General features: G+C 43.6%; 2 protein-coding genes, 3 long non-coding RNA genes and 2 pseudogenes across 10 annotated transcripts; 4 read left to right on the top strand and 3 right to left on the bottom strand.

The window, feature by feature from the left end:
* Positions 1–449: 449 nt before the first annotated feature.
* On the top strand, positions 450–95324 carry MYO5C (myosin VC). Of its 2 annotated transcripts, XM_077881130.1 has the most exons (42): positions 450–576; positions 11440–11550; positions 16165–16330; positions 16907–17051; positions 19898–20054; positions 21837–21980; positions 22966–23047; positions 24631–24738; positions 31439–31545; positions 34749–35014; positions 38655–38736; positions 40111–40251; positions 41919–42044; positions 44279–44362; positions 46965–47099; positions 47527–47624; positions 48769–48855; positions 49333–49444; positions 50239–50450; positions 52612–52777; positions 53105–53251; positions 55114–55278; positions 56556–56649; positions 59003–59066; positions 61072–61252; positions 63343–63436; positions 63742–63805; positions 63892–63972; positions 64834–65014; positions 65769–65891; positions 66666–66759; positions 67409–67472; positions 68536–68704; positions 72324–72411; positions 75463–75561; positions 76820–76974; positions 78515–78604; positions 81214–81364; positions 82284–82566; positions 91700–91874; positions 92270–92350; positions 93890–95324. In XM_077881130.1, the coding sequence occupies exons 1-42, from the start codon at positions 550–552 to the stop codon at positions 94040–94042; spliced, it is 5352 nt and encodes a 1783-aa protein (XP_077737256.1). In that variant the 5' UTR covers positions 450–549; the 3' UTR covers positions 94043–95324. The 2 variants fall into 2 exon arrangements, with proteins under 2 accessions (XP_077737256.1, XP_077737257.1); XM_077881131.1 differs by lacking the exon at positions 65769–65891.
* A 213-nt stretch (positions 95325–95537) lies between these two features.
* On the bottom strand, positions 95538–104409 carry LOC144303232 (uncharacterized). Of its 2 annotated transcripts, none has more exons than XR_013370266.1 (3): positions 104302–104409; positions 103751–103900; positions 95538–95774 (listed from the first exon to the last, which is right to left on the bottom strand). It is a non-coding gene; the product is annotated as an uncharacterized LOC144303232 (long non-coding RNA). The 2 variants fall into 2 exon arrangements; XR_013370265.1 differs by lacking the exon at positions 104302–104409 and adding an exon at positions 104050–104214.
* A 2423-nt stretch (positions 104410–106832) lies between these two features.
* Positions 106833–148738, top strand: GNB5 (G protein subunit beta 5). 4 transcript variants are annotated; one of them, XM_077881125.1, is made up of 12 exons: positions 106833–106851; positions 107341–107452; positions 117396–117532; positions 120557–120598; positions 123062–123138; positions 127238–127370; positions 137567–137710; positions 139643–139734; positions 142076–142124; positions 143995–144091; positions 145043–145209; positions 146516–148738. In XM_077881125.1, exons 2-12 carry the CDS (start codon positions 107341–107343, stop codon positions 146525–146527), a joined length of 1062 nt encoding a protein of 353 aa, XP_077737251.1. In that variant the 5' UTR covers positions 106833–106851; the 3' UTR covers positions 146528–148738. The 4 variants fall into 4 exon arrangements, with proteins under 4 accessions (XP_077737251.1, XP_077737252.1, XP_077737250.1 ...); XM_077881126.1 differs by lacking the exon at positions 106833–106851 and adding an exon at positions 107074–107092; XM_077881127.1 differs by lacking the exon at positions 106833–106851 and adding an exon at positions 109298–109340 and having other exon boundaries at positions 107344–107452.
* Positions 148739–149287: 549 nt separating this feature from the next.
* LOC144303231 (uncharacterized) lies at positions 149288–207825 on the bottom strand. Its single transcript, XR_013370264.1, has 4 exons — positions 207443–207825; positions 206691–206832; positions 150974–151103; positions 149288–150608 (listed from the first exon to the last, which is right to left on the bottom strand). It is a non-coding gene; the product is annotated as an uncharacterized LOC144303231 (long non-coding RNA).
* Positions 167837–169813, top strand: LOC144302824 (T-complex protein 1 subunit delta-like; annotated as a pseudogene).
* A 5536-nt stretch (positions 207826–213361) lies between the features above and the next one.
* LOC144303229 (uncharacterized) lies at positions 213362–225803 on the bottom strand. The gene is made up of 3 exons (XR_013370263.1): positions 224857–225803; positions 215756–215910; positions 213362–213908 (listed from the first exon to the last, which is right to left on the bottom strand). It is a non-coding gene; the product is annotated as an uncharacterized LOC144303229 (long non-coding RNA).
* On the top strand, positions 215935–217906 carry LOC144303228 (methylsterol monooxygenase 1 pseudogene; annotated as a pseudogene).
* Positions 225804–241877: the final 16074 nt, after the last annotated feature.

Genomic DNA, 241877 nt, shown 5'->3' with positions numbered 1-241877 from the left:
CACTGTATGTTCGTTGATGTTGTAAATGTCTTATTTTCCATCTCTCGATCGCATTTTCTAAATGATTATTGCTCACATAAAGGGAAATCACTCGGCTTTGTGTTTGATTTTGGACACGGTCCCCTGGAAGTGCTCTCTTGCACGTTCCAGCAGTCTGTCGATTCTCGTGGACGTCTCTGCGGCAGTGGTCACAGCCTCGGCGCTCTCCAGGGAGCACGCGCGAACCAAGGAAGCTGCAACCGGGACGGGGGCGGCTCGCAACGCACCTGGGCCCCCCGCGCGGCTGAGCGCTCAGCAGCCCCGCCAGGTGGACCCACTGGGCCGCCCAGCCCCCGCCGCGGGGAGGCTCCCGCCCCAGCCAATCGCGGCGCGGACCCGCGGCCAGGCCGGGAGGGGCCAGTCCGCGACGTCCCTCCGCCGAGGCCGCTCGCCCGGGCGGGCGGGGAGTCCGCGGCTGGAGCGCTCCCGGCGGGATGGCCCGGCGCTGACCCCGCTGACCCCGGCCGCACGCCCCCCGCGGAGCCCCGAGCGGCCCGGCCTGCGCCGCCCATGGCGGGGGCCGCGCTGTACACGCAGGTACCTACGGGCGGGCGCGCGGCGGGGGGCGGGGGGCGGGGGGGGCGGTGCTGACCTACCTGGCGCCGGGCCGCGGGTGCACCTGGCGCGCTCGCCGCAGGAGGGGCCGCCGAGGGCCCGGGCGCCCCTCGGGATGGGAAGGCCCAGGGCGAGGGCCGCCGTCCCGGACCCGAGCTTCCCGGTGCCCAGGGATCGCGCGTCCGGCTCCCCAGCCAACAGGTGCAATCAGAGCTGCCCACGGAGACATAGAAATCTCAGATACCGGCCAGGTATAGCGCCCGTAATCTTCCTGAGCCTCCTCGGAGTCCCCTTGAACCAGCAGCTTAAGGATTCAAGATGCTTCCTAGAGTTCCTGGGTCTCCAGAACCGCCCGCAGGTGCACTGAAGTCCACCTGACACCCGAAGCTGCAGCTGCCTGGGCGTGTGAGGCCTGCTTCGCCCGTAGAAGTTAGGGCTTCTGTGAGTCCGGGGGTCACAGGCTCTTGACCGCACACTTAAGCGCCACTTTACAATTTATAAAGCACCTTTCACTTACATCCTGATTCGGGGAGTCACTCTAGAGCATTCCTTGGAAACCATCTCTTCCCCAGGCCCGAGGGCTCCACCCCTTGTACAGAAAGACAGCATTCTGGAGCCCAGGACCTTTAGAGATGAACTTGGCTAATTATTTGGATAAACAATAATTTGAAAGTGCTGGTCTGGCCCTTTTGGAAAAAAAAAATCCATTTGAATAGCCACAAAGTCGATAGATCCTCTCACACCTCAGTGGAGTAAAAATCTATGGTTGCTAATATTCAGATGGATGAGGCTAGAATCTATCCAATTTCTTCTGACACATGTCCTCACTTTATTTTATTTTTTTTCTTTATATTTAAAAGGACACTTTGCTATAAACGTCAGTATAAACGATAGTTGTAAATAAGCATTTCGGTGGTTTAAGCAAGATTTTTCCTTCTACTTTGCTATATTAGTAATACAAATACAAATCATCCAAACATTACTGTGCCCTCTAACACATCTCCATTAACTAGGCTTCTAAATGGGCACCGTTTGAACTAAACTATTCTAGAATAGTTTACCGATGAGAATGCAAGCCATCAGATATCCAGCAAGTCTTCTGAGGTCTTCAGCTTACTGGAGGTAAAAGAAAATTTTGACAGAAAGAAATTCTTGGAAGATACTTTGGGGAACAGAAATTTGTTTATGATTAACATATTTTTTAGGTAACATTTTTTTCCAGACGCAAAAATACACAGGTGTAAGCATCTATATATCAAGTGCCTTACACTACAGATATTTTTAAATATCAACTAGATAGCAGGCATAATGTAGGAAAACCAATATGGAGGAGTTTTCTAGAGAAGAGCTTGGATGGACAGAGAATCTGAGAATCCCAGAGCCAGAAGGAGTGTTGTTGTAGGCTCCCAGAGCCTACCCACTTTGTGTCCATGTAGGCCCCTTTGTCCCAAGGCTGCCTCTTCCCTTCCAGGTGGTCAGTCAGCCCCCACGTTGTCAGTTCCAGAGGGGGAAGCTCCCCAGTTTGTAAGAGCTGCCTATGTAAATTTTAGAGAGCTTGCCTTCTTACTGAAACCAAGTCTAAGCCCTCTCCCTTGCTTCCCTACCACTTCCCCCCAACACTCCCAAGTCCACAAATCTAGCCATCTGGCCTAGAATGCCAGCACATTGGATTGGCTTAACTCAAAGTTCATGTCTAGGGAAACTTGGCCACCTTTATGCCAAGAAAAGTGATACTTCTCTGCACAGTCTTAGCCAGACAACATTTCAAAACAGTCTGAGACCCATTTCTGCACCAACGGGCAAATAATGGCTCTGTAGCAGGGTGATGAGTGGGCTGGTCACGTGTGACAGCCATACCTACCCATGCTCTCCAGGCTCCCCCATTCACTCAATTTACACGGCTGTTCCCTGTCTGCCCCCTGTCTAATCATCCTTCCTGTGTATGCCTGGAAGACAGCTATATTATCTCCCATAAAACATTTATTTAGCACTTTCTGTATATAAAACGTTGTGCTTAGGGGAGGTTAGAAAGATTTTAAGTGATGGTCTTGCTTCTCGGGGAGTTTTCTGATTAGTGAGAAATGTCAAATAATTCAGTCTACGGAAGCCCTGAAGTGATGGAGGAGGCTGCTGGGTGATAGAGCTAAGAAGGGAGGGTCATGGCAGCTGAAGAGTCAGTTCAGGGCTTTATACCCTGGTGAAGATTTTGAATGTGGGGAGACAGGATCAGGGGCTGTGTCTTAGGAAGTTGAGTATGCCAGCTGTGCCCATGGGACTCAGGTGAATTCTCAGATCATCCTAAGTGTCTGAGAAAGTGTTAGGGCTGCAGTATTGGACAGGGTGAATGGAGGCCAAATCCAGAGAGGCTGTGGAGGTAGGTGACAGTAGGACTGGACTGGGAGGAGGGAGGAGCCAAGGATGTCATGGATTTCAGGGTCTGGATGATTGAGAGCAGGGGGTGCCGTTGACACACTTAGGCATACCAGAAGGAGATCTTGGGAAATCAGGAGGCAAAGTCTGTCCCTGTGGGGTTGAGGTGGTAAAGGGGTTTCCAGGAGCAGGTGCCCTGGGTGGTGAGAGAGTTTTTGCAGGGGTCGGGCCAGAGTCTTCTGCCCCAAGGGTTGAAGCCCAGGCAGTGAGAGCCTCCACAAAGGAGAGAAGAGAGCCAAGACAGTTCACTGGGGAATAAAACTCTTCAGAGGAGCCCCGAGATGGAGCTATCACAAGGAGGAGGTGGCGGGAGAGCTGCCATGGGAGCCACAGGAAGAGAGGTTCTGAGAAAGAGGAGACTCCTGGGAGGAAGTGTGGTGAGAGTAGCAGCTGCTACCTGAGGAAGTGTAAAATGACCCTTCTCTTTCACAAGCTATTTGGCAACATGCCTTAGAAATATCGAGAGCATTTGACCCAGCAGTTCAAACTCTTTGAAATCTCTTTGAGAGAAACCGGTTTGACCATTCACTTTTGGAACCTCTCTGGAAGCTCCTGTCACTCTTAGACTCAGTGACCAGCCAAGAGATCCCGCCTCTGCCTCTCGCCACTGCCTGCCCACTCCTGCCTCAGCTGGTGCTCTGCAAACTTCTGGCCAGCCCTTGGTGCATTCCTGCCGCTTCAACACTCTGTGTACCTCGGCTTGCAGGGCTCCCTCTGCTTGAAATAACTGCTTTGTTCAGCAGCAAATTCCCACCTTCCAAATTCAATTTGAGCAGTGCCTCTTCTTTTTTAGTTTCAGAGGTAAAATTTAGTGATTCTTCAGTTGCATATAACACCCAGTGCTCCTTGCATCACATGCTCTCCTTAATGCCCATCCCCCCACCCACCATACCCCTCCCCTCCAGCCACCCTCAGTTTGTTCCCTATAGTTAAGAGTCTCTTATGGTTTGCCTCCCTCCTTCTCTGATTTTTGTCTTCCCTCCCTTCCCCTATGATCCTCTGTCTTGATCCTTAACTTCCACATATGAGTGAATTCATATGACAATTGTCTGTCTGATTGACTTACTTTGCTTAGCATAATACCCTCTAGTTCCAACTATATTGTTGCAAATGGTAAGATTTCAAAAAGAAATCAAAGGCATCCAAATCAGCAACGAAGAAATCAAACCTCTCACTCTTCACAGATGACATGATACTCTATGTTAAAAATCCAAAAGACTCCACCCAAAAATTGCTAGAACTCACACAGCAGTTCAGCAAAGTGGCAAGATATAAAATCAATGCCCAGAAATCAGTCGCATTCCTACACACTAACAATGAGACTGAAGAAAGAGAAATTAAGGAATTGACCCTATTTATTATTGCACCAAAAAAACATAAGATACCTAGCAGGAGTGCCTCATCTGAGAAATCTTTACACCCAACTCCTCTTTCTGGGACCCTTTCACATAGACTTGTAAGCACTAGTTAACTCTGTCTCTCCCACTGACCAAGAGTTTCTAGAGAACAGGGAAAAGTAGGGGCTCAATAAACATTTGATGCATGCATGTGAATGTGTCTTTCTGCTTTCAGAAAGAGCTGTGGGCATGAAGAAGATGATGATGGTTACTTTTATCTTGCAGTCAGTGAGCACTTCTTACGGCTAGATGCCACCCTCAGGACTGTAGGTGCCTTCTATCATTTAATCTGAATTGACAAACGTTATGTGTAGATGATGTTATCCCAATTTTATGAATGGCCCAGATGGAATAAGTTGCCTAAGGTTAGGTAGAAGTGGAGGAGGAGGCAGGATTAAAAACCTATAGTGTTTCTTTTTTTAGATCTTATTTATTTATTTATTTATTTATTCATTCATTCATTCATTCACTCATTCATTCATGAGAGACACACACACAGAGAGGCAGGCTCCATGCAGGGAGCCCGACATGGGACTTGATCCCAGGACTCCAGGATCACGCCCTAAGCCAAAGGCAGACGCTCAACCACTGAGCCGCCCAGCTGCCCTAAAAACCTATCTTCTTAATACTGCCCCCTACCTCAACTGTGGTTCAGCTGCATTTACCATCTTCCTCCTCTTCTCCACATTCACACAGAGGACTCGTGGAAAGGCCATCCACTTCATAGCTGTCTATTTGGTGTGTGTGTGGGGGGGGGGGGGTTCATCTAAGAATTAGTGAAAGTGGTAAATGGGTGGTGAGGCAGAGAGCTCTGTGGCATGGCTCTAGAGATCTTTCTTAAATTGTTCAGGCTCATTTATCAGGACTCAGGTTATAACTGGTTTTAGCCACAGATTCACAGGTTATCTTTCAGTCACCTGTTTCTCTTGCTTGTGTATGAGAAACTCACAAGACCTCTTCAGGGAATTTGTGCCAAAACTCAGAGGTGCAAGGTCAGGAGAAGCAGTTCAAGGTCTCTGTATAAAATAAGGTCAGGGATCCCTGGGTGGCGCAGCGGTTTGGCGCCTGCCTTTGGCCCAGGGCGCGATCCTGGAGACCCGGGATCGAATCCCACGTCGGGCTCCCGGTGCATGGAGGAGCCTGCTTCTCCCTCTGCCTGTGTCTCTGCCTCTCTCTCTCTCTCTCTCTGACTATCATAAATAAATAAAAATTAAAAAAAAAAATAAGGTCAAAGTTAAGTTTAATGGCTTTCCATTAGGCTATTTGAAAGAGTTTTTTGACTTCTATATATCATTAACAACTCTGGAAAATTAGATTTATCCATTGTATTACATATGGGTACTTCAAAAGAGTAAAAAAAAAGATATAAAGACTAAAATACCAAGTTTAGTCTTTAACTGGTGCAACTAAACTACTGGGAATTTGAATTTTTGTTCAATAGATGTTTGTGGAGTGCTAGTTACGGGGAAGTCTGTGTCAGGTTCCAGGTTACAAAGGCAAGACTCTTGAAGTTCAAATGCCAGTGGGGGAGATGGGAAGGTACCCAGGAACCTGGGGAAGGGGCAGAGAAAGCTCTAAAGAGGAAGCATTCAATCCTATTTGGGGTGGAGGGTGACAGGGAAAGTGCCACCAAGGAGAGGAGTTAGTGAGCTAAGTCTTGACTGTTCAGAGTGGTTTACTCACTGGCAGCGACAGGAAGGATGGCATTGGGGGTAGAAGGAAGAGAGCCAGGGAAGAGTTTGGCATGTTCTAGAAACTGCTAGTAGATTGGGTGGCAGCTGGCAGAGGGTGGACTGAAGACGGAGGGGAGCCTGAGTAGAAAAGCTGGCTAGGACAGTGGCTCCCCAGGCCTGGCTGTTCACCAGAATCTATAAGGCCGGGGGGGGGGGGGGGGGGGCTCTTAAAGCTTTCATCTTGCCATGGAAATTTTGATTCAGGTGTAGGTGAGGGAATGTGTACATCCACAGAAACCCGGTGCTTTGCCTGGTTGAGGAAGCACTCAGCAGACCATGGTGCGGGCAAGGGTGGGGAGCTGACGGGTGGCCATGGCAGTGGATGGGGGGGGGGCATGGGGCAGACAGGTGAGACTTGTTTACGATGTAGGCTTCCCAGCACCTGCTGACCATTTGGTTGTTGGGGGCGGAGGGAGGGAAGGTTGCTCGGCACAGTCCTGAGTTTGCTTTTTTAGATTTAATTTATTGATTCATGAGAGACAGAGAGAGAAAGGGAAGGGGACAGAGGCAGGGAGTCCCTGAGGTGGGACTCAATCCCGGGACCCTGGGATCACTTCCTGAGCCAAAGGCAGCCGCTTAACCAACTGAGCCACCCAGGTGCCCCCAGTCCTGGGTTTCTGACTTGACCACCCCGAGAACCGAGGAGGAGGGGTGGGTGTGGGGAAGACATAATGGTCATCAGAGCTTGGAATTTGCGAGCGGCCGAGGGCATGTGGGGGCTGCGTCTGGGAGCCCCTTGGAAATAGGGCCTAGAGCTGCTGAGATCTGGGCCGGGAAGTCACTGACGCTGCGGGCAGGGGACACTCCCTGGAGAAAGCCCGTGGGGAGGGGAGGCTGGGGGGCCTGGGCAGGGCCTGGAGGGCTGAGGGGCGAGGGGGACAGGGAGCCTGGTCCGGCTGCCCTGGCCGGGCTGAGCCAGAGGTGGAGGCTCCCTTCGGCCGAGAGCCAGAGCCGCAAGGACGCAGGTGGGCACTTTGCTTCCTGGAGGGCCTGCGGGCCTGTGGCTGGGGCCGCGGGGAGGAGCCTGGGCGCGGGGGTCGGCATGTTCCCCAGGACATGTCGCTTCCTGAGGGCTCGCCTCACTGTCAAGCCTCCCTTGGCTTGGAAATTGGGGTCCGGCCGGCTCTCCCTGCACGGGACAGTATTGGCAGGCGAGGCCGGGCCGGGGCAGCAGCTGTGCTCCGCTGGCGGGCTCGGCGGGGGGGGGGGGGGGCGGGGGCTCTGCCGGGAGGCGCAGGCGCAGTCGCGGGGTGCCGGCCGCGGTCCCGCCGTCCGCGTGTCTGAGGCTGCCCGGAGCCCCCGCCCGCCCAGGCACTGCCCCGCGGGCCGGGATGCCCGGGATGCCCGGGAGGAGGGCGGGCCGCGCTGGGCGTAACTGCCATGCAACTGGGTAAACTTTGTCGTGTTTACTTACCAGGCTGGGTTCCAGTCACGGGGCCCTAAGTGCCGGCAGAGACACCAGGCCTGTAGGTGTGGGCGGCCTGGGGGGGGGGGGGGGGCACGAGGCCACTTGTGTTTCGCCCCGAGAAGCAGGCTTGGTCCGTATGTCCTGATACCGCCCTCCACTTACTACTGCTTTTGGCCGAAACGAGCCAGTGAGACAAATCAGCCTGGGTACACTCAAGGAGATGGTTGCGGTTGAGAGTTCAAGACTCCTTTCTTTCTTCTTCTTCTTCTTCTTTTTTTTTTTTTAAGATTTTATTGGAGAGAGTGTGAGCAAGGGGAGCAGCAGAGGGAGAGGGAGAAGCAGACTCCCCACTGAGCTCGAGGCCTGACCCGGGCCTCCATCCCAGGGCCCTTAGACCATGACCTGAACCAAAGGCAGACGCTTAACAGACTGAGCCACCCTGGCGCCCCGAGAGTTCCAGATTCTTTGCAAAGCCAGACTCCTTGAATTAACAAGTAGTCCGAAGTAGGAGTTGCAGGCCCTGGCTCCATGGAGTCCTGGCTTTTGCGACGTGGTATGGTGTTTGGTGAGTTACCGCTCTGGGCTTAGGTTTTGCGGTCAGTGAGGCAAAAGGCTTGGATTGGCTCAGGGACTTTGACATTACTTCGCAGAACTCCCTGCTTCCCTGGGAGGATCCCGGGAACCTCAGCTGTAGCTCCCAGCTCAGAGCCTCCTCGGAACACCTCCACTCGGGCAGCCCCGGTGGCACAGCGGTTTAGCGCCTCCTGTGGCCCAGGGTGTGATCCTGGAGACCCGGGATCGAGTCCCACGTCGAGCTCCCAGCATGGAGCCTGCTTCTTTCTCTCTGTCTCTGAATGAAAAAAAAAAAAAAAAAAAAAAAGGAACACCTCCACTCTTACCTGTTTTGTATGGTAGGCTGCCACCATTTCATTTGAAGTAAGCCTTCTGTGGCTTTAAGAACTTTGACGAACAACTTGGAGTAGACAATCTCCCAGGACCCCTTCAGTTCTAAAACTCTCTAGTGGCTGGGGCATCTGGGTGGCTCAGTCTGTTGAGTATCTGACTCTATCTCAGCTCAGGTCTTGATCTCAGGGTTGTGAGTTCGAGCCCCACACTGGACTTAGAGCCTACTTAAAAAAATAATAAAATAAAATTCTATAGTATCCAACTCTTGATACATTGGGATATTCCATAAATGATTTCAGCTTTATGAGGTTAGCAATATTTTTGATATTATACCTGAGGTAGAAAATGGTAGCCCACGGCAACAAGTATGTGTGGAGGGAGGGTGGGTGTGTCTGTGTGTTTATGAGGCTTCTGTTCACCTGTTTGCATGGACATGTGTACCTAAGTGCATATCGTTGCCCTCCAGGTCATTCTTCCATTTTCTCTGTCTGTTTGTCTGAAATCTTACCCATCCTATGACACATTTCAGCAAGCTCCCGCTCTCCCAGCTAGCTGGCCAGAATTAAAGCAACCCAAATAATTAGGAACTCATAATTGATACCCAGCCAATGATATATATATATATAGATAGATATAGATATAGATATAATCTATCTGTGTATCTCTCTCTCTCTCTCTCTCTCTATATATATATATATATATATATATATATATATATATATTAAAGATTTTATTTATTCATGAGATACACAGAGAGAGGGAGAGACAGGCAGAGACAGGCAGAGGGAGAAGCAGGCTCCATGCAGGGAGCCCAACATGGGACTCGATCCTGAGTCTCCAGGATCATGCCCTGGGCCAAAAGCAGGCACTAAACCACTGAGCCACCCAGGGATCCCCTGTCCCAGCACTTTAAAGGGATTCATACAGAACATGCTCATTTGTGTAATGCTTCTTTGGTTCAGCCTAATATTTTGGAAATTCATTTACATTCTTGTCAGTAGTTGATTCTTTTTTATTGGTAAGTAATATTCCATTGTATGAATATACTACAATTTTGCTTTTGGTTTTTTAAAAAAGATTGTATTTATTCATGAGAGATATATAGAGAGAGAGACACAAGCAGAGGGAGAAGCAGGCTCGATACAGAGAACCCAATTCAGGACTCGATCTTTGGACTCCAGGATCACGCCCTTAGCCGAACACAGATGCTCAACCACTGAGCTACTCAGGCATCCCTACCACAGTTTTGTCTTTTAATTCATTCTCATATTACTGGACATCTAGTCTGTTTCCAGTTTTGGGCCACTATGAATAAAGTAATATTAAGATTCATATACAAGTCTTTTTGTGGATGTGTATTTTGATATTTGCCTTTAAAGATTATTCTAATTATAAAAGAAATATATGTAAATTGTAGAAAATATATAGGACTAAGATGAGGGAAATTAAAATATCCTACTTTTATTGCTCAGAATATTTTTGTAACTGAAAACTGCTGAAGGTATAATCTTTCAACACAGGAATATTTCCTCAGGGTCAAGAGGTAGACCAGTAGCCCGATGAGCAGAGAGATGCAAATATGCACATCCGCACACTCAGCCACCAATTAGAGGTTGGCTGGATTAACAAGAGGACCATGATGACTGATCAAATGCCTTTCCTTCTTGGGAACCCAGCACAGACACATAATAGATCCTTAGCGAGTATGTCATTGAATGAACGAATACGTGAATGGATGAGCAAACAGATGAATAGCCCTGCAGGACAGTGGGAGGAGGAGCAAGAGTAGTCTGTGCACGCTGGAGACAGGAGGGAGAGGAATTATTCGAGAGCCCTGTGACAGCTGCAGAGTACAAACAGGGCAGCCACCTTGTCTCTATCTCAAGCAGTATTCAGCTGCCACTGGGGAGTTCTGGAGAGTGAGACCCCCCCTTCCCAGGTATGAGTGTGAATATTAGACACATGGGTCGGTCCACTAGGGCTGCCTTAACAGTAGACTACAGCCTGGGTGCTTAAGCAACAGATGCTTATGTTCTCACAGTTACGGAGGCTGAGAAGTCCAAGGGTGCAGACAGCTGCTTTCTCATTGTGAACTCACATGGTCTGTTTTGGTGCGAGCAGGTGGAAAGAGGGTGCACAGGAGCTCTCTAGTGTCTGTTCCTACAAGGACACTAATCCCATCAGATCAGGGCCTATGACCTCATTTAACCTTAATGACCTCTTAAAGACCCTATCTCCAAATTCAGTCACATTGGAGATTAAGGCTTCAACATATGAATTTGGGGCCAGGTGGAGGGGTGGGGGAGAGACACAATTCAGTACTTAGCAACGGGTTCTACCTGAAGACTTGTATACCAGCACTGAGCCACGTATTGCAATTGCCTGCTGGGAATTGAGCTCAGCAGCCGCATCTGGCCTTCCTGTTTCCCACAGCGAGGATCCTTGGCTCCTGACCAGTGCGGCAAGACTGAAATAACACTGCTGTGGCAATACTTCCATAGCATCTGGCAGAGCGCTTCCAACCACACATCCAATTTCACTTTCCAGCTGACCTGTGAAGTAGATATTGTACCCATTTTGTGGAGGAGAAAAGGCACGGGAAATTGTCTGGCCCAGAGCCCTAAAGCCCATCAGTGGGTGGTGAATCAAATCCCTCTGCTCCAATTCTCATAGACAGCATTCAGATCTCCCCATTGAAGGACTCATGATTTCCTTTCCATTCCCAGGCTTTCAGTTTTCAAGGTATACTTAAGAAGCTTTGGGAATTCCATTGCCTCTGAAATGAGGCAGCTAGGTCTGTGCATCACAGACACACTAAAGATTCCCTCACAAGCAAACATCAGGTCAAAGTATTCCTGATGAAGGAACTGACTGAGGAGACAGAAAGAAATCTCCCTGAGTCTAACTATCTAATGGTCTGTGTTTTTGTTTCAAAGTGCTGAAATTAAGGCTGTTTTTTTCTGTTGGTCAGTACAACAGGGTATGGATTCCGGATGCTGAAGAAGTTTGGAAGTCTGCCGAAATAGCAAAAGACTACAGAGTTGGTGACAAAGTCCTGCGACTCTTGCTGGAGGATGGAACGGTGAGGGTCCTTGCTGGCTGTGGCTGCCACAATATATAAAGGGGAAGCTGGGCTGTAAGTGGAGGGCAACATATGGTCCCATGGGAGTGACCAGCTGGTGCCGTGGACCCCCTCCTGTTTGTGCCACACCCCAGACACCGCCCTAATGAAAGCATCAAGTGCCCTGCATCCCTGGGCCTCTCTCTGGAATGAGACATAGGAAACAGGTCTGTGCCCTGTGCTCATCCCCAGGGTTCCAGCATGGCTGGGGGAATGCTGAAAAGTGATTCGCTATTTTGGTTTTGTGGGTCTCAGCATAGAGATTGGGTGAAGATGAGAAACGTGGAAGGAGACAGTTGGCACCCAACCTGGTAGAGAGAAACTTCAAGTTAGAAAGAGGAAGAGAGGTAGAAGAGGGAGATGGGAAATAGGAGGGTAGAGGAGAACAGAAGGAGGGACAATCCGTCCACAGGTGGATAGAAACAGGCAAGCACTGGGATCTTGAGGGGGGTGTGGCAGGATAATTAGGGAAGTGACAGGAGGTGGAACAGGAGGACGGGAACACCCACCTTTGTGTGACATCATGAGGAGCCTGTCAGTGCTGGTGTGGCTGGATCACGTCAGCGGTGCTTCCTGTGCTCCAGTGTGACTGTGAGCAGGGCCTCCCAAAGGCCAGATATGTCTTTTGGATTATCATCTCCAGAAGAATCTACCATGGCTTTAAGTATGAGTTGTCCTTTGCCCCCATAGCAATAATGACACCCCCCTGGATCCATAGCTAGGGTGACCTTACTTTTTAGAGTCAAGTCCCTGGATGCAGAAGTGGACCAAGGTTTCGTGTTCCATCTGGTTATTAAGAGTTGGTCCAGGGAATATCCTATGAATAGTAAAATGCTGGAACTTTCGAGTCATGCACATGGTCTCTGTAGAGACAGGACACAATATTTACAATCAACTGTCCTGGATTGGGGAGTCGTTTCCTGAGATCCTTGGAAGGGAGATGAGCATATGAGTGCAGCGATTAAGGGCACTTTCTCGAGAATCATACTATCTGGATTCAAAGCCGGCCTTGGCCCCTCACTAGCCTGTAACTGTGAGCCCCTGGGTTTCTTCACGGGCAAATTGGAGTTAATAACTGCAGGACGTGACAGGGATGCTGAAGACCCAATGAGATGATCTGTGCTTGCGTGTGTGCAGACTCCAGAGAGACCCGAAGGAGGATGCCCTGCTCGCATGCAGCATGTCCTTTCCCACCCGTGGTTGCTTACAGCCTTGTTGAGCACCTCCTGCTCACAGTCCAGGATCTCATTAGGAGTGGGTGGCTCCAGGGAGAAAAATCTCAGTACTGCATGTGGTGGCGGCTCAGTGGCGGCTCTCACTGCTTTAGTCATGTCAGCAGGGCTGCAGGTAGCGACATACCTGGCTCTGAACCCGAGCCCAGGGGAGGCAGGTAAGCAGGCAGGCAGCCAGATTGCTCCTCACCTTAGCCCTTCTCTTCCATGGAGGACAAAGCCTGTGTTGTGCCTCCAACAGTTAATCTAATGTTCTTTACATTTTCTCCCCTTCCCCCAAAGGCTCTCCTGTTATTTCTCTCTGTGTCTCTCATGCATAACACACACACACACACAGTGGCTCAACTGGAAAAGGAGGTTGTTGATTTAAAACAGATAACAGAAAAACTTGAGGAAAGAAAAATCCTATGTGAGTAGTACTTTTCTTGATTTTATTCTCAAAATAAAAATGTGTAGATTAACAATATTCTGTTTATCTTGGCCCAATCTGGTCACAAAAAATTAACTCAACATGAATTAAAGACTTCAACATAAGACCAGAAACCACAACACCCCTAGAAGAAAACATAGGAATGAAGCTCCTTGATGTGAGTCTTGGTGATCTTTTTGGATTTAACACCTAAAGCACACGCAACAAAATAAAAAATAAGCGGGTGTGACCACATCAAACCAAAAATCCTCTGTGCAGCAAAAGAAACTATCCACAAAGAGAAAAGGCAACCTACAGAAGGGGAAAAAGTATTTGCAAACCATATATTTGATAAGGCGGTATTATCCAAAATATACTCATCTGTGGAATTTAAGAAACAAAACAGATGAACATAGGGGAAGGGAAGGAAAATTAAATAAGATGAAAATTGAGAGGAAGGCAAACCATAACAGACACTGAACTCTAGGAAACAAACTGAGGGTTGCTAGAGAGGAGGTACGGGGCGGGGGAGGGGTTACTGGGTGATGGGTAGTAAGGAGGACACTTGATAAAATGAGCACTGAGTGTTATATGCAACTGATAAATCACTGAATTCTACCTCTGAAACTAACATAAAAAATGTTTAAAGTTTTAAAAAATAAAAACTGATGCTACTGGAAAAAAGAATTCTTAAAACTCAACACCAAAAAAACGAAACAAAGCAAACCTACAACAGTGAGAAAAATGGCCAAAGGACCTAAACAGACATTTTTCTGAAGAAGACCTACAGGTGGCCAACAGACACATGAAAAGGTGCTCAACATGACTAGTCATTGGGAAAATGCAAGTCAAAATCACCGTCTATATCACCTTGAGCCTCCTAGAATGGCCATCATCAAAAGGACCAAAAGTGACAAATGCTGGTGTGGATGTGGAGAAAAGGGAAGCCTGTGCCCTGTTGATGGGATTATAAATTGTACAGCCACTATCGATTATAAGTTGCACAGCTGCTACGGAAAACAGAATGGAGAACCCTCAAAAATTTTAAAATATAACTACCATATGATCCAACAGTTCCAGCTCTAGGGGATATACCCAAAAGAAACAAAAATACTAACTCAAAAAGGTTCCGCACCCTCATGTTTAGAGCAGCATTATTCACAATAATCAAGACATGGAAACCACCTAAGTGTCCATTGACAGATGAACGGATAAAGAAGTTGTCATGAATGTGTTTACATACAGTGGAATATTAGTCATCAAAAACAAACCCTAACATTTGTAACAACACATAATGGAACTTGAAGGTATTATTCTAGGTGAAATAAGCCAGAGAAAGACCGATACTGTATGATCTCACTTACATGTGGAATCTAACACACACACACACAACTCAGGAAAAAAAAGATCAGACTTCTGGTCACCAGTGGCCGGGGGTTGGGAGGGAGAATTGGAGGAAGGTGATCAAAAGATACAACTTCCAGTTATGAGTCCTAGGTGTGTCCTGCACAGTATGAGGGGTGTGGCCACACTGCTAGGAAGATTCAACCAAATCCTGAGAGTGCTCATCTCAAAGAGAAAAGTTTTTTTTTCTTTTTTTTCTTTCTCCCTTTTTTTTTTATTATAACACTATGAAATGATAGATGTTAGCTGAACCTTAATCATTTCATAGTATATGTAAATCAAATCATCATGTTGGATGCCTTAAAATTATACAATGCTATATATCAATTATTTCTCAAAACAGGGAAAAGTAATACTCTGGGGCACACCCACAAATATATTTACATTGAAAACAGAGCAGGCTGCTATGATCCAACCCCATTGGCCTGGATTACTCGGAGCTGATCTCCTTAGGCCACGCAGACCAACCAAGTAACCAACAAACAAAACGCTGTCAGTGTTGATAGGAGGCATCATGACACATGCTTCAGGCCAGATCTGCACTAAGTATGTGACCTTGGACAAGGAGCTTAACCTCTCGGAAGGTGTCTCCTTAGCTTTAGTTAGGGTAGTCATGCCCTCCTTGGAAGGCAGTTTGGGGGAGTGCTGAATACGTGGCAGAGGGCTTGCGCAGTGGGCAGCCAGGTCCCCTTGTGGGGCTCGTTCAGGATCAGGTATTAAAAGGAGGCAGCCTAGGAAAGTGGAGGGGAAACAAGCTCGCTGGGTGATCTTGCTCAAGTCACTTCCCTGAGCTGTGAAATGAAAGTGAAACAGAAGAGGTGGTCATAAGGTCCCTTGATATTCTGACATTTGGAGCCCAGGCATGTATGGTGCAGACACCGCAAAGCTTGTTAACCTCGCCTTCATTCTGCTCAGACAGCTACTTTCAGATGACTGGGCGAAATGCAGCCGAGGAGAGGCCGTCCGCAGCAAGTTACTCAGTCCAGGGTTGAGGGTGATAGGAACAGGCAGCCAGCCCTCAGCTACAGACAGGAGTCAGGAGGACCCAGGTCCTCTCAAAGAGAGACCATCATTCACATGGGCTCCTTTAGACACCTCTCACCACCCAGCAGAACCCTTTTGCAAACAAAACTTCTATGGCGCTCAGCATCTAAACTACATACAGGTGGAACCTGTGCAGTAGAATGGGGGATGGTAGGCCCAGGTCCCTGCCCATGTGGCTCCCTGTCACCTTTCACTGAGGCTCCAAGGAGATCCTGTAGCTCTGGGAACTCCTGGTCTGGTCCACCCAGTCTTTTCACAGATGAGAGAAGAAGGACCCAGAAAGGGTGAGTGACTTGCCTTAGGGCACACAGCCAATACCCTGGTCCCCTGGCTCCCATTTCCCAACAGTCCGATTTGGAGAATATTTTCTCTTTGCTATACCTGAGTTTGTTTTTCAGAGTGTCAAGGAGATAGGACAGAGGATGGGAGTTCAGAAAGACCAAGAATCGTTTACCTCCAGAACTTCAGTGTCATCTTTGTTCACAGGAGCTGGATTATTCCCTTGATCCAGAATCTCTGCCTCCGCTTCGGAACCCTGACATCCTCGTGGGTGAGAATGACCTCACGGCCCTCAGCTACCTCCACGAGCCCGCAGTGCTCCACAATCTCAGAATCCGCTTTGCAGAATCCAAACTCATTTACACCTACAGTGGTAAGGAGAGCAATTCTAAGAGCAGAACAACCTAAAAACACCATGTTTGCTGTCTAGAGTGTCCTGAGTACATTTTATATCATGTTGACATTAGAAATGTCGGCTTCTGCCAAAATGTATATTCAGACCCAGACATTAGCCCAGGTTTCTAACAAGCACAGACATTTGACCTTCAAGAGTCTGTTGTAAACAGAAGTGTCTAGAGGTGGGGAGAATCTTTCACAAGAGTTAAGATCAGACTCCCCACAATAATATATCTGGATAAAGCTTGTGTTTGAGCGTCTCGCTGGATTTGATACATTAGTTACTTATTTGGGGCAATAATGTTATCATTATATTTACATTGATTGGAAAACCTGTTCTGTTTGAGGGCATTTCCATCCGTCACCTCATCCAACCCTGATAGTAGCCCAGAAATGCGGGTGGCAGCCAGGGAGCTGAGATTCAGAGCATTCCGTGACCTACCCAGAGTCACACGGCAGGTCTAGCGACCGGCAGAGCTGGGCTTGCTCCAAAGCGCCTGGAGAAGCAGGTGACAGCAGGAACCCCAGCTCTGCATCGGACGTCTCTCCCCAGGAATCATTTTGGTGGCCATGAACCCTTACAAGCCATTGCCGATCTACGGAGATGCCATCATCCACGCCTACAGCGGGCAGAACATGGGCGATATGGACCCGCACATATTCGCCGTGGCCGAAGAGGCATACAAGCAGATGGCCAGGTAGCCTCCTGCTGCCCGGGGCTTCCTTTTTCTGACTTTGCTGGGCCCTCACAGTGGAGGGGAGACATCTGGCACGCTCTCCTCAAGGTGACCATGAGACCCGAGGGGGGCGCCTGGGAAAGCAGACCCCCCCATCCTGTAGTAGCAAAGGACCGTTTGTGTCACCTGTCTAGACCAGGTTTCCAGGTCTTTCTCCCTTCCAGGTCAAAAGTCAAACCCATCAATCTGGGAACAGCAGCCACTTCTTTTGTGGTGTGTTTAGTTGGAGGAATATGGATTTCTTCTCCACTGTGAGGTGTTCAAGCTCTTTCGCCCATCCAGATCAGCAAAATCTTAGGATGGATAAGCACAGGTTTCAGATGTAGGAGATTTGGAGTTTTATCCTAATTTTGGCCCCTGTTTTTTCTGTATGGCCTCGTGGAGTTCTCGTTTTGCTAGCAAACATTTATGATAAGCCTCCTGTGGACCAGGCACCATGCACACATTCTTGTACATCATCTTGGGTGCCCTCAGACTAGCCTGTGATGGAGATGCCTGGGTAGTAAGCTGAGACTTGGGAGTCACCCACCCAAGGCCACCCAGCAAGCAGAGCTGGGATGGGTGCTCAGGTTTTTTGAAAAGTATGAAGAATGAAAACACCATTTTATCTCTGTAGACCCATTATGGTTGGCAAAAGAACTTTCCAGGCAAGGGTCTCCTTTAAGTCTTGCAACACTCCTGTGAAGTCATTTGAGCCGCCATCATTGCCCTCATTTCATGAATGCAAACCCCAGACACAGGGCCTGGACCTGCTGTTTACCACATCCTGGGCACAGCATCTGCGTTTCTCTGCCTTAGGGTCTTCATGTATGAGCCAGATACTTGGAGAGCACTCATTCTAGGTAATAAGGAAGAAATAATGGTGGCGTAAACAAGGATAGAAGTATATGGCTCTCTCCTGCAAAAAAGGCTGATGGGCTAATGGGCAGACTGGGACTAGCATGGCACCTCTACCAGTCGTCAGGGACCCAATGCCTTCTACATCCTCTGTCCCTGGAGTGAGACCTTCATCCTGAGGGCAAGCTAATACTTAGCCATCCCCTCCGTATTCTAGGTTATAGAGTGTCAGGGAAGCATGTGCCCCTCTTGGTTAAGGAGACTTCTTGGAAACCCCACAAAACACCTCTGCTCCCAGCTCATTGGCCAGGACCTGCTCACACGGCCATGTCTAGTAGCAAGCAAAGCTAGAACGTGTAGCCTTTCATGTGGGCAGCAGTGTGCCCACTAAAAATTGGGACGTTGTGTTTAAGAAGGAGGAAAATGATGAATGTTGAGTAGAGATTTACCAATTAATAACCAGTTACTTTGGTCTTTGCCACAGCAAGTTTCCTTCCAACTATAAAATACCTATGGTTCTGGGATTTGCCCTGGCTTCCTGTAGGTCTCCTGGGCATCTCCGTGATTGAAGTCCACGGCTCACTGTCTGATGGGCCAAGGCTGCTCCTGGTGTCACAATATGATCTCACTGGAGCTAGAGGGCTGAGCTAAGTTCAAGCTTAAAGAGCCTGTTTTCTCTTGAGGTCTAACTGTAATAGCACTGAATATGATGTAGGCTTATGTTGGACTTGCTGATGCTAAACTGGAAGTCAGAAGAGCCCAGCTTTAACCCGTCCCACTCCCTGTTCTGTCTGGCCAAGGGATACTGGGGGTGTCTGTCCCTTACCACCTTAGAGGGTTAGTTTTTTGGACCAGGAGCTCTATCTCTGAGGTTCTCCCAATGTTCGCAGGGAGACTGCATGCCATGCATCCTAGGTCAAGTCACTTTACCTGTCTGTGTCACTATTGTACTCTTCTGTAAAATGGGTATATATGGCATAGGATTTTTTTTTCAAGGCCTAAAATAGAATGCTAAAAATTGTCACAGAATGGCTAGTATATAAGCAATGCTGGATACCTAGAACAGCATTATGATAAGATTCTATCATCATGTTATGAGATGAAAAGTTGAATACATTTTTTAAAGATCTGTAAATTATGTGGAACATGCTGGTTTACTGAACACATATGTTCCCAAGCATATTTTCAATAATCGCTCTCCAAATAATGCCTTTAAGATGTTTCGTGTTTATGTGGGGATACAGAGAGGAACTGGCCTCGGCCCGCGACACCTATCTTTAGAGACCTGCTTACAAGGATGGTGCAGGGCTAGCCTCTGGGAACTGGGGTTTTAGGAAGTTTCCTACCCTGCCTAGCTGGTGAGAGTGACTCACTGTACCTAAATTGTGTAAATGATGTAGTTCATGCTGAGCACCTGATTTCCTTCTGAGCATCGAGAATTTTGTTATGTGCTCAGCAGAGGATGCCTACACGACCTGGCCCCAGTGAAAACCTGGGCACCGAAACTCTGAAGAACTGCCCCCCACCCCCAGTAGACAGCACTTCCCGTATGTTGTCAGGAGATGCTGGAGGAATTAAGTGTTTATGCCCAGCTTCCTCTGGCTTTGCCCCACTCTGCCTTTCCCCTTGGCAAATTTACTCTGTATCTTTTGATATAATAAATCTTAGCCATGAGTGTGACTATGTGCTGAGTCCTGTGAGTCCTCCTACCTAGCAGATCACGGGCCTAGGAGAAGTCTTGGGGACCATTAACGTGGGGGACAGAGCAGGAAACGGAGTGGTGTGTTCAGCTTGATTACTTAGGAAAAAAGACTAGGAGGACATTCACTGGAATGTTAAAAAAGAGTTACCTTAGAGTAATGAAACAAAGTTTGTCTTCTTTCAGCTTGTCTGCATTTTTCTTCCTGAATACATATTGCCTTCTTGATAGGAAGAAACAAGCATTTTAAAAACTCTTTTATTTGCTTTAGAAACAATAAAAATCAGTCAATAATTGTAAGTGGGGAGTCAGGTGCTGGAAAGACAGTGTCCGCTCGCTACGCCATGAGGTACTTTGCCACCGTCAGCAAGTCCAGCAGTAACACTCATGTGGAGGACAAGGTTCTGGCGTCGAACCCCATAACTGAGGTATGTACCTGGCGGGGGTGGGGAGCAGGGTCACTGGCAACACTGTGTGATGATGGAGAGGTGGGTTGATTTGTGTATGTGTTATCTCCCCTAACTGGAGTCACTTCCCTTTAAAGATCATGGAAGTGAGGGCAGGAAAGAGCCAGAAAGCCTGTTCTCTGCTGGGATTTGAAGGAGCTTGGTGTAGAGACTGCTGCTGACAAGGCTCTCTCCTCAATCTGCTGGGCTAGACAGCAGACTTCAGGAGTCCCCTGTCTGTGTTTCTATCCCAAAGGAAATCTCTTCAACCACTGACAACTGGTTCACTGAGACCAGTGGCATTTTCCAGCCAAGTGCACCAACTTTCACGAGCCAATCGTTAAATATTCAGGAATTTTTTTGCAAGCTGACTGTTAAACCTTTGGTAGTTTGACATCAATCATGGAGGGAATGTTTACACCTTACAGATTGGTAAATGCCACATATCAAGGCTCTTCCCTCTCCACTCCCTGAGAGCTGATCCATTAGCACAACGTTCATGAGGTCAGCGGTGTGGGTGAGGCCAGCCATGATAGTACTCTGGAGTAGGAGATGAGTAGGAGACAGCCCTCAAGGAGGTAGGGGCATCTGAAGGGCTCAGGGGGTGCCCACAGGCCAACTCTGACTGCTTTGCAAAATGGGGAAAGGATTGACTTAGATTTCTTTGGAAGCCTAGCAAAAAATTAAGACCATTAGATTCCTAGACCTCCTCTCTCTGTTTTCTCAAATCAAAATCATCAATGAATATTTATCAGGCCATCTGTCTTGTTTAAGCTGCTGTGCCAGATAATACAGGAAGTGATGGAAAAGAATACGACCCAGTCTCCAAGTCTCAAGACTCCTCCAACATAAACATACTTTAAAGTTAATGGAAACAATAAATCACAATCTGAGATAGCAGTAGAAAAGTCTGGAGGCACTGCCCAGTGGATAAATTTATGTGGTTATTTGTTTAGGGTTGGTCTCACCCACTAGATTGTAAGCTCCATAAAGGCAGGACCATGTCCACTGGGTTCACCTTTGCCACCCAAGCACGTGGCTCATAGCAGGGACTCGGTACATATATGTTGTCAGAAAGCATGATGAGCTGGGAAGGAAGTGCAATTTGTGTGCATGAGAAGGGTGTTTCCAGATGGAAAGTGCTCAGGAGTGGGGAGGGGATGAGTAGAAGAGAGACAGAATTTAAGAGTAGAAGTAAAAAGCAAAAGTCATGCCCAGCATACGGAAATTATGGGAGAGGGCAGTTTTTTGGCTAAGCGGAAGGTCTGAGTACAGAAGTAGTAAGAGATAAGGATAGAAATGGAGCTTGGATGAAGGATGTGTTCTTTTAATTGAGCATCTATGATATTCAGGGCGTGGATGTGTTGAGGTACTTTATATTATCTTAGGTAATCCTCCCAACTCTGCAAGTTGCATATAATTCCCATATTACACATAAAGAAATTGAGGCTTAGAAAGATGAAATAGCTTTTCTAGCGTTATACAGGTAGCAGAAAAGGAACCTGAGGCCATGAAGCATCAGAACTGGTGCTTTTTCTAATCCTGCCCAGTGTCTCCCAGCAAGACAGAAGAGAACTTTGAATGGCAGGCTGAGGATGTGCCATGTCCCCTGCGAGTTTTGGACTCTGCCCTCCTCACCCCCCTAACCTCCCTCCGCCAGTCAGACCTTTCCCCAGCATACAGGACTGGATTTTATTGAAACTGCTCCAATAGTGTTGATGCAAAAATCTTCTTAAATGCTATCGAGAAGCCTGTGTTTTATAGGCTGTCGGAAATGCCAAGACGACCCGCAATGACAACAGTAGTCGGTTTGGGAAATACACAGAAATCAGTTTTGATGAGAGAAATCAAATTATAGGAGCCAACATGAGAACTTACCTGCTGGAGAAATCCAGAGTCGTCTTTCAAGTAAGGATAAAAAAAAATAATAGTTAAATTTCCTTTTCCCAACTTTTAAAGTACTGTTTACATTTACATAGTCATTAGACAACCTGTGTTGCTCTGTGACAAAGAATAGAGTTTCCTGTCTTTCATTTGCATTTTGGCTTATTTCTTTCTGTTTCTTAAAAACAAGAAATTGACAGATAGATGCAATATCAGTGGAGTGAGATGAATTATGACTTTTAATTTCAGACACTTAAAAGATACTTAAAGTTTTAACAATCAAGTCTGTCTTTTTTTTTTTTTTTTTTTTTAAGTCTGTCTTTCTAGAACACAAACACTCCTTGAAACAGACAAAGCTGTTAGACTGGCTTTCCTACCAGGAAGGGAATGGGCTTACAGCTAGTGGTGGGGAGTTAAAGAGAAGGGCTCTTCTGTCAGTAAAGTAGAGAAAATTCTCAAAGTTTTGGCCCAAGAGAGTAAGACTAAGCCTTGTACTGCAGGGAGTTTCTTAAAGTTTTCAACTAATACAAATTACATTATTCTCATTTCACAGAATGTTTTCTTTTTTTTTTTTTTAATTATTTTTTTTAATTTTTATTTATTTATGATAGTCACAGAGAGAGAGAGAGGCAGAGACATAGGCAGAGGGAGAAGCAGGCTCCATGCACCGGGAGCCTGACGTGGGATTCGATCCCGAGTCTCCAGGATCGCGCCCTGGGCCAAGGGCAGGCGCCAAACCGCTGCGCCACCCAGGGATCCCCTTCACAGAATGTTTTCATTTAATAACATTTTCTCTCGGGTCCTTATTTGGGAGGTGACCTTGAGCCAGCCTAGGGGGAACAGATTGGGTCACAGTGTTGTTGACCAGAGAAGAAACCCAGGTAAGTGTCAGTGTCTGTGGGAGTAGAATTGTCAGCCAGGTTAGCCACTTAAGACCCTTCCATTAAAAACCTCATATTTTTACTTATAAAGAGCTGGTGTAACTTCAAGACTTTTCTTTATTTTACAGTCGGAAAATGAACGAAATTACCACATTTTTTATCAACTTTGTGCATCTGCACAGCAGTCGGAATTTAAACATCTTAAATTGGGTATGTGGTGTGTAATATATGGAAATGTCTCTCTTCTATCTAGGGGCTTAAATGCTAGGTTGATTTCTTCTTCTTCTTTTTTTTTAATATTTTATTTATTTATTCATGAGAGACACAGACTGAGAGAGAGAGAGAGAGAGGCAGAGACACAGGCAGAGGGAGAAGCAGGCTCCATGCAGGGAGCCCGATATGGGACTCAATCCTGGGACTCCAGGATCTCCAGGATCACTCCCCTGGCCCTAAGGCAGGCGCTAAACCACGGAGCCATCCAGGGATCCCTGATTACTTCTTCTTTTTTTTTTTTTTTTTTTTTTTTTTTAGTAATTGATTTATCTTTTTTTTTTTTATATATATATATTATTTATTTATTTATTCATAGAGACAGAGAGAGAGAGAGAGGCAGAGACACAGGCAGAGGGAGAAGCAGGCTTCATACAGAGAGCCTGACGTGGGACTTGATCCAGGGTCTCCAGGATCACGCCCTGGGCTGCAGGCGGCGCTAAACCGCTGCGCCACCGGGGCTGCCCTCTTCTTATAGTAATATCACTTTAAAAATATTCTGTCCAAAGACAGATACTTGGGTTTTGGGGGTGGAATTGATGCACCTAACTAAGGAGATAGAATGAGGGGCAGAGTGATTCCAGGAGAGGAGACCCTTCAACTCTAGGATTTTTTTTTCAAAGCTCATGGATGATGGTGGTCATCTAGCTAGAACCACCTGAATAAGGCCTCCCGACCACTGGGATTCGGTGCTGTAAATCCTTAAACTTTTATCTGAACTTCCCTTGGATGTATGTTTTCTAATATGTATGACGTATTTCCCTGTCTTCTGAGACAGAGTACCTCTATCATAATTTGAGCTTCCTTGATGACTCAAGGTCATTATTATTTATAGTTCTAACTACTCCCCATACTATAGGGACAGAACTATTTGTCCTTTAGTGCAAACAGCTTGATTCCTGTGCTGTCACAGCTCTCCTCTCTTGATTGCTTGTGCTGTGTTGGTAGAATTATCCAGCGTGTTGGAGTTGAATGAATACACTCCAATCCTGGAGAAGTTGCTTGCACTTGTGAAGAGTCTAAATTTCTTCAGATTTCGTATAAAGATAACAACCATGCCTGTCTACCAACCAGAATGTGAATAGTGAATTTGGAAGGACTTTCTAACCTATTATTCAAATCTTAGGTGTGCATAATCGTTATTCTCTTGCTTGTGGTGATGATTTCATTAGGGCATACATTTATCAAAACTCACCAAATTATACATCTTAACTAGGTACAGTTTACTCTGTGGTCAGTAAACCTCAGCCAAGCTGTACAAAATAGATATGGGAACAAAACCTATGAGCTTTGCAGTCAGACAGGCCTGTGTTTAAATTCTTGCCCTACATCAGCCTTGAGCAAGACACTTCACAACTTTGGGCCTTGGCTTCTGTGTCTGTAACAGAATTCTAAGGAAGAAAGGGAATAATGTGTGTCAAGTGCTTACTGTGGTGTATTCCATGTGAGCTTCTTGTCTTGCTTCTGCTAAACATATATGTACAAATTTCTGTGTCACAGACATGACAATCTTTTGATTTCAGGGAGTGCAGAAGAATTTAATTACACAAGAATGGGAGGCAGTACTGTCATTGAGGGTGTGAATGACAGAGCAGGCATGGTAGAGACCCAGAAGACCTTCACGCTGCTGGGTAAGTAGAAATATCCTGTGCAAGGTGTGGCCATTTTCTCTTTAAAAAAGGGGGGGGGGCACCTGGGTGGCTCAGTCAGTTAAGCATCTGCCTTTGTCTCAGGTCATGATCCTGGGGTTTTGAGATCAAGTCCTGCATCGTTCATGTTCTCTATCTCACGTTTGCTCTCTCTCTCTCTCTCTCTCTGTCTCTCTCTTAAGTAAATAAATTAAATATTAAAAAAAAAAAGAGTGAAAGGCAGGGATGCCCAACATGTGTGTGTTATAAAGACTCCTAATAAACTCTAGTCTTAGGATGTGCCAATCAGAATATATTTGAGGCCAAGGGGTCAAGACTATGCTTTTTCCTTAAAAGATCTAGAAATTAACTCCTTTGCCTTCAGGCTCACTGGTTTGCGGTGACAAACATGGGCTGTCAGCCTTGTGGGTGCTTTCAAGCTCCTCTGGGCCGACTTTGGAGAAGACTGGTGAATCAGCCCAGGAGGGTCCTGTTGACCCTAGTTGGCCTGATAAAATAGCGGACACTTACATGGAACTTACCATGTACCAGGTACCATCCTAAGCACTTCACTACCTGTATTAGCTTGTTTAATTTACAAGCACTTTATGAGGTAGACACTGACATTTCCCCCTTTTTATAATAGGGAAATGGATGAGTTTCACTTTTTGTGTGTGGGAGGGGTGTGGGAAGATAGATAAAGAGAGAGAGATCGCAAGGGAGCATAAATGGTGGGGAGGAGCAGAGGGAGAAGGGGAGAATCCCAAGGAGATTGCCCACTGAGCACAGAGCCTGATATGGGACGACCCCATGGCCTGAGATCATGACCTGAGCCAAAATTAAGAGTCAGATGCTTAAACAACTGGGCACCCCTCTTACAACATTTTTATATAGAAAACAAAGTATTGGATTGCTTGGTTCTTTTCCACCTTGCTTTTCTCACATGGAGCTCACGTTTGGGAAGTGTCTACCAAATGGCATTGATAAAAATTATCATCCACTTTCCCATAGTGTATCAGTACAGACCTTAACTCATAACTGTTAGTCAAAGCTTCCAATCAGTGTGAGACCACAGATTATTTTTCCATCTTATAGAAAATACTTATTTTACCAAGTTGTTTTCATTGTTGTGGCTTGGGTGACTATATTTAAATTAAAAAGATGAAGAATTTGAAGTTAAATATATCAGAGTAATCGGCAAGATTACTCCTCTGGACAATTGAGGATGAAACATTTGGATAATTGAGAATGAAAGCCAGTTGGTTTCCTAAGCAGAATTACCATCTGATTCTGCCCCTTCCAAATCGCTCCTCCTCCTTCTCCTCTTCTTCTTCTTTTCTTCTCCTCCTCCTCCTCCTCTCTCCCCCTCCCCTCCCTCTCCTCCTCCTCCTCCTCCTCCTCCTCCTCCTCCTCCTCCTCCTCCTCCTCTTCCTCCTTCTTTTTCTCTTATTAGGCTCCACACCTAGTGGAAGTGTAAGGCCTGAACTCATGCCTCTGAGATCAAGATCTGAGCTGAGATCAAGAGTCAGATGCTTAACTGAGTGAGCCAACCAGGTGACCACCCCCTTCCAAACCACTTTAAAGAGAAGGATGATTTAAACAGTTTATAATAATAAGGTAAACACTTTTGGTACTGATTAACATTTTCCTAAAATAGTTAAAGTCATAATTTTATCTTTCTATAATGTGCTCTAATGAGAGGGATGTGTATGAGGTGGGATCAAGCAGCCTAGCTCTGAAAGGCCCCAGGGGAACCTTCATCCACATGCCCTGTCCTCCTGCCCATCCCTGCACTTCTGTCACTCTCTCCTGCCTCTATAGTGTTTCACCTCATGCCAAAATGATATAAGAGAAAGAGAGTAAGCTTTGGAAGTGATTCAAAACCTAATTGGCAGAACTCTACGGAGATTGCCCTTTCTGAGACTCAGTTTCCCAATCTATAGAATGGCCGTATTCCTTACCCACAAGGCTCTCATAATAACTGGTAAGGAAATGTGTGTGGAAAGCCCCTGGTACCAGGCTGAGCATGTAGCAGGAGCTTGCTAAGTATAACTGCCTGCCCTTGGTCTCTATTCCCTATTGTCCAAGCCCTAACCGTCCTTTGAGCAAAACCATCCCCTTCTCCATGAAGCCTTTCCTAATCTCTGGAAATCATCAGCACAATTTTTTGCACCGTCTTATACAAATTAGATCATTTGCACAAATGTCCACACCAGGTGGGCCAGGACGAGGATGAAGCAGGAGAGACAATCGGGATATGAACTTGAAGGAGGCATTCAGGTGCTCATCTCAGGGTCAGCCCCTGGCACCTAGCTCGCCTCACCTGGCCCAGCCTTGCACACCTGGCCTAGATGTTTTGACAAAGCCTTCCAAAGCCTTATGGGGAGGTAGAGTAAAACAATCTACTGCCTCTGTGGTAGGAGCCCCATTCTCTGTAGGCTTCTTTCTCACATAGGCTGATATGGTTAGATATCAGCCTATGTGAGAAATGGCTGGTTTCTCACATATGATATGTGATATGTGATATGGTTAGAAGTACTGGGGGCTGGGCGGGCATCTCTCTCCACACGGACTTCCTCGCAGAACACTGGTCTCAGTTGTGCCATGTTGTGGCTGGCTTCTCCTAGAGCCAGCTACAGTAGGTTCTGGAGGAATCTGTCAGACTTTTTATGAACCAGCCTCAGAAGTCAGGCAGCATCACTACTGCCATGTGCTAATGGTCAAAAGCTCAGACTCATACATAACTCACTGTGAGGGACTGCACAGAGCATGAGCCCTGGGAGGGTGGTATGCTGGGGGCCTCTTTGGACAGTAGCCCCCATGCCAAGCTATTAGGCATATGGTGAGGATTATGAGATAATGTCTACAGTGGTTAATGGGGCGCCTGGGTGGCTCAGTTGATTGGACAGTCGACTCTTGATTTCAGCTCAGGTCATGATCTCACGGTCCTGGGATTGAGCCAGGCATCAGGCTCCCTGCTCAGTGGAGAGTCTGCTTGAGGATTCTCCCTCCCTCTCCCTCGGCCCCCTCCCCATGCATGTATGCAAACGCTCTCTCCTCAAATAAATAAATTTAAAAAAATAATAAAGTGGTTTATGAGCTATGACATGCTGTATCAATATGAGAGATCAGTATATATTTAATGAAAACATGACTTCACTGCATGAATCACTAAAAATTGTCCTAGACCAGAGGTCAGCAGATTGCTGCCTGTTTTTGTAAATAAAGTTTTATTGGAACATAGACACTCATTTGTTTAAGTATGGTCTATGGCTGTTTTCATGCATTGGTGGTGGCAGGGCTGAGTAATTGTGATATAGACTATACAGCCTCCAAAGCCTGACAAGAAAACATTGACTGTCCTGTATCTTGATGATAGAGAGAGAGTAGTTGATGGATTCCTTAGAATTTTCTTACAATGTGTGAAGTTTCATGGATGGACTTCGTGAAGCCATCTTAGCTTCGCCCCTATGTGTCTCGACATGGAAGTCCCCCGGTGATGCATGCCAGACCAAGAAATTTGAGTAGACTGCAGAGGTCCATTTATTGTCGTGGAGAGGAACCAGGTGACCTCACTGTGACTTTGAGATTGCCATCACCCTGTGATCTCCACAGCCAATGACCTCATTCTGTGTGTGGTTTTCATGGTCTTTAAACCTGTGCCATACAACACAGCCACAAGCGAGTGCATTTCATTTTAATTAAAATGAAATAACCTTAAAAAATCAGTGCTCATAAGCACATAAGGCAAAATAGCCCCCATATTGGACAGCACAAATACAGAACATTGTCTTCACGTCAGAAAGTTCTAAACAATAGTGCTTCCCCTAACAATGTGAGAATGTGCTGTACTGCCTGCCCTGCTGGCCGTGTCCTCTCGTTTGTGTCTCAGTGTTCTCTTTCTTAGCTGGAGATCTCTAGGGGAGACTGCCTAACTTGAATTAGGTACACTTATAGCATATTCGGGCAGACCACCCTTTTTAAAAATCTAATTGCTAGATAAGTACTTGGTTGATCTGTCCATTGCTGTGGTTTGTTATGGAGCTAGGATAGAGAAATTAGTGGCAAGGTCATCTGGTTCAGTATGCAAACCCATTTCTCCACATACCCAGGAAATAGACCTCTGGAGTCTGCTCAGATTCCTTTGCTTGGCATGAGGTTGTCAGGGAGCCTCCATGTTATGCACAAGGGGGTGAAGGTAGGATGGCTTCATGAACCTCACAGGTCTTTTCACATATTGTGGTGGTGGCTGGCATTAAACTGTTTAGCTATGACATGCTCAGGGTGACCTAACCCTTCTATGCCTTAGTTTCCCCCTCCATAAAATGGGGACCATAATGAAGCTTGCTTCATATGGTTGTTGTAAGCATTAGATGAGATGATACATGGAGAGTACTGGAGTACAGGGTTCCATTTGCTTTCCCTTCCAGTTCTGCTCCTAAGACACCTTAGCTAGTCATGGAATTACCCCCTGAGGAAGCAGAAGGGGATAACTTTGACCAAAAGCTCCTTTCCTTTGTTCGCTGTCTCTCATTTAATTTGCCCTCTGATCCTTGCCTGGCCATTTAATCTCTGACAGAAAGAACACCCTAGAAGGAATCACACTTAGCCTGGAACTCAAGCTCAAGGTACTTGACCATTGTACTTCATATTGAAATCAAACTCAGGCCAGCAGTGCTTTTGCATGACCTTGTCTCACTAAAGAGAATTACTCCACTAAGATCTTTTTATTTTTATTTTGTAAGATTTTATTTATTTATTTGACAGAGAGAGAGAGAGAGAAAGAGCACAAGAAGGGGTAGAGGAAAGGGAAAGGGAAGGGGTAGAGGGAAAGGGGTAGAGGTAGAGGGAAAGCAGACTCCCCACTGAGCAGCCCTCCCCGCCCCAACACAGAGCTCAATCCCAGGACCCTGGGTTCATGACCTGAGCGGAAGGCAGACGCTTAACCCACTGAACCACCCAAGCACCCCTCCACCAAGATCTTAAATTCTCTCACATCATTGCTTTGGAGTTATTTCACTTTCGTGGGTTCTGGAAGGCATGGTATAGTTAAGTGATTTAATTATAGACCAATGACGTAGTGAGTAGGAATGCTGAACCAAAGATTCCCAAAGGGCATGTTTTTCATTGCTTTTCCTCCTCACTTACCTGCCAGTTATCATGCTGGTGGCCTATGGAGAGGGTGGGGGGTCGGGGTGTAGGTGGAGCTGGGGGCTGATTTCTGTTAGAGGCATCTGTCCTTGAAACAGAGGTGTTAGCTCCAAATGGGAAGACAGAAAATGCCTGGACTCAGCCTGAGCTGGAGTCTTCCATGTATTTTTGGTTTGATTTCATTTGATCTTTGAAGGAGATAAGACTCTCTAAGTTCTGAAATTATTTAAGAACCTGACCTAGCTACTACCAAAAGAATCCAGATATCCCCAAGTGAGAAGCAGAGGGTGGCTGTGGCAGCTCTTCCTCAGCATTTAGGGCCTGCTGCTTTTTGCTTGGGGGAAGGGGGAGGGCATCACAGGTGTCCATGACAGCTGCACTTCCCACGCAGACCAGGGAGCAGGGACATCTACATGAAGGAGCCTCCCCCACCCTCCGAGGATATCTCCACGCTCCACAAGGCTCTGCAGTGTCAGCACGAGTCGGTGCCTCGCCCCACCCACCACACTCCTGCTCTGCGGTCCTGATCTAGCAAAGCCCAGCTCACAACTGGCAGGTTCCCTATTGTGATTTATGGGTCTTAGACACAAAGTCCTTCCTAGTAGCTAGTGTGGTTTATTTTTGGCTCCAGGACATGTGCCCATGCCCCATGGTGACTGAATATGTTATATATTCATAATTTATATGCCACCTGCAACAGCCAGGGTCCCAATGGGAAATACAGGGCCATTTAAATTAGGATAGAAGGAGGAGGGTTTATCTATGAAAGGACCAACTACAAAGATGTGGGCAGGTCTAGGGGAGCTATAAGGGGCAGTAGGGAGCCAGGGTCAGCAGCAGAGCTGTTCGCTGCTTTTCACCATTTGGGCATGGAGGTATCGCTGGAGCCAGGAAGGAGGGTTGAGGAAAGTGAGCACCAGACCAGGAACAGTGACCTGTCAGTTGGCAACACTGACAACCTGAAGCAACTTTGCAGGGAGAGAAACCTCTCTAGTGCTTCTCTCCTCCCAATCCTGCTCTCCTGCAGGAGGTCCTCATGGGTCACACCCACCCAGAGGCCAGAGGATATGAGAGCCCATGGCCTTGATGCAGACAGTATAGCCCCCCTGGGGCAGAGAGCAGCATGCGGAGCTGCAGGGGCAAATGGAATCCATCTGGCACCCCACCACTAGAATTCAAGGAATTCAAGAAAAATAAAACAAAACAGAAAACCCAGAGTGAAAATAAAGGAAGCACATCACATAGAATAAACGAGACCTGACATGAGATGGTGATGTGGGTATGAATTCTTGTGTTGCACTTCTAGCAGCGATGGCAAAAGGGGAAACCTAGTGGGCTGTCGAATCCACATGTTGTGTCATCACAAGTCAAAGTGGCAAGGATGGTGAACCGGATTCTCTCCAGGGGCTGCTTCACGTTCCTGTCCCTGCTCTTGGCACAGACGGTTCTAGAGTGTCCTGAAAGAATTCAGATGCTATCTTACTAGTGATTAAGTAAGGAAAGACATGCAGTAATCCTAATCTGGAAATGTTTTTTTTTTTTTTTTTTTCAGGTTTCAAGGAGGATTTTCAGATGGATGTTTTTAAGATCCTGGCAGCCATCCTGCATCTGGGCAATGTGCAGGTCACAGCAGTGGGCAACGAGAGGTCCTCAGTTAGCGTAAGACGCTGGCTTGTTTTTACCTTCCTGCGTTCAGAGGGTCACCGTAGGGCATCTCATGGTTACCCTGCTTCTGCATTTTAGCACCAGGCCCACTGGGTCTTCTGGGGAGACCAGTTGTCAGGAGCAAAGAAGCAAAGAGTAAAGTGGCTGGCTTGTAAGAGTAAAAATTCTTCCCCTTGTAATAGTAGAGAAGGGGAAAATACATTCTCTGTGTTTTTCTTTCATTGAGTAAATTTTACTAACTACTTGCTTTGTGCCAAGCCCTGTTGCAAGCTCTGGAGAAACAGTAGTGAACAAAACCAGACAAGAAGTGCTTCATGGTGCTCATGATCTGGGAGTAGGAGGTGGAGAGGAGGAGACACGAGCACCACTTATGGGCTCTGGCCACTGGTGATGGCCATTAGAAAGGAAAATGAAGCGGAGTCGGGGGTACAGAGGGGCTGTGTCTTTTGTGTAGAGCATTCAGAGAAAGCCTTGCTGGTACAGTGGCGGTGGGCAGAGGCCTGACGATGAGAAGGTGAACTGTGCCTGTATTGGGGTGGGGAGAAAACATTCAAAGTAGAGGGAATAGCAAGTGCAGAGGCCCTCAAGCAGAAGGTGTTATTTAACAAATAGAAAAAATGTCAGGATAGCCAAAGAGGAGTGAGTGAAAGAAAGGGTGATAGATGAGGCCAGAAGATGTGTGGGGGTGAGGAGAGGGTGAGGTCATGTAGGGCCCTCAGGACACTGGATATTTTGAGCAGAAAGGACACCTCCCACCTCCTGACACTTGCCCACATCAGGCACCCATTGTGCTGACTCTGTCTCTCTGGAAATATATTCCCATGTAAATTTGTGACAGATTTTTTTTAATTTAATGAACACAGGTTAAGTTTATATGTGTGTATCTTTGACGGAATCATGGAAAAGTAATCCTCAGTAGGGGCATGTGTTTGGTTCTTCTCATAAATAGCCACGCAAAGAAGAAAATAACACATAGTAAAAAATGCTTCTAAGGAATACCAGATCACCTGACGTTTCAAGCTTTATGTATCTCTCTCTCTCTCTCTCTCTCTCTCTCTCTCTCTCTCTATATATATATATATATATATATATATATATATATCTGGTCAACTCCCCTGACCATAACAAAATACCAAAGGCTGGGTGGCTTCAACAACAGAACTTTATTTTCTCACAGTCCTGGAGGCTGGAAGTTCTAGATCAGGGGAACAGCATGGTTGAGCTCTTGGTGAGGTTTCTCTTCCTGGCTTGCAAACATCCCCCTGCTTGCTGGGTCCTTGCAATAGAGAGAGGGACAGAGAGAGCTCTGGTCTCTTCCTCTCCTTAGAAAGGCATTAATCCCATTGTGAGGGCCCTACCTCATGGCATCATCTAGACCTAAGCACCTCCCAAAGGCCCCACTCCAAACACCATCACGTTGGAGGTTAGGGCTTCAACATATAAATTTTGGGAGGAAGTGTTTAGTTCATAGTATAACGATACCCGTTTTCCTGTGCCCAAAGGAAATTCGGTGGGAATGGTAGATAATTTGGTACACTGGTCATTTTCCAGCTCTCTAGAACCTGCAGTTCAGGGAAGAGAAAGAACCAAACAGAGTGGATGGAGGATGTGGGCTTTGGCTCAGTGCTTCAGTCCTGTTGTCCCGTGACCAGGAAGTAATCCTCCTCCCTCTCCTCAAGCACTCACACTAAGCGCCCCCCACCACCACTACCCCCCCCCCCCAGCCCCGTGTCCATCCCTCACCCAGTTGGTCAGTTTGCATGGGACTGGGAGGTTCTGGGAGGGGGGGACAGTAGGCCTGGATAGGAGCCTGGTGTGCATGTGGTGGTGGTTCTCCCTCTGTGCCTTCTCGATTACCTCCAAGAAACGGGTTTCTACCTTTGTTCTTCTCAAACTCCATAGACTGAAGGTATGATTTCCACCCAACAAATGCCCTTGCACCGATCTCTGTCCCATGAAGTTTGTTATGAAGGTAGTATTTTGGAGGAGGAGTTAAAAATGATAGACTAAAAATCCTTTGTCTATCAATCTGAGGAGACAAAGTCTCTGAAAAAGATGTAGAATCTTGAGAGCAAATTACCAGTTCTGTAATGAGTGGTCCTATCTTTGCAACATACATACCATTGATTTGCATCGGAAACTTGAAATATCGAGCAAGCCCAATCCGGCTGAAGTCATTTTTTAAAGAATTGTTGCCCCTTACCCTTCCCCCTGCAGCTGCACTTGTACCTGAATGTTTTGGACTCAGATGGTTTAGTTCCTTCTTAGAAGGAAGAAAACCCATGGCTCTGCCTGTCTGTTCCCCAGTGAAGAGGTCAGGCATGTGAATACAAGCTTTGTGTTCTTGAGATGTTGGTCAGAAGGGGTGTAGGTGAGCAGCAAGGAGGCGGCAGGACTTTTTTAGATTGTTTGCTCTACTGTAATCTGATGCTTTTTAAATGCAACCTCATGGCTTTCCCATTGGCTGTGATGGTTTCTACAGATCAGCCTTCCCCGGGAACTTCCCTTGCCCAAGGGGAACGATTGTGCTCAGTCACAGGGGTCACATCTCCTTGCCATGTGACAAGGACTCCTTGCCCATGCGAGCTCAAGACAAAGAGGAACAGACCTCTCCTTGTCTCTGACCAGTGGGGCAGCTCTCATGCCCCAGCTGGGAGAGACGCAAGATTCACTTTGTGTGTCCAAAAAGTCTTCCACACATTCCTCCTCAGTTGAGAGGCCAGCTCTGTTAAAGGAGCCCCACTGTCAGGTTCTCTGACAATGACATCTATGTACCTCAGGGCTGGACCACCCACACAAACCCTGACCACACAGGTAGGGACAGGGTGAGTGACCATGCTGGCAGGTGGTCTGAGCATGTTACAAAGGGAAGAGCAGAGCCTTGAGGCTGTGTCCACATGCAGAGGAAGGGGAGGGTTGCATCTGTGGCCTTACTCACTGCTGATGTTCTTTGGCCAGAATGAAACCCCAGGTGGGATGCAGTCCAGAACTCCCTGGCATCATCATAGCCATGCCTTGATGCAGGCTCCATGCCGCTGCGGCCCTCCTGCTTTCCTCTGAGGCCTGGTCATTCTCAAGCCAGCTCATCCTTGTCTCTGGCACAGGCCTGGATGGATGTCCAGGGGCCCCTGCCGGGTGGGCTGCTGCTGGGTTAGAGGGCCAGACACCCCTGATGGGGCTTGTGCTTGTGTTTGAAGGAGGACGACAGGCACCTGGAGGTGTTCTGTGAGCTCCTGGGCCTGGAGAGGAGCAAAATTGCTCAGTGGCTGTGCAATCGCAAAATCATCACAACCTCCGAGACGGTGGTGAAGCCCATGACCAGGCCCCAGGCCATCAACGCCAGGGACGCACTGGCCAAAAAGATCTACGCTCACCTGTTCGACTTCATTGTGGAGAGAATTAACCAAGCGTTGCAGTTTTCAGGCAAGCAGCACACTTTTATTGGTGTTTTGGACATTTATGGGTAAGATTCTCTTCTGTGAGCCTGTCTTTCCTCATTGAAATGTCAAATGCCCATTATTTTTAGATCATTTTGTTCTGGTTTCTCATTTGTGTTTCACATGATCAGAAAGATGGTGGTGTCTGTGTTTGCACTTGTGGATGTTAAGTTCCGTCCCCTGGGCTACAGTGTGCTTATGTAGAGCAGGTTACATAGATGCTGAACTAACAGTGACCTGCACCAAGAGGCTTCTGTGCTGGGTGGTCCCCACGCACTTTCTGCCTCTCAAGCAGAGGCGAAACAACCAAGGCTTACATGCAGAAGTGTGTTGGCTGTTGCTCAGCTGGTGGTAGAGCCCATGTCTGGTTCTCTGCAGAGGCCTCATGAGGGGGTGGAGCCCTGACACAACTCTCCCATTTCAAAGGGGCCAAATGACAGCCCCAGACATCCTGTGCCCTGCCTGTGCTCACAGGGTCAGAGGTGGGCGCAAAGCCAGGGCTCTGACAGCCAGCTTCGCACACCAGAATCCTCTTCCATTCTCGGACCCCAGCCCTTCTCCAGCTGGCGTAATACCATTGAGGACAAAGTTCTCACCACACTGGAGTTGCTCTTCCTCCTCTTTGCCTGGTCCTCCTTTTTCTAAATCCAAGGCCACATGTGTGCCCAAGATGCTTATAGCATCCCCAGATGGCATGAGTGAGGGCAGGCCAGCGTGGAGGCAGGTTCTCAGGCTTCTTGGTGCTCAGGCTTTTGTTTGTCAACAGCTGCCTTCAGATGCTCAACGCTTCACCCCTCCCAGGACCAGTCCTGGTTTCTCAGGCAGATCATTCCATTCAAGGTGTCCCCCTCAGCCTGGAGTGTGTTCCCTCCCACCCAGTGAGCAGTAGGCCAACCCCTCCTCCCCATACAAAGGGGAGAGCCCCCACAGCAGATGGGCCGTGATGATGCTGTTGAACTTTTACCCAGGTGCAGAGAATCGGCTTTCCCATAGCTGTGTAATGTGAGACAGTGCCTCAAGGGAGGTACTTTGTTTAATTTAGATTCTGAGTTAATACATGTGACTCCCAATTAATAGCGTATGTCAACAGTTCTAAAATATTGATACGTTACTGGGATAGTCTAGTAAATGATTTACCTTGTCTTGTGCTACAAAGAGGATTTGAGGAGCCAGTGAGAATCTAAGTAGACTTTTAAAAAGAAATAGTCTTTTTAAACAATGGTCTCTATTATTGGTAGAGTTACGTGATTGCTATAGTATTCTGTTCTTTTCTGTGTTTTTAAATGTCTTAAAAATAAACAGTCCTCTAAGGATATATTATTCCATTCAGTCAACACCTATTTAAGTGCCAGACATGTGATGGGTGGGATTGATAAACAGAATAGGCATATGGCCCATGTCTTTTTGGGACTTAAATTTTAGTGGAGAAAGCCGGCAGGCAATTAGAGATTGGGATGGTTCTTGTGATGGGAATAAGTAGAGAGCAGATGGATGTGCCAGAGATAACAGGGGCCAGGGGAGAGAGGAGGCAGCTGAGTACACGAAGTGAGTGAGGAGTCAGGCAGGCAGGAGTCAGATCCATGAAGCCTGGAGGCCAATGGGATAAGGAATTCGAAGTTTTGGTTAAGTGAGCAAACCTGAGACAGTAACTAAATTTATAAGAACATGCTTAGAGTAGACCTTAAATTAAAATTTTAAAATTAAAATCCTCTTCAAAAACGCTAAAGGTTGAGTGCTTGCTGCCATGTCAGAACTAACAGGCCCCTCTAAAAGAATGAGGTCCTTTCTGAGTGCTGCTGCTGCTGCCTGGGGTGAACCCTTTCAGGCCTCTCCCCATCTGGCATGTTCCTGTGGATCAGCCCCGGCTCATGCACGCCAGGCAGCTTTTGAGAGAACTGGGCTCAGTTGGACCTGGAAATACAGCAGCCTCAAAGGAGAAGTTACGAGCACTGAAAGTGATGACAGGCAAAGCTGTGAGCCTTGAGGTTTCGGCTCAGAACAACATGAAACCTTGTGGTTCCCCAGCCAGTTGGCGTCTACGTGCCGTGCACCCAGAGTGAGCAAGGCCCAGGGCTGGGGGTCGCGACCCGGAGAGGGAGTGCTGTGGCACCACTGTGTGGCCCCAAGAAAGTCACAAGACCTCTCCAAACCTCGTTTCTGCCTCTGTAAGCTGGGGCCCCTCGCGCAGGGTTATGATGAACTTCAAATGGAAAAAATTGTGAAGGCATCTTAAGAACCATAAGCATCATTCACACGTGAAGTGTTGTAATAGCTAATGTGCTTCTGGCATTTTAGGTCCAAGATTTAGGTCCTTCCGTGGGTTTTGAATTTCAGATCTGAGGGCCCGTTTTTGGAAGAAGGAGTATGTAAGAGGACAGGAAAATAATTGATATTTGATATTCCACCCCTGCTCTAGAAAGCCTCCCCTTTGGCCCTGGCTGTGGGCCGTGGAGCACCACGAGGCCCTCTGGACTCACCCCCAGCCCGAGCTATGTGGGTTCTACTCCTGCTTTGAGTCACCCTGGAGCTGTCTAGAGCACCATCCAGGTCCTTAACCCACTCAGAAATTCCTACCTGAGCCAACCTGGGTTAGTCAAGTGGGATTCCCAGGGAACCGCGGTTGGAGCCAGCAGGAACCACTCACGATTAGAGCCATTAAGAACCAAGGCTTTGGAGACCCCAGAGCTGGGGTCAAAATGCTTGTCTGGTACCACTTGCTGCTGTTGGCCTCTGGCCGTCAGGTGTGACGAGGGGTCCTGCTGGTCCCGCGCCCTGCGCGTCAGGGTTAAGTGAGGTGGCGGAGCACCAAGCCCGATACCTGCAGCGCTCAGCTTCCTCCTGGCAGGAGCGTTCACCTGGCTGTAGAGTGAGAGAGTTCACGCGCCAGTTCACATTCCCAGCTTCCTTGGGGGTCGGGCGGTCTCACAGCCAGCCCAGTGCTAGTCCTGGTCGCGGCCAGGGGCTGAGCGACAGCTGCCCCGGGGGACAGCCCTGCTTGTGGCCCACGCACCGCTCACGGCAGCGCTGCCTCCACCTGCTTCCTGTTTCTCTCACCACCTGCCTCCTCCCAGGCCCTGGGTTTGCAACTCTAGAGACAAGTATTCAAAGTCTGAAAATAGACGCCTTGGCATCTGCTGTGCTGTAGGCTCTTTACTGACCTTGCCCTTGTCTTCCAAACCCTGAAGCCAGGCCGTGGGGAGGCAGAGCTGTGCCGCCCCTCACTCAGCAGAGTGGGGAGCAGCGGCCTTGTCCGCCCCCCCGCCCCAAGCACAGGTGCTGTGGGCAGGCAGGTTCTCCACTGAGTCCGACACTCCCTGCGTGACCTCAGGCATGCTTCGTGACCTCTCGCAGCTTTAGCTCCTCATCCACAAAGAGAGTAATTGTTTGTGGGCGCTGTTATGTGAAGCAAACAGCCCACTGTGACCAGCCTGTCATGAGGCCGCCTCAGGGTAGGCGTTTTGTACACACCAGATTCCTTCCAGAGGCCGCCTGGAAAAAGATGATTTATAAACTGCCAGGATATTAAAACCAGAAGCTATGAAGCGTAGTTAAAACTTGCAGAAAACAGCCAACTTTTAAACTATGAAGTTTGTCAAAAAATGCTTATCTGTAAACAAATGCATGTGCCCTGCACGGATGTTTTAACTTGTTCAAACCATATTTCAGTTTTGAAACCTTTGATGTGAACAGCTTTGAACAGTTTTGCATCAATTACGCTAATGAGAAGCTGCAGCAGCAGTTTAACCTGGTAGGTGACTCTTCCGCCTTCTTGAAACTTGGTTCTCAGCCCTGCGTGTGCACCACGGCCTCCCCTCAGAGGAGCCCCACGCTGGGTCACTGCACCACCTTGTGGCCCTGTCTTGAAATCACACCTTCCCAGCCTATTCCATCCTGTTCTAGCCGCCTGGCATGAGCTCAGCCGAGTCCATCACCTGCCTGCACCTGCTCACAGACCCTCTGAGCAGCAGGACCAAATGCTGGAGTTTCCTGAAGGCCCCAGGGCCTTGCAAGCCTCTTTATGTTTGTACCTGCTCCCCTCTGTGCCATAACCCACCGGCTCCTGTCCTTTCCCCATCCCTTCTTCTTGATCTGGCAAATTCCTGCTCATCTGTTGAAATTCAGCTTCTCTCAAACAATTCCTGAGGAAAAAATAGTATGACATCATGGAGAGCATGGACTTTTGCTCAAAGAGAACTGGCTTTGACTCTCTGCTCTCCCGCCTTCTTCTTCTGAGACCTCAGGCTCAGAACCTCAGTTTCTTCTTTTGGAAAAACAAGTCACTGGTATCCGCCTGCCTAATATTGTTATGAGGAGTAGACCTAACATTGAATCATAGTAAGTGTTTCTTTTCTTTCCTTTTCTGCACTTTAGAATTAATCCATGTATAACATTAAATTTCACCCCATTGCAAATTTATGTTTTGTTAGCATTCTCAAGGATTCCCTAGAAGTTTAGTATTTCATAACTACAAGTAAAGCTTATTCCAGGTAGATATGCTGCATGACTCACCTGAAGTCACCCCACCATCCTTTGCATTCCCCTCCGCCCCCATCACTACTCTGCTCTCTCTGGCTTGTGTAAGAGTCATGTTTCACAACCTCCGATTGGGCTTCTGTGGTGGCAGAGGGATCTTCTGTGGGAGGCTTTCTCCTTGCTACCCCTTCTCTCCCCACCACTTGCAGTTAGGATGAGCCCAAGCCAGATCTCTGGGGAGCCTCCCTGGCACCCTTATGGCCTGAACTAGTCATGAACAAAGTTGTCCACGTGTTGGCTTCTGACACTGTCCTCACAGCCAGCATTCTCAGGCAGGCTGGCTCCCACCCAGCCCTAGAGGCTGCATCTGTCTTGGAAAGCGGCAGTGCTGTGAGCAGGGAGGGGTTGCAGGACCACCCTGAGTGGGCTCCGTGTTGGAGGCAACAGGATGTGGGGTCCCACTCAGACCAGGTGGGAGGATCATGTCAGGAACTCTGCATCATCCATCATGGGTATCTGCACCTCAAAGTCTTCCCTAAACATTACAAAACAGTCAGGTATCTGTGTTTTCCAAATGCTCACGTCCTGGACTTTGGAAGCACACTTTAATGTTCTGTTTTATTTACTCTATTAATTTCTGGATTTCCAGCATGTCTTTAAACTTGAACAAGAAGAATACATGAAGGAAGATATCCCTTGGACGCTGATAGATTTTTATGACAATCAACCAGTTATTGACCTGATTGAAGCAAAAATGGGTATTTTGGAACTACTGGATGAAGAATGCTTGGTAACTTAAATTTTTTTGTTGTTGTTCAACTTCTGCATAGTAACAGATGAGAATATTACAAACTGGATGTGTGTGTGTGTGTGTGTGTGTGTGTGTGTGTGTGAATTCCTGACATGTTACCCAATTGATGATGTTAATGTTGGGATAGCAGTCCATAGTAGGAACCCCAGAGGGCCAGCTGAGCTTCCCACCCTCTTCATGTGTAGCCCACCTTTAGGTACTGTGCACAACATCTCAGGTCATGTCCAGCAAGGAGAAGCCCTTTGAGGCTGTCCAAGGCGTATGTAGAATGGAAGTGAAAATAGCAGGTAACCTCATACCACTTGTTAATGACTAACAAGAATTGAGTTTTATTTCCTCTTTCTTGTGAGTCATCCACTGGGAGGTGTAGCTGAAAAATCAGTATCATACAATTCAAGAGAAGAGGTCTCTAGTTCTCCTGTTATTATCTCCCTCTAGGAAGAGCCACCTTTACAGTGGGCCAGCCTAGCAGTGTCCCTCATGGGGTCACAGGGACAAATAATCCCCAGGAAAGTACTCGTTTTTTGGTTTGAAGATTGTATTTTGGGGTGTTATGTGTAAGTGATGACTCAGTGAATTGGTTTCTACTCTAGATACCAATATGGCACTGTATGTTCACTAAAATTTAAATTAAAAGAAATAAATTATCCCCAAACTTGGTGGTTTAACATAAAAATAAATAAATATTTTTAAAGATTATATTATGATGTTTAAACATAGGTTTAGTTTCCTTTTCCAGAGATTTATTTCTTTAAAAAAAAAAGTCATAATGTTGAAGACTAACTGGCCTTTCTCCCTGAAATTCTCAATTCTACACTTTTTCTCACAGATTATCCTTTCTGGTACTGCCCGTGTTTCAGCCCCTGGAGTGATACAAGATTAAAGGGCTGGCAGCAGGGCTAAGCATTCTGGAATGATCTAGTGAGGGCAGGGTGCACAGGCCAAGGCAGCCTCTAGGAAATATTTGTACCTCCTCTACACAGATGTTCGCTAGGTGATCACTATCACAGAGCAGCATGCAGGAGTCATTTGGACACAATGGGGTATTCACTGACCCGGGGCTGAATATCACTGATCGCTTCCATATCACCAGTATGAAGAACAAGTTTTGCAACTAGCTTTGTTTGAGGAAGTGGTTATTCAATAGCCTGTAAAATGGAAAAAAAAAAAAAAAAAAAAAGCTATTTTCCTGAGACGGAGGCGAGGTGGGGAGCACTACATTTAGGTTATTCGCCTTTCCCCATCCAACTGAGAACAGAACTCACATTCATGTAATGGAATCTATGCTATTTTTTCCCCTAAACCTTTTAGACTTCTTTGGGAAGAAATAATAGGAATACTGCCACTTTGCAAAAATAAATTTCTTCACTCTTGAGTCACTCTATGTCCATTTCCTTCTAGTTTATAACATTTTGTTCTTCTAAAAGGGCATCAATATGTCTGTTTAAATGACACTCTAAAGACTGTTGGGATCAAGGACAGACGTGTACCTTGAGCTGCTCTATAGAAAGGAGCCGCAGATGTAAGCAGCTCACTCTGAGGCATCAGTTCACCTTGGTTTGTCAGAATTAGAACTTTTCTGTGCCTCTATTAATCTCTCATCTCTACTTTTCTTCCCTACTATTTGGTTTGCTTTTCTCTTGCAGTTACCACAAGGAACTGATGAAAACTGGCTTCAAAAGCTATATAATAATTTTGTCAACAAGAACTCTTTGTTCGAAAAACCCAGAATGTCAAATACATCCTTTATCATCCAGCACTTTGCTGACAAGGTACAGTGAGGGTCTGGAGCAGTGCTGTCTTCCCTGGAGCTGGTGTGGTTTCCTAGGTGCAGCTAGAAGCCGGGGACTTCTCTGGCCAGATTCAAGCACACTTGGCACGTAGCTGTGATGAAGGATACGTGTGCATGTGTTTAACAGTTTTTAATTTGTTTTTATTACAAAATATGAATTTCAGCTGTACTGCTTTAAAGATAAGTCTGCTGCTAGTAGACCTCATTTCTGATTTTGGCTTTACCGTGAATTCATTAGTGTCTTATCAGTTTTTTTCCTCTATGAAATTGTCCTCAAAATAGCATAATTGTTTTCTATAATGAAAGCTATATCTTTTTTTTTTTTTTGAGGTTTTCTTTCTTTATTACATTGTGGTATATGTTTTACAGTGGTAACATAGGCTGGCCCAAGATGTTGCTTTTTCTAGGTGATCTTTATTTTCTTCTTTATAGATCTATTATTCTTTATTAAACATGTGACTTTAATAAAAAGAAGAAGTTATTTTAAAATTACATTACAGAAAGCTTAGGAAAGAGGGAAAAAAGAAAAATCACCATCACCACTTGCCATAAACATATGTTTCATTTTGTTTTCCTTCCCTAAGAAACTCCTGCCCTTAGCAGTTGGGTGTCACCCTAGGGGCCTGGTCAGTGCCTTGGGATCATGGGAACAGTGCTAGTGCTGGGAGTCAGAGTATTCATTGTGACTGAGATGGCAGGGGAGGGGACAACAAGCTAGAAATTCTGTGATGAACTTTGTGGACTAGAGGAGCACTGTAAAAACCTGGTAGCATTATTGATTCCTGCAAAGATGCATATGAAGTGAATGATAATATCTGAGGTTATATTTTCTAGTTGTTGTCTTTTGCAATTCCACAGCTGGGATCCCATGGGGGAAAGCAGGGGAAAAAAGGTATCAGACTTTCCCATACACATATGGGATTTACTTCAAGACCCTCTTCATGGTACTTGGTTTCTGCACATTTAATTCTCTCACCCCTGGCACTTCTAAGAAGAACCTCTTCAAAGCAGCATTTTGGGTGGACTGCAGGTTGGTAGGGAGAAACCACACGCACTGTAAGATTAACTTAGGTTCTCAATTTACTTAGCCAGGGAAATACAATGATTTTGAAAGTGAGACGGCTGTGCTTAGATGCAACAAGTCAGCACATTTTCCCGCAGCCCCCAGAGCTCCCAAGAGAGGCACCTGTGACTGTGCCCACAGATGGTCTCCCTGGATCAGGCCAGCTCTACATTATTATATCTTTGCCCTTTTAAACCAGAGGCTCACACCACCAGCCTGGAAGAATCTATACAGCAATCCAAGGTCTTCATTCACCAGGGAGTGTTTACACACAGCCAGAGTTCCTGGTTCTTAACCCAAACTCTGCACAGCAAGGACCCTTCCTCACTTAAGGGAACAAAGCAAAGTACTTGCCCAAGGGTCTGTGAGCACTCTCTCTGCCTCCAGATTCCAGAATCTGCTAAAAGCCTGTTGATGAACAGTCATTAAAATTTTATTTTAGATGTGTTTTCTAACCTATGAAAAATATATGTCACATAATAAACTATGTAACCCAGAGGCATAAACTTTTGGAGTTTGAATATTTAAGCAACTACCCTGGATATGTTGTTTGAGGGGTTCAAGAAGCCTCATGGATCAGAAAGGGTTGTGTGGAGTTTTTCGAAGCCAAATTCAAGCAGTGCAAACATTTACCCACTATACTTGATTCTAAGGGCTTCAGTGGCCCTTGAACACTCTGCGATCAAATGGTCAGATATTCTTTCTACCATATTAATGCTATTTAGGGAAATATTTCTGTTTGAACACAAAGGGCAACACTGAGGTTTTTTCCTCCTCCTGATGGCTTCAAAGGCAGAGTGAACCCCAAGCCAGTTCTTAGACTTATGTGTGTATTGACTGCACACATCGCAGGGAATGACCGGTCACCTGTGGCTAGAGGGAACCCATAGGTGAATACCGAGTGATCAGTGGCTAGTGAAAAATCCAGGATTGGGAAAGCCTGGCTCTTTCCATCAGATGACATATTCCCAGCTTTGAAGGTTTTATATAAATGATTTGCTGTAAAAAACAGAAACTGAATCTCTTTTTAGAAGATTGCCTTTTTAGGTCCTTCATTAGTCATTGTTGAAAAAGAAAAAGAGAAAAACTATGATATTTAGATGCTGTTTGCTTTTCTTCTTTGGAAATAATTAAATCCTTTCTCTACATAGGTAGAATATAAATGTGAAGGTTTCCTTGAAAAGAACAGAGATACCGTCTATGACATGTTGGTTGAAACCCTGAGAGCAAGCAAGGTTGGTAAGGTCCCTAAGAGGTAATTAATGTTATTCCTTATGTAACTTGACACGGACCTAGATGTTCATCAGGAAAGAGTAAGAAGTATGTGGGCGTGTGTACTGTCTTACAGTGGCAACCTGTAGCTCAGACGTAGAAAAATAACTGTTTTGGAATTGGGACTAAAATATGTATCAAGCTTCTGAAAGCATCCAAATAATTATTCATTAGATACAAAATCAGAAATCAAATGTGTGGATACCAGAAAGGAAAGATAGCTAATATATAACCAGTTAAAGAGCCACAGTTCACATTTGATTCATTCATCCACAGATATTTATGGAGCACCTACCATGTGCCATCACTGGTCCTAGATTCCTGATGCAGCAGTGAACAAGGCAGTCAGGGTTCCTGCCCTCGTGAAGCTCACGTTCTAGAGGGAGTAACATACCCTAACCACATAAGTGGCAATGGCAGGTAGTGCTAAGCACATAAAAGAAACCAGGGCAACACAAGGAGAGGGTGACCTGGGGAAAAGGGTGCTGGTTCTGATGTGCAAGCTCCCTGAATCCACAGTTCTTTATGAGAAGTAGTGTCACCAAAGGAATAACTTCTGGCTTTTTCTTTTCCTCTTCGAACATTTCCTTATTAACATTTGAAAATAAGAATATTCCATACGTGGGACGCCTGGGTGGCTCAGCAGTTTAGCAAGTGCCTTGGGCCCAGGGCGTGATCCTGGAGTCCCAGGATCGAGTCCCACATCAGGCTCCCTGCATGGAGCCTGCTTCTCCCTCTGCCTGTGTCTTTGCACCTCTCTCTCTCTCTCTCTCTCTCTGTCTCTGTCTCTCATGAATAGATAGATAGATAGATAGATAGATAGATAGATAGATAGATAATCTTTAAAAAAGAATATTCCATACACGAGCCTTCATTTTGTAAATATTTGGTTAGATTGTACTTATTTTTCTTTTGTATGTGTGTGTTTTTAAAGATTTTATTTATTCATGAGAGAAACACACAGAGAGAGAGAGAGAGGCAGAGACATAGGCAGAGAGAGAAGCAGGCTCCATGCAGGGAGCCTGATATGGGACTCAATCTCGGGTCTCCAGGATCACGCCCTGGACTGAAGGCGGTGCTAAACCGTTGAGCCACCGGGATTGCCCTATTTTTCTTTTTCTTTAAAAGATCCTTGATCCTAGTGTATGTTCTCATTCATTTGGGGAATATAAATAATAGTGAAAGGGAATATAAGGGAAGGGAGAAGAAATGTGTGGGAAATATCAGAAAGGGAGACAGAACATAAAGACTCCTAACTCTGGGAAACAAACTAGGGGTGGTGGAAGGGGACAAGGGAGGGGGGTGGGGGTGAGTGGGTGACGGGCACTGAGGGGGGCACTTGACAGGATGAGCACTGGGTGTTATTCTGTATGTTGGTAAATTGAACACCAAGAAAAATTATTTTATCAAAAAAAAAAGATCCTTGATCCTTTGTTGATATTCAAGTATTTTGACAATTTCCCATATAAGCATGAGCATTTCTACTAACAGTCATAAGTAAGTCATAAGCATGACAACTTCAGTTATTAAAACCAATTTATGTTAGAGAATTCAATGTGGAAGTGGCCTGCATCTTGTGTACAAAATTAGTTGATTTAATTCACCAATTGCTTACTCGTCCCCAAGCATACCCTGGGGTCCAGTCTAGAAGATGGATGCAGATCACATGAAAGCACGGATGGGTCTCTGCTCAGCACAAAGGTTCTCAGAGGCGTGGGACATTCAGATCCACTGGTTTCACAGCCAGACATACAAGGATTCATTAGACAGGGATTTTCCCCCCACAGGAGATTGTCAGTGTCTGATTTAAAGGAAAAAAATGAATTTAACTCTAAGCAGATAAGACATTTAAAGAAGTAATTGATGCATGATAGAAAGTAATGAGTATCTTAGAAGACACTCACAAGTAAAGGATTTTTTCACTTAGAAGAAATCGGAATTAATTTGAGTTGAGCACAATTTTTTTTACTTTTTTTTTTTTAACATTAGTCTAAGCAAGTGCCAGAGATGGAGCTAGAAAATATTTTTTTAGATTATTTATTTATTTATTTATTTATTCATGATAGTCACAGAGAGAGGAGAGAGAGGCAGAGACACAGGCAGAGGGAGAAGCAGGCTCCATGTGGGGAGCCCGACGTGGGACTCCATCCCGGGTCTCCAGGATCACACTGTAGGCTGAAGGCAGGCGCTTAACCGCTGAGCCACCCAGGGATCCCCTAGAAAATATTTTAATAGAACCCTGAATGATGGGTAGAGTTTGGATGTGCAGGGATGAAAATGTGAGGTAGGAGGGAGGAGATTCCTGGTGTAGAAACAGCATACAGACCCAGGTACCCACATAGACATTTGCACAGATTTACCCTCTGTTCATATTCCTGGAAAGAAGCCATGTGTCATCTGGAGGAAGGACAGTCCCCTTCTGGGATTCAGATTTGGCTGTAGAGATTGGTTGAGACTACTGACCTCATCTTACCTGGGGTTGTAGTGGCCATTTACGTGGTTTGCATCAGCTGATAACTGTGAGTGAACACCTTTGGACATTAGAATCCTCTCTGTTCTTTCCAGTTTCATCTCTGTGCCAACTTTTTTCAAGAAAATCCGGTTCCTCCTTCCCCTTTTGGTTCAGCGATCACAGTTAAATCTGCAAAGCCACTTATCAAGCCAAACAACAAGCAGTTCCGGACCACAGTGGGGAGCAAGGTACCCAGAAAGTATCTGAGGGTGAGGGGGCCTGGGGCCTAGGCCAGACCACCCCCGGGAGCCAGGCCACAGTAGTCCCCATCTTCCAGGCCTGGACATGGGCACTGAGCTGCTTCACATCCAGTACATATGGAAGTACAAAGAAAGGCCACAGTTCATCATCATCACACCTCAGCCTTCAATGTTACATGCACCTGAGCAAACCACATGTTTGCTAAGTTCCCTGCTATTTGGGATAATTGGATATAGGATATGCTAATAATCATAGTCATGGATTGAAATCTTTCATAATAGATGTTGAGACATGAAGTTAACTTTTCTTCTTAATTTACCAATGTTGGGCCTTCCTTTTTTTTTTTTTTTTTTTTGGCCTCGATCTAAGCATCAAATTTCAACATGACATCTGTTCTCTGACCTTGTTTCCTAGTTCCGCGGCTCTCTGTACTTGCTCATGGAAACCCTCAATGCAACCACACCCCACTATGTCCGATGCATCAAGCCAAACGATGAGAAATTACCCTTTGAGTAAGTGTTCCTATGCAGTAGAGGGAAAACACCAAGGAGGTCATTTCTGTCACAATGTTGGAGAATTTGCTTATAATTCTCTTGCACTTCACTGTTTCTGGGTTTTTTAATGATTCAGAGCAACCCCATCCTTTACATAAACTGTTAGCCAGCACAATGCCTCTAAGGAGGCTAAACCAGCTTGTCTCCAGGATGAAGCAAAAGGGCTAGCTCTGAAAGAATAGTCTGCAACTAAGGTTTGTGCAACTGAGAAAGCCAGAGCGTTTCCTAAGTTCTAAGAATAATTTGTGTATAGCATGGTGACTATAGTTAATAACACTCTATTGTGTGTTTGAAAGTTACTATGAGAGTAGATCCTAAAGGTCCTCATCACAAGAAAGAAACTGTTGTAACTATGTATGGTGATGAGTGTGATCCAGACTTACTGTGATTGTTTCACAATATGCACAAGTACCGTGTCACTGTGTTGTACACCTCAAGCTACTATGATCCTGCCTTTCGATGATAACTCAGTAAGAAAGAAAATGTGTTTTTTTAAAGGAAGGTGGTAGAGGAACAGAGGTTTCACCCTCAAATACAGCATGAGATGAGACTTGCTCTCCGGGGCCCCCAGGAAAGCCCCCAGACTAGGAGTGGGCGTTGCAGTGTCTTTGAGCTGGCTAGAGCTGAGAGGGGTCTGAGGGGTGTGCACGGTCCCTGGAGGTGGTGAATATGTGTGGGGGTGCCCACCAGGGGCTCAGACCTCAGCCAGGGGGTGTCCCATAAAGGTGATTCTAGCATCAGATGGGCACTAGGACGACGCAGGCGGGAATGTTTCTTCTGCTCTGGGTGTCATGCGAAGCTGACATGCATCAGCTTGTCACCGAAGGCCATTCCCCGCGAAGTCTCCTCCCTGCTTCTGCTCTCTGAATCTGTCCTTTCCCCACCACTTCAGTCAGCTTCCCAAACTCTTCGCAGAGCTGCTGTTCTCATCTCCCCTGCAACAGGTGTCTGTGGAGTAGCTGCTGGGTGCCTGGTGTGGGGGTCCCAGAGGCGGACCCCACTCCCCCGGGGCGCACACTCCCGGCGGCTCTGCTGCGCTGCTCATGGGCATGTTTGTCTGTCATCATGGCTAACACGCATCCTAACACACATCTTCTTTCAGGTTCGACTCCAAAAGGATTGTTCAGCAGCTGCGAGCCTGTGGCGTTTTAGAAACGATTCGCATTAGCGCGCAGAGCTACCCTTCCAGGTTCGCTGTCACTCCTTGCTTCCGGGCAGTGGGGTGGGGAGGGGGGATCTTCCCAACTTCAGGCCTCCTGAGAACCAAGGGAGCGGCTGCCAGACTTTTTGTTAGATACTTGCATAAGATGCCCCCAAGATGCCCCCCAAGATTTTTCCCACTGTGCTTAGGGCGACCGGTGGCGGTGTGAGGGATGGGGGCCCCCCGACCACCCCATCCCCCATTTCCACTGCCAGTGACTGTCTCCAGCTGCCTCCCCACTGCTCCTGGGAGAGGGAGCTGAAGGGGGGGTACAGCACAATTGGTGAGGCGAGTGTTAGCAGAAATACTGCACGGGGAACACACAGGTGTACTCAGGGCGAGGTCAAAGGTCAGCACCATCACCCCACCAACTCCACCCCACCCCCACCCCATCAGCAGTGGGATCCACAGACAGGCCACACTTCCTCACTGCCACGCCGCCTCAGATCCTGTTTGACTTTACAGGTGGACATACATCGAATTCTACAGTCGCTACGGTGTGCTCATGACCAAACAGGAGCTTTCATTTGGTGATAAAAAGGAAGTGTGCAAAGTGGTTTTACACAGGCTCATCCAGGTCAGTCTTGCTCAGCTTTTCGAATGACGGGCTCTTATGAAGATGCCCACCTTCCAAATATGTTTCCCTACCTGCCTGCCTCAGGAAGTATTGCCATGAATGCCAAAGAAGAAAGAAAATATGCCCCAAACATTTGTGTGCTGAGATCAGAGCAGACTCATGGGCGTACCATCTCCTGAGAGCAGGTGTCACCATAAGGGACCCAGACTCAAGCTCTGACCTCCACTACAGTCCTCCTCTCCTATGTTGTCTTCCCACGATCTAAGGAGCTTTGATGGACCTGGCTTAGAGCACCTGGTCAACTGACATGTCTCTACCCCAGGGGGGTCCCAGACAGGGCACTCTGTGTGGATTTGGGTCATTGCTGCAGCAATGAGTTGTGATCAGAAGGAAGTGGGGATGGTGGTACCATGGCCAGAAAAGGGGTGGTGAAGACAAACCGAAATGAAGACAGAAGCCAGGCCTTTCTAGGGTCTACTCTAATTGTAGAAACCACACATGAGAAGCTGAAGCTCCCCAGTGGCCCAACTAAGAATCACCAAGCATGCACACACCCCTGTCACCTCACAGACAGATCCCTGGACCTCAAGTCCATTTCTTCCCCCAGTGGCTTTAAACAGACATCCCAAAAAATAAATTTTGGGGTCATGATCAGAATTTTTCTGTTTTATGTCAAGGAACAGATGCATCAAAATAACAATGTTTTGGTGTCTTCGAATCTCTAAGCATCTTTTCCAAATACTATAGAAACTCTGAAAGATTTTATTTCTGATTCTCTCATTTTTCTCTTCCAGGATTCTAATCAATACCAGTTTGGTAAAACCAAAATTTTCTTCAGAGCAGGACAAGTGGCCTATTTAGAGAAACTCCGACTGGATAAGCTCAGGCAGAGTTGTGTTGTGATACAAAAGCACATCCGTGGCTGGCTCCAGAGAAAAAAGTTCCTCCGAGAAAGACAAGCTGCCTTGACTATCCAGCAGTACTTCCGGGGCCAGCAAACTGTGAGGTATGCTGGAGCCAAGAAGGGGCAGAAGCGGTGAGGCTCTCTTGACCTCTCACCTCAGGGGGAGGGGCTTGTCAAGGACAAATGGCCTTTGTCCTTGAGAGCCACAGGTGTGTGTGTGGGTGCCCTCCCATGGCGGCCAGGAGCCTGGAGATGAGAAGGTCATGTCCTTAGGGCATGTAGTGCTGACTCTGCCTCCCATTCCAATGGCAGAGATGACACTTAGGACCCTGAAGAGAGGAAGCTCCCATCAAGGTTTTGCTGAAGAAAGTCAGAACCTCAGTGAGACCAGGTAGAGGGACTGGACCCCTTTTCTGTGAGAACTTAAAATGCCTAAGACAATCAGGGTCCTGGTGAAGCCCCTAAGTTAAGACACCATGAGTAGCCACTGGCCAGCCTACCTGCAGATCGTGGGCTGGGAGGTTGGGGGGCAGGTCACACCTGAGGGGATCCCTGGCAAGGCTCTGCAAGCAAGCACAGAGCACCTCCCAAGGGGATGGCTGAGTGGAGGGCAGTCCTACCCCTCACTGAGTGCCCCCAAGAGGCTATGCTGGGCTGGCCAGTGAGACAGTATGCTCCGCGGACAGCACCGTGTGCTAGTGTGTGTCTGCACTGCCTCCTCCTTGGCTGCTGTGAGGATAGCTGAGAAGGCAGCTGTGTAAGGCTCAGGCTGTATCCCTGAACCTGACCTCTTCCTGAGCTTGAGGCCTAACCTCCAGCAACATCTGGGCTTCTTTATGACTTCTTCTCAGCATGCTCCAAACTGGGCCTGCCATTCCACCCCAGGGGACCATCGTACCGTATCCGCAGCCAGTCTTGGCCTCCCATGCCCTGGGCCAGTCAACAGCAGCAGTCTCCAGGGCAGGAAAACCCAGGGCTATCTTCCTGCCCAACTCATGCCCCCTTTCTGTCTGGGAATCGCCATGACTGGACAGTTCTCCCCCTGCTTGCCTCTTGTGTCTGTCCCATCATTCCATTCCCACCCCCCTGCCCTAGATTAGGCCTCCACCAGCGCTTGCCTCATGGTCCCATAGCACAGCCTCCCCCTGCTGCCTGTCTTCCTAAAGCAGGCAGGGCCTGGTGGAGCCACTTGCCCTCAATGCCTCCAGTGACCCCTGTTTCCTACACTTAGTCTTTGACAGTGTTCAAGGCCCTCCATGGCCTAGGTGCATTCGTAGGGATGGAAGGTCTGGGAGGACCAGAACCTTTCTTACACCATAGTTGGCATTCACTAAATATATTTTTAAAATAACAAACGGTCTCTATTTTTCCAACCTCACTATTTTTTTTCATGTGTCTTATATTCTGACAGTTACAGACAAATTCTCTTTTTCTGAATATTTCAGGCATTGTTAACCCTCTGTGTGTTCACTGGTCCTCAACTTGAAATGTCTTTTCCAACCTTCCACTGTTTACAGAAATTCCACTTTTCCACCAAGGGCCGGCTCACAAGCAGAATGATAGTTCTCTAAGACCTCTCTCACAGATCTTTTAGTAGTTATTTTATTTTTCCTCTTATCCCACCTGGCCATTTATAAGTCTGTCTGCTATGTGAAGTTGTTAACGCTGAAGGTAAGAACTTAACCTTCACCTCCAGTCCTTTAAATAGGACTTGACAAGCCTTTTCTGTAGGAGCCGAATATTTGGGCTTTGGGGGCCTTGCAGTTTCTCACAGGTATTCAACTCTGCTGTTATAAGCCATGGGTATTGTCCAAATACTAGGTGTAGCCATGTCCCTATAACGCTGGACAACACAGGTGGAAGGCTGGAAGGTCCCCAGGTAGTTTGCCAACCCCTGATCTAGAGCCTCTGGCGTGATTTCCCACAAGGCTGAATGAGCAAGTGCGATGCCAAAGCCCAGTTTTGTTTTCACATATGTGAGTGACGGTGGATTGATCGCCCTGGATGTGAAGAGTGTGTCAGCTGCCATGTTGTTCCCCTGGGCTGGAGCAGATCCACGTTCAGATCAGGGTGAAAAGGAGAGGTGATGAGAATGACTTCCAGTGGGCATTAGAGTCCATAGGTTTAGAGTTTAATGGGTAGATTTGCAAAACATTTGAATATTCCTCAGTGAAAAGGAAAAATGCTGTGCAAGCTCATCACTGTGCCCTAGAAGTCAGTGCTCTGTGGGTAACAGATTGACTCTGCACCCTTTTTAACCAAGGAAAGCTGTTACGGCCACAGCCTTGAAAGAAGCATGGGCAGCCATAATCATCCAGAAGTACTGCCGTGGGTATCTCGTCCGCAATTTGTATCAGCTGATTCGCGTGGCCACCATCACCATCCAGGCCTACACCCGAGGACTCCTAGCAAGGAGGAGGTATCGAAAGGTATGGCCGAGACCCCACGCTTTCTTAGGCACGGGTTCCCCAGGGCTCCCCAGGTTATTTTTCACCAGTCACAGTGACTCATTGGTTTTCTGCGTGGAGACCTTCATAGACAGTAAGGAGACCTGTCTGTTCATATATGTCCGCCACAAGTAGGTTTGGTTATTATTTCAAAGCTCTAGGTATAGTGCGACTCTGGGGATTGATTACATGAAATTTGTATTTTACGCCGTGAGAATATTTTGGTAGTTGAATCTCTCAACGTTGGAGGAGTTGATGAGAGAAACAATTGGAAAGCCAATGTGCATTTCATAAAATCTTGTTTTGAAGATGCTGGAGGAACACAAGGCAGTGATCCTTCAGAAATATGCACGAGCGTGGCTGGCCAGACGCAGATTCCAGAGTATCCGACGATTCGTGCTCAACATTCAGCTTACTTACAGGGTCCAGCGTTTGCAGAAAAAGCTAGAAGATCAGGTAGGTGTTCCTAATGCATCTCTCATATGTACTTTTTCTAACAGATGTATTTTGTCCTGGGCCAATTCCTTAGCGAATGGGCTTAAGATTTATGCCTGTATCAAATAGTTTACCTGGACCACTTGATCTAGAAGACAGAAGTACACTGTAAAGGGCTACTACATGTTGTTGTATAGGTTGTACACTGCACAAGGGCAGCTGCCCAAGAGTATAGGTGGGGCTGAAATCCAGCCATGCTTGCTTTGGCCAAACCACGCGTCCCGGTACAAAGCTGGGCTGCCTTGAGGCAGGGGTGCCTTTTCCTCATCTGCACAAAGATGTCTGCATGCCATGCCAGGCTCCCTCAGGACTGTGTGCTCAGAGGAGTTGTTACTTTCTAATTTGCCCAACAGTCTATATGGTCTAACTGCAGCCCTGCCAGTCTTGGGGAGAGGGCTCATACTGTTCCCACCGGTAGGAAACAAAATCCACATGCTCTTAGCCCATGGGGAAGGGCTACATGCAGTACCCAGATCTCTAAAACTCATTCCTGGGCCTGTCCCAAATAATACCAAGGTTCTCCCAGGGTAAGCTTGAATCAGCCACAAGTGGTGATGCAGGAGTCCTTAGTAAGTGGACAAATGTGCAAAAAATCGCTGCAGGTTTTGATGCAGTTTCTCCTTTATTGTGCTCTTGGGTGACAGGCCTGCATGTTATGTGGCTTGTGTAAAACAGCACCGAAAAACTTCCATGAGAGCTGGGAATGGGGCCCCTGGGGGCCCCGATGCTGCCTGAGCTCCATTCTAGGTATTTTCATTTGCTAAGGCTGCCATAACTGCCACAGCCTACGAGGCCTACACAACAGACATTTCTTTTGCCATGGTTCTGGAGGCTAGAAGGCCAAGGTCAAGGTGTTGGCAGAGGGGCTTTCCTAATGAGTTGTCTTTCCTTGACTTGCAGGTGGCAGTCTGCTCTCTATGTGTCTTGATCTGTGTCCTGATTTCTTTTTTTTTTTTTTTTAAGATTTTATTTACTCATTTGACAGAGCATGGGGTGGGGAACAAGCAGCAGAGGGTGAGGGAGAGGGAGAAGCAGGTTCCCCACACACACAGAATAGGGAGCCCAATGTGGGACTTAATCCTGGGACCCCGGAGTCACAACCTGAGCTGCAGGCAGACACTAAGCCAACTGAACCACCCAGGCACCCCCCCTAATGTCCTCGTCCTCCTCCTCCTCCTCCTTCTTCTTCTTTTTAAAAGATTTTATTTATTCATGAGAGACACAGAGAGAGGTAGAGACATTGGCAGAGGGAGAAGCAGGCTCCCCAAGAGGAGCCGGATGTGGACTCAATCCCAGGACCCCGGGATCACAGCACGAGCTAAAGGCAGACACTCAACCACTGAGCCATGCAAGTGCCCCCTCCTCAATCTCTTCTTATAAGGACAACAGTCATTCTGGATTAGGGCCCACTGATATGACATTGACTCATTTTACCTTAATTTTGGATTTAAAGACCCTATCTCTAAATATAGCCATATTCTGAAGGACTGAGTATTATGACTATAATATATGAATTTGGGAGGTACAGGGGATACAGTTCATCCCATAGCACTAGGGTTGTCTTGGAGCTCCAGGATCAGGCTGGTCCCACACCGAAAATGCCATCAGCCCAAGAAGTTTGCCAGACCACATCTGCCTCGCTATTTACCTTGGGATGAAAATGCTCATATGTGCCATTGTAATGATAAATGTGATCAGTATAAGTAAAGCTCTGATAGATTTAGATACCATGTCAAAGGTTGTAAGAGGCAAATGGAGCAGCTTCTTTATTTTGGATAAACCTCTTAACATCTGCTGGTTTTTGTTTTTTTTTTTTCCTCTAGAACAAAGAAAACCATGGGCTGGTAGAGAAGCTGACCAGCCTGGCCGCTCTTCGGGCCAGTGACACGGAGAAGATTCAGAAACTGGAATCAGAGCTGGACAGAGCAGCTACCCATAGGCACAATTATGAGGAGAAGGGGAAGAAATACAAGGCTGCCATGGAAGAGGTCTGTGCTCGTTGTGATTATGGAAATACATGCAAGTCTTTCCTTGCAAGAGGTCAGGTCACAGCATTTTCCCACAAAGCAGATTTCTGCACAACAGATCAAATTTTGCTATCAGCTTCCATAACCAAAGGAAGCCTACCTTTCAGGGGAGGGGGGATCAGAGGCCTAGAGTCTGGGGGAAGAGGAGGAGGCTCATGCTTCAAGATGCACAACATAAGGTTTCCTCTTTTTTCAACTATGATGAAGTGATGAAAGCCCCTCCCTGGCTAGATGCTTCTTTCTCTTCTGGGATGATCTTGGTCCCCTGTCACTTGTCCATCTGGTGTGTGCCCTGAAGTATCTTCCCCAGAACAGCAGTGCAAAGTTTGGGGCGGGTTTTCATCTCTGTGGTGTAGTAGGATGAACAGTTGACAGATATCAGATGTCCTAGGCTCAAATCTTATCTTTGCTGCCATCTGGTTGGGCAAGCTTGGGCAAGCCACTTACCCTCTCTGATGTAAAATGGGAATAGCAAAAAGGAACCGACAGAGTCGTCGTTAGGATAAAATAGACAAAATAATTTAGCCAAGTGCCTACCACAGAGGCCTGCACCAGTGTGAGCTACTGTGTTCTGAAGCGGCAGGATTTACTACCCTCCATTCTCTGGTACTTTCCAGAGTCCTACAGCACCCAGGTTTGTGGCAGCCTGGAGCCCCAGGGCACCCTCCCCAACCCACACTGCCAGTCGCCAACCATCAGACCCAGCAGATGCTTTGCCAGGAGAAGCTAAAATAATAGAGCTTCTGTCATGATCGCACATCCTTCCTAAGTAGCAATACTCTTAACGTTCTCACCAAGCAGTTCTTTGATGACGTACAAAAAGAAGAACAACTGAGAATGTACGAAACCTAGTTTACCTTAAAGCTATTGAGTCTGCCTCTACTCCATTTTATATCATAAATTATTTATACCTATTAAATATATAAATACCTTGGCTATTGAGAAGCTTCCAGAAAAGATAGAGGCATTTTCTTGACTTTGAGGAGACCTTGGATTTGGTTCTTCCTCCTTGACTTTGGCCATTTCTGGACCAAGATGAGAACTAGTGTCTGCTTGAAGTCACAGGGAGCCCTTCTGTGTGAGATGGAATGCAGCATCCTGTGGTGGGCCGGCGCTGGCTGTCATCCATGATAGGAGCTGAGATGGATGGATGCATGGATGGATAGATAAAAATGCATCAAGGCTGTGGTGACAAAACTTGAACTTTTTTAAAAAGCTTCTTTTCCTCCCTTCACTAGAGATTGGCAAAGCTTCAGAAGCATAATTCAGAACTGGAAATACAAAAAGAGCAAATAGAGCTGCAGCTCCGAGAGAAGACTGAAGAGCTAAAAGGTAGAGCCCAAGGTGGCCCGATGCATGCTTCCATGTGCTCACCTGTCCAGGCATTCAGGAAATAACTAATGGGTGTGAATTGAGTTTTAGGTAGAATCCAGAATCTGTCATGTACTCATGAAAGTACAGTGAAATGAGATCATTTTTTGCCTCACAGAGAACAACTATATTTAAGTTGTGATAACTTTACCCTACAGACTCTTCTGCTTTATTTCCATCTTTTGTCAGATAGCTCAGCAATCGCTGCCTCAGAACCACCAGGGCCATTTGCAAAATATAGATGGTTGGGCCATAAGCCTGGAGCTCTTCCACCAGGAGACGGGGTGAGGGATGTGTCTGTGTATGGTACCGCCAGGGTGGTTCACACATCTATATTTAAAAAAAAAAAAAATTTAGCGATCCTGATACACAGGATCCTCTGCTCTGGTTCCCCCTCCTCTGCTACTGCCCTGGCTCTGAGTGAAGGCCCTGCTGAGCACTTGAGCCATATCACCCTGGGCTCTCAGATGCAGACCCTGGGAACCAGCGGTATCACTTTCATTCAGGGGTGTGGAGCAGGCCCCCTTAGCCTACCTCTGTCCATCCGCAGATTTCCAACTCAAATTCTAATTGCAAGTGCTTGCTAAATCCCAATAGGAGCAGGAACCTGATGGTTCCTGACCAGATGGTTTAAATTGCCACATTTGATTATCTGTCCTGTCCAGAGATCTTTTCTGTAAGCTCTGATGGGGCGACAGGGTCATGGGAGTTCAGGCCTGGGGATCTAGCGCACACCTTAGGCCCAGCAGGCAGGATTCAGGAACCCTAGGGGTTCAGGTCAGAGTATGGGAGAAACACATCAGTAGGAGGAAATTAACATCCTGAGTCCTGGCCAGCAGAACAGGAAAGGCTGTCCAGATGGTGCCAAGCCTGGGAGTAACCTCTAGCTACAGATAATGCACACCCTGCAGCCAGTCTCAGAGGACTGATGATGTGAGTGGGGAGGAACACATGGAGTCAGAGGTCTCTGAGTAAACCTCAGACCTGAATTAGGGAAGCACTTGCCCACCTCTAACTTTTTTATTACAATATACTGCTCCTGAGTATATTTGTGCTTTCTTGTAACTTTAAGTGGTTTTTCCTCACAAGAAAACTTAAATTCCTACAAGCGTGTCCTAAAAATTACATATTTGACAGCAATGACATGGTTGAGTCCATAATTTGATATTTCCTTCTAAAAAGTACCTGGAGGCTTTTAAACCCCTGTTTATAAACTGCTTATCCTGTGAATCTCCCTACACATGGCCAACAGTGTTTTGTGAAAAGTACCAGCCTTCGCTTACCCTGTGACCTAAGGGATGTTCTCACACATTCCCCCTTTTTGAGATCCCAACATGGACACCATCCCATTGCTCCTGGGAAGAAAGTCACATTTGAGCAGCTCTTTCACCCCTTGGTAAATGGCCTGAGATGCAAGCATCAGAACTGAAGCCAATTCTGTGAGTGAATTAAAAATTGAAATTACATCAAATATGCGGGCTTCTAAATTAAAGCTTAAGCATTTTCCTAGTTTTTTTCTGGCTGACTCATGACATTCTGAGGCAGTCATTTTGATTCAGTGACATTTGATATCTATTTGACAAACTAATACCATTGGCCTTTTTTTTTTTTTAATCAAGTAATTCAGGGCAGCTTTCATCACCTCCTCCCTAGGCTTCCCTCTGTGGTGGGATTCAGAAATGAGGTAGAGGTCAAGGATGAGGTATCAACTAAATACAAACAGAGATGTCAGGCTTTGATGGGTTACCCCCATTTTCAAGGGCACCTGTTGTGTGTAGATATGCTGGGAAAATGGGGCTGTCACGTCTTCAGAATGACAGACCCCCAGCGATTATTGCCTGGCTGTCCAATGTCACCTCAACCTCACTCTGTTGTTAGAGACTCTTATACTAAAATGCACCAGCAGCTTTGTCATACTACCCTGTCCACAGATGAAGACAGACACACTTTATTATTTTCTTGGTTATCATGAATGAGTGGTTCGCAGCCAAGAGACCACTCTGGTTCCCCTCTCCTCATCAGGGGACATGTTTGGTGGTCACAGTGGTAAGACACCAGAGCTGCTGCCCAGCGTCCCACACTGCACAGGACGGCCCCCTCTCCACAACAAAGTATTGTCCAGTCTGAAGCATCAACAGTGCCAGGACTGAAACCCTGTCGTAAACTGGCCATTTTCTTCCTAAAACGTTTCTGTGTACTTTTTAATAATAATAATAATAATAATAATAATAATAATAATAATAATATATATGTATATGAAAACATCAAGGCATTGGTTTGCAGATATATTTCAAAAAACATTCTCTTTTCACAGGAAAAATGGATGATCTCACCAAGCAGCTCTTTGATGACATACAAAAAGAAGAACAACAGAGAATGTACGAAACCTAGTTTGCCTCAGAGCTATTGCATCTGTCTCTACTCTTTTATATGTTGCCTCTCAGCTTGCAGATAGCAGGTCACAGATACAGGAAAGCTGGGGCAGGAGATGGGGTGTGTGTGAATGTTTTTAGGAAGTGAGAGACTCACATGTGTGAGAGCCGAGTCCTGCAGGGTGCACCTTTCAGACAGCACAGGTTCTGCAGCTGTGGGCGGTGGGCCCCTGGGAACTTCTGGCTTTCCCTTCATTGCTCAGACAGAAAAGGTCAGGCCCTGCTGTCCCTTTCAGCTTCCATCAAGTCCAAGCAGTAAAATTATTGCCTTGAAAATAAGCTTTCCTCCCTCCCCTGTGTGTTGTGTCTGTTAACTTGACTCTTGCCCCAGACAATAAGGGATGGAACCCACCTCATGATAGTAAAGGCAGGTTCCCAGGACCTTGTACTGCACCTGCCCCACCTTTCCTGTCTCAGTACCAAATTCTGTTAATCTGCAAAGACTGCAGTCTACACTCCCTTCTCTTCAAGAGTCAACGCAAAGCTTTTAGATCTCAAAGGAGGGATGCATGGCAGGGTGCTGGGGAAAGACAAAATATTCCTGGCACATTTCTGTTGTCTAGAAGGCTCAGGGCTAGGTGGTAGGATATACAGCTTCCCTGTGCATTTAGTTGGCAGGAGAGCCTGGATCTTAGTAAGGAGCTGGATACCAAAACATTAGTGGAGAGAATGTAACTGAAGAGCTCCAAGAGTTGACAGATACGTGTTTCCTGGTCCTGTGTGAGTAGGAGATTTTGCTCGTCACCTTGAAAATTTTATTTTTCAGTGAACTCTCAACTCTAGGAGAGGAGCTCAGTTCTTGGCTCAGTTCACTGTGACCTGGGGCCACTTGGGAACAATTATTTCAGGAAGGGGTTTGGAGAGGCAGGCTGAGGCCAGGTCACTTTAAGTTTCTTGCAGTCCTCATCAGCATTCATCTGTAGCTTGGTCTGATCCCGGGTCAGCTGACTCGAGACATTTTAGCACCTGTCACAACCCTCAACGGGCCTCCAGATGCCTGAAGTCTGTGTGTGACTCCCAACCAAAGTAGGTACAAGTCTGAGATTCTTTCGACGTAGACTTCTGGTTGCGGTTTGCTTCTTTAAAGATGCTTTACTGGCCTCTTAGGAGCACAAAGTTGAGAAGCTTGTTAATATCTACAAAAGGAAACACAGACCTGCTGGGAATGTGACTCCCTTCCTGGGGCCTCTCCCTTTGTGCTATGTAAGTCAGTCATAAATGAACTGAGATGACAGCCTAGCAAGTAGAGTGGTGATCATAAAAACTGCTGGAGTCCCTAGGACTGCTTCTGTTCTGCTGGCCCCTCTGGGTTATGTAGGGCTGGTCTGGGTCATGTCTCTCTTTGGTTATTTTCTTCATCAGTCATCCCATATTTAATTGAGCAGCTGTCTCACAAGGAATTGAGGACTCACAAGGAATTGCCCTGGACTTTGGGGCACCTGGATTTGCTGCAGTTTATTGCAGAATGTTAGAAGGGCTGGCTCCTTTGACAGGTTAAATGGCTGTATTAACTTATTTAGGACCCAGTCAAACCCTTCTAGGATCCTTGGAACTCGGCAGGGGCTAGCACTTGGCAGAATGTGCCAAGGTCTTTGCCAAGGGAAGGGGCTCCTCCAAGAGACCACAGGGAACCACACAGAACTAGGGTGGCTTCTGGAGTGGAGTATCCCAACCCCACTGAGTCTTTGAGTTCAGCCTCCCTATCCTGTGTTTCCTCTGTGTGACCATAGTAGAGCCACATTTCTCAGAAGGTATAAAAAAATTTCTGTAACCTAAGGGGACAGGCAACAGTCAGCTAAAAATAAGGCCATTGTCTATTGGAAGGGTCACAGTGGATCCTAATTACATGTCTCCTTTCCGAGTCTCTTATTTTCAAGATGATGTATGGTTCTAATTCATGGTTAAGACTTGAGAAATTCTGAATTAGTTATTTCTTTTCTTTTGCTCCTAGACTTCTTGAAAAAAGTTTTGAACTGAAAACACAAGACTATGAGAAGCAGATCTGGTCTTTGAAAGAAGACATTCAAGCTCTCAAAGAGGAGAAAATGCACTTGCATCATCAACTAGAGGAAGAACGTGTCACCTCAGATGGCTTAAAGGGGGAGGTGGCCCAACTGAGAAAGCAGGCAAAGGTAGAAGGGGCTTTTCACTTGCAGATGAGCTCCCTGGCTCCGGTGGTCTTTGAGCCTCATGGAGGGAGCAGTTTCACACTCCCACAGGATCAGACATTTAAGAGCATCTGTGTAAAGGCCACAGTCAAAACGACCCTGATTCCTTCAGTTCTTCCAAGGATGAACTCCCAAGTTGCCTTTGACTTACCAATAGTTGCTTTTCATATTTTAAAAGTCCACTTTCTAACTCTTTTGAAATTATATGAATATGGTTTATGAAGTTATTCAAATATGTTTACCTAGAGAACATTTTCAAATTAAATTATAAATTGATTGTGAATCATTATTATACATTCCATCATGTTATATTTCTATAAATACCCGTATTAAAATTAAATTACCTTGTTATCAGAATCTTTTGTTTTAAGTTATTATCAGAAAATCCACAATAGTAATGATCCATGCTTGGACAATCGAGGCTTAACTGAATTCCTTCCCTACCAGGAAACACAAACTCGAATGTCCCTCTATTCTTCAATGCAAAACATTTCGGTATAAATTTGGAAAGCTTGTAAGCTTCCACTAAATAAATGAATTGCATGTTAGTAGAATATTAGCAAGATCATGTAACTATTCTCTGTAAATGTCATGGAATACCCACACGTGACTTAGAAGAACTTTAGGAATCACATCTGGGTCACCTCTTGACTTCACAAGAGAGCTGTCTATCTTCTCTGGGCCAGTTTCCTATTGTTTAAAAGAAGGAGTTCGGGGGATGCCTGGGTGGCTCAGTGGTTGAGTGTCTGCCTTCTGCTCAGGGTGTGATCCTGGAGTCCTGGGATAAGTCCTGGGATCGAGTCCCACATCAGGCTCCCTGCATGGAGCCTGCTTCCCCCTCTGCCTGTGTCTCTGCCTCTTTCTCTCTCTCTCTCTCTGTCTCTCATGAATAAATAAATAAAATCTTTGGAAACAAAAATAGAAGGAGTTTGGACCGTGGGACCAAGGAGGACCACATATTGCTCTGACTGCTTCACTCTCAGGAGTCCCGTGAGGCTAGCATCGCATCATCTGACTAGTCTACATCTTGGGACATCACACAGCTGCTCTTGGAATGAGGCACCACTACTTGTAACTCACTTCGTCTTGGTAGCTAAAGCTGTGGTCCAAACTCTCTGATGTGGTATATTAAGATTAGTCTGATTTTCACAGAAAATAAACATAATCAGTCTATAAGTACGTGCATGTATGACTTGGAACATTTGCTGAAACATTACCAAGAGCAGGGGTTTTGGATCGGACAGTCCTGGGGCCCCGTCAGCCCTGAGCATGCCATCTCACCTTCTGTAGCCCCAGTTTTCTCATCCATAAATTATCACCCCATCACCATGTGGCCTGTTATAAGGATTAGGTGATGTACCTAAAGTGATCGGTAAATTCAGTTAAATCTCCCTCTCATCCTCTGACGAAACTGGAGCTGTAGCCCTTAAACACTGAGACTGAGAAAAGATTAAGGAGGGCTTATTTCCCCACTGCATATCCCTCAATGCTATGAAAACACACACCTGTGATCCCTACTCAGGCTGACCTCACAAGGTAAATAAAGCAGAATACAACCTCTTCCCCACACCCTGTGCTCCCCCTCAGGACACCTAGTCGCACCCTCACAGCCAACTCCCAACCTCATGGGTACCCCTGGCTCTGCTGTTGTGCCACATGTAAACCTGGCGGGAGCCCACACCCAATATTACGACAGTGGTGGCTTGCCCACATCCCTGCATCCAAGAGTTCATCATACAGTGAAAGAGAATTTAGCCTCTTCTGTTGGGCCCTTTTCCGCCCCACCCCACCCCAAAACTTAGTAATATCCTTTACATAGTAAGGATATTAATTCTATTGCTGCAACCAACTATATCTGGGAATAAGTTACAATATTTTGAGCTGTTAAATATGCTTCAAGGCTACACTGTGTGGGCAGTGAAGTTTTAACAAGATTTTAACTGGGTGATGATGTCTTGGGTAGACACACAATACCATAATAGTGTTCTCTTTGTCTGACGTAAGCCATAATAGCTATTTTTTCTTCACCCGGTATGGTCATTGCTGTGATACAGACAATCTCTGAGTTTGAAAAGGAGATAGAGCTACTTCAGACACAGAAGATCGATGTTGAGAAACATGTGCAATCACAGAAACGGGAAATGAGAGGTAAGAAAAATATGAGTCACTGAGCCCATGGGTGCAGAAACAAGTTTATTACAGGTGTCACTGCTAAGGAAATGTATCCCTTGGTGTGAGCCTGGTTGGCTTGCTGTTTGGTTGGACATGTGGTAGGTTGAATAGCTGCTTGACTTCATAGCTGATAGGTTGGTTGGCTGATTGGTTGAATAGTTGTTAAGTTAGCTGTTGGTATGGTTAGCTGGACACTCTGCGTGAAATCTAGAGAACTAGGAATGGGAGAAGAGAAATCATGCAAAACTGTAATTTATACCAGTTCTGCCTTTTCCTCTCAGAAAAGATGTCTGAGATCACCAAACAACTTCTTGAAAGCTATGACATTGAAGATGTTAGAAGCAGGTAATCATTTTTGCGTTACCAGACATTTAGAAACATGTAGCACAGGAGTGAGATGATAGATTTTCTTACCCCTCCTTATTTTCCAGGCTCTCGTTGGAAGATTTGGAACATTTAAATGAGGATGGAGAACTTTGGTTTGCTTATGAAGGACTAAAGAAAGCAACACAGTGAGAAACTCCCCCCAGGGTTCTTTTTGCTTTTCAGAGATGATAGATACAGGAAGTAACGAGTTTATCTTCCACAGATTTGACGCAGAGGAAACTCCTTATGGTGGGATGATCCAGTAATTACTGGAAATATTTCAAGAAATAAGTAATGAGTTTAATAATGAAAAAAAAATATTTTTAGGGCAAACTTCCAAGTCCTAAAACCTGTAATCTGTGCAGGGAAAACTGATTATATCAAATAAGTTAGCCAATGTTGCTATAGACATAGAACTATGTTTAATTTTAAGGAATTTGCTATAATCTTTTATATACAGACATTATTTTTCAGAGAAATTTCAGGTCCACAGCAAAATTTAGCAGAAAGTATAAGGATTTCTCAGAGGTATCCCTACACTCACCCCACATAACCAGTATCAGTATCCCCCACCAGAGTGATACATTTGTTAAAATTGATGAACATCGTTGATCTGTCATTATCACCTAGAATCAATAGTTTACTTCAGGGTTTATTGTTGGTGTTATACATTCTGTGAGTTTGACAGATGCATAATGAATGTATATTTACTATTGTTGCATCATACAAACATATTCTTAAACTATGAAAGTGTAATTTTAACGTGTCTAAAATTTCTTACTAACTGCCTGTTAGTGCCACATAATTCTTCCTAACTAGCTAGAAGAATTTTATAATTCTATGTACCTAAGTCCATAGCCTGTCACTATGTGTACATAAGTAAACTTTACGTCCTTAGCAGGGCCTAAATTGTGAATTTTCGTAACTACTGCACATGTACATGCTCACAGTCAGCCGCACAGCAAAATAAAGACTATGTGGTTCATTTCTGACCCCTCCCCTGACAGCGTCTTGGAGAGCCATTTCCAGTCCCAGAAGGATTGCTACGAAAAGGAGATCGAAGCTTTGAACTTCAAAGTGGTGCATCTAAGTCAAGAAATCAACCACCTGCAGAAATTATTTAGAGAAGAGACTGACATCAATGAAAGTATCCGTCATGAAGTTACCAGGCTAACATCAGAAAACATGGTATGGTCTCAGCCATGGGCCCCGGGTGGCCATGTAATGTAGCCATTATTCTAGAGATGCCATTTGTTAGTGGGATAAAATTCAGTTTCCTGGCAGTAAACAATGGATTAGAATGTTTTCTAGGAATGAAATAACTGAGTCAGAAGATAAAACTATAAAATTACCCTGGGATGGAGAGCACTTTGATTTGAGAGTGGGTTTATTTACCATAGGATGGGTTCAAATTCTGTGATGTGTGTGTGTGTGTGTATGTGTGTGTGTGTGTGTTTAAATCTGTGTATTTTAAGTCTAGCCCTAACACTGTGGAAAGTGACAAAAGAAACCCCAAACACTAAGGTAGAAGGAGAACTCCTGAGTGGGGCAGGTGTTCGGGCCCGTCTCTCTGCTTATTTTCTCAAGGACTTCTCTCTTCTGTGATGCCTATTCTTTCCCTGAGTTTGTCTCATCCTTTCTTTTAACTCAAGCCTGCAGCCATGGAGAAATGCTATAGAAATCTCCTGACTCAAAGAACATCCCTTTCTTAACCCCATATCACCTATAGCCACCACCTGTTTCTTGGGGGCAGCTGGCCAGGCTTCTCAGGGGCCACCTCACAGCCACACCAATCTGTCGTGTGCACCGTGTGCACTGACCAGCTGCCTGCACATGGCTGAGCCCAAAGCATCCGTTTCCACCTCCATCTTCTCCCTCAGCAACATCTGGTGACGTTAATCATTCCCTTTTCCTCCCTCCGGTTTGTTCTGTCGCCTTGCAGGATACCACGCTTTCCTACAGGTCCTCAGCCCACCTCCCTGGCTACCCCTTCTCAGCTTTCTTACCACTTCCTTCTCCTCTGCCTCGCCTGAGAATATTAGGACATCTCTGGGCTGTGTCACAGGTGAGGAGGTGTGACCCTGGGCGCAGCAGGCATGTGGAGCAGGAGTTAAGGACCTTGTCTTTTTTAATCCTTTGGTTGAAGCTTTAATGAGGACCAGTGCAGAACATGCACCCAAATACACAATCAAGCAAGTATTCTTCATGTACACTTCAGAGAGGCACAGGTGTTTTTTAACTTGGACAACACGGGTTTTAAAACTTGGACAACAGGAAAACTGTTTACCTGACTGAGGATGGGCAGGAGTGATGTTTACAGAAATATGCAGATAGATGAGGACAAACTGGATCATTCCAGACCTCTACGAAAAGAGCAGTGCACTGCCTGAAATTCATAGGGCATGGAGGGGCCTCTTTGAGACACTATTCGATATTCGTGTTCCTAGATGAGGAGATGATGTTTCTGGGCCTGGGCCGAGGAGGCTGGCTCACCTCAGCAGAGCCCCCCACACCCTCCCAGAGAGTGTACTTCCTTCTCCCCCAGGAGACCTTGGTCTGGGTCGGTCAGGACCCAGACCATGGTCATAGCCGCGTGAGAACCACTCCCTCCAAACATGCTGGTATTGCTTGTGGCTCTGTATAGATCTTGAAGTAAAAAGCCATTAATGCCAAACCAGTCTAACGCCTTGGCTGGCCCTGCTGCACAGCTATACCAGATGTTTCCACTCCCTGGGCTTAAGCACCTAGACAGTCTAGTTTACTTCTGAGTAGCTCTGAGGTTTTGAAGTTCACAGACAAAAGTGTTTTGCATTCAAATATTTATAATTCTTCTCTAAAGATGATCCCAGACTTTAAACAGCAAATTTCAGAGCTGGAGAAACAGAAGCAAGATCTGGAAACCCGCCTGAATGAACAAACAGAAAGCATGAAAGGTAACTGAAACTGTCATGAAACCACTTCTAGAAAATGGATTCTCATATCCAGGAAATGACAGAGAAATCATTATACCCAGGGATCTCGAACTCTGGTTCTCCAGGGGCCCAACCAGGTGACATAAATGTGAAAAGAGGGCTTTTTGGAGGGGACTGTAAGGTACACAGCATTCAGAGGTGCAGCAGCCTCCAAGCTCCATTGATTGTTGCCATGTGGGACTATTGGCCCCAGTGTCACTTGATATTCCTATTTGTAAGGAAAAGCCAGAAATCCAGATTTTTATGTGAAATGTCACAATTTTGGGATTATAGCTTGGGAAATAGTTAAACATCGTTCAGAGGGCAGCTTGGGTGGCTCAGCGGTTTAGCGCTGCCTCAGCCCAGGGCCTGATCCTGGAGATCCGGGATCGAGTCCCATGTTGGGCTCCCTGCATGGAGCCTGCTTCTCCCTCTGCCCCTCTCTCTCTCTCTCTCTCTCTGTCTCTCTTGAATAAATAAATAAAATCTTAAAAAAATAAATAAACATTGTTCAGAGCAAACAAAACCTCATCCCAGGCAAGAAACAACTTAGGACTGTTGAAAAGCATGACCAAACCCAAATCAGACTGCCATATGGATCCCAAAGTCATGACAGCTCTTCTCACGACAGGAAAACTGGAAGAATTGTCTAATCAGTTGAACCGCAATCGAGAAGAGGAGGGAACACAAAGAAAGTAAGTGTTAACGTGTATGTTCTTCAAGTTCATGCTCATGTAATGCTTTTCTTTTCTGGAATTGTGGAAGATAACCAAGATATGTTAATAAGGCAAAAAAGCAAGGTGCTGATTGAGGTATATATTACCATTCAGATGTGAAAGAAAGAAACACATATGTACACACAACACACACACGCACACGGGAGAACATATAAGAATCAAAACATTGCTTGGTTCCAGGGAGGGTAATTGGATGGCTGGTACACAGGGAAGGCGAGAGAACTTACTTTTCACCGTGTACCCTCTTATTCCCTTAGAATGTTGTGCCGCACACAGGGATTGTGTGTTCAAAAAACTGATGAAATAAGATTGTGTGAGAGAGAACAGATTTTCTTATAGCAGACCATTTAGGATAAGGCTTGAAATCCATGTTCAGAGTCTTCACTGATAATCCCCTCAAATTTGCATCTTGACCAGCAGAGGGCCTGGTGCTGTGGTGGGGCCTTGCAACGAAGCTGTCTTGCTGCCAATTCACTGACATACTCACTTTGCAGAGTGATACATGGACGTCCTATGTCCTAGAGAGCATTTTTAGTCATGTGACTTTATTGGTAGGATGGGGATGAAATGAGGGCCCCAAACTGTAGGAAAGCGGTGAGACACAGTCTGGGATCTCTTTTGCAAGCTACTACTCCTCTTCTTTCTGACCCCTGACTTTTTGAGAGTCTGGTCCCCAGGCCTTTCACAAAGGAGATAATCACTGGGCTTGTGGTCATAAGGGTGTGAGTGGGCGTGGATGTCCAGGGGGAACAGTCAACATCCTTTGGCAGAATGGATGCAAGAATCTCTTAACAGGTTAGAGACACCGGTACAGTCATGGACAATTTTATACCCAGCCAGCCCTGATCTTCACCCCCACGCCCCTGCTTCAAGGACATTGCTATTCAAGTACTATTCACGTTACACATAAATTGGCCAAAGGATTTTTCTGTCTTGAAAATAATCAGCGTTTGCTCTGACAATGAATGAGTGACTTGTCCATGATGGTCAAACGGATACCAAAATTTCCTCTTTTTCTCAGGACCATAGAGGCCCAAAATGAAATACACATCAAAGAGAAAGAGAAGCTGATCAGTAAGATTCAAGAAATGCAGGAGGCCAGCGAGCACTTGAAGAAACAATTTGAAACTGAAAGTGAAGTCAAGAGTACTTTCCGGCAGGAAGCGTCTCGTCTAACTGTGGAAAACAGGGTAAGAAGTTTTCCAACTTTTTTTTTTCAACTTGTTAATAGATGATATGTGCAGGTGTCACCAAAAGCGGGGAGGGACCACCTAAAACATATGATGAACGGCTATAGACCAAAAGCCACTTCCATCAGAGCAATCTGTGTCCCTATCTCAGCAGACAGGTGGCCTCTGATGTGGCAGCCTGCTGCCAGGGAGCCTTGGGGACTTTCACTGGCCTGACGAGGGGAGTGTCCGATAAAGCGAAGAGATGATAAGCAAAGAGATGAGCACTGTCCCATGAATGGCACCCATCGAGATGACGATGTTCTGGTCTAGAGCAAGCCTTTCCCTATTAAAGGGACATGTTTTGGGGCTATGCCCTCCCTACAATTTTTCTAGTCAAAATGTTCCTCTATGAAGTGACCATGATGGCAGATGACAAATGTTTTAAAACATTAAAGTCTTCGTCAAATTGTAAATGCCCTTGTCAAAATGAAACCGGTCGAGTCTAAGTCAGGCCCCAGCAATTCTTTTGGAATATTTTTGGTGCGTGAAGCACCACAGTGGTAGATGGGTCACTTTCCTGGGAGTTGGACATGCTCAGACTCCCTCCTGGCCTGGCGACCTCCAAGACTGTAACCAGAAAAGGACTCCCCAGGGCAATGGTCAGCAGCCTGGACAGGCCCACAGGCCTTACACTCTGTTGTCAGGGTGCCCCATTTCTTGTCTCACAGGAAAACCATGATAGGGTAAAATCATATCTTGTAGTATCAGGATTTAACTTTAAACGGGTAATTATATCCAAAGGAATCCAAAGAGTTTAACATTGAATAGAAAGTAACACAATTCCAGTCAGGGAGACCTAGATAATAAACATCTTTTTCTGAGGGGGCTACAACTTCCTTGGAGAATGGCCTCCTCAGGTCACACCAGATAAGCAACTGCCTGCTGAACTTGTGTGAGAGGCTGTCCTGCCTTCTGCACTGGTGCCTACGTGTAGGTCCCTGGAGTCTCAGCTGGAGCCAGTCGTAAGGGAGGAGGTAGGTAGGTGGCTCATGTATGTTGCACATCTTGTCCCATGTGAACATTTGCTCTCTCACCATGAGCATGTGGCTCTAGGTTTTGTCAGTCCCTGAGTTGTGTGGGATTCATGTGTTGGTTTCTGATGCTCCAGTGTCAGAGGAAGGTGCAGTGCAGTCCCATCCAGTGCCTTTCCTCAGGAGCCCCTCTGTGTGTATGGCTCTGTTCCCAGGCGGGACGAGGCAATGCTGCTGCTTCCACCATGCGCTTAGCTGGGGAACAATCATAGCAACGTGTTCATTCTAACCGAGTATTCCCAACCCAGTGAGTGACCTCAGTGTCATAAATGAACAGGTTAATACACAACAAAAGAATATAATTTCTGTATATTAGGTGGTGGATGCTACCCACAAATGAGACTTACCTGTGTTAGTTTCTAAGATCTACCATAACAATTACCACAAACTGGGTGGCTTAAAACAACAAAAATTTGTTCTCTCACAGTTGTGAAAAACAGAAGTCCAAATTCAAGGGGACAGCAGGGCCACACTCCTCCAAAATCTCTAGGGGAGAATCCTGCCTTGCTTCTTCCAGCTGCTGGTGGCTCCCACACCCCTTCATTTGTGGCAACATAACCCCAACCTCTGCCTGTGTCTTCATATGGCTGTGTCTCTCTCTGTCCTTTTCTGTCTATTAGAAGGAGACTAGATTTAGGATCCATCCCAATCCAGTATGATCTAATATTGATCCTTAGTTTAATTGCAACTCTAAAGACTCTATTTCTTTTTTTTTAATTTTTATTTATTTATGATAGTCACACACAGAGAGAGAGAGAGAGAGAGAGAGAGAGGCAGAGACACAGGCAGAGGGAGAAGCAGGCTCCATGCACCGGGAGCCCGACGTGGGATTTGATCCCAGGTCTCCAGGATCGCGCCCTGGGCCAAAGGCAGGCGCCAAACCGCTGCGCCACCCAGGGATCCCTAAAGACTCTATTTCTAAATAAGTTCACATTCTAGGGTTTTAGGTAGACATGAATTTTTGAGGAGACACTATTTGAACCACTACATAATTTTGGAGTCAAAGAAAAAATCCTTATTAAAAAAGGGAAAAAATAAAAAAAATTAAAAAAAGGGAAAAAATAGTGATCATCTCACCATTTATCAAAGAAATTCAAAATTAAAACTACATGTTATTGTTGCCCTTCAAGTTATAGAGATCTTATGGTGCCGGTGAAAATACCTGGCAGTGGGCACTGTCACACATGGTCTCCAGGGATAGCAATTGGCATTAACTTTCTCAGAGGTAATGTGGAGGCAAATAATATGAACCTTTGGATTCACATTCTTTTTGACTCAGTAATGCAATTTCTAATATCTTATTATCCTAAGTAATTAGATCTAGGAACAAAGATTTTTGTTCAGAGTGGCCATCACAGTAAAAAAATGCATGTCCAACAGTAGTGGGTAGAACAAGTTGTTGTATATCATATGACTTAGGTATTAAAATGACAGCTTGCGTATATTATCAATGACATGGGAATGTGTCCTTAGTATAATGAGAAAAATATAGAATTGAAAACTTCATATGCAGTATGATCACAATTCTATAAAATGTGCAGGTGCCAGATTAGAAAAGAAAGAAAGGAATGAAATCAAAATGTGAACAGTGGTTTCCTCCAGGTTCTTGTTGACTGGTAACTTTTATTTTTAGATGTATTTTAGGATGGACTGAGACAAAAGGGAAGAAACTGAAGTTCCTAACATGTTTAGCCAGAGACCCAGAATTGTAGCAGAGGAGAGGTGGCCAAAGAGTGGAAACAGCACAGTCTCCCTTGGCACCAAGAGTCCCCAGAGAGCCCGTGGCTGTAGTGGCTGTGCGTGGGACACTGTGGGATGAGAAGCCTGAATCCTTTCTGAGTCAAAGCCCTTGGAATTCAGAAAGAACCTAAACACTCTACCCTTTCTAAGAAATATTTGTAGGCATCCGGGACTCTGCTGGTTCTTGAGCCAAATTTAGCATGGGCAGGGCCACCCCTTTATCATGAAGGAAATGCAAAACCAGGACCCAAATCTCTAAAGTTTCTCTGCCTCAAGCTTCTGATATCCGGAGAACCCATTTTCACACATTCATATTTTTCAATTCTCTCTGACAGGCATTACTTTAAGGGAAAAATAGATCAAGATCAATATTGCATATCCATACAGTAGGATATTATTCAGTCACAACAAGGAATGAAGTCCTGATGCATGCTTGAAACTGATGAGCCTTGAAAACATTATACTAAGTGAAAGAAGCCAGACCCAAAAGGCCACATATTGTATGATTCCCCTTATGTTCAGTGTCCAGAAGAAGCAAATAATAACGAGTCAGAAAGTAGATTGGTGATTATCAAGGACAGGAGGGGACTAGGGAAATGTTACAGGTTTCTTTCTGGTGTGACAAAAGTGTTCCAGAATTAGATGATGGTGATGGTTGCCATTGTATAGCTGACTTTAGAAAAGCACTGAGTGTACACTTCAAATGAGTGAATTGCACGGTATATGAATTATAGCTTAATAAAGCTGTTACCAAAACACAGATTGATGCTTCTAAGCTAATGTCTTTGTTTGTTTTGAATCTGTAGGATCTTGAAGAAGAGTTAGACATGAAGGACAGAGTGATTAAGAAGCTACAAGATCAAGTCAAGACTCTAACCAAGACGATTGAAAAGGGTAGGAAAAATAACATTCTCTTTCCTACCTTTTGAACTGTTGGCTAAGGGTAGCACGCATTGTTTGTTTCCTGATGTGGCCCAGAGTCTCTGAAACTCAAAGGAATAATTCTCAACTGGGGAATGTGGGGGATGGGTTGGGGCTCAGTGATGGGCTAATGGAAAGATCTTTTGGCCAGAGGATAACTCACCAGCCCTCAGATAATTCCATATGCACTCATGTCATCTTAAGGGATGCCCTGTAATGAATACTTTTAATCTCTTCTGTGATTAACTCTCTCCTTTTAAAAATGAAACTGTGAACAAGTTTCAAATATAACTGCTTTGAAAGTCTCTTCCTCTCCCAGTTACATAGGATCAATATCTCCATTTCTATTAGAAGAGAGAAGAGATCTAAGAAGATAGACAGTAGTCCTGAACATGGACTGAACTTCACACTTTGAATGCCCTCATGAGCTCCTAAGAAAAGGACCCCATGCCTTTCTTTCCCTTGGCTGTTACTGAATCAGTGAACTTAGCGGACTTCTCTCTTCTACGCTCTTGATTCTTATTGCATATTGCTTCCTCTTCCTCCCAATCTGGATCACTAAGGCTGTATCTCCAACTGTCTGCTCCTTTTTCTGCATTCATTTCTTTGAAGAGCTCCTTTATTGGTATTTATTCCACTCTCACTTCAATCTCAAAATATCCACCACCAACATGAGGATCCTTCTCCTTCAATAATTAATGATAAATGTCAGTCTGCCTCATGAGGGCAAGGACCATGTCTGTCCTTCCCAAGCCCCCATAGTGTCCCCATTGGAATGGATGGATGAACCACCATCTCAACACACGGACTTCCAAAATCTACCTTCCACCTCTCACCTCTTTTCCTGAGTCCTGGCTCCTTTTTGCCTCCAAAATACTTTCTTTGCCTTTCTATTACCTCTTCCAACCCCACGTGTCTAAAGTGGAATACATCAGCTTCCCTTCCTATATTAGTTATCTATTGTCATATAACAAACTATCTTGAAATTTAGCAACTTAAAACAATGCATACTTAGCAACACACAGATTCTGAGAGTCAAGAATGTGGGAGCAACTTAGCTGTGTGGTTCTCTGAGCACCATCAAGTCGTCAGTAGGGACACAGTCACCTCAGGGCTTAGTGGGTTGTGGCATCTGCTTCCAGGCTCAGCCACATGACTCTTGGTAGGAAGCCAACATCTTTTGAACTCTCCATAGGTGCCGTTCACTTCCAGAGTCCCTGCAAGAAACAAGTCCAGATACAAGTCACCACATTCAAGAATACCCAAAGTGTAATGTCCTTATCAGATGTGTCTGCTTTATTTGTTGTTCATCCAGGTCCAGATGCAGGGTACCAATCAGACATCATGCTTACCATAAACAGTATTGCTTAGTAAAACGGTTGACCTTCTACCTTTATTAGTCTCCAAGAGAAAAGAGCTAGTATGTTAGCAGGAAAAAAAAATTTTTTTTTTTTAAGCAGGAGAAATTCTTATAGAGTAATAAGGAAGTTCTGTTAACTCGCTACCTGTGCCACCTTCTTTTTCACCCACCAGACCCTACTCACCCTTCTCGGCCCAACTACTGTGTTGCCTCCTTGACTTGTTAAGAGTTCCAGCCACTTCTGTGTGAATTCTTACAGCCCCTGTATTAATTTCTTATGGCTGCTGTAACAAATCAACATAAAATTAGTGGCTTAACACAACACAGATTTGTTATCTTACAGTTCTGGAGGCCAGAAGTCCAATACGGTTTTCACAGAGTTAAAAATCAGTATGTCAGCAGGGCTGTGTTCCTTCTGGAGGCTTTTGGGGAGAGTCTTTTCACTTGTCTTTCCAGCTTCTAGAGCCCACCCACATTTCTTGGCTTATGTGTCCCTTCCTCTCTCTTCCAGCTCAACAGTATAACATCTTCAAAATCTTTCTGACTCTTGGGATGCCTGGGTGGCTCAGTGGTTGAGCATCTGCGTTTGGCTCAGGGCATGATCCCGGAGTCCCAGGATCGAGTCCCACATCGGGGTCCCTGCATGGAGCCTGCTTCTCCCTCTGCCTATGTCTCTGCCTCTCTCTGTGTGTCTCTCATGAATAAATAAAAATCTTTATAAAAAAAAAATCTTTGACTCCTAACCTCTGTTTCTGTCATTATATCTCAGAGTGGACATGAATCTTTGGCGACCAGAGGGCAGACTCTGGCCCACCCAAAGATGTCCACATCCCAATCCCCAGCACTTATACAGCAAAGGAGATTTTGCCAATGTGATTAAATTAAGGATCTTGCGATGGAGGAGATTAACCAGGCTTATTAGGTAGACCCAGTACAGTCATAAGGGACCTTATAAAGAGTGGCAGGAGTGCCAGCATGAAAGAAGGCGATGTGACAACGGAAGCAGAAAGAGAGGGGGCCATGGTGATAGAAGCAGAGGTCAGAGTGATGTGGCCACAAGCCGGGGGATTTGGGCAGCCTCTGGAAGCTGAAAAAGGCAAGAAACGATTCTCCCCTAGAGCTTCCAGAACTCAGCTCTACTGACACTTTGATTTCAGTCCTTCATGTGAGATCCATTTCAGTCTTCTGAGCTCCTGCACTGTAAGATGGGAAAGTCTATGGTATCATAAGTCACCAAGTTTGTGGTAACTTGTTAAAGCACATAGGAAACTAATACAGCCCCCTTAGGATCCTGCAGTTTAGTACTTTTCTCACCAACTGTTTCATAATCTTGTTTCCTTGACTGTGGCATCAGTATCATGAAAACAGAAGCAGTATCTTGGCTTGCTTTCTCCACACTGTGCTGGATTCACACCAGCACTCATCAGGATCCCTTCAAGGATAACTTCACCTTTTTGGCAGCAGCTTTACTCATTGATATACTCGCAAACATGAATCACTACCAGAGGAATTCTTCAGGATTAATAAAGTTTCCATATACCTGAAAGCCACAAGCGTTCATGTGCCAGCCAGCTGGAATGGGGTGGGAAGACAGCATAGTCTCATTATAAAGCCTATGAAAGCTGTTTCTGTGAATTTAGCTGATTTTTTGCCTCTGCCTACAGGCAATGATGTGCACTTGACCTCAGGACCTAAGGAGTACCTTGGAATGCTGGAATACAAGACAGAAGATGAGGAGAAGCTCATTCAAAACCTCATTCTTGGTAGTGAGACCCGGAACTCTGAATGTTTGTCTGTCAGTCATTGCTACTGTCCTGGGTGGGGCGGTAGCTTCTCTTCCTCCACTGCTGCTTCTCCTAGCCCAGATCTTCTCAACTTCCGCACTAGTGACCAGATCATTCGTTGTTGGGGTTGGGGGGGTGCGGTGGCTATGCACTGTAGGATATTAAGTAGTGTCCTTGACTTCTACCCTCTAGAAACCAGTAACAACCTCTAGTCATGACAATAAAAACCATCTCCAGACGCTGCCAAACATCCCAAGGGAGCCAGAATTGCCCTCAATTAAGAAGTGCTGCCCTAACCCCTTCCAGAGTCTGATCATAGAACCCAGATAGGATACACATCCTCTCATTTTTGTGTCTTAGCACAGGAGCTATGGTGGAAGTAACTGTGACTCCTTGTTCCATTTGACTTCTGTTGAGAATTTTATTTGCGGGCAATATGATGGGGGCTTCCCAGCCACTCCTACAGGGATGTTCTAGTGTACACACAAGGGTTGGTGGTCTCAGAGCCAATCTTACTAGACTGTACCATGAAAATCACATGGTTTTCCAGTGGCAGAGAGAAAAGCTGCCTTTCTATCAGCTGGTCTCAAGATCTTAAAGCAGCAAAACAATGTGGAGCCTAACTTCCTCTTCTTCTAAGTGACCCCCTCCAGAGCACATGAGCACCTGTACCCTGTCCTTTCTACCCTCACTGGTGCACACCCATGGGGACTCTCCATTCCCCTGGTTTATGCAGCTGTGGGGAGGTTTGCTTACCTTAGTCCATTCTATGAAGTTTACCCCTCCTCCCCCTGCCATTCTCTTCTCCTTGAGGCCAGTGAGGCCTCCTCTGCAGGGCTATTAATGTATCTGTTTTCCTGATTCAAGGCAGGTGCATGTGATCACTGAGATCATATCCCTCATCATAGAGGCTGGAGTCAAGTGCATGGACTTGGGGTTTCTCCCTTACATTGGAGGTCTGAAATCCAGGGTCTCCATGCTAGGGAGAAGCACGAACTCCAACTAAAATTCAACCTTTTAAAAAAAGACAAAGTACTGTGCAAATGAGAAGTAAGAGGATCAGATGGTGCCGGTATATTTTTGCCAGGAAGAGCTAGACTAAATTCCTGAAAGAGTAAAGGCATCCCTAGGCACTCAGGTGTGCATCATGACAGGAAAGCAAATAAGCCCTGTCCTATGGTCAGAGGCTCCTTATGGGGAGAGCTCACGATGAGCTCATCAACACTTTCTGTACCAGACCTGAAGCCTCGTGGTGTGGTGGTGAACATGATCCCAGGACTGCCAGCTCACATCCTGTTCATGTGTGTGCGCTACGCAGACTCCCTCAACGACGCCGGCATGCTCAAGTCCCTTATGAACAGCGCCATCAATGGCATCAAGCAGGTGGTTAAGGTAGGAATGCCTTTGATACTGGCCCTCGGTATTTTGGTTGCTTTCAGAACCCCTTAAGGATTCATCCTTGGCGCACCTCTGGTCTTCGGTGAAGCACGAGATACCTCAGACTAGGCTCAGTCAAAGAAGCCAAGCTGTTTGGAAGAAACAAGTTTGGTTAGGGATTCCCAAGGCTACAGATAGGCCAACAGAACTCAGAGCCTTACCTTGAAGACCACAACCTGGTAGCCATGACCCCCATCGCTCCTACCCCTTCAGGGTGTGAGATGCTGGGCCATGAGGATTCATTATTCGTCAGGAGTCAGGAGTAGAAAATTAACATTTGTCTGGTGTTGAGTGTTTTCTGGTAGCTATTTTCATGAGAGCCACCAGAGTGCCCTTGGAAAGGGCCCGCAGAAATTGATGTTTTCCCTGCCCATAATTTCACAAGATGGGTTTCCTTAGGGCATGCGTGCATTGTGCCCCAGGCCACAGGCACACAGCGTTTGCCTCATCTTGCTGCTCTGGAACGTATAAATATTTAGAAAGTAAAAGATGCACAGCGTGCAGAGTATAAATCCTTTCCCACCACCATCTCCCATCCTGGCTTCCCCAGTGACTCCCTGCCCTCTGCCTTTGTGGGGGTCCGGGACCTGACCCTCCAGCACACAGCACACTGACCTCCCCACTCCAGCACACAGCACACTAAAGCAGCCCCCACATATCGTGTAGTCTCTCTGCCTTTCCGACCCTACCCCGCGCCCCAACTGCCAGGGGGCTTGCTTACTCTGGCAGGCTCCACCGGGTCCTGCCATCTGGCTTCCACCCCTGTCACTCCACAGAAAGATAACCAGACATTCCTCCTGCTAAATCCAAGGGTTTTTCCTTAATTTTTGTCCTTCTCTAATGGACTGAAGCATTAGGCACGCTTCTTTGAAACTCTCCTGCTGCGTTCCTCAAGCCCCAGGACTTTCCCAGTTTTCCCCTTACCTCTGACCACCAGGCCTCTACCTTCTCTGTTCCTCTTCCTGCAGCCCCACAGCAGGGCTGTTCTCCCCAGTGGAGTCCTGGATTCCGAGCTCTTGTCTCTGCACCTCTTTCCTTCAAGGACAGCATTCTCCCCCCTTCTCAGGAGACTTTCTCAGCTGCCCTCTCTTGCCAGTGTCTTTCCACCCTCTGAGCTCTGGTATAACCCATGTACAGGTGCTCAGCCACCTGTTTCATCATGTCCCCTGGATATCATGTTATCAGTGACATTCCTCCTGGTCACAATGTGAACTCTGGGCTCATCTTTACCAGGCATTCCCGCAGTGCCTGCCTCAAGTTTCATAATAGGTGACATAACCTCTACAGAAATACTTTGCAAACCAGATCCTGCTAAATAAATGTAAGAGCTCATTGTTACACTATATACGTAATAAAACCTTTGGTGAATAAAAGAATTCACTTTGATCAAAAGCCACCAGCTAACCCAAACAGGTAAGATACATCTGTTTTTGGCTCAAAGGTACCAGTAGTCATCAAATCCAACTCTTATCTTTTTTTTTTTTCTTTTTTTAAGGAACATTTAGAAGACTTTGAGATGCTATCTTTTTGGCTTTCCAATACATGTCATTTTCTCAACTGCCTGAGGCAGTACAGTGGAGAAGAGGTACGGACATTTGCCTGCTCTGTGTTCTGTGCTGACTGCTGGTCTAGAACTTCCTTGTTAGCCAGAGCTCACCACAGGGAGTGGGGACATGCCTGGCTCCAGGGGCAGCCTCTGCTCCAGAGGGCTTCCTGGTTTCCTTCTTAGCCAGGAGGCCAACTTCACATCACTGTTGGACAGAAGTCACAGTCAGAAGACTTACGGAAAGAGGCCTGGACCATGGGCATGATACTAGGCCTCAGTTTCCCTTGAGTTTTAAATCAGTGAGGTAGGGGAGCCTGGGTGTCTCAGTCAGTTAAGCATCTGCCTTTGGTTCTTCAGAGCTCTTCTCTCTGCAGGATTCCAATCATTCCTCCACAATCTGTATGTCCTTTGCCATTCTGACTCTGCTCCCAAGGGGCTAGCATCATAAAGGAATCCTCCCTCTTCAAATACCCACAGAACAAAATGTCATTGACCTGAAATAACAAAGTAGCTTTTAGGATTTTCACTGCCCTCCCAAATGTTTGTACCGTTCATGGTCCCACCAGCAGTGCAGGAAGTTTCCAGCGTCATACCTTCATCAACACTTGATATTGAAGTCATCTTAATTATTTACCAATCTCATTGCTATAAAATGGTACTGTGTTGACTTAAATTGCAATTATCTGATCACTAATGAGATCAGGAATCACTCCATGTAGGGGCACATACGTGGCTCAGTTGGTTGAGCATCAGACTCTTGGTTTCTACTCAGGTCTTGATCTCAGGGTCAAGAGATTGAGCCTACATAGGGCTCCGTGCTCAGCAGGGAGTCTGCTGGAGATTCTCTGTCTCTCTCTCTGCCCTTAACCCTGCTCATTCACACACACACACTTTCTCTAAAATAAATAAATCTTAAAAAAAAAAAAAAGGAATCACTCCATGTGCTCACTGATCATTTGGGTTTCTGTTCAAATTGCCTACTGACGTCAGTTCTCCATTTTTTCAGAAGCTATTTTTTTAAAAGATTTTATTTATTTATTCATGAGAGACAGAGAGAGAGAGGCAGAGACACAGGCAGAGGGAGAAGCAGGCTCCCCACAAGGAGTGCAATGCAAGACTTGATCCTGGACCTCAGGATCACACCCTGAGCCAAAAGCAAGGTGCTCAACTGCTGAGCCACCCAGGTATCCCTTGACTTTTTTTTTTCTTATTGATTCATAGGAGATATTTACATATCACGGATAAACTGTGGCTTGTCTTATAATTTTCTTTATGGGGTATGTTATGCACAATTTCTGAACTGTGGTGTATCAATCCTATTCATTTATGATGTGTGTTTTAGTGTCTTGTTCAGGAAATTCTTCCCTGCCCTGAGATCATGAACTTATTCTCTTACTTTCTTCTGAACCTCTATAATTCAAATTTAGAGCTCACAATTATGTTTTTATCTATCCAGAATTGGTGTGATTATTTATTCCATTATGTGTGAGATAATGATTTCATATCTTCTTCCGGGTGGCTAGCCAATTGTCCCAAAAAAGGAAAAGTAAAACTAAATATAGAAGCAACTCTACTAGTACTATAGAACAAAAGGAGAAATAAGTAAAGAAAATCCAACTTTTGACTAAAAGGAATACCAAAAGAAGCAGGGGGCACAGCCCAGTCCATTTAAGACAAACTGGTATGTGTGAGACATTAATGAAAGAGGATATTATTCAATACCATTTATTTGCCCCCCCCCATATACTTTTCCCAGTCATGTTTTTTCAATTACTATATTTTCGTTTATATTTCAATGGTGCTTTTTCACCTCTGCCTCTTATCATTACATGCTCTTCTTAATGCTCTCTTTTTCTTTTATTGCTTTGAACATGTTGAACCTACTATATTAGTCTGATTGGGCTGTTATAACGAAGTATCACAGACTACAAAGCTTTTAAACTACAGAAATTTATTTTCTCACAGTTCTAGAGGCCTGAAGTCTGAGACCAGGGTGCCAGCATGGCTGGTTCCTGGTGAGAGTTTTCTTCCTGGCTTGTGGATGGCTGCCTTCTCGCTGTGCCCTCACACAGCCTTGGTGCATGGGTGTGGAAAGAGATTGAGCACTCTGTGTCTCTTAATAAAGGGACACGAATCCTGACAGATTAGAGCTTCACACATAGGACCTCTTTTGATCTGAATTACTTTATTACAGGCCCCTTCTCCAAATACAGTTGCACTGGAGGTGAGGGCTCCAACATATGAATTTGGGAGCATCACGAACATTTAGTCCATAACACACATTTTAAAAAATTTCAGATTGATCAATGTTCTATAATCATTAAGTCATGAATCTCATGCATTGCACCAGCTGACCTCTTACAGCTCTTTGTTTCTGTAGGTGCTTTGTAGGGTTTTTTGATGAGCTTCCATGGGAGTTGTCTTCTACTGTATTCTGTAGGTGCTGGGGGCACATATTTGTAGGGTGAGGAGGCAGTACAGTGACAGTTGCTTATAGAAAATAAGTGGCACCACCAACATGCAGAATTCATTTGAGACATTAGGCTTTAAAGTATAAGAGCTGATTAGAACATCATTAGTAGAGATAGTATTTTAATTTCCTACATGTCTATATCATTCTAATATTTATATGCTCACATTACTTTCAGGAATTCATGAAGCTCAATAGTCCAAATCAGAATAAGAATTGCTTGAACAACTTTGACCTTTCAGAATACAGACAGATTCTTAGTGATGTGGCTATACGAATATATCATCGGTTCATTGTTGTAATGGAAAACAACATTCAGCCAATAATAGGTAAGAAAAGAATAGATGACCAAAAAATATTTACGGTAGCACTGAGACCTTAAGAAAGTAAATAAAAAAAAATAAAAAATAAATTAAAAAAGAAAGTAAATCCAGTATAAGGAATGTTTACAAAGAATATAATTTTAAAACCAGAAAAACTTAATTGTGTGAATGTCTACTTTTTAATTCTTTTTAACTGCTTGAAATGACTGCTTTATAAAAGTACATGGTTCATAGGGATGCCTGGGTGGCTCAGTGGTTGAGCGTCTGCCTTTGGCTCAGGGTGTGATCCTGGGATCCAGGATTGAGTCCTGCATCAGGCTCCTTGCGGGGGGGGGGGGGGGGGGGGGGGGCAGGGGCCGCGGGGGCCTGCTTCTCTTCTGCTTGTGTCTCTGCCTTTCTCTGTCTCTCATGAATAAATAAATAAAATCTTTTTTAGAAAAAAGTACATGACTCATAGTTTCCTACCTGTAAGGCTGATTCACCCTGAAGGGAAAGACTGGTGAGACCTGCTACTACTTATGTAGCTAATCTTAGGTCATGACTAAGTGTGTTTGAAATCTTAAAGTCCCCCTCAAATTCTTGTATACTTTCTTCAATTTTCTGAAGTTTAAGTACTTCAGGCTTTAAATGGTCCCAGACCATGAGTTATGATGTTAACCTGCTCCCTTTCCTGTGAAGTTGAAAGAAGAGGCGCTCCAAGCCTCCAAGCAGAGCTGCTGCCCTGTCCTAAGCAGCCCTGCCTTCCAGCCACCTCCTGCCCCACAAGCTCCCCAGTCCTGGATCCTCTCTCCCTGTCACAGCCGAGGCCCCTGCTAACCCTCACGGAAAATGTCCCACCTTAGAACAGACCCAAGAGAGCAATGGAAAATGTCCTCTGGTTGTCTCCACTGTGTGTGCAAGAAATGCTTGTGTTTTCCTGTCTTAGTGCCCGGCATGCTGGAGTACGAGAGCCTGCAGGGCATTTCTGGCCTGAAGCCCACAGGCTTCCGGAAGCGCTCGTCTAGCATAGACGACACGGACGCCTACACCATGACCTCCGTCCTGCAGCAGCTGAGCTACTTCTACAGCACCATGTGCCAGAACGGCCTGGACCCCGAGCTGGTGCGGCAGGCCGTGAAGCAGCTCTTCTTCTTGATCGGGGCAGTCACCCTGAACAGCCTCTTCCTGCGCAAGGACATGTGCTCCTGCAGGAAAGGGATGCAGATCAGGTAAGGCCCAGGCCGGGGGCCGCGGGGAAGAATGCTCTTGACCTCCAGGGCCGCACGCTGAGCCCCTGCACGGGCCGCGCTGCCAGGGTGCGGGGCCAGAGGCCTCTCAGGCCAGGACGATGAAGTCGCCAACAGGTGCTGCAGAGAAGAGCGACCAACGATCCTCGCAGACAAGTTAAGCCCAAGAGCTGTGCACTGAGCGATTTAACAGGGAGAAGGGCATTCCAGGCAAGGGGAAACGAGACGGGCAAAGGCACGTGGGGGAGCTGAGTGGGGTGCCCCCCTCCGGCTGTAGTAGGAAGCTCTGTCTGGATCAAGCAGAGATTTGCTTGGGGAGCAGCAGGACCAATGTCCCCAGGACATGATGAGCCACACTTTTGGAGTGTGTCAACTTTTCTTGATCTCTTGGTTGGGGAAACACAAGCCCTGAGCTATCGTAAGAGTTAACGCTGCCACGTGACTAGGAAAAGACCATATATTTAAGATTTTGGTAATTTGAACAGGGATTTGATACCTGCGCGTGGCATGAGAAGCTGAGGTCATGTTGATGACAGTGATGTAAGGGGAGATGGCAAAGTACCTTAAGCCAAGAGATAAACGAGGCATCCATTAAACCGTTTTAGCAATAATGAAGTTTGGAGTTGGACATCCCCACCACCAGGCTGGCGAATCCCAGGACACCAGGTTGTGGTTTTCAGATAAGAAGGAGTATTCTGAAGGGCTGGCCTTTGTGGATCTTTTTCTCATCCTTGAGAAAAGAAAGAATTTTATTTATTTCACAAGCTCCAAGCAGAAAGCCCTGTAGGCCTCTGAGGTAGGATTCAACCCTATTCAAAGTAAACCCGTAAACCTCAATGTGCCATTTGAGCCTTGACTAAGGCAATTCTCATTCCTTCTGTGGGTCTCCACAAGGGAGGATGGTCATGAGCAGGACACACGCCTCTAGGTCCTGTGACAGCTGCCCAGGGGATAGGCCACATCTGTCCCCATAGGTGTTCAGCGCCGCCTTCTTTCACCAACTGAAAGTGGTCATCCGAGAAGTAATCCCCTTACACTGTGTTGCTCTGAGTAGCACATGAATTTGACAGAGATTTGTTCACTCAGATATTTATTAAGCTCCTGACATAAGCAAGGTCCATAAGGATTTGAGGTGGCTTTACAATGAAAAACAAGCCATGAAATAATAAGACATGAATACAAGTAGGAAATCAAGACCAAAGGGGAAAAAATCATAAACACTGGACAGAGTGGCTTGAAAACTGTTTCTGGGCTTTCTGGCTGGCAGGACAGAATGCCAGACATTGTCAGCAACCTGGTCTTGTTGAGTCTGGTGAGCCAGGTATTCCCAGGGAAGAAAGAGATAAAGATTGTCCTAATTACTTTTTTGTCCCTAGTCATGAATTATAAAAATAAGATTTTTAAAAAGATTTATTTATTTATTCATGAGAGAGAGAGAGAGGCAGAGACACAGGCAGAGGGAGAAGCAGGCTCCATGCAGTGAGCCTGATGTGGGACTCGATCCCGGGACTCCAGGATCATACCTTGGGCTGAAGGCAGCGCTAAACCACTGAGCCACCCAGGGATCCCTAAAAATAAGATTTCATGGGGAACTTTATCCCACAGTCTCTGCAGTAGCATTTTTACAGCAAGTTTCACTGCAGCTGTTTTGCCCAGTGATCTTTGATAAAAGCCCCCATAGGGTGACAGTTCTGTCAGGAACCAGAATAATGTGGCCCAAGGATATAACACTGCTTGCTGGACTAAGGGAACTAGAGAAGAACATGAAAGGCATTGATTTGGGCCTGAAAGGACAGATAGAATTTTAGGAGATGCAGACTTGGAGGAATGAGCACAAGCCTCAGTGAAGGAAAACTGATGGAGTTGAATGGAATGCCAGGGGGGTTCCAAAGAAAAAGTGGAATGCCAGCGTGAGCAAGGCGCACTCTAGTCTCTCAGCAGTCATAGCCACCACAGATTGGATTTTTTCCAAGAAGGCTTTAAACTTGGAATTCAATTTCTTTAATAGTCATAGGACTATTCAGGTTACATATCTCATCTTAGATGAGTTTTTTTTTTTTTTTAAGGAATCAGTGTACTTCATCTAAGTTGTTGAGTTTGTGTGTAGAACTATTAATGATATTTTCTTATTATTTTACTTTCTGCAGAATTTGCAGTGATATCCCTCCACTTACATTCCTATATTGGTAATCTGTGTCTTCTCTTTTTATCTTGATCCATCTTGCTAGAGATTTATCAATTTTACTGATGCTTTCAAATAACCAGTTTTTGCTTTCCCTGATTTTTCTCTATTTTAAAATTTTTAATTGATTTCTGATACTGTATTATCTCATTCCTTCTTCTTACTTTGGACTTATTTTGCTCTTTTTCTAGTTTCTTCAGGTAGAAGCATTGGTTATTGACTCTGAGAACTCTCTTTTCTAAGATAAGCATTTAATGCTATAAATTTCTCTCCAAGCACTAACTTTATCCCACCATTTTTGAGATGTTGTATTTTCATTTTTGTTGAATTGAAAATAATTTCTAACTTCCTTGGAGTCTTACTCTTTGACCTGTGGATCATTTAGAAGTATATGGTTTCATATCCAAGTATTCAGAGACTTTCTTGCTGCCTTTCTGTTACTGACTTTTAGTTTCATTCCATATGTTCAAGGAATGTATTCTGTTAGTCACACTCTTGGAAACAGAAGGTAGAATGGTTTTTGCCCAGGACTGAAGAGAGAGGGGAAAGGGGAGGTGGTGTTCTATGGATATAGAGTTTAAGTCTACAAGATGAAAGAGTTCTGTTGCATAATGTGGTGCATACAGTTAAAACTTGTACCATACACTTAAAAATGTAAATTGGTAAATTTTATGTGTGTCTTTATCATAATAAAAAAAACATCTCAAGGTGCACGGAGGTTGAAAATGTACCATAGATTAAGACACCAGAGTCACCAACCATCCCACTTTGCCTGAGACTTTCCCAGGTTTATTTGTTAAATAAAAACTTCTAAATATTTTTACATTAAAAAAAACTTTGTATGATTTTAATTCTTTTTAAATTTATGAAGATTTGCTTTTATGACCCAGAATATGGTCTGTTTTTGTGAATATTCCACATGCAGTTGAAAGGTATATTCTGCCATTGGGTGGAATGTTCTATAAATGTCAATTAGACCCATGGTTGATGGGTGTTGATGGTATCTTTCATTCCTGCTATATCCTTGATTTTCTGTGTATTAATTCTGTTGACTACTGAGAAGAGTAGAAGTCTCCAACTGTAATTTTGAATCATATGTTCTTTCAATCTGTCAGTTTTTGCTCCATATATTTTGAGGCTCTGTTGTTAGGTACATACACATTAAGAATCGTTATATCTGGGATGCTTGGGTGGCTCAGTGGTTAGGTGTCTGCCTTCGGCTCAGAGCATAATCCCGGGTGCAGGGTTCAAGTCCCATATCGGGCTCCCTGCAGGGAGCCTGCTTTTCTCTCTGTCCATCCTCTGCCCCTCTCTCTGTGTCTCTCATGAATACATAAATAAAATCTTAAAAAAAAGAAGAATCGTTATGTCTTCTTGGTGAGTTGACCATCCTAACGTTATATAGAGTCCTCCTTTATCCCTCTAATGGTAATCTTCTCTCCTCTGAAATCTACTTTATCTGAAAGCCTACTGTTTCTTTTGATTAGTGTTTTCATAGTGTATCTTTTCTCATCTTTTTTACTTTTAACCTACCTGTATCATATATGAAGTGACTTTCTTAGAGGCAGCATATATTAGGGTCTTGTTTTGGTTTGGGGGTTTTTTAAGCCAGTCTGACAATCTGTACTTCTCAATTGGGGTGTTTAGGCCATTTTAACTTAATGTAATTATTGATATGTTTAGATATAAGTCTACCATTTTATTATTTTCTACTTGCCTCTTCTGGTTTTTATTTCTCTGTTCTCCTTTCTCTGCCTTCTTTTGAGTTCTTTGAACATTTTTTTGGTACCCCTTTTAAATTTATCTACTCTCAGGGTGCCCAGGTGGCTCAGTCAAAAGTTAAGTGTCAAACTCTGGATTTTGTCTGGTCATGATCTCAGTGTTGTGAGATGGAGCCCCATGACAGGCTCTGCGCTGGATGTGGAACCTGCTTAAGATACTCTCTCTCTTTCCCTCTGCCCCTTCCCCTCTCTAAAAAAATTTATATACTGTGTTTTTACTATATATCTTTGTATTTTTAAAGTATTTTGTAGGATTACACTATATATATACTTAAGTTTTAAGTCTATTTATTTAGTTATTTTTAAGTTAGGCTCCGTGCCCAACATGGCACTTGAACTCACCACCCTGAGATCAAAACCTGAGCTGAAATCAAGAGGCAGATGCTTAACTGACTGAGCTACCCAGGTGCCCCTTATTCTATATTAGAATCATTATCTTAACCGTATCAAGTGGAATGTAGGAAGCTTACCATCACATAGGCCCCTTTTCCCTTTACATTATCGTTGTCTTATGTATTATATCTAGAGACATCAAAAATTCTGCTAGATAATGTTATAATTTTCATTTAAATAATCTAATATATTTTAAGATGCTCATTTGAAGAATTATTATATTTACCCACATATTTACCATGTCTGTTACTCCTTCATTCCTAATATTCCAAGTCTTATTTTTTCCTCAAAATCTCATTTTGGTGTCAGGAAGGTATCTTCTGCCTGAAGAAATTCTTTCGGGAGTCCTTATACAGCAGGTTCACTGGCAATACTTTGTTTTCTTTCATCTGAAAATGTCTTCATTTCACCTTCATTCCTGAAGTATATTTTGTGATATAGAATTCTGGATTGACATTCAGTTTTATCATCACTTTAAAAACATGAAACATTTTCCATGGTTTTGATGAGAAATGTCAGGTTATTTGAATTATTGTTTCTTTACGAGTAATGCATGATTTTTCTCTGATTGCTTTCATGATTTTTTTTTTTTGTCTTTGATTTTCCACAGTTTAATTAGGATGTGTTTGGGCGTGGATTTCTTTGGGTATGACCTATTTGAGATTCCCTGAGCTTTTTGAATCTGTAGGCTCATACATCTCACTAAATCTGGGAACTTTTCAGTCATTTCTTCAAATATTTTGTCTGTGCCACAATTTCTCCTTTCCCCTGGAACATCAATAACACAAATGTTAAATCTTCATTATTGTTCAGTGAGTCCATAAAGTTATGTTTATTTTATTAAGTTTTTTTCCCCTCTGTCTTTAGATTGAATCATCTCTCTTGACCGTTTACTCTGGCATCTCTATCCTGCTGTTGAGCCCACTAAGAGAGTTCTTTATTTTTGTTATCGTATTTTTCACTTCTAAAGTTTTTGTTTGGTTTTTCTTTATATCATTTTTTTCTCATCTGAGACTATCTTTACATTTATTTCAAGATAGTTTGTCTTTATTTTTTGGAGCATTTTTATGATAGCTTCTTTAAAGTCTTTATCAGATAATTCCAACTCTGTGTCATCTCAGAGCTGATATCTATTGATTGTCTTGTATGACACAAATTGAGATTTTCCTGGTTCTTCATATGCCAAGTAATTTTGAATTGTATCCTGGACACTTTTAATATTATACTATGAGACTTTGGGTCTTTCAGCCTTATGGAGAATGTTGCTATTTTTTATCAGATAATCCATTTGAGTTCAAGCTGCAAGTTCTGACCATCCTTAGTGGCTTGTCATTCTCATGTCAGTTTTCAAAGGCTTTGTTATGCTATTTGGTTCTGTCTCATGTGTGACACCTCATGGTCAGCTGAAACTCGGATGGTGCTCTGTCCCATTGTTTATTCCTCAAAGTCTATGTGAGCTGTTGAGGGTTAGATCCATGCATGGACCCAGGTGTGCACTAAGGAGTTCATGACCAACTTTAAGGGATTACTTTACCAAGCTCCTCCATCTCCAAAACACCCCTGATACTTTCCAGATCCCTGGGAATCCCCATTTTGGTCCTCCAGAAAACTGGGAATTTATTTAACCCACTATGTGGTGAACTTCCTGCAAATGTCTTCATCTGGGGCTAAGTGGTGGTGAAATAGAACAGTGGGGATTCACCCCCATTCTCTTGAACTATAGTTGCTCCATTTGGAGAAGGTTTTCCTGCCTCAGAATTTGAGCTCCTTACTGGACCCTGTGGACCACAGTGAAATTGTTTGGGGCTTAAACACAAAAAAGAAAAAGTAGAAAAAAGAAAAAAAGAGGATTTCTGCCCTCTCTTAAGAGCAGTAAGACCCATCTTTTCAGTCCCTCAACCCAGATCTAGAGGGCTCCTACTGGAGATCTTTATTGCCATCAGCACCACCTGCTGAGTTTCAGCTCCTTTGAGGTCAGGCTAATGAATAGTGGACAGAAAAAGCTAGTAAACTCACTATCCATTTGACAATACCTCAAATTCTGGTCTTCTTCCCCAATCTACCTTGTCCTGTTTACTTTTCAGAGTCCTCAAATAGCTGCTTCAGGCATTTTAGTAAGCTTTAATAGCTGCATTCAACGGGAGGGGCAAAGTAGAGTATGTTCTTACCAAGAACTGGAACTCCACCACTGATTTCTCCACCATTTTTTTTTTGAAGATTTTTATTTATTTATTCATGAGAGACACAGAGAGAGAAAGAGAGAGGCAGAGACACAGGCAGAGGGAGAAGCAGGCTCCAGGCAGGGAGCCCGATGTTGGACTCGATCCTGGATCTCCAGGATCACACCCTGGACTGAAGGCGGCACTAAACTGGTGGGCCACCAGGGCTGCCCTCTCCACTTTTTTTTAATTGAAGTATAATCAACATACAGTGTTATATTAGTTTCAGGTATACAATATAATGATCCAACAATTCTATACACTACGCAGTCATCATCAGGATGTGCTCTTAATCCCCTTTATCTATTTCATTCATCCTTCCACCCACCTCCCCCCTGACAACCATTAGTTTTGTTCTCTGTACTTAAGAATCTGTGTTTTTTTGTTTGTTTGTTTCTTTTTTCCTTTGTTCTGTTTCTCAAATTCCACATGTGAGTGAAATCATATGATATTCTTCAACTAACTTATTTCACTTAGCATTATACCTTCTAGGTCAATCCATGTTATTGCAAATGGCAAGATCTCATTCTTTTTTATGGCTGAGTAATATTCCATTGTATAGCTACACTACACCTTCTTTATCCATTCATCTATAGATGGACACCTGGGTTGCTTCCATATCTTGACTATTAAAAATAATGCTACAATAAACATAGGGCGTATATAGGTTTTTGAATTAGTATTTTCATTGTCTTTGAGTAAATACCCAGGAATGGAGTTACTAGATTATATTTCACTACTGATTTTTGAGTGGGAGAATTAACATGCTCAACATCCAGTTTAAGGAAGGACTATGGCAGGTTTATTTTTTTTTATGGCAGGTTTAAATAGTATGGATTAGAAGGGATAAGATGGGAGGCCCAATAGGAATCTATCATAATAGGAATCCAAAATAGTGGGACAAAACTGACAGTGTAAAAAAGGGAGGAAACCAATGGAAGATATGGTATCTCACATTCCTTACATCCCTGTGGAATATATCAATTCAGAATTATTGTCCCAGTGTTATAATCAAAGAGAAGACCCACATAGGGAGTGCTAATTTAGAAGGCCAGAGCTGGAAATGACCTTAGAGATCACTTGGTTCAACACTTAATTTTTTAAAGTTTATTTATTTGTCTCTATACCCAACGTGGGGCTTGAACCCATGACTCCAAGATCAAGAGTTGCATGCTCCTCCAACTGAGCCAGCCAGGTGCCCCTGGCTCAACACTCAATTTTTAAAAGCAGCTTCATTGATAGATAATTTACATGCTGTACGGTTTATTAATTCTGTAAACTATATCTGTACAGTTCATTGGGTTTTGGTATATTTACAGAGTTGTGCAAACATCGCCATAATGTACTTTTAAAACATTTCTATCACTGCAAAAAGAAACCTTAAACCCATTAGCGGCATTCTTACCCCCTACCATATCTCACTTCCCCCGTTCCCTCTCCCTCAGGCGAGACAACCACAAATATATTTTCTTTCTCTATAGGTTTGTCTGTTCTGGACACTTTTATAAATGGAATCATAAAATGTGTTGTCTTTTGTGACTGGCTTCTTCACTTAGCATAATGTTTTCACAGTCCATCCACGTGGTAGCATGTATCAATACCTTTTTCCTTCTTATTGCTGAATTTATGTCCCACTGTATGGACATACCACAATTTGTATATCCATCAGTTGGTGAACATTTTGGGTTGTTTTCATTTTTTGGCAATTATGAGTAATGGCATAATGAACATTTCACTACTGATTTTTGAGTAGTGAAACATTGTGTGGATATGCTTTCAGTTCTCTTAAGTATCTACCTAAAAGTGGAATTGCTGGGTCATGTCGCAGTTCTATGTTTTATGTTTTGAGGAACTGCCAACTGTTATCATTAGCAGCTCTACCATTTTACATTCCCACTAGCAACGTATGAGGGTTCTCAACACTCTCATTCACCCAGAGAGGTTCAGTAACTTTCCAAGCTCACACAAGTAGATTGGTGGAACTAAAACCATGCTTCTTAACTTGTAAACTTATGATAATTAGTGACAGATACAAGAATGAAAACCCCAGTGGACTGAATGAAAGCCTTCTATCAATTGGAAATTTTCTGTCAATTTAGGAAAACAGTTTTTTACACCAATATTAAGTCTTTAAATATCACTATGATTTTTTCCTTAAGTAGATTTTCAAATCTATTATTAAGTATATTTTATTTTCCTTAAGTAGATTTTCAAATCTATTATTAAGGGTATTTTAATAGATCACTTTATAAATGATTGCAGTCACTGCTTTTTACTCAGATTTTCCCCCAAGTTTATTAGCTGGTATGACCCCTCACCCCAGACCATCAAGATCCTTAAAACCACGGATCATGAGAGCTAATCATCTGGTCCAACCTCCTGGTGTTACAAATGAAGAAACTGCTGGACCATGGTCCTAAGGTTCTCAGTGAACCCGGGTACCCTCTTAGGACACACTGGGGTATTGGGCACCCTCTCCTGAAGTGGACAGATCTCAGTGGGTCACCCACTGTTGTCTGTTTCTCTGGCTTTTACTCCAGGTGCAATATCAGCTACTTAGAAGAATGGCTTAAGGATAAGAATTTGCAGAACAGCTTGGCCAAGGAAACTTTGGAACCTCTCTCTCAGGCAGCCTGGTTGCTTCAGGTCAAGAAGATCACAGACAGCGATGCCAAGGAGATCTATGAACGCTGCACCTCACTGTCTGCTGTGCAGGTGACCAGGCTGGTTAAGTGTGTCCCTGATCTTTGCCCTCTCTAGCTTAGGCAGCCATAGGATGTGTCTGAATCTCTGTGTGCTCTTTGGGGTGCACACAGATCTCCCATGAACCACCTTCTTATCTAATAAGCATTTATTTAATATTAACTTAGGACTTAAAAACAGGAAAATGTATATGATACATTTCCTGCCCACTGAACTCACAGATGTCTATATATGAGGGGAAGGAATGGGAGGAAGGAAAGAGGTTAGAGTACATGGTTCCTAAAGCCAAATTACTGTATCAAAAAACTACATGTGGTTCCCAATAGTTCCCAAACCATCTGAATCATTATTTCATGGACAGGCTTGTGATTTTTCATGGTCAACACCATCTTATGTGCTGTTCACAGATCATAAAGATCCTTAATTCATACACACCTATAGACGACTTCGAGAAAAGAGTGACTCCATCCTTTGTTCGCAAAGTACAGGTAAGATCCTTAAGGATGTGCCTTTTAGTTTTCCATATAAGAAATTAAGAGGACACCTGAATGGCTCAATCAGCTAAGTGTCCAACTCTTGATCTCAGCTTGGGTCTTGATCTCAGGCTTGTGATTTCAGGCCCCACGTTGGGCCCCACATGGGTGTGGAGCCTACTTTAAATGAATGAATGAATGATTGACTGAATATTGAATTAACATTATAGAAATCTAAGATTAAAGTGCATTTACCAAACATGCACAAGAAAGGCACTTAGCAAAAGCAGCAGGAGTTCTCCCTGTCAAATACCCCAGTTTTCAGAACCCATTTTAGCCTCAGTGGGAGGAGAATGAAACACCACAACCATGATTCACCTGCCGTGTTCCTTCAGCATGTCTTATTTATCATCAATCTTCTTATTAGCACTGTGCAAGGGAGCAGAGGCTGAATGGAAAAACATAAACCCATTTGTCTTATTTTAATCCCTAAAGTATTTTCTCCAATCTGCTAAGGCATCAGTTCTCTGAGTTTGGTTCAAGGATCCTGTGGGTCCTTGAGACCCATTCAGGGTGTCTGCAAAGTCTTCCTTTTTCCAAATACATATGTGTGAAGCAGACTTTTCTTCATATACTTCAACCAAAACAACACATCACCATAGGTTGAATGCAGAAGTGGATACAAGATTCCACTGGTCTCATTAAGTCAGACGTTAAAAGATTTACAAAAATATAAAACAATACCACTTCCTACTAATTTTTTTTTGTTTTCAAAAATAGTTATTTTTCGATAAATGTTTACATGTGTTGGGTTTGTTACTTTAATGAATTCATATTTTAAATTATTGTCTTAATTACTAATATGGTGGGATCCCTGGGTGGCGCAGCGGTTTAGCGCCTGCCTTTGGCCCAGGGCGCGATCCTGGAGACCCGGGATCGAGTCCCACGTTGGGCTCCCTGCATGGAGCCTGCTTCTTCTCTGCCTATGTCTCTGCCTCTCTCTCTGTGTGACTATCATAAATAAATAAAAAATTTTAAAAAAAGAAAGTTATAAAAAAATTACTAATATGGTAAATATCAGTAGTTATACCCACATTCACAAAAGCTCTTTGGAGTCCTCAATAATCTTTAAAGAGTCATAAAGGTGTCTTGAGACAAAAAAGTTCATAAACTACTGAACTAAAAAGAAGGATAACTGCTAGAAAGATTTACTACTTCAGATCTACTCATGTTTGGGCTTAGAATTATGCCATAAGATGATAAGAATAGAAAACAGATCCATTTACAGTCAGTCCCTCCTGTAGGAAATTAACATCTGAAGTGAAACAGAACACGAAAGTAAATATTCACAAGAGCTGATTGGAAATCCTGCGTAGACCATCTCACCATGGGACTGTGTTATCAAAAGGCTCTTTTGTGCATTCTCTCACATGATTTTGAAAGGAGCTTTTCAGTGAAGGTTGGGATGTGTTTTCCTTACTCTGAACTTCTAGATAGTCATAAAGCAGAATGCAATGGTCTCCGTATTCATTTTTCTTCTGGTTTTAATTTCAGGCTCTCCTAAATAGCCGAGAGGACTCGTCACAGCTGATGTTGGATACGAAATATCTCTTCCAAGTTACATTTCCTTTTACCCCCTCTCCACACGCTCTGGAAATGATCCAGATCCCCAGCAGTTTTAAGCTAGGCTTTCTCAATAGATTATAACAGGAGAAAAGAGAGTAAGTGTACTTTCCCCTCAGAAGCTATATGAAGATCAAATATGAGGGATGTGGTTTATTCATTGGAATGGGAATGCTTTGGGATGTGATGTGAGGAAGAAAATGGGAATTCTCCAAGATGGGCCACATCTCTTGTTCCCAGGGATGGTGTTGCCATTGTCATTTTGTAAGAGTTAACGTACGCCAGCTGGGGTTGTAAAGGCCACATCTACCTTAAGAATCACAACCAGCTTTTCTTGAAGTTCCTGGAAGGCCTGTATTTCCTTCCAGGTGCCTCTTGTCCTGCTCTGTCTTATGACAGGACTCCCCCAAGAGGAAGTATGATCTGAGGACACAGTGTCTCCTAAGTTTTCTAACATTTCTGTGAAGCCCAGGTACATTTATGAAGCCACAAGTAGGTTCCAGGGTTGGGTCTTCCAGGAGATAATCCCATTTGGGCCACAATGTCCTCTCACCCCATCCCTCCTGCCCAGGGTGGGTGGGGTGGGGCCCACTGGTGTTTTACTAAAAAACACTCCTGCATGAAAAAATATTTACAATTTCAGACCCCTCTAGTTTTTAAGAGAATATTCAATCTGAACTGAACTATATGAAGTATTTTATGTATATGTCTACCTAAAACAAATATATTATTAAAATTAATTGCCATGCCATTTATCATCTCTTCTGAAAGAACTTTTCTTTACATTTTATCTGCCAACGTATTTGCCATAACTTTCTTCATTGTTCATACAACGTCTTTAAAAACTAAGTTTTAAAAGACAACTTAAATGATTTTCTCTGTCTTTTCAGCATTCAAATAGGTCCTTAAATTTTCCCATAAAAATAACTGAAGAACTATGTCAGTTCCTTCTTTTGAGAAACCAATGTTTCCCAAGTTTTATGGAAACTGACTGTCCCTTGTCTCCCACCCACCCCATCTCCCTGCCTAAACCTTCTCTATCCTTCCTTTCAGAGCATACAATGTTATTTGACCAGCACTGCTAGCCTTTGGCCAGTGGCCCCAGTGCTCTTCTGTACCATTCCAAGAATCCCAACTGGCCCTATGCTTCTGACAGACTCACAGGCATTGGCTGTGATTCTGTAACACAGATACATATCTTAGGAGTAGAAATGATACTTGATTATGAAGCAACATCACCCTACTTATATGTAATGATATCTTTTCATATTATAAATGATTTAGTTCATTTAGATACATTATGTATGAAAAAATGAAAAGTGAACTTTTGAAATATTTTAATCAATAAAATAAATCACCAAATGAATTGGATCAGGTTCTTTTTTTTTTTTTTAAAGTAGGCTTCACATCCTGCGTGGGGCTCAAACACACAACACTGAGATCAAGACCCGAGGTGAGATCAAGAGTCAGACGCTGTACTGACTGAGCCACCCAGGCGCCCTGCGTCAGTCAGATTCTTTTAATTGCTAGGAGACTACATTTTTATTAAGTGCACAACATTTATGACTTTCTTTAAGGATTGTATTCTTAAAGATGCTGGAATCTTTATTAGATACATAGTATCTCATAAAATATGTATAAACACTTTTAGAGGGGAAATAAATATGCCCCAAGTCCCGACCCAGGCTGTGTCTCCATGGGCTCCCCAACGGCGAGAGAAGGGGCCATCAGCAGAGACTTGGCTGGGTTTCTGATCGGCATCCGCAGACTTCTCTGTTGCCACGGAGCCAGGATAGTCAGAGGCTATAAAGAAAGACTGAGAGAATCACTGAATTTTAATCTGGGGGCACATGAAAGACTTATCCGAGACTCGGACTTCAACTTGGACCAGACTCGAACCCTGAGGTTTTGTCTCACCCAGCTTTTATTAAGAGGGCTAGCAGATTGGCTATAGGAATGATCAGCTTTGAGAAGCAGAGAAAAGGTTGTTTACTTCAAAGGGTAGAACAGGCTATTCCCTCAAGGAGAGGGAGTGGAGGAACCGTATCTGGAGAACAGTGTGGCCAAGTCCCTCCCGTCCCACAGTGTGCCACGAGGGACGGGACCACGAGATTCAGTTCTCAGATAAGTTCCGCAGCTGGTTCCCTGTACTCTGTGCCCTTTCTCTGCTCCCCATCACCCTTCCTTTCAGGTTCCCATAAGTTGGGGCTGCCTGTTTTTCAACATGCACCCCGGGCTCTCAGCTGATAACATTGCCCATCTCCTTTGCTACCCTGTGAGCTCCTGGAGAGCAGCTCCACATCTTGCTCATCCCCTTGCTCATCTCGATGGGATGGGATGAGCTGCAGGAGCAAGATCCTATTAGAGGCAGCAGGATTGGCGGAGGGAGGTAGGGGGGTGGGGGGCGGAGGATGGGGGGAGGGTGTTGGTCAGCCTGGGGAAGGAGCAGATCTTGTTTGGGAACAAGATGAGGGGGCCTGCAGAGGCAGAGAAAGTCATGCATGGAGAAGGGAGAGGAGCACGCATCTCCCATCCCCATCAGCCCCACAAAACTGAAGGTGGGAAGAATGGCCAAAACGAAGAGGTGCTGGTGGGACGAGGACTGAGCGGGCCCAGAGAGTGCTGACTACAGTTAGGGGTGAATGTCAGAGTTGCTCAGTGGGGCAGAGCGTGGATTCATCAAGGCCAAACCTGCCAAGGCCAAACCTGCCAAGGCCGCCTCTTGCTGTGGAAGGAGAACAGCCTGTGAAACAGGTGGAGAGAGGTGCCGAGGGCATCTGCTGTGGACGGGCAGGAGGTTGCCATCGGCAGTGAGTGCCCCCGGGAAGGGACAAAGCCTCTGAGCCTGGATGCCCAGATAAGGAGATTAGAGGTGCAGCTTCTGCTTTTGCACCTTCACCTTCATGCTGCAGCTCTGACTCCTCAGCTGGGGGCTCCGAGTGTTGACCCTGTGGAAGGTATGTATGTGCTAACAGTATATTAGCATACCCAGGCTTTCCTGCATGCTCACGTAAGTGTTTCGTGTGCACACACCAAGGTGCTAACTGGGCATTCTGTGAGGAGGGAGCATTGGTGAAGGATGGTGGTGGTGGTGAATCCGCATGTTGTAATTGCTCTACAACCCACATGGATTTCTTTCAAAATAATAGGAAGGTGTTTTGTTTTAAAAATACATTTCGTGTGGGGATGCCTGGGAGGCTCAGTGGTTGAGCGTCTGCCTTCAGAGTTCCGGAATGGAGTCCCACATCAGGCTCCCCACCTGCTTCTCCTTCTGCCTGTGTCTCTGCCTCTCTCTCTCTCTCTCTGTGTGTGTCTCTCATGAATAAATAAATAAATGAGTAAATTAAAAAATATATTTAGTGTTAGCCTAAGGGGGAAAAATTAGGCATCTGTAAAAGTCATATAATCAGTTTAAAAAAATTGATCCAGGTAATACTTTACATGTCAATATAAGCCTCAGAATGCAGCTTATGGAATAGGAAGAGGATTTTTTTCTTTTTTAAATTTTTATTTTATTTTTTATTTAATCATGAGAGATACAGAGCAGGAGAGAGAGAGGCAGAGACACAGGCAGAGGGAGAAGCAGGCTCCATGCAGGGAGCCGGATGTGGGACTCGATCCCGGATCTCCAGGATAACGCCCTGGGCTGCAGGCGGCGCTAAACCGCTGTGCCACCCGGGCTGCCCGATTTCTTTCTTTTTTAAAGATTTATTCATTTTAGAGGGAGAGCAGAAGTGCATATGAGCCGGAGGAGGAGCAAAGGGAAAAGAGGAAAGAAAATCCCAAGCAGACCCACCTCCCCTCCCCAGCTCCCCTTTCCTGCTGAGTTTGGAGCCCTTCATGGGGCTGGATCTCAGACCATGTTTATTGAGTATTGAGACTCAATATTTATTGAGTATATGAATGTCTGCATTTGTGAAGTGTCTGTTCAAAGTCTCATGTTTTAAAAATAATTTTTAATGGGATAACGCATATAAAACTCAGCATTTTGTTTATTTTTAAATTGATTAGAATGACTTATTTATCTTAGAGAGAGAGAGAGAGAGATTGAGAGAGTGCAGTGGGGAGGGTCAGAAGGAGAAGGACAGAGAGAATCACCAGCAGACTCCCCGCTGAGTGCAGAGCCTGATGTGGGGCTCGATCCCCCCCAACCTGAGATCATGACCCAAGTTGAAATCAAGAGTCAGATAACTAACTGACTGAAGCACCCAGATGCCCCAAAACTCAGCATTTTAAAGCACACATTTCAGTGGTTTTTAGTATATACACAATGATGTGCATTATCTAATTCCAGAGCATTTGCATCATCCCAGACAATAAACCTCATACCCATTAAGCTGTCACTTCCCATTCTCTCCTCCTCCAGTTTACTGGCAACTTCTAATTTACCTTTGATCTGTACGGATTTGCCTATCCTGGATATTTCATATAAATGGAGTCACAGTTAGTGGCCTTTTGTGTCTGGCTTATTTCACTTAGCATATGTGCAAGCTTCATCCATGTTGTAGCGTGGATCAGAACTGCATTCTTTTTTATTGCCAAATAACATTCTGTATGGATATACCACATTTTTGTTTATCTGTTTCTCAGTTGATGGATCTGTGCTGTTTCTACTTTGGGCTTAAATGCTGCTACAAACGTTCCTGTATAAGTTTTCATGTGAGCAGGTGTTTTCAGTTATATTAGCATATATACTTAGGAGTGGATTTGCTGGGTCATGTGGTGACAACTTTGTTCAACTTTTTTTTTTTTTAAGATTTTTATTTATTTATTCATGAGAGACACAGAGAGGCGGAGACACAGGCAGAGGGAGAAGCAGGCTCCATGCAAGGAGCTCGATGTGGGACTCGATCCCAGGACCCCAGGATCATGACCTGTAACACCCAGACACTGAGCCACCCAGGCACCCCTCTGTTCAACTTTTTAAGTAACTGCCAAACTGTTTTCCACAGCAGCTGCACCATTTTACATTCCTGGCAGCAATTCATGGGGGTTGTTTTGCTCACTTTTAATTGGGTCAATAAAGCATTATTCTAAAAGTAAAATTTGATACCCTATATATTCAGTAATAAGAGGCTGGCTTAACAAATTATGATACTACACGGTACAGAGTAAAACTAAAGCTGTTACCAAAGAACAGTAGATCTAAGTAGATCAGGTAAGTACTAACAGAATAAATTAGGTGAAAAAAAGCAAATAGCTGACAGCCGTATTTGTGTAACTCACAAGCTTTATCTATGATGTTAGAAAAGTCTGGAAGAATATACAATACACCAAATCTAAATATGGAGAGAAAATGCGGAGCAGGTAGGAGGGACTTTGACTTCTGACTTTCTATCTTTCGTCTGTACTCTTATAAGAATATATATGGGGTGGTGGGGTTTTTGGTAACTTTAAAGTATATATTTAGGTAACACACTGCAAAGAAATTTCATGCTTGTCTTGGGGTTAGGGGAAGGTTTGATAAGTTCTAGGACTACTGTAGAACAACTTCATGTCAAGGCTTATTAAAATGCAGCATTTTTATCTTGTCAAAATGCTCATTGGAAGCATTTGTTCTAGCTGTTAGAAGTTCCTTCATCATAAAAAGGATTATTGACAATGAAGACAGTAGAATGCACTACGATGAAATTTGGCCACGATAGGGGGACCTGGGTGGCTCAGCAGTTGAGCATCTACCTTTGGCTCACGTTGTGATCCCAGGATCCTGGGATCGAGTCCCACATTGGGCTCCCTGCAGGCAGCTGGCCTCTCGTCTCTGCCTCTCACTCTGTGTCTCTCATGAATGAATAAATAAAATCTTTAAAAAAAATTTTGGCCATGACATAAATGCTAAATGAAAAACATCAGTATATAAAAAATATAAAACCTACTCTTGCATCTGCCAAAATGTGGACCAGGAGTCTCTCTGGGCAGTGGGATTATAGGTGATTATTTTCTTCCTTATGCCTTCTTTATTTTTTTTCCAGACTCTACAATGCCCATGTAGAATATTTATAGTTTTAAATATTGTAATACTTCAAATTTACTTTGTAGCTTGCCCATGCTTAACCAACCACATCTAAAATGCTAGCTGCATGAAGCAATTTAAGGTCAATATGTCTTAAGACTTGTGGTCTCTGTGAGAAAATGATGTTTTCTAAGAATACACAATGGCACAAATGGCACAACGTGCCATACACAATGGTAGACAAAAATACTAGTAAGCAAAAAACTAAAGTTCAAAATTGTATATGACATACAGTTCCAATTTTTTAAAAAAAGTATAAGCATAGGTTTATGGAGACACTAGAAGAAAATGTAAACGTAAAATGTTAATCACTGTTAGTACAGGGCATGTAGGTGATTAATTTTCCTTCTTCACATCCTTCTGTTCCCAATTATTTATGATAAACATGTGCAGCTTGAAAAAGTTTAAAATTCAGTCTGGGAAGGAGAAGAGTGTCTCTCTCCAGATTTGGAATATTGGCGTTTTTTTCTCCTTCCCTTTTTCTTGCTCTCCCACAACTTCTAGCCATCCTTGGATTCCTTCTCCACTCAGCCCCAGCGTTCCTCTCACCTTCCGTTCCCACAGCTGCCACTCTGCCCAGAGCTCATCTCCTCTTCCCCAAAACATGATAACAATCTATTGACCTAGTCAATTTTCCTGCAGTACATTCTCTCTCTGACCTACTTCTGGAAGCACAAATGCTGGAATAATCCACTTGAATGACGTTGCTCCCTTGCTGAAAAACCCATGGCTCACCTTCCTAATGCTCTTACTTGCTGTCTTCAGCATGCCCTTGTGACTGGCAGGCGTGGACAGTGGGGGACATTACCAGGTCCTTGCCAAAGGCTAGGCTCCAGTGCCCAGGCCCTTTTGCTTGCTTGCTTTTTTCTCTCTTCTTTCTTACCTTTTGTTTTTAAAAATTTGTTTATTTATTCATGAGAGACACAGAGAGAGAGAAGCAGAGACATGGGCAGAGGGAGAAGTAGGTTCCCTGCAGGGAGCCTGATCAGGACTCGATCCCAGGACCCCAGGATCATGCCCTGAGCTGAAGGCAGATGCTCAACTACTGAGCCACCCAGGTGTCCCCCATTTTGCTTTCTTTAATTCATGTTTTATGAAAAGGCAGAACAGCCTGCTTGTGCCAGCTCCACGAGAAAGGTTGTAGAGTCCCACCACATAAAGGCCTCACTGCTGACCTTGAACGTATTTAATCCCGAGGCATGTCCTCGGCTACACCACCGATGTCTGCTTCCTTCCTAGGGTGGCTGTGAGCAGTCAGGGCAAGCACGCTGTGGTGGTTGGTCAGTAGCTGGTTTCCTTCTGATCTCTCATCCGTAAAGGACTATGCTCTACTCCCCTGTTCCTTAGAGATCTCAAGAACTACTGCCCCTTTGTTGGAGGAGTTCAACCCAATTCATTCTCCCCATTCTTCCTCTAGTCCGATGGCGACATCTGTATGGTAGACATTCTCCCTTCAAGGTGTCCCCGCTGCTACCTGCTACCTACCTGTTCCTCAGAAATTTGGCTTTCTTGAAATGTTCAGACCAGTGTCCCAAAGTCTTTTTGTGGGAGAGGGGACAAAACCATCCTCTACTGAGGGGGTCATTTCTTCAAACCCTGATGTGGCCCCCTCTTCGAAACACCTATTAAATTGGCTTGGTTACGATGGCTGGGCCCTCCCCCCTTTAACCTGCTTGTCGTCCTCTCCAACAGTAGCACTGCAATGTCTAGCCTCCCAGAAACTCAGAAGGCATCATAGACCTCTCCCCCTCCTTGTCCCCACACAGCACCAAGTCTAGCTCCTTCTTTGTAAGCACAGTCCAAATCCATCCTACATCATTGCTTTATGTAAGGCCTTCATCGTGCCCTGCCTGAAATGTGGTCACAGGCTCACCTCTGCTTTCTCCACAACTCCAGCCTCATCCCCCGCCCCTGCTGCCGCTGCTACCACAGCCACTCTCAGGGCAGCTTAACATCTATGGAGCACTCACTCTATTTCCTCCTTGAGCTAAGCTTTATGCACTTTTATAAATCCCCCAATGATCCTGTGACTGTGGATGTTAAGATCCCCATTTGATTGATTAGCAAAGATCCAGAGAGTTCGAATGACTTGCTCAAGTAGTGGCACCAGGATCTGGTCAGCCAGAGCTAGCACCCTCAGCCACCAGATGGTTTTGCTTCTGTAAGTTTACCTTCCCTTCAGTGGCCTGGGCCTGTCTGTTGACTTCGGGATGGACAGACAGGAGCCCTGGGTCTATGACTGTCAAATGTTTAATAAGTGGGATGTGTCCCTTGCAGAGAACCAATACTGTGTTTACTCAGCCTTACAATATTAGTTGAGATCAGGCTCTGCCATTTTCTAACTCTCATCTTTACTCCAAATGTTTACCATCAGGGGAGGATTTTTTTTAAGTTTTAAACTGTAGTATCCATTATAATAATGCTCTCCACAGGATTAATATTGTGCTGCAGAGATCAATTGTGTCCATGTCTGTAACCTGCCAAAATAGCCAGTTAAATGGTAACCCCAGAAAACCTATTGTCTTATGCTTTCTTACTGATTAAATAAACAAGTTGGTGTTGACCCAGCACGTTGTAATAAATCAAAGGTTATAAATTAACTCATATACTTTATTCCACATGTAGAAAGGCTGAGCAACCATCATGACCAAAGGAAGATGAGATTTTAAAAAGCTGTTTCTGTTGGCTTTTCTCATGCACCTACATCCCTTTCTCTCTCTCTCTCTTTCAGCCTCATTTTGGATAAAAAATGTGTGATCAGACCTTTCTCGTTAATGTGTTTGGCTCCTGTGACAAATGTTTCAAACAACGGGCTCTGAGACCCGTTTTCAAGAAATCTCAACAGCTCAGCTACTGTTCAACATGTGCAGAAATCGTAAGTGCCATTTAAAAAAAAAGTGGTTATCTGTTTTAAAATGATGTCTCATGTCAGGTTCCTGTGACAGAGGAGTTGCCATAAAATCAGCTTACAACCAAACATTTTCAGCACACTGAGGCTAAGTGAGGCAGTATAGCACGGTGGTTCAAGGTGTGGATTCTCTGACCTCCTGGGTTCAAATCCTAGCTATGTACCTAGGTGGCGGAGGTCAGTTTTCCCCTATATAAAATAGGAATACTAGCATTTGTCTCATAGGGTTTTGTCAGAATTAAATGAGTTCATTTGATAAAATATTTAAAACAGTACCCAGCACAGGCTGTGTTCAACGAACGTTTTAGCTATTGCTACTTTTTTAGTGCTAATGCTTCTTGCTACTGCTGTCTGTCTGCTAGGCAAACAACCAAGACAAAAGAGACTCTGGCAAACAAACAGCCTGGAAATGCCCCTCCAAAGGCCATGGTCCAGCTTTCCCTAGGAACAGCTCTATTGAAGACTGAACCCTACAGGGCTTCCCTAGTAGCCAAAGTTAAGTTCAAGGAAAAGTGTTCCTTAGGCCTAAGATTTCAGGGAGGACTAAGGACTGACTGAATATAAATCCTTATGTTTTTCAAAGAACACAAATCAATCCTCACCAGAGGTGGCTACACACAGGCTTTATTCAGGTTTTGCAGCAAAATGCCCATAGAATGGCGGAAGCCCCAGAAATCAGTCCTTTCTCAAGAGGATTTGCAAAGCAGTGCTAGGTATTATGGCTGAGCAGAGCCCTCACCTGGCCAAAAATGGTAAAACATGCTTCTCCAAAAGTCCAATTGGAAACCCCCAATTAGCCACACATTTTAAACCGCCCCCACCCCCCCCACCCCCCAGCAAGGATTCTCTGCACAGTTCATGTCTCCATACCCACCGGCTCTTCCCCAGAGACCCCCGCCGGGGCTGCCTCCACACCAGCCAGGCTTCATCCTCCAGTGAGCTGCCCCATCCTTCCTGGGAGGCTGTGGGGCACCTGCTGGCCAGGGTTCTGCACGCACAGGCTGGGAGGACCAGGAGCTGGTGCCTTGGGGCAGTACATCCATTAAAAAAAATAAAAATAAAAAATAAAAAATAAGAAAAAAGAGGAAAGGTGATTTTTACATTTTATCCAACTGAAGAGGAAAAGGCAGTATTAATTCTCTTGGTCCCATTGTAACTCCTGATAGTAATTACATTTAAAAAAAATATCCCCGTGGGCAGCCTCGATGGCCCAGTGGTTTGGGGCCGCCTTCAGCCGGGGGTGTGATCCTGGAGACCCGGGATCGAGTCCCATGTCAGTTGCAGGGAGCCTGCTTCTCCCTCTGCCTGTGTCTCTGCCTCTCTCTCTCTCTCTCTCTCTGTGTCTGTCATGAATAAATAAATAAAATCTTAAAAAAATATATCACTGTAAAGCAAATGGCAAGTAAACAGCCCAGAGTGACATACAGGCTTTGGGACAGCATAATAATCCTGATATCACAAGATCAGGCTTAGTGTAATGGACTTTTCCCTGCAGCACATTGTGTTCTAAACATGGCTCTGCACATCGTCAAACAGAGGACGTTCAGTTCTTAAAATAAGCCTGTTTTCCGGTGGCCCTACCATCCTGGAGAAGTGCTATTTATTCATCTTAGCTCTTCTATTTTTTAAACAACTTCTTCTGTGGACACAAGGAGCCCAGAGTCCCCATCGTCATATCCTGCAGCATCATAGATTCTTCCCAGGGCAGAGGCTCTGGCCTGGAGATATTTTCCAGGAAACTGTCACAGGCTATCTCCACAAGCACTTGAGGGTTCCCAATATTCACTCCCAAATATTCAGACACCCTGTTGTGGGTGAGACATCCAAATGACTGGTAGCTAATTTTTACCTGGGTGTTTGCAAATGTGTAGCCCCCAGTGGACCCTTTTCATGAACAGGGAACTGTAACTCCACCCCTGCCAAAATGTAGGAGACCTCAACTTTTCTCATTTCTAGCTTCCTTACCTATAAAAAAAGTTAAAACCGAAGTACAGAAAGGCTCTTTGCAAACTTTCCCATCTATTAAGAAGTCGCATGGCCTTATCTCTAGATGGTAGACCCTTCAGAATGGAGGGTGTTTGGGATTTGTTTAACAGAGAGAACCTCCAGAGGAGGGCGCACACCAGTGTGAATCTCTGCTCACCCCAGATGACACACAGGCAGACCCTGAAGCAGGCACACATCCCATGATGGGCCATAAGGCATCACGAGGAAATGAGGAGAGGAGGCTATTGGGCTAGGCCTTCTGAGGTGACCCTGGTGAGAAGTGCCTCCCAGGACCTAGTGTTTCATTTAAATTACTTCATGTGAATTGCTCAAGTGTATCATGGAGCCTTAATAATAATGAGCAAATACTGTGTGTCAGGCACAGGTCTGAATGCCCTGCGTAGCCCCTGACGAGGCCTTTCTGAGATGTTATCCATTTACAGATAAGGAGCCTGATGCAGAGAAGTTAAGTAAATCACTCAAGGCCACACAACACAGCCTAGATTTATCCTCAGGCGATATGACCTAGCTACAACTTCTGCTCTTAAACTTTTGCTCTGCAAACTCTGAAGCAGACGTAACAGTTTTGCTTTTATAAATAATTGTATATATCTAAGCATTTATATTTTATATTCATATTTTATATTTATTTTATTTTTAATTATATATTGCATATATTCTGTTTTATACATCCACTTAATGAACTAACATTAACTGAGTACCTACAATATACCAGTAATCATGCTAAATACTGAGAATAATTGATGAATGAACTTCTACTGATGGGAAGGGAAAGGGGAGCTGGTAGTTAATAGTATCTGCTATGATGGAGAAGCTGCTAAAAAGTTCATTCACATGATCTTATTTAATTCTCCTAATAGCCCTAGGAAGTAGATTTTCCAGCGAAGGAAACTGAGCTCAGAATCTAACCTCTAGAGGACCATGTATAGATTAATACAGATTACTTCCAACTTTTCTTTGGTAAACAGCTGCCCAGGACAGCAAGTAGAAGCTGGATTCCTCAGGCAGGGAGGGGTGAGGACATACCCCCAAATCCTGTTTGGGAATGTTTGCTCTAGAGTTTTTTTTTTTTTTTTTTAAGATTTTATTTATTTATTCATGAGAGACACAGAGAGAGGCAAAGAGAGAAGCAGGCTCCACGCCGGGAGCCCAGTGCGGGACTTGATCCCAGGACTCCAGGATCACGTCCTGAGCAGAGAGCAGACTCTTAACCGCTGAGCTACCCAGGCGTCCCATGCTCTAGAGTTTGTAACCTTAATCCACCTTCCCATTTTGCACACATGCACACATACACACATACATGCAAGCTCATGGACAGGCAAAAGGGAGAAGCAATGCGTTGGCTCCTCCACACTTAAGTCGCCAGGCATGTAGCTGAATGGAGCCACATTGTCTAGGTCCAAATCCTACCTTTACCTCTTTCTTGGGAGTGTGACTCAAGCAAATCATATAACCCTTCTGTGCCTCAGTGTCCTCATTTGTAAAATGGGGATAACAGTATCCATTCAGGGTGACTGTTGTGATTTATTAACGCAAAGTGCTTGGAACAGTGCCTGGCACCAGGACTTCTACGTAAGCGCACAGGGAGGCAAGTTTCAGGTTCGCTGGGGGGAGCACCGGGGCTTCCCAGGACGAGGCCGGGTCTCCATCCGTGGTGCGGCCTGGGCCTCGCTGCCCGCTCCCCGCTCTCTGCGCTGCAGGAAGCAGCCGCGCCGCAGCCTACCAAGTCCCCCTGAGCGGAGACGGGTGCCGGGGACGCGGGCGCCAGCAAGGCCGCGCTCCGGGACCTCAGCGGCTCCCGGGGGCCGGGCAGTACGTGCGCGTCCTCCGCCAGGTCATCTCATCACCTCTGCGCCTCGGCTCTCCCGCCAGTGAAATGGGCACGACGCTCCCCGCTTCCCGGGGCGGGGTGCGCAGCAGCGCCACGGCGGGCATCGCCCTGGGCACGGCGCCGGGCGCGCGCGGCAGGTGCCCGGGCGGGGGCGCGGGGGGCGCGCGAGGGGGGGCGGCGGGCATCGCCCTGGGCACGGCGCCGGGCGGGGGTGCGGGGGCCGCGGGGGGCGCGGGGGGGGCGCGCGAGGGGGGGCGGCGGGCATCGCCCTGGGCACGGCGCCGGGCGGGGGTGCGGGGGCCGCGGGGGGCGCGGGGGGGGCGCGCGAGGGGGGGCGGCGGGCATCGCCCTGGGCACGGCGCCGGGCGCGCGCGGCAGGTGCCCGGGCGGGGGCGCGGGGCCGCGGGGGGCGCGCAGGGCGGGGGGGCCCACGGCGGGGGGGTTCGGCCGCCGCGGCCCCGCTCGCACCGCCCGCGTCAGCGCCGGAGGGCGGGGCCGCGGCGGGGCGAAGGCAGCCGGAGCCGCGCCGGGGGCCGCTCCCGCCCGCTCGCCGGCCAGGCCTCCGCCGCCCGCGCGCCCGCTCACCCGCGTCCCCGCTTCCCTCCCCGCCGCGTCCCGGCGCGAAGATGGCAACCGACGGGCTGCACGAGAACCAGACGCTGGCGTCGCTGAAGAGCGAGGCCGAGAGCCTCAAGGGCAAGCTGGAGGAGGAGCGGGCCAAGCTGCACGACGTGGAGCGTGAGTGCGGGCCGGGCGGGGGCTGCGCGCCGGGAGGCGGCCGAGGAAGCCAGGAGCCCCCGGGGAGCGGGCCGGGGCGGGAGCTGGGCCTGCGCCCGCCGCGGAGGGGCGCCCGGCCCCCGGCCCCCGGCCCCCGGCCCCCGGCCCCCGGCCCCCGGCCCAGGGCGCGGGGCGAGGCGAGGGCTGCGGCCGCGGCCCTGGGGCCCGAGCCCGGCGGCCCCGGAGGCCCGGACGCCTTGCACAGGCCGGTCCGCTGGCCGAGGCCGCGCCGCCTCCGGGCGGGGGCGCGGGGGTGGGCCCCTGGCGGCCGCTGTCCCCACCCGCGGCGCCCACCTGGGGACCTCGGGACCTGTGCCCCTTGCCCTGCCTGGAGGATGCGAACCGGCGGGGGCGGCGGGGGCGGCGGGGGCGGGCTTTCTCCATCACTGTCGTGTGTGTTTTCTCAGTTTTGCTTTTACAAGGAGCCAGACTCTCAGTTAAAAAAAATCTCATTTTTCCAGTCTGCCCTCTTGGCTTGGGGGTGGAGACCCGGATGAGGGAAGAAGAGCAGAGCAGCTTTTACCAAATCCAATGACTTCGTTCCTTTAAGGCTATTTAAGAAGCTTTTGAATGGATGCGGGTGCGATTGGCAGAAGAGAGCAACAGCAGTCTTAAATAAACGTACTCATTGGCCACTAGATCATTCAGAAACCGCTCTGTGACTTTTATGAGTGAGCAATTAAATAGACAGGTGAAACGACTTGGTGGGACCAGCTTTCCTTTACTGTCAGATGGTTTGTCCCCAGCAGAGTTTGGGCTCAGGGCCAGACTTGGGGAAGTGGCTTTTACCTGCTTATCTTTCAGCTCTGAGAGTGGCAGCTCCCGGTTTGCTGAGCACAGCCTCCCCCATGGTACCCTCAGGCACTCCTGTGCATTGTGCTCCTACCATTCCTATTTGGTGCCACCCCTTTTAAATTCTATTTGGAGCAGAAACGTGGGGTTCATGCTAGGTCCTTTAACGCCTGACTCCTCTCTTTGAAAATCACTTGATGGAAGCAGGTGACCTGAATCTAGAATGTGCTGTGCTTTGTAGGGACTTCCTTTAAATTAGACGTGCTAAACCCCAACATCATTTAGGGATGTGTCCAGCTACAATTAACTATAAACCCCAAATAAAGTAGCTAAGCAAATTGGGAGTTCTTTTCCTTATATAACAGGAAGAAGTGTAGGTGATCACCAGCTCTGGTCCAGCTGCTCAGCATGCCATCAGGGACCCACGCTCGAGTCTTTCTCCACCACCACCCTGAGAACATTGGCATTAGCCCTGTGATTATGATATGACCTCCACAGCTCCAAATATAACCTTTGTATCCAGGACAAGAAGGAGAAATATGGGCACCAGCCCCTGTTTCTCCTTCTTTTTTAAAATATTTTATTTATTCACGCGCGCGCGCGAGAGAGAGAGAGAGAGAGAGAGAAGCAGAAACATAGGCAGAGGGAGAAAAGCAGGTTTCCTGCAAAGAGCCTGATGCAGAACTTGATCCTGACCCCAGGATCACTCCCTGAGCCAAAGGCAGACGTTCAACTGCTGAGCCACGCACGCATCCCGTCTGTTTCTTCCTCTTATCAGAAAAGCAGAAGTCTTCCCCATCACCTCCTTTCTCCCAACAGATTTTGTACTTTATTGGCCAGAAATAGGTCACAAAGCTACTGCAATGAAGCTGGGAAAGAAAGAAGTGAGCTGGACACATTGTCACCCCCAAATAAAGCTGGCTTTCCGTTGTCAGGAAGCATTATGGAACAGAGATTGGGAGGCACTGGACAAAGCCTGCCTCATTTCACTCTGCCATTTCCTACATTCTGCAGATGTTATCGATGATGCTGTGAGGGCGGTGTTGGCACCCCTGAGGTAGGTCTGAGTTCTGCATATTACAGGTGAGGAAACTGAGGCACAGCAAGGTGAAAGGACTTGCCAGAGGACTGCAGCCAGTAAGCAGTGGGACCAGGATTCCAGCCCAGACAGTCAGAACCTCAGCCCGGCCTCACTTCAACTTTGTGTCCAATCCTTTTGGGCCCTGTGCAGAGGAGGTTCCAGAAACTCCATCAGCTGGGCAGACTGCCTGCCTGGAGCCTCTCAGCCTTTTCTGTGACTTGGGAAATGGCTTTAAGGCAGAGAGATAGTCAGGATAGAGCTTTTCAGCAGGGAACCCCAGTCCTGCCAAGGATGTGATACCCTCAAAAGCCAGGGCCAGATTTTGGGCCCACAGTGGAAAGATCTATCCCCACCTGCATACAAATCAGAATTTTAGAGTCAACAAGACCAGCAGTCATGTGGCCATGATCCCCATTATTTCCCCTGCAGCTTCCCAGTGGCTTCGCCTCTACTTCAGTATAGTACCTTTGCTCCTTTGAGGCTCCTGTCACTCAAATGACATCTGTTTTCCCCTCCGCCATGCTGCTGGCTCCTGACCTCCCAGCCAGACTGCCTAGTTTCTTAAGGATTCGCCACATGGCTTGAGCCTTCCTTTTGACCTAAGCCCTGCCTCATCCCTGGTGTCTTCAGGGTTCACCAGGGGGACTTCCTCACACACTGGCCTCTCATTCCATCACAGTATCCTGGATCTCGTTAGCACTCAGAGATGCTCCTCCTCTGACCACACTGTCTCCTCCAGAGAGCTCCATGACCCATGATCACTGAGCTCCTCCCTGCCAGTCTCTCAGCCTTTTATTGAGCCTGTCATTTTTGCATTGTGGTGGTGTTAGACAGATGGCCCTGTAGGCCCTACATGAGCTGGGGAACCTTTTCAGGCCACAAGCTGAGATGGCCAAGTCATTCCAGATTGCCTGGGACTCTCAGTTTTAAAATGGAAGTTCCTACATTCTGAAAACCCCTGTAGTCCTTGGCAAACTGGGACAGTTGATCAGCCTTCCATTAGCTCTGACTTGCCCAAATTCTTGCCTAAGCACACAACAAAATAGCATGAACTTGGAGGAGAAGCAAACTTCATCCAACTCCACACCCTTGCCCCTTCAGCTCTCATCCCTTTGACCCTTAGACCAGCGTCCATACCGTTGGACCTTCATCCCCAAGTCAGACCCTTGACCAACATTAAGTAGAGGAATTGGCTTATATGGGTGGCCCAAGGGGAAGCCAACCTACACCAGACTCCATAGCCCCAGGCCCTGTGCCCCTGCCTTTCCCCTTACTCCTCCAGAGCTTCCTCCTTCTCCCTACATGTCTCCCCTCATTGCCTTCTGCTTACCTTCTGCCAAGGGTAAGTGTTCCCTTGCTTGATTGTAAGACATTTTAGAATTATGAGCCTATGGCTTGTATGTTTCCTATTGCTATTGTACAAATCTCCGTAAACACAGGACATTAAAGCAAATTAAATTTATTTTTTTATAGTTCTGGATGTCAGAATTCTAAACTGGGGTCAACAGGACTTCATTCCTTCTGGAAGCTTTAGGAGAGAGTCCCTTCCTTGCCTTTTTCAGCTTCCAGAGGCTGCCTGCAATTTTTGGCTTGTGGTCCCACATCCTCCGACCTCCTCTCTGTCATCACATCACCTACTTTGACTCTGCCTTCCTTGCCTCCCTCTTATACGGACACTTGTGATTACAGTGGGCCTACCTGTATAAACCAGGGTAATTAATCATCCTATCTCAAGACTCTTAATCACATCTGCAAAGCCCCTTTTGCCGTGTAAAGTACAGGCTCCAAGAATTAGGACATGGATGTCTTTGGAGGTCCTATCACACAGCTCTCAAAACTAGAAGGGTCTGACTGCTTTACCTTTAGTCCATAGGTGCAAAAAGTTTCCTTCTCCTCCCCACGACCTGTATGGGCAAGGAGACTGCTGAGCTCCAGGGAAGGGTTAAGGGGATGCCCTACAGTTCTGCAGCTACTCTAAGGAAAAATGGGGAGTAGACACCAGAGTTCAGGCTGCTAGGGTAGCTCTCCTTCTCACCCTGCTAGGCCATCTCAGGCAGTTGAGATTTACATTAAAAGGGGGAAAAATCCATGTGTGTGTATGAAAAGGTATCAATATTAATTTAAAAAGTCCCAAGCATATATATAACATGATCTCATTAGCTTAAACAAGGAATGCTGGTATATGCATTGAATTTGTGGCAGGATACATGAGAAACTAGTTACCTCTGGAGAGGGCCCAGCAGAGTGAGGGGAAGTAGAGATACCTTTTGCTTTATATCCATCTGTGCATTTACTGCTTTTATAATAAAAAAAAAATTATAAGAGTACTGGAATGGGAGTCAAGATCAAGAACAAAGAAGAGAATTCAACGTTACAGACTCTTTAACTTGAAATTAAACTGAAGAATGATCCAGAAAACAAGCTGAAAGCAGAGCAGGAGGCATGTGGTTTATTTCAGCCAACATGTATGGCAGCCTTAAGGGGCCGTGGGGGGCTTCTTCCAGATTCCCAGCTTCATTGGGGCAGATTCTAATCTAGTCTAGGAACAAAGCAACTCAAAGAAGATTTATGTAGTTTCTCTAAGAACAAATGCAGATGAAATTTGGACAAGTCACAGGACTTATCAGATGCTATTCACTCTTCTATCTGTTCTAAATGAAACCTCGTGAAAAGTTTTGTTTTCAAAGGTTATATTATGGGCAGAGCCTTGAACTGTTCTGATTTTATGATGTAGCGAGAAATCGAGGAAAACTGAATTTCTGGATTAGTCTGAAGCAAATATATTGATTGACTTTTTCCATGTTCTAAGGAGATATGCTGCGTGTCCTGAAGCTAGAAGTGAGTTTCCCTATAACCTAATCCTCTCGCTGCTGCTCTTCCACATGCTGCCTGCAGCCATGAGAGGGAGCAGAAAGCAAACCTGCCTGGCTTTGGCTCTGCATTCATACCTGCACACCAGCTAGCTAATACAAGTGTCTCCAGGGTACCATCATAATAAACTTAATGCCCACTATAACAAATTTAGAAATATAGAAGGGGATCCCTGGGTGGCGCAGCAGTTTGGCGCCTGCCTTTGGCCCAGGGCGCGATCCTGGAGACCCGGGATCGAATCCCACGTCGGGCTCCCGATGCATGGAGCCTGCTTCTCCCTCTGCCTGTGTCTCTGCCTCTCTCTCTCTCTCTGTGACTATCATAAATAAATTTAAAAAAAAAAAAAAGAAGAAATATAGAAGAAAAGCCATTCATAACCCCACCACCCACAGGTGCTCACTTTTAATATTTTGAGGTATTTCGTAGCTTAGGATTTTATATTTGCGCATATTATTTGTGAGCATACTTTAAATTGCACTAGATTTAGAGTTGGAGCCTAATTTTAATTTAACACAACGGATTAAATAACTCCCATGTCATTTTACCATTCTTTTTAATGTCAATATTTTGCAATAATTATATGGAGCCATGCAGTACTCCATCTGAAGGACTGTACCATAGTTTAGCCTATCCAGCTTTTAATTAGGGAATGCTGAGGAGACTTTTTCTGTGTGTAGCTAATGTATGTTTTGAAACAATTCCAAAATCTCAAGCACAAATGAGGTAATATGATTGCAGATGATTTCCTTCCCTCCAAATGTTTGTGGGTTTTGTTTCTATCCCATCCTATGTGATCCAGGGATAGAATCAGACACAATTTTTAAAATATTTGTATTTTTTAATTGAAGTATAGCTGACGCACAATGTTACATTAATTTCAGGTGTACAACAGTGATTTGACAACTCTGTGGGTTATGCTGTGCTCACCACAAGGGTGGCTACCATCTGTCACCATACAACTCTATACAATATCATTGACTGTATTCTGTCTGCTATCTCCTTCTATCCCCATGACTTTTTACTCCATAGTTGGAGTCCTGTATCTCCCACTCTTTACTCATCTTGTCCATCCGCCCACCTCCTCCCCTCTGGAGGCCATCAGTCTCTTCTCAGTATTTATGGGTCTGCTTCTGCTTTTTGTTTGTTTGTTTTGTTTTTTTTTAGATTCCACATGTAAATGAAATCATATGATATTTGTCTTTCTCTGTCTGACTTATTTCATCTAGCTTAATACCCTCTGGATCCATCCATGTTGTCATAAATTTTAAGATCCCATTCTTTTTTTACAAAACGTATGCCATTCTGTGTGTGTATATATATATATCTCACATCTTCTTTATCCGTTCATCTACCAATGGACACTTGGGTTGCAAAATGAGTTTTTTAGAATTAGCTTTGGATAATTTTTCATCCTTAATTCCTTAGATCTTCTACCAAATAGTGGCCATCAAAGACTATGTATTGGTGCAAAATTTGGAAGGCAGTTCAGCCTCCCCTTGCTTTTACTACAATTCCTATGGATCCTTCAAAACCAGGTACCTGGGACATCTCCTCCTGATGGCACACCTGCCAGCAGGGTCAGCCATGTCACCTTTGGCTCCGTGACACCTCTGTCATTGCACTGCAGTTGTGATCTGTATGCAGGTCTGTCTGTCCCCTACAGATGGTGAGCGCAGGAAGAGCAGGGACTGTCTCATTCTTTTCTGTACCCAAGCATCCAGCATAGAACTTGGCATATACTAGGGGTTCTGGAGGCATCCTTCAGGCTCTTTAACTTAACAGATGTGAGATTTGCCAAATAGAAGCAGGATGGAGTGGGTTGGGAGTAAACCTATATATGAGAAAGGAAAATGCAGTGAGAATAAATAATTAGTAGCTGGGATGTGGTCAGATTCACATTATATAAGGAAGGCCCCATATCGGTTGGATGAGCCATCTTTTTAATTAATTTTTTTATTTTTGTGAGAAGAACATAAAACAGCTGTGGTTGTCCCAAGGCTGAATTGGGGAAAGCAGCAATAATATCAGTGTGATGTTTCAAACCAAAACACAATATGCTCACAGCTCTCAGCTGGTTCACACTTAGGTAAATAGTCTATAAGAGTTTAGAGAAAAAAAAAAAGAGTTTAGAGAATTCACTATCTTTAAACTATATTCAGTATGTTTTTAAGAATGTATCTATGAAATACTAGTGTGCCATTTGTGGCAATAAATAATGCAATGTTTTAGCAGAAGTGATAGCATAATAACTGCACATTCATGTAGTACTTTTTTAAAAGATTTTATTTTTAAGTAACCTCTACATGCAGCGTGGGGCTTTACCTTATGACCCTGAGATCAAGAGTTGCATGCTGCACCAGCGGAGCCAGCCAGATGCCCTTCATATAATACCTTAGAGTTCAGCAAGTATTTTTTATAGTTTGGGTTTTCACAGAGACTTTTAACTTATTCACACTCATTTTCTTTTATCACACAAAAAAATGGGTTAACTAAATGAAACCAAGACTTCTTGGAGAAGTAGCTGATTCTAGGGCCAGAGCAGGGAAAGAACCTGAGCCTGGAATAAGAAGTGCTTAGAGAGATAGGGACATGTCAGAGGTCCTGGGTGCTTGCTTGATGGGGCTCCTATGGAGCAAATCGGGGACTAGTTGAGCATCAAAATAAATAATAATACTAAAGGATTATAACCCCTTGAATAAGGTGAGAATCCATGAACCCATCTAATATAGATGGATGAATAAATACATTGAAGAGGAGAGGAAGCTCCTTTTATTAGAAAGGCAACTAAAAATGCAGAGGGTATGATGGTATTAGGAAAATCACTTGCCAACTATCATTATAACCCATTCAGGCAAGAATCATTAACAGATGTTAAAACAGGATATTCAAGTTTGAAGAGTGACGGGGTATTTCTGTAGTCTCAGAGTACATCCCCACAGGACACTTTTTCATTACACAAGACAAAATGGTAACTCTCCACTGAGGAAACCTGGCAGACACCACCTCAACCAAATGGTCCGCGTGAACAGTGCCAGTGATAGGACCAACGGACAGCAGGTGCTTCCTGATGGGGCATGCTGGTGGGGACTCAGCGTCAGTCTGTGGTGTACCTGCCAAGTACGCATCACCTGAATCTGATCTTGAGCAGACCAGCCCACACTGGGAAACTAAGTAGCTGGAAACTAAAGAAACATGACAATTGAATGCAGCACCTTGTCTTGGATTTTCTTTTGCTGTAAAGATATTATTGGGACAATGGAGAGTATCTCAGTAAAGTCCATAGATTGCACATAGCATTGTTTCAGTGTTAATTTTCTGATTTTGGTAATATATTATAGTTATGTAAGAGTTCCTTGTTTTTAGGAAATACACAATGCAGTGTTTAGAGAGAAGGAGGGAGGATTTCTGTGAAGGGGCGCTGTTGTCGTGGCCTTAAACCACAGTCCACCTCAATGTTCGTAGTGGCAATGTCCACAATAACCAAACTGTGGAAGGAGCCACAATGTCCTTCAACAGATGAATGGATTTTAGATGTGGTATATATGTATACAATGGAATATTACCCAACAGAAGGGATGAATACCTACCATTTACATTAACATGGATGGAACTGGAGGGTATTATGCTGAGTGAAATCAGTCAACTGAAGAAAGACAGCTATCATATGATTTCACTCATATGTGGAATGTAAGAAATAGTGAAAGGAACTATAAAGGAAAAGAGGGAAACTGAGTGGGGAAAAATTAGAGAGGAAGACAAACCATGAAAGACTCTTAACTCTGGGAAACAAAGAGTTGCAGAAGGGGAGGTGGGGGGAATGGGGTAACTGGGTGACGGGTACCAAGGAAAGCACTTGATGGGATGACCACTAGGTGTTATACTATGGGTTGGCAAATTGAATTTAAATTTTAAAAAATGAATTGAAGTAAAAACAAAACAAAACCACAGTCCAGTCTGGACCTCTCTGCCCTGTTTCTATGAGGGAAGTGGTACTTCCCCAGCAAGTTCCAGCAGCTCCCGGGAAGGAAGAGGATCAGCTGCCTTGCCTCCCACCACACATGTTGTGCTGCTGTGCTAAGATACCACACCTTTCCTGGGGCTGTCCCTTGCCTCAAATGCCCCTTTTCCCTCCCCACCTGCCTAGGGAACAGCCCAGCTGGGAGGTTTGGAGGAGGAGAAGTGGAGGGGGTTGTTAGGTGCCCCAGTTTTTCCTTCTGGCACAGCCTTTAACCAGAGGGCAGGGGCACTGCCTCAGTTTCCTCACTTCTAGATGTGAGGCCAGGACTAGACGGTCTGTTCATGGGAACATGGCTCCTTCTGATACTGCTCGGTGACAGACTCTAAGATAAGCCCTTGAAAGGTCTTCTTGATTCTCGGGGAAGAGGCCATAGGTCCAGCCCCTGAAAGATTCCTTTTTGGAGTGCCTCCCTGGTGTGGGTTGCTTGTGTAGATCATGTGTTTAGACTTCTAGAATATTGATCTCTACTGACACCATAAGTTTTCAGTAAACCCATGGGTGTACCATTTAGTGGCTGCCCCATTCATTCTTGCCTGCGGCATGTGAATAGAGCACCTTCATGTCCCAGGCCACAGCTAGGTACGGGGGAATCACTTAGGATCTGTCAAGCAGCATGGGTGCACATTCTGGCACCTAATGGGACAGTTTTTGTAGAGTCACTTTTCCATGTGATTGGAAAGGTAGGTAAAAGAACCAGAAGCTGCAGCTTTACTCCCAGTTGGTTGTATGAACTTGTTTTAGCCAAAGAACCCCTGTGAGCCTCAGTCTCCTCACCTGCTAAATGGGGACAGTGGTCTCACTCTGCTGCTCGCCCTGCCCACCCCACAGAGCTGTAGCCCTCCAGTGGGAGAATTCTGTAGAGTGGAAGGAGGGAAGGAAGTCTATGTATATGAAGTAGTCTTGTTATAGATCTCTCAGATACAGAGATGGAAATGCTTTGAAGATTGTAGGGTATTAAGCACAAAGACAGAATGACAGTGTTGTCTCTACCCTCTCCTGAGTTTAAGAGAGAGCGTTGTGAAAGTATAATAGTAAAAAGGAAAATCTATGGCCACAAAGAAAGACCAGTGTCATCCCTTTGCCAGCATATGGCTCAGAATCTGGTCCTTGGTGACAGAACTGATTGTAGCTTGTCCTTCTAGTGCACCAGGTGGCCGAGCGGGTGGAAGCCCTGGGGCAGTTTGTCATGAAGACCAGAAGGACCCTCAAAGGCCATGGAAACAAAGTTCTCTGCATGGACTGGTGCAAAGATAAGAGAAGGATCGTGAGCTCATCCCAGGTATGTGGCACCTGCTCTGTGATGGTGAGCATGTGTCTAACTTTATAGCTAAAGAAGAAAGAGCACTTTCCTTTTCAAAAAACCTTTTTTTGCCCTTTATGACTGCTTATTCCCCACAGGATGTGAGCTAGCATAGTTAAGAATTCTTTGCATACTGTAGAATGTCAGTAACTTTAGATTTGGAGTTGGTAATAACTGAAACGTGAACTCTGTTTGAGAAACTATTCAAAATTATTTCTTCCTCGGCATTTTTCAGGGTTGTATTTGTGAATAAAACCATTTTTTTAGAAAGTGGGGTTTTTTTTAACCCAAAATTGAGCACATAAACGGCTGTGGCTTTGTTCAGTTTAAGAGTTCATCAATTTTTATGCCTTAAAGAACAAATGTAAGGTACATATTTTGTAGAGTATTGTTTTTTTCATTCATTTTATCTAGTTGACATAGTTTATTTTACATCTTATGTATTAGTGTTATCTATTGCTGCATAACAAATTACCCCCAAATTCAGCAATTAAAACCACAAATATTTATTATTTCACATGGTTTCCGAGAGCCAGGAATCTGGAGCAGCTTGTGTGGGTGGTTCTGGCTCAGAGAACCATGGGGGTGGTGACAGCCAGGATGGTGGTCAGGGCCGAGGTCATGGCACAGCTCGGCTAAGGCAGAAACTCACTTCCAAAATGGCTCGTTGGCCAGAAGCCCTAGTTCTTCAGCACGTGGACCTTTCCATTGGGCAGCTTACATGATTGTAGCCAGCCTTCCCCAGAGCAAGAGAGGGAGCCAGAGGCTGAAGCCATGAGTGACGCTCCATCACTTCTGCTATGTTCTGCCAGTCACACAGACCAACCCCAAGACCACGAGGGATACAAAAGTATGGCTATCAGGAGGCTGTTATCACTGCTTGGTACTTTTTATGCCTATTTTGATGTAACATGAATTGAATATAAAATTATAAACTGAAGTCATAGATTTTTATGGCCAGTTTGGGCTCCCCCCATCCCTGCCTTCAGCCCCACTCTTCCAAAGGACCATTTGGGGTTTTTTATTAGCCCTTTTATATATAAAAACTGCATATTCTAAATAATCCACACACTCTAACGTCTATGTCAGCTTGTGTTTGATAAGGACAGGTTTCATTAGTCTCCTATATTACCCACAGATCTAATATGTCACTTTGTACTTGCTTTCTTTCATGTTCATAAAAAATTTTATCTCTTAGGTATTTGACCGCATTAAAAAGACACTGCGAAAGAGAATAAATCCCCACCACTCTGTCGCAAGCATTATTACTATTTTAGAGCATTTCTTTCCAGACTTTTTTTTTTATGAAGTGATTCTCAAGATATACATGTTGCTACCTAGCCTTTTTGACTTTCTTTATCCTTAAAAGTATAATATATGTTGGATTTTTCTGTCACTCGTGTACTGTTCTTATTAGGGAAGAGGAACACCACTGACATGCTCCATCCATCCACCTCTGCTATAGTGGGGTGGGTGTGGGAGGAAGCTGGAAACAGTAGGAACATTCTGGAGCAGACGCAGTGACTCAGAGCAGCCCTTCTCCCTTGAAGGCAGGAGATTAATCAGCCTGACTGCGTAGGTTAGGGCTTGGGTGGAGGCGGTCTCTCCAGGTACATGGGCTCCTGATGTATAAATCTGTGCTCGTGGAGAGGCCCACGTTTGGTTTTATGGCTGATTTTAGGCTCTTGGGTACCTTTTTCTCTCCCGTGAACACAGTGGGTGGGCAGTGGGACAGACAGGCAGGCAGTGTGGTGGAGGAAGACACCAAAGGGAACACCAACTTGGGCAATGCACTGAGTCAGTCCCCCGGCACAGCAGGCGAGGCTCCGGGTGTGGAGGACCCCAGGGTGCAAGCCTGAAGCTCCATCTCTGTTTTTCTGCTCTGTTACCTTAATCTACCCCATATGTTGTTGTGTTTGGGCGTTTAGTTAGAGAAATGAGACTGGAAGAACCAGTGTGCTTCGGAGTTTTGAAAGGCTCCAGATTGCCCACTCTGACTTTGTTTCTGGGCCCTTCAGCCACACACAGAGGGAATATGGAAATCTTCCAATAGATTATACAAAGAAAGCAACTGTGTCACTTTAGATAATCAGACCTTGCTTGTACCTCTAAGCGGCATCTCTTCTACCCTCACCTCATTGTTCAGATTTGGCTCCAAATGGCTTCAATGATTACAAAAACCAAGTCTGCCATGGAGGCTACAGAATCTTCCATATTCTTCCTCTGCCAGGCAGAGCCTGGGGGCCCAGACGACCTGCACACCATGTGCTGGGCAGGTGACAGCATTGTAGGGACCAGGGCCTGTGTGGATTTATCTCCAGTGGGTTTGTATTACACATAGATGACACCTTGGTGACTCCCCACAGCCCCAGTGTGGTCTGCAGCAGCAGTTACAATGGAGGTTGCATTGCCAACCCAGGCCTATCCTCTACAGGTTCCCACAAGGGATCCCTACCATGATAGATGTCGTTCTCACCATAGATGTGAAATGTCAGGGGAAGTTAGGCTGATCTCAGGCCCACACAGCTCCAAGAAGTGGGCTAGGAATGAGGGTGGGGCTCTGACACAGCCTGCAGGGAGCACAAGGCACAGTACCCAGGATGGCTAGTGGGGGTGGCGAGGAAGAAAGTAAGAGACCATTAGTTACCTGTCAAGTACCTGGAGATAATTTCAGGTTTGTCTCACCCCCATATAGCTTTTTGACAGGGTATGGTGGGTGATGACAATGTACCAACAATTAGGGCTTGGTTTCTAAATGGTATAGAAGTCTTTGTATTCCTATGATGAGTATAAAGTTGAGAACTGAGCCTTTAATCAGGCTGGACCATTCGGTCCCCCATTCACTCCCTATTTGTTCAAAGATAGGCTGGAGGGTGTTGATTACCCAGGTACTTCCTCTGGCTTTGTCCTGCACACTGCCCACCCAGACATGGCTCTTCTGAGCAGTTCTCACCTATAAGGACTGGCTGACAACTCCTGAGCTGTTTATTCTTTTCCCTCCAGGATGGGAAGGTGATCGTGTGGGATTCCTTCACTACTAACAAGGTAAGATATTGTTCCTGGTGCACTGAGTAGCACCCCAGAACCCCAGCCTTGTCCTCTTCCCCTCCAAATACCCCTAGTCATGGTCATCCTGCTTCTTGGGTGCCTGTCTGGGGACAGAAACCTCAGGAAGAGGCCCATCTGTGTTCAGATAGCTCAGCAGCCCATGGCAGTGTCGGTTCCTCTCCTGGGCTGAAGCCCCTCACCCGGGAAAGAGCATGCAGAGCCCCCAGAGAGGATGCTAGCACTAAAACCAGGCAGGCTGGCCTGGAAAGCTTGTCACCTTCACACGTGCATTTATTATTTTTCTTCTAAGTGATGGTAAGAGGTTCATGAATCCCCAGCTTTCTCTGCCCTCTGTGCCTTTGACCAGACTCTGTAGCACTGTGGACATGAACCGACAGTGGTGGGGAAGTTGAGGGTGTAGGGGGGGGTTGAGGTGACTGTCCAGTGATATCCAGGCAATCTGACCTGGGCGTGCTCAGTTCCAAACTGGACTTACATTTAGACTCTTAACTAAAGTGAAAGGCCAAAATCTATGTGTAGATGTGCTTACAAGCCTGCATCAGGTTGCCATTTGTAGTAACAACTATTGAGTATTAAATACTGATTCTGTCATTTACATATAAAGGTCTTCTTTATCGCTATATAAGACAGACCTCTATCTGCCTCAAACTGAACAGCATCCATATTACGCATTACTGAATGTGTTTAGTTAAGTGTTGTGGTAGGCAGTTGCTACACAACCTGGTGGGGGGCGGTTCTGGGTGCCAGAACCATCTTTTGGAGCAGAGTCCCTAATGGTCAGGCCCCCGGGGAATAATAAAGATGGCAACTTAACAGTCTGCAAGGGGCTTTCCCATCCCGCACCTCCTTCCACGGAAGCCTGTGCTTCTCCCAGCGCACCTTAGCGTCCTCAGTAGCGTGTGGGGTTCTATTGCTACTGTTTAAGCCTTACATGCCATTGAGCACACACCGTCTGATTTCTGGGGAGCCGTGGTGTTGCCACTGTGGCCTCTGGCAGGAAACATAGTTATTACTTATAAGGAATGGGGCCTGGGGTGCCTTCTGGTGAGAGTGGCCATTTGCCACAGTGGATTATTCTTGGCATCTGAAAGGCTATAGACTATGTCAGAATTTCCACAAGCAGTATCAGGGCCTGTGTTTCTCCCACAAAAACACGGTGAATCATAACAGGAAAGAAGACAGGCACTCGAATGTACTTTAGGAATCATCGTCTCCCTTTACTGATGGTCTCCCCAGATGGCTGGCCTGGATGGGGCCATACATCTTGCTGGTGTTGGAACCAGGAACCAGGGTCCATGTTTCTCATGAAAATAAGACCACAGACTCAGAAGGTTTTACATTGTGGCTTTGTTGTTTGCCTGTTGGCATTCAGGAGAACGTGGTGACCCGACCACCAGCCAGGAGCAGGAACTGCCACACCTAGTTCTCATTGCTTCCAGTTACAGGTCCTCTATCACCTGTGAGCACAACTCAGGATCACTCTGCCCACCCCCTCCCCCACTCAGACCTTCCCAGGACTGCTTTCAGGGCCCATGGGGGACAGAGGCTCTTGTATACTCCCAAGGAAACAACACAACACATGTGTAGAATCATTTAAGAATAGATATTGAAAATAGGGGGAATCTAAGTAAATAAGGTAAAGCAAATAACTGAAGTGAAAATCAGACCTTTCAAAGAAGATGGGGCCCCCTATTCATTCAGAAGACCCGGGGGAGTATAACATTAAGAAATAAGTAGGGGTGCCTGGGTGGCTCTCTTTGTTGAGCATCCGACTCTTGGTTTCAGCTCAGGTTGTGATCTCATGGGTCGTGAGGTTGAGCCCCACAAGGTAGGGGCTCCATGCTCAATGGGGAGTCTGCTTAAGGGTTCTGTTCCTCCCCCTGCTTGTTCTCTCTCTCTCTCTCTCTCTCTCTCTCTCTCTCTCTCTCTCTCTCACAAATAACTAAATCTTTCTAAAAAGAGTGAGAGAGGGCAGCCCGGGTGGCTCAGTGGTTTAGTACCTGCCTTTGGCCCAGGATATGATACTGGAGACCCCAGATCGAGTCCCACATTGGGCTCCCTGCATGGAGCCTGCTTCTCCCTCTGCCTGGGTCTCTGCCTCTCTCTCTCTCTCTGTCTCTCATGAGTAAATAAATAAAATCTTTTAAAAATTAATTAATTAATTAAAAAGAGTGAGAGAGAAGTAAAATGTTACAAGTGTTGTTTTGCTGGCTGGGATTTTTAGCTCTCAGAATATATGACCTGCACTTTAGTTGATTATGAAGGGCTAAGTCTCCTCGTCAGTCCCAAACTGATCTTCACCCCACACCACTGCTCTTTCAAATGGTAATGGGATTTAGCAGGAACTCCAGTAATTTCATTTTGTGAAAAGTAAACTTTAATACATCTGTGTGGAAGCACTGCTCATTCCTTCTATGAAGCTTGCATTCTGTGTTTCAGGAGCACGCGGTCACTATGCCCTGCACATGGGTGATGGCCTGTGCGTACGCCCCGTCGGGATGTGCCATTGCATGTGGGTAAGTAGCAGCAGCTTTTCAGATCTCCCATTAGCCATAAAATATCATTTGATGGGCAAAAACAAGCAAACAAACAAGAACTTACTGTTTTTGCTGTTTACTGACTACGCGATGTGATGTGTTCAGTTCCTCCCTGAACTTCATGAAAGAAGAAACTACAAATGCTTATCTTCGGTACAGACCAAAGGTAGCTTGAGTTTCAAACCTGCCCCCTCTACTCTTGAATGCTGTTGGTGGGGACTATAAATTGGTGCAAACATTTTGGAAAACATGTTGGTAATGTGTATCAGAAGCCTTGAAAAATTTATGACCTTTTATCTAGTGATTCCACATCTAAGAACTTGTTTGAAAGGAATGACCCAAAATATAGAAATTCCATACAAGCAATAATATTGTAGCATTATTTAAAATTAAAAAAAAAGAAGGGTGGGGAGGGATAGTGTGTCCATCAAAGGAAATCATTAAGTGAATTGTAGTACATGAGTTGAAGGGAATATTTTATACAACCATTAAAAAGGAAACTTCTTAGTTACAGTAAGTGAAAAGAACATCCAGGTTGCTAGGGAGATTGTGTTTTATTCCCTGTTCTCCTAGAGCTCAGTTTAACAGAGTTGGCAGTGAGAACTGTAACTAACATAATTTTCTGTCCTTGTGTTAAACAATTCTGGAACCATCCAAAATGTCTCTACCATAGGTTCCCAGCCATGTTTAGAAAGGAGGCACTAACAAGTCTGTGATGACCAAAAACATCCAATAATAGTTCTTTGTGGATGATGGGACTATGGGGTTTTTTTCTTTTTTTTATAATTTTTGTAATTTTCTCTCTCTTTATAATTTTCCATCTTTAAAAATAAACATAGGGATCCCTGGGTGGCGCAGCGGTTTAGCGCCTGCCTTTGGCCCAGGGCGCGATCCTGGAGACCCGGGATCGAATCCCACGTCGGGCTCCCGGTGCATGGGGCTTGCTTCTCCCTCTGCCTATGTCTCTGCCTCTCTTTCTCTCTCTGTGTGACTATCATAAAAATAAAAAAATTAAAAAAAAAAGATTCTTTTAAAAATAAATAAATAAATAAAATAAACATATTTATTTTTATAATCAGGAGAAAAAAGTTTCAAAAATCCAAAAATGAAAACCCTTGGTCTCTAAGCAAAACGTTTGGAGCCTTCTCCAACCAGAGTCACACCAGTGATCATCCTCAACATCCCTCCCTTTTCGTGGATGTTTGGGGGCATCTTTCCATTCACTCCCCATTTGACAAGACCCTGTGTACCTTTGGAACCCATGTTCACACACATGTATTTTATATTTTCTAATTTTTTTAATAATTCAAAAATAGGCTGTATTTCCATTTTATAACGGAATGGTAATATTTATATAAAATTCATTCCCATTTACTTCTTGTAATAATATGAGGTAAGCACAATAAAAGACACACATACACACATGATATATATAGATGTATATGTATTTATATATGCTACATATATAATACATTTAATTAGCTGTAGGTGTGTATATACACACATACACTAAGATAAGTGTAAGGGAGTTCGGCCAGCTGTATAGTTAGGAGACACAGTCCCCGCAAAACTTCTGCCACTTTAGATATCAGCCACAAATTTGGGAGTCCCCACAACCACCCTCAGGTTTGATAATTTGCTACAACAACCACAGAACTCAGGAAAGCGCTATAATACTTAGGCTCACAGTTTTAAAACAGTGAAAGGATACAAATTAGAACCAGCCAAAGGAAGAGGTGCACAGGACAGGGTCTAGGAGGGGTCTAAACCTAGAGCTTCCCATTGTCCCCTCCCTGTGGAGTCACGGACGGCATTACCTCCTGCCCACTACGCATGATGGTACACGGAGTATTATCAGCCAGGGAAACTCGCCTGAGTCTTTGGTGGCAAGAGTTTTTACTGGGCCTCAATCACATACTGCCTATGTGGCTGGCCGTCAGTCTCCAGTATGTCCTCGAGGTTTAGGCAAATATCTTTAGTTTCTTGTTCATCTGAGGAGGTCAGAACTCACCATGCATGTCCTGAAGCCCCCACCAAAAATCACACTGTTAGATTGTCTATTAGCCAAAGCTGTTCTCCGGGCAGGCAGGCCATTCCAGGGGCTCAGGGATGACCTCCCAGCAGCCAAGGATAAAAGCTGACCTCTCCTATGAGAGGACAGCTTTTTTTTTTTTTTTTTTTGACAAGCTTTAGATTTTATTTATAGTTTATACTTGAATGAGATCCATCTCCTCAAGTCTAGCTTAATGCTCCTTAGCTATAAATGATGGCTTTGTGTCTTTGGCCTGGGGGTCAGGAGAAATCAGTAAAAAAAAAAAAAAAAAAAAAAGAGCCATGAAGATGATTATTTTGCCCCAATGCATAAGAGATTTTTTTTCTCCTTGAAAGAAAGAGCCCTTACTCATTAGAAATAGTAAATACATTTTTAAATACTCTGGGATAATATGTTTCTAACTGGGCATTAATGGTAGCACATGCATAGAGTTGGAGGAGTTACATAATTTCTCAATATTTGATACTGAGATATCAGCTATCTGATCCTATATTACAAAAAGAATATATTGGGTAGATCCTTCTGCAATACGCAATGGATATATAACATAGTGACCAATGTATTGTTTTATATTTATTTTTTTAGAGAAAGCAAGGGGGGTAGGGGCAGAGGGAGAGAACCTCAAGCAGACTCCCCACTGATCACAGAGCCTGATGCAAGGATCCATCTCCTGAACCTGAGATCACGATCGGAGTGGAAATCAAGAGTCAGCCACTTAACTGACTGAACCCTCCAGACACCCCGTGAACAATGTCTTTAACAGTAGTTTGGAAAATGGTTCTGTCAGTTATTTCTTGCTTGAACCCAGTGGGAAAATTTTCATGAGGGCAGGGGACCAGCAGGGAAGAGAATAATTTGATAGGGCCCAGGTAGACAGGTTGTTGGTAACAGCATGGTGCAGAGTGAGAGCTCAGGGAGGAGGAATGGCTGTGCCTTCATCTCACTCATATCTGTCTCCTGGCCCCGGCATGTGATAGATGGTCAGTGCCTGCAATGACTGCCTCACAGCTTGTTAGGAAACAAAAGCAGAGGGAGCTCTGGGTGTAAATATTGGTGAAATATCAACAAACATTTAAAATATGGGGTCCACACATCGGGCTCCCGGTGCTTGGAGCCTGCTTCTCCCTCTGCCTGTGTCTCTGCCTCTCTCTCTCTCTCCGTGTGACTATCATGAATAAATAAATTAAAAAAAATAAAATAAAATAAAATAAAATAAAATAAAATAAAATAAAATAAAATAAAATAATAAAATAAAATAAAATAAAATAAAATAAAATAAAATAAAATAAGGGGTCCAGTGGATGAGAAAAGAGCATCAAAAACTAAATTGAGCAGGGGCGCCTGGGTGGCTCAGTTGATTAAGTGTCTGCCTTCAGCTTGGATCATAATTCCAGAGTCCTGAGATGGACCCCCAAGTCGGGCACCTTGCTCAAAAAGGTCCCTGCTTTTCCCTCTCCCTCTGCCCCTCCACCTCACTCATGCTGTCTCTTTCTCTCTCAAATAAGTAAAACCTTAAAAAAAGAAGAAGTGGCAGCTGCTATAAAAGCTGAATGCAACGTGTGAACCTTGATTGGGCCCTGGCTCCCAGGGACAATGGGGAAGATTGAATATGGATGGCTTATTACCTCCTGTTATGAAATTTGTGTTAGTTTTTTCAGATGTGATAATGATCCAGTGGCTACCTAGGAGAGTGTTCTTTTTTTTTAGAAGAGGTAAATTTGTGAATTAAAGTACTTAAATGTAACATGTCATGTCTGCATTTACCTTCAAATGGGTTCAGAATTTGCTGCCACAAATATGACAAAATGCTAAGTTAGTGAATATAGATTAAGGTATCTGGGTGCTCATTGTACTATTTTTTCTTTCAGTTTTACAATACATTTAAAATCTTCAAAGTTGGAGGAAAGCTTATAATATATGATGCGGCCAAGGGAAAACATTCTGAAAAGATTACATGAATGAGAAAGTATACATGTATTCCGTTCTCTTAAATTAGCATTTGACACTTTTTTCTTCCCATGCTAGTGGCTTGGATAATAAGTGTTCTGTGTATCCACTGACGTTTGACAAAAATGAAAACATGGCTGCCAAAAAGAAGTCTGTCGCGATGCACACCAACTACTTGTCGGCCTGCAGCTTCACCAACTCAGACATGCAGGTACGTTAAGAGGTCATGTGGTGGGTCAGCCTGCCAGAGAGCAAGGGAAGTGACAGAGAACTAAGGAGAGGGGTAGCAGGGAGAGGAAGCTTTCCAGTGTCCCTGTTTATTATTATTATTGTTGTTGTTATTATATCTTATTCAAGCATAGTTAACATATAGTGTTATATTAGCTTCACATGCACAGTATAGTGATTCAACAGTTCTATGCATTTCTCACTGCTCATCTTGATAAATGTGCTCTTAATCCCCTTTATCTATTTCACCTATCACTAGGTATTTACCCCAAAGATACAAATGGAGTGATCTGAAGGGGCACCTGCACCCCATAGTTTATAGCAGCAATGTCCACAATAGCCAAACTATGGGAAGAGCCCAGATGTCCATCGACAGATGAATGGATAAAGAAGATGTGGTATATATATATGTGTGTATTTATGTGGTATATATACATATATATATATGTATATATATATGTGTGTGTATATACATATATACACAATGGAATACTACTCAGCAATCAAAAAAATGAAATCTTGCCATTTGCAACAATGTGGATGGAACTGGAGGATATTTTGCTAAGTGAAATAAATCAGTCAGAGAAAGACAATTATATGATCTCATTCACATGTGGAATTTAAAACCAAGCAGAGGGTCATAGGGGAAGGGAGGGAAAAGTAAGATGAAATCAGAGAGGGAGACAAATCATAAGAGACAATCATAGGAAACAAACTGGGGGTTGCTGAAGGGTGGGGGCATGGGGTAAAAAAAATCATCAATAAAGAGTCTTTTTTGGCTTGTCTCTTCTTTTTTCTGTTTCTTAAATTCCATATGTGAGTGAAATCATATGGTATTTGTCTTTCTCTGACTTATTTCACTTACCATTATAATCTCTAGCTCCATCTATGTTTTTGCAAATGGCAAGATCTCATTCTTTTTTATGACTGAATAATATTCCAGTGTGTAAGTGTGTGTGTGTGTGTGTGTGTGTGTGTGTATCTATATATATATACCACATCTTTGTCCATTGATCTATGGATGGGCACCGGGGTTGCTTCCATAATTTGGCTATGATAAATAATGTTGCAACAAACATAGGGGTGCATACATCTTTCTTAATTAGTGTTTTTATATCCTTTGGGTAAAATACCCAGTAGTGGAATTACTGGTGAGGAACCTCCATATTCTTTTCCACTGTGGCTGCACTAATTTGCATTCCTACCAATAATACAAGAGGGTCCTTTTTTTCTACATCCTGGCCAACACTTGTTATTTCTTGTGTTTTGATACTAGCCTTTCTGACAGGTGTGAGGTAATAGCTCATTGTAGTTTTCATTTGCATTCTCCTGACAATGAGTGATGTTGAACATCTTTTCATGCGTCTTTTGGCCATCTATATGTCTTCCTTGGAAAAATGTATATTCAAGTCCTCTGGCATTTTTAAATTGGATCATTTGCTTTTTTTGGTATTGAGTTGTGTAAGCTCTTTCTTTATTTTGGATATTAACCCCTTATCAAATATGTCATTTGCAAAATCTTTTCCCATTCAATAGGTGATCTTCCTGTTTTATTCATAGTTTTCTTCACTGTGCAAAAGTCTTTTATTTTGGTATAATCCCAATAGTTTAATTTTGCTTTTGTTTCCCTTAGTCAAAGAGACATATTTAGAAAAATGTTTATATGGCCAATGTCAAAGAAATGACTGCCTCTGTTTTCTTCGAGGAATTTTATGGTTTCAGCTCTCATGGTTAGGTCTTTAATTCATTTTGAATTTATTTTTTGTGTATGGTAGTTCAGTTTCGTTCTTTTGCATGTACCTGTCCAGTTTTCCCAACATCATTTGTTGAAGAGACTGTCTTTTTTCCATTGTATATTCTTGCCTACTTTACTATTGACTGTAAAAGCGTGGATTTATTTCTGGAATCTCTTCTGTTCCATTGAGCTATGTGTCTGTTTTTGTGCTAGTACCATAATTCTGTGATTGCTACAGCTTTGCAGTGTATTTTGAAATCTGGGGTTTCAGTTTTGTTCTTTCTCAAGATTGCTCTGGCTAATTTGTGGGGTCTTTTGTGGTTCCATACAAGTTTTAGGATTGTTTGTTCTAGTTCTATGAAAAATATTGTTGGTATTTTTTAAATATTGTTAGTATTTTAATAGGGATTGGATTAAATCTGTAAAGTCCTTTGGCTATTGACATTTTGGCAATATTGGTTCTGGAGTATGGAATATCTTCCCATTTGTGTTGTCTTCAGTTTCTTTCATTGATGTTTTACAGTTTTCAGAGTATAGATCTATCACCTCCTTGGTTAAGTATATTCTTAAGTATTTTCTTCTTTTTGGTACAAGTTGTCCATGGGCTTATTTTCTTAATTTCTTTTCTGCTGCTTCATTATTAGTGTATAGAAATGCAACATATTTCTATGTATTAATTTTATATCCTGCAACTTCACTGAATACATTTATCAGTTCTAGTAGTTTCTTTGCTGGAATCTTTAGGGTTTTCTATATATGCTCTCATGTCATCTGTAAATAGTGACAACTTACCTTCTTCCTTACCAAATTAGATGCCTTTTCTTTCTTTTTCTTGTCTGATTGTTGTGGGTAGAACTTCCAGTACTATGTTGAGTAAAAGTGGTGAGAGTGGGCATCCTTGTCTTGTTCCTAATCTTAGAGGAAAAGCTCTCAGTTTGTCCCCATTGAATATGATGTTAGCTGTGGCTTTTTCATAGATGGCCTTATGTTGAGGTATGTTCTTTCTAAACCTGCTTCATTGAGAGTTTTTATCATGAATAGATGTTGAATCTTGCCAAATGCTTTTTCTGCATCTACTGAGATGATCAAATGGTTTTTATCTTTTCTCTTGTTATGTGAGGTATCATGTTGATTGGTTTGTGAATATTGAACCACCCTGCATTCTGGAATAAATCCTATTTCATCATTGTGAATGATTTTTTAGTGTGTTGTTGAATTCAGTTTGCTAATATTTTGTTGAGGATTTTTTGCATCTACGTTCATTGGAGATATTGGCCTGTAGTATTCTTTTGTGTGTGTGTCTGTCTGTCTGTCTTAATCTGGTTTTGGTATCAGGATAACCCAAGTTTTGTAGAATGAATTTGGGAGCTTTCCTAGGTTTTGGAACGGTTTAATTGAATAGGTATTAACTCTTCTCTAAATATTTGGTAGAATTCATCCGTGAAGTCATCTGGTCCTGGAATTTTGTTTTTTGGGAGTTTTTTTTTTTTTTTAATTAGTGATTCAATTTCATTGCTAGTAACCAGTCTATTCAAATTTTCTATTTCTTCTTGATTCTGTTTTGGAAGGGGATGTGTTTCTAGGAATTTACCGGTTTCTTCTAGATTACCGAATTTGTTGGTATATAATTTTTCATAATATCCCTTATAATCCTTTGTGTTTCTCTAGTGTAAGCTTTATTTCTTCTTCTTTATTTCTGATTATTATTTAGAGTTCTCTTTCTTCTTTTTTTGATGAGTCTGGCTAAAGGTTTATCAATTTCGTTGATCTTTTCAAAGAACCAGCTCCTGGTTTCATCAATCTGTTCTATTGTTTTTTTAGTCTCTGTGTCACTTATTTCTTCTTCTTTTTTTTTAAGAACTTTATTTATGTATTTATGTATTTATGTATTTATGTATGTATGTATGTATGTATGTATGTATTTATTTATTTATTTATTTATTTATGAGAGAGAGAGAGGCAGAGACATAGGCAGAGGGAGAAGCAGGCTCCCTATGTAGATAGAACCCGATGTGGGACTCGATATGGAACTTGATCCCGGAACTCTGGGATCACGCCCCCAACTGAAGGCAGACTCTCAACCACTGAGCTACCCTGGTGTCCTGATTTCTTTAATCTTGCTATTTCCTCTCTTCTACTGGCTTTGGCTTTTGTTCTTTTCCTAGCTCCTTTAGGTGTAAGGTTAGGTTGTTTATTCAAGATATTCTTGCTTCTTGAGGTACACCTGTATTGCTATAATTTTCCTTCTTAGGACAGTTTTTGCTGTATCGTAACGATTTTGGGCTGTTGTGTTTTTGTTTTCATTTGTATCCATGTATATTTTATTTCCTCTCTGATTTCTTGGTTGACCCATCCATTATTTAGTGGTCTGTTATTTAGCTTCCATTGATTTGTGTTCTTTCCAGATGTTTTCTTGTGATTGTGCTCAACTGTTGTACTTGGAAAAGATGAATGATATGATTTCAGTTTTTTTTTTTAATTTATTGAGACTTGTTTTGTAGCCTAACCTGTGATCTATTCTGGAGAATGTTCTTTGTGCACTTGAAAACAATGTGTATTCCGCTGTTTTTGGATGGAATATTCTAATGTATGTTAGGCTCATCTGGTCCAATGTGTCCCTCAAAGCCACCGTCTCCTTGTTCATTTTCTGTCTGGATGATCCATCCACTGATGTAAGTGGAGTGTTAAAGTCCCATATTATTATTATTATTGTATAACTGTCGATTTCTCCCTTTGTGTCTGTTGGTAGTTGCTTTATCCATTTAGGTGCTCTATGTTAGGTGCATAGGTGTTTACAATCGTTATATCTTCTTGTTGGAGTTTTCTCTTTGTCATTATGTAGTGCCCTGCTTTATCTTTTGTTACAGTCTTTATTTTAAGGTCTACTTTGTGCAGTGTAAGTGTCCTTCTTAACAGGAGAGGTGTGCTCTAGCAGCTGGCTCTAAGAGGGAGCTCCCGTTGTTTCTCATTGGTTATTATTATTTTTAATAAGTCAAAAATGGGAAAAGTCAGGGCTATTAATAAGAGAGAGCTGAGATAAACTGCATACCACATTCAACATCCTCCTCTAATTTACTTGGTGGTTATGGGAGTGGAACAGAGAACCTTCTAAGGGGGTGGAGATGCCTATCTTTCAGTCTGAGCAGTGGCTGCAACATGCTTAAATGTGTAAAACTTGAATGAGCTGCTGAGCTCCAGAGTTGTGCACTTTATACACCTCATTGTACTTACTTTATACTCCTGTTTTAACAATGCCAAAAGAAAAAGCTTTCAATAGTAAATCTGTTCCCTACTTCGAATAAACTGCAAGGTGAAAACAGTAGAATTTTAACACTTTGACTAAGTTTTTTAACAAGTCATAAAAGGATCCTTAGTTTATTCATTCATATCTATTTAGCAAATCTTCGTAGGTGCCCACCACCCACATTGCCAGATACCGCCGGTTCTGGAGGTGGACTCGCTCACACTCAGTCTCTGTTCTCAGGACCTTCATGGAAACCATCTGTGATTAACAGCGGGGGAAGCTGAAAGTTCAGAACGGGAGGGGTGGTGGCAAACTTGCTGAAATGGCAAGCCTTGGAGAAAGGGGGTGTTGCCAGTGAAGTGTGAGGGCAGCCCAGTGGGAGACAGGCAGCCTGAGAGGTGGACAGGGCCAGATCAAAGGGGCCCCTGAGTCGGCCTGACCCTCGAGATGGACAGGGAACCATTGCAGGAGCTGGGTCAGATTTGGGTTTCTTTTAAGGAGAGTATCTGAGTCAGATTAAAGCCTTCCATGGCCCACTCTGGTTTCAGCTGGCTGAGGTCAGAAGGGGAGGCGAGTCTCGTGGCAGGGAGACCAGGTGACTGGCTGTTTAATTGCTGAGCAGAAGGGTGTTCGGACTCGGTGTGCAGTGTTTGCACCTGTTGTTTGCGACCAGGATTCTCATAGACCTGGACGGTAGAGAGCACTGTGGCTGGGCTGGCTGCAGTGGCCAGAACCAGGTGTCTTTGGGTCCCAGGAGCAGCCAAAGTAACACAGAACATTTAGCCTGGATGAAGGAAGGCTCAGAGGGATGCAAGAACAATGAGTCTTCAGATATCTAAAGTCCCTCTGGTGGAGTCGCATCACCCTCACCCTGTGTTACCACAGGTGCTGGAGGTGGAGATCAAAAGGGCACCTGTAAGCTAGAAAGTGCTTTCCTGCAAAGCAGGAGCTAGCCCAGGGTAGAGGTGGCCCTGCTGGCTACCACCGTGCGGATGCACCCTGGAAGACAGAGCAGGGTGAAGGTCTTGGCTCAGGGTCAGGCAGCTGGGATGAAATCCCGGCTTCACTGTGTTCTAGCGGCTCAGTCCTGAACAAAGTTGGGTTTTTTAAAGATTTTCTTTATTTATTTATTCATGAGACACAGGCAGAGGGAGAAGCAGGCTCCCTGGGGGGAGCTCGATGTAGGACTCGATCCCGGGTCTCCAGGATCACTCCCTGAGCTGAAGGCAGATAGGTGCTCAACTGCTGAGCCACCCAGGTGTCCCCTAAACAAGATTTTATTCTGTTTTTTTATTCTTGGTTTTGGGGTTTTTTGTTTTGTTTTTTCGTTTTGTTTTGGTAGGCGGCACAGCAAAGTTTATTGAGCAATAGTAAAGCTCATCAAGTGATAGAGCACAAAGCTCTCGAAGAGGGCGGGGACCCGAGAGGGTTGCCCTTATTCCGTTTCCTGTTTCTCACTTTCAAGAGACAATGGTAGCAAATTCTTCTCTCATAAGGTATTCTGAGGATTGAATGGGATGATTTGTGTAAAATGCTTAGGATAGCCCCTGGTAAATATCAATAAATGTTAGGTTTGATTACTTCATTATTATTATTATTTTAAAGATTTTATTTATTCATGAGAGACGCAAAGACACAGGCAGAGGGAGAAACAGGCTCCATGCAGGGAGCCCAACGTGGGACTCGATCCCGGGACTCCAGGATCATGCCCTGGGCTGAAGGCAGGCGCTAAACTGCTGAGCCACTCAGGGATCCCTGATTACTTTATTTATTTTTTTACTTTATTATTATTAATAATCATAGCTTCCTGGGTGATTCAGATGCATGGCCTGGTTTGGGTACCTTAATGAATCTTAAGTTTCCTTCCATTTTGATAATCAAGGATGGAAAAAGAAAAAGTCAAGAGGCTGTCATAAGATTACAATGTTAGGCCTACAAATTTTTTTTTTTTTAGATATATATACCATTGTTTTTTTTGTTTTGTTTTTGTTTTTTTTTTTTTTTTTTTATGATAGTCACAGAGAGAGAGAGGCAGAGACAAAGGCAGAGGGAGAAGCAGGCTCCATGTACCGGGAGCCCAACGTGGGATTGTGGGATTCGATCCTGGGTCTCCAGGATCGCGCCCTGGGCCAAAGGCAGACGCTAAACCGCTGCGCCACGCAGGGATCCCAAATTTTTTTTTTTTTAAGATTTTATTTATATGGGAGAGTGAGAGACTACAAGTAGGGGTGAGGGAGAGGGAGGAGCATACTCTCCACTGAGCAGGGAGCCCAATGCAGAGCTCAATCCCAGAACCCTGGGATCATGACCTGAGCTTACCCAACTGAGCCACCCAGGGGCCCTATAACCTACAAATTCTCTACATTCTGAGTAAATGACTGACAACGTGTTAGAAGTTCTGTTTAGTGCATTTATCGTGATGAGCGTTTGGTTTTTAAACTCAATTTTTACTTGTAATGAAGATCACAAAAATATTAAGTTTTTAAAAATATTTCTTTACTATTTACTTATAACTTTTAAAAACCCTTCATTTCTTTGAAGAATATGGTATGGAAAATTTGCAAATTAAAGAGCTAAGCTCTTTAAATCATTTAAAGCAGATTGTTTGGATGTCCCAAAAAAGACTGGAGATTATTGGCTCTCTGCAAGTGTTAGGGCAGGAGTGGGTGTGGGCCAGGAGAGAGTAAAAGGAATTACAGTATATTATAAAATATAAGTACCCAAATTAAGACCCAGTCTAAGTCTTGTGTTTTCATAAGCTGCTTTTATAAGCCTGGGTGTACCCAGGCCAAGGTTTGAGGGAGTCCCACAAAACAGGAGCTTTGCAGCCTTGGAGATTCCTCAAATTTGAGAGCTGCTCCGGAGTGGGAGCTTTGAGAAGGGTCTTGGGGGCCACACCCAAGAAGCCTAAGCTCTCTGGAACTCATCTAGCTCTTGCTTCAGGGAGGAGCTCCAAAGTGGCTTCTTCTAGCTGCAAGGAGATTCTAGGCCTCCCCAGACTGCTGGCAGGCAGGAGGCACCAGGTCAGGGTGAGAGTAGATTCCTCTTCCTGAGTTGTGTTTCTCTCCTGCATAGAAAAAAAGATTCTTTGTAAGTACCTGTAAGAGACAAGGGAAGAGAACAGGAAGGAAGGAGAGAAGAGAAAACCAGGGATCCCTGGGTGGCTCAGCAGTTTAGCGCTTGCCTTCGGCTCGGGGCGTGATCCTGGGGTCCTGGGATCGAGTCCCAAGTTGGGCTCCTTGCATGGAGCCTGCTTCTCCCTCTGCCTGTGTCTCTGCCTCTCTCTCTCTCTCTCTCTCTCTCTGTCTCTCATGAATAAATAAATAAAATATAAAAAAAAAAAAAAAAGAAGAAAACCACCACCAGCAGGAGGGATTTGGAGGCGCAGTGCAGTCAGTGGGTGCGCTGAATGCTAGCAGTCCTTAAGCCTGGTGCTCATTTCCTCTCCTCAGCCATTGGTAATCTCCACTCACAGAGGGCTCTCTATGTGGCACTGACCCTACAAGAGCCTCTTCCTGTAGTCTTATCACCTCATCCAGGCCCTGTGAGCAGCAGGAAGGTGGGGGTGCAGGGAGGCTGTGCCATCAGCACCCCAGGCTCTGCAGTACCGCCAGCTGGGTCTGAGAGGCTAGGAGCCCTGCACCTCCTCTGCCTTTCCCTCAGCCCCACGAAGCTATGCTCAGCCTGAGCCCAAGCCTCACACACTGTGAGGCTGTGGCAAAAATTAAAACCCTAACTCCACCCGCTGAGCCTCTCCCCAGGCACTGCAGGCTTCCTCTCACTGTATGGCTGGCCCTTGTACTTGGAAGTTTGCAGAAGCTGTTTGAGGGCTGGCTGCACTGACCTGAGATACATTTTCCTAAAACCTGCCTTTGATCTTATCTTCTGGCTTAGAAGCTTCCCACAGCTCCATCTTGCCCGCGGGTCAGAGTCCTCCGACCTCTCGTTTTGTGCAGGCCTTCACCTGGCCAGCTCTCATGCATCCTTGGAGACCGGCCTGGATGTTGCCAGAGTGGGCTTGCTGTCCATCCCACGGGCCTGCCTGGATCTTAGCACTTCTCACTCTATCGTGATCTTGTCTGCTGAGATCCTCGGGAAAACGTGCTATCCGTCAGTGCCAACTTTCTTAGACCTACTGCAGTCAGGGAGAACCCCAACTTGACGATCTCCACAGCACCTCAAAATGAAGAAATCGAGGAAGAACACTTGGAGGGGTGGGGGGTCGAGGCTGGGTGATGTTAAGGTGTGTCTCTCAGGCAGGAAACTGGCAACGACATCACTAGCTTTTGATTGGTGAGCCCCGTTAGGTGGAGGTCCTGAAGTGAGTCTGGATGAGCAAGCTAATAGTCCTGGTTACGTTCTTTCATTTGGGTTCCCAGTCTTCCCTTGCAGGAGCAGGTATGTCCTGAAGCAAGCCGCTAGATTGTTTTCACTCGGTCTCGTGTTGCCTCGCAGAGCACCAGGAAAGTGCCTGGTCTCGGAATTAGGTCAGTATCAAGACAGCAGAGACCAAGGCACAATCTTTGTGCAAACGCTAACGAATGCCTATTAGCAGAGCACCTGGATGTCATCAGCACACTGCAAATGCTTGTTGAATCTCGGTGGCCCTAGGACCATCTAGGGCACTCCCCTGCTCCTAGGAGAAGCAACCACCGGAGCGCATGTCTAACAAAATGCTGCCTGACGGGGTCCAGTGCTGCCCCAGGCAGAGTCCCATGATTGGCACTGCCATCAGCTGAGGGTTAGTGAGAGCTGTGGGGACTCGGGCCCCACCCCAGATGCAATATTAGCAAGCAGCCCGGTGGCTGGGGAGCATATTGAGAGCTGAGAAGCACTAGAAGTGTCTGGACTGCTCATGGGAGCTGAGCAAGTTCTGTCCAACAAACGTTCACAGAGCACTTCCTCCATGCCAGGCAGGCGCAGAGCTCTGCGGAGACAGCACAGAGGCCTTCTCGATTTCATACTCTGGAGGAGGACAGGCACATAAACACACATCTCGAGGACAGTGAGGGTGTCGTAAATGAACTTTTTTTCTTAGTACAGGAGAATATTTCTGTGCTTGGATCCAGATTTAGCAAAGCATGTGTCTGTGTGTGTGTTCCAAGAGCCTCCTTTTCCCCCTTCAAACTTCAGCATCAGAGTGACTTCCCCCAACAGAGGTCATAATGACAACGCTCTTGCTGTCCTTTTCTGTGGACAGATCCTGACAGCGAGCGGCGACGGGACATGCGCCCTGTGGGACGTGGAGAGCGGACAACTGCTGCAGAGCTTTCACGGGCACGGGGCTGACGTCCTGTGCTTGGACCTGGCCCCCTCAGAAACGGGCAACACCTTCGTATCTGGGGTAAAGACCCAAGGGAAATCCCTAGGGGCCCTTTGTCTCTGTGGGAGGATTATGTTGGCAGTTCTTGTCAAATTTAGGGGGTGGATCAGACATTTCTCTAGAAGGATTTGTCCTCCACTCACTATCCCACCCACGGCAATGCCAGTGCTTAGTGGGTGGTTACAGTGCAGGGCTCTGAGGGTTCTCCTGTTCTGCTGCTGACATCCAGTCTACACTGGGATCTGGAATGTTCTCATGTGAATGCTGTGACTTGAGGTGCATATCTACCACATTTTAAAAGGTTATTCCTCAAGCAAATAGCAGAGTCAGCATCTGAAATCACTGGAGACGAGCCACAAGAGTACCAAGCCAGTCAGATGGCTGCCGAAGTGAGGCAGCATTGTGGTGTGATCCGGGCATGGGGCTTGTGGGACCCTGTCCCACCCTGCCCTGCCCCTGCCACTCACCGTCACCCTCCTACCCCAGGACACGGAGAGCAGAGAACATTTGAAGGCCACGGTGGCACAGAGGAACACTCCATCAGGATGCCTGAGTCCCAGCTTTACTACTTGACTAAATTTCCTCATCTGTAAATTGGACGTGATGCAAAACAGTACTCCCACTCCCCCAGGATATGACGTGGAGTATACTAGGTGGGAGAGTTGACAATATGTTACGCAGATGTCAGAGGCCAGTATGTCTGTGGACAACCAGAAATAAGAATGGGGAACTGACCCAGCTGACCTGGCTCAGGTCCTCTGTCACTTTAGTCAGGAGGGAGGTGAGAGAGGACGTGCAGACAGACCATTGTGTGGCATTTGCAGCTGGAGGACAGAAGGGCCCTTTGCTCCAAGCTGCCTAGGTCTTAGAGCTGAGCATCAGGTGAGGGCTGTGTGGCCTTTAATCAGCAGGAACCCCATTTTCTTCTTGGGTATTTGGCCCCATCTGCATATGTTTCATTTCCGTGCCTTTGAATAAGTGTATTTATCCCTCCTCAACTGCACTGTCTTTTCAAATTGTTGATATCATTGTAGATTCTATTGTGTCTTTCAGAGCACTGACCTCCGTTTGATTTAGTGTCCTTAAAAGATTTAAAGACACTCCTGATTGCTTTGTCCACATCCTCATTAAAGATAATCAGAGTGCTGAACCCCCACAGCGGGGACTTCTGAAAAGTCAGTTATGGTACTTCATCCCGCTCTTTGCAGCTGAAACCAGCAGCTTGAACACCAATTTTAAGCCATTACTTCTGTTTAGTGAGTCTGCATTATCCTACCCAAGCTGGATAACAGGATTGCTCTGCAGGAACTTGTCATATGCTCCTAGAACCATGATAGTATAATGTGAAAACCTCATGTTTATGATTCTCTGGGTCATGTCGGCAACCTAGAGAGGGTTTATAGGTAGTGAGGCAGAAGCCCAGAACGGTGACTTGTTAGGACACCCAGCTAACTGCTGGCGAGGTCATGACGCCCAGCCAGCATGCAGCAGAGGGCCCCTGGTGCTCTACCTTTGCTCAGGGCTGTCCCATACACCTGAGACAAAGCAGGGTGGTCCCACCGTGCACCCATTGTCTGCCTGCCCTTCCCCCTGGGCTTAGGGAGGCAGAGATAAGGAAAAGGGAGAAAGGGAAGGATAGAACAAAGAGAAAAGTGCCCAGGAGGAAAGCAAGGAGTCCTTGGAGGGTTTTGCACCCCTTGGAAAGGTGCAAAAGAAGAAAACATGCTGAAGGGGAAAGCTGGGTGCCCTCCCTTGCTCCCCCACACCCCAAGACATAGTCTCATCTTCTCAGGGCTTATCCATTGAGGAAAGCAGCCTTAGGTGAAGCTAGTCTCAGAAATGCATCTTTTTGGCCAATGGGAGGTAAACAGCTCTGTTACATAATGAGAACTCGTGCTTGTCCGTAGACAGGCCTTGCAGTGGCCATAACTCTGGGTAACTTTGCATTTGTAGGGATGTGACAAGAAAGCCATGGTATGGGACATGCGCTCCGGCCAGTGCGTGCAGGCCTTTGAAACACACGAATCTGACATCAACAGTGTCCGGTCAGTGAGTAGAATATTCATGTAAATTCTCCATTCTGCTGGTGATCCCTGGTGTGGGGTAATGCTCAGCCCAGAACCCACATCCAGACTCCTTTTACTCGGCTGAGAGAGGTCTCCCCAGCAAGAAAGGCTGATTTGTGGTGGCCCTGAACGGTGCTCCAGATCTCTTGGAGATATTTAATTTCATGCCACTCAGAGCAATTGATATTAACTTCTCTAAACAGAGTCAGTATTTCTCATTCATTTATTCAGTAAATACATATTGAGACTTATGTGCTAGACATTGTTCCAGGAACTTGTGAACAAGATAGAGAAGGTCTCTTACTTTCTTGCAGGAGATAAGACAAAATACAAATAAATAAATGTACAATTTAATTTAAGGTGGTGCTAAGTGCTAGGAGAGAAGTAAAACAGGCAGATGGGATGGGATGGGTTATTGCTTAGAATGGTCTGGGAAGGCCTCTCTGAGAAAGTGATGTTTGAAAGAGACAGGCTTGCACATAACTGGGTTAAAATGAGATGTGGAAGGACCTAACCAAAGGCCAGTTTGGGGGGTGGCTGACGTGGTCTCTGCTTTGCCTTTAAAAGATCACTCTGGCTACTGTTTGGAGAATAGGCTGTAGGGAAGAAAGAATGGAAATGTGATGACCAATTAGAAAGTTGTGTGAGTTCAAGAAAGAGGTGATGGTAGCTGGAACTAAGGAAGACATTGTGGAGACAGAAATGTCCAGAATGTGACATTTCTGAGATTTTACCCTAGCTGCAAGCTATCAAGTTAGGCTGCCACAGTTTCATGGATGCTAGTAGAAGACACAAAACTCCGGGGTTTGAGATGAAGGACAGTTTATTACTCCCAGCAGTGGCAATAGCCAGGGTATTGGCGTTTTTGTGCTCGTTGCCAGAACCCCAAATCCACAGGGTGAAATAGAGAGGACCAAATGACACCTGCACAGGCCAGAGTTTGCATTACAAGAGAAGGACCTTGAGCTTGGGAACCCAAACCATTCATAAGGGGCAGTAAGCAGTGATCCATTTACTAGGGCAGGGAAGACTGGAAGAAGTACAGGTAGGATGTGGTTATTGCACATGGTTCTGGAGCTCTGCTTTGGGACAGTTACATTTAAGATTCTTATCATACAAAAAAAAAAAAAAGATGCTTATCATACAACCAAGTGGAGATGTTGAGTAGGTAGCAGGATGTATGCACTGGATCCAAGAGAGAAGCAAGGACTCGACATGTAAATTTGGAAGATGGCACTGTCAAGATAGTATTTGAAATAGAATCATCTAAGAAGTTTCATTATACTTAATGGGAAAGACACTAGACCTGTTCCCCTTAAAAGGAAGAACAAGAGAACAGTTCTTATTTACATTAACTACAGAAATGTTATGTTAGTAAGAACTTTCTAGGTCCTTGCCCTCAATTGTAGGATAGAGAAAAAGGAAAAAGACTATTACTTTTGGCAAATGTGCAGTAATTACCTAGAAAATCAAAGGAAATTAATACAGATAATAAATGAAGGCGGTACAATGCAGGACAGAATATAAAGCCACAAAAATAAACTAAACCCCTATATATTCACAGAATATAGTTTTAAAATGCACCATTCTCTCACTCATGCTGTTGCCCCTACCCTGACCCCACTTCCTCTAACATCCACTAGGTCTCAGTGTTGACTTCCCTTTCCCCAGGAAAAGGAGAAGACAATGTCTTCCCGAGAAGACAATGAACAGTAATAAGCATTAGTTGTTGAATGCTTTTCATTTGGCACCGTGCCTAGGTCTTTGCCTATATGATTCGGTCTTTACAACAGGGAAAATGCATGAGCATCCTTGCTTTTCAAATGCAGAAACTGAGGCTGGGCAAGGTAAAGTCCCTCACCAGAGGTATCACGTGGAGGCAGGCAGTGGTCAGTGCAGAGGCTCTGTACATAAGGTTCCAGTATCTGTTCAGATGATCACTTTCTTATCCCCGAGCTGCCAAATCTCAGGAATGAGGGGTGTACTCAGTGGAAACCATGGTTACAGACCGCCTGCTCTGTGTTCAGTGCCTGGTGCAGATACACACATCATCTCAGTTACTCCTCACCAATGCTCTGCAAGGCCCCTACTTAAAAGGGGAGAGAACTAGAGGCCAGTGGGCCAGCCAGATGAGCCTCCCTTTCTGGCCTCTATGAAGAGTGGTCCTTATGTCCTTAGAAGTAGAGATTCAGATTCAGATTCCACAGGCCTGGCATGGGACAACCTTCCCAGGTGATTTCCAGATGATTCTGATAGGCACCCAGGATTGAGAATCACCACTCTAAATAAGGCTCTTTCTATCCAAACTTTCTCTCTGCAGGTACTACCCAAGTGGAGATGCCTTTGCTTCAGGATCAGATGATGCTACGGTATGTTTCTATGTTATGACAGCTTATCCTATTCCAAGAGAGAAGCAGGGGTGCCTGGGTGGCTCAATCAGTTAAGCATCTGCCTTCGGCTCAGGTCATGATCCTGGATCCTGGGATCCTGGGATCCTGGGTTTGAGGCTCCTGGCTCAGCACTGTGCCTGCTACTCCCTCTTCCCCCATTTGTACTCTTTTGCATGTGTGCTCTCTCTCTCTCTCTCTCTAAAATAAATAATTTTTTTAAAAAAAAGAGATATGCAATGATCTAATTTTATTTTTCAAAATTAATGTTTTTTTTATTATAGTAATAAAGTGAATTCATTTAGGCAAATGGTAGGGGATTAAAATACCTTAACCTCCCAACCCAAGAAAATCACAGTTGGGTGAATTCCTTTGTGTCTTTTTAATTTTTAAACAAAATGCTTTATAATTTGCTTTTGTCACTTAGCAACTGATTGTGAACATTTTCCTATGCCAATGTAGCCAATCTACATTGTATTTTCTTAGTGATTGAATAGTATTTCATGTTATGGAAATGCTGTTATGTACTTAACTAGTCAATTTTTAGACACTTGGGTTTTTCTAACTGTTAAGAAGCACTGCTATAATTAATACTTTTGGAACTTATTTCTCCCATATCTCATCTGCCCTACATGTTCCTTTTGCTGTACCTCTATAGGCAGCCTGGGGAAAGTGGTTGGCTCAGGATTTGATGGAGGGAAGACAAATAAACTGAATTAATAAGATCTTTTTTAAAAATGAAAATGAAAATGTAAAACTTCCATATGCAAAAAAATGTATAACAAAATATAAAGGCATACATCTATGAAAAATTTTTGCCATCTATATGACCAAATTGAAATCCTTTAGATATGAATGGAGTTGGATAATCAATAAGATAAACACCCCAATTTTTAAAAAGGGGATAAAATGTAGACTTTTTACAACATGGGAGATCCAAAATGGCAAATCAACACCTGAAAAACATTTTCAGACCATCAGACCACCCATATTCCAATAAATGCAAGTTTAAGTGATAACTGCTCATTTAGATTAGCAGTGAAATGCTGCATTGTGGAGGTGATGTGGTCAAAGAGCTTGGAGTTAGGCCCATTGGTACCATTCTTTTGGAAAACAGTTTTGCCATATGATCCAAGAGCTTTCAAAACATCCCTATTCTTTGATCTGGCCATACTATTTCTTGAAACAGTTTTATTCTGCGGATTCTATTCCTTAACTATTCTAAGGAAAACATCAGAGATATGCATAAAGATATTTACCTAAGAATGGTCCCCCAAATTTTAGTTATAAAGGAGAAAAATTAGACGTAATTAAAACTCTTAACAGGGTATGGTTAAACAGATTCTGATATATCCACATAAGAAATATTCAGCAACCATGTTAGTCATGTCTTTTTGAAGATTAATGAGAAAAATGCTCATAACCTGATGTTAATAGAAGTGATAAGGAAATACCCACTCCATTTAAATATATGCATGAAATGGAAGTAGACTGAAGGAAATAGCCTCGATGTAAGTAAATACCTCTAGGATTTGGGGTGATTTTTATTTAGGCATTTCTGAGTTTTTCTGAATTTTCTACTATGAGTATATATCCTTTATCAGAAAAAAAGAGGTTTCATTTTCGGTTTTGATTCCTCTCCCAAATCTTCTGTATTTGCTGTTTCTTTGAATCTCCACTGATCCATGCCAATTAATAGGAATTGGAAGAAAATACTAGAGGAAGAAACCAGAGGTATTTCCCTCATCCTCAAACTACACAAGCCATAGGCACCTGCCTCTAGCCCTGTGGCCCTCTCTTCACCAACCTGGAGCCAGAATTAAGTGTTCCTTTATCTTCTCTGTCACCCCAGTGTCGCCTCTATGACCTCCGGGCAGACAGAGAGGTTGCCATCTATTCCAAAGAGAGTATCATATTTGGAGCATCCAGTGTGGACTTCTCCCTCAGTGGTAAGATTTTCTTTTAGAAGCTTCCCTGGGGCTGTAAGACAGGATATAAATGAAACCCAGCTTTCCATCAAGCTTTCCCTCAGCTGAACTTCCTGGGAGCCAATGTGTTAAGCAATCTGCATTTGCACTGGTTTTCTTCCACGAGCCCCTACCCCCACTTCACCGCACCTGAAGCGGCCTCCCCACTCCATTCATTTTACAGGAAATGAAGGCTGTGCCACCTAATGCTGTTCTTCAAGACAACGATGCATGAAACTTCACATCTGCAGAGCCATTCACTAGGCATTTCCTCCTCTGCCTTCCATTCTCCCCTTTTTCCCTGAAAAGGGACTTTTTCCAGCTGTAGGGGGAGTGAAGCAAGAGCCCTTTTCTCGATGCCTTGAAGCTCATGCCACCTGTGCCTCACAGCTGGGGAGGCGGCTAGTAAGAGTTAGGGCAGCACAGATAGGAACATTCAGTTTCCCCAGACACAGCTCCCCAGGCTAAATCTGTGCTTTTAGGCATGCATGCTGCTGCTGCCTACAACATCTTTTGCCTCCCTTCTCTGCCTGGCAAACTCCTACTCAGCCCTCAAGAGCTAACTCATGTTACTTCCTGTGTAGTGCCCTCCTTGATTCCCCTTCCTCCATGAGCACATAGCATTGTACACACAGCTAAGCATTTCCAATACAGCCCTTATTACATGGTGCTACCATGTGTCCATTTATTGTCTACTTGCCTGCCCACCACCACCCTCCACAAGGGACAGTAACCGTGCTCTCTTCTCAGAATCCCCAGGGCAAAGCATAATGCCTGGCACATAGCAGGCCCAAAATCACTGTTGATTGAATGAATGAATGAATGAATGAATGAGCGAGCAAGTGACTGCATGATCGCATGAGTGAAAGTCATGAAAAGAAAAACAGAAAGGGAAGAACTGGTTCAATAACCATCATATCCTCCTACTTTGAGGTCGCCTACTATTTGCTGGATACAACGATTATACCATCAATGTCTGGGATGTTCTTAAGGGGTCCCGAGTCTCCATCCTGTTTGGACATGAAAACCGAGTCAGCACTCTGCGAGTTTCCCCTGATGGGACTGCTTTTTGTTCAGGATCATGGGATCATACCCTAAGAGTAAGAGACACATTTTTTTATTTTACTGTGTGTGTGAGAGGAAGAGTGATTGGCCTTCTTAAAGCAGAGGCTCAGCGTAAACATGGGGCATGTCAGCCAGACAGTGCTCTAATTTCAGCTCATGGCCCCAGAACCGATCCGTTGCCCCAGAGAGGTAGGGAGTCCCCCCATCAAGGCAGGTGTTCAAACTTGGTTAAATAACTATGTATCAGCATGTAATTGAAGTAATAATTGGGCCAGGTGACTCAAGCAGTTCCCATTGATCCTGAAAGTAGGATTCTTCTGATTCTATCTTGGGCAAACCACAGTGTCAATCTCACCTCTCAGTGGTGCAACCTTCTTATTCCATGGTGACACACCTTTGTGAGACCCACAGAGGGGCTTTAGGGAACTCATGAAGTCCCCAAAATTATAGGTCACATTTAATGTGTCCATTTTTCTGGGAAGAGTTGTCCTCATGGCTTTCATCAGATTCTCAAAGAGCTCTATGACCTTGTTGGATGTTGGCTCCTCATAAATAGCTCCAAAATAGCCTATTCATAAAGCAAAGTTTATTTCTTAAGTTTCTAAGTTTATTTCTTACCTCGGTGGGGACAGAGCACAAACTTGACAGTCTTAGTGGCCTCTCAGAATATAAGAACAAAGACATATGTTTAGGAGGTATGGGGAGGGGGGGTCTGGTTTAAGGCCAGATGCAGGGATTTAATTAGGATCGGACATTTGTGGAATAATAATCTTAAGATTGCTGGACACATAGTTAGGGGAGGAAGAGGATTTTGAAGACAGTCTTGAAAAGTAACCAGTCATTTGTTGATGCTCTGGGTAGGCCTGAGAAGTGAATGTCTTTTCTAAAAAGGGTAGTTTGAGTAGTCTACTCTTAGGATAAATAAAGGATTTTTGTGAGGTTCCTAAAACATACAACAAAGGTATCTGTGAATTCATCTTCCAGGGCAAGAGTTTCCTAAATCAGTAAAGTCACCTTAATGTACTCAGTGAGGTGTGTGGGTACAGATGGTTTAGGTGCTCAGCCTAGGAGTTACCAGTCCCTGGTAGGAAGGCCACAGATGCCCTGCAGATGATTCAGCAGAGCTAGGGGGAGAGGCAGGTCCAAAGAAGCACCTTTGAGTTGCCAGGAGTAAGGTGTTATGCATCCAAAATATGAGTGCTTTATTTTGGATGGGGCACGTGTGTGTGTGTGTGTGTGTGTGTGTGTGTGTGTGTAAAACATTGTTTCTGTCTTTAAACTCAAGTTTCACAAGTCGTTAATTACTAAGGGACTAACAATTATCTGTTGGTGGCTTTGCAGGTCTGGGCTTAATCATCTCCTCGAGATGCACACGTAGGCACCTGAGAGTAGAATTTGAAATCGTCATATGTAAATAGTTCTTTCTTCTAGAGAATCTGAGGGTTATTGCAATGTAGATTACAGGAGCGACTCCACGGATGCAAGTTCACTCTGTGTCTCTGATATTCCTATTACGACTTCCACCCCTGGAAACACACCGGTGTGGGCCTTCAGCACTAGAACACCTTCAAGTACAGTGTTTTGCATTTTAAATGCTTTTTAAAATGTATCCATTTTTAAGGTTATTCTAATTATACAGTCTCAATGCATCCTATTACCAGTAGGATTCAGCATATAATACGTCCCCAGGACTTTCTTGAATCAGATTTGTTTTCAGAGCACTTTAGAATCTGATTCTCTCAGCGTGCACTGTGTCTTTTGGAAACTTCCTCTGGAAGTGCTGATCTCAGCGGACTATATGAGGCAGACCATGTTGATTGGTGATCTGTGATAGAAAATTCGTAATTGGACAAAATCCCTTTCTAAAAAAATATTTTTATTGTAAAATTTTCTTTTTCAGTCTCACATCTTTTTTCAGAGCAAACATTTCCTTCTGTGTGAACGGTCATAAATAGAGGAGAGAGATCCATCAAGTGGACAGGATGTTTGATTTATGAATTCCATGAGTGATGCGATGAATCGCTTGGACAGGATCCTTCCTGTCATTTGAGAGAAAAGCGGTTTGTGACACAAATGCTTCCCAGAGAAACCAAAACCTTTCTTGTGTGGGAACATAAGACAGTAAACTTACTTAAAAACCTGTTAGTAGTATTAGATGTATTAGAACTAGTAGTATCCACTCAGGCTACAGTAGATCATATCCATATGAAGCATATTCATATTTATTGCACTGAAAATATAATTACATACACAAATTAGTTGATAGGCCCCGAGTGATAATGTCTCTGTGTGTCTTAGATTGAGAAAAAATAACACAGAAAATACCTGTCTTTATTTGAAATTCAGCATTTCCTTCTGGAAGACACTACCTGTTTTTGTTAGGAGATTCCCTCTTTTCCTTGTTCTTAAGGTGTTGAGGCTTAATCTTTGTTTTAGCAAACCCCTCATTCATAAAGATAGCATGCATTACTTAGAGAAATAGAAAGTTGCCTCACACACCGAAAATCACTCCTGGTGGAGGCCTGCCCTGTGGGTGGTCTGGGGTCTTGTGGTGCCCCAGGGCTGTGTGTGCTAGTGCCCTGGGTCCTCCAGACCCCTCTCTTGTCCTAATTCTGGCCCTGCAAGCCAAGCCCAGGCCCTGCTGCTTAGAGAGGCCCTTCCAGAGCAGGAGCAGGGCATGGCCATCAGACAGGCCTGGATCTGGCTGGTGCTCCTGCAAACATCAGGATGTGTGCCAGGCCTACCCTCAAAACCACTTGTTCAGGTATCATAATGGGCCAGTCAGTCAAGAAACAGCCAGGCTAGCTTTTCCACCAATTCTTTTCAAGTAAATATAATGGTTAGATTCAGTCATTTGCCAAGCAAACATTTTACTGAGGGTTTTACTGTGCAGCACACCCTGGGGTAGAGAAATGTAAAAGGCTTCTGCTTGACTCCAAAGAGCCTAGAGGTGGGAGGGAGGTGGTCCACAGAGACCATTTCTCATCCACCTTCTTGATCATTCCCCAGTGGATCTCAGGCTGGGCAGGGGCTCAGGGATATGGACACAGGATCTCCCCAGCTCCTGCCAGCTGCTGAGAGAGTCAGCCCCCAGAGTGCACCTTATGGGATTCCCCAGCTCCACTCCCAGAACTCCCAGAGTTTGCTCCTGATCTCCTGGGTATGGGATCCCCTTCCCTCTCTCCTACTGACCCTTTAGTGTCTCTGCTCTCTGACCTGGACCTCCCACAAGTAAACGAAGATGGGACAAAGGAAAAGTCACCTAGACTAAAGGAAAGCAAATTCAATGGTACATGTTTGGAGAGGCAGAGAGCATCTTCAGTATATGTGCAAAAATGATCATAACTTTCCAATCAAAAAAGCTATGAAAAAAACTGTGAAGTATTCCCTAGAACACTCACTTATCCCCACTGGCAGTAAGCTACCTCCCTAGAAGTATTTGATTTTGTAGTGGGTGTTGTTTTAGCATTTATCGATGGAACACGTGGTTTGGAATATGCTACACCATGTGGGGCCTCCGGGGTAACTCCAGATAATAAATTGTATTTTGCATATTGAAAATAATGCTGAGTGGAGTCTTGTCATCAGTTTTTCTTCTTTCTGGAGGACTTGGGGGCAAACCTATGAAACCAGCTGCAGGGAAGGGTCCACACAGATGTGTCCTCAGGTGTGCACAGCCAGAGAAGAGAAGGGTTAGGCAGGAAGGGGAGTCAGATAAGGAGGAGTGTGGTGATGGGTATGTATGGGAAATACCTGTGAACCGAAATCAAGGCAGCTGCTTTGGAAGTGGGTGGCTGGCCCTGCAGAAGTGGGGCCCAGCTGCCAGCCCAACTCTGGAATGAGCCAAAGGTAGGCATTCCATATCCATGTCCCCCTTCCACCCCTTGGCCTCCTCTATACCTTCCCTCGATTAGAAGGGGCAGCCCGGGTGGCTCAGCGGTTTAGCGCCGCCTTCAGCCCAGGGCGTGATTCTGGAGACCCGGGATGGAGTCCCACGTCGGGCTCCCTGCATGGAGCCTGCTTCTCCCGCTGCCTGTATCTCTGCCTCTCTCTCTCTCTCTCTCATAAATAAATAAAAAATCTTTAAAAAAAAAAAAAAAAGAAGTGGCTTCAAGACAGCAAAAAGGTCATAAAAGTGTTTGTACCCCGGACTCTCAGCTAAGCTAGAAGGTGGCACCACTGACACTAGGACTCATCTGTAAGTTAGAAGGGGGCAGCACAGTGACAAAGGATGTGCGCCTACGTTCAGATCCAGCTGTCCCACTCTGATAGCATCTATGATATCTGACTCTCAGCCTCAGTTTCCTCGTGTGTGGAGGGACAGAGCTAAAATACATGAAGGCCCTACCTCAGCCTTTGGCTCATCTTCAGCAGGGGTTAGCTCCCTGCTTCCTGCCTTCTCCCTTCTTGCTCTCCCATGCCTACCCCCCATCTTCCCTATGTCCCTTTCCTTCCTCTTTCTTCCCCTCAGCCCTCATGCCGTCCTCCCTCCTTAAGCAGCCCCTATTCATGTATCCAATTAGTTATTATCATCAATTAGAGATTCATCTAGGCCAGTGGTTCGAGGTGTTGGGTCTTGATGAGCCCTCTACACTTTTAAAAATTATTGAGCTTTTGGTTATGTGGGTTATATCTATCAATATTTACCATATTAGAAATTAAAACTGAGGAAAATTGTAAGAGACAAGAACGCAGACACACACATTCCATTGGTGAGGCTTTCCCCACATATTAGTAGGCTCTGGATAACTCCTCAGAGCATGAGAGTCTTAAAAAACGCACACAAAGAAAGAGTCAGTATTATTATGGAAGGAGTTTTGATCCTGGGCCCGCCCCCCCTCCCCTGAAGGGTTTTGGGTTGGGCCTCTACTTTGAAAACAGCTGATAGGGCTAATGAGCCCTTCCCAGGCACCCAGTGAAAAGTCCCTAAGGAGAGTAATACCCTTAAGGGAGCATGAACAAAAAGGGAGGGGTGGGGTTGAGGGTCATTCAGGAGAGGCCTTCAAAGGAGGTTCAGGCAGTGGGAAGGCACAGGTACTGGAGGCTGGAGACCAACTGGGGCCTGCGGACTGCTGAAAAGCTTTTCAGAAGAGGACACTTAGGATCCTGGGGTGAGCCCTGCAGACAGGTTTGATTAACTGGGCTTGGAGTTGGGGCCTTATTGCTGCCACCTGGCTTCCTCCCAAGTCGTGGAGAGCTGGCTGCGCAGGGATTTGTAGATCTGCCACCTCCCAAACTTACCTGCTGAGAAAACCACTCGGGTCAATTGCAGGTTAAAAATACAGGTCCTAGGGGGATCCCTGGGTGGCTCAGCGGTTTAGTGCCTGTCTTTGGCCCAGGGCGCGATCTTGGAGCCCCAGGATCGAGTCCCACGTTGGGCTCCCAGCATGGAGCCTGTCTCTCCCTCTGCCTGTGTCTTTGCCTCTCTCTATGTCTATAATAAATATTAAAAAAAAAAAAAATACAGGTCCTAGGGGTGACTGGGTGGCTTAGTTAAGTGTCTGACTCTTGGTTTCAGCTCAGGTTTCAGGGTCCTGAGATTGAGCCCCAGCATAGGCTTCCCACTCAGTGAGGAGTCTGCTTCTCTCTCTCTGTCTGTCTCTCTCTCTCCATAAATAAATCTTAAAAAAAAATACAGGTCCTACAAATATAGATACAGTTCCTAGAGATCTGGACTGGGCAGGACTTGAAGTGGGCCAGGAATTCTGAGGAGGCAAGTTGGGGAAAAGTTCTCAGGGAATATTTTTGTCTCCATGGATCCTTTGTAAGAACGTGAGGTTAATCCATTCACCCTCTCACCTGTGCTAGGAGAGCACTGGGTTACTCTTCAAGGCAGACCACAGACCCGTTGCTCTCTAGATGGGACGTGGCTGGAGTGGGCTGGACTTCAGGACTGCTCATTCTCCACATGGCTGACTCATGGCCATTTCTGATGGCAAAAATGAAATGGATATGTTCATGTCATTGTAAAAAGGATGCAGACCCTCTAGTAAGGAGATGGGATCAGGAATGATGCTCTGGTTAATATAAATAACTATGAACAGCTAAATATCTAAGGTAAGAGCATTTACGCAAAGATTGTAACAGCAGAAAAATGCCTCTCTTTGAACCTATGGTTATGTAACCAATATACCACCGGTGAACACTTGACTTTTTCATAAACCAGGAACCATGAAGCAGAGGTCAACCTGTCCGTGCTCCCCAATAATAGGTGGCTTCACACCATAGGGTGTATACCCAAGAAAAATGAAAACATGCCCACACAGAAACTTGAACACAAATGTGCACAGTTGCCCAAAGTGGAACATCCCAAATGTTCACAACTGATGAATGGATGAGCAAACTGTGGCATAGTCATACGGTGGGGTATCATTTGGCAATAAAAAAGGAATGAGGTACTGATTCATGCCACATGGATGAACCTTGAAGAAAGTGTGCTAAGTGAAAGAAGCCAGATGCAAAGGAGTACACAGTATATGATTCCATTTATATGAAATATTCAGAATAGGCAAATCCACAGAGAGAGGAAATAGTTTGGTGGTTACATGGAGCTCAGGGTGGGATGAATGGGGAGGGGCTGCCAATGGGTATAGGATTTCCTTTGAGGTCATGGAATTAGTGATGATGGCTGCACAACTCTGGGAGTATACTAAAAACCGCCATTATAGACTTTGCAAGAGTGAATTTTATGGTTTGTGAATTCTATCAGAGTAATGCTGTTGAAAAATATATATGGAAAAATAGTAGGTAGTCTGTAGCTATTTTCCGTATTTTAAAAAACAAACCACCAGGGACGCCTGGGTGGCTCAGTGGTTGAGCATCAGCCTTCAGCTCAGGTTGTGATCCCAGAATCCAGGATCGAGTCCCGCATCGGGCTCCCCGCATGGAGCCTGCTTCTCCCTCTGCCTGCGTCTCTGCTTCTCTCTCTCAGTCTGTGTCTCTCATGAATAAATAAATCTTAAAAAAACAAAAAAACACCAGAACCTTCTGATTTTCAGTTAAAGGTAGGACAATGAGCATGGTAATCCTGGTTAGTTCATATTAATAATAAAAATTTCTCTGTAAAGAACTTTTCCGAAAAAAAAAAAAAAAGAACTTTTCCTATGTGCCGAGCACTGTGCTAAGCGCCTTGCATCCTCCAACTCACATAATCCTTGTAACAGCTGTATGATGTAGACAGTTTATTACCTCCATTTTTTATGTAGGGAAATTGAGGCCAGGAGAGCTGAATAACTTGCTCGTGGCTGTACAGCTTCTAAGTGGCAGAGCTAGGATTTTAACCAAATCTGACTGCAAACTGCCTCCTTGCATTGTGTGGGTCAGAAATTCTGTGTAGAGGTTAATTTGTTCATTTGCTATTTGGTCCAACTGATAATTATTAAGAGTTAACCAATGGCAGGGCCAGATTTACCACTCACCACCAAACTACTCCAAATCTAAGAAAAAACTGTGCTTGTTGCTAAAATACAATGTTCAAAAAAGTAAAATCATGACTCTCTGGCAAATAAAATATGAACATATATCAAAACATTTAATTCAGGGAATCTGGGTGGCTCAGTGGTTGAGCATCTGCCTTTGGCTCGGGTCATGGGGTCATGATCCCAGGGTCCTGGTATCGAGTCCCTCATCAGGCTCCCTGCTTCTCCCTCTGCCTATGTCTCTGCCTCTCTCTCTGTGTCTCTCATGAATAAATAAAATCTTTTAAAAATTTTTTTAATTCCATAAGGGAACCCATAAGATGTCAAACACAGTTAAAATGGGAGCTTAATGTAGGGAGATTCATATTCCTTCCTGATGAAATTCAGTTGGCTCACTATAACTGCTGGTAGACCTGTCACCCAGCAGTACCAATGGCCATTTCAACCTCTGTAAAGAGAATTCCATCGTCGTCATACACTCTCCCTGCTGCCATGGCCTCTGTGTTCACAGGGCCATAGGACAAGCACTGTGCTGGCTGGGTAAAGAAGCTCTCTGACACCCACAGAGCACAGCATTTTGTCTGAGTAAGAGTCTGCTCTTAATCTTCACATGGGACGTGAATACCTTCAGTCTGTAACCATTCAGAGGGATCCAGCTACATACCTCTAAGATTCCTTTGTCACCAATCTTCCAATCTTGATCTTTTTAAGGCCCTGACCATCCAGCCAAACCATCAGCAATTCCCCAAGAGTCAATGCAGATAAGCACTCTGGCTATCTCTCACTCCAGACAAAGTGGACAGTCAAATCTCTGGCTTAAATCTCTGGCCCCTGCGAGGATTTTCCTTTACCAATGTCTTCACAGTCACCCCTGAGTGGGTCTGTGATGCTACAGCTGTCCACTTTCATGTGGTACCACCACATCATATAGGCCCATCCATAATCTAGGCTTAAGTTTTTTTTTAATTTTTATTTATTTATGATAGTCACAGAGAGAGAGAGAGGCAGAGACACAGGCAGAGGGAGAAGCAGGCTCCATGCACCGGGAGCCCGATGTGGGATTCGATCCCGGGTCTCCAGGATTGCGCCCCGGGCCAAAGGCAGGTGCCAAACCGCTGCGCCACCCAGGGATCCCTAGGCTTGAGTTTTTCCTCTCTCAGTCCACTGATCATAAGCAATCCTTCAGAGGCCATAGGCATGGAATGAGGGAGGAGGCAAAGCAGTAAGAATTTGTGTTGCAGGGCTCTGAGCCACCTACTCATGCAATTTACTTGTGCCTAATGGACTGCCTGAGTTCAGTCCATTATATATAAATTATAAATATATATATATATTTCCACTTGATGACAGATTGCTGCTGTGCATGCCCAGCCTTATGTCTAGGTAGGTCAGACAACATCCACATGCTGAAAGCTCAAGCTATATGGTCACCTGATATCCCATGATTAGCCATTCAGGCTCTACCATGATCCAGTAGCAAGTCAGAACCTGCTTCTTGAAAGGAGACTAGCTATTTGCAGAAGAGGACACAGATTTTCTTTGAAAATCCAGAGGTCTGTGCTGTAATTCTTCTACTGGTATTTGCTGGAGTCTCCATACGGGATCCCTGTTTGACACATCACATATTGTTGCATCTGTTGGAGCAAAAGACCCAAGTGGGACAGCAGCTTGTACTACAGCCTAAACGTGCTGCAGAATGTTCTCTTGTTCTCCCCAATCCGCCGGCCTGTAGATGGTCTGAATTCACACACTCATATGTGGTGGATGCTGCCTCCAAAATCCAGAAGGACCTACCAAGGGTCTTGCCTCTTTTTTCTTATAGGTGATGCAAAGTTCACCAACTCATCTCTCACCCTGGGTGGGATATTTCAACATAGTCCAGACCACTGAACCCCCAGAATTTTCACTGCTGGTACGAGTTCTGTATTAGTGCGGGTCCAACCAGGAGAAAGAAGCCATAGAGTATCATGGGCAGAGAAAGATTGGTATAAGAAGTATTAACTATAAGAGAGGAATTGGCCAGTAAAATAAAGAGAATTCTAAGAAATACAGGAATGTATTTCTTAGAAGCAGCCACTATCCTGGAGCTGAGTACTCAACTATTCCCACTATAGTGATTATTAAACTCTGCTGTAGGGGGGCTTGTTTCATCACTAGACGGCAGGGTTCTTGAGAGCAGGGGCCACATGCTAGTTCTCCCTTACATCTCCAGTGCTAACAGGTTCTGAATAAACGTGAGTGAATGAACAGCCTGCAGGAGAACACTCCGCAGCCGCAGGAGAAATATCCCAGATCCAAAGACAGGTATCTCCAGCACACACCTGGATGCTTCTGTCCAATCGAGAGACGCTGATAACCCTTACAAGGGAGTCGTCTGCGGAGGGCTGTGCGTAGCCTTTGTCAGTCTCTCTCTCTCTCTTTTTTTTTTTTTTTAAGATTTTTATTCACTTGTGAGACGGGGGCGGGGGGCAGGCTCCATGCAGGGAGCCCGACGTGGGACTCGATCCCGGGTCTCTAGGATCACGCCCTGGGCTGAAGGCGGCGCTAAACCGCTGCGCCACCCGGGCTGCCCTGTCAGTCTCTTCTCAAGTGGAGGCAAAAGTCTAGCCCAACTTTCCAGACTGTCGCCTCCGGGTTCTTAGTCCCCAGGCGCAGGCTAACCACCCCCCCAAGTCCCAGTCTGTCTCTGAGGCCTCTGCGATCGCGCGCACGCCTCTGGGCCTGGCCTTTGCGGCCGGAACAGGTGCGGACGGGATTCCCATCAGAGGCTCTTCTCGGGACTTAGGAAAACAACTGCCCCGCGGAGCTGGGGCGGGGCGGCCCCTCCCCCCTCCCCCCTCCCCCCTCCCCCCTCCCCGGCGGGGGCGCAGCCGGGCCTAGAAAGCCGGACGCGCTGAGCGAGCTGCTCGCCGACTACCTGCGGTCCTGCTCCCGGGAGCCCCGCGCCCCCGCGCCCTGGCCCGAGGAGGTGCGGCGGCGTCACCAGCGCTTCCCGGGGGAGCCGCGTGGAGCCGGTGGCCCGGCTGGAGCGGGAGATCCTCGCCCACCCGCAGGCCCTCAGCTGGGCCGTGACGTGGCGCTCTTGACCTTCGCGGGGACCCCCCGGAGCCGGGCGAGTGGGAGGCCAGGGTCGGCCAGGCCCGCCGGCACCTGGTGGCCCTCCTCTGCCGCCGGCTCACAGGCCAGCACCGCGCCTGGCTGGAGGCGCACGACGGCGGTGAGCGCTGGGGGCGCGGGGGAGGGGGGCGCCCAGGTGCCCAGGTGCCCAGCACCCGGAGGGCCCTCGCCGTCCGTGTTCGCCCGGTTGGGGCATTCCTTTCAGCAGGAGGAGGACCCTTGGAAGTCTGGCTCTCCCCCTCCTGGTGGAGTCAGACTGGCAGAGACGGCCCTTGCTAGAAGGCTCTTATTAACCCGTTCCGGAGCGGCTGCGCGCCGCCTGGTTTGCACGCTTCGGCCTTCCCCTGCGCGTCTTCAGGGCTTCAGGATGCACCCACGTTAGGTCTGGATGTTTGGCTCATAGAGAGATCCCCAAACTGGCGAAGTCAGCAGCGGGGGGGCCCTGGGCCAGGTGGATTCTTTCTCCTCTGCCTGTTAAGCCACCTTTGGAGAGACAGACCCCAGAACGCTGCAGGGTGGAGAGCACCAGCCTAAGTGTGAAAAGCCGTTCCCTTGCCCAGCCGCCAACGCCTCTCAGGAAGAGCCAAAGCCAGAGGTGTTGGCGGGTGGGTGCAGGCACCCAGTGGTGGTGCCGACTCAATGTTCCTTCACTTCTGTTCCATTGCACCCAACCCTTAATTGGGTGATAACCAGGTGCCCTGGCTTTCAGCTGTAGGTCGTTGATCTCTGTGGTCTAGACTAGAGGGGCAGGCCATTGCCCTGCAGCTCCTAAACCAATTTAATGATCAAGGAAAGCTCATCCTTCAGGAAGAGGGTAGCATGCCTCTTGGTTTCTGAGCTAGACTCCTGTTTCTTTACTCTTTTCCTTACTGGAGTTGAATCAAGGACCCACGTTGTAGAATAAATACGGCCAAAGTATTAAAATCAGCTATTAAAAAAGAAAATCCAGGGAATTAAGGAAGACACTACAGGAAATTTAGCCTCTTGTTGGCAGTTGGCCTCACCTGTCGTGATGAATTCAGCTCCACTTGTGGAGGAGAGGTAGTACCTGAATCAGAACCTTGACCTTATACCAACACGTTGGGGTATTAGCATTCTTCTTGGCCTGTGTGCTGTCCTTCAACCATCCAGGCCTGTGAACTCTAAGAACCAGACCTGAGCCATTGTCTTAAGTGGGCATTTGGCCTTTGAGGGCCCTCAGCACTTAAAGAGGAAATTGATTGGGAGGAGGTCATTTTTTTATTTCTCATTTTAACTAATTAACATTGACTAAGGAATCCTCCTTTAACATCAAGAAGCCCAGATTCCCCCAACTGAGTAAACTGGATAGGCCCACACCTCTCCTAGCTACAGTTAAAAATGCCACTATCTCAGGGCACCTGGGTGGCTCAGTGAGTTAATCCACCGACTGTTGAATTCAGTTTAGGTCCTGATCTCAAGGTTGTAAGATAGAGCCCCATGGGCAAGGCATGGAGCCTGCTGAAGATTCTCTCTCTCTCTCTCTCTCTCTCTCTCTCTCTCACCCCCCCCCTCCCTGAACACCCCCCTCCCCCGGGTTCCTTACTTTAAAAAAAAAAAAAAAAGCCACTCTCTGGACTTCCATTCCTTTCTTCTCCGTTTTTTCTGAATGGAGCTACTTGTTTTATTGCCTTAGGTGATCGTTTTCAACGTAGCGATTTGCCAGTTCCCCAAATGGCCTCTGCCTTTCCCTGGGAAAAGAATGTGATAGTCTACCTTCCTCTTAGTTTTTTTTTCTTTGAAATTTTGTTATTTTTACTTAAAATTTGGTATGTTAATTAAACAATGTTACTAATTTCAGATGTGCAATACAGTGATTGAAATGCGGGGTATGGGGCACCTTGGTAGTTCAGTGGTGGAGAGTCTGCCTTCCACTCAGGTCGTGATCCTGGGATCCTGGGATCCAGTCCCTCATAGGCTCTCCACAGGGAACCTGCTTCTCTCTCTGCCTATGTCTCTGCCTCTCTCTGTGTGTCTGTCATGAATAAATAAGTGAAATCTTAAAAAAAAAAATGTGGGGTGTCTGGGTGGCTCAGTCAGTTGTCTACTTTCTGCTCGGGTCATGATCCCAGGGTCCTGGGATTGAACTGCCTTGGACTCCCTGCTCAGTGAGAAGCCTGCTTATCCCTCTGCCCCTCCACCCTACGCCCATTCATGCTCTCTCTCAAATCTAAAAACAATAATGAAAATCTGTAATGCTTCATGATTTAATTTGCCCATCTCCCCAGCCACCTCCCCTCTAGTTTTCTGTATAAGTCTATTTTTGCTCTTTTGTTCAGTTCTTTAGTTTTTTAGACTCCACATATCAATGAAATCATGCTTTTTGTCTCTGGCTTATTTAACTGCGGATAATGTCTTCTAGGTCCATCATGTTGTTGCAGATGGAAAGATCTCATTCTTCTTTATGGCTGAGTAATATTCTATTGTATAAATATATCCTATCTTTGTCCATTCATCTATAAATGGACACTTGAGTTGTTTCATAGTTTGCCTATTGTATATACTGCTGTAATGAGCACAGGGGTGCATATTTCTTTTCAAATTAATGTTTTTGTTTTCTTCAGGTAAATACCCAGAAATTGAATTACCGGGTTGTATGATATTTCTACTTTAATTTTTTTTTTTTTGAGGAACTGCCGTAGTATCTTCTATAGTGGCTGCACCAATTTACATTCCCACCAATACTTCCCTTTTCTCCACATCTTCAACTCTTGTTATTTCTTGTATTTTGATACTAGACATTCTTACTGGTGTGAGATGACCTCCCATTGTGGTTTTGATTTACATTTCCCCTGATGATGAGTGATGTTGAGCATCTTGTCATGTGTCCATTGATCACACCTGTATATCTTTGGAGAAATGTCTGTTCAGGTCCTCTGCCCATTTTTAATCAGATATATTGGTGGGTAGGGAGGTTAGTATCCTCTTAGCTTTTGAAAAAAGTAAATCAAAAGATGAGTATTCTTGCTGTGACAAACTGTCTCCTATGTCCTTCTTTCCCCCATGTTGGATTACTTAAAAATCCTAACTCGGTTTTCTAAGTACAGGTTGCCTCTTGGTCAGTATTTACTTTTTCGACTCTTTAAATCCAGGAGTTGTCTTGCTGTTTAATTCAGAAGTTCGAGGGATCCCTGGGTGGCTCGGTGGTTAAGTGTCTGCCTTCAGCTCAGGGCGTGATCCTGGAGTCCCAGGATCGAGTCCCACATCAGGCTCCCTGCCTGTGTCTCTGCTTCTCTCTCTCTCTCTGTCTCTCATGAATAAATAAATCTTTTTAAAAAAATTCAGAAGTTCTAGTGCATCTTATTGAGTTCAGGTGTAGAGCATTCTGAAACTATCTAATTCCCTTCTCCTTCCCCCTTGTAGGATGGCTTTTGTCTCTTCTTCACACCCATGCTGCCATCTTCTTGGAAAAGACTACTGGTCAAGGTTCTTCTGTCATGCTTTGCCACAATGATCTTAATCTACTTCTGGAAAAGATTATCATGAGTTCTAAAATAATTAACCCATTTCTACCTGCCTGTGACCAGCCAACTGGATTTGAGATGTGAAAGAATAGAACAGAGTAAACCACCTTCTGAGACATTTTTACCTGCATTCATCTGAGGAGTCCTATGGTGATGATTCAGCCAGTGTTTTAACTGCTGGCAAGCTCTCAGAGGTATTAGGACAAAGGCACAAGTGGCTCTTTGAGTGGGAGAAATGGATTCTACGGGTTCATTACTCTAAAGAATTGCAGTAGAAGCTACATTCTAGTGAGTAGGAAACCTGGTGCTTTTTGCTGCATTTGGATAAGAATGAATATGAATCTCTACCCACAGTTTTGTGTGCTACTGCTGACTCCTTTGTCAGGTTGGTTAGTCAGGGGTAGAATGCCAGAAGGCCTCCAAGTCCCAGTTTGACAAGGAATGTAATACTAAAAACTCAGATAAGGAATCCTTTCTCAATCCTTTGAAATCTAATTTCTGAGCCTACCTTTCTAGATTTTTATATATCAAGAATTTTTTTCTGACTTCAATAAATTGTTAAATATTCAAATTTTTTTTTCAAATTTTTAATAAACTTAAATATCTAAAAATTTTTGTTGGTTATCTTTGGGATTTAATAAGACTTTAGGAGTAACTTGATGAAAAGTTTCTTTGCTATTTCTTTAAATACAATACATATAATTCTTGATTTTATTTATTTTTAAAGATTTTATTTATTCATGAGAGACACAGAGGCAGAGACCTAGGCAGAGGGAGAAGCAGACTCCCTGCAGGGCGCCCAATGTAGGACTTGATCCTAGGACCCTGGAATCATGACCCAAGCCAAAGGGAGACCCTCAACCACTGAGCCACCCAGGCATCCCCAATTCTTGATTTTTAAACAATCAATACACAAGCTCATAAATAGTCCTTTACTTCCACCTTTTTTCTGCAGTCAACTGATAACCTGCAAGGTGTTGGAGAGGAAAACTTTAACTCTATGCTCTTAGAATCCCTGTGAATTTAGCAGTCCAAAGACAGATTGATGAGTGAAAAACATACAGATCTTACTTTGTTTTTATAGGAGACTTTATAGAAAAGTGAAAACTTCAAAGAAGTATGTAGATTTGGGGTTTATATACCATTTTAACAAAAAGTGATAAATTGTGAAGTAGACAAAAGAAAGGGGTTAGACTGGTAGGGGTAGTATATTGTGGGGAAAGTTACCAGAAAACTAATGTGGAAACTAATGGAAGAAAAAGGTTATTTTAGTCCAGTTTATACAGACTTCCCTTGGTATTGATTTCCATTTCCAGTGATGAGTGTTCCCTCCTCCTGGGGTAGGAGGACACCTTTCTCAAGGTACCTGGCTGGCTCAGTTGGTGGAATGTGTGACTTTTAATTTCGGTTGTGTGTTTGAACCCTATGTTGGGGATAGATATTTTATCACCTTCTTTTTTATTTAATTTCTGTTTTTACAGTTACATTCTACCCTTTTGTTGTATTTAATTTTATAATGTGTGTGTGTGTGTGCATGTGTATGAGTATTTTCTGTCTTTATAATTTGGGGATGCAGTTTCTTCCAAAAGAGCAAAATATATCCAGAATCTAGTGTATGGCTCTATTCTCTTCACCTGTCTGATCATGTTTGCTGTTTTGTTTTGTTTTTTCTTTTTTTGTTTTGTTAAAGCCTTTTTAAATTTTCATCTTTACAGTCACATTCTATCCTCTCAATGTATTTAATTTTATTTTTATATACAAATGTTTTTCTTTCCCTACAACTTTGAGATATAATTTCTTCTAACTGACCAAAATACAATCAGTATATAGTGTTTTGTTCTGTTCACCTATTTACAGTTACATGCCATCCTTTCATTGTACTTTTTTTGTACATAGAAGTTTTTCTTTCCTCTCTTCTTTCTTTCCTCTCCTTTCTTTCCTCTCTTCTTTCTTTCCTCTCTTCTTTCTTTCCTCTCTTCTTTCTTTCCTCTCTTCTTTCTTTCCTCTCTTCTTTCTTTCCTCTCTTCTTTCTTTCCTCTCTTCTTTCTTTCCTCTCTTCTTTCTTTCCTCTCTTCTTTCTTTCCTCTCTTCTTTCTTTCCTCTCTTCTTTCTTTCCTCTCTTCTTTCTTTCCTCTCTTCTTTCTTTCCTCTCTTCTTTCTTTCCTCTCTTCTTTCTTTCCTCTCTTCTTTCCTCTCCTCATGAGAGACACAAAGAGAGGCAGAGACCCAGGGAGAGGGAGAAGCAGACTCCATGCAGGGAGCCCAATGTGGAACTTGATCCCAGGTCTCCAGGATCATGGCCTGGACTAAAGGCAGCACTAAACTGCTGAGCCACCTAGGCTGCCCCAGTTTTTCTTTCATTACAGTTTTGGGACTTGTTTTCTAACAAATGGACCAAAATATACACAGGACCTAGTGTATTTCTCTATTCTGTTCACCTGTTTGATTATATCCTCTTGCACTCTTATTTTTTTCCTTTGGTTTTGGCTCTTATTTTTTTTAGTGTATATTTCTCTGGGGTTGTTGCCATTTTAGTATTTTGTTTCCTTGTCCATCTATACTTATCCAGGTAGAATGACAAGATGAAAAAAATTCACCTCAAAAAGAACAAGAGGCAGTACTAACTGCCAGAGACTTAATCAGTATGAACATAAGTAAGATGTTAGAACTAGAGTTCAGAATGACAACTATAAAGATACTAGCAGGGCTTGAAAAAAGCATAGATGCTAGAGAATTCCTTTCTGGAGAAATAAAAACTAAAATCTAATCAAGTTGAAATAAAGACTATTAACAAGGGATGCAATAAAAAATGGAGGCTCTAACTGCTAGGATAAATGAGGCAGAAGAGAGAATTAATGATCCAGAAGACAAAATGATGGAGAATAAAGAAGCTGAGTAAAAGAGAACTACTGGATCACCAGGGGGAAAAAAAATCAAGAGATGAGTGATACCATAAAGTGAAACAATATTAGACTAATTGGGATCCCAGAAGAAGAGGAAAAAGAGGGGCAAAAGGTATATTGGAGCAAATTATAGCGGAGAACTGTCCTAATCTGGGGGAAGAAAACAGACATCCAAGTCAAGGAGGCATGAAGAACCCCCCCCCCATCAATAAAAATAGGTCAACACCCTAAATATAACAGTGAAATTTACAAATCTCAGACAAAGAGAAAATCCTGTAGGTCTGTATGAAACCCACAAGGGTTAGAAACATTAGACTGGCAGTTGACCTATCCACAGAGACCTGGCAGGCCAGAAAGGACTGGCATGATCTATTCAAGGTGTTAAATGAAAAAAACATGCAGCCAAGAAAAGTTTATCCAGCTAGGATCTCGTTCAAAATAGAAGAGGTAAAAAGCTTCCAGGATGAACAAAAACTAAAAGAATATGTGACAACCAAACCAGCCCTGCAAGAAATATTGAAAAGGATCCTTTAAGCAAAGAGCCCAAAAGAGACCAGGAAGGAACAGAGACAATATACAGAAACAGTGACTCTACAGTTAATAGAATGGCACTAAAGTCATATCATTCAATAGTTACTCTGATTGTAAATGGGCTAAATGCCCCAATCAAAAGGCACAGGGTATCAGATTGGATAAAAAAAAAAAAAAAGCAAGACCCATTGATGTGCTGTCTTCAAGAGACTCACTTTAGACCCTAAAACACCTCCAGATTTAAAGTGAAGGGTGGAAAACCATTTATCATGCTAATGGACATCAAAAGAAAGCTGAGGTGGCAATCCTTATATCAGACAAATTAGATTTCAGAACAGAGATAACAAAGACTGTAATAAGAACACTATATCATAACTAAAGGGTCTAACAAGATCTAGCAATTGTAAATATGCCACTAACATGGGAGCAGCCAGTTAAATGAGCCAATTAATAACAAGCACATCAATAATACAATAATAGTAAGGGACTTTAACACCGCACTAACTTCCATGGATGGATTATCTAGAAGATCAATAAGGAAACAAGGGCTTTGAATCACACTCTGGACCAGATGGACTTCAAAATATATTCAGAACATTCCATCCTTTTAAAAAAGATTTTATTCATGAGAAACACAGAGGCAGAGACAGGCAGAGGGAGAAGCAGGCTCCATGCAGGGAGCCTGATGTGGGACTCAATCTGGGGACTCTAGGATCATGCCCTGAACTGAAGGCAGACGCTCAACCACTGAGCCACCCAGGCAACCCAGAACATTCCATCCTAAAGCAACAGAATACACATTCTTCTTGAGTGCACATGGAACATTCTCTAGAATAGATCATATACTGGGTCACAAATCAGGTCACAACTAGTACCAAAAGAATGGGATTGTTCCATGCATATTATTAGACCACAAGGCTTTGAAAATGGAACTCAATCACAAGAGGAAGTTTGGAAAGAACTCAAATACATGGAGGCTAAAGAGCATCCTACTAAAGAATGAATGGGTCAACCAGGAAATTAAAAAAGAATTTTAGGGATCCCTGGGTGGCTCAGCGGTTTAGCGCCTGCCTTTGGCCCAGAGCGCAATCCTGGAGTCCCGGGATCGAGTCCCACATCGGGCTCCTGGCATGGAGCCTGCTTCTCCCTCCTCCTGTGTCTCTGCCTCTCTCTCTATGTCTATCATAAATAAATAAAAATAAATCTTTAAAAAAAATAAAAAAAAAGAATTTTAAAAAGTCATGGAAACAAATGAAAATGAAAGCACAACCGTTCAAAACCTTTGGGATGCAGCAAAAGCAGTCCTAAGAGGGAAGTATATAGTAATAAAATCCCTTCTCAAGAAACAAAGTTCTCAAATGTACAACCTAACCTTAGACCTAAAGGAACTAGAGAAAGAATAGCAAAGAAAGCCTAAACCTAGCAGGAGAAGAGAAGTAATAAACATTAGAGCAGGAATCAATGAAAATAGAAACCAAAAGAACAATAGAACATATCAACAAGATGAAGAGCTTGTTCTTTGAAAGAATAAGATTGACAAGCCCCTGGCCAGACTTGTCAAAAAGAGAAAAGATCCAAATAAAATCATGAAAGAGGAGAGATCACAACCAACACTGAAGAAACACAATTATAAGAACATATTATGAGCAACTATATGCCAACAAATTAGGAAATCTGAAAGAAATGGATGCATTCCTACAGATGCATAAATTACCAAAACTGAAACAGGAAGAAATAGAAAATCAGAGCAGACCCATAACCAGCAATGAAATTGAAGCAAAAACCTCCCAACAAAGAAGAGTCCAGGGCTGGATGGCTTCCAAGGGAATTCTACCAAACATTCAAAGAATAATATTGATTCTTCTGAAGCTATTTCAAAAAAATAGAAATGGGAGGGAAACTTCCAAACTCATTTTTTAAGGCCAGCATTACCTTGATCCCAAAACCAGACAAAGACCCCACCAAAAAGAAGAATTACAGACAAATATCCCTGATGAACATGGATGCAAAAATTCTCATCACGATACTAGCCTAATATGATCCAACAGTACATTAAAAGATTATTCACCACAACCAAGTGGGATTTATTCCTGGGCTGTGAGGGTGGTTCAACATCCACAAATCAATCAATGTGATACACTACTTTAATAAAGGACAGGAACCATATAATCTTCTCAAAGATGCAGAAAAAGCATTTGACAAAGTACATCATCCTTTCTTGATTAAAACTTGTCACAGTGTAGAGATAGAGGAAACATAGATCGGTGTCATAAAAGTCATCTATGAAAAGCCCACGGTGAATATCATTCTCAATGGGGAAAAACTGAGGGCTTTTCCCTAAGGTTGGGGACATGGCAGGGATGTCCACTCTCACCACTGCTGTTCCACTTAGTACTAGAAGTCCTAGCCTCTGCAATCAGGCAACAAAAAGAAATGAAAGGTATCTAAATCGGCAAAGAAGTCAAATTCTCACTCTTTACAGATGACATGATACTCTGTATGGAAAACCCAATTCTCAGCCCTAAAATTGCTAGAACTCCTACATGAATCCAGCAAAGTGGCAGAATGTAAAATCAATGCACAAAAATCAGTTGCATTTCTATGCACTAACAATGAGAAGAAAGAGAAATTAAGGAGTCAATCCCATTTATAATTGTGCCCCAAACCATAAGATACCTAGGAATACACCTAACCAAGGAGGCAAAGGATCTGTACTCAGAAAACTCACTAGTTTTCTGACAGTCATGACAGTCATGAAAAGAAATTGAAGAAGACACAAAGAAATAGAAAACTTTCCATGCTCATGGGTCAGAAGAACAAATATTATTAAAAAATGTCTATGCTACTTAGAGCAGCCTATACATTCAATGGAATCCCTATCAAAATACCATCAACTGGAACTGGAGGGTATGATACTGAATGAAATAAGTCAGTTGGAGAAGGACAAACATTATATGGTCTCATCCATTTGGGGAATATAAAAAATAGTGAAAAGGAATAAAGGGGAAAGGAGAGAAAATGAGTGGGAAATATCAGAGACGGAGACAGAACATGAGGGACTCCTAACTCTGGGAAACGAACAAGGGGTAGTAGAAAGGGAGGTGGGTGGGGGGTTGGGGTGACTGAGTGACAGGCACTGAGGGGGGCACTTGATGGGATGAGCACTGGGTGATATGCTATATGTAAGCAAATTGAACTCCAATAAAAAATTTTTTTAATACCATCTTATTTTACAGAGTTGGAACAAATAATCCTAAAATTTGTATAGAATCAGAAAAGACTCCAAATAGCCAAAGGATTGTTGAATGGTGGCATCACAATTCTGGACTTCAAGTTCTATTACAAAGCTGTAATCCTCAAAACAGTATGGTACTGGCACAAAACCAGTCATATAGATCAATGGATAAAGAACCCAAAAATGGACCCTCAACTCTATGGTCAGCTACTCTTCAACAAAGCAGGAAAGAATATCCAATGGGAAAAAGTCTCTTCAATAAATGGTGTTGGGAAAATTGGACAGCCACAAGCAGAATGAAACTGGACCATTTCCTCGCACCATACACAAAAATAGACTCAAAATGGATGAAAGACCTACATGTGAGACAGGAATCCATCAAAATCCTAGAAGAGAACACATGCAGAAATCTCTTTGACCTCAGCCACAGCAACTTCATCATGATAAAAAGCTTTTGCACAGCAAAGGGAACAGTCGACAAAACCAAAAGGGAGAAGAATGGGAGAAGATATTTGCAAATGGCACATCAGATAAAAGGCTAGTATCTAAAATCTATATAGAACTTATCAAACTCAACACCCAAAGAACAAATAATCCAATCAAGAAATGGGCAGAAGTCATGAACAGACATTTCTCCAAAGAAGACATACAGATGGCCAGCAGACACGTGAAAAAATGTTCACATCACTCAGCATCAGGGAAATACAAATCAAAACCACAATGAGATACCACTTCACACCAGTCAGAATGGCTAAAATGAACAAGTCAGGAAATGACAAACGTTGGCAAGGATGCAGAGAAAGGGGAACCAGCCCTCTTACACTGTTAGTGGGAATGCAAGCTGGTGCAGCAACTCTGGAATACAGAATGGAGATTCCTTAAAAAGTTGAAAATAGAGCTACCCTATGTATGACCCAGCAATTGCACTACTAGGTATTTACCCCAAAGATACAAATAGAGTGATCCGAAGGGACACCTGCACCCCAATGTTTGTAGCAGCAATGTCCACAATAGCCAAACTATGGAAAGAACCCAGATGTCCATCAACAGATGAATGGATAAAGAAGATTTGGTATATATACACAATGGAATACTACTCAGCCATCAAAAAAAAAATGAAATCTTGCCATTTACAACAAAGTAGATGGAACTAGAGGGGATTATGCTAAGCAAAATAAGGCAGACGGAGAAAGACAAATACCATATGATTTCATTCATATGTGGAATTTAAGAAATGAACCTAGGGGAAGGGAAGGAAAAATAAAATTGATGTGATGATCACTGGGTGTATATGCAACTGATAAATCACTAAATTCTACCTCTGAAACTAAAACAGCAGGGGGCATGGGCACCTGGATGGCTCAGTCAGTTAAGCACCCAAGCCCCCAACTCTTGGTTTTAACTCAGGTCATGATCTCAGGGTCATGAGATCAAGCTCCTCGTTGTGCTCTGTGCTGTGTGTGGAGCCTTCTTTAAAAAGTCTCTCTCTCTCTCTCTCTCTCTCTCTCTCTCTCTCTCTTTCCCTCCCTTTCCCTCCTCCCTTCCTCCCTCCTCTCCCCCCACTTCTGTACCTTCCCCCACCCCCAACTTGTGTGTACATGTGCTCTCTCTGTAAAAAAAACAAAATACCTTTCTCCTAGGAAATTTATGCCCTGGTTTTAGACAGAAAAGTAGAGGGCAGAGAGCTCCTCCTGTACATGCTATTTTTCAGTTGCCTTAAGCTCAAGATAATATGCAAAAATTTCATATTTTGGAGTGAAATGTTCTAATCTACATGGTTAACAGTGCATGCCATTATTCTGCAGCCAATTGGAACCCACACCCATCTGTCCTTTCTGAGCTCACCCAAACTCTCCAGGCTTACCATGTCCAAACAGTGGTGCTCTGGAATGGATGCTCCCCAGGGCTGCTAGCAGCTGCAGGAAAAGCACCTATGAGAACTGCAGAAGCCAACCCAAATTTACTTCAAGTTCTCCATGGTCAAAGCCATTGCCAATGCTATTAGAACAAGCCTAGGACAAAAAAAGATAAAAATAATTGACACAGGAAAGGTGATGTGACCATTACAAACGATGTCATCACTGTTCTGAAGCAAATGCAAGCATTATAACCCAACAGCCAGAATGCTGGCAGAGCTGTCTAAGGCTCAAGATAAAGTAGGAGGTGGTACCACACTTATGATGATCATTGCTGGTTCTCTTAGATTCCTGTATGAAGCTTTTTCAGAAAGGGATTCATCCATAATTTCCAAGTCATTCCAGAAGGATTTGGAAAAGGGTATTGAAACCTTAACTCGTCTTGACCCGTGGAACTGAGTGACAGAGAAACTGTTAAAAAATGCAACCACTTCACTGAACTCAAACATTTTCTTCATGTTCAAGTCTGCTTTCCCCATTAAGTGGAAATGCAGTGAGGGAAGTGATGGACTTGGCTGCAGCTACTGGTGTAGAGGTTAGAGATACCAAACTAGTTAAGAAACCTCAAGGGTATTATGCCAAGTAAAGTAAGTCATATGGAGAAAAACAAATAATTATGATGTCTCTCCCAGGTGGAATCTAAAAAAAAAAAAATTTAAAAAACAACCTCATTGATAACCAGAATGGTAGTTGCCAGGGTCAGGGAATGGGGTGAATAGTGTTTTTGTTTTGTTTTGTTTTGTTCTGGTTAATTTTTATTTTTTTATTATTATTCTTTTAAGATTTATTTTTTTACTTGGGAGAGAGGGAATCTCAAGTAGATTCCCTGCTGAGCAGACTTCCTGCCAAGTGTGGAGCCCAGTGAGGGACTTGATTCCATGACCCTGAGATCATGACCTGAGCCAAAACCAAAGGTCAGACGTTCAACCAGTTGAGCCACCCAAGCACCCTAAGTTTATGTATTTAAGTAATCTCTACCCATGATATGAGGCTTGAATTTACAACCCTGAGATCAAGAATCTCATGTATAGTTATGTGTACAGTTTATGTACTTTATATAGCATATATATATATGTATATATAATGAAATTGAGTGAGACAAATGATGACTACAAATGTAAAACAGCTGGTTGTCACCCAAAAGATGACCTAACCAGAGTTAAAAAGGCTAAGATTGGGCTTACTCAGTTTTCCTTATGTGCTCCCAAAACAGATAGGGATAATTACATAGTAATTTCCGATATGTCCAGATGGGCCCAATGCTAAGAAAGAAGAGAGCCTATATTCTAAATTTAGTGAAGCAAAATTTTTAAGCCGGATATAATGTTCTTATACAGAAGTTTATTCTTAAGAGATGCTGCTCTTAGTGATCTTGCATTACATTTCCTGAACAAAATGAAGATTACGGTGGCTAGAGATATTCAAAGAGAAGACACTGAAGTTCTCTGTAAGGCAACTGGAACCAACCCAGTTGTTTAATTTGACCAGTTCACTGGGGACATGTTGGATTTGACTGAGCTAGCTGAGGGGATCAATTTAAGTGATTCTGGCAAACTGCTCAAAATCACTGGGAAAGAAGTTACAATTGTGCATGGTTCTAACAAATTGGTGATTGATGAAGCTGAGCGTTCCATTCACGATGCCCTATGTATCATTTGCTGTTTAGTGAAGCAAGAGCTCTTCTTGTGGGGAGTGGTGCTCCAGAGATAAAGTTGGCCCTATGGTTAACTGAATATTCATGAACATTGAGTGGTATAGAAAATTCTGTTGTGTTCTAATGCAGATGTAATGGAAGTCCTTCCAAGAACACTAGCTGAAACTGCTGGCCCGAATCCCGTTTCTGCAGTATTAGAATTAAGAAACTGGCATGCCCAAGGAGAAAAACTGTAGACATTAATGTCCAAAAAGGTGGTATTTTCAATGACTTTGAAATAACAGGTTGTCCAGCCTTCATTGGTTTCAGTCAGTGCACTTATCCTAGCAACCGAAACTGTCTGGAACATTGTACAAATCGATGACGTGGTAAACACTCAGTAATCTGGCTAACACTTGCTCACTTGGCATCATCATGGCCACTGACAGTGTGGTTGGAGTAGAAGACTGCCTTGGTGTTTCTTGTTCAGAAGACTCTTTCCAGGTCTTGGTCTTCCATTTGGCACTTGCTTGAAATGGTATTTATACACTTTAATGACAATACTAAATACTTGGTTTCAGAAAATAGTATGGTATCCCTCCAGGTCTTTTAGGCCATTATAAAAACTGGACCTGCTCTTTTGATTAGTCTTTTTTTTTTTTTTTTTTGAGAGAGAGAGAGGAGAGAGTACAAGCAATGGAGGTGAGGGTGCAGGCCAGAGGGAGAGGGGGGAGAATCCCAATCAGCCTCTACAGTCAGCGCAATGAAAGGTTACATTAACTCTCCAATAATGCAGAATGCACTAGGATGGAAGAACAAGACAGAGCTCCATGTTCTGAAGAGAAAGGGCTCATAAGACTAGTCAAGGGCGCCCGGGTGGCTCAGTCAGTTAGGCATCTGACTCTTGATTTTGGCTCGGGGTCACGGTCTCAGGGTCAGGCAATTGACCTGATGTAACCTTTCATTGCTTTGTATTTTAGGGTGTTTCTTCCCTATGACTATGAGAAACAGTATCTCACTTTTTTTTTTTTTTTTTTTGTGCATAGCCATGCATGACTATGTCTGTAGGAGAGACTCCTAGAGATTCTAAATCAGTTTATGTGTATTAAAAGCTGGCTACTACCAAATTATTATTTGAAATAGAGTCTATCTATCCACACTTATGCCAGGGTAGGGAATATTTAGCTCTTCACACTCTTGCCAGTATTAAATTTTCCTAAGTTTTTGCCTTTATGGCTTTTGGAGTTTGGGTCTTTTTAGGAAGGTCATCCTTGTCCCAAGATTATAAAGAAAATCTGTGTTTTGGGTCACCAAAGCAGTCTGTAATTCTTTAAGTATAGTATGAAGTAGGATTCACTTCTAAGAGTTGAGGTAGATATTTCAGCATTGCAGGTAGATCATTTGCAAATATCTTCTCCTATTCAGTAGGTTGTCTTTGTTTTGTTGTTTCCCTTGCTGTGCAAAAGCTTTTCATTTTGATGTAGTCTCAGTAGTTTATTTTTGTTTTGTTCCTTTGCCTCAGGAGAAATACCTAGAAAAAGTTGGCATGGCCAGTGTCAGAGCAATTACTGCCTGCACTCTCTTCTAGAATTTTTTTTGTAAGATTTATTTATTTATTTTAGAGAGCACATGTGCAAGTAGAAAGGGGAGGGGCAAAGGGAGATAGAATCCAAAGTCAACTCCCCACTGAGCATAGTGCCCAACTTGGGGTTTGATCTCATGACCAGAGATCATGACTTGAGCCAAAATCAAGAGTTGGACACAACCAACTGAGCTACCCAGGTGCCCCTTTTCTAGGATTTTTATGGTTTGAGGTCTCACATAAAGGTCTTCATTCCATTTTGAGTTTTTTTGTTTGTTTATGGTGTAGGAAAATAGTCCAGTTTCATTCTCTGCATGTAGCTGTCCAGTTTTCCCAACACCATTTATCAAAGGGCCTTTTTCCCATTGCATATCCCTGCCTCCTTTGTCATAAATTAATTGATCATATAATCATGGGTTTATTTCTAGGCTCTCTATTCTGTTCTGGTGATCATACTGTTTTGATTACTAAGCTTTTTTTTTTTAAGATTTTATTTATTTATTCATGAGACACAGAGAGAGAGAGTCAGAGACACAGAGGGAGAAGCAGGCTCCATGCAGGGAGCCTGACATGGGACTCGATCCCGGGTCTCCAGGATCAGGCCCTGGGCTGAAGGCGGTGCTAAACCACTGAGCCACCTGGGCTGCCCTGATTACTAAGCTTTATAATATATCTTAAAATCTGGGATTGTGATAGCTTCAGTTTTGTTCTTCTTGCTCAAGATTTCTTTGGCTATTTCCATGGTTCCACACAAATTTTAGAATTATTTGTTTTGTGAAAAATGCTGTTGTATTTTGATAGGGATTACATTAAATCTGTAGGATGCATTGGATAATGTGGACATTTTCACCGTATTTATTCTTCTAATCCATGAGCATAGAATATCTTTCCATATGTTTGTGTCATCTTCAATTTCTTTATCAGTGTTTTATAGTTTTCAGAGTACAGGTCCTTTACCTCCTTAGTTAAATTTATTCCTAGGTATTTTGGGTACAATTGTCTTAATTTTTCTTTACTACTTCATTATTAGCATATAGAAATGTAATTCATTTCTGTATATTGATTTTGTATCCTGCAACTTTACTGAATTGATTTATGAGTTCTTGTAGTTTTTTGGTGGAGTCTTTAAGGGTTTCTATATATAGTATCATGTCATCTGCAAATAGAGTTATACTACTTCTTTACAATTTGGATACCTCTTATTTCTTATCTGATTGCTGTGGCTAGGACTTCCAGTTGTGGTAATAAAAGTGGTAAGAGTGGACATCTTTATCTCGTTCCTGAGCTTGGAGGAAAAGCTCTCAGTTTTTCATCATGGAGTATGATGTTAGCTGTGGGTTTTTCGTATAGGCCCTATATTATGTTATGTTTCCATAAACCTACTTTGTTGAGGGTTTTATTATGGTTAGATATTGTACTTGGTCAAATATTTTCCTGCATGTATTGAAGTAATCATATGGTTTTGATCCTTGTTGATGTGAAATACTATGTTGATTGATTTGCCAATATTGAACCACCCTTGCATCCTAGGAATAAATCCCACTTAATCTGGTGAATGATTTTTTTTTTATGTATTATTGGATTTGGTTTGCTAATATTTTGTTGAGGAATTTTACATCTATATTCATGAGGGATGTTGGCCTGTAGTTCTCTTTTTTTGTAGTGTCTTTATCTGGTTTTGGCGTCTGGGTGATACTAGTCTTGTAGAATTAATTTGGAAATTTTCCTTCCTCTTCTATCTTTTGGAATATTTTGAGAAGAATAGGTATTAACTCTTCTTAAAATGTTTTGTACAATTCATCTCTGAAGCTATCTGGTCCTGGACTTCTCTGTTCATTGAAAGTTTTTTTGATTAGTGATTCAGTTTCATTCCTGGTAATCTGTCTGCTTAAAATTTCTGTTTCTTCCTGATGCAGTTTTGGGAGTGTATATGTTTCCAGGAATTTGTCCATTTCTTCTAGGTTGTCCAATATGTTGGCATATAATTCCTCATAATATTCTTATAATATTTCTCCTTTTTCATTTCTGACTTTGACTGTGTACTCATTTCCCCCTCCTCCCTTTCTCCCTGTAGGAGTCTAGCCTTTTGTTGATCTTTTCAGAGCACCAGCTCCTGGTTTCATTGATCAGGTTCTCTCTTTTTTTTTAAGTTTCTTTTTTTTTTTAAGAGTTTATTGACTTATTCATGAGAGACACAGAGAGGGAAACAGAGACATAGGCAGAGAGAGAAGCAGGCTCACTGTGGGGACCCCAATGTGGGACTCAACCATTGAGCCACCCCAAAGCCATTGTGTCCCTTTTTTAAAGTTTCTATTTCATTTATTTCTGCTCTAATCTTCTTTCCTTCTATTGGTTTTGGGTTTTGTTTGGATTAGGTTGTTGATTTGAGATTTTTCTTCTTCAAGTAGGCCCATGTTGTTATAAACTTCCTTCTTAGAATGAAGAAGGAACATCCTAAACATTTTGGGTTATTGTTTTTATTTTCATTTGTCTCTGTATATTTTTTATTTCTTTGATTTCTTGGTTGACCCATTCATTATTTAATAACATGTTGTCTGACAAAAATTTCCATATATTTGTGTTCTATATTTTTTTCTTGTGGTTGATTTTGAGTTTCATACCATTGTGCTTGGAAAAGATGAATGATACAACTTCATCTTTCTGAATTTGTTGAGACTTGTTTTGTGGCCTAACATGTGATGTACTGTGGTGAATGTTTTATGTGCACTCAAAAAGAATGTGTATTCTGCTGTTTTAGGATGGAATGTTTTGAATATATGTTAGATCCAACTGGTCCTTGTGTCATTAAAAGCTATTTCCTTGTTGATTTTGTTTAGATAATCCAACCATCGATGTAAATGGAGTGTTAAAGTGCCCTTCTATTATTGTGCTACTTCCAATTACTTCTGTCATGATGATTAACAGCTGCTTTACGTATTTGGGTGCTTCCATGTTGGGTGCATAAATATTTACAATCGCTTTGTCTTCTTGTTGGATTATTTCCTTTATGATTATGTAGTGTCCTTCTTTGTCTCTTGTTACAGTCTTTGTTTTAAAGCCTATTTGTCCAATATAAGTACTCCTACCCCAGGCTTCTTTTCCCCTCCATTTGCTTGATAAATGATTTTCCATCCTTTCACTTTTTTTTTTAAGATTTATTTGTTTAAGAGAGAGAGAGAGAATGAGAGTGCAGGGGGTGAGACGGGAGGGAGAGAGAATCCCAAGCAGACTGCCGATTGTAGAGCCTGACTCAGGGCTTGATCTCACAACCTTGAAATCATGACCTGAGCCACAAGCAAGAGTCAAACCCTTAACTGACTACACCACCAAGCACCACCCCTTCACTTTTTTTAAAAAGTTTTATTTATTAAGTAATCTCTACACTTAATGTGGGGCTCAAACTCATGACCCCAGGATCAAGAGTTGTGCACTCCTCCAACTGAGCCAGCCAAGCATTTCCATCCCTGTACTTTCAGTCTGATTATGACTTTAGGTCTGAAATTAGTCTTATAGACAGCATAGGTCTTGCTTTTTTTAATCCATTCTATCACCCTATGTCTTCTGAGAGTTTAGTCCATTTGCATGTCAAGTAATTATTGATAGATGTGTACTTATTGCCATTTTGTTACTTGTTTATGATTATTTTTCTAGTTCTTCTCTGTTCCTTGTTCTCTTCTCTCATGGTTGACTGGATTTCTTTAGTGATATACTGGGATTCCTTTCTCTTTATTTTTTGCATATCTATTACCAGTTTTTGATTCATGGTTACCATTAGGTTGATATGTGTTATGCATATAACAGTCTACATTAAGTTGATAGTCATTTAAGTTTGAACCCATTCTAAAAGCACTAAATTTTTACTTTTCTCCCACACGTTTTTAGTATATGATGTGATACTTTATATCCTTTGATATTTTTGAAGCCCTTCACTGATTTTTATAAATATGCATTATTTTACTGCTTTTTGTACTTTGTACTTTTCTTTTATGCTCAAAGAGTGCCCTTTAACATTTCCTATAGGACTGCCCTAGTGGTGATGAATTCCTTCAACCTGTGTTTGGGAAACTTTTTATCTGTTCAACTATTCTGGATGGTAGCCTTCCTGGGTAGAGTATTCTTAGTTGAATTTTTTTTTTCCTTTCAGCACTTTAAACATATCATGCCACTCTCTTCTGGCCTACAAAGTTTCTGCTGGAAAAACAGATGATAGCCCTATAGGTTTTTCTTGTATGTAACTGATTTTTCTCTTGTTGATCATAAAATTCTCTTTTTAGCACTGCTTTTTGCCATTTTACTTACTATGTGTCTTGGTGTGGACCTCCTTAGGTTGATTTTGCTGGGGACTCTGTGCCTTCTGTATCTGGATTTGTTTGCTTCCCCAGATTTGGGACATTTTCAACTATTATTTCTTCAAAAATGTTTTCTACTCCCTTCACTCCCTCTTCCTCTTGCAGGATCCCTATATTGGAAACCTGTTAGCCAGGTTTGTGTAGGTCTATGAGAAGATACCTGGAGCCATTTTGGAGAAGTTGGGGATAAAAGGATGTTGGAGAGAGTAAGTGTGCAGTAGAGTGCAGGGGTGGGGCACACATTAGCAAGCTAAGTGGAGAGGTTTGTGCTACACTGGTTCCCATGGCTGTCCATGCACCTAGGCTTGAGGGGCAGGGGAGTTAAACAGTGCCCACTGGCTCTTCTGTTCTTGGAGAAGTCTCCTAAAGATCTCTGCCCCTCCAGTGCATGCTCTGAGATTAGTAAATAAATCTTCTTCCCCTATCCCCAGCCATTTTTCAAACTGCTACTTTTATGCTGTATCTTAGCAGGGTTGTTTATTATGCTCTCTCTTTAAAGGTGGAATCTCAGTTTCCTATCATCCTCCAGCTCTCCCAGAGCTGAGCCACTGATTTTTTTTAAGGTTTTATTTATTTATTCATGAGAGACACAGACACAGTTTCCCTCTGAGACATAGGCAGAGAGAGAAGCAGTCTCCCAGCAGGAAGCCTGATGTAGGACCGGATCCCAGGACCCAGGGATCACGCCCTGAGCTGAAGGCAGACACTCAATCACTGAGCCACCCAGGTACCCCTGAGCCACTGATTTTTTTTTTAATAGTTAAGAGATTTTATTCTAGTAGCTATAATTAAGTGCTTGTTTGTCAAAATGAAAACTGAAAACAGGTATACAAAACAGTTGATTACTAATCGTGTATTGAAAGCAGTAAGAGGTTCCACAACACCAAATAAACCAGTTTTGAGGACTTCCCCAAGATAAAGTTGAACAGCTCCAGCTTCTTCAGTGTTTATCAAAATACAAAAGTAAACAGTAGAGGTCGTCATTTCGATGGCCTTGACCCTTGCAGGCTGAGGGAGTGAAAGCATGTGTAGACAGGGGCTCCCAGGGCTCCGGGGGCTGAGGTGCTGGGATGACTGGCCTGCCCGCGAGCACTCCTGCTGGTGAGACCCCAGGCAACCCGGAGCAAGCCAGAGTGCCCACACTGCCCCCAGGGAGACCAGGGTCCCTCCGAGGGGTCCGTGAGCAGTGATGCAGCCCCCAACCCATCTCCTGGGTGGCCGTGTAAGCACAAGTACAAGCACAAACGCTAGGGGATGCAGGATGACCTGAGACCAGAGCGATCACAAGGACCCTATCGTGACCATGCAGAATGGACCGTGAGCCACTGATTTTTAAAGTTCCAGATGTTAGGCCCCTCAGGTTTTCAACGGCAAATTTATGGGACTCATCTTCCCAGTGCAGGTCTCGCATGTCTGGGGTGCCAGATGTGGGGTCTGCTCCTTTCCCTTCTCTCCCTCCTTTCCACAGACCATCTCCTGGGTCACGTTGGTTCCTGGCTACATCTCCACCCTTCCCAACATTTTTCCATGTGACCTCTTAGCCCTGGTAGAACACTTAGCCCTTAGCCTTAGTGTTCTACCAGTCTTTGGGTCATTTTGGGGGCTATTTACACTGATGTCAGTCTTATCTAGGTATATCATGGGGCAAGATGAGTTTAGGATCCTCCTACTTCACCATCTTTCCCAGAAATCTGTTGTTTTCTATTAATGTTCTCCATTCTTCTTCTAGAAGCTGTTCCCTGCCCCCATACTCCCTTATAACTTTAAAGCCACCTTCCACTTTCTTAACACATTTCAGTCTTACATACCAAATCCGGTTGCAACTCTGCTACCTAGATTAACTAGTAAGATACTTGTCAGGGATATGTCCTTGTTGAAAAATCTTCCTGGGGTCCTCATGGCCTACCATGGAACCAGTCTAAACCCCCGAGAGAGCTTCCCCTCAATTCTCCCTAATATTCCTTCCTATCACGTTGTTCCATGGATTCATGTTATCTTTCCTCGCACTAATTTTTGTTCATGCCATTTCCCTTCTCATCCACCATCATCACTAGTTAAAATATTTCAATACCCAATTTAAATTTTATCTCTTCAGTGAATTTGCAAGAAACCATTTTCCCTCTTGATTCTAAGCAATCTTTGTTCTCCATGGTTCACTTAAATTGCTGCTTTGTATTGTCATTATTTCTTAGTACTTTCATTCCTTACGCTCATCTCCATCAAATGGGCTGTAAATTACTAAAAGAAGCACAAATTCCTGATGACTACTACTCTCCCCAATTCATTATCAACACAAAGGCAAGCATTTAAAGTTTCAGAATACTTAATAGTGAGACTTAATTAGCTTTTTTTTTCAAATTGAAGTATAATTGACATAGGGTATTACATTACTTTCAGGTGTACAAAATGATTCTATATATGTATGTATTCCAAAAAGATTGTCACACAAAGCCTAGTCAACATCCATCACCATACAGAAGTACAAAAAAAAAAAAAAACTTTTTTTTTTAATTTGAAGTTTTACTTTCCTAGCAGTTTTCAAATATGTAATACAGTACAGGCATAACTCGCTTTATGGTGCTTAACTTTATTGCATTTAATAGATGATGCGTCTCTTAAAAAATTGAACGTTTGTGGTAGCCCTGCCTTGAGCAACTCCATCCACACCATTTTCCCAGCAGCATTTGCTCACTTGATGTCTCTGTGTCACATTTTGGTAGTCCTCAAAGTATTTCAATCTTTTTCACTATTACTCTGTTTGTTCGGGTTGTCTGTGATCAGGGATTAGGACTCACGGGAAGGTCAAATGATGATTAACATTTTTTAGCAACAAAGTATTTTTAATCAAGGTGTATGCTATATTTTAGATCTAATACTGTTGGACACTTAATAGACTGCAGTGCAAACATGACTTTTAATATGCAATGGAAAACAAATTTATTTGACTCACTTTATTGTAATATTCACATTATTGTGGTCACCTGGAGCTGAACTTGCACTATCTCCGAGGTATGCCTGAATTTTAACTATAGTTGCCATGCTGTACAGAACATCCCCATGTCTTAATTATTTTATAATTGGCATTTTGTACCTTTTGACTATCTTGACCCATTTTGTTCACCCACACACCGCTCCCCCACCCATCCTGTGCCCAGTCTCTGGTAACAACCTGTATCTGTAAATTTTTTTCCTTTAAATTTCACATATAAGTGGGATCATAGGCTGTTTGTCTTTGTCTGACTTATTTCACTTATCATAATACCCTCTAGGTCCATCCATGTTGTCTCAAATGGAATGATCTCATCCTTCTTATGGATGCATAATATCCCAGGAGGCATGTATGTGTGTGTGTTTTTATCTATATATACAGATAGATATATGTATACATGTGAATCATATATTACATTTTCCTTCCCCATTTGTCTATTGATGGACACTTGAGATGCTTCCATAATTTGGATATTATATATAATGCTGCAGTGAACATAGGGGTGCATATATTTTTTCAATTAGTGTTTTCATTTACTATAGGTAAGTATACAATAGTGGAATTACTGCATCATATGGTATTTTTAACTTTTTGAGGAACTTTCATACTGTTTTCTACAGTGGGTGTAACATTTTAGATTCCTACCAACAGTATACAAGTGTTCCTTTTTCTCCATATCCTTGCCAACACTTGCTAATTCATGTGTCTTTTAGCCATTATGACAGGCGTGAGATGATATCTCAGTTTTGATTTGTATCTCCCTGATGAATGACGTTGAGCATCTTTTCACGTGTCTGTTGGCCATCTGTATGGCTTCTTTGAAAAAGTGTCCATGTTCTCTGCCCTTTTTGTAATTGGATTTTTAAAATATTTTTGGTGTTGAGTTGTAGAAGTTATTTTTATATTTTGGATACTAACCCCTTATTAGGTAAGTCATTTGCAAATATCTTCTCCCATTCAGTAAGTTGCCTTTTTGTTGTGTTGAGGGTTTGCTTTGCTCTGCCAAAGTATTTGGTATAATCCCAATAGTTTATTTTTGCTTTTGTTTCCCTTGCCTTAGGAGCTGTATCTAGAAAAGTGTTGCTATAACCAATTTCAGAGAAAATAACACCTGTGTTCTTTTCTAGGATGTTTATGGTTTCAGGTCTCACACTTAAGTCTTTAATTCATTTTCAGTTTATTTTTGTGTAAAGTGTAAGAAAGTGGTATAGGTTCATTCCTTTGCATGTAGCCATCCAGTTTTCCCAGCACCATTTGTTGAAAAGACCATCTTTTCCCTATTGCATATTATTGCCTCCTTTGTCATGAATAAATTGACCATATAATAATAGGTTTATTTCCGGGCCATCTATTCTGTTCTATTGATCTATGTGTCTGTTTTTGTGCCAGTACCATACTGTTTTGAGTATTATAGCTTTGTAGTATATCTTGAAATCTCAAGTTGTGATACATCCATCTTCGTTCTTTTTCAAAATCACTTTGGCTATTTGGGATCTTCTGTAATTCCATACAAACTTTAGCATTATTCTGATTTTGTGGGAAAAAAATGCTGTTGGTATTTTGGTAGGGTTTGCACTGAATCTGTAGATTGTTTTGGCTATAATGGAAATTTAACAATATTTTTCCAGTCTGTGAGCATAGAATATCTTTCTATTTCTGGCATTTTCAGTTTTTTTTTCATCAATGTTTTAAATTGCAGAGTAAAGTCTTTCACCTCTTTAATTAATTTAATCCCAAGTCATTTTATTCTTTTTGGTACAATTGCAGGTGGTATTTTTTTAATTTCTCTTTCTGCTACCTTGTTATTAGTGTATAGAAATGCTATTGATTTCTGAGTATTAGTTTTGTATACTACCACTTTACTTAATTCATTTATCACTTCTCATAGTTTTTTGGTGGAATCTTTAGGATTTTCTTTATATAGTATCATCCAGTCTACACATAGTGACAGTTTTACTTGTTCTTTACCACTATGGATGCACTTGATCTCTTCTCTGATAGCTGTGGCTAAGGCTTCCAATACTATGTTGAATAAAAATGGTGAGAGTGGACGTTCTTGTCTTATTCTTGTCCTTACAGAGAAAGCTCTCAGTTTTTCATCATTGTGTATTATGTTAGCTGTGGATTTTTCACATATGGTCTTTATTTTGTTGAGGTATGTTCTCTCTAACACCACTTTGTTCAGAGTTTTATCATGAGTTGACATTGAATCCTGTCAAATACTTTTTCTGCATCATTTGAGATGATCCTATGATCTTAATACTTTGTTTTGTTGATGTGGTGTGTAACATTGTTTTTTTTGCAAAGAGTGAACCATTTTTGCATTTCTGAAATGAATCCCACATGATCTATGGTGAATGATCTTTTTAATGTATCATTTTTTAAAAGATTTTATTTATTTATTCACAAGAGACACAGAGAGGCAGAAACATAGGCAGAGGGAGAAGCAGGCTCCCTGCAGGAGCTGGATGCAGGACTTGATCTCAGAACCCTGGGATCATGACCTGAGCCAAAGGCAGATGCTCAACCATTGAGCCACCCCGGTGCCCCTAGTGTATTATTGTATACAGTTGGCTTATATTTTGTTGATTTTTGCATCTATATTCTTTAGGGATATTGGGCTGTAGTTTTCTTTTCTTGTGATGTCTTTGGTTTTAGTTTCAGGGTAATGCCTCATGGAATGAATTTAGAAGCTTTCCTTACTCTTTTTCAAATAGTTTGAAAATAATAGGTATTAATTCTTCTTTAAATAAGTAGTAAAATTCACCTGTGAATCCATCTGGCCTTGGATTTTTTATTATTTTTTGGTAGTTTTTTCATTACCAATTAAATGTCATTATTAGTAATTAGTCTGTTCAGGTGGTCTATTTATTCCTGGTTCATTTTTGAAAGGTTGTATTTTTCTAGGAATTTCTCCATTTCTTCTAGGTTGTCTAATTTGTTGGCATAAAATTTTTTATAATATTTTCATATAATCATTTGTATTTCTCTGGTGTCAGTTGTTACTTCTTTCTTTTCTAATTTCATTTATTTGGATCCTTTCTCTTTTTGTTGATGAACCTGGCTAAGGGTTTATCAATTTTGCCCTCCCCCCACCTGTGCTCAATGGTTTCTTAAATTACACATATGAGTGAGATCACATGGTATTTGTCTTTCTCTGGCTGACTTATTTCTCTTAGGATTATATTCTATAGCTCAATCCAGTGTGGTTGCAAATGGCAAGATTCCATTCTTTTTATGGTTGAATAATATTCCATTGTGCATATATACCATATGTCCTTTATTCATTCATCAATTGATGCTTGGACTGCTCCCATGGTTTGACTATTGTAAATATGCTGCAATAAACATAGGGGTGCACGTATCCCTTTGAATTAGTGTTTTTGGGGGTTTTTTTTTACTAAATAGTAATCCAATTACTGGATTATAGGGTAATTCTATTTTTAATTTTTTGAGGAGCCTCCATTCTCTTTTCCACAGTGGCTGCAACAGTTGGCATTCCCACCAATAGTACAAGAAAGTTGCTTTTTCTCCACATCCTCGCCAATACTGGTTTCTTGTGTGTGTGTGTGTGTGTGTGTATGTGTGTGCTTTTTTTTTTTTTACTTAAGCCATTCTAACAGGTATGAGGTGATATCTTGTTGTAGTTGCAATTTGCATGTCCTTGATAAGTGATGTTGAGCATCTTTTCATGTGCCTATTGGCTGACTATATGTCTCTGGAGAAATGCTTGTTTATGTCATCTGCCCATTTTTAAATGATTTGTTTTTTGGGATGTTGAATTTTTTTTTGGGGGGGGGGATGTTGAATTTTTTAGTTCTTTATCTATTTTGAATACTAACCCTTTATTGGATATGTCATTTATAAATATCTTCTCTCATTCAGTTAGTTGTCTTTTAGTTTTGTTGATTGTTTCCTTTGCTTTGTGGAAACTTTATTTTGATGTAGTCCCAGTAGTTTATTTTTGGTCTTATGTCCATTGCCTCAGGAAACATATATAGAAAAATGTTACTACAGCCAATGTCATAGCAATTATTGCCTGTGCTCTCTTCTAGGAGTTTTGTGATCTCAGATCTCACGTTTACATCTTTAATCCATTTGACTTTATTTTTGTGTATGGTGATAGGAAGTGATCCAGTTTCATCCTTTTGTATGTAGCTGTCCAGTTTTCCGAACATCATTTGTTGAAAGGACTATGTTTTTCCCATTGTATATTCATTCCTCTTTTGTTGAAGATTAATTGACCATATAGCTGTGGGTTATTTTGGGGTTTTATATTTTATTCCATTGATCCACATGTCTTTCTTAGGCCAATACCATACTGTTTTATATACTACCACTTTGTAATCTGGAATTGCGATACCTCCAGTTTTTGTTTGTTTTTCAAGATTGCTTTGAGTACTTGAGGTCTTTTGTGGTTCCATATAAATTTTAGGATTGTTTGTTCTGTGAAAAATGCTGTTGGTATTTGGATAAAGATTGCATTAAATCTGTAGATTGCTGGGCACCTGTGTGGCTCAGTTGTTGAGCATCTGTCTTTAGCTGAGGTCATGATCCTGGAGTCCTGGATCGAGTCCCACATCAGGCTCCCCACAGGGAGCCTGCTTCTCCCTCTGCCTATGTCTCTGCCTCTCTCTGTGTCTCTCATGAGTAAATTAAATCTCCAAAAAAAAATCTGTAGATTTCTTTGGATAGTATGTTCTTCCAATCCATGAGCACAGAATGGCTTTCCATTTCCTTGCACTGTTTTGAATTTCTTTCATCAGCATTTTATAGTTTTCAGAGTACAGGTCTTTTACCTCCTTAGTTAAATTTATTCCTAGATATTTTATTGGTTTTGGTGTAATCGTAAATGGGATTGTTTGCTTAATTTCACTTTCTGTTCCTTCACTATTAGTGTGTAGAAGTGCAGCAGGTTATTGATTTTGTATTCATGACTTTACTGTGTTCTAATGGGTTTTTGGAGTCTTTGGGGTTTTCTATATATAGTTTCATGATATCTGCAAATAGAGTTTTACTACTACTTTACAAATTTGGATGCTTTTATTTCTTTATGTTGTTTAATTACTGTGGCTAGGACTTCCAGTATTGTGTGGAATAAAAGTGGTGAGAGTGGACATCTTTGTCTTATTTCCCATCTTAGAGGGAAAGCTCTCAGTTTTTCCTCATTGAGTATGATATTAGCTGTGAGTTTTTCATATATGACCTTTATCATGTTATGTTTAAACTTACTTTGTTGAGGGTTTTATCATGAAAGGATGTTATACTTGATCAAAGGCTTTTTCTTAAAAAAAAAAAAAGGCTTTTTCTACATCTATTGAAGTGATCATATGGTTTTTATCCTTGTTGATATGAAGTATCATGTCGATTGATTTGCCAATATTGAACCATCCTTGCATTCTAGGAATAAATCCCACTTGATCATGGTGAATGATTTTTTAATGTATTTTGGGGTTCAGTTTGCTAGCATTTGGTTGAGGATTTTTACATCTATATTCATGAGGGATGTTGGCCTGTGTGGGTTTTGGTTTTTTTGTTTTGTTTTGTTTTGTTGTTGTTTTTTGTGGTGTCTACCTGGTTTTGGTGTCTGGGTGATACTGGCCTTGTAGAATGAATTTAGAAGTTTTTATTCCTCCTCTGCTTTTGGAACAGTTTGGGAATAGGTATTAACTTTTAAAATATTTGATAGAATTCAGCTGTGAAGCTGTCTGGTCTTGGACTTTTGTTTTGGAGGAACTTTTATTATTATTATTACTGATTCCATTTAATTGCTGGTAATGGTCAGTTCAAATTTTCTCTTCCTGTTTTAGTTTTGGTAAGTTCTATGTTTCTAGGAGTTTATTTCTTTTCAGTTGTATAATTTGTTGGCATATAGGTTTTCATAATATTTTGTTACAATTGCTTGTATTTCTGTAGTGTTGGTTATTATTTCTCCTCTTTCATTTGTGATTTTAGTCCTCTCCCTCTCTCTACCTCTCTCTCTATTTAATGAGTTTGCCTAGAGGATTATCAATTTTGTTGGTCTTCTCAAAGAACCAGATCCTGGTTTCATTGATCTATTTTTTTAGATTATATATCATTTATTTCTGCTCTAATTTTATTATTTCCTTCCTTTTGTTGGGTTTAGGTTTTGTTTGTTCTTCCTCTAGCTCCTATTAGGTATAAACTTAGATTGTTTGAGATTTTTCTTGCTTCTTGAGGTAGGCCTGTGTTGCTCTAAACTTCCCTTTTAGTGCTGCTTTTACTGGATCTTAAAGATTTTGGGGCATTGTGTTTTCATTTCATTTGTTTCCATGTAATTTTTTATTTTTTGATATTTTTGGTTGACCCATTCATTGTTTAATAGCATCTTATTTAATTTACATGCATTTGTGTTCCTTCCAGATTTTTTTCTTGTGGTTGATTTCTAGTTTCATAGCATTGTGGTCAGAAATGATGCATGGTATGACTTTGAATTTTTAAAAATTTATTCAGACTTATTTTGTGGCCTAATATGAAATCTCTTCTGGATAATCTTCTATGTGTAGTTGAAAAGAACATGTATTCTGCTGTTTTAGAATGGAATGATCCCAGTATGTCTTGTTAAATCCATCCAGTCCAGAATATCATTCAAAGCCACCATTTCCTTGTTGATTTTCTGTTTGGGTGATTTGTCCATCGATGTATGTGGGATGTTAACATCCCCCTACTACTGTTGTGTTACTATCAATTATTTCCTTCATGTTTGTTATGAACTGATTTATGTATTTGGGCACTCCCATGTTGGGCGCATAATTATTTACAACTGTGATAACCTCTTACTGGATTGTCTCCTTTATGATTATATAGTGTCCTTTTATGTCTCCTGTTATATAGTCTTTGTTTTAAAGTCTATTTTTGTCCAATATAAGTATTGTTACCCCAGCTTTCTTTTGACATCTATTTGTATGATAAATGCTTTTCCATCCTCTCATTTTCAATTTGCAATTGTCTTTAGGTCTGAAATGAGTCTTGAAGGCAGCATTATGATGGATCTTGTTTTTTATTTACTTTGTCACCCTGTGCCTTTTGATTGGAGCATTTAGTCAGTTTACATTCAAAGTAATTATTGATAGATATGTACTTATTGCCATTTTATTACTTGTGGTTATTTCTATAGATTTTCTCTGATCCTTTCCTCTCTTGCTCTTTCATGGTTGATTGGCTTTCTTTAGTGATATACTTGGATTCCTTTATCTTTATTCTTTTTATATCTATTACTGGTTTTTCTTTTGTGGTTAACATTAGGTTTCTATATAACATCTTCAGCTTATAGCAGTCTATATTGATGGTTCTTAAATATGAATATCTTCTTTACTCATCTCCCTACTATGTGTTAGCTATATAGTGTCATACTTTACATCCTTTTATGAATCCCTTGACTGGCTCTTACAGAAACATTTACTTTTACTGTTTTTTTATTTCCTGTCTTTGTACTGTCACTTTTGGTCTTGCCTTTCCAAACAGTCCCCTTTCCTATTTCTTGCGGGGCTGGTTTAGTGGTCATGAACTCCTTTCATTTTTAAGATTTTATTTATTTATTCATGAGAGATGCACGGATACTGGGAGAAGCAGGCTCCTCACAGCCTGATACAGGACTTGATCCCAGACACAACATCATGGCCCTGAACCGAAGGCAGATGCTCAACCACTGAGCAATCCAGGTGTTCCTGAACTCCTTTCATTTTTGTCTGTGAAACTATTTTTCCTTCTATTGTGAATGATCTACTTGCTGAATAGAGTATTCTTGGTTGCAGATTTTTTCATGTCAGCATTTTCAGTATATCATGCCACTCCCTTCTGGTCTACAAAGTTACTGCTGAAAACTGCTGATAGCTTCATGGGTTTCCCTTGTATGTAATTGTTTTCTCTTCTCACTGCTTTTCTTTTTGCCATTTTAATTGCTATTTGTCTTGGTATGGACCTTCTTTGGTGATTTTGTTGGGGGCTCTCTGCCTTCTAGATCTGGATTTCTGTTTCCTTCCCCAGATTAGGGAAGTTTTCAGCTATTATTTTTAAATGAATTTTCTGTCCCCTTTCTCTCTTCTTCTAATATCCCTATAATGCAAATGTTACTACATTTGATCGAGTCAATCAGGCATGTTACTTGTATCTGTTTCACTTAGGTTTCTTGCTATGACTTGATCCTATTCTTTCATTTGGGACATATTTCTGTGTCTCCTCTTTTTGTCTCTGTGTCTGTTTCTCAGTGTTAGGAAAGCCAGCTACTTCTCTTGCTCTTAGCAATAGTACCCTTATGAGGAATAGGTCTAGTAATGCACTGTAGTGTCCCCTGTTCCCTAAGGCCTGGCACTTCAGAGAGTGTCTCCTATATGTACTGTGCTTGTGCTGCTCTTGAGTCTTGGCATTTTCTTCCTCTGGTCTAGTTGTCTGCAGATGTTCTCTTTGCCTATTGTGGGCACTATTTGATTCCTAGCAGGGGAAAAGCACATTTTAACAAGGTGTGCAGTGGTATAGTTGTGAAATGTGACCTGCCTCCACCAGAACTGAGGTCCCACAAAATGCAAGGGTTGATAGGTGGTGCTGGTAGGGTTTGTATTGGTCTTCCAGGGTAGAGGGTCTGACTTTTTTTCTACCTTTTTTTTCTTTTTTTAGTTTCTGTCATTCCTGCTCTGATCATTATTTCTTTTCCTCTACTCCCCCTGAACTTTGTTCTTTTTCTAGTTCCTTTAGCTTTAAGGTTAGATTATTTGGGCCTCTTTTTTTGTTGTTTTGAGTTAGGCCTGTATCACTATATATCTCCCTCTTAGAACTGCGTTCTCTGTATCCTAAAGACGTTGGACCATTGTTTTCACTTTCATTTGCCTCCATGTGTTTTTTATTTCTTTCTTTGATTGCCTCATTGAACCATTGATTGTTTAGTATCATGTTGTTTAGTCTCCCTATGTTTGTGTTTTTTCCAGTTCTTTTTTCCTGTGATTTATTTCTAGTTACCATTGTGATCAGAAAAGATAGATGGCATGACTTTAGTCTTCTTAAATTTATTGAAACTTGTTTTGTGGCCTAATATGCACTTTATTCTGGAGAACATTTCATGTGCAATTAAAAAGAATGTATTCAAAGACACTGTTTCCTTATTGATTTTCTGCCTCAATCATCTATCAATTGATAGAAATGGAGCTTTAAAGACTCCTACTAATACTATATTACCATCAATTTCTCTTTATGTTCTGTTAATACTTTATGTATTGAAGCGCTCAGTATTGGGTGCATAAATATTTATAGTTGTTATATCCAATACTATCATTATAGTAATGCCCTTCTTTTTCTATTATTACATCCTTGTTTTAAAGTTGTTTATTTTTCCTGGTGCAACCACTCTAGAAAACTGTATGGAGGTTCCTCAAATAGTTAAAAATAACCACCCTATGATCCAGCAATTGCACTACTAGGTATTTACCCAAAGAATACAAAAATAGTAGCTCAAAAGTATACATACACCCTGATATTTATAGCAGCATTATCTACAATAGCCAAAAATATTAAAACAGCCCAAGTGTCCATTAACTAATGAATGAATAAAGAAGATATGGTATATATTATATATATAATGGAATATATATTATATATATAATGGAATATTATTCAGCCATAAAGAATGAAACCTTTCTACTTGCAAGGACATGGAAGGAGCTAGAGAGTATTATGCTAAATGAAATAGGTTTAAAAAAGACAAATACCATATGATTTCACTCATAAGTGGAATTTAAGGAACAAAACAAGCAAAGGAGGGACAAGCAGAAGAGAAGCAAACCAAGAAACAGACTCTTAACTATACAGAACAAACTGACAGTTACTAGTGGGGAGGTGGGTAGGGGATGGGTTAAATAGCTGATGGGGATTAAGGAGTGCACTTGTGATGAGCACCAGGTATTGTATGGAAGTGTTGGATCTTTATATTGTACAGTAAATGTACTGTAGGCAGTATGTAGATGGGTCTTTTTTCTGTTCTACTACCCTATATTTTTGGATTAGAACACTTGGGTCATTTACATTTCAACTAAGTATTGATAGGTATATACTTATTGCCATTTTTTGTTGTGGTTTATGATTGTTTTTATAGTTCTTTGTTTCTTCTGCTCTTTTTCTTTGGATTGATGAGTTTCTATAGTGTTATGTTTGGCTTTCTTTATTTTTGTATCTATCATAGGCTTTGGGTTTGTGGTTACCATGAGGTTCATATATAACATCCTAAGTAAATAACAGTCTTTATTAATTTGATGGTCATTTCAGTGCAAACAAATTTTTTATTTTTTTAAGATTTATTTATTTGAGAGGGAACATGAGAGCACACACATGTGTGGGGGCGGGTGGCAGATGGAGAAGGGAGAGATCATCTTAAGCAGGCTCCACGCTCAATGTGAAGCCCCAGTTGAGGCTTGATCCCACAACCTCAACATCATGAACCCAACCAAAATGAAGAGTTGGATACTTAACCATGTGCACCATCCACGCACCCCTCAAACAAATTCTTGGGAAAAAAAAAAAAACAGCAAAAGAACATTTTTTAGCCCTTCTCTTGCCTTTTTTATGTTATGTGTATGTTGTCATATTTTACATCTTTTTATTCATAATTTTATGTCTAATTATAGCCATTTTAGTTCCATTTAAAGAGGAAACATGTCTGATAAGTCTGATTTAGTGGTAATGAACTCTTATCTTTTGTCTGGGAAACTTTTTATCTTTCCTTCAAATCTTTTTTTTTTAAAGATCTTATTTATTCATGAGTGACAGAGAGAGAGGGAGAGACATAGGCAGAGGGAGAAGCAGGCTCCTCATAGGGAACCCAACTTGGGACTCGATCCCTAGACCTGGTATCACACCCTGAGCCGAAGGCAGACACTCAACCACTGAGCCACCCAGGTGTCCCTCTTTACTTCAAATCTTAATGATACTCTTGCCTGGTAACGTAGTCTTGATTGTAGAGTTTTTGTCTCACAACACTTTGAATATATCATGCCACTCTCTTCTGGCCCACAAATTTTCTCTTGGAAAATTAGCTGAAAGCCTTATAGACTGTCCCTTGCTGGTAAATACTCTTTTGCTGCTTTTACGATTCTCTTCATTTTTAACCTTCAGCATTTTAATTTTTATGTGCATGGTGTGGACTTCCTTGAGTTCATCTTGTTTGGAACCCTCTCTTGGAGTGGAGTATCTATTTTTTTTTCCCTAGATTAGAGAATTTTTCAGTTCTTATTTCTTCAAATAAGCTTTCTGCATCTTTCTCTTTGTTCTTCCCCTGGGACCCATGTAATGCAAATGTTCACTTGAAGTCCAGAAGATCTCTTAATCTTCATTTTTTTAATTTTATCTTTGCTGTTTAGCTTGTGTGCTTTCCCTTAGATACACTCTTCTGCATCTTCTAATCTATTGATTCCATCTATATTGTATTCTTCAACTCTGGTTCTTTGGAATATTTTCTACTTTTTCCTCCACCCCAGTAAGTATCTTTATGATCATTATTTTCAACTCTCTATCAGGCATATTATCTGTTTCATTTCTTTTTCTGGGGCTTTTTTCTTGTTCTTTCTTTTGGAGCATATTGCTCTATCTCCCTATTTTGCTTGACTTTCTACATTTGTCTCCATGAATTACGCAGAATGGCTACTTCTCCTAAACTTGAAGGAGTATTGTCTTGTATATGGGTTTCCCCTCTGTAGACTGTGTGTGCTTGGTGACTGGCTGGCTGGCTGGAGCTGTGGCTGCATATGCTAGTTACTCTTTTAAACTGGTGCTTTTTACAGAAAGAAGAAAATATCATTAAAGAATAAGAAAAAAGAGGAAAAAAACATGACAAATTTTAAAAAGAAAAAGTTTAAAAGAATTTTTTTTTTTTTAAGTGACTTACCTTCTGTGCCCCAGCACTACAGAGATTATTATGAGCTATGGGCCCTGGGTTCACAGAAGTCACAAGTTCACTGTAAGTCAGACCTTTCTCAATTCTGGGTTTTTAAAGTGGAGTAGGGGAGGAAGCATCCTGCAGCTCGTCGGCCCTTTTAAACCACAGCTTTTTCTGTGTCTCAGCACAACTGAAGCTGGTGTGGGCTTGTGTGCCCTGGGCTCCCTGAGGTCCCAAGCTGACTGTGACATTGGACCAGCTGTTTGTGGTGTCCAGACCTTGCCCCACTCTAGGCTTTTAATGTGAAGTGAGAACATAAACCACGTTGTTCTCCAGTCCCTCTGATCTAGAGACCATTCCTGCAGCTCCTCTGCCACTTGACAGAGTTCTAGTGTTGCCTTTTTTATAATATGGCTTTTTTTTCGGTGCCCAAGACAGAAGGATCTGTTCCTGGTCCCTTAGTACTGCCATTCAGAGTCCAGGGTGGGGATTCCTTTGGTTACCGTGTTTCCCTCTTGATGTTCTTTTGCCAGTCTATCTTTGGCCTTTTAATAACTGTTTAGTCAGCCCTCAGTTCTTCCCAGGAGGAACTGTTTTACTAACAGGTGTAATTTGGTATGTTCTGTGGAGGATGTAAGCTGAGGGTCTTCCTACATTCCCATTTTGGATTAGAACTATACCACACATTTTTTTTAATCAGTTCATTCATAGATGGACATTTATCTTGTTTCCATGTCTTATCTATTGTAAATAATGTTGCAATAAACATGGGGGTACATATCTTTTCTAGTTTTTTCATTTTCTTTGGGTGAAAACACACACATGGGATTGCTAGATCATACAGAGGTTCTATTTTTGTCAAGGAACCTCCATACTGTTTTCTAAAGTGGCTGCACCAATTTACATTTCCACCAGCAGTGCACAAGGATTCCCTTCTCTGCATGCACATCTTGTCTTTTTTTGATACTAACCATTTAAATAGGTGTGAGGTGATATCTCATTGTGGCTTTGATTTGTATTGCTCTGATAGTGAGGTTGAACATCTTTTCATGTGCTTACTGGCCAACTCTGTCTTTAGAAAAAATGTATTCACATCCTCTGCCAATTTGTTAATTGGATTTTTTCTATTGTGTGAATTCTTTATATATTCTGGATATTAACCTTTTATCAGATACATGCTTTCCAAATATTTCCTCCCACTCTATATGTTTTCTTTTCATTTTGTTGATGGTTTCCTTTGCTGTGAAGCTTTCTAGTTTGATGTAGTCCTGTTTTATTTTTGCTTTAGTTAGCTTTGCTTTTGGTGTGGGCCAAATGTCAAAACTCATGGCCAGGACCTTTGTTACACAGCTTACCACTTATGTTTTCTTAGTTTTATGATTCCAGGCCCATTTGATTCTTTAATTTTGTGTATGGTGTAAGATGATGGCCCACATTCATTCTTTTGCATGCAGCTGTCCTTTTTTCCAACACACTAAATAGACTATCTCTCCCCTACTGTAGATGCTTGGCTTTTTTGTTGTAAATTAATTGACCATATATGCGTGGATTTATTTCTGGGCTACATGTATTATTCCATTGATTTGTCTGGTTTTTTTTTGGTGTTTTATTTGAGAGAAAGCGTGCATGAACAGGGGGGATGGCAGGAGAGGGAGAAGCAGACTCCCTGCTGAGCACAGAGCCCAAAGTGGGGCTTGAGCCCAGTATTCTGGGATCATGACTTAAACCGAAGGCAGATGCCTGATTTTTTTTTTAATCAAAAGTGTGGCTGAAGATGAGGCATCTTAAAATAAGACTCAATGCAGATAGATACAGAAAACTACAAAATAAAATGTATAAATAGATTTGACTGCAACAGCTAAGTTGGCTTCTGATAGTCTATGCATAATGCTAATGAAGCACACAAATGATTGTGCATATCTTGCAATATGCCAAATACCTAACATTCATCTGCTTAGTACGCTCAGCCTTCCTGGCCTGCAGCCTATGCCCATGAGATCATGATCCCCAACCTCTAAAACTCAGAGTGAAAACTGTATTATTAGTCTACGAGGGCTGCCACAACAAAATAACATGGACTGGGTGCTGGAGGCTGAAGTCCAAGATCAAGGTGTCAGCAGCATGGTTTCTTCCAAGGCCTCTCTCCTTGGTTTGCAGATGGCCGTCTTCTGTGTCCTCACTGATGAGGAACAGAAGCAGGAAAATGTTTACCTTTAGCCCAGAAGGCTGACCTATAGCCTGCATAGTTGCAGTAAGGATCAAATAGGTGCTGGCTGCTATGGGTCTCATGACTGCCTGTACAGCTCACCCAGTTAATATCGAGCTAAATGATAAGCACCAAAGACATCTTGGGAAAATATTAAGAGTAGAAAATAAGACATTTAGGACTAATACTCCCTGCACATCCCCTTCCCCTTGTGCAACTAAGCATATAACCACCAGTTTCATGTAGCAAAAGTGCAGCAGCCTCATCTGCCAATGGGTCCCCATCCCCATGCTAGAATAAGAGTACCTTTTTGCCCTGAAAAAGTCTTGAGAATTCTTGACTGTTCGCTCCTGACCAACATCATTTTGGCATCCAACATGGGGCCTGTATTCTCATCTGGACTCTGAGTTTTGGTGTAAACTTGATGAGTACTTTCTCTTACTTTCATTTCCAAGGCTTTTCAAGGAGTAAGCTTGTATTTATTCATTTGAGAGGGTGGGGGAGGAGTCACAGAGGGGGAGAGAGGCAGAGAAGCAGAACTCTCTGCTGAGCATGGAGCCTGCTGCAGGATTCAATCCTAGGATCTAGAGAGATCATGACCTGAGCCAAAACCAAGAGTCAGAGGCTTAACCTACTGAGCCACCCAGGCGCCCCTTACTAGAATACTTTCATGTTAACTGTTTAGGCTGCAATCCTCCAGCCTGTGGCTGTTCTATAGAGAGGAACAAAAACCTGCCCTCTGACTAGAAGCTAGTCCGCCCACCAAAATGAGACCCATTATAATAATAATATTACTTGGCCACTAACTAAGCTAATAAACCCTCCTGCTCCTACTAGACCCAGGTTACCAGAGGAATCACAGGACATCCCTAACGAAGGAGACTTGGGCTCTCTCATTTCTCTACCTCGTAACAGACGCAGGTTACTCTTGTTATGGGGAATGGGACAGGACTTCTCCCTCATTCATTTCTTGAGTCAATGGCTATAATAATTGGAGCCAATTGTTTGTAGTTAGTCTACCTCAGGAGAGGATCTTAAGGAATATTCCCAAGCAGCTGCTACAACTCTTTTTCATTTCTGGGAAGTGCTGGTCTTCTCCAGCATGATTTGCACTACCTATATTCACTTTTTGTTGGTGCAGAAAAAAAACAAACGTGTCTGCTCATCTGTCTGAACTGACAAACTTTGGGCTTTTATCCACCTCCAGCCTTCCTGGTAGCACTTCACCTCTTTGCCTCCCTTCCCCCCACCCCTCCATTCCTGCACCACTATGGGTGCAGCCTGCATAACTGGCTCCTATACCATCTCAGTGTCTCCGACCCATCTTCCCCTCACTATCATGGAGCAAAGAACACCCCTCTCTGGACTTATACCCCTCACTTCAGGTTTCGCCACTAGGGTCCCTGCAAAATTTGACAATGGGGAGCAAATTGAGCTAAGTAGGTGTAACATACCTGGTATTTAAGCTAATTTAGGTTTGTTAGCTTAATTAAGATAGGTCTTTAGAGTTATCAGCAGTAAATATAATACTTTTATCCTACCAAGACTTACTAAAGGTCGAGTAAGCTCATTACCTCTATTGCAATTTATCAGCAAAAAAGATGGCTTAAAATGACAGTTAATTCTGTCTCATGAAGTTATCATGAGTAATTGTTAAGCTAGCTTACAAAATCTTTAGTAACCTGAAACTTTGAAGTTTTGCTTAGATGACCAATGGGGTTAAATTCATCAGCTAGCTAAATCTTCCCCAAGAGATACTGAAGCACTGATTACTGAACATGAGGTTTAGCTGCTTTTAGCTTCCTATTGCAGAGAAGCTGAGGATACTGGGGTCTGTTGGTAAACATGCTTTATTGAAAGATTGTACTGTGGAAAAACATGTTTTTAGAAATTATGAAATGCATCTATAAATTTGCTGATCTAAAGAATTCTGATGTAACAGTTCACAATGGGTTCCTGAATTTTCATTGGAGACTAAGGTCTCTAAGAGTTAAAATTCTAATGTAATTAAGACTGGTGAAAATCAGGAAAGCAAATCTGTATACAAGGAAAGATGTGTTTTTAATAGGAAAGATCTAAAGAAGGGGAATATATTTTGTTGAGGAAAAAAGGTAATTTTGTCCTAAAATGAGTTGGTTGTTTGGAAACAAAAGGCTTAGGACAAAATCTAAAAGCAAAGAAAGTTGTAGAAGGCTTGTGAAGGAAAAGCTTTAGAAAATAATTTTATGTATGGTCAGGACAGACTCAGAACTGAAACTTCTCAGTATTAAAGGAGGTAAGTAGGGACACCTGGATGGCTCAGCGGTTGAGCATCTGCCTTCGGTCCAGGGCGTGATCCCAGGGTCCTGGGATCGAGTTCTACATTGGGCTTTCCGCACGGAGCCTGCTTCTCCCTCTGCCCACGTCTCTGCGTCTGTCTCTCTTTGTGTGTCTCATGAATGAATAAATAAAATCTTAAAAAAAAAAAAAAACCTAACAGTTGTAGTAAAGTCTACAATTGTAGTAAGAGTCTATAGACTCTTACTGCCAGCTTGGGAAAGCAGATCATTATAGATCTTAAATGTAGAATGATCTATAATCCTGTCTAGACATGTGCTTTAAAACTTCCTGAGATGTTTGACAAACTCTGCCGCCCCCCCCCCCCAAGATTTGAAATGGTAAATGAAGTATTTTTGACTAATTAGGCTTGTTTATTTGGTATATTAAGTTAATTGGAAAGCCTGTCGAGGCAACAATGAAAAACCTTAGGTGGTTGTTATGTGGGTGAATGCTATAACTATTCTAGAAAATATATGAAATTCCTTAAGTTTTAGTATGTCCTAGTAAAAAGCCATTACTTCAGTTATTTCTTTGACATAACATTTCAATAATTTGATTTCCTTGTCAGTTGTATTATAATGAACATTCAGATCTTTAACCATGTCCATTTGAGGGGTTTGTGTGTTTCATTTATACATTTATAGTTTTTTTTAAAATTTATTTTAGAGAGAGCCCATGAGTGGGGTGGGGGGCGTGCAGAGGGAGAGAGAGAATCCTGAAGCTGACTCCCGCTGACTTGACTGCAGCGCTCAATGCGGTCCTCAGGACCCTGAGATCATGACCTGAGCCAAAATCAAAAGCCAGCCGCTGCTGACTGAGCCACCCAGGTACCCCTTATTTATAGTTATTCTGATGCTCTTGCAAAATGTGTTTCATCTTTGAAGAGATTATTAAAGAACTGATGAATACAGGTTTTTGATATTTAAAAGTCTTAAAACTGAACTGGGTAAGAATTTCCAGAAATAATGGGAAAGCCACATTCAAAGAGAACAAAAATTAATAGGACTGAATGGTGGAAAATGGTAAAATATTCCTTTGTGAACAAATTGAAACATTTAGCTTCCCTCCCTCCCAAACCCTCCAGAATCTAGAAACTCTCAATGAACATTCTTTCTTCTGTGGCAATTACAGTTATTTGCATAACTTCAGTAAGACTGTTTTCCTTATAACAGGACACCATTTGGAAACATTGGTTACATTATCAAGGCTTTGATTGGGATGTCTTATTTGAGAGAGACATGCAAGGACTCAGATCTAGGGTCCAGATAGCTTTAAGGAATTAAGGTGGACTTTATGGAACCTACAGAGCCCCTTGGAAATGCTGGCCTGATACCTTGCTTGTAGCGTTCCCAGCCACCTTACTCCCTTCCTGGAAGGGATATTTTGGGGATCTAAAGAAGAGGAATTCACTCAGATCAACAGGTATTACAGGCAAGTCTGACAACCAGAATTTAGCTTGTCTCTGGCCTCAAGGGGCTATTAGAAGTTCAATCTAGAGATTCCTTAGAAGTTCCAGCAAGGATCTATATGATCAATCACTATTCTTGCTGACCTTATGTAAATAATTAGGCCAACCTCGTTGGCTCAGCGGTTTAGTGCTGCCTTCGGCCCAGGGTGTGACCCTGGAGTCTCAGGATCGAGCCCATGTCGGGCTCCCTGCATGGAGCCTGCTTCTCCCTCTGCCTGCATCTCTGCCTCTCTCTCTGTGTCTCTCATAAATAAATAAAATCTTAAAAAACAAAAAAAAAGTGGACTTCTTTTAACATGAATTAGTTTTATTTGGCTATTTCTGGAAAGAAGGGTGAATTTAGAAAGAAAAATCATGTTCCAATAATGTATCCTTATTGATTTTAGATTCTAGTTTTGTCTTTAAATGTTGTTTGTCTAAGCTAGACAACTTGAGATAGACTTCAGAGAGAAGTCATAGCTCATATGTAAACAATCTTCCTGGGATCCCTGGGTGGCGCAGCAGTTTGGCGCCTGCCTTTGGCCCAGGGCGCGATCCTGGAGACTCGGGATCGAATCCCACGTCGGGCTCCCGGTGCGTGGAGCCCGCTTCTCCCTCTGCCTGTGTCTCTGCCTCTCTCTCTCCCTCTGTGACTATCAGGAATAAATAAATAAAATCTAAAAAAAAAAAAAATAAAAAAAAAAAATAAACAATCTTCCTGCTTGTGACACTGTGGGGATAATAAAAGGGAAAAAATCATATACCCATAGGGTCCATTTTTTAAAAAAAAAAAATATTTTTTAAGTTTTATTTAAAATTAACATTATTGGTTTCAGAGGTAGAGGTAAGTGATTCATCAGTCTTATATAACACCCAGTGCTCATTACATCACATGCCCTCCTTAATGTTCATCACCCAGTTGCCCCATTCCCCCTACCACTTCCTAGGTAGATGATGATTTAAACAGCGGGACAAGGGGGTGGACTCCCCAACAACTGTATAACATCAGTTCTCTATGACTGGGATAACAAAATTGTTCCGTAAAAATCAGAGCATATCCCACTCCATGGGGCTAACTATGAAATGGTGCAGATAATGGATGGCCCCACTTTCCTTAAAAACTGGATTGGAGAATGCACTCAGGGATGCCCTTCTCTCCGGAGACAAGTCATCTCCCACTTACCTGCAATTCCTCATTACTAGGATAAATTAAGGCTAGACATAGGCAAAGAGGGCTTCTTGATGGTCTTATCCCTCACCCATATTTGTCCCAGGAGGTACCTCTATTGATGTAAAATTACAAGTAGAGGCTTTAGCCAAGCATAAAGTAGAGGGGCCACTTTTAACCAAACCCAACATGAAGCCACCCACAAATTTGAAAAGTGGCCCTCTAAAACCTAATGGCCACTGCTAATCCTGACTGCAAATCAAAGAGGAAATTATTATGCTAATACTGAGACTCAGTGTTGTGTTTATAAATATCCCAGACAACTCTGCCAATGTATCCAAAGCTTCAGCGGACTTGCATACATACCATACCTAAATGGTGATTTTTTTTTTTTTTTTACAATGGACATAATAGTATACTGAACTACAACACCAGCCTTGCTAGATGTGTGGCTTACTGCTGATAGCGAGCACTTCAGGCCTCCCTTAATGGTTTTTCTCCATTACACAGTACAGATAAGCATTATTTGTATCCATACATGGCTGCTCTGATGCATCACCTAATACCAGCACATACAGGGATATTTCCATTACTAAAATAAAATGTTTCTTGCTGGCCTATGGAAAAAGTAAGAGGCCTTTCTCTTATCTTCAGGCTATCAAAATTTTAACTGAATATTCCAGCCCACAGATGGGCTCACAGCAATGATGGACAAGATTCATGTTCCATTGGTATGACCACCTGACATCTCTTTTTTTTTTTCTATCAAGTTTAGAAAATGTAATATGGCACATGAAAGCCCTTGATAAATGCGCAATTTAGGCCTTAAGTGCCTCTCAAAATAGCATTATACTATTAAACACTGAAATGACTCAAATACATAAAGCTGTTCTACCAAATAGAATGACATTAGATGTTTTCATAGCAGCACCAGGAGGAACAGCTGCCGTTATTAGAGCAGAATGCTGTGTCTACATTCCAGATCCTAACCAAACTATAACAGTCACTTACTGATGTAAATAACAAATCGGTGCTCTTAAAGACCCGACATTGTCACTTAATGATTGGTTACAGACCTGGTTAGGAGGTGGACTAGGAAATAGAATGAGGGGGGAGGGGCAAGATGGCGCAAGAGGAGGGTCCCCAAATCACCTGTCCCCACCAAATTACCTAGAAAACCTTCAAATTATCCTGAAAATCTATGGATTCGGCCTGAGAATTGAAGAGAGACCAGCTGGAACGCTACAGTGAGAAGAGTTCGCACTTCTATCAAGGTAGGAAGACGGGGAAAAAGTAATAAAGGAACAAAAGGCCTCCAAGGGGGAGGGGCCCCGCGAGGAGCCGGGCTGAGGCCGGGGCGAGTGTCCCCAGGACAGGAGAGCCCCGTCCCGGAGGAGCAGGAGCTGCACCGACCTTCCCGGGGGAAAGGGGCTCGCGGGGAGGTGGAGCAGGACCCAGGAGGGCGGGGATGCCCTCGGGCTCCCGGGGACACTAACAGACACCTGCGCCCCGGGAGATGTGCCGAGCTCCCTAAGGGCTGCAGCGCGCACAGGGGACCCGGAGCAGCTCGGGGGGGCTCGGGGGCGGCTCCGCGGAGGGGGCTGCGGGGCGGGAGCAGCTGGAGGGGGTCGGGGGCGGCTCCGCGGAGGGGGCTGCGGGGCAGGAGCAGCTCGGGGGGCTCGGGGGCGGCTCCGCGGAGGGGGCTGCGGGGCGGGAGCAGCTGGGGGGGGTCGGGGGCGGCTCCGCGGAGGGGGCTGCGGGGCGGGAGCAGCTCGGGGGGCTCGGGGGCGGCTCCGCGGAGGGGGCTGCAGGGCGGGAGCAGCTCGGGGGGCTCGGGGGCGGCTCCGCGGAGGGGGCTGCGGGGCGGGAGCAGCTGGGGGGGGTCGGGGGCGGCTCCGCGGAGGGGGCTGCGGGGCAGGAGCAGCTCGGGGGGCTCGGGGGCGGCTCCGCGGAGGGAGCTGCAGGGCGGGAGCAGCTCGGGGGAGCTCGGGGGCGGCTCCGCGGACGGGGCTGCGGGGCCGGAGCGCGAATCCAACAGCGCAGGCCCCGGAGCACAGGGCGCCGGACACAGCCCAGGATCCAGCCTCCCCCGGGACAGGCAGAGGCCGGGAGGGCCCAGGACAGCAAGGACGCTCCTGCCCCGAGCTGAGCAGATCAGAGGCCCCGCCCCGGAGCCTCCAGGCCCTGCAGACGGAGAGCTCTGGAGCTACTGCGGGGGCTGACTCCAGGCTCCAGAGCTGGCCCCGCCACTGCGGTTGTTCCTCCTGCGGCCTCACGGGGTAAACAACCCCCCTGAGCCCTGCACCAGGCAGGGGCAGAGCAGCTCCCGCAAGTGCTAACACCTGAAAAACAGCACAACAGGCCCCTCCCCCAGAAGATCAGCTAGACGGACAAGTTCCAGGAGAAGCCAAGGGACTTAAAGTACACAGAATCAGAAGATACTGCCCCGTGGTTCTTTTGTTTGTTTTTTGTTTTGTTTTGTTTTGTTTTGCTTTGCTTTTTGATTTGTTTCCTTCCCCCACCCTTTTTTTTTCCTTTCTTTTTCTTTCTTTTTCTTTTTCTTTTTTTTTTCTTTTCTCTTTCTCTTTTCTGTCCTTCTTTCTCTCCTCTCTTTTTCTCCTTTTCCCAATACAACTCGCTTTTGGCCACTCTGTACTGAGCAAAATGACTAGAAAGAAAACCTCACCTCAAAAGAAAGAATCAGAAACAGTCCTCTCTCCCACAGAGTTACAAAATCTGGATTACAATTCAATGTCAGAAAGCCAATTCAGAAGCACTATTATACAGCTACTGGTGGCTCTAGAAAAAAGCATAAAGGACTCAAGAGACTTCATGACTGCAGAATTCAGAGCTAATCAGGCAGAAATTAAAAATCAATTGAATGAGATGCAATCCAAACTAGAAGTCCTAACGACGAGGGTTAACGAGGTGGAAGAACGAGTGAGTGACGTAGAAGACAAGTTGATGGCAAAGTGGGAAACTGAGGAAAAAAGAGACAAACAATTAAAAGACCATGAAGATAGATTAAGGGAAATAAACGACAGCCTGAGGAAGAAAAACCTACATTTAATTGGGGTTCCCAAGGGTGCCGAAAGGGACAGAGGGCCAGAATGTGTATTTGAACAAATCATAGCTGAAAACTTTCCTAATCTGGGCAGGGAAACAGACATTCAGATCCAGGAAATAGATTCCCCCCCTAAAATCAATAAAAACCGTTCAACACCTCGACATTTAATAGTGAAGCTTGCAAAATCCAAAGATAAGGAGAAGATCCTTAAAGCAGCAAGAGACAAGAAATCCCTGACTTTTATGGGGAGGAGTATTAGGGTAACAGCAGACCTCTCCACAGAGACCTGGCAGGCCAGAAAGTGCTGGCAGGATATATTCAGGGTCCTAAATGAGAAGAACATGCAACCAAGAATACTTTATCCAGCAAGGCTCTCATTCAAAATGGAAGGAGAGATAAAGAGCTTCCAAGACAGGCAGCAACTGAAAGAATATGTGGCCTCCAAACCAGCTCTGCAAGAAATTTTAAGGGGGACTCTTAAAATTCCCCTTTAAGGAGAAGTTCAGTGGAACAATCCACAAAAACAAGGACTGAATAGATATCATGATGACACTAAGCTCATATCTCTCAATAGTAACTCTGAACGTGAACGGGCTTAATGACCCCATCAAAAGGCGCAGGGTTTCAGACTGGATAAAAAAGCAGGACCCATCTGTTTGCTGTCTACAAGAGACTTATTTTAGACAGGAGGACACCTACAGCCTGAAAATAAAAGGTTGGAGAACGATTTACCATTCTAATGGTCCTCAAGAGAAAGCAGGGGTAGCCATCCTTATATCAGATAAACTAAAATTTACCCCGAAGACTGTAGTGAGAGATGAAGAGGGACACTATCTCATACTTAAAGGATATATCCAACAAAAGGACTTAACAATCCTCAATATATATGCCCCGAATGTGGGAGCTGCCAAATATATAAATCAATTATTAACCAAAGTGAAGAAATACTTAGATAATAATACACTTATACTTGGTGACTTCAATCTAGCTCTTTCTATACTGGATAGGTTTTCTAAGTACAACATATCCAAAGAAACGAGAGCTTTAAATGATACACTGGACCAGATGGATTTCACAGATATCTACAGAACTTTACATCCAAACTCAACTGAATACACATTCTTCTCAAGTGCACATGGAACTTTCTCCAGAATAGACCACATACTGGGTCACAAATTGGGTCTGAACCGATACCAAAAGATTGGGATCATCCCCTGCATATTCTCAGACCATAATGCCTTGAAATTAGAACGAAATCACAACAAGAAGTTTGGAAGGACCTCAAACACGTGGAGGTTAAGGACCATCCTGCTAAAAGATGAAAGGGTCAACCAGGAAATTAAGGAAGAATTAAAAAGATTCATGAAAACTAATGAGAATGAAGATACAACCGTTCAAAATCTTTGGGATGCAGCAAAAGAAGTCCTAAGGGGGAAAAACATCGCAATACAAGCATCCATTCAAAAACTGGAAAGAACTCAAATACAAAAGCTAACCTTACACATAAAGGAGCTAGAGAAAAAACAGCAAATAGATCCTACACCCAGGATAAGAAGAGAGTTAATAAAGATTCGAGCAGAACTCAACAAAATCGAGACCAGAAGAACTGTGGAACAGATCAACAAAACCAGGAGTTGGTTCTTTGAAAGAATTAATAAGATACATAAACCATTAGCCAGCCTTATTAAAAAGAAGAGAGAGAAGACTCAAATTAATAAAATCATGAATGAGAAAGGAGAGATCACTACCAACACCAAGGAAATACAAACGATTGTAAAAACATATTATGAACAGCTATACGCCAATAAATTAGGCAATCTAGAAGAAATGGACGCATTCCTGGAAAGCCACAAACTACCAAAACTGGAACAGGAAGAAATAGAAAACCTGAACAGGCCAATAACCAGGGAGGAAATTGAAGCAGTCATCAAAAACCTCCCAAGACACAAGAGTCCAGGGCCAGATGGCTTCCCAGGGGAATTCTATCAAACATTTAAAGAAGAAACCATACCTATTCTCCTAAAGCTGTTTGTAAAGATAGAAAGAGATGGAGCACTTCCAAATTCATTCTATGAGGCCAGCATCACCTTAATTCCAAAACCAGATAAAGACCCCACCAAAAAGGAGAATTACAGACCAATATCCCTGATGAACATGGATGCAAAAATTCTCAACAAGATACTGGCCAATAGGATCCAACAATACATTAAGAAAGTTATTCACCATGACCAAGTAGGATTTGTCCCCGGGACACAAGGCTGGTTCAACACCCGTAAAACAATCAATGTGATTCATCATATCAGCAAGAGAAAAACCAAGAACCATATGATCCTCTCATTAGATGCAGAGAAAGCATTTGACAAAATACAGCATCATTTCTGATCAAAACTCTTCAGAGTGTAGGGATAGAGGGAACATTCCTCAACATCTTAAAAACCATCTACGAAAAGCCCACAGCAAATGTCATTCTCAATGGAGAAGCACTGGGAGCCTTTCCCCTAAGATCAGGAACAAGACAGGGATGTCCACTCTCACCACTGCTATTCAACATAGTACTGGAAGTCCTAGCCTCAGCAATCAGGCAACAAAAAGACATTAAAGGCATTCAAATTGGCAAAGAAGTCGTCAAACTCTCCCTCTTCGCCAATGACATGATACTCTACATAGAAAACCCGAAAGTCTCCACCCCAAGATTGCTAGAACTCATACAGCAATTTGGTAGCGTGGCAGGATACAAAATCAATGCCCAGAAATCAGTGGCATTTCTATACACTAACAATGAGACTGAAGAAAGAGAAATTAAGGAGTCAATCCCATTTACAATTGCACCCAAAAGCATAAGATACCTAGGAATAAACCTAACCAAAGAGGTAAGGGATCTATACCCTAAAAACTATAGAACACTTCTGAAAGAAATTGAGGAAGACACAAAGAGATGGAAAAATATTCCATGCTCATGGATTGGCAGAATTAATATTGTGAAAATGTCAATGTTACCCAGGGCAATATACACGTTTAATGCAATCCCTATCAAAATACCATGGACTTTCTTCAGAGAGTTAGAACAAATTATTTTAAGATTTGTGTGGAATCAGAAAAGACCCCGAATAGCCAGGGGAATTTTAAAAAAGAAAACCATAGCTGGGGGCATCACAATGCCAGATTTCAGGTTGTACTACAAAGCTGTGGTCATCAAGACAGTGTGGTACTGGCACAAAAACAGACACATAGATCAGTGGAACAGAATAGAGACCCCAGAAGTGGACCCTGAACTTTATGGTCAACTAATATTCGATAAAGGAGGAAAGACTATCCATTGGAAGAAAGACAGTCTCTTCAATAAATGGTGCTGGGAAAATTGGACATCCACATGCAGAAGAATGAAACTAGACCACTCTCTTTCACCATACACAAAGATAAACTCAAAATGGATGAAAGATCTAAATGTGAGACAAGAGTCCATCAAAATCCTAGAGGAGAACACAGGCAACACCCTTTTTGAACTCAGCCACAGTAACTTCTTTCAAGATACATCTACGAAGGCAAAAGAAACAAAAGCAAAAATGAACTATTGGGACTTCATCAAGATAAGAAGCTTTTGCACAGCAAAGGATACAGTCAACAAAACTCAAAGACAACCTACAGAATGGGAGAAGATATTTGCAAATGACATATCAGATAAAGGGCTAGTTTCCAAGATCTATAAAGAACTTATTAAACTCAACACCAAAGAAACAAACAATCCAATCATGAAATGGGCAAAAGACATGAACAGAAATCTCACAGAGGAAGACATAGACATGGCCAACATGCACATGAGAAAATGCTCTGCATCACTTGCCATCAGGGAAATACAAATCAAAACCACAATGAGATACTACCTCACACCAGTGAGAATGGAGCAAATTAACAAGACAGGAAACCACAAATGTTGGAGAGGATGCGGAGAAAAGGGAACCCTCTTACACTGTTGGTGGGAATGTGAACTGATGCAGCCACTCTGGAAAACTGTGTGAGGTTCCTCAAAGAGTTAAAAATAGATCTGCCCTATGACCCAGCAATTGCACTGTTGGGGATTTACCCCAAAGATACAGATGCAATGAAACGCCGAGACACCTGCACCCCGATGTTTCTAGCAGCAATGTCCACAATAGCCAAACTGTGGAAGGAGCCTCGGTGTCCATCGAAAGATGAGTGGATAAAGAAGATGTGGTCTATGTATACAATGGAATATTCCTCAGCCATTAGAAACGACAAATACCCACCATTTGCTTCAACGTGGATGGACCTGGAGGGTATTATGCTGAGTGAAATAAGTCAGTCAGAGAAGGACAAACATTGTATGTTCTCATTCATTTGGGGAATATAAATAATAGTGAAAGAGAATATAAGGGAAGGGAGAAGAAATGTGTGGGAAATATCAGAAAGGGAGACAGAACGTAAAGACTGCTAACTCTGGGAAACGAACTAGGGGTGGTAGAAGGGGAGGAGGGCGGGTGGTGGGAGTGAATGGGTGACGGGCACTGGGGATTATTCTGTATGTTGGTAAATTGAACACCAATAAAAAACAAATTAAAAAAAAAAGGAGGTGGACTATGGTCCACACTAAAGGGTCTTCACATTTCTCAGTTTCATTATAATAACCCCAATGTGTTCTCTTTTTCACTTTGTTCTCTCCTTTTGTCCAGATACTTGCAAGCAGTTCCTGACTCCTTCACCCAGCCAAAGGATGATCCTTAGTACTCAAAACAAATCCATCCCGATGTCCCCTCTGGACTCTACAGCAATGGCCCTCCTTAATAGTTACTTGTAGGGACAATTTTGGTCCATAGGTAGGGACATCTCTATAACCCCTGTTAGCTTAAAGAAGTTACAGAAGACAAGCCCTTCATCCTTCAACAACCTTAAAAATTTGAGGACCAAACATTGGTCAGAGGGGAAATTATGATGGATAGAAGTGAAAAAAAATGTTCATCTTTAACCCAGAGAACCAAGCATGGAGCCCAGTTCAGGATTCAAACTCACAACCCTGAGAAAGAGTAGGATGCTCAATCAACTGAGCTACCCAAGCACCCCAACGGGCTGCTATATTCTTAAAGGGCCTCACAACTGCCTGTACAGCTCTGATAGCTAATATCAAGCTGAATGATAAGCACTAGAGAAATCCTGGTAGTTTTATAAGCAGAAATTCAAAGAAAGACACTTAGAATCTAGTACTCGTGCACTAAGCATATAAGCACCAGCTTCATACAGCAAAAGTGCAGCTCTTTTGGCCAATGTCCCCATGTTGCAATCAAAAGCACTTTTTGAACTAAAAACATCTCAAGAATCCTTGACCATTCACTCACAACTTCACATCACTCACATGGACTTTCCTCTGCTTGCATTTCCTGGATCTCTGTTCTCATCAAGATACTCGGCCTATTGGACTAGAACCCCGCCCTCATGATCTCATTTAACATTAGTGACTTGAAGTACTTTCCAAATGCAGTCATACTGGGAGTTAGGATGTCTCTGTATAAATGTGGGGGTGACATAATTCAGTACTTAACTGTTAATCCCTCCTTCCCTTTGAAGTGCAACCCAAGCAAGGCTCTTCTCTCAAGGCCCTCCACGTTACAGAGAGAAAGCTCTTCTTTAAAAAGCCAGTGTCAAGCTTCTCAGCTTTAAGTACAGCAATGGGGATCCCAGTTTCCACAAGCAGTTCAGATTGCTTACTTGACAAAGATCTGTGCCATTGGCATCTGGCTCAAATCTCTGGCCTTAAACCACGTTATGTAGAAACCACCCCATCCCACACTTGGTCTCTTTCTGACCCTTCCCTTCTGTATTGCTTTAAAAAACTTTTGAATTGGGACACCTGGGTGGCTCAGTGGTTGAGCATCTGCCTTCAGCCCAGGGTGTGATCCTGGAGTCCCAGGATCGAGTCCCACATCGGGCTCGCTGCATGGAGCCTGCTTCTCCTTCTGCCTGTGTCTCTGCCTCTCTCTGTATGTGTGTTTCTCATGAATAAATAAAATCCTTAAAAAAAAAAGTTTGAATTATAGTTGACATACAGTATTATTGCAGGCATGTGACATAGCTATTCAACATTTATATACATCACCAAATAATGCTCACCAGGTAAGAGTAGTTACCATTGGCCACCAAAGTTAATACAAAATTGACTATATTCTGTATACTGTAATTTTCACCCCATGACTTATTTGTAAGTCCAAGTTAGTAACTCTTAATCCCCTCTACATACTCCACTCACCCCACCCCCCAACTCCTTACCTTCTGGTAACCACAAGATTTTTCTTTGTAATAGGCGTTTCTTTTTTTATCTTGTTTGTTCTTTTAGATTCCACATATAGGTGGAATACTATGGTATGTGTCTTTTTCAGACTTATTTCACCTCACATGATATTGCCTCAGTCTAAGTTGTTACAAATGACAAGATCTCAATCATTTTTACAGATGAGTAATATTGTATATATAACCATTTCTTTATCCATTTGTCTATCTACTCAACACTTATGCTGTTTCCATATAGTAGGTGCTTGTGGGGGCCCAAGAAACTCTGGCTTAAGTAATTGCTAGGGCCTAGGAGCCTGTACCCTAAACCATTGTCAGGGACCCAAGAGATTGTATAGTAGGCAATGAGGGAAGTGGGCAGGGGACAATACCTTGTTAGACAATTGTGGGCCTAGGAAGCTGCATCATAAGCAATTACCAGGCACAAGAAAAAAAAATTTGGTGATTTTATCTAATTGATGTGAGGGTGAGGAAACTGTAGCTGTAGGTGATTTTGTATAGCCACAAGACACTAGCTTAGGGAAATGTTGGGGGTCAGTGCAACTCTACCTTGGGTGATTATGGAGCACAAGAAAATCTGGCTGTTTATGGAGAGCCAGGAAATGCTCTGGTAAGTATTTAGAACAAAGATCTTGAATTCTGGGGGTTATGGAGGCACAAAAAAACAACTGGGGGATTTTAAGGAACCAGTAACACTATCTTATGTGATGGTGGGGCCCCAGTAACTCTACCTTATATGATCAGGGGTACCCAAGAAACAGGACCTTATGTAAATAGGGCGGCCCCAAACACTCTGCCTGATGAGTTTGTACACTCCCATGAAACTACCCTAGGTGACTAAAGGTGCTGAGGACCATCCAGCTTGGTTCAATGTGGAAGCCAGGAAACAATAGCGGGGAGATTCCATGGGACCTAAACAGTTCTCCCTCAGTTGTGCTGGGATTCCAGGAGACATTACGGTAGGAATTCTAAGCCCACAAAATTCTATATGAGTGATTATGGGGGCCAAGAAAGTCTGTGTGAGTGGGGGTACCCAGGAGACTGCACATTAGGTGATTTTACAGCCAGCATTGATTGTGGGGGCCCAGAGACTAGAGCTTTAGGTGATTTTGTGGAGTGAAGACACCCCTTTAGAAGAATGTTGGGAGCTTATAAAATTCTACCTTAGGTGATTGAGGAGAGCCAGGACATACTCCACCCCTGCTTAGTTGATTGTTGAGACAAGAAAGTCACCTTAGGCAATTGGCCCGGGGAGGGGGGGCATGCAGGTGCAGGAAACTGTAACTTAGAATATTGTAGGGGTCCCAGAAAACTTGACCTGAGGTAGTGTTGGGTACCCAGGAAACTCGACCTTAGTTCTCTGAGGTACACAGGGTCAACCCTTAGTGATTGAGACTGCCAAAAAACATCTGTCTTCAGAAATATTGAGGACCCTGGAAACTATACCTTAGGTATTTGGGGGAGCCAGGAACGTGTCCCTTATACAATTAGGGGAACCCAGGAAACTCAATTAGAAAACTATAGAGGCCAGGAAAATGCATCTTAGTCAATTGTATGTGGAAGCCAGGAATATATCTCCTGGTGATTTGGGGGCCTGAAATGTTCTACCTTGGGTGATCTGGGGGACTAGGAAACATACCCTTAGTTGATTAAGCCCTGGACTGTCCTCGGCTCCCATAATTGCCTCAGGTAGAATTTCTTGAGCCCTCCATAATCAACTAAGAAAAAGTATCCTGGGCCCCCTAGATTACCCAGGGCAGAATTTCCTGGGACCCCAAATCACAAATATATCGTGGCCCATACACACAATGAACTAAGGTATAGTTTTCACAATACCCCAATTTCCTAAGGTAGAATTCCTGGCAATGTACAAACCCCTAGGAGATAGTTTTCTGGTCTCCCCAAATCATCTTAGGTACAATTCCTGCCATCACCTAGAATTTCCAGGGCCCTTGATATTTTAAATGTAGAATTTTTTTTAAGATTTTATTTATGCATGAGAGAAACACACACACACGGGGGGGGGGGGAGAGGGAGGGAGGGAGGGAGAGAGAGAGAGAGAGAGAGAGAGAGAGAGAGAGAGGCAGAGGGAGAAGCAGGCTCCATGTAGGGAGCCCAACGTGGGACTTGATCCCGGGTCTCCAGGATCAGGCCCTGGGCCGAAGGCAGCGCCAAACCGCTGAGCCACCAGGACTGCCCCCAAATGTAGAATTTTTAATGGGCTGTGAGATCACTAAAGCTTAGTACCCTGTCTCATTCAAAGACATAAGGCAGGTTTACCGAGCCCACACTGTTATAGGTACACGATCCTGGCCCCACACAGCCCTCTCAAATGTAAGATCCTGCCCCTCGCATGAGTGGATTCAACTAGGGAAGATTATTCTGGCTCCCACAATCACCTCAAGTACAGCTTCCCGTGCCCCACATTCAAAAAAGCTAGTTTCCTGGGCTTCCACATTCACCTACAGAAGATTCCTGGGACCACATAATCACAGAAAGGTCTCTATTAATGGTCCCCATCATCATCTAAGGTAGAGTTTCTTGATTCCAAAAGAACTCAGTTTCCTGGGCATCCAGAATCACCTAAAGTAAGTTACCTAGTACCACGCATCAACCTATGGAGTGTCCTTGGCCTTCCACCATCACCACAGCTAGACTTTATGGGGCCCCTTGCAATCGCCGAAGCTATATTTTCCTGGGACCCCCCCCCCATTCACTGAAGCCAGAGTTTACTTGACCCCCTAAATCACATAAAGTTGCAATCATCCACCCCCCCCCCACCGCCAAAATCATCTAAGCTCTAATTTCCTGGGCCCCTAGAACACCTAATGTAGAGACGCATGAGCACACACAACTACCTAGATAAAGAATACTGAGTCCCCACCATCACCTAAACTACAGTTTCTGGTATCCCCCCAACTATCACCAAAGTCACAGTGACCTTGGCATCCACAATCACCCATGAAAAAGTACCCTGACCTTTCATCATCAAAGGGTAGAATTCATGGACCAACCCCCCCATCCTCCCAGCACTTACCTAATGTACAGTTTAATGGGCAGCACAATCAACTAAGGAGTGTTTCCTGGACACTCACAATCACAAAATGTAGAGATACTTGCCCCCCCCCCCCCCACCCAACCTCCCACCTAAAATCTAGTTTCAGGGAACTCTACCACCATCACCTAAGGCGGATGGTTTTAGGTGCCCACAATCATCAAATTGTGTTTCCTTGATGGCTGATATCAACCAACAGAGTGCCTGGGGCTCCCAAAATCCCCTGAGAGTGTTCAGACTCCCCAAATCACCTAAAGATAAGAATCCTGCCCCTGCCATCACAAAAGTTTCGTGGGTCCTGAAGATCACCTAGAAGAGTGTTTTCTGGACCCCAGTGTCACCTAAGGAATAGATTCCTGGCCCCCCATTATCAATTAAGGGAGAGTTTCCTGGTTCTCTAGATGACTCAAGAATTTCCTGATACCCCCAAATCATTAGGGGATACATTCCTGACCCCCACACACCATCAACTAAGGTATGGTGGCCTGACCACCACAATCCCCTAGGTAGAAATCTTGGCCCCCACTATCCCCTGAGAGTTCCCTGGGCTCCCCAAATTGCCTAAGGCACACATTCTTGGGTCCCCTAAAACCTAAGGTTGAAATTCCAGGACCTTCAATATTTCCAAAGGTAGAATCGGGAGAGGGCTTGGCAGGGTGTGGAGTTGCAAAAATCACTAAGGTTTATTCCCTGTCTTCCTCAAAGACCTTGGGTCAAGTTTTCTGGCCCCCACAACCATCTAAGCTCTAGTTTTCTGCCCCTTTATCCCCCCCCCACCCACCGCTCATGAAATATCCTAAGCTGCAGTTGCCTGGACCCCCTATAATTGGCCTAAGGTGAATGTTTTGGGCTCCAACAATTAACTAAGCTTGAGTATGTCCTGGCTCTCCACAAAAATCACCTAAAGCTACAATCTCCTGGGCCCCCACAATCAATCTAACAGCACCGGCTTGGATCCAATCACCTAACATTCAGTCTCCTCAGCCCCTCAGTTACCTAAACTAGAGGGACCTGGGCCACCACATCATCTAAAACACACCTCACTGAGCCCCCAACATCACTTCTAGACAGTTTCTAGACCTACAATTCCTAGGTTAATATTTCTTGGGGCCCCATAACACCTAAGGGAAAATTGCCTAGGTCTCTCACAGTCACTAAGGTATGGTTTCCTGGCCCCCAAAACAGTTTTCTTGGCACCTTCAATCACCTAAGGTGGATGTTCCGAGGACTCTACAAACACATCAGGTACAGTGTTTGGGGCCACCTTATTCCCATAAGGTGCGTTATCTTGGCCATCCACAGTCATATAAGGTAGAATTTCTGGGGCCCTACAATCACCAAGGCCCCCACCGTTACCTAGGGTACATGATATTGGCTCTACACAGTCATCTTGGGTATACTATCCTAGCACTCTCATTCAAACTAAGGAAGATTATTCTAGATCTCACAGTCACCTAAGATATAGCTTCTTGTTCTCCCATAGTCACAAAAGCTAGAATTTCCTGGGCTGTGACATTCACCTATGGAAGATTCCTGGGACCCCCACATTCACATAAAGTCTCCATTAATGGCACATAATCACCTAAAGTAGATTTTCCTGGCTTCAAAATAACTCAGAGTTTCCTGGGCATCTAGAATTGCTGAAAGTAAGTTACCAGGTACCCCACATCAACTTTGGTAGTGTTCCTCACCCTCCACCATCACCTCAGCCTCAATTTCCTGGATGCCCACAATCACTCCAGCAAGTCTTTCCTGGGGCTCCCATAATCACTGTAGCTACATTTTCTGGACCACCTACAATAACCAAAACTAGTGTTTATGGGCCTTCTCAATCACCTCAGTGTGGGATCATCGGTCTCCAAAAATCATCTAAGCTCAAGTTCCTAGGCTCCTTCATCACCTAAAGTAGAGATTCATGAGCACACAACCACCTAAGTAGAGTGTCCTGGTATTCACAGTCACCAAAGTCATAGTGACCTTGGCACCCACAATTACCTATGAAAAAATAACCTGGTCCCTCATCACCAAAGCATAGAGTTCAACGCACCCATTTTCCCCACAATTACCTAAGGTACAGTTTCATGGTACATATTAGCTAAGTAGAGTTTTCTTGGCATGCACAATCACACGTTAGCATAGTTTCCTCATCCCTACAATCACCTAAGGTAGAGATACCCGTCATCCACCCAACCTCCCTCTACCCCCAGTAATCACCTATAATCCAGCTACCTGAGACCTGTTGGAGACTCCTGGGTGCCCACAATCACTTAGGATTGTGTTCCACTTATGACAAATAACCTAGAGTTTTTTGGTCCTCCAATTCCCTAGGATAGTGTTCTTTGGCTCCCCCACCCCACTACCAGTCCCCTCAAGGTAAGAATCCTGACACTCGGGATGTCTGGATGGCCCAGCGGTTTGAGTGTCTGTCTTAGGCTCAGGACGTAATCCTGGAATCTCAGGATCGAGTCCCACATTGGGCTCCCTGCAAGGAGCCTACTTCTCCCTCGGCCTGTGTCTCTGCCACTTTCTCTGTGTCTCTCATGAATAAATAAATAAAATATTAAAAAAAAAGATCCTGGCCCTCTTCATATGGCTATAACTTTTTGGGCCCTTAATATCACCTAAAGGAGTATTTTCTGGGACCCCCAAAGTCATTGAAGGGAGCGATTCTTCCTTTCCCCACCCCAACATCACCTAAGTTAGAATTTCTTCTGTTTTTTTATAGTTAATTAAGGTGGAGTTTCCTGGGCTTCCCAGATCACCTAAGGTTGCTTGTTTTGTGTTCCCACAATCACCTAAAATAGAGATTCCTTCCCCCACCCCCACATCACTAAGATGAGTCCTCTGACCCTACATAAACTATGGTGGCATTTTCTTAGACAATTCCCTAAGGAAAAGCCTCCTTGGCCTGCACCATCACTTAAGGTAGACTTTCCAGGGCCCTAGAAACACCTACGGTAAAATCACTCTTGCCCCCTCTACAACCCAAGGTAAAGTATTTTGGGTCCACTATCACTGGAGGTGGAGTTCCTCGTAAAAAAAAAAAAAAAAAAAAAGGTCACTTCCAATTCCCCCTCCCCAACCCCTAGCAACCAGAACATCTACTCTGCCTCTATAGATAGGCCTATCTGGATATTTCATATAAACTGAATCACACAACAAATGGTTTTCTGTGTCTGATTTTATTTAGCGTATTTTCAGGATTTATCTATGTCCTAGCATGTATCAGTACTTTATTCCTTTTCATGGCTGAGTAATACTCCATTGCATGGTTATACCAAACTTTGTTTATCCATTCATCTGTTGGACATAGATGGTTTACACTTTTTGGATATAATGAATAATGCTGCTATGAATATTTTTTAACATTCTTTTACAAAGTTTTTGTGTGGACATATTTTCAATCCTCGAGTGTATTTCTAGGAGTGAAATTACAGGTCATATGGTAGCTCTATGCTTAACATTTTGAGGAACTGCCTGTTTTCCAGAGCAGTTGTACTCTCAGACATTCTCATCAGCAATGTATGAGGGTTCCGTCTTCAGGTGTATTTTTTTTTTTTTTTAAGATTTTATTTCTTTATTCATGAGAGGCAGAGATACAGGCAGAGGGAGAAGCAGGCTCCATGCAGGGAGCCCGACATGGGACTCGATCCCGGGTCTCCAGGATCATGGCCTGGGCTGAAGGTGGCGCTAAACTACTGAGCCACCCGGGCTGCCCCCCCCTCCCCGCACCACACACACACACACACACACACACCCCTGGGTATCTAGGTTCTTCAGCTTTTAAACCTCAGGGTTTCAAAGGGGAAAGGGAGAGAACTGACCAAGGAGAATCTGGGGAAAACACACCTTGTGCCTTTAACATAGAATGGATGACCTGTGCCCCTTGCCCCTTACCCGGGGTGTCACAGAACCCACCCATCCTGACTTACCATCCTTGCAGCTGGAGGGTAGGGCACCTCTCCTAGACAAGGTTGAAGGTCAGCCGCTGTCATCCTCCCTCTGCCCCTACAGAGCCATGGGCGCTCCTATTAACCCACCACACTCAGCTGCGGTGCCTTAAGGCCTTCATCTGGATTTGTTTGCCTTTCAGCTGCTCAAGGGGTTTCTCTTTATGTTCAGCCACGCCTCTTTGAATCTCACTGAAAAATCAAAGGGATTGAAAATGAGGCGACTGGGTAGCTCAGTTGGTTAAGTGTCCACCTTTGGCTCAGGCCATGATCTCAGGGTCCTGGGATTGAGCCCCAAGTTGGGCTCCTGCTCAGCGGGGAGCCTGCTTCTCCTCCTGCCCCTGCCTCTGCCCTGCTTGTGCTCTCTCTGTCAAATAGAGTCTTTTTAAAAAAGTAAAATCAAACAAACAAAAAAACCCAAAGGAATTGAAAATGCTGGTGACCACAGTTTATAAAAACCTAGAACAAGGCACTTCTGTCCCCATCTAGTCAGGCATCCACTTAGCTACAACTTTCTAAGTCTGATCACCAATTTATAAGGTGATGATCCTGAGTCTGGTCTGGGAAGTGGCTCCCTCTGCAACACTAACATCACAGACCTACATTTTACCATCCTTCCTGAGCTCAACATCCCACTGAGGCCCCAGGCTTGGTAAAGCAGGTGCAGAGAACACAGCTGGTCACATCACCCAAGAGGGCCCTGACTGCAAGTCCACTGACCCCGTGGACCTCGGCACCAGGTAGGAAGCCATTTGCCTCCCACTGCACATTGACACAGCCGTGTCCACCCACTCTAGAACCCACCCGGTCCTGGGATTTTTCCCAGGACAGGATGAGAGGGCAAGCAGCAGAGATGCGTGGGATAGGTGGGTTGAATAAAAAGGAAAGAGAAGTCGAGAAGGAGGACCCTCTGGCACCATCACCTCTACCTTCTACGGCCTCCCAACAGCCCTCCCTCACATCTTTTCCATAGTCCCTTTTGCCCTGTGGATATTGAACCTAGTGCTATCCCAGCCTGAGCCTTCTACCTTGACGTTGGATGCTTATTTGTAACTACCTGAAGTCCTCTGCAATGATAACCCACACAAAGCACTTAGAACATTGCGATTATATCTCCATTTCTGATCTCAAGGCCAGCCTCAGAGAAATCTAGCAAAGCCTAGAGGGAGTTTATACTCCAGGAAGATGAAAGTCTCTATTTTGCTTACAACCAAGTTTCTCTCCTGTGCCTCAGGTAAGGGCACCCTATCACTGCCAAAACTACATCCTAAGAGTTGAGACCTGAGGCCATTGCTCTTGACTTGGGTTATAATGATAATGACCTTGATTTCTTGATACAGCCCTAGAAATCCTGGCATATCTTGCCTCCAAGTGTTTTCTGCATTTGATTTATGAAGAATGCCAAGTGGGACGTTGCTGCTGACCTAATGCTTGTCCATAAAATGTGTTCTTAAAAATCAGATGCAGACCTGGGGCACCTGGGTGACTCAGTCAGTTGAGCATCCAACTCTTGGTTTAGGCTCAGGTCATGATCTCAGGGCTGTGAGATCGAGCCCGAAGTCAGGCTCCCCACTCAGCAGCAGGTCTGCTTGAGAGTCTTCCCCTCTGCATCTCCCCCAACTCATGTCCTGTTTCTCTCAAATAAATAGAAAATAAAAAATAGGATGCAGACCCGATGAATCATGAAGCCATCCTGCCTCTAAGACTAATAAAAAGTGGTCTGCCAGCCCAAATCCCCCTACCAAAGACAGGTAGGGGGCTGTAATGGGGTCATCAGGTATACTTATCATCTGCTAAAAAATAGTGATTTTAAAGGCTTGTTCTTAAGTGTTTGTGTTTTCAAGGGTCACTGACTAACTCATGGTCCAAACACCAGGTAAAGAGGAAATCTTCCAGCATTTGGTCTTCAGGAGGAGTTGAAAATGGAAAAAAAAAGAAGAAAGTAAATAAATCTGTGATCTGCACCCTGAAACCCTAATCTCATGTTGAAACCATGAAGACCACTGCTCTCCTGACCTAAGGATTGTAGCGACACTGACCTTGACTTCTCCATGTAGCCTAGATAGCCTGGTCCAGTCCCGCCTCATGCTGGGTGTGCATGTCAGCTTCCACTTACGTCTTCCACATCACCTCCTCCTCCTGGAAGTGGAGCCAAACTCTTCAGATCATGTGCCACTGATAAGTATCATATGAGCTGCATCAAAAGGAAATGTCAGGCTAATTTTAAAACATGTTCCTCAGGTGGTCATTAGGCCAGTTCTCAATCTTGTTACACATTAGAATCACCTGAAATACTTTAAAAACCTAGGGCTGCCCCTGCAGGCTCTGGAGATTCAGTTAGATTGGCTTAGATGAGGTGTGGCTTGAGCAGGTTCTAAAAGTTCTCCAAGTTCTCCATGAGATTCTAATGTGCAATTAACCTGAGTTGTGCAGTCAGGGCTGGGAATCACTGCATTAAATGGGAACCTGATAATTAACCTTTCAGGATGATGTGGTTCCATTTGTGTTCCACTAAGTTAATTGACCCAGGTAAGACTTTATTTGAATCTTAAGATGGGGTTCCCGCCACTCAGCCAGAATTCTAAGGCTTCCTGCAGAGATTTGAAAAATGGCAACAAATGAAAGTATCAGCATCTTTAGTTCAGCATCCTTGGCTGTGGAGTATGTAGATTCACTTTTACCTGAGAACCCTCTACAAGAACCATTTAAAAATGCTTGGAACTATATGTTGAATAATTATACAAAGTTCCAGATTGCAACATGGGGATCCTTGATAGTTCACGAAGTTCTTTATTTCTTGTTCTGTTTACCTGGATTTTTGTTTCAATTTATACCTTTCATGAAAAAGTACAAAATTCAAAAGGATAAACCAGAAACATGGGAAAACCAATGGAAATGTTTTAAAGTGCTTCTCTTTAATCACTTTTGTATCCAGCTTCCTTTGATCTGTGGAACTTATTATTTTACAGAGTATTTTAATATACCTTATGATTGGCAAAGAATGCCAAGATGGTATATGCTTTTGGCAAGATGCTTTGGCTGTGCGGTGATTGAGGATACCTGGCACTATTTCCTGCATAGGCTCTTGCATCACAAAAGAATATATAAATACATTCATAAAGTTCATCATGAGTTTCAGGCTCCATTTGGAATGGAAGCTGAATATGCACATCCTTTGGAAACTCTGATTCTTGGAACTGGATTTTTCATTGGAATCATGCTTTTATGTGATGTCATTCTCCTTTGGGCATTGGTGACCATTCATTTGATAGGAACTATTGATGTCCATAGTGGCTATGACATTCCCCTAAACCCTTTAAACCTGATCCCTTTCTATGCTGGTTCTCGGCATCATGATTTCCACCACATGAACTTCATTGGAAAGTATGCTTCCACATTTACATGGTGGGATAGAATTTTCGGAACAGACTCTCACTTTACTGCCTATAATGAAAAGATGAAGAAGATTGAGAAATAGATGCAATAAATATCTCATCTCCACCATCCTGAAAGCACACACCTCCCTGAATTGAAGCGAATAGCTAACCTTGCTTCTGCGGAGCAGAAATAAACCTGTGTCTTGGCTGCTAAGTGATACAAAGAACATTAACAACCTTTAATTATCTTCCTAGCGAGAACTTTTTCTACTTTACATAAAAGTTCTGTATGTGTAGAAATAAGTAAATCTATAACGAAGTATGATTTTCGTGAGGAGGTTGTAGAGGCCGTGTTGCTAACCTTACAGAATGGTTCTAAGTAATGGAAGAAGGATCAGTCTGTCTTTCCCCCGTAACAGCAGAGGCCTGAAGCTAAGATGGGTCTTTAAAATCTTGTAAATATATAGTGGCCATTTCAGTATCTCTTAGCAGGGTGTTGGCCTCATATTGAACTTTAAACATTTTCTAGAATTGGCCTAAACATCCAAGTATCATGGGTCGAACCATATCGATCGACAGTGAGTTCTTAGCCCACCCCAAGAACTTCCACTCTGGTCCTAAGCTGACTGGGTTGGGGTGATTCTCCTTCTTTGAGAAGCCCTTTCGGATGGCAATGTGCTACTGGTATCTATAAATTAAGATGTTTCCGAATTGTTGTAAATGGGATATTTTAGTCTAAAGGTTTTCGGGTTACTTGAATTTTTTTTTAAAAATTGAGCTTTATTTCTGCTATTTACCCTTTCATTTTTGTATATCAAGTTTTCATTATACTTAAAACTGTATCTTGAAACATTGTGAACTGACTTGCTGTATTTGCACTTTGAACTATTGAAATAAATGTGATTTTTTTTTTGGTCTGATAAAAAAAAATCTTAAGGTGGATAAAATAAGGATATCTACTTGAATTAGATGAGTGTCAACTTTCTTCTCTTTTTACTTTTTTGTTTTGAGGTTATGTATAGTGATGATTTTTTAAAATATTTTTATTTTTATTTATTCGTGAGAGACACACAGAGAGAAGCAGAGACAAAGGCAGAGGGAGATGCAGGCTCCCTGCAGGGAGCCTGATGTGGCACTTGATCCGAGGACCCCGGGATCATGACCAGAGCCAAAGGCAGACACTCAACCACTGAGCCACCCAGGTGCCCCCATAGTGATAGTTTAAAGAGTCCAATAGTTCAATAAGATCTGTCAGAAAAACAACAGTCTCTCTTCCCTCTTCTTCCATTTCCCAGTCCCAGATACAACTTCTTTTAACTCTTTTAACCAATTCCTTTGATATTTGCCTCTGTATCTTTAAATAGAATGCTTGGATTACTACTTCATTTTCAGTTTGGGATATAAGCTATTGTCTTCATACCATGACTGGTGAAGACATATGTCCTTTATCCCTCATCTCCTGCCACACTAAGATTTCTGTCCCCTATCCAGCCCGATACAGTTATGCCATAATTTTATTTACATCAATGTTCATTTTTATGTTATTATGATTTTGTATGTCACTCAGAGCTGAGCCATGTAACAGGCTATGATTATTTTTCCTTTCTTGTACATTTATTTCCTTGAGTTAATCATGGTCTTAATTTTTTACTTGGCGACCTTTTATTAGCTGTTAATGAACTTTTCAGCAATCCATTCTTAAATTCTCCTCCAGTTGTTTAAATCTCTTCTCAAGGCATGTATTCACAGAAGGCATTTTATAAATCTCACCTTTCTGAGGAACTCTCTCCCAGAGCCTATGATCTGAGCAAATCTAGGCTTGTTGTCCTCCATGCCTGCTACACACTTGTCATCTTGCATTATCCCTTCAGTATCATCCTGGATTTTCTTCACTTTTCACCCCTGTTGGGTCTCCTGTTTCTGTATCCCTGCCTTTTTTCTTTATTTTTTTAAATTTTTATTTATTTATGATAGTCACACACACAGAGAGAGAGAGAGAGAGAGAGGCAGAGACACAGGCAGAGGGAGGAGCAGGCTCCATGCACCGGGAGCCCGACGTGGGACTCGATCCCTGGTCTCCAGGATCGCGCCCTGGGCCAAAGGCAAGCGCTAAACCGCTGCGCCACCCAGGGATCCCTTTTCTTTATTTTTTTAAAGATTTTTAAAAATGTATTTATTTATGAGAGACACAGACAGAGAGAGAGAGAGAGAGAGGCAGAGACACAGGCAGAGGGAGAAGCAGGCTCCATGCAGGGAGCCCGATGTGGGACTTGATCCCGGGACTCCAGGATCACACCCTGGGCTGAAGCCAGCACTAAACCACTGAGCCACCCGGGCTGCCCCCTGCCTTTTTTCTTTCTTGCTTTACTCCCCCATTTTGCTGAAACACATCCTCCAGTAACTTCCTGAGAAAGAGTATGAGAAATAACAAGAAGCCTCACATGTTTGAAAATGTCTTTATTTCACCTTCACAGTAGACTAATACTTTGGGCATAAGTTCTAGATTGTAAATTATTTTCACTCAGAATTTTATTTTACATTTTATTTTATTTTATTTTATTATTATTTATGAGAGACACAGAAATAGAGGAAGAAACACATGAAGAGGAGGAGAAGCAGGCTTCATGAAGAGAGCCTGATGCGGGACTCGATCCTGGGACTCCAGGATCATGCCCTGAGCCAAAGGCAGATGTTCAACCGCTGAGCCACCCAAGTGTCCCTTCACTCAGAATTTTAGAGGTATTCTTCCATTTTCTCTCTCTTTTTTAAAGATTTATTTATTTGACAGAGAGAGAGCACAAGGAGGGGGGACAGCAAGCAGAGGGAGAGGGAGAAACAGGCTCCCCACTGAGTAGGGAGCCCAATGTGGGGTTCAATCCCAGGACCCTGAGAACATAACCTGAGCCAAAGGCAGATACTTAACCGACTGAGCCATCCCCAGGCATCCCATGTTCTCTATTTTCTTCTAGCTTCCACTGTTAAAAGCATTCTTCCAATGTTAACTTCCAGTGTTGGTTCCTGATCCTTTTTTTGGTAGACTGTTTTTTGTTGTTGTTTTTTTTTTCCTTTCTCTCTCTAGAAGCCTATAGGATCTCCTCTTTGACCCAAGGGTTCTGAAATTTCACAACGATATATGATATTCTTTTTTTTTAAGATTTTATTTATTTATTCATGAGAATACACAGAGAGGAGAGAGAGAGAGAGAGGCAGAGACACAGGCAGAGGGAGAAGCAGTCTCCATGCAGGGAGCCTGACGTGGGGACTCGATCCCGGGTCTCCAGGATCACACCCTGGGCTGCAGGCGGCACTAAATCGCTGAGCCACCAGGGCTGCCCCAATATATGATATTCATCCATGTGCTAGGCACTTGGGTGAGACTTTTTACCTGGAAACTTAAGTCCTTCAACCCTGAGATTTTTTTTGAAGCATTTTATTGCTGATGCCATCCTCTCTGCTTTTCTGTTTCCTGCTCCCAGAACTCCTAATGTTTGGATGTTGAACTTCCCTGATGCCATTTACTTTTCCAAATACAGCTGGAAGAGTTTCATTGTAGACACTGTAGGACTAACCCAGTCCCACTAACCAACTTCCTTCTTTCCTGGGCTGTAAGTTTAGAATGGGAAAAGCTAAATAGTTGCTTTCCCAGCTACTCTTGCAGCTAGAACTCACCATGTGACAAAGTCCTGGCCAATGAGATGTTCGCAAAAGTGTTGGAAGGTTCTGGAAAATCTTGTTCTTTCCTAACATTAAAGCACAGACAATGCTAGCATGGCTCCTCTCCCTTCTCCCCACCTTGAATATGGAGTCATATGGATGAACATGGAGCTCAAGAGTTATCTTGAAGTCATGAGGAAATGGCAAAACAATCACAGATGTTATCCATAATATTTTTATATCAACCACTGAACCAATTCCAGAAGCTCCATGTCTCCTAAATGTTTGTTACATGAGAAAAATGAGCATTTCTTAAGCCTCTATAGGTTAGTTTTCTTGTTACTTGCAGCCAAATTTATTCCTGATAGATTCCTGCTAACTATAGACACTTACTAAATATTTGTCTGGATGAATTTTACAGAGAGTATGAGAGATTTGAGCCCATGGATGTCATATGTAAAATGTTTTCCTAAGAGACAAAACAGTAAATAAACAAACAAACAAATAAAAGGAAAGTGCCCAGGTCTCTCTTGGTGTCTTCAGAACAACTGTAGAAAAAGATTAGGAGGACCAACAGGAAATTTTCTTCCAAGTAGGCAGAGAAAGATACCAGATGAGTCTGGGGAGAATGGCAGGATAGCAATGTCATGGCAGGGAAAGAGCACATAAAACCCCACTGCACACACACACACACAGACACACACACACACACACACACACAAATTTTTCTTCACAGGCTTAGAGAGTCACAGTATTTGGACAACAAGGGTGTTACTTGCAAAGCAGCAAGAGAGGAAAAAGACCCAAAATGTCTGGCGAAGGAACACTTTGTTTTATCTAAAATACAGTCCTAACCATTTGTTCTTCTTGCCTTATATGTATGTTGAACCAAAATAATTACTCTGTAATTTGTGCTCCCAAGGCAGACCATCCAGTGTTTTAACAGGAAGAAGTAGAATCGCATAAAAAGTAAAGCTCAGGGGATCCCTGGATGGCTCAGTGGTTTAGCGCCTGCCTTCGGCCCAGGGCGCAATCCTGGAGGCCCGGGATCAAATCCCACGTCAGGCTCCTGGTGCATGGAGCCTGCTTCTCCCTCTGCCTATGTCTCCCCCCCGCCCCACACCATGTGTGTGACTATCATAAATAAATAAAAATTTTTTAAAAAGTAAAGCTCATGTCATTCTAAAAACTAGACTCTAAAGTTTTTTAGAAATAAATGTTTTTCAGCATGATTTTGTGTTTCCATTACCCAAAAAATCAAGGGGCTAAAGCAAGAGTAAATTTGATTTAAAAGATATGTATTAGGCACCAGTTGCATATCCAGAAAGGACCCAACTTGGCTATGACATTAGTTTCCTGCTGACAAGTCAGGCAGGGTCAGATAAAGTGAGGTATCATCCACCACAGGATTCTTCTGCACCTTTAGGAACTAGAGTTTGCCCCACTGGAAACAGATCATTTCTCAGAAATGAGATTTCAAGAGAAAGAAGTTGGCTTTGCTGTGGTTTGATGGCTCTGACCACAGTTTTTACCACAGCTATTTCTATTTTTGAAACCTACTTTCCAGTAACTATGAGCAGACCTCAAGTCTGGCAATTGTCCAGAAGGCCTTCAACCGCAGAGACCCTTCTGCTGAGGCCCAGGGCGTGTTCCACAAGTAGACGGAAGGTGGGGGGTGGGATGGATAAAGGAGGGCGCCAAAGGATAGCAAGTGGAATTGTGGGGGAGAGGGTACTTCTTGGGCGAGGGGCATCTTGGTAACCTGGTACAGGCTGAGCCACAGTGTGGGGCTTGCCAGCATCTACACTACCTGAAGAGGGCACTCAGATACAGCCGTGCTGTCCACCTGTGACCCAGTACAACTTCCTCATGGGACCTGAACATATGAGAAGAGATTTTTGAACAGTAACTCTTAGTAACCCTGGCTCCTCTAATGAAGAAGTATCCTCCTTCATCAGGGTCACTTAACTATTGTTTAAGAGGGTCCCTTTGTGGTGAGGCGCAGTGATGACTTGCCCTAGGAGCCCTGTATGTGCAGAGGCAGGAAAGTTGCCTCAACCTCAAGACTCACAAAATTGGTCTTCTTGGGACCCAGGGTGGTTGGTTTGCCCCATCTCTGCTCCCAGAGGAAAGAACAGGGAGCTCAGAGGTGCACACATGCCACAGTGGTCACTGCTTCCTCTGGCTTATTCTATTGAACAGAATTGAAATTCCCTCTCAGCCTTAGCTCCTTACTTGTTAAAGCTAGTTTTTCACTTATGTATTTAACTTTATTGTAGTTGGGTCTCTGCAATTTTTTACAACTTGGTCTTTTTATACTCAGTTTTCAAACTCCCAACCTAAATAACAACTTGTTAGTGGCACCAGGGTGGCTTACTTGGTTAAGCGTCTACCTGTGGCTCAGGTCATGATCCTGTGGTCCTGGGATCAAGCCCTGCATCGGGCTCCCTGCCCAGTGGGGAGCCTGCTTCTCCCTTTCCCTCTGCCCCTCTCTCCTGCTCATGATCTCACATGCTCTCTCTCTCTCTCTCTCTCTGATAAAAAAAAAAACTTGAAAAATTTTATATAACAACTTGTCTTTAAAAATATATTTAACTGGGTGTTATTCTGTATGTTGGCAAATTGAACACCAATATAAAATAAATTTATTATTAAAAAAATAAAAAATAAAATAAATAAAATAAAAATATGTTTAAAATAATAGAAGGAGGGGTGCCTGGTTGGCTCGGTTGGTTGAGCAGCTGCCTTTGGCTCAGGTCATGATCTTAGGGTCCTGAGATAGAGCCCCACATCGGGCTCCCCACTCGGTGGGGAGTCTGCTTCTCCCTCTCCCTCTGCTGTTCTCCTTGCTTGTGCTCTCTTGCTCACATCCTCTCTCTCAAATAAATAAGTAAATAAAATCTTTTAAAATAAAACAATAGATGTATAAATAATTTATACTACTTCAATCCTGTACAGACATTTTAAATTATAATTGTCATTTTACAATTCCTGGAGGGAATAGAAATTGGCACAGCCACTTCTTATTTTATTATTTTTAGATTTCTATTATGGACAATTCCAAAAATACAAATTTAGAGGAAATGACATAATGAATCCTCACATACCCAATACCTGCTTTATACCCTTTTCTCATAAGCAAATCCTAGCTTCTCCATACAAGCTCCTGAGTTCTCTAACACAAACATGGTCAGTCACCTTCACATGGTCCTGCTTTAAAAAAAAATAAAAAGATTCTATCTATTTATTTAAGAGAGAGCAAGAGTGAGGTAATAGATATATCCAGAACAAACAGGGGAAGCAGCAGAGGGAGAGGGAAAAGCAGGCTCCTCACTGAGAGCCCAACGCAGAACTTGATCCCAGGACCACAAGACCATGACCTGAGCCAAAGGAGATGCCCAACCAATTAAGCCACCCAGGTGCCCCTGGTCCTGCTTTTTTTAGGACAAGACATTCCAAGTTCATCCTGTACTTTTGCTGTCCTAATAGAATCAGCCATTTCATTTAAATAAATAGTATTTAGAGATCCCAATTTGGGTTCTCAGGGTAAGAATGATCTTGAGCTGGTCACTGTTTCTAAGTTACAATGCCTACTTTCACATTCTTTTCTTTAAAAAAAAAAAGATTTTATTTATTTAGTTGAGAGAGAAAAAAAAAAAACATAAGCAGGGGAAGAAGGAGAGGGAGAAGCAGGTCCCCACTGAGGAGGGAGCCAGATGTGGGGCTCGATCCCAAGACCCTAGGATCATGACCTGAGCTGAAGGCAGATGCTTAAGCGACTGAGTCACCCAGGCTCCCCTCCTACTTTGGCATTCTTTTCTGGCTCTTTTAAACATCTGGACTCACATAACTACTCTAGGTCACACTTGACATTGACTTCACTTAGAGTAAGGATCCCAAGGACAGGAAACACAGCACACCAGCCGAGCAGTGACAGGCATTTCTCTAGGCATTCCACTCCCTGCCCTCATTGGTCATCAAGAGATGCAGACTGCTGGTTGACCCATGAGCTTGACTGGGAAAATCAGAGGCTCCTTACCACCACTCACCCTCTCCATTAATCTATCCCCAACTCCACCTCCAGTCCTTGGAATGTATGTTCTGCTTACCCTTCCCACAGTGGGAGCTATTCCAAGGACGTATCCTTGAGAGAGTAAGGTGTGGGGACCATCTGGACCGTGCGTGTAACTGAAGCCAGTCAAGGCAGCAGGGTCCAGCACTCCGCCTGTGCACAGTGACAGTTTGTGTAACGAGCTGCCGCCTCTGGAGTCCACCGTGGCCGTCCTAGTGTCTGGGTCTGTGGCATGAGTTTTGGGCTCTGGTAACAGAGACTTCCCCATTCCTGCCCAAAGCAGAAGCTGGTTCGCCACTGTTCCCACAAATCCGTGACTGTTCCATGTTCTTTCACTAAATTCTTTATTGTTCTCTCTCTCTCTCTCTCTCTCTCTCTCTCTCTCTCTCTCTCACACACACACACACACACACACACACACACACACACACAAAGGCCTCTGTATAAACTTTTAAGATTCTGGTAGGTAAAGATCTGCTCATCTTGCAGCCACATAAGACAAGCCTCGTAAGTAAGTTCTCTTGATGAAACTGGCCACCTGCTGACCCGGAGTGGTCTGCCTCTTTCTCCAATTTGCCCTTGCCCTCTGGTACAGGGGCCAGTTTGTGAACCCCCCTCCCCAACAGTTCCCATCATAGGGTTGCCAGCTAAAACACAGGATGCTCAGTTAAGCCTCAATTTCAGATAAACAATGATTAAAAACCTCTTATCCCAATTAGGAACCAATATCTCTAGCAACAGTTCTATAGGACAAGCTTGTTCCCATGTCCCAACAAGGGACATGCCCAGTTCCAAGTCATGATTCTCAGGGAACCCCCAAACCATAGCTTCCCACTAGGTCTTTCTAATTCATTCACTGTCCTCACTGTCCAGATACAGTGCACCATTTTTACCACAAGCCATGTTGCCTAGTAACGCAGCTGACATTCCACTCTTATCAGATTCCCAGGAGAACAGAGCTATAGAAAGTAAACTCCATGGAGAATGAGAAATAATTTTTTTTTAGCCCTGTATATATACAGGCCTTTTTTTTGGTGGTCAGAGCTAGGACAATATACAAAGATAGACACAGATTATAGAGGAAAAGGAAAGACTCAGTTTTCCACCTAGGGAGAAAACCCAGTTCTTCCTTATTATATCTTTGTTTTCTGTGTGTTTCCTTTCCTACTCACGTGAAACACTTCACTCCTGACACTTCTGGTCGCGAAGTATCTGGAGGTTATTCATCACACCAAGCAATTCTCTGCGACACCAACTGGGTGTCACAGAGTCCAAATCAATTCAGACACTATCTACCTGAAGATAGTGTCAGATCCCACAGATTAAGGGCTCAGTCCCATAAGATTGTCTCCCCACCCCATACACACATGCACACATACACAAGCACATGCATGCGTGCATGTGCACACACACACACACACACACACACACACACTTTTATGCCATTTGCAAGCCCTGATAATCACCTCCTGACCAACCTACAGATCAGTTAGTTCCAATAAGCTATAGATCAGAGGTTCAAATGACTCCCTCCTTGGGTTCAATTAATTTGCTACAACATCTCACAGAACTCAGAGAAACATTTTACTTACTAGATTATCAGTTTATTATAACTGAGGAACAGCCAGATGGAAGAAATACATAAAACAAGGTATGGAGAAGGGACAGGGGAGCTTCCATGGCCTCTTGGAATGCACCATTCCCCCCCACTTCTCCACATGTTCACCAACCCTGAAGCTCTTTGATCCCCATCCTTTGGGGTTTTTAGGGAGGCTTCCTTATACAGGCATAACTGATTAAAACATTGGTCACTGGCAATCAACTCAACCACCCAGCCCCTTTCCCCTCTCCTGAGGTCAGGGGGTGGGACTGACACACTTCCAATCCCCGTCACATGATGGATTCCCCTGGTCCCTATTTTTAGGTGGGGTCCAAGAGTCACCCAATTAACATAACAAAACACACCTTTAACCCTCTCATCTCTTAGGAAATTTCAAGGGCCCTAAGAGCTATGTGCCAGAAATGGAGACAAAGAGCAAATATATATTTCTTGTTATAAATCACAATATCAGAGAGAGAGAGAGAGAGAGAGAGATGATAAAGATAATTCATAAATATAGAGATTAATAAATATGGATAAATAAAACACATTATGGGTTCATATTGATACTTCCAATTCCAATACAGGATTATAAGGTTGTTATATTGATCTTTATTTCTTCCTTCTTTCTCTCATGCTAAAAACCCCAGTCCTCAACACAGAAACACTTATTTACTCTTTCATATAATATATCCAACAATCTTGGGGCACCTGGTTGCTCAGTCACTTGAGTGTCTGCCTTCAGCTCAGGTCATGATCCCAGGGTCCTGGGATCAAGCCCCACGGCGGGCTCCCTGCTCAGTGGGGAGCCTGCTTTTCCCTCTCCCTGATACTTGTGCTCTCATTCTGTCTCTCAAATAAATAAATAAATTCTTTAAAAAAATACATATATCTATATCTATATCTATCTATCTATCTATATATATATACACACACAACAGTCTTGAGATAAGAGTATCAAAGCTATCACTAAAAATATGATTACTGAAAACAGCTTAGGATATTTTTGTGACTCTTTTTGTTCTTAGGGATATATAATCAAATAACTGTTTTAAAGTCACTAGGAAAAAAATAATAAAGTCACTAGGAAGGGGGGCACCTGGGTAGCTCAGTCAGGTAAGCAACTGCCTTCAGCTCAGGTCATGATTCTGGGGCCCTGGGAGGCTGCCCTCCCTCTCTCTCAAATAAAGACAATCTTTAAAAAAATAAATAAATAAAGTCACTAGAAAGAGATCTTCTTTATACAGTTTATACACTTCTAAAGAACTATAACTGATACAAAGTTCGCATTGCTTTTAATTGTTTAAGGATTTTTTTTTAATGTTCTATACTTATACATTTTCATGGTTCCAAAGTCAAAACTACAAAGTCTGTTCAGAGAATTCTAGCTTCTATCCTTGATCCTTTGCTCTATCCTTTTCTTTTCCTGTAGGTAATAATTTATTTTTACCTTATGGTTCATCCTTCCTTTGTGATTTTTTTTTACTGTAGTTTTACTCCCCCTCTTAGGAAAAAAGTGGTATATTATGTAATTCTCTACTTGACTTTTGTTTTTCAAATGTGATTTTTAATATAAAAGCTTTATTGAGATCAATTCACAATTCAACAATTTGAAGTGTACAATTCCCTGGTTTTTAGTATATTTGAAGGGTTGTGCAACCACAATCAATTTTAGAATATTTTCATGCCTCCAAGAAGAAACCATGTATTCATTAGCAGTCACCCTTCTTTTCCCAACCCCAGCCCTAGACAACCACTAATCCACTTTCTCTCTTTGGAACTGCCTGTTGTAGATATTTCATATAAATGAAATCATACAGTATGTGACCTTGTGTCTGGCCTCTTTCACCTACCAAAATATTTTCAACATTTATCCACACTGCAGCACGTATCAGAGCTCCATTTAATTTCATTGCTGAGTAACATTCCGTTATATGGAAATACCATGCTTTATCCACTTTATCTTGCTTTTACCATTTTTCCATTTGGAGACCACCCTATGGTATTAAACTGAGTTATTCATCCTTAGCATACTCTAGTGCAGATTTGCCATAGTTGATTCAACAAGTTCCCTATGGATGAGTATGCAAGTTTGTTTCTAGTGTTTTATAAATAGTAGTGCAAGAATCTTTCTGCTTACATCTCTCTGGGGGGCAATGGAAAGCTGATTCACACCTTACTATGTCCTTAAGTTTCCTTGCCTGTTCGATGATAATGACAGATGGGCTGGCCTCAGCAACTGCTAAGGAGCCTTTTAGCTTCAAAGATCTCTGATCCAGGGAGACTGACATTAGCATTCTTTGGGCTTCTGGGGGTTGAGATGGTGGCTGACTCCTTTCTATGGCAAGCACAGAATACATAGTCTTCATTTGTTCTTGTTTGGGTAGTCTTTGTTTATTTCCACAGGACCAATGGGAGCATTTTTATACTAAGGAATTCCTGGAGTTTAAAGCTCAGGGACCATTCTCACACCTGAACTTTCCCCTGAGGACCAAATGCTTGCTTTTGTAGAAATAACCAAAGACCTGTGGAATATCAGTGGCAATCCCCACTACTTTCCTTTAGACAAAGCCTCAACTTTGAAAGTGGGTGTTCTCGGGTACCATAGCTAGGAAAGAGTGGCTCACTGTTGTCTAACAGAGAGCAAAGGCGAGAGTAGGACACTAGAAAACCAGAAGGAGCATCACCTGGGAAGGAGAGCAAGTGACGTGACAACCTCGCACAATATTTCTCTACTAGATGCACATTCCCTTATTCAAGCTGAGGGAGTCAGTGAAGGAGGGACAGACCTGTAGCTCTGTTCCTGGTCCCCAAGACTCTGGGATTGTCCCCTCAAATGCCTGGAAGGCCAGGCGAGAAAAGAAATAAGTGATCCAGGGAACACATAAATTATCTGAAAGGGGCAGCAGTTCCCCCCAATTTTTGCCAGGTGAACGCCTCCAGCTTCTCTTGTTCTTTTCCAGAAAAGTTGGAAATCTACATTTTTATGTGAAATGTTCTGATTTATTCCCAAGTTTTGCAAATGTGTTTGGGAGTCCTACCCAAATCTCTGTGAAAACGAGAGAAGATGAAGGGAACTGACCCAGTTGAGGATTTAACTCAGGAAATCCATGTGGGTGTGTCCAAACTCACCACCCCTCCTGCAACCAGAGGCACACCAAGGGCTTAGAAAGGCGGACGTCCCACCTGCCCACCCACCCACCATTTAGTCTCCAAGAGCTCCAGAGGACTCTCCAGAGCTACCACCTGACACTTCTTCACCTTTGCTTCCTTATCTTTAAAAGGGAGAGAATAAAGTCAATGACCGTAGCACTGAGCTACATGTAATCTGCACAATGCAGCGCAGATGGGAAGTGTCATCAAGCCTGAACATGTTCAGAAGTAATTGCATTGAATCACCTCCTTGGTTCATTAAAATTTTGGGAAATGGAGAGTAGATAAAAATGTTCTTGAAAGATGAGAAATTTGAAAAAAAAAAAAAACAAGATTAAAAGTATTATAATGCTACAATAATCAGCACAGTATAGTACTAAGGTCATAACAAACTAGCAAATTGATAGCTATCCCAAGAATAAATCCTAATATACTTACGTACTTTATATATTATAATGAAATAATTTAAAAATCTATCAAAAAAAGATATTATTCCTTTAATAAATATTATTGGAATCCCCCCCAATCATTTGGGGGGAATAAACTGGCTGAGGTAGCCATCTTATACCACATGATATATCATGATCAATTTAAGAATTAAAAAACTGGGCCACAAAAGAACTTTCTCTGCATTTAGAACAACTTCCAAAGCACCAAAGCAGCACATTACGTACCAAAGAAAGATACTGATGGATCAAAGCACAAAAAGACTTTTAACTCCTAGGGGTTTTTTTAAAAGCCATAATTAAATTTGAAGTGAAACAATAATCTGGGCAAAATAGAAGTGACAAATATAACACAGGGTACTACCTAAAGACACAGACATTATTATCAGTATTAAACACAAAGCTCTCACATAGTTCAATAGGAAAACAAATCCCCCTAAATACATAAATTGACATTTCAAGGGGAGGGAAAGAAATCAAATGGACAATACCTGTGACAATTTTGATGACTTCTTTAGAAATCAGAGATATGCATTAAAATGAGATATAAATTTTCTTTGCTTGGAAGTTAGCCGAGATTAAAAAGAGGATCTATCCAACACCAGCATAATTTGATATAAGCATCGTGGAAAACGACTTGGTATTGTCATCAGGAAAGCTTTAAATCTTACCACCTTATAATTCAGAAATTAACCTTCTAGGAAGGTATTCTAAGAAAATAATAAGAAATAGCAAAAGATATTTGAGTACAAAGAGGTCTATCGAAATATTGTTTATCATGATAGAAAATTATATCAGCCTAAATGACTTATAGCAGGGGAATGATTAAATAAATGATGAAATAGCTATAAAATGGAACAGGATACATTTTTGTTTATTATGTACATTTACAACTAATTTTCAGTAATAAAAAATAGAGGATATAATCTTGAGGCACTTTCCACAAAGATTTATGAAGCACCTACTATGTACGGGGTACTGCTTTAGGCACTTGGGATACATCATTGAGCAAAACTGAAACGATCCTGTCTTCTTGGAGTTCACACTGAGGGTGTGAGGGAGACAATAAACAATAAAAGGTTAAAGGTGCTGTGTTGAAGGAAACAAAATAAGAGCAGGGTAAGAGGGACACAAAGACTTGAAGGTATAGAGTTTAGCCACACTGGTATCAAGAGGAGTACATCTATGTACAAAAGAGACCTATGTCCTCACCTGTTAAATGTATATTTTAATACCCATATTATATATATATATTTTAAGGTTCATTTATTTATTTCAGAGCAAGAGAGAGTGCACGAGTAGGGGGTGGGGCAGAGGGGGAGAGAGAGTGAGAGAGAGAGTAAGCAGACTCCCTGCTGAGCACAGAACCCTTGTGGGGGCTCTATCCCAGGACCTGGGATCGTGACCTGAGCAGAAACCAAGAGTTGGACGCTTAACTGACTGAGCCACCCAGGTGCGCCTATATTTATCCTTAGGTTGATTCTTTACGTAGCTCATATATTAAAACAAACAAACACCAAAATATCAATAGTGGCTATCTGTGGAAGATAGGATTGTGGTGATCTTTTATTATATTGTTTATAGTTTGCTGTATTTGCTAATATGAGTAGGCCCAGTTTCATTATCAGGAATGAAACTATATATGATGTTACATGTCTTAAAAAGCGCAGTTCCAGACGCCTGGATGGCTCAGCAGTTGAGCCTCTGCCTTCAGCTCAGGTGGTGATCCCAGGGTCCTGGGATTGAGTCCTGCATCAGGCCTCCATGCTTCTCCCCCTGCCTGTGTCTCTGCTTCTCTCTGTCTCTTATGAATGAATGAATGAGTGAATGAATTAAATTAAATTAAAAATAAAAAGTGCAGTTCATCTACCCATTCCCTACCCAGGAAGGGTTTCCAGAAGAGGGCAAGGTGTAGTTTAAAGGTGGTCTGGTGTCTGACCTTTCCGAGGAGACAGCGTTCCTCCACAAGAGGGCGCCTGGCTTTCGGGTAAGGAGCGGGTGGAGACCCGAGTTTGGAATCGGATTTGAAGGGAGCCGTGTGTAAAGCATCAATCTTGCCTATTTCCACGTCCACACCTCGGAACCATGCCCAGCGTGGCTCAAAAGCCCTTGGCACTCGAAGGCCTGGCTCCTGGGTCAGTAATAATGTCAAAGTCCATTTCCCCCGAAACCAGTTAGTACATACAGTTTAGCAAGACTTGGCCTCAGCCAGTACAAGTGGGAAGAGCATGTTCCTTGCCCTCGGGAGTGAATAACCAAATGTAGGACCTCACTGACCTGATTCCCTCGTTCTCTCTCCATCGTATTCATACCCACGCGATGACATACCTGATCCCAACGACGGGGGGGCTTGTTCTGCCCTTCCCTGAAGTGGTGCACAGAAGGCTCCACTTTAGATAACTCCTAGAGGTGGCTGGCGCCCAGATGGTGCCACTTATGGATAACCACACTACCATATCCCTCACTGCATAAAAGCTGGGGATTAGGGTCCATTGGGGGGAGCGGTTGGGGGCGAGGGGAAGAAGGGCTGCATCGTGTCCTGGGCTGTGCACCTGCCCCTGTCAGTAAGTCACGCTGAATAAAACTGGGTGTAAATGGTATAGAGTGGCTTGTATTGTTTTTCAGTCTCCAGGTGTCTTCTCAGTCCAGGATGCGTCTACTGTCCCTCCTGCAACTTTTTTTTTTAAGATTTGTATTTATTTATTTATTCATGAGAGACACAAAGAGAGAGAGAGAGGGATCCCTAGGTGGCGCAGCGGTTTGGCGCCTGCCTTTGGCCCGGGGCACGATCCTGGAGACCCGGGATCGAATCCCACGTCGGGCTCCCGGTGCATGGAGCCTGCTTCTCCCTCTGCCTGTGTCTCTGCCTCTCTGTCTCTCTCTGTGTGACTATCATGAATAAATAAATAAAATCTTTAAAAAAAAAAAAAAGAGAGAGAGAGAGAGAGGCAGAGACACTGGCAGAGGGAGAAGCAGGCTCCATGCAGGGAGCCCAATTTGGGACTCGATCCTGGGACCCCAGGATCACGCCCTGGGCCGAAGGCAATGCTTGACCACTGAGCCACCCAGGCGTCCCCCCTCCTCCACCTTCTAACAACAAACCCAAGAGAACTAACTCAGTTCCTTTTTCCCAGTGGGACCGCTGGGGGAGAAAAAGGAGGTCTGTAGAGCAAGAGAAGATCCAGCAGAGATCGATCAATGCAGAAGCAAATGTGAATCAACGGGATGCTCTCCCACGCTAGAAAGATAGGCGCATAGAGCAGGGAAAGGCAGGTGGAGAGGGCAAGAGAGGTAGAGGCACAAGTAACACTGCAAAAAGCCATTGACCTGGATGGTGCTGGAGATTTTGCAACCTAATGACCCCCGGTTATCAGAAATTGTACCCCTGGCCCCCAGTCTCTTAGCAAACCTGACCTACATGAAACCAAAGAGCAAAGAGACTGTCCATAGCTCAAGGCGCTGACGCAGTCACTCTGTTGTGCCTGCCAATTTGGCCTGCAGGTGTTTACTTATCTGATCTTGGCTGGATGAGCCCTCACTTCCATCATCCAAGGCTTGCTTCCCTACATGTTCGGGAACATAGTGCTGCAGGCCCTGGCCAGAAGATGGGAACGAAAGTAGACATAATGCCCAAGAAATGTACCTGACTCATCCCAGTACATGATGGGATGGGAAAAGAGAAGAGGGCCACCCAGCCCAATCTGGGGCTCAGGGAGGGCTTCCTGGATGAGATGGTACTTGAGCTTGTTGGGAAGGAACATGGGTGTGTTTGAGAGGAGGAGAGGGTTACCGGCCAAGGGAACAGCACAGGGGTAAGAGAGGATGACCTTATGTCCATGCAAGCAGCGTGTCATGACTGGAGCCTGGTGTGAATGCATGAAAGTGGTAAGAGGCAGGGCTGAAATGGAGGCTGTTTTTATTTAGGGTATTGGTGACCATCCTTGAGCTATGGATGGTCTCTTTGCTCTTTGGTTTCATGTAGGTCAGGTTTGCTAAGAGACTGGGGGCCAGGGGTACAATTTCTGATAACCGGGGGTCATCAATGGAGGCCCTGGGAAGCCTTGAGCGTTTTAAACAATGGAGCTACCTGAACATTGACAGTTTGCAAAAGTCACTGATGAGCTTTGTGTGGCCAGATCCACCAGATACTTTTCAATATGTATCTTATGTGAAGTTTCTCAGGAGTATTTGGTACTGCTGCCTTCTCCATCCCCCCTGGAGCAATCTCCTGTCTTCTCGGTCACTAAGTTCTGCTTTTTCTGTCTGGTTCTCTGATCACTTTTTCCAGCTCCCACTCTGGCTGCTCCTCCCCTCTCTGGCCTCTGATTGGTGTTTACAGGCCCTGTCTTGTTTCCTGCTCACCATCAGCTCCTGCTCTCAACCACCTCATTTTATTATTGTGGCATCACATATACCCATATAATAGTGTCAGGGGAGAGGGAAGGGTCCAGAGTCAAGGGTCATAGCTCCTGGTGTCATGACTCAGTGAGCATGTTCATACTGAATTATGAGCAATTGTGGGATGAGTCAGGGTGGAGGGGTCGTTATGGATTCAGGGATACTTGGAGGCATGTATTGGAGGAGGAGAGAATTGCTGATTAGAATAGTCAGTGTCCTGAATCTGAAAGAAAGTAGACTACAGGGCTCACAACTATTTCCAAGTGTAGAGGGAGTGGTAGACACCAGCATGTTTTAAAAAACCAAGTATAGGGTCTGAGAAGAATGTGAATGCAGGAAGGTGCAGGGAAGATGAGTAGGCCCAACAGAGCAAGCTGACTCCAAAGTCTGGGAAGTCACTGGAGACAGGGATCCAGGCCACAAGAGCAAGGCCAGCAGAATGAGTGGTAGCCTCTGGTTTGGATCTCGGCTCCATTGTGGGCAGGCAGGCATCCAAGGGCGTGCACTTAGCCTTGGGGACAAAGGCTTAGGGTGTTGGTGAGCCCTGTGTGCATTCCAGACCACACTGACACATCGACGGTGAGGCAGGGAAGTCGTGAGCTATTCCTGGTCCCTTCTGTTTTCCAACCTCACATGCCAACAGGACAGAATCTCTCAAGGCTCGACATTACAGTCACTAATAAAACAAATTTGTTTTGTGCCTCATCAAGAGTAAAGTGGCAGTCAAGATCCAAAATGTTCTAAAGAAGTTTCTGTGGCATTAACAATTAGTAGAAATGGGTAGGATATTCTGTAAATGGTGTTAGAGCAGTTGGCTTTCATTTAGAAAAAATTAAGTTAGAGTCCCACTTTAACATCACCCACAAGAAGAAATCTGATAATTAGTAATTAATTTTAAAGCTTCCCACAAAGAAAGATCAGGCCCAAATGACTTAACTGACAAATTCTACCAAACACTAAAAGGACTAATACCAATCCTTCCCAAACTCTTCCAAAAAATAGAAAAGGAAGGAATATTTCCCAAGTAATTATTATGAAAAGACAACACACAGAATGGGAGAAAATATTTGCAAATCATTTATCTTAAGGGAGGGTCTATCTAGGATATGTAAATAATTCTTACAACTTAATAATAATTTTAAAAAACACAACTTACTGCTTCTCTCTCTGCCTATGTCTCTTCCTCTCTCTTTGTGTCTCTCATGAATAAATAAATAAAATCTTTTTAAAAGTGGGGGGGGCGGGTACACCAGGGTGGCTCAGTGGTTGAACGTCTGCCTTTGACTCAGGTTGTGATCCCAGGGTCCTGGGATTGAGTCCCACATTGGGCTCCCTGCAGGAAGCCTGCATCTCCTTCTGCCTATGTCTCTGCCTCTCTCTCTGTATCTCTCATGAATAAGTAAATAAAATCTTTTTTAAAAACCCCACAACTTAAAAATAGTCAAAGCATTTAGGTAGACATCTGTCCAGTGAGGATGTATACAAACAGCCATTATAGCCATGAAAATATCTCAACATCATTAGTCATTAGGGAAATGGAAAACAAAATTACAAGGAGATACCACTTCATACTTACTAGGATAGCTATAATAATTATTTTAAAAACCAGGTAATACCAAGTACTCGCAAGGATGTGAAGAAATTGGAAACACCATACATTGTTGGTGGTAACGTAAATTGGTACAGCCACTGTGGAAACAAATTTGGCGATTCCTCAAAAAGTTAAAAAGAGTTACCATGTCATCCAGCAGTTTTACTCCTCTGTGTATATACAAGAGACTTGAAAACATACTTCTGCACAAAAACAGTATGCAGCCTCATTGCTAATAGCCAAAAGTGAAAACACCAAATGTCTACCAAGTAATCAATGGATAAACAAATTGTGGTATATCTTATTATTCAGCAAAAAAAGGAAATGAGATAATCAATATGCTAACACCATGTTAAAACATGTTGCTAAATGAAACATAACATAGGGACGCATGGGTAGCTCAGCAGTTGAGCATCTGCCTTTGGCTCAGGGCATGATATCCCAAGTCTGGGAATCGAGTCCCAAATCGGGCTCCCTGTGAGGAGCCTGCTTCTCCCTCTGTCTCTACCTCTCTCTATGTTCTCTCATGAATAAATAAACCTTTTTAAAAAAATAAACATAAAACATTATGCTACATGAAAGAAATCATTCACAAAAGACCACCTGCTGTATGAATCCATTATATGAAATGTCCAGAATAGGCAAAATCTAGAGATATAGGCATAGATTAGCGTTTGCAGGGAAATGGAGGACGGTTGGAGATTGGGGAGTGACTGCTAACAGGGACTGGGTTTCTTTAGGCGAAATGAGAATTTCTGGAATTAGAGTGTGGTGATGCTTGCACAACCCTGTGAATATAGTAAAAAAAATTTTCATTATACTTTTTTAAAAGGGTAAATTGTATGATATATAAATTATACCAATTAAGCTGCAAAACAAATCTGAGGTATATTAAATATATAAACTAAAATAAGCCTTAAAAATAAAACAGATTGAATAATCTTGGAGGAAGGCCATTCTAAGTATGATACAGAATTCAGATTGTATAAAGGACAGTATTAATAGATTGAGTACATTGAAATAAACAATCTTCAATGAAACAGACACTATAAATTTTAAATATAAATCCTGAAGAACTTTTGCAACATGTGTAACATATTTATAGAATGGTCTTTAAAGTCATTATGAAAGGGGCACATGGCTGGCCCCGTCAATAGAGCATGTGACTCCATCTTGGGATTGTGAGTTCAAGCTCCACATTGGGTGTAGAGATTGCTTAAATAAATAAATATTTTTTAAAATAAAAAATAAAATTATGAACTCCTCCAATAATATGCAACACAGGGCAGAATGAGGGGAAATGGGCATTTGTATGAAGATATTTCACAGTGAGTGAAAATTGGTGCAGCCACCTGAAAGGCAATTTGGTACACGGGAGAGATGTGCAAAACACTCTAGTTCTGATGCTACCACTGCTCAAATTGGGGAAAATTACTTAATATCTCTATGTATCCTTAACTTGCAGATGGAGATAATAATACCTGCTCTACTTGACCTCATACAGTTGTTATGAAATTCACACAAACTATAGAAGTATGCTCTAAAAATCAGTAAACACTATATACAAGTCAAAGAATTGTGATTGATAAAGCTATAGATTGTCTTGATGAATTCAACAAGACAGAAGGTAGTGAAACTAATGCCTTCAGGACCCCAGTGGGTCCAGTTGGAGAAACAGCACCCTTCTGAATGGTCGATAGCTGGCAAAAAAAAAAAAAAAAAAAACAAGAAGAAAGACATAGTTTATTACCATGTGTTGCAGGGACATTTGGGGACAGCCAGCTAAATATGATTCTCCTCTCTGCCTCCCATTCTCCATCAATAAGAGCTGACTCTAGCAGTAGTGTTTCTTTAATATCTTCCTACCACCTGCTCATAGTTGACTGGACTAGGGGTGGGCCAATATGATTTTCTTCCAGAGAAACTGTGAACTGGGGGAGAGAATAGATGGATGGACAGCCAGACAGAATTCTACATAGCCAGAACAGTTACATTTGAATTGGAAGTTATGAGCGACATCTTTGGACGAGGAAGCCCAGGTGGTTGAGAATGAGGCAGAGATGAGAAACAGCCTGATCCTCTTTGGGCTGCCAGCACCCAGTGGCCTGATTCTGATTCTTCCTGAGGCCCAGTTCTTGGCTCCCTGAGTCACTCTAAAATCCTGATAAATTTCTCCTTTTCTCAAAGGCTAGCATGAGGTTTCTCTTGCCAAAGATCCTTAACTAACATAATCTAGGCCTGGCTCATTTAGCAGGGTTACGATTAACAGGAACAGTACAGAGGCGGTTAAGAAACAAACCACCTTGCACTGTCTTAACTAGGTCATGAACATATTGTGCAACCTGGACAGGTATAGTCATTCCAATAAAGAGAACAGGAAAACAGGAAAGCAGCTGAGTCAGGAGCAATACAGTCATTATCCTAAACTGCACCCACATTTGACAGCACAATTCAGGATAATAAGCCTGCCAGACCAGACTACATTTTGTGAGAATTTCTAACTGCTCTTGGACTGCAACTTAGAGCTTGCTGGTTTGGGAGAGTCCCTTTTGTCCAAGGAATCCAAAATTTATAGACTCATCCCTGCAAATTATAGAAAGTTGAACCATGAATACTAAACTTAAACTCAAAACTAACAGGCAAACCCCAGAACTATCAATAGAGCCTCACTGCTCCCAAGCCCCATCAGTCCAGAAGGAATTTAAAAAAACAGCAGTTATCATTCGTTTCCTTCAAGCCCTCATTCAACAAATACTGGGTGCTTACTATGTGCCAAACACTATGCTAGGGGCTGACACAGCAGTGAACATAGGTGATGAAATCCCTACCTCCAGGAGCTTATATTCCAAGTAGAGAGAGAAGGGCAATATAAAATAAGGATATAATAGGTCAGGCTATGTGACAGAAAGAAGTCATGTAGGGTAGCCGTGTAGGAGTGATGGATGAATGTTATTTTTTACGCACATGTACCGGTCAGGCACAGCCTCTGTGACATTTTGAACGCAGACTTCTCTGAAGGGAGGGAGAAAGTGATGCAGCTCTTTGGGCCAAGAACTTTCCAAGCAGAGGGAAGAGCTAGTAAATACCCCATGATAGGAGCCACACAGGTGGCTGGAGCCATGTCAGCTCAGTAAAGAGTAGAGGAGGGATGTCCTATAGGCCTCAGTAAAGATTTCTAACATTTACTCTGAGGAAGTCATTCAGATTTTAACTAAAGGAGTGATGTTGTTTGACTTGATTTAAAAGAATCACTCTGCCTGCTGTATTGAGAATAAACTGCAGTGGGGCCCTGGGGGCCAGTTAGGAGGCTATTGCTGTGTCCAGCACGCACACCAGCATGATGGTGGGTTGTAGTAGTGGTGGAGATGGTGAGAAGTGGTCAGATTCTGGATATTGCCAAAGGATTCACTGAGAGATTGGACATGAGTTTTTCAGAGAAAGGATTATAAAATGAGTCCCAGGCTTTTGGCTCCCAAATGAAGATGTTTGTTTAGGGCCATGGGTGAGTGGTGTTGGGGGCGGGGTCGAGGGGGGAAGGCAATGAAGTCTTTAGGGATCTGAGAGCTGCCTATGCTGAAGTACTTTAGGCAAGGTTATGGGCTGGAGGAAGGACCAAAAATTGCAGCCAGGAGTTGGGCAGAGCTGATGAGTGCTATGGCTAGAACAGAAAGCCATCGTGGGTCAAGGCCAGAAGTTAAGATACTTTGGTAAGGGAAGATACTTAGGTAAGGGAATGCAATGTAGAAAGCAAAGTCACAGTCAGAATTTCAGTCCAATTTGGGAGACAGTGGCAATAATTCAGAGGGTAAGAGTAGTTATTATTTACAAAATACCAGAAATTATGCTACAAGGCTTTTTGTACCACATCTCCTTTGATCCTTACAACAGCCCCGCAAATTAGCCCCGTGTTATGAACCCTACTTTACAAATGAAGAAAATCAGGAGATTGAATAACCTATACAAGGCTGGTCAGTGGAACCCAGTTTGAAGCTAGTTTGGATCGGATTCTTAAGTATGTGTGCTTAAAGACTATGCAATACCACAAGGTTCAATGTCTCTGATGACTTCTGTACAAGTCATCTCAGAGGTTCAAGTTAGGTTGGTGTGGGAGTGGTGAGCTCAGGTGGAAGCAGAGTCCAAGTATACAGACAAATGTGGATCCAACTTTGTGGTTTAATCTGGGTGTGATGAAACAGGTTTGGACAGGAGTGTGAACCAGGAGCCCAGGATCTGGCACGCCACCACCCTCAAACTCCTACAGCAGCACTGAGAACGAGGCAAAGCATTGCAGATGCTGGTGGTTGCCACGGAAGGCAAGCATTCTGTGTAGATATGTAACATGGCCACTATGTTATCCCAAGGTATCAAAGATAAACATGCAAATCCCATGTAATTTGATTGTTAGACCCTATGCATTGGAACTGAGACAGTGCTCAGTCCCCACAGGTAATCAAACATCCCTCTCTTCTCTAAGATACTTCTCACATACCAACAGTTGGAAAAGCTCACAAAGGTCCCCTTTCTTCACTTGGCTAATTTAAAGAGACCCCTTTCAGGGAGTATGAGGAAAGAGCTTGGTGAATTCACACTGCTCTTTCAAAGGTAAACAATCTCAGTGTTCCAATACTTTTGATTCTTTCCCTCCACCAAACGGTAAGGGTGCAGTGAACACAAAATTTCATTCTTGGCCTACTTATAAGACGATTAGCACACCCAGTCCAATAGAGATAACTATAAGACTTATAAGCAGTATACACCAGTACAAGCTAATCGTTGTGGCTATTACATTGCGTTAGAATTCAGCAAGGCGACCCTGTTCAGAAGTTGTCCCAGGAAGACGATGTTGTTAGGCTCAGCAATTTGCATCTAGTTAATAAGAAGCTTAGGCCCATAGAGATAAGTGACACCCAGGTGACAAAGAGTCAGTGTTCAAAACGATTCAGAATTCAGATCTCCCAAATCCCAGTCTGTCCTTTTTCTGCTCTATCCTGAAGATTTTATTTTATTTTAAATTTTTATTTATTTATTCATGATAGACAGAGAGAGAGAGAGAGAGAGAGGCAGAGACACAGGCAGAGACAGGCTCCATGCTGGGAGCCCGACGCAGGACTCGATCCTGGGTCCCCAGGATCGTGTCCCAGGCCAAAGGGAGGCGCCAAACCGCCGAGCCACCCAGGGATCCCCTATCCTGAAGATTTTAATGTAAGATACTAGACTTTGATAAGCAATCCTAACATGAACAGGCAGAGGCTAAAACCACAATATTAGATACATGATAAACTCATTTAGGGTAGAACCTCTATTAGTTTTTAATTCAACAGTAAACAGGAACTGAAAAAGCTGACATTAGGAGATGAGCAATTCCGTTCAATAACACAATGGCCAGCCACTAATTAAACATGCTATTGAGTACACAGCACAGCATCTGATAGAAAACAGTGCTTTTAAATAAAACAATAATTCTACCAGGAGCAATACTGTGGACTATTTTAACCTAGAAGCAAAAGTGATACCATGTTGAATCTTATTCTGAAAACACCATTTGAGTCACGATGCTCTACTTTTACTCCTTGGATATAGGCCCCAGTGTAAATCATATAATTAGCTCAGCCTTTAAGGCTTCAACCACCTGTTCCCAACCAAAACTGCAATGGGAAATAAGAAACAATACTATCTCATCATAATCGAAGTGGCTGTGTAAGGTTCCCTAAGGTGTAACCATAGCTGTCATGCCGTTGTTTGGAATTAGAAAGTCTGATTCCTATTGTAGCTAAAGTAAATGACACATGGCAAGCCTGCTAAGATTAATTGAATGGAAAAGACTTGGTTTCCTGTGTGGGAGGGTGTGGATGAATAAGAACTCTCATATA

The sequence above is a fragment of the Canis aureus genome, chromosome 32 (assembly GCF_053574225.1).
Source record: "Canis aureus isolate CA01 chromosome 32, VMU_Caureus_v.1.0, whole genome shotgun sequence".
NCBI lineage: Eukaryota > Metazoa > Chordata > Mammalia > Carnivora > Canidae > Canis > Canis aureus.
The sequence above is the reverse complement of the archived record's forward strand: the minus strand, read 5'-3'. Positions and strand labels throughout refer to the sequence as shown.

Excerpts from the sequence above, each read along its gene's own strand:
- MYO5C (XM_077881130.1), top strand. The coding sequence starts at position 550 with ATGGCGGGGGCCGCGCTGTACACGCAG. Across the intron at positions 23,048-24,630 it reads ATTTAAACATCTTAAATTGG|GGAGTGCAGAAGAATTTAAT; the intron begins GTATGTGGTGTG and ends TTTTGATTTCAG. Across the intron at positions 61,253-63,342 it reads AACTGAGAAAGCAGGCAAAG|ACAATCTCTGAGTTTGAAAA; the intron begins GTAGAAGGGGCT and ends GCTGTGATACAG.
- GNB5 (XM_077881125.1), top strand. The coding sequence starts at position 107,341 with ATGGCAACCGACGGGCTGCACGAGAACCAGACGCTGGCGTCGCTGAAG. Across the intron at positions 117,533-120,556 it reads GGATCGTGAGCTCATCCCAG|GATGGGAAGGTGATCGTGTG; the intron begins GTATGTGGCACC and ends TTTTCCCTCCAG. Across the intron at positions 120,599-123,061 it reads ATTCCTTCACTACTAACAAG|GAGCACGCGGTCACTATGCC; the intron begins GTAAGATATTGT and ends TCTGTGTTTCAG.